The 288358-nt window shown below is 42.7% G+C and overlaps 2 protein-coding genes across 7 annotated transcripts; both read right to left on the reverse strand.

Annotated features, from left to right (window-relative positions):
- Nucleotides 1-6264: 6264 nt before the first annotated feature.
- Nucleotides 6265-129522, reverse strand: PALS2 (protein associated with LIN7 2, MAGUK p55 family member). 6 transcript variants are annotated; one of them, XM_077811370.1, is made up of 14 exons: nucleotides 129298-129522; nucleotides 123932-123991; nucleotides 122431-122582; nucleotides 53844-53962; nucleotides 47331-47483; nucleotides 43953-44105; nucleotides 43107-43334; nucleotides 29982-30113; nucleotides 22008-22107; nucleotides 18304-18372; nucleotides 17164-17325; nucleotides 13586-13788; nucleotides 13005-13133; nucleotides 6265-7633 (listed from the first exon to the last, which is right to left on the reverse strand). In XM_077811370.1, the coding sequence occupies exons 4-14, from the start codon at nucleotides 53958-53960 to the stop codon at nucleotides 7457-7459; spliced, it is 1623 nt and encodes a 540-aa protein (XP_077667496.1). In that variant the 5' UTR covers nucleotides 53961-53962; nucleotides 122431-122582; nucleotides 123932-123991; nucleotides 129298-129522; the 3' UTR covers nucleotides 6265-7456. The 6 variants fall into 6 exon arrangements, with proteins under 6 accessions (XP_077667496.1, XP_077667495.1, XP_077667497.1 ...); XM_077811369.1 differs by lacking the exon at nucleotides 122431-122582; XM_077811371.1 differs by lacking the exons at nucleotides 122431-122582; nucleotides 123932-123991.
- A 131443-nt stretch (nucleotides 129523-260965) lies between these two features.
- On the reverse strand, nucleotides 260966-272089 carry NPY (neuropeptide Y). The gene is made up of 3 exons (XM_077809340.1): nucleotides 271902-272089; nucleotides 263989-264069; nucleotides 260966-260990 (listed from the first exon to the last, which is right to left on the reverse strand). The coding sequence occupies exons 1-3, from the start codon at nucleotides 272087-272089 to the stop codon at nucleotides 260966-260968; spliced, it is 294 nt and encodes a 97-aa protein (XP_077665466.1).
- Between the last annotated feature and the right edge of the window lie 16269 nt (nucleotides 272090-288358).

Here is a 288358-nt window from a genome sequence, read left to right on the forward strand (position 1 = left end):
ATGAAGATAAAAGTAAACTAATATATTCATGTACCTTACAAATTTAGCAGCATCTCTAACATATATCCCTATGGTTAGTCAGCATAAAGTTTAGCTACTTTACTTTTCAGTGTCCAGGAAAAAGTGAGCAAGTGCTTAATACTCAGAAGATGAACCAAACATAAAAGTGATTTCTGGACAATAAGAAATGTTATAACTTTAAACCCCCAAAATACTATTAACAACAATATAGTACATGCTATGAGAAATATTTTTATTTGTTCAAGCTTAATGCATTCATAGCATCTCTTCATTACTTGTATATTATGCAGTTCAGTCTAACTTGTGGATCTTCTAGCCCAGTGGTTCTCAATCAGGGGTATGCAGAGGTCTTTCAGGGGGTATGTCAGCTCATCTAGATATCTGCCAGTTTTACAACAGGCTACATAAAAAGCACTAGCGAAGTCTGTACAAACTAAAATTTCATACGACTTGTTTATTCTGCTCTATATACTATACAGTAACAACGTGCATATACACACTGTATTAAACATGTGTTTTATGTCATATACTGATGCATGCAAGCACGTTAATGAGGTTGAAGTTGTCAGTGTGTATGCAGTTCCAATGTAAAAACTGACAGTTTTTTAAAACAAGGTGCTAGAAGCGATGGTAGTGGCAACAGTGAAATTTGTAAGAAATTGAAAAGGACTGAAAAAACTCCATCAGTTTTGTGAGGAATATATTGCTTTTGGATTCACATCTACAAATAGTGATCCACCTCAAACTTTGTGGTTCCTTTGCGGAGAAGTCTATTAAATAACAGCATGAAGCTGGCATATTTGCAACAACATCTGAAGACAAAACACCCTGTGCATGTGGGTAAACTGGAAGAATTTTTTCAAAGAAAGGTTTCTGAGTTCCAGACTTGCCAGCTTAAAATGAAAAAAGTGTCAACTATTTCTACAAAAGCACATGAAGCTTTATATGCTGTCTCTTTCTTATAGCAAAGATCAAAGAAGCCGTACACTATTTCAAAAGATCTGATAAAAAAAGCAGTTGATACTCTCAAGAAAGTACCCTTATCACATGACAGTGTGTGTCGTAGAACTGAAGAAATGGCTGAGGAAATTTTCTCTCAACTTTAGAGAAACTTAAAATGGCAAAAACATTTGCCCTTCAGCTTGATGAGTCACGGATATTAGTGGAGAAGCTCAGCTGATTGCTTACGTTCGATACCGTGAAACCACTGATATCAACGAGTACATACTGTTTTACAAAAGTTTAAAGGCAAACTAAATTGGAGGGGCCATGTTTAAACTGAATTTTTCTTCTGAACACGATTTGAGTTGGAATTCATGCAAAGTCATCTGCACCGAGGGGGCTGCTGCAATGACCGAGAGTGTGAACAGACTTGTAGCTAGGATCAGGAAAGAAAATCCTTCCTTGCAGTGGGTGCACTGTATCATACACTGAGGGGTACTTGCTTCAAACAAGATGAGTTCTTAACTGCATGAAGTTTCAAATGAGTCTGTCAAAATTGTCACTTTATCAAGTCCAGGCCCCTCAATGCTTACCTGTTTTGTATTGTTTGTGTAGAGAGGGGGTCAGAACAGCAGCAACTGTTGCTTCACACAGAGGTTCACTGGCTTTCATGACAGAAAGTACTTGACAGATTGTCTGAATTACACACAAGTTCACACGTTTCTTTCTGATCATCCATTCCCTCCTTTCCTCAGCCATTTCTTCAATTCTATGACATACAGTGTCATTTGATAAAGGTACTTTCTTGAGAGTATCAACTGCTTTTTTTAATCAAGCATGTTTTTTTCCCTGCAAGCGCCACAGTGGCAGGCAGAATCAGATCTTCTGTAATAGTGTATGGCTTCTTTGATTTTGCTACAAGAAGGGGGACAGCATATGAAGCATCGTGTGCTTTTGTAGAAATAGCTGAAGCTTTGAGAATACGGTGGTTACCTCAACTTGCCTACCTCGCAGATACACTTAGCAAGCTGAATGATCCAAATTTGTCCATGCAAGGATGTGACACTAACATTCTGAATCTCTATGAGAAAGTGAATGCCTTTATCAAGAAAACGGAATTCTGAAAGTCCAAATGTGGAGACAAAGACTATCTGTTTTCCACTGCTTCATGCACATGTCACTGATTTCTGCACAGGGGAAACTGAGCAGAGCAAAATTAAAAGATATAATAGATTGTTTTGCTCACTTGACATCTGAATTCAAGTCGTATTGTCATGAGAGATTCTGCTTTTAATGTTCTGAAATACCTTGAATATCCTGAGAGGCTTACAGAAAAACCTGAAAAGGGGTTTAAATATTGCAAAAATTCACTTTTCCCAATTGATATAATTAAGGTGGTGACAGTATCAGGATACTTTGGGTTGTATAAAACAGTAATTAGTTTTAAGATTAAGGCAGTAAGTAAGTATAAATTAATGATAGTTTAAATTTAGAAAATCCAACATGGCCAGGAAAATCAAAATGGGAGAGAGAGGGATTACGGAGTTCAAAATTAGGTTGTGGAAAGTTTAGCAAACAAGATAGCATTAGAGGGAGGAGCTTATAAAGGTCTAGAATCCAAGATGGCTTCAGGGAGGAGCTTTCCTACCTAAAAATAGGTATGTTGTCATAGGGAGGAGCTGAAAAGCTAGCTGCTGATTGGCTGAGAGGAGCTGATATTGAGAGAGCAAACAGTATATAAGGCCAATAGCCAGCAGGTTGAGTTTATAGTGGATTCAGCCAGCAGGCTGAAATTGAAGTACAGAAGCTGCTTGAAAAGAAGAATGGAACATCCTGGAAAGCAGCTACCTGGAAAAGCAGCAGCAGCAGAATTCCAAGGTTGTCATAGCAACGAGCAACCGCCTGCCAGCAACTATCTTACCAGCAGCAATGAATGAGCAGCAGCCACCACAGCATCCATGGCCCAACTGAGCAGTGAAATTGCAAGCTGTGAAAACTGTGCTCTCTAAATTCGAACAGATCAGAAGGACCAATAGATGAATCAGAGGGAAATTTTGAATAAGATGTGTAAGTCTGATCTTCTTTTCTATCTAATATTTAAGAGTGTATGGGTTTGTCTGTAAATAAAGCTGGATGCCTATGTCTTGAGTAAGATCTTCCCTTCTGCTCTTGTAACTGCTTGGCCAGCACTTATGGGATGGTAAATATTAAGTGTTAATGTTAAGTAAAGGTTTTATGTTAAATGTTATGTGACAATGATCTCTCATGTGTGTATACAGAGACTGCATTTCTTACATTAAGTACAGGATTAGATTGTAACACTAAGACTAAAAACCTTTGTGTATGTGGGATCTTTATATACATGTTACACTGAAGCTGCTGTATTCTTTGTGTGTGAAATATTGTAAGCAGTCTTATTTCATTGTGCCGCTTTAATTATGATGGTTTAAATGTAATTTTACTGCATTTTTACTATATTCTATTATTCTTTCTTGCTTCATTAAATACACTGTAACCACTTACCTTTTAAATAAACAATTATTTTGTTTTCGAAGAATTACTGCTTGTATGTCTATCCTTGAGCGGAGGGCTGTATCCGTGTCCTTTTAGGGGTTAGCAAAACTAGCTTACTCTGGGGAGCCCTCTATGGGTCATAGACAAGCCCGCTGGTAACACCCTGGCAATTCCTTTAGGGCAGACCACAAACCTGGTTACCCTTTTAAGAAATTAAAAGCGCTATTGTAGGTAACATAATTGAAGTCTAAAATTTTAGGATAACAATACTGCCCCAACATTCAACACAGCTTAGCTCAACTCAACTGGGTAAGAAACCCATTCATTTTGTCAGATGTTAGTTACAGTAACCTCTCTGCCAGTCAGCAAGAAAATCTTCTTGAGACATCCTAAGACATCCTAAGACCAAGGTCTGCAAATGAAGTTTAAAGACTCCATACTAACCCAGTTCTGGTGTTTAGTACAGAAAGAGTACAGTGACCTTGGGAACCATGTTTTGCATGTTCGATTACCTTTTAGGTCAACATATCTTTGCGAAGTCTCATTTTCTGTTAAGACTGCCATCAAGACAAAGAGTAGGAATAGACTTTATGTGGAGAAAAACTTGATTGTTGCTGTCGTTTCACTGCCTCTCAGAATGACAAGGCTCAAGTGTCACACTGAAATGTAAGTACTATCAATATTTACATTCTAATCCATTTATTTTATAATTACATGGTAAAAATGAGAAAGTAAGCAATTCTTCAGTATTAGTGTGCTGAACTGTTTTGTTTTAGGTCTGATTTTGTAAGCAAGAAGTTTTTAAGTGAGGTGAAATTTGAGGTATGCAAGACAAATTAGACTCCTGAAAGGGGTACAATAGTCTGGAAAGGTTGAGAACCACTGTTCTAGCCTACCACCCTTCCTACCAATATGTATTATGACATGAAGCTATCACCATAGTTACGATGGAAATAGCATCTTCATTCTCTAACCCTCTGATGAATGGCTTAACAACCTCTCTAAAAAGGTTAGTTTGAACTCAAAATTCTCATTGCTGTCAGACTAGAAGACTTTTTTTTAAAAAGAGTAAAAGAAAATATTCAGCCATTTTTGAGTGACCATATGAGCTGAAAACCTATTTTTTATAGTTTAAAGAAAAGTTCCAGTGTTTTCTGAACAGTTGTTTTAAATCCAAAGCAGGTGTGTTTATACAGCTAACCTGGTCCTCAATGAGGAAAGTATACTTTACCAGACTTCTTTACCAAATCTTTCAAATTTAGCAAAGAGTTTATTTTGCTTACCACCTTAAGCCTAGAGATCCAGATAACCCCTACAGAGGTTTTGATATACCAGGTTCTTATATATATCCTGCCAGACAATCCTTCCTGTGAGGGAGCCCTAGAATCACACTTTCCAGCTGCTTCTACATTAAAGACAATATCTAAAAGGATACAGTAGGCCTGATGGCACTTATGATAGGCTCAAGCGCGATCAATTTCACATTTTGCACTCTATTGAACACAGGAGGGTCTACGCCCTAGCACAAAAACATCACCACACTGTCCCTTGACAGTCCTATTTCTATGATGGTACTGGTAGTAGTACAGTAGTTTTCTGACTAGACCTTGGCGCATACATTTCCATTTGGTGAAATATGCTCTGACAAAGCTGCGGAGTTAGTGAAATTTGCAATATACAGCACTACAGTGTGGAAAGTAAAATCTTCTAATTTCACTTGTTAGGGAGGAGCTAGCTCAACCCACTTTTGGCATCACAGTTCAGGAGTTAGTCATTTCTAACTCATAATGAAAGGCATACTATCTGACTAGATAACACTTCCCACATATAGAACACACTTATCTCCTATTACATAGTGTACAACAAGGACACTGATAGATCTATCATAGCTATAAAGTCCTTTAGTACCAAGATTGAATCTTTAAAATATTTAAGCAAAGGCTCTGCTATTTGTTGGTAACAACAGATCTATTCTTCAAAGTACCGTTAGAGCAGTAGCATCATAGAACCTAGTCTCCTAAGAGTACCAAATAGAAAAGTGTCATGCTGGCACCACATATTATGAAATCTACCAAACTTTTAAAAAGAAAAAAAACCCATATATACTTTGCAGAATTTAACAGAATAAAAACAAAGTAGTAATACAAGTTTTCCTTAAAAGTTTCAGACTCACTTTAAAAAACTGAAATCTCAATACCAAAAGCCACAGAGAAGACCAAGGCTAAATTTTGTATAACATTTACAAAATATACTGGAATCTTTAAAAAATATATCTTAGAGGTTTTTAAATCTTCTATAATATAACTTTTGAGACTCACGGTTTCTTTGTATAAAGTAACTACATAAAGCTACCTGCATCCTGTTTTTTGTGTACATAGACAAAAATCTTTAAAAGACCAAGGGCACACTATTGTTTTTACAGTGTATCTACTCTTTTGGGTTTTTCATCAGAAAGAGAATTCAGCAGAAGTCCTCTTTTTGTTGGCATTCTGTGTAATATGCTTTGGCATGGAAAAAAACTTCAGAAGACAGGTGCCCGTCACCAGATAGAAAATAAATTAAGTGGATAGATGACTAATTTAGGCTCAAACCTGGTACCTGATGAAGAAATGTGACTACATACAATAGCTAGTGTAATATAAAATATGGTCACAAGAATAGTTTGTCTTACTGACAATTTGTATTTTCATTTTATACTTTGTTAAGGAGAATTTATATTAGTAAAAGTCTTGAAAATATGAATCAATATGAACTTGGAGATAATAGGAATAATGCCAGTGAGTCTACTGAATGGAGAATTATTTCATCACGAAACACAAAAAAATCAAGTTATAAAACAAAATATAAACATTGATTTTTAGCATCTGTCAATAACTTTCTAATTTCACAAGCTATTCAATGAAGAATGCAGTTTAAACACAATATAACAAATAGCACAAAAATCTCATCACATCACGTTTTATAAAACACAACAGCTGATCACTCACAATATTCCAAAATGTAAAATAAGAGCCAGCTAAATATCACAAGAACTCAATTCACAGATCAATATACAAACACCGAACAATGTCTCAATAAAAAAGCAGGTTTCTTTAGCAATGTGTTTTCACAAGTGTGAATAAATAGTCCTACACACTAAGCCTCATTGTAAGGCTCTGCAATATAAGGCTCTCTTCTCAGGCTACTTCACCATGATCCTAACTACAATGATTTACATTACATACAACCTTTCTGACATCAGTACCTCAACTGTAATGGGCTAAAAGGTTGGCTCCCAAGAATAGCCTAATAAGCAGAGTGCAAGGTATTGTTTTACATTATTGTTTTTTAAAGGTACACATAGGGGAAGTCTACAGTACATATGTCTAAATCAAAAGAGACAAGAAGAAACCATGAAACTGCAAAAGTGTATAAACATTGAGCAGAAAGATGTCAGAGCAATGTCACAAAGCAGTGATGGTTGCTGCTTTAATATTTAAAATTCTGCTCCCATAAAAAAATTTCAAGGTGCATATTAGGAAAAGAATTAGTGTTTTCTCCTAATAACAACTGACATTTGACCAGATGAACACTAACTTTCAAGAGTTTTACAAAAATTGTTTCAAGTATCCTTCCTTATCACAGTGAAAATGTAAGACCAAAATGTAAAAGTTAAAGTGAATGACTTGAAAGTTTTAGATGAAAAAGGCAAAGGTACTAAATTAAAACATATAAAAATGCTTCAACGCATTTCCTTCATGTGACATGAATAGAAAGGTTATCTGTAAAAAGTTAGAAAAATTAAAATAAATTACATATCTAAGTACACTTTTCCTTCAATATGTTATATAAAAACTCAGAATAGCGTACTATCATCGGAATATACACAGAGTAAAAATGCAAGGGTGCTGCAGGTATCTTCCATCTCTACAGAATGTCTTCTGAGAATGTTTGTTGCAGCTAATTTCACTTGTTAGCTAAAGCCATCTTCAGAAATCTGTCAGTATACCCAACTAATTGGGACCCATTGTGGCTCCAACCTCAATTTCTCTATAGCAGTCTGTAGCTTCTCAAAGGCTTTGTCTAGATTGTCATTTACAATGAGGAGGTCAAAATAGTGGTTGTATGCTCTCTGAATCCGTGCACTTTCATCAACTGTTTTTTTCAAATCAGTGTCCTGTTGAAAAGATTTGGAGACTAATTAAAAATTGTGACATTAGCAGTTCATTACACGTTCAAATAAAGATAAATGAATGAACATAACTATTGGTACCCCCATCAGTTTGTCAGGTAGTGCAACTGAATTTTACTAAGTTTAATATTGAACAAAAGCTTTCATTTACTACAAATACTTGGTAGTAAAGTTTAAAATATTTGATGGAGATGGAAGAAGGTATGCTTAATGTAATTTGGTTAACAGTAAGAGCACAATTTTCAAAATCTGCTAAATTTGAAAGGTGACTATCAGCCCCAATTTAGCAAAGCACGTAAGCATGTGCTCAGAGTTAAGTACATACTTAAATGCTCTGATGAGCTGGTGCCTTTCTGCCCAAAGAGGGCTTTTACTGCAGCTACTTATTTTGTATGTGGAACTGTTGGGTGCAATGAGTGTGGAGGTAATATTTTCAGGAATAATTTGAGCAGCCAGTTTTATTTGGCCCTAAATATACTTAATTTTCCATCAGATACTGCCACCAAAACAAGAATCTTGATGAACAAGTTTTAGAATTGAAACTTCCAGTATCAAAGAATAAGTGCTGGCATTTCTTATTTTGCACTGCATTTCACCCAATCTTTCCATCTGTACACATCCTCCCACTTGTGGGCCTCCACTGCATCATTTTATCTGAGATGTTGAGGTGTGTGAGGACTGTTCCAAGACTGCTGATGAGGACATCCTATATCTGAAGTATAAGGTGATTAAAAGCCACTATAAAACTGTTGTTCAGCATCCCAGAGAAGAAATTTCACCTTTGTTTTGTACTCTATCAATACTGGATTTCCCACATACAGCACTACCAAGATGTGAGTGTCAAAGCAGAAGTCACTTTTGCATACAGCCAATTAAACAAAACCTGCAGTTACTGGTTGGTTTGCTCCAATGTTCTCTTCCGTAGAAATAAGTATTTCAAGGCCCAATACTAATGTGAGGTCACATGAGCCACACTGAAATATAGGTTTTCTAAGTAGCACTTCTGTAACAGTAAGCGAAGGTAAGAAATGAACAAATCCAAGTAGGAAATGAACAGCAACAGTCAAATGAAAAAGAGTCCCATTCAATTACATCACATAATGGCAGACAGCTAAAAAGTGACAAATTTTATAAGTGCTTATATACAAATGCTAGAAGCCTAAATACTAAGATGGGTGAACTTGAGTGCCTGGTATTAAATGAGGATATTTATATAATCACAGAAACTTGATGTCATGATGATAATCAATGGGACATGGTAATACCAGGGTTCAAAATATATAGGAATGACAGAGTAGGTTGCACCTGTTGGAGAATGGCACTGTACGTGAAAGAAAGCATAGTCAAATATAGCAAAAATCTTAAATGAATCAAACTGTACCACAGAATCTCTATGGATAGGAATTCCCATGTTTAATAATAGTATAGCAGCAGGAATATACTACCGACCACCTGACCATGATGGTGACTATGAAATGCTCTTATAGATTAGAGTGATTATAAAAATAGAAAATTCAGTAATAATGAGGGGCTATCCCCATATTGACTGGCTATGTGTCACCTCAGGACAGGCTGAAGAGAAAGTTTCTAGACACCATAAATGACTGCTTCTTGGAGCAGCTAGTCCTGGAACCCACAAGAGAAGAGGCAATTCTTGATTTAGTCTTAAGTGGAGCGAAGGATCTGATCCAAGAGGTGAATATACTGAACCACTTGGTAATAGCACTAAATTTAACATCCTTGGAGGGGTGGGGTAGAATACCAAAGAAGCCTCACACAGTAGCATTTAACTTCTGAAAGGGGAACTATACAAAAATGAGGAAGCTAATTAAATGGAAATTAAAAGGTACAGTAAAAAAGTGAAATGTCTTCAAGCTGCATGTAAACTTTTCAAAAACATCACAGTAAAGGATAAAATTAAATATATACCCCAAATTAAAAACATAATAAGAGGACCAAAAAAAGAGGACCATGGCTAAACAACAAAGTAAAAGAAGTGGTTAGAGGCAAAAAGGCATCCTTTCAAAACTGGAAGTCAAATCCTAGTGATGAAAATAGAAAGGAACTTAAACTCTGGCAAATCAAGTGTAAAAATATAATTAGGCAGAATTTTAAGAGCAACTAGTAAAAGATTCAAAAACTAACAGCAACAAATATAAGGCAACTGTGGAGAAGCTAAATGAATTATTTGCTTCTGTCTTCACTGCAGAGGAGCCATTCTTTCTAGGTGAGAAATCTGAGGAACTGTCCCAGATTGAGGTGTCATTAGAGGAGGTTTTGGAAAAAATGATAAATTAAAAACAGTAATAAGTCACCAGGACCAGATGGTATTCAAAGAATTCTGAAGGAACTCAAATATGAAATTGCAGAACTACTAACTGGTGTATGTAACCTATCACTTAAATCAGCTTCTGTACCAGATGACTGGAGGATACCTAATTTGACACAATTTTTAAAAAAGACTCTAGAGGTGATCGTGGCAATTACAGGCTGGTAATCCTAACTTCAGTATGAGGCAAACTGGTTGAAATTATAGTAAAGACCAGAATTATGAGAAGCATAGATGAACACAATATGTTGGGGAAGAGTAAAGGGAAATCATGCCTCACCAAACTATTAGAATTCTTTGAGGGAGGTCAACAAACAGGGACAAGAATGATGCAGACATAGTGTACTTGGATTTTCAGAAAGCCTTTGACAAAGTCCCTCACCAAAGGCTCTTAAGCAAAGTAAGGAGTCATGGGATAAGAGGAACAGTCCTCTCATGGGTCAGTAACTGGTTAAAAGACAGGAAACAAAGGGTTGGAATCAATGGTCGATTTTCAGAATAGAGAGGGAAACAGAGGTGCCCCCAAGGGATCTGTACTGGGACCAGTGCTGTTCAATATATTCATAAATGATCTAGAAAAAGGGTTAAACAGTGAGGTGGCAAAGATTGCAGATGATACAAAATTACTCAGGATAGTTAAATCCAAAGCAGACTGCAAAGAGTTACAAAAGGATCTCAAGGCTGGGCAACAAAAAGGCAGATGAAATTCAAAAGCTGATCAATGCAAAGTAATGCATATTAGAAAACATAATTCCAACCATACATACAAAATGATGGAATCTAAATTAGCTGTTACCAGTCAAGAAAAAGATTTTGGACTCATTGTGGATTGTTCTCTGAAAACATCTACTGAATGTGCAGTGGCAGTCAAAAAAGCTAACGATGTTAGGAACCATTAGGAAAGGGGTAGATAATAAGAGAGAGTAGATATCATAATGCCACTATATATATCCATGCTATGCCCACACCTTGAATACGGCATGCAGTTCTGGTTGTCCCATCTCAAAAAGATATATTAGAATTGGAAAAGGTACAAGGAAGGGCAACAAAAATGTTTAAGGATATGGAACAACTTTCTTATGAAGAAAGAGAAAAAAAGACTGAGAAGTTTCAGTTTAGAGAAGAGACAACTAAGGGGGGATATGACAGATCTATAAAATTGTGAATAATGCAGAGAAAGTGAACAGGGACGTTTATTTTCCTCTTCACATAACAAAAATTAGGGGTCAGCCAGTGAAATTAATAGGCAGGAGATTTAAAACAAATATAAGAAACTACTTCATACAACACAGATTCAAACCTCTGAAACTCATTGTCAGTGGATGTTGTGAAGATCAAAACTATAACTGGATTAAAAAAATAATTAGTTAAGTTCATAGAAGATAGCTCCATCAATGGCGATGGCCAAGATGGTCAGAGATGCAACCCCATGCTCTGGGTGTCCCTAACCTCTGACTGCCAGAAGCTGGGAGTGGAAGACAGGAGATGGATCACTCACTAATTGCCCTGTTCTGTTCATTCCCTCTGAAGCACCTGCATTGGCTGCTGTTGGAAGACAGGATACAGAGCTAGATGGACCATTGGTGTGACTCAATATGGCCATTCTTATGTTCCTCTTTTCTAAAGGAGGAATGCAAATTTAGCACCGTAACAGCCAGAAGCAGTAGGGAAATTTGCAATTGCTTGTTATATTAGAAGTGATTTAAAATAATCCACTAGTATGCAAAGCAGATTCAACCATCCAAATGCATCTATTTACTCAGAAGTGGCTGCATAAACAGATAATATTGAAAGAATACACACTTTCTGTCTCTGTGTGTAAAATACACATACACGGAGAGATTCTGTATACATACATATATAAAAGGCACAACAAAAACACATTAAAAGAACATTCTTTAGCTTGCAAAGTCAAACACTTGAAAGTCAGGAAATGCTAGATTTACAGTTGCACATGCAATCTGTTTCCCAATTTTAAAAAGAAAAGGTAAAAACCAATTGTTATATGCAAATGTAACAATATCCTGCCACAATCATGAATCATTAGTAGGATTTCAACCTTTCGTATTACAACAGAGATTGTTACTACCAGAGCTACTTACAGGACTAAGTCCATCAACTGGCAGCAGAAGAAGGCTGTTTTCTCATATGGGACAGGGGAATAAATGGTTTGCTGGGTTCAGATGGTGGATCCAGGGAGGAGTTAGGGGGAAGCCCAGCCCAGCTCTCCCCCTCATGCTGCTGGAGTTGGAGAAGTTCCTGCCCAATGTGTTGACCCAGAGGGTGGATTGGTGCTAGGTCCATGGGGGTAGCCTGAGAAAGCACAGCTCATATTCTCTCCCCTGCCCTCTCCCTTCCCCAGAGAGTTAGGGGAACTCCTAGTCTATGGGACCACTTGGTTCCATGTGTTGGAGCCAGGTAATTTACAGGGGCAGGGAAACCCAGCTTGGCTCTCCATCATCTCCCCATCCCCCACCCCCAGCAGCTCCCAGGTGTTCCCAATACAGTATGTGCTGCTGCAGTTCAGTGATTGACAGGCTGTCAAAATCTTCCCAAGGAACACAAGTGAGAGAAGGACCACTTTGATTTTTAAATCATTTATAGTTTAGGCAAATCTCAGTGGAACTTCATGAAACAAAGAAAAGCTACTTCTGCAGCCCTAAAAGATTCCCCCTCTCAAATATCAAAGGTCTGCTGCAAACAGTGGAGGTGTGAGAACATCCCAAAGAAAAGTTGCAAGAATCCTTTATAACAGAAAGCATTAGGCAACCCAAATTATAGGGGGTACCACCTTAATAAATTACCCTTATTTAAAAATCTAGCAATCCATGTCAGAACGTAACAACTAGTGTTAGTAGTATATGATCAGTTTAAATTACTCTATATTATGTAATCTAATATAAATGTTGCCTAATCTTCCTCAGCAAGACATTACATTCACATGTGTTACAAAGAACTTGTCGTAAAGGAAAAAAGGTTTAAGAAAATCCTGTGAAAAGGAAACTATATACGGAAGAATTTGCTTACTGTTAGAAGTTTGGTTGTAATTCCAGCATCCACCACAGCCTTGTGCATAGCACGCAGAGTCTCTAACTCTGGAGCAGCAATAAACACTACATAGGGCATAAACTCTGCAGTCCTCAATACTTTCAAGGCCTAGAAACAAGAAAACACACAAAACCAACCAAACAAACAAACCCCCTCCAAACACTAAATTGAATTAGTTAAAAATGAGAATAAGTCACTGTACTTCAGTGAAGTACTGCAATTTTAATCTGGTACCATTAACAAAACAACAAGACAATTTTTGCACTCCTATCCCATCCTCAAAGTGCTGCCTTGCCAAAGGATGGTACGAAACTCCCCTTTGAAGTGTTCAACATCACTCTTACATTGGCTGAATGGGTTACTGATCAGCAACGCAAAACACACTATTACAGGCCTTTGCACATTCCTGATCTCTTCCACCTCAAAATGCCAAAAATCCAAACTAACTTGTGAGTCTTCCATGGTACTGTAGGATACAAGACTAGCTTAAAAGTCTTCAAATTTAAAACATACCTCTTCAACACTGATACTCATTTTAGGGTACATGACACATTACTTACCTGCGGGTTCACATCCAAAATGCATGTCCTTCCAGTCTGAACCACTTCAAGGATGGAATCTATTTTGGTGCCATAAAGGTTTCCTTCATATTCTCCATGTTCTAGGTATCTGCCAGCTTTAATATCTGCCTCCATTTCAGCACGTGACACAAATCTGTATGCTTGCCCATCTTTTTCATCATCCCTTGGCTTTCGTGAAGTAACTAAATACAAATTTTTCACAAATCACTGGATATAAAACCCCCCAAGGTATCTGAAGATTGATTGGCTGTAAAGCCATGTACATGTGTGTGTCTTTTCTGTGTGGGGAACAAACCACTGTCCAAGCTCATGTTCAAAATTTATGAGCATAATTCCTCCCAAACCCATTCCCTCTGCCATTACTCTCTTCCCTCCCTCATTTCATCTACCCTTTATTCCCTCACTTTCATCATTCTTTGTTCATTCCATATCCCAGACTCATTATCCCTCCTCTTCAATCACTATTGCATAAGATTTTCAACAGCACCTAAGTCTCATTTTCAAAGATGATTTAGACACTTAGGAGCCTAAGTCCCACTGACTTTCAATGGGACTTAGTGCTTGGCTACACTTACATTTTATAGCAATCTAACTTGCTGGCTCAGGGGTGTGAAAAATCACCCCCCTGAGCACAGCAAGTCAGAGCGCTTTAAAGCGCTAGTGTAAACAGGCTCCGAGCGCTGGGAGCCGTGCTCCCAGCACTCAGAGCTAATCCCCTCATGGAGGTGGATTACCAGGAGCACTGGGAGAGCTCTTTTCCAGTGCTCACGCAGGACCACACTCACACTTCAAAGCGCTGCCACGGGAGTGCTCCCGCCACAGCGCTTTGAAGTTTCCAGTGTAGTCATGCCCTTACGCTCTTTCCAGCTGATCCCACAACACTCATTTATTTCTCTCTCTCAGACACACAGTGTGGAAGTGGAAAAGCTATAGGAAAACACTAATTATCCAGTCCTCCTTCAAGACCCTCTTCTATTGTAATGCCTCTGGTAAATTTTCAAGTGACAGTAATTAGGCAGTTGGCCAGTAGAAGCTTCTAATATTTGCCTCATTTATTTCTTATAATAGCATTTTTTTAAAAATTGACAACTAAAACCATCTAGCTATGCTCAAAACTTCCCTGCATAAATGCATGTTCTTTTTACAGCTTCCTTATGGTACCTCCACCACTCCTTCCTACTGTTTGTTGCATCTTATCTTAAATTAGGTAGCAAACTCTTCAGGGCAAATACTATCCTTTTACTCTGTACAGCACATAGTACAATGGAGCCCTGATCCTGAATGGGGCCTCTAGATGATATTATACAAATGAATAATAAAATATTAAATGTGTTTTATTTTTCATCTCTCTTTTATGGACACCCACCCAGCCAGCTAGCTAGCTATAAAACCCCTGTTAGCAGCTGTTCTTTACTTGCTTTACCTGTAAAGGGTTAAAAGTCTCACTGCTATGCATAGGTAAAAGGAAGTGAGTGGGCACTTGACCAAAAGAGCCAATGGGAAGGCCAGAGCTTTTTAAAATTGAGAAAAAACTTCCCCTTTGTCTGTCTGTTGTTCTCTCAGGGAGAGGGGGACAGGGCAGCAGTTATGTTGTAAGAAGCTTGGGCCAGGTATGAAAAATCTTCAGTATCATACCTAGAAACTACTCATTTGAAATCCCAGCTATGTCAGTAGGTCAGGAAATGTCTAGGAAGACACGATTAGGTTTATCTCTTTCTATATTTTTATGGCTCGTGGATTCCTCTGTGCTAACGCCAGGGGCTTTTGTTTTGCTTGTAACCTTTAAGTGGGACCTCAAGAAAGCTACTCTTGGTGCTTAATCCTGGTAGTCACTCTTTTAAAATCTAGCAATAGCCTGAGTTTCCAGATGTATTTTCTTTCTTTTTTTAAAATAAAATTTACCTTTTTTAAGAACAGGATTGGAGTTCTGTGTCTCAAGAGGTTTGTGCACATATTTTAAATTGGTGTGTGTGTGTGTGTGTGTGTGTGCGTGTGTGCGCGCGCGCGCTGCACTTGGGTGGTGGCAGCATCTACCAATCCAAAGTCAGAAAAAAGCTGTAACCTTGGAAGTTTAATATAAGCCTGGAGTGGCAAGTATTAATTTTTAGAATCCTTGTGGGCCCCCACCTTCTGCACTCAAAGTGCCAGAGTGCAGAATCAGCCTTAATCTCCAAATAAATTATTATGGTAGCTTGATTAAATAGTATTTAACTTTACATGTTTTGTTTGTATGTTGCTGGTTTACTGCTTGGTAATTTGCCTTGTCTATTTAGGTTGTCACATCTCTGACACATGGACCATGTCTTCTCTGAGTTCTGTGACATTCCGATTCAAGTGGCCAAAAGTGCTCTAAATAGATTAAACAAACAACAACAATAATAATAATGTTGGCACACATACGAATTGAGAGATCTCATTTATTATCTATCTGCAGTTATGACATCTTACAGAAACCTATAATTTGTTAATTTTTAGACAATTTACTGTTAATGTCATGTTGTGCATTACTCTTTGCCTACATGGATTATTAACCTGACTCCCAGCATAGGTTCCTTTGGACAGACTATGCTATCAGATATGCACCCCTGATTCTAATGGTATGGACCAGTTTGGGGGTTTGTGAGCATTACAGATGAAAAAGATTAGGACTCCTGGGGCTATCTAGTTTCCCCACCTCAGTTACAAGACACTCCTGGCTTGTCTTTCAGATTTGCCCACATCCCCACTACTGCCAGTACCATTCCTTGCCACATACTATGAGGCAGAAGAGAACAGATGGCTCTTAGAAGTGTCTGGGCATAACAGGTATGGGGCAATGAAGCTGTTCTGTGCTCAGAGGTCAGCCAGAAGGGGTGGTCTGGCAGACAGGAAGGAACAGGTTCTTTCAGAAAGTGCGAGGTAGGAGAAAATTCTGATACTGCAGGAAGGGGCAGCTCTTTCAGCAGCTGAAAGGAAGAAAAACCAGAGCGGAGAGGGGTAGGGCTGGTGCAGGAAGAAGTAGGAAGAAATGACATTAATTGGCCTCTCATTCCTCAATTTATAACATTAACAACCAATAAAATAGAATTCATAGTTTATTTATCCCTAGGATATTATGGGTTAAAGCCAGGAACTACAAATTTCATATGAAGTTTTTGTTTCACATACAGAGAGAGATAAAGAGTTCATTTAAACAATAAAATGAGTTTCTAAGCAAAATTCTAGTAACTGTTCATTATTAAAATGTACCAGGAATTTTTAGAAGCATTCAGATATTGACTATAAACCCCAAAATAGATATACTTGAACAATCCTGCCAGATGCATGCATTGGAACTCCTGTCTTCAGCACGAGTAGACAAAAGTTTGGCTGGTAGTTAGATGTCATTAACACAGAAACAGGATTTTCCTACTTATTGAGGAGATTGAAAACACATTTCATTCTCCAGTCAAAGTTTTCAACCCACAATTACTCCCACATTGAGTCACTACAACAAACTTCAGATTAGAGTAAATTTTTCCAGATGAATTACAAACTTCAATAAATAGGATTTGACAGTGGGAGTGCTGATAACTTACATGGCACTGTAGTTCCAAACCTAATGGGATTCAATACTATAAATCGGTTTTTCAAGCTTCTTCGACCCACTCCCTGGGCCCCTATTAAGACCAATGTCTTCCTCTGAAAAGGAGGCATTTTGGCTACTTCCTCATATATCTGAATTTCATGACGATCAAATTCTACATAGAAAAAAGTAACAAAATATTAAATGCAGATCAAGTCACTGCCATTTGTAGAAAACTTCAGCAATTCTATTTTATATTCACATATAACCTATTACGTAAATAGTACTTAAAAGGTATTTTTTCAGATATTTTTATTTCAGTTTTCTTATGTATAAACAGAAATGGGAATATTGTAGATTCTTTCAATGACCATCTACTCTAAACATAGTAATTCTGTAGTAGGATTGTTTTTTTGAAATTTAGGCAATAGTCACACCATGCATAGGTGCCGACTTTCTAATGTGCCGTGGGTGCTCCCCCCAGCTCCATTCCAGGCCCCGCCCCCACTCCACCCCTCTCCCAGGGTCCCACCCTGCCCTGCCCCCTCCCCTGAGTGCCCCCCACTCTCACTCCTCCCTGCTCCCCTCCAGTACCTCTGGACACCACGGAGCAGCTGATCCACAGCAGGGGAGGTAGAGGCACTGATCAGCAGGGCTGCTGGCAGGTGGGAGGAGTTAGGGGAGGCACTGATAATGAGGGCTGTTGGTGGGTGTTAAGCACCCATCATTTATTTTGGGAGGCTGCTCCAGCTCTGGAGCACCCATGGAGTCAGTGCCTAGGACATCATGCCAGCATTTACTACTGTGCCAATCAATGGTGTTTTAAGTATTTAGAAAATTGTTCTTTGATCCTTTATTCTGTCCCCTAATGCATCTGCTCAACAGTAACAGCTTTTCTTTGTGCACCATGACTTAACCACAAAAACTACCCTGTTTATAATTTCTGATCTAGCTGATTGATTTGCTAATCAAGCTACTATAATTTATTTTAAAACTTTCTCCTATAACACAAGCATTCACTGTCATGATAGTTTAATCAGCTATACCCAGTGTGTTAACCTAAGTTTAAAATGCAGATTCAGAAACTCTACAACGTACTGGACTTGTACACTATTCTACTGGATTTTACACATAATGTAAGATTAAAATGTACCTGCATTTCTGGTTGTGAGGTACATCATCTTTTTCTTTTTTTTGCTACTTATTGTTCCACAAAAGGGCCCTGAAAGTAAAACAGACAAGAATACTGAAAGCTCTTAAACCCACCTTTTGATAAATATCTTTTCATGATGGCTTACTCTATGTAGATTTTAGGATTAACTAAAAAGACAGCCATATACTGAAGGATAGTTGCACTTTTTTTTTTTTTTTTAAACCAGAGACACAATATGACCTTTACTGGAGAGAGAAATCATTATTAATCCTCTTGGCATATACTTTAAATGGTACAGCAGACACATAAAAACTAATGCTCTGCATAAAATGTACCAGAAAACAAAACACTTTTCTAGAAACGAATAGGAAAGGACCAAAACTGTTTCCAGTAAATAATTATATTAGAGCTGTCCATTAATCGCAGTTAACTCACGTGATTAACTCAAAAAAATTAATCACAATTAATAGCACTTTTAATTGCACTGTTGAACAGAACAATTGAAATTTATTAAATATTTTGGATGCTTTCCTACATTTTCATATATATTGATTTCAATTACAACACAGAATGCAAAGTGTACAGTACTCATATTTATTACAAATATTTGCACTATAAAAATGATAAAGAAATAGCATTTTTCAATTCACCTCATTCAAGTGCCATAATGCAATATCTTTATCATGAAAGTGCAACTTACAAATGTAGATTTTTTTTTTTTTTTGGTTATATAACTGCACTCAAAAAAACCAAAACAATGTAAAACTTTAGAGCAGTGGTTCTTAACCTTTACTGCAGCCTGCACTCCCTTGGTTCTCAAAATATGTTCTTGCACCCCTTATCAAAAATCACTGAAGTAGGTCAGTTCTTTAAACCTAGATATATTTTTTGTTTGTATACTACAGTAATCATTAAAAAAATGTATAATGTTAATACATAGGTTTGATTAAACAAAGTAGTTGTTTGTACGTACGTACCTGTGCTTAATTTGTGTTTTCGATGATTTACCTTCTTAAAAAAAACTGGCATGTCTCGCACCCCACGTTAAGAACCACTGCTTTAGAGCCTACAAGTCTGCTCAGTCCTACTTCTTGTTCAGCCATTCGCTAAGACAAACAAGTTTGTTTACATTTACGGGACATAATGCTTCCTGCTTCTTATTTACAATGTCACCTGAAAGTGAGAACAGGCATTTACATGGCACTTTTGTAGCTGGCATTGCAAGGAATTTATGTACCAGATAAGCTAACCATTCGTATGCCCCTTCATGCTTTGGCCACCATTCCAGAGGACATGCTCCCATGCTGATGACACTCGTTTAAAAAAATGTGTTAATTAAATTAGTGACTGCACTCCTTGGAGGAGAATTGTATGTCTCCTGCTCTGTTTTACCCATATTCTGCCATATATTTCATGTTACAGCAGTCTCGGATGATGATTCCGGCACATGTTTGTTTTAAGAACACTTTCACTTCAGATTTGACAAAAAGCAAAGAAGGTACCAATGTGAGATTTCTAAAGATAGTTACAGTACTCGACCCAAGATTTAAAAATCTGAAGGGCCTTCCAAAATCTGAGAGGGATGAGGTGTGGAGCATGCTTTCAGAAGTCTTAAAAGAGCAACACTCTGATGCAGAAGCTACAGAACCTGAACCACCAAGAAAATCAACCTTCTGCTGGTGGCATCAGATTCAGATGACAATGAGCATGCATCAGTCTGCACTGCTTTGGATCGTTATCGAGCAGAATCCATCATCAGCATGGACGCATGTCCTCTGGAAGGGTGTTTTAAGCATGAAGGGACACATGAATCTTTAGAGCATCTGCCACGTAAATATCTTGCGATGCCGGCTACAACTGTGCCATGCAAACACCTATAAACAAGAAGTGGGCAGCATTATCTCCTGCAAATGTAAACGAACTTGTTTGTCTGAGCGATTGGCTGAACAAGAAGTAGGATGGAGTGGACATGCAGGCTCTAAAATTTTACATTGTTTTATTTTTGAGTGCAGTTATTTTTTGGTACATAATTCTACATTTGTAAATTCAACTTTCATGATAAAGAGATTGCACTACATTATTTGTATTAGGTGAACTGAAAAAACCTGATGTTTTTTACTGTGCAAATATTTGTAATAAAAAATAATATAAAGTGAAGCACTGTACATTTTGTATTCTGTGTGCTAACTGAAATCAATAAATTTGAAAATGTAGAAAACATTCAAAAATATTTAAATGGTATTCTATTATTCTTTAACAGTGCGATTAATCACGATTAATTTTTTTAATTGCTTGACATCCCTAATTTATATATATATTTTAAAAGCAACTTGAAAATGGTCACCCTATGGTTGATTTTCCTGCTTAATTTTACCATTCACCAGCAGGTGGCAAAAAGGATCAGAACTCTGAAAACAGTGAGTGTACATTCTAATCCTCGCTCTTCGAGTCAAGGTCAAAATAAAATACATTTGTAATAACTAGCATTTATTTTATGTATTGAAACCACCTGTGGAGCCTCTTTCATAAGGTCTGCCTGATTGTGTAAATGGAAAAAGCAAAGCAAGCTAATCATGGTAGCACCCCGGCCAGAGCCCTGCCCGCCCTGCGCAACACCATGTGTAGCCCCTGGGCTGCTGTGTCCTTCCAAAGCCAGTACGTGGAGCCTGCAGGGCTGTGTGTGGCCTTCCAGTCCCCACTGCCTTCCTCCCTGATATATTTGTTCAATATCTTCATAAATGATCTGGAGGATGGTGTGGATTGCACCCTCAGCAAGTTTGCAGATGACACTAAACTGGGAGGAGAGGTAGATACGCTGGAGGGAAGGGATAGGGTACAGAGGGACCTAGACAAATTAGAGGATTGGGCCAAAAGAAATCTGATGAGGTCTACAAGGACAAGTGCAGAATTCTGCACTTAGGACGAAAGAATCCCATGCACTGCTATAGACTAAGGACCGAGTAGCTAGGCAGCAGTTCTGCAGAAAGGGACCTAGGGGTTACAGTGGATGAGAAGCTGGATATGAATCAACAGTGTGCCCTTGTTGCCCAGAAGGCTAACTGCATTTTGGGCTATATAAGTAGGAGCATTGCCAGCAGATCAAGGGATGTGATCATTCCCCCATATTCGGCATTGGTGAGGCCTCATCTGGAGTAGTGTGTCCAGTTTTGGAGCCCACACTACAAGAAGGATGTGGAAAAATCGGAAAGAGTCCAGCAGAAGGCAACAAAAATGATTAGGGGGCTGGAGAACATGACTTATGAGGAGAGGCTGAGGGAACAGGGATTATTTAGTCTGCAGAAGAGAAGACTGAGGGGGGGGATTTGATAGCTGCTTTCAACTACCTGAAAGGGGGTTCCAAAGAGGATGGCTCTAGACTTTTCTCATTGGTACCAGATGACAGAACAAAGAGTAATGCTCTCAAGTTGCAGTGGGGGCGGTTTAGGTTGGATATTAGGAAAAAAACTTTTTCACTAGGAGGGTGGTGAAACACTGGAATGCGTTACCTAGGGAGGTGGAATCTCCTTCCTTAGAGGTTTTTAAGGTCAGGCTTGACAAAGCTCTGGCTGGGACGATTTAGTTGGGGATTGGTCCTGCTTTGAGCAGGCGATTGGACAAGATGACCTTCTGAGGTCCCTTCCAACCCTGATATTCTATGATTCTATGATAAAGGAACCCATCTCTGAAAGTGCATTAAACCTTACCCGAATTATCCCAGTCCCTCCTAACAAATGCCTTCCGCTTCTCTTCCAGGAACTGGCTAGGAATAAGGCCGGCACTTCCTCCTTCTTTGACATGGCTAGCCTGAAATCAAGTTAATAAGCTATGAATCCCGTGACAAATACTTTAAATTTTAGTCCAGTGATTCAAACAAGCAGCAAACTTTCAATCAGACATTCACTCCTGAAGACTGGCTTCTTGAAAGACTGTCATTTAGGATTTCTGGAGGCTAAGCACTGAAGCATTAATGATGGACACCTGAAAATCCAAATTTAGAGAACCATGCTTCCCAGAAACACAGTGGGGTTTGCCGGTTCTCTAGTCCACTTAAGCATCATAATTGAAGAAACATGGCTAGAGTAGAGACACAGAAAACTACTTCTTGATAATGAAGTCATTGTACTGTTTACCACATAAATTATTAAATCTCTAATTCCAGAGGTTTATATTTCAGCCATAAAAAGAAATTGCTAAAATGTACAATTACCAAATTGACCAAAATGGCTCAGAAAACACTTAAAAGCCAAACATAATTCATTTGAAAGGATTCTGCATGGCACAACATCTGTAGAGCTCTGCTGAACACTTATGCATTTATCCTGCATTCTTGTTGGAATCCAGAGGCCCTAAGCTAAACATGATTCCAAATATAGGCACCTGACGCACCTATTTTTTCTGTCATTTCACGAACATGTAATATTATCCTTGCCTATGAACTGACCATACCTTAAAATTCCACTGTCATTGTACTGTTTTACTACTTCTTAGGAGAGAAAACTCATAGATCTAGGTTTTATAAACCAAACAGTATACTTAGTTATGAAAGCTTAGAAGTCAGATATTCTCTACTGAAATCATTTTATGGTGAGTGTCCCATTGTCAGTAATTCAGGACATACAAATGTGAAATTTTATAGTTTTGGTCCTCTCAATAGCAGCTACTTGCATCCATTTCTCTTAAAGAGAAATGGTATAAACAGCAGGCTGAGTCATATTTTCATCTTATTAGTAGCCAGATGGAATTAAGTTAATATCTCACTTTTTGCCCACTCAAGTAATACTGGATGGATACTGAGAAGTCTCTAGCTGTAGGAATTCAATGACATCTATTTTGGTACACTTGCAAGTTACTACTTACGACACAATACATCATTGTTCATGTCAATAGACAGAATGAAATGTAAAAACCCATTAGAGATGGCTTGTGGGAGAGGGCTTTTGGTTTATTTTGTTTGGACTCTTGCAAGTTGCCAGCTGGAGGAGTTTGAAAAAACAGAGGTGACAGCATGCATGCTGAATGTCTCTAGTACGCTCTTGTGAAGAGATTCAGAGTGCCTAACTTCTGAAACACATTTATTTGGCAGTAAGTAATTATGCAGACTATTTTTTCTCTTTATTTTCCCTTCTGTAGTTACTGTAGCTGGCTGGTTAGAAGAAGATGGGATCTCTCCATCTTTTTCAAACACACAAAAGGAGTAAGATGGAAATCCAACTCTTTGAAAAAACAAGATAAAAGATTCCTGTATCATAACTGTTGTTCTATGAGATGTGGGTGCAGACATGTATTCCACACGTGTGTGCATGGGCTTACTCTGCCTTGCAATATTCATCATGCTCACTCCTGCCCCAACCCCTCCCCCCAGTTCCTTTGTGCCAAAATCCCCGGCGGAAGACTCGACTGCAGAGGGGTGGAGAGTGGTTCATGGACTACATGTCTGCACCCACATCTCAAAGAAGAGTTACGATACAGGTGGTAGACATGTATTCCAATCAGGTAACTCACAAGCAGTTCCAGGGGAAAGCAGGCTCAGAGTTATTTAAATAGTGAGTGCAGAACTGCTCCCTAGAGTTTGCAGCCATTGGTGATAGCACAATGTCTAGCAAAAATATGTACAGAAGATACATCACAGCCCTGCAGATATCCACTACTGAAACACCACTAAGAAATGGAGCTGATGTCACCTGAGCTCTCGTTAAATGAGCCCACAAAAGATGGTGGAGGTGTCATCTGAGTCACTTCAGAAGCCATAGTAATGCAGGAAGTTATTCACTTGGAAACAGTTTGAGCAGAGAATGGTTGTCCCTTCACCTGCTCAGCGTAGGAAATAAAGTGGCGAGGTGATGAATGAAACGGCTTAGTCCTTTCTAAATAAAATGCCAACCACTACATCTAAAACTAGGCAGATGCTGTTCCTCCACACTTGAATGTGGTTTGAGAAAAAAAATATAGGTAAGTAAATAATCTGATTAAGGTGAAACTGAGATACCACTTTGGACAAAAATTTTGGGTGTGGTCTTAAAGCCATCTTGTCCTTGAAGAATTGAGCGTATGAAGGCTCTGCCATTGAGGCCTGCACCTCACTAATTCTTCTTGTGGATGTTATAGCCACTAGGAAGGCAGTCTTCTGAGAGAGGAGAGCCCATGAACATGTTGCTATCAGCTCAAATGGCAGACCAATCAGTGCTGTCAGGACATTAAGGTCCCACAATGGCACCATTTCTTTTGCTAGTGGAAAAAGATGGATAATACCCTCTCAAAAACTTCACAATCATAGGGTTTGAGAATACCAACTTCCCTTGAATGGGAGGATGGAAAGATGAGAACACTTCCAAGGGAACACCTTCAGGGAGCTCAGAGTGAGGCCTGAAGATTTCAAATGCACCAAATACTTCAAAACATGGGCTGAATCGGCATGGATGTTGCCCAAATAGAAAATTGTTTCCACTTAGACAAGTAATGGCCCTTGTGTCTGGTTTTCTACTACTAAGCAGAATCTCTCTAACTGCCTCTGAGAACTAGCCATTCAGCATCCACACCTTAAGATGCAGACTGCTCAACGATGGATGAACAACATGGCTAATTGGTTGAGTCAGTAGGTTGGAGAAAACAAGGAGGTTTGGGAGGTCAAGGCAACAGAGAGAGGAGGTTGGAAAATTAACATTGCCTCAGTCACGCTGGTGCAATCATAGTAAGTCTGACATGATCCAATTTGAGCTTGAGGATAGCCTGAGGGATCAGAGGAATGGGGGGAAAGGCATACATCAGGTTCCCTCCTCAATTTAGATGGAAGGCCTAGGAGGGTGGTGAAGCACTGGAATGGGTTACTTAGGGAGGTGGTGGAATCTCCTTTCTTAGGAGTTAAGGTCAAGCTTGACAAAGCCCTGGCTGGGATGATTTAGTTGGTGATTGGTCCTGCTTTGAGCAGGGGGTTGGACTAGATGACTTCTTGATGTCCCTTCCAACCCTGATATTTTATGATTCTAAGGCCTTGATAAGAGACCCTGGCTAAGACATGCTCAAGAGCAGAACTGATGACATTTTCTGTTGCCCTTTGTTGCAAAAAAGTTTATGGAAGGGATACTCCGTTGCTGAAAAATGGACGTCAACACACTCTTCTTTAGGGACCACTCATGGTTGATCAAAAAAGTTCTGCTGAGATGATTAGCCATTTGGTTCTGAGAGCGTGACAAGTATTCTGTGGGTATATCATCCTTGATGCAGAAGTTCCAGACTTTTGTTTCCTGAAAAAGCTGGTTGGAGCAAGCACCACTCTAGTTGTTCACATAATACACTGCAATGGCAGTGTCCATGAGAATATGAATCCATGCCCTCCAGATTGGATCCTGAATCACCTGACAAGCATTGTCTACTGCTCAAAGTTCCAGCAGGTTTATATGAAAGGAAGCTTCCTCTGACCACAAACCCTGAATTTAACTCTCCCAGATGTGTTCCCGAACCAATTGGGGAGGCATCAGAACTACTGTCTTAGTTGGTGGAAGGTGGACAAAGGGGAAACCCTGACATACAATGTTGAATTCCACCCACCACTATAAAGAGTGCAGAATTTTTAGGGCACCTGGACAAGGGTGTCCAGCAGCTGGCAACACAGGCAAAAGTCTAACACCAGCCACAACTGAAGAAGGTGAAGATGCACCATTGCGTGTTTCATTACATACATGCATGCCACCATAGGGCCCAGTAACCTCATGCATACCCGGATTGTGGTCAAAGGGTGCAACTGAAGATCCCAACAAAAGTGATGAATTGCCTGGAACAGTTCAGACAGAAGAAAGGCCCTCAAATTCATAGTCTATCGGAGCACCAATGAAAATTTTTTGAGTTGGCTTCAAAACTGATTTGCTCCTGTTTCAGATCAGACCAAATCGATAAAAAAAAGTCTAGTGTGAACCTGACATGACAGAGAACCTGCTCTCTGGATGGACCTCTCAGTAGCCAATCATTCAGGTATGGAAAGATATAAATTCCCCTTCTCCTGAGAAAGGCAGCCATCACCGTCATGCATTTAATAAAGACATATGGGGCTGATGGCAGTCTGCAGGGGAGAACTGTGTACTGGTAATGATAGCTGGTGATGAGGAATCTGAGGTACTTCCTGTGGCCTGGGAAGATTGCTACATGAAAATAAGCATCCTGGAGATTGAGAGCAGCAAACCGGTTGTAATTCAGAGCAGGAAGAACAGTAACCAGGATAACCATGCAGAATCTCTGATGAGTTTGATGAGATCAAGGCTAGGTCTCATTCCTTCCTTAGATGTGAGGATCAGGAAGTATCACGAATAAAACACCTTTCCGCAAAGATGACGAAGAACCTCCTCTATAGCGCCCAAAGTACACAAGGTTTGTACCTGCTCTAAGAGCAGTTACTCGTGAGATGGGTTCCTGAAAAGGGACGGGGTAGGAGGATGGGAGTGGGGAATGGATAGGAACTGAATGGCACAACCTGATCCCCCCAGTGCTTATGACCCATCTGACCATAGTTATTGTTTCCCGAACACTGTAGAAGCAAGACAGCCTTTCCCCAAATAAATGGGGCATAGAAACGACATTGACAACTGAGGTGCTGCTCTCAAAACACCAGTCAAACAGACTGTCTAGCGGAAGGAGGAAGAGGATAAGCCACTTGACTAAAAAGTAGACCCAGAAGGTTTCTTCCCTCCATGATTTATGCCCCTTTCTAGGGAAATCTTGCCGCCTTGCAGGGTAGGAATGAACACTGACAGAAATATCATTGAGGACGATATTGCTGCTGCTTCCCAAAATGCAGTCTTTGCAGCCTGGGTATAAATTCCCAGTGAGTGTAGGGCACTCAGGAGTCTTTCAAACAGTATAATGTCTCATCAGTTTTCTCTGAGAACAGGACATGACCATCGAACAAGTCCTCTATGCTTTGCTGGATCTCAGGCACTATGCCAGAGTTTTGTACTCATGAGGCCATGAACCTGGACGAAGCATCTGCTATATCCAGGGTTGACTGTAAGGATGCCTTGGCCACTAAACTACCAACCATAAAAAAAGCCTTGAACTCCTCCTTAGAGGATCCTGTAACTTGTTCAGATACGGACACAGCATCACGGTTCACAAAATCGTATTTTTATAATAGAGCTTGATTTGCAAAACACATCTACAAGGAGGAAGTAGAGTAGATTTTTCTCCCCAATAAACATAGCATTTTGGACTCCTTTTCTTTAGGCATAGATTTATATCTTCCTTCTCTCACTCTCTCATGTTCTGCTGTCACAACCAGGAAATTTGGAACTGGATGTGTGAAAAAGGATTTGAAGCCCTCCATTCCCACATAGTATCTCTTGTCAGTGCACTTTGCTGTGGGTGTTAAAGCCAGGGTACTGCATAATGATTTAACAGACTCTAGTGTTGCTTCGTTTATAGGGAAGGCAACTCTCACAGGAGCCAATTGTTGGAAGATATCTACCATTTTATGGGTGTTTTCCAGCACAAGCTTGGCCTGAATACATAAGGCTGATGCCATGTGTCTGAGCAGATCCCGATATGATCTGAAATCCTCTGGTACTGGACATGAGGACTTGAGTACCACTGCATCATCTGGTGACAAGGACGACAATGTAGTTGGGGCCAATGGAATCCCTTGAGGAATGACATCCATCCATCCCAAAGGTTCAGAATGTCCTAATACACAGGGAGTGCGCCTTCTGCTGTGCCTGCAGGTCTGATGGTTCTGGCGGGGAGACTACTGGAGGTACAGGTGATCGCCTCCTACAGCGAGCTGATGACTGGGATTTTGCTGAGCAAGAGACTTCCCAGGGATTTCCGGGAGGCTGCTGGGCATAAATATACAGCATCTGAGGCCTGTAAGAACTAGGTCAAGGTACCTTGTCTCTGCTGTGGGAATGATATCAATCCTGGTACCAACTATGACTCCTGCTGTGTCTTGACAACTTTCAAGAGAGTGGGATGGGGAAGGGAAGGGAGATCTCTCTGAGCTCAGGTGTGAAGATCCCCCCCAAACAGCCACTCCTGTCAGGACTACCAAGATTCCAGCGCCATCCATAGCCCAACCCAACAACGCCACAAGTACCCAAGGAGCAGTCAACAAGTCCTTGAATATTGGTACCAGCCCTGAACTCATTCTGGGCCCCAAAAAAGGCATCAGTACCAAAAATAAAGCTGGTGTCAAGCCAGCAGATCCAGACTATGTTGTAGTCAGCATTGATACCACGGATTCTATCTGTGCCAAAGACGCCCTTGGTACCAAATAAGAAGTCGACAACACCCATGCATCATGGGTAAACTGCAGTGAGGACGATGGTGTCAGAAACGATAAATTCACCAACAATCCCAGGGTAGCAGAGGACACCACAGACGATGCAATTGCAGTCAGAGGAGGGTCTTGAATAAGCAGTGAATCAGGAACAGACAGGCACAGCAGATCTGCTGCTTCCGGATACACAGGGTGGAAACCAATGATACCATCATCTGTATTGAAGGTACCGGAATCAATGGGTGTCCCCAAGGCAGTACACCAGAATTGCTGGTACAGATTCACAAACTTGATCTAAACATGAGACCAGAGATCAGGTTGATGGTCCCACTCTATCCCTCATACCAAGAGACTCCCAGTGCCAATCAGTACTTCCCTTAGTCTGAGAAGATGAATCTCCCCATCCCCTGGAATGACCCTGATCTGTTTTGTTGATTGTTTTTGTTTGTGGGCCCGATGAAGGGGAGCAGTCCTTCTTCCTTCTGGGCAAGTAATCTGAGCTCAGTCCAGAAGCACCAATACATACCGGCTCCAGTGCCCTTTCACGGGCCTGACACTGGTCCCCAACGTTGAGGCAGGCAATGCTGTCTGCTCGAGAAGGTGCTGTTTTAATCTTACATCTCTAGTTTCCTGTGTCCTCTTTTTAAAGGACTTACAAATAGAGCACCTTTCTTTAGCATGCCTTTCCTGAAGGCAAAATAAACGTCTAGGGTGTGGATGGTTATGGGGAATAGCTGCCCCACAAAAAGGGCAATGTTTTAACCCCAGTGAAGGCATCCTACCAAGAGAAGCTACCTGGCTATTAACTACCTAAGGGTACTAACAGTAACTATATACAAAGATGACACAAAAAGCTGTAAAGACAAGAGAGAGGAAAGATCACACTAAGTGCTCCAACTCTAGCTGCAAGCAGTGTGAAGGAACAGAGCGGGGTTGGGGTGGTGCTGCCCTTTTATAGCCATGGGAAGAGCTATGAGCGGAGGGAAGCTGGTGCCGATTCTGTGGGTACTGCTAGGCAAAATTATACAGCTTTGGTGCGCTGGGTGTGCACACACCTGAGTGCAACGCATGTCTGCAACCACTCAAAGAAGAACCTACTCCTCCACAATCACTGTCAGAGGGAGACTCACCATAATTAATTGACAACCTAAGATGTAATACTTTGCTGGAAATTATCTGAATTTTGGAATGTAGCAGCTTCAGACCAAATAAGTAGTAGTATAAAAAGTATAGAGTGGTATAGATAATACTGAAGTGAAAGACAATGATGTAAGATTGTTTTAAGACTTTGAGGTTATGCTGGAGAGCGAAAAGCTGGATCAATACTTCTTCCTAAAACTCCTATCAACCGGATTAGATTAATACAAATCTATTACTATTATAAATATCAAAGTAATAAAGGTCTCAGCATTTTACCAACCTGCCACCAATTTGAGTCTTCCCGGTTTACAATCTGAAGAATTTCTCCTTTAGAAAATTTCAAACCTGCTTCTTTGCATGGGATCAGGTTGTCATTGTATGGATTATAATCAAAATGACACTTCACAAATACCTGAAATACATCGTAAACCTTTAAAGCTTAAAAGATTGAATATCAACAATTGCTACTGACATCAAAAAGTCTCATTACTTCATTAGTAAAGCCAAAACTGCTTTGTAACTTTGCTAAGGACATAGAAAATTTAATTAATGGTTAACAATTTTCCTTGGCCAAGCAAAATATAAGATATTGGAGAAGATTTAAAGAACATTTTGCCTGATATTATACCAGCAGAGAGTACATTAAACTAAACAGCAACACTAAAATGATCTCAAAAAGCTTCTCAACCCAGGAAAATACAAAATTTTTTTTTTTTTTTTTAAATTATACACATTGTCTAACTGAAACTGAAACACTCATTTTTACACTTCAGTATAAACCATAACTCCACATTCTGACATGCACTAACCTGAAATTAATCTAAAGTATGCATTTCTGAGAATGTGAGCACTGGCCTTGAGATTTGTGAAATTCTAACTATGAACTTAGGCTACAAATTGCTGAGGTTTCAAGACCTCACTTGTATTAAAGGCCTTCCTCTCAGAGTTGCTATTGGAAAAGGAACTGGCAGTAAACTGCCCCCCTTCTCTGTGGTTCCAATGCTTCAGAAGATGGGGATTTGCGTGCCTTATCCCCTGTATAGGAGAATGCGTCTCTGACTAAAGCTCAGTGCATTCCTATATTCCTACAGCTCCTGCTAGCCCAAGCAGTCTTTTGTCTTGCTTGTACTCAAAAAAGCTGGTCCTGGAGAATTTATGTTTTGGAAAACCATATTCAGGAAGATAAATTTACCACCTACAAAGAGCTTTTTTTGAATCTTCAAATCCATCGATTTAGAACAATGTATTTACTCCTTCAGTGTACAAGTTAACAGGCTACAGGAACAATCAGTTAGAACACTGAGCTATTTGGCACCTCACATTCTCTCAAGCAAATCAACTTCTCAGGAAGTTTCTCTCTCTCTCAAATTAAGCCTGTATCCAAATTCAGCCAAGTCTCTGAAAACTGCAGTTTGCTCAGTAGAGATTTGTTAGAGACTGGCAGCAGCATCACTCTCTGAAGATTCTGCCCGCACAGAGCATTCTTCATCCCTATACATCTCCTGTGGACCGACCAGACTAGTCACGTGCCATTCCAGGGATGAGGGGCTGGGCCAGACTTTACCTGCAATTGCTTCTCTCAACAGCTGAACAATTCTGTGCTGCCAGGCACTGGAATTGAGAGCAAGAAGAATGTCCCCTCTGTGTTCTCAATGCTTCCATTGCTACCGCCAATGCAGCATGAAGGAGAAGGAGGAAGCAATGTGACCTGAATGTAGAGGTGCGAACAGGGAGGAGCTGGTACGAAGCAAGGGGAAGCAGTGGAGGTGGGATAAGGAAATGAGCTGTGTTAGGGCGAATAAAGAGGTCCAGAGGAGTACTGACAGTCTGGAGAGAAGGGGGATGGGGCAGAAGGGTCTATAGCCATGTTAACAACACTTTAACTACAAGATCACATACTATTTTTCCAGAGTGTACTATAATGCAATCTTAATTCTCACATTTCTTAACTGCTGAGTGCTTGACATTGCAACTGTAGCTTTCTTTTAATGTAAAGGGGGGTGGGGCTGTAAATAACAAATATATTAAAATTAAGACTAGTTGTAAGTTTTCTATCAAAACCGTTTCAACAGAAAACTGAGTTTTTGACTAAAATTGTTTTTGTGGAAAATGTCTACTTTCTATGGAAAATTGATTTTGTCAAAAAACTGAACATCCAAAAACGAAACCCCTCCCCAGCTGGACTACAGCTTTCAGGATGCACAGTAGTCATGCAGCTGCCATTATGTACGCCTCTGCTCATCAAGAGTAGAGACTCATATGCAACATGGGAGATTTAGTTTGCCAAGGGAACCCAGCCTACAGAAGAGAATGGGAGCATTATGCACACCAGAAGCACTTCAGAATAGAAATATTTTGGGTTTTGGCCAAAGTGTTCTTGGTTTTCAATTTTTCATAGAAAACAACATTTTCGATGGGACAAATACCCCATTTTCTGAGGGGATATTCAAGGGTGGGTGAACAGGGAATTTTGCAGATCCATAAACCAGAACTGTCTCTGCTAATTGGGCGCAATCAGGATGACTTGAGCTCTGTCTTGGTGGATCTTCCATAGAACCTGTGGTATCAATGGGATGGGAAGGAAGGCATACTCCAGGTAATCTGTCCATGACACCAGCAGATCATCTCCAATTGAGCCCCTACACAGTGCTGCTCTGGAGCAGTACTGAGGAAGTTTCTTGTTCCCCCAGAAGACAAAAAAAAGTCCCAGTCTGGTGTTCCCCATCAAGAGAAAACGTTGAGAACCAAATTTTAAACTCCCATTTGTGATTTGCAGAAAAATGTCTGTTTAGACAATCTGCTAGAGAGTTTTGCATCCGTGGTAAATATGCTGCTGGTAGGGCTATGCGATGGCTGATGCACCAGTTCCAAAGGACGCTTGCCTCTATGCACAGAGGATAACAGCTTGTTCCCCCCTGCTGATTGCTCACAGTTCTAGTAAACTGATATGCATTCTGGACTCCCATACAGTCCAGATGCCTTGTGCCATATGATCACCAGCATGATCACCCCAACCCAAGAGGGAGGCACTGGTAACAATGGTTGCCTCAGGAGTCAGTGTGAGAAACGGAATCCACATCCAACCCTTTTCCGGTTTAATTCACCGTCTGAAAGAGTGCAAAACTTTGGAAGGAATGGTCACCTTACCATCTATACTGCCCTTCTGATATGTCCATAGAGAGAAGGCAGGCTTGTAGGCAACAAAGATGAAGTCCGGTGAATGGCACCACATGTATGCAAGAGACAATGTGGCCAAGGAGGGAAAAGCGAGTTTGGACTGACATCCAGGGTCTGATAGTGACCTGATGTATGAGTGCACTCGTGGCCTGAAACTAGTCAAGAGGAAGATATGCTCTTGCTGTGGTTGAGTCCATTATTGCCCTGTAGAGTTTATACATCTTGTGGGTGTCAACGTGGACTTTTTGTGATTGATGCAGACATCCAGGGAAGGCAGAAGGCTGAGCAGAACACTGGCTGTTCACTGGACTTCCTCATAGGAACTGCCCTTCAGAAGCCAGTTGTTGAGGTAAGGGAAGCCTGTAAATCCCTTCTCATCTGAACTGCCACTACTGAAAAAAACCTCTGTGAAGACCTTGGGTGTTATAGCTAGGCCAAAGTGAAGGACTCTAAACTGGTAATGTGATTGATTGAAGAGGAACCTCCTGTGAGTTGGGTGGATGTCTTTGTGAACATATGCATCTTTCAGGTCAAGAATGTCAAACCATGTGTTCCCCTCTAACAAGGAAATTATTGATGCCCACGGATATCATGCAGAATTTTAGCTTTCAAATGAATCTATTCAGCTGCCTCAGATTGAGAATTGCTCTCCTTTCCCCATTCTTCTTGGAGGTCAGGAAGTAAGGGGAATGGAATCCCTTCCCTAATGTTGTGGTGGAACACTTTCTACAGCTCCTGGTAGGAGAGGGGGGTTTGCCTCTTGTTGTAGAATCTGCTTGTAAGAGTGGTCCTTGAAATGGAACAGGGAAGGGGATTTGTGAGTAGGAGGTACCAGAAACATGATCAGAAAGCTACAATGAATAATCTCTAATACTCATTTGTCTGTAGTGGGTCCTCTGGTTTTTGGCAAATTAGGTAAGGCAACCTCCAAATATCAGGGGAGGGGAATGAAGCAGCACCAGTAAGGTATAGCTCCACAGACCTATCAAAAGAAACTCTTCATCTGGAGGTTGGAATATGATGTGTCAGTTGATGTTACAGTGGCTGAGTTCCTGGGTCTATAAACCCGGTCTCTTGTGTGGTGGCTCCTGAGGATGTTGGTGGTTAAAAAGCTGAGGGGATCATCTTGCCCTATTCCCCTTGTCTATGAGGTTTTCTCTTAAGGGAGGGAGTATAAATGCCCAGTGAGCAAAGCATTACCCTTAAAGACTCAAGGAGTGGAGAGACTATCATGAAACAGGTTGCTACTATCGAAGGGCAGATCTTGGATGGTACTTTGCACCTCTCTAGGGAAACCTGAGGATTGCAACCATTAGTCCCTTCGCATAACAATGGCTGCAGCCATCTTTCTAAATGCACAGCTTGGAGGGAAGCTTTGGTCACCATCCTACCCTCATCCACTAAGGCCTGGAGTGGGCCTTATCCTGAGGGAGCTTGTCCTTGAATTCCAAAAACTTATTACAGTTGCTATCATCATATTTGGACAAAAAGGCTTGGTAATTTGAGCTCCTGAACCGGAGTGAGGTGGATGAGAAGACCTTTCTCCCTAGCAGGATGAGTCACTTGTGTCCTTTATCAGAGACCTTGGGCTTTGGGTGCTGTTGCTTGGACTGCTCTGTAGCTACCTGTACTACCAAAGAGTTAGACAGTGGGTGAGAAAACAAAAACCTCTCCCCCCCCCTCCAGGAACGAACAAAGTAATGGTTTTTGGCTTTCTTTGGGGTGAGCACACAAGAAGCCAGGGTGTGCCAAACCATCTTTGCCACGATGGCCTCATTGATGGGGAGGGCCACTCAGCAGGGACTGGAAGATTGCAGAATGTCCAGTAAACTGTGCTGAGGCTTCTGGACCTTCTCCAGCTCATTCTGTAGCTCTACAGTCACCTTGTGCATGAGATCCTGGTATTGCTTAAAGTCATCTGAGGGAAACAGAGAGGATGGAGTAACCACCTCATCCGGTGAGGATGACAAGAACTGTAGGCTCTGACTCACTTTCCCCTTCCACATATTCTGACAGTTTCAATTGTGGGTAACTGGGTGATGATAAATAGGACTCCTGTAGGCTGAATCAGCTGGTTGAGGAGGAATCCATGGCATCAGGCACCACCTGTACTTTGGCCAGTTGTATCTGGTCTGGGGCTGGAATCCTGATCATCTGGGGCTCTTATCTCATGCTCCCTCTGCCTGATGCCGCAGGGGATCCTGCAGGGGCTAATACTCATCTAAAGAGAAAGCTGGATTCCTTATCTCTGGTGGAATCAATGGTACAAATGGTTGCCTTGCTGTAATAGTCTCTGTAATAGGGTGCAGTTTGCCGCTCCAGGCCCATGGGGGCTGCGGGAAGGCCGCTTCCCGCAGCCCCGGTTGGCCTGGAGCAGGGAACTGCGGACAGTGAGAGCCGCGATCGGCCGAACCTGCGGATGCGGCAGGTAAACAAACCGGTCCAGCCCGCCAGGGGCTTTCCCTGAACAAGCGGCGAACTGGCTTTGAGAACCACTGGGCTAATGAACACTGCTTACAAAAAATTACAGACTCAGACACACGGTGCGCATGCATATCCCACATGTGAAATACACATAGGGACCATCACTCAAAGAACAAACTAAACTTTATTGCTGCCACTTCTAGCCCAAGCACATGTATGTGTCCACAAGACTGGCTCTGACTGAAAGTTAATGTCTCCCTAGGACAAGTCTCAGGCAATAATGCCAACAGGGATCTAGAGGCATATTTAAAAAAAAAAAAAAAAAGGTAGGTTTCCCAGAGATCCAGACATATTACAAAATTCCCTGAATGAACTGTCCCCAACAGCAAAATCTTTGCATTAGCAGATTCCATCCAGAATTTTTTCTTGAATACAAACAAATTCAGCCATTTTAAAAATCAAAATTGGTCCACCTTTTTTGGTACTATAAAACGTAGGGAAACAACTCCCAGATTCTGCACCTGTACTTGAGGAGGCAATGAACTACATACAGTTAATAAAACCTTGTGTTATTTTTCTTCCCAAAAAGCAACTGAGGACAGGATGAACAGAGGGGACACAACAGGCATTTCTTGTAATTTTATGCAGTACCGCCTGGTCATTACTGAGGGTGCCCAATCTTGTACTTATCAGTGTTTTTCCCTAAGAGTGAAGAAGCCTCCCCACTTTAAATCACTCAATGAGACAGAGTGGTAGATAGAATGAACCTTAGAAGATTCTTTCAAGATGAAAGAGCCTCCTCTTGTACTATAGGAAATAAGGAAATGTGAACTTACGGGAGGTTGAGAAAATGTTACCCTTTTCTGTATGGGTTTAGATTGGGGTGTCAAATGTTGGCTGGATCCAGCCCACCAAATACATTTGCATGGCCTGCATAGCATGTTCAGAATCTGTAGAACCTAAGCTCTCACCAAAAAAAAAAAAAAAAGTTCTCTCTCTCCTGGCTACATATAACACCTTTCAAATGTGAACGGACTGTAACTAATGTAATGCCATCTGCCTGATTCTGCAAACAGCCTGAAACAATGATTCATTGCTGTGAACTTCCTCTGACTACCAATAATCTAATGACACTTTAAAATGTAATCATTAACTATTTAAATTTATTCTTTTAGCAATGAAATGAGGAAAGGATTGAGATCAAAATCCACAGGTCAGAGGTGAGAAACTGGGAGTTGCTACAGAGAACAAAGTACAAATGAAAGACAGACAGAAGAAGGCAGAAAGAAAAGAAATAGTGGGCAGAAAAACAACAGTTTCTAAAATAGAGTATGTTTTCCCTTCATGCAACAAGAAGGTACTGAACAGATAATAAATCTGCACAAAATTAGTTTGACAATTCCAGTCCAGTCTTATGCTTGGAGGTTTGAAGTTTCAATTTTGAGTCTTTTAATAAGTCCTTTAAACCAAATGATACTTAAAAGCTTTTTACCTTAGTTCTTTTGGCCATGAGTTCCAAATATTTTTGCATAAAATTTCAGAGCCTTTATTCAACAGTGTTGAACTTAGTAGGATATGCAATTTTGAACCCTTTCAACGATTTCTGCTTCTGGATTACAGAGTTAGACTCATCTTCAGGCTTTAGTGCCACACTAGTTTAAAAATGTACCAAACTAACTAGAGAAAGAAGGCTGAAAAACTGCTCTTCAAAAGGCTACACTTTGAAGCTTGGTTTCTATTTTTTCTTGTTTTCTTTTTTGATCATGTAGTTTAAAAAAAAAGGATCCTCACCTGATAAAAGAACAGCAGTAGTGTTACTGAGTAATCCTTATCTGTCTTGGCAGAAGCTAGACTTTGGTGAGGAAAAGCAGCTTCTTGTTTTCTGGACTACTGATTATCTGAACAGAAGGTTCCAACAGGCTGAGGATCAATTTGCAGGTGCCCAAGATGAGACACCTTAAAGGGGCCACATTCAGAAAACGCTGAGCACTTATCCTCTGAAAATCAGGCCATTTTTTAGTAGTCTCAAGTCAGACAAAAAAAATGTAGAGACTCACCCAAAAATCACTAATCACTTTTAAAAATCTTGCCTTCAGTGTTCTAATTGGCCTTTTCTGTTGCCTAATAAGATATACACAGAAGGAACAACCCATCAAACCAGAATGATTGAAGATACAGAAATTATATTTCTTCTTGCAATTTTCCATCCCATGCTGATTTGTGTTAGCCAAAACCTTGGGTTGAAAAAAGTTTAAAGGGGGTTTTATGATCTGTCTCTTCATACTATAGAACACCTAGCTCTAATATAACACTTTTCATTAGTAGATCTCAAAGCACTTCACAATCTTTAATGTACTTATTCTAACAACACCACTGTGAAATGAGGACAGTAGCGCTTCCCTGTTTTTACAGATGGGGATTTGAGGCACAGAGGCTGAGTGACTTGCCTAAGATCACATAGGAAGTATTTTGTAGAGCAAGGAACTGAATCCAGGTCTCCCAAGTCCTAGGCTAGTGCCCTAACCACTAGACAATTCTCTCTCTCAATTAGGCCTCTGAGGCACCTAAAGACAAAGATCACCTGAGATAAGCTCACATGATTTACTGTGAGCCAACATATGTTTCAGTAAAATCATATTCAAATTTTTCAGGAATATGATTTATTTTGTGCTTTAAAAGAAATCTACCTTTAAATGGTCAAACCTATAGTGTGGAGCCGGTGCTCAGGCAGAAGCAGCATAAGGAATCCCATGGGCCCCCATCACCTAGGAGACAGACCTGCTGCTAGCTGCTTCCGGGGCACAGCACGGTACTGGAACAAGCAGCTGGGCAGCACTGCCGACGGGACTTTTAACGGCTCGGTCGGCGGTGCTGACTGGAGCCGCCACGACCCAGTGCCTTCTATTCCGCAACCAGTACTGGTCACGACCCACAGCTTGAAAACCACTTATCTATAGGGACTGTGAGTGGGAAAATATTTTGGAGAGACTTGACAGGAAGAACAAACCTGGCAAAGCACTAAAGCTGTGCAGAGAAACAATTCACCAAAGCAACAACACAAGAGTCGGAAGTACTACAAGACCAGAGACACTGAAGAGAAGCCAACAAAATGTGCCAAAAAAGACAATCTACTAAGACAGAAACCCTCCAAATACAGAAAAGCAAAGCAGGATAAAACAAGCTCTGAGCTGACTCATGAAAGGACTTCAGCAGAACCAAATGACAAAGGAACAAGTAATACTTTTGGAATTAAACAACAAGAAGCACTGACAAAATGCATCGTGGGTTAAATAAACCAGAAGAATTTATTACAGCTCTGACTGGACTGGCTGATTTAAAAAGAAAAGATATAAATACAGGAGAAAAAGCTACCCCGGGACATGTGACAACAGAAGTGGAAGCCACAAAAGTTAGGCTACAGCACTTAAGGAGAGCTCTTTTACCAATCAAGGCAACACTAAGTGGAAAGTCCTGAAAACTAAGGTAAAGACAGTTGCGAAATGAATGCTGACCAGACTTCTATGAGGGAGGACAGAGAGAAGGAGAGGAGAGAATCCTGCTTGCTTGACACCACCGTCTTATTTAGGAGAGTCAAAATCTCAGAGTTTGGATAGTTTTGCCTTATCTTACAATGGGGACATTTCTGCTCTATTTTGTTCATGATAGTTTGAGGTGCTTCAGAAACACATTATGTTTCTAATTGGCTAATCTAATGTTTCTAATTGTGAGACTGTCAGCCAAAAATCCAGCAGCAGTTCTAAACTATGGAATGAATTGACCAATTGTGCATATGTACTTTTAACTAAAAGAAACTGCACTCAAAACTTCCCAAAAGTGCTTTCTGCTGCCAATCAGCATAATCTTTATCTTGATTAGGTTCAAGTTCAATCAGCTGTTCTTAATCCATTAGCTGATCTTGATAACCACATGTACTGAAGGAGAAGTAGAAGTTGTGTCTCATCTGCATATTGTTGGCACTTGAATCCATGAATTCTCACCAGTTTGCCTAGATCAGAGAAAATTTATCCTTGTAGTACTCCACAAATGAGGGACCTGGTGGCAGAGATGCTGCTTCACATCACTGTGGTTTGAGTGCGTCCCTTCACAAAGGACTTAAACCATTTCAGCACATTCTTATGGATCCTTGTTTCTCTTCTTAGATGGGACAGCAGTATCTCATGATCAGCAGTGCTGAATGGTGCAGAAAGGTCCAGGAGGATCAGAATGGATGTCTGCTCTCCATCCATGCACAGCAGGAGGTCATTCATCAGTGCCACTAAAGCAGTTTTGATCCTAGGTCCTGGGCTTGTAAATTGGCCTTTTTCTTCTCTAAGACTATGCTCAGGAACAAAAGATTTGATACTGGCTGGTAATTAAGCTAAATCTGAAGTACCTAAAGTGGATTTCTTCAATGGAGGTTGAACTATATCTGAAGGAGGAAGGAAAGATTCCTTCCTAAATGAGGTATTGATTATTTTGGTAAGGAGTAACACCAGTTGCTCAAGGGAACATGATACCCAAGAGTGAGTTCTGTGTATAGCACCTTAAATAAAGGTGCATTCTTCAGCCCTCTTTACCCCCAATGAATAAAATTCCAGTTACTTAAATTAACTATAGATATACATGTGAAACGTGGATTTTGAAAAGGAAAAGAAGTGTTCAAGTAAGAGAAGACATGGTGGATCAAGAGACTAATCTTACTCAACTCTTAATTGTTAAATATGTCAATTTTCTTTTCTTTACTATATACAAATAAGATTCAGTTACTGACATTTACAATTCCACAAAAAATAAAAGACAAAAGAAGAAAATCATCTATTACCAAAAATTGACAATTGGGCATTTGGTTTCAGCTCAAGATTTTAAACAAAATAAAAAATACAGGAATTGAAGCAGAAAGCCTGATTTTCCTAAAATATAGAAATCAGGCTATAACAGAATATATAAAGCCTTCAGGGCTTGACAGGCAAACTGGTTTACAACAGCGTGATAGTCTGTACCCCTGCGTTCATTCCTTTTTCAAGACTATGATACATTTTGGACAAAGTATGCCTTGTGAGGTATTATTTGAAAACTCAAAATTTGCTGGTCATTATTATCCAGATAAAATACGTGTGGCAACATTGTATGCAACGTTATATGATTCTACTCTATGATATTACTAATAGCAACCACAAACCAGTTCCTCAGAGACAAAAGGCAAACTAATGTTTCAAATCAGGTGTCAAAAAAATGAAAAAGACCATCACCTGATTCAGTGGCCATTCTTTGGCAGAAAAAAGGGTGAGAGAAATTTACATCTTGCAAAGAAATAGCTGGAGGTTCCCATCCCCACAGACTTTGTCTCTTGATTCTCAAAGAAGAGAACAAGATATAAAAATGGGGAACAGACACCCCCAAATCTCCCTTCATCTTTACTCACGACATCGACGACACTTGAAGAACAAAGTAAATAGCTTTGGACGAGGAGGAGAGATCCTGACGGAAAGACTCAGCCAGTAAGACTTCTAGAACATGTGATGAGAGAGACCCTAGCTTTGAATTCACTTAGCTGATTATGTTAGTATTAGTTGCGTTTTGCCTTTCATTTCTTTGTAACCAATTCTGACTTTTATGCCTCATTACTTGTAATCACTTAAAATCTCTCTGTAGTTAATAAACTTGTTTTATTGTTTTATCTAGACCAGTGTGCTTGGACTGAAGTGTTTTGGAAACTTCATTTGAGGTAACAGGGTTTGTACATATCATTTTCTATTAATAAAATGAACGACTTTATATGAGCTTGTGTTGTCCAGGAGAGGGCTTGGCAGTACAAGATGCACATTTCTGGGGGGAAATCTGGAACTGGTGTTGTTCTGCAGTGTAATTCAAGAGTGGCTCGCCACAGCACTCACACAGGATAGCTGGGAGTAATTTACATGCTGGAGGCTGTGCGTGAGCAATATAAAAGGCACCCCCAGGCTGGACAATTGAGGGGACACGGCTGTTCAACAGTCCAGATTGCACCCTGGATAATGCCACGAACAGAAACACCCCACTTTGTAATCTGTGTTGTAGGAATTCACAATCAGTGCACAAATTGTTAGAATATGTATGGGTCACTACTAGTAGAATCAGAAAGCCAGTACTAAAATACTACTCTGTTTGCATTCACAACTTAGTTAACTAAGTTTATTGGCTTTATGAAGCCAACTGCCCTAAAAGGGAATTTGGCTGGTGGATAAATATGTGATAAAAGCCAGGATAGGATGTGGAACAATTATAAGAGATTTATTTTGCATTGTATTATACTGTTTGGATCTCTTAAGCTCAGCAATACAGCTTTTTGATATGCTAGAACCTGAAACACCCATTAAATAAACAGTACTAAGCATTTATATAGAACTTCCTATTTGTAGGTATCACGGAAGGACAAGAACCTGTATTTGCAGAACGTTAACATGGATCTACCAGAAATCTATATAAACCGCAAATCCAGAAGAGTGGCTCTCTCTCATACAGGTTAGGATACAGTATCTGTTCTAGTGTGCTGACCCTTCACCAAACTTGTTGAGTGACTATGAGCAAGTCACTTAATTTCTCTGTACTTCACTTTCCCCATCGTGAATGGAGAAACTGCTACCTACCCATCCTTTTAAGGCAGCTGAGCTCTTCTAATAAAGAGACATTATGCAAATGCAAAGGACTATTACTTTTACCACTCAATTGACAGAAATATGAAGATGTGAGGGATTTAGGGAATTCTTGGTATGAAATCAAATTAGAATTATTGGATAGTGAGGCACATGCAACCCCAGCTTTATGCTCACTATAAAGCAAATAAACCTTCGTCTTTGTTAATTGGCTAAAAGGTCTTTACACTATCCTATGTGTCAATATGAAGGACTTAAGAGGACAGATATAAACATATGAAATGGGCACACGTTCCCAGAACAACAGTTTAAGACCAAAATGTTATTTATATTAGTAAAGGAATACCATATAACATTAAGCACACTCTTTATGTGCTATGTTTCTCAATAAAAAAGAATCCATAGCTCAGTTGTATACTCATCAGGTTTTGTCTGGTTAAAATCCTATTATGTGAACCTTCCTTTATTTGTCCATCTTTTAATATTTGAAGCAACCTACCTCATTAAGAAGCAGTAGGAGGCATTTTAAGACACCAATTACCGTGGTATCCATGGGGCCAGATATTTATATTCTCCAGTTTATCTGCAGTATCTGTGTTTACTACCAAATGCTCCAAACGAAGAGAAGGAAATACCTGTACCTCATTGTTTTACATGAGAAAATGGTAGCAAACACAGTCAAAAACAGTAAAAAAAAATTACTACAAAATTTAATCCAAAAATTGTCACTCTTCAAAATGTTCATTTTTTTCAAAATTTCAACCAGCTATATAGCAGCTTTACATTACATGATATATCCTGTGTCTATCATTTAAAGGACAACTTAATCTAGTTCTTTTTAAAGAGAATTAAAGATACTACACTTACTCTTCAGCCCCTGTGTTAAATTTTGTGGGTTTAGTTATATATTCCTTTCTCTTTTAAAACAATCTTTTTTCTTCCTCTTCTACTGTATGGGAAAGACCCAGACAAAGGGGAAACTGACTGACTATGCAGGGGAAGAGTTAAAGTGACTATACAAAGAGTGCAGTCAAATGCACAAAGTAAGAAAACAAAATAGAGAAAAGTCTTTTGTTTCCATTCCTTCAGTAATTTATAATACATAAGATTATTATAACACCACTAAATAAAACGTTTTCTGGCAGAAGCAATGAAAATATCATGTTACTGACCTGTTGAGGAGTAACAGTGTCTCTATAACTGGGAAGAATTTTCAGAGTGACACTGCCACTAATATTTTTCAATAGTTCTTGTAGTTCTTTTGGATTGTTTCCAACTTCATGGCCATTCACCTCTTTAATGATGTCACCCACATGCAGAAGTCCTTGTCGATCTATCATTCCGCCATGCAAGATTCGTGCTATTACTAGATCATTATTCTCAACCCTAAATGTAACACCCTAAAGGAAGCATTGAGTAACACCATTACTTAGTTTAATATCACTGTTTGAGTTTCACCTTAAATTTTGTTCTAACAATTACTACTACTGCTGACTTTTTAATAGTGACCACAGAACAAATTGTTAACATACTGACATTATTGCACTGTATTATGCAATAAATATGCATGGTCCAAGTGAAATAAATGCAAATCATATGTACTCCGGATGGAAAGTTGATACGTAAGCATACACCGGTCAGATCATTTGCTCTTGATTTCACTAAGTTCTGTCATTCCTTAATAGGACCAAATATTCAAAAAAAGTTTCTTCATATCACTTATGCTAGGCATATCATCCTGCCTAATGACAAGGTCATCATTTGTCCTTGAAGAGAAAAGTGTGGGAGAATGGTCATGTATCTTCAAATTTTAGCCTTTCATTCTTGCATCTCCTGTCAAACTGATTTTGACAATGTTATAGTGCACATTATAATCAATGGGATTACTCAATATAAAAATTATAAACACCAGTATGAATAAAGAGAAATAATAAGAACAATGTAGAAAATTCAAAACATCAAAAATATTTCTCTTACTGTTTAGGTGAAAGACAGAACACCTAATTACATTTACTTACCAGTGGCTCCCCTGCTCTTTTGTGAATACCAAGTATACGAATGGCATCTACTGGTACTACCTGGTTGTTCACTGAAGAACTATTAATTTCTGGGCTAGAAGGAGGGGAATCATAAGACTTTGATGCCACAATATCATGGGCTTCCAAGAGTGACTGTAAATGAAGAGTGAATAAAGCAGGTTTACTATTAATATCTATGGAAGGTATTGGTTATTAAATGACAATTCAGTACCTAAATAAGTTGCTACAAAACCTTTAAGCCTAGATTTTGCAACCCTTGTTTCGTTTAGAATACAGTAACACTTAGACTTCTTTGGGACATATGAGTAAGTATTTACATGACTTCATCACCATACTATGTGAACAAATATGGGACTACTCACATAAACACTATTTACTGTAAGCAGTTGTAGGAGACAGAGTAAATATGGGGTCGAATAGGACCAGGTGAACTCTCACGCATGAACGTGCGTGCAGACACCCTAAAATATTATTCTTCTTTGACTAATAAGGAAGTATCTGAGCAGTCACATTAGGTTCCTGGAGGCTCATGAATACAAAGTGGTGGAAGTAAAAAAAAATGAACAATCCCCCACTAAAAAGCTAAAACTATGCAGAATTGTAAGTCCTAGGTTTATTGGAGTTTCTAGTGATTTTGCAAGAAGTGTGTGGTTTCTACTTACAAGAACCTGAATTATAGTCCCATATATGATTTGGGATATATGTAAACTGAGATAACTCCACTTGCTGGAAACAAGTGATCAGAACTTTGAACTAAAGGAGTTCTTCCCAGTCTACATACATGGACACACATACAAATATTGAAATCTTATAATGAATACCTTTGGAAGACAATTTACTTTACAGTTTTAAGGTACCTTTCGTTAAAAAATCTAATCTTCTAACATTTATGAAAAATCAACATAAATCTAGGTTTGCTGGACAAAGCAAAAGACCAGACTCTAGGGGACAGATTATAGTGACTTTCCTACGTGGAAAACATGGAAAACATGGAAACAAGAAGGGTACTCCAACCCACATCTGTATAACCTGGCAATAATTCACTCCCATGAGATGGAAGTACCAGGCTCCGTCAGAAAGGGAGCTCAGGGGAGTCTCATTGGTAGAGGCAGGGAGAGGAAATATGGGCCCTTGACAAATTGGTGGAGTAGAATGGCCCTTAATCCTACCTCGCCTTAAAGTAGGATAGTGGCAGTTTATTTCACAAAAAGACATCCTGGAGTTCTAGTCACAGGCAAGGCCACTGACAGGCATCACATTAAGTAGTTGGATAGAAAAAGCAGAGTACAAGATACCATGGATGGTGGCTCTGGTAGGGCCACATGGACAGCCGGGGTAGGCAGAGGATAGGACCAGTAGCTAGGCCAGGCTGTACTACTCGAATGCTGCAGCTTCCAGAGGCCTACCAGAGCATGGACACAGAAAGCAGAGGCCTTCAAGCAACTCACATGGGATGCTTCAGGAGCCTGTGTGCCACAAACAGGGAAACAGCGAAACAGACATAACAGAGAAAAAGGAACTTCAGGTCCAGCTGTGGAAGCAGAAGATAGGGGCTACAGGTTCCTGGGAGCCTCTTGAAGGGCCAGCAAAAATTTGCTTTAACTGCTGCCACCAATTTGCTTGTGACTGAACCTGGCAGTTACAGGACTGGGAGCTATTCTTTTACCTGGTCCTCTGCTCAAAACTTGAGTAAGTGGGTTTTTGTGTAGGAATCTCTGCAAAGGGAGAGTCAGAATCCTCATGACACCACGAGGGGTAAATTATGAAAAAATATTCTAATATGCTCTTTAAAAATCAGTTTAACCTAATGTGGTGGCACAAAATGCTAAGATCCCTTAATCATAATAATCTAACAATGTTACTACAGGGCAGAGTTAAGGTTATTATTTTTTGTATGATCACAGTACCTAGGAGCCCTAGTCCTGGGCCAGTACCCCACTGTGCTAGGCCCTGTACACACACGGAACAAAGACATTCCCTGCCCCAAAGAGTTTAACAATCTAAATGAAAGAAAAGATGATAGAGGTATACAGACAAGCCTATAGGAAAGTACAAGGACACAAGGGACATTATTGGTCAGCGCAAGAAGCTGCGGGCTCAGTACACTAGCAGCTTAACCACTGTCAAGCTTTTGTACATAACACCACAGAGGAGAGTCCAAAGGAGGAATCTTAAGGAAGATAATGAGTTAGCTTTTCAGATATTTAGGGGGAAAAACTCATAAGCGAAAGGGGCAACATAGGAGAAGATGCTTGTTTGAAAATTTAACAAGTGAGCCAGGGAGGCTGGAGTTGATCTTTCGGTGATGAATGATAGATGATGGATAAGGTGGTTTCAGTGCCATAACTGTGAATTTCTTACTTTAACATTTTGGATCGCTTAAGTATTACCTTAGCTCTGAATTTCCTGATTTTGTAGTGCTTGGTTTTGGTAGGACATCATCATCCAGGTTATGTTTTTTCCCTTAAGTGATACATACGCTCAACCTTAACTCTGCTTTGACAGTTTTTTGTTTGGGAATATGTAGAGGGCATAGTTCACATCAAGTGCAATTCCTAGACTATTAATGATTTAATAGGCAGAAATGTACAATACCTCTTTCCTGAAGAAACTTTTTCTGAGGGATGAGAGAAGGCCACAGACTTATGAATAAGGGGTTTCCTGCACCTTCTTGTGAATAGCCTGCTACTGGCTATAGTCAGAGATAGGATGCTGGAATAATGGTGTAGTTAAATGTCTGCCAAACACACCACAGCAGTGGAGAAAAGTAAATCCAAATTTAAGATAAAAAGTCCAGAGTAAAATAAAAGTTAGGGAAATCCTTTTAGATCTTGTGTAACTTTTGAACCATAAAACTGTCCAGTTAAAAAAAACCCCAAAACACAAAAACCCTGTATGCAAGAGCAACAGTGTGACCAGTTTTAAAAAAACAAAGATTCTTTAGCTGACAGTGCAGAACTAAGTTTCCAGGTGAAAGGATGTCAAATCTGTACGTAATATACATCATCCCCCTGAGCACAGCAAATTTGGACCAGGAGAAGAAAGAATTGCAAGTGCTTGGCTAGAGACAGATTTGAGAATATATCAAGGAATGTATAATATGCTTTGATCAAAATGAATTCATCATCATATATACCTAATCCCTCCAAGTGGTCTTTTTCGTTTTGGTTTTATCCTATTTCTCTTTAACTCTACTCTTGGTGAAAAAAAGACTGGTGTTTCTTCCAAATTCTTCCTCCTTATTTGGCTGGAGGGGTTAAAATTATTTTTTCCACTCCTTCTAGTTAGATCAATATGCATATGTTGATATATTAAGTGGTAACATATTTAAATATGCAAACTGAAAAAAAATGATACCTGAAAATGAGGTTCCTTGAGTATACCAACTAATTCTGCAATACTTTCATCTTTGTTTATTAAAGGACTGATGTCTTCAAGAATTTCATTCACTAGCTCCAGGTTGTTGTCACTGACAGCCTCAAGTTTAGAATCTTCCAGTCGCTCATGAGCCTGTGAGAGATTAAAAACAAGATTATATTAATGATAGCCAATGAGTTGCAACAGTACTTTTAATTCATTTAGCCCTGTGATTAATTTTATTTCCTGATTTATCTTTTCATCAAGAGTAAAAAGAGCACTTTATCTAAAGTAAATCTGCTGTTTTGCCTTCACAGCCTCACCGTAGGATTAGCATGCTTAACCACTTGGCCACAGAACCCTCATTTTAAAGCAGCACTGGACTGACGTGTGTGTGTACATGTGTCCCCTCAAGCTCTATATTACACAACAGTCTAATAGCCCACCATCTCTGAACAATCTTTCAGTTCCTCTTTACCTCTAGAAGTGCTACAAGGGCTGGGCTCTGAAACAGAGAGGAAGAGGGAGGATCAATGTTGCTTTATGAAGGCAATACAGTTGGAGAACAAGAGTTTGCCTTGGTAACTCTTTCGCTTGATCCTGGACATTTCTGTCATTGAGTCCCACTCTAAGAGACTAGTTAGCAGTAGGGTAACCAGATAGCAAGTATGAAAAATTGGGACTCTTTTTTTCGGGAGTAGGGGGTATAGTTCCTATATAACAAAGTCCTTAATATCGAGACATCTGGTCACCCTAGTTAGCAGTGACCTCCTTGAAAAGAAGGTCTGAGGACGTCTGCTAGTTATACAATGACTGAAGCATTGTCCTTCTGAAACCAGCATCTGCTCTTGACGCAGTGTCAAGAGAACAGCAATTTGAGAACGTGTGAACCAAGTCCACATAGCAGTCCTACAGATTTCTAACAGGGGAACATTGCTAGCCCTTCAGTAGAGAAGAGATGTGTCATAGCGGCTGCCATTTCCTCACAGAGCAAATCCTAAGACATTCAGATGTGGGAACATCAACTACTTCATACATGCTGGATGTAGCACCTCATCCACCTAGTCTCTGTGCAGAGATTTTTAGGAGTTTTTCTTCTCCCCTCTAATGACTAGGCTTCATAGTCTGAATTTCCTCTAAATACATTATACTCCATTTAGCCAAAACCTTATTATCCTCATTATCTGAATCCCTTCCTTGTCCCCCAGCTGCAGAGGGCCTGAATCTATGCTAGGAGCCAAGAAAGGGATTTGGATAATGCGGAGATTCTGATAATAGAGCAAAGACCCCTGGCCAGGAGGGCGATGACAACAAACCTTGGCCACAGGGGAGGCCACCATGATATGGAATGACTCCTGCAGCAGCACAGGGAGCCCTATGCAGCTCTGCTATCATGAGAGTGGGTGAAGTGGTGCTATGACAGTGGAACTGCAGAAAGCTCGGACCACTGCAAAGCTGGTGATCCCTGACCCCTGCAGGCGCAAGGTGCAGGCAGAAGGCCGCACTTCTGATGGGGAAAAGCGGAGACCCCCCTCTACCCTCTGGCTAGGACTGTGAGGAGGAGCCACCCCAGAAGCCAAGGAGGCCACCCCACTGCTGAACAGCTCCTGCCCTCTCCATTTTGTCCAAACTCCCAATTATCTGAATGAAATCTGTGTCCCCCCTGCTATTTGGGTAATCAGGAGTATAGTGTAATAACTAAGAGTTCCTAACCATCTCAACTTTCCTTCCCAACAGCAGATATTGGGCTCTGGGGAAAAAACACAGGCAGAGAAACTGACTTATTGAGATGAGATATAATTTTGGTCAGAAACTTGGGGGTGCAGCCTAAGGACATTTCTTCTTTGTGGACTATCATAAGAATTGCTGACTCTCACTAGCAGCCATGTAAATATGAACAGTTGCCAAGAATTGCTTCAGTGATACCAGAGATAGGACAAAGTCCAAGACAATTGGAATCAGATAACCACCATGTCAAAGCATCTGCCTTGAGCAATTTTAAGCCAGTTCTAACTTTGGCACCCCCTATGAGGCTGCTTTTTGATCTCTGACTGACTGGATCACCTCAGACAAGTAAAGTCATCTTGCTTTGAAAATCAACAGCTATGAAGGGACATGAAGTCTGCATAAACTGCTCTGCTGAGACAAGAAATCCGGACTCAAGAGAAAGAGTGAAAGGATGATCTGATGGACTGAGCAATATGTCTTGGGAACCAGGTCTGTCAGTTCCATGTTGGCTTTCTCCTGCCAAATCTTCCACACTACCCTGGCATAAGAATAAGTGGAGAAAAAGCATTTTTTCATAAAAGGCCCCTTTCCCCCATAAATATAAGAGAAAGGTGTCTATAATCACACTGTGGATTACTGCTCAATCTAATGCAGAACCTGAGACACATCTCTACAACCTAGGATTCAGGAAGGCCAATCACAATAAAGGCTGAGCAGATCAGATGGCTGAAGTCCTGTCAGAGCTCTTCTCCTCTGTGCTGAACAACCTCTAACCTAAAGACCCCAGGAAAATGCTTTTTCCAGTTCCATTCAAAGTGATTGGATCTTAAGACTTATAAAGTCATTTAGCTTATGTTGTCATTCTTTAATGATAACCCAAAGGACAACTTTGAAATCCAGTGATGTGATATCAGACTTTGACACTGAGGCAGGCTTAATAAACTGCACTTCCAGTGCCTTTTTAGCGGAGGATAACAGGCTCATGAGCTTCCAGATCCCCTTGTAAAGGCAAGTTCTAACAAAAATTAGAAAATTCTGTTGGGCCTCTTCATCCCTCTTCTGAAAAGACTTACAGATGTACTGCCTTAGACAAAGTCCTTCCCTAAACTCAGCAGTGCTCATCAGAAGCTGGGAATTTCCCAAGGAAACCAACAAAAAAATTAAGATGCTCAACACTATATAAACTACTAACATTATTTACAGTAATTTTAACAAACAGAAGTCAGCAAAAGGATTGATTCATGATCACTGGTTGGTACAGAGAGAACTGAGACACCCTTACCGGGAGCGAACAATGTATACCCACAATATATGGAGCCCGATGGACAAGTGCACATATCCAATTGCCAAGTACTGCTTTAATATGGGTCCTTTAGTATCTGCCTAGGAAAACTACTTCTCAGTGGGGCTGTGTAGAGGCAGTGTGTCAAAGGCAGATGTTTAAATTTAATCTTGCTATAAAAATGGAAAAATCTATGTTTTTTCTGAAACAATTTTTCATGAAGTAAGTAGAATTCAACAAGTAGAATTTACAGGTAAGAATCCATTCTTACCTGTAAATTTTATTAAGCAAGCCCCAATATTTGTAATTAATTAACCTCTGAAGTAGCTTATTTAACACAGAAAGGACAAAGCTTCAGTTTTTTTTTCTATTTTAAAGAAAAAAAAGTCAGGTCATTGACTAAATAATCCTGTTTATTATAAGGCTCACTGAGAATTTTGAGCCAGACATACACATCACTCTTAAAAGAATAAAGAAATGTTATGGTGCTGCTGTTTTTTAAATGTATTTTGCAAATACCATACAGATTATATAACCATCTACCACTGTACCCAATACTGCTTTTACAGTAGCTAAAAGACAATAATACTGATCTTATAATTAGTAAGATTTTGCAATGACAATTTGCATTAAAAAAAAATCTAACAAAAATTTACTCTACTCATTTCCCCCAGATATAATTGCATCCACACTAGGGGATTGTATAGTTAAAGTGATACAGCTTTCTAGCGGAGATATGCCCATAGTCAAAAGTGTAAACATTTCCATTATAGGCTCTCTCTTTTGCATTTGCAACTTGACCATTAAAAAAACTGCCTTAGGGGTCATCTAGATAACAGTGCGCTGCAAGCTGAGGTGTACATCTACAGAGCACTAGAATGCCACACAGTAATTGTCCGTGAGGACTCTGCTCCTGTGCACTAAAAGTTCCCTAGTGTGCTTTGATCTGCTCCCATTTCAAAGTAGAGTAGATCAAAGGGCATGCAGTAGCAGGATCCACACTGAGTTACTGTGTGGCACACTAGCACTGTAGATTTGTCTTTAACTGTTCTTCTAGACAAGCTCTTAGACTGTAATTTGCCAGAGAACAGAAGCTCTGGCCAAAGGAGCAAAAAGAAGCTTGTTTCTAAAGCACCCCCTCCCTGGTGATAAAAAAATAAAGTATCAAATTTAACATAAAAGTGGAGATAGACAATTCACATTTGAAAGCCAACCACTGTACCTGTGCTCTAAATCTGGATGCAGTAGATACGGAATGTGAGCATCCACTTTTTGAGACCCCTGCAGTACTTTTGCATAGAGTTGCCGCCACTTTAGCCTAGAAGTGGCTCACTCTTGTTCAATTACACATAAACTGTTATTTTCTAATCTTTTCTCACTCCATTCTTGTTACTAACAGCAGCATACTGCCATTGTTTCTCTCTACACCTCTCTCTCTCTAGGCTGCACCATGGTGATCCATGTGGGTGGGTTTCTGTGCCTGCATGGAGCCCCAATGACTTCAGAGTGGCTCTATACAGGCACAATCTCTCATATGTGTGGATCACAATGTACGTTTGGTCAAAGACAAACCGGATGAGATGCGACAGGAGACAGTAGAGTAGTACTATATAAATACTAAATACTGAAAATCTTGAAATTTTGAGTATTTTGAAATTGTCTTCATAAATAATTTTACCATATTTTCAGATACCATATTTTCGGTATCTGAAGTTCCTAAAACACAGGAATTTGCCAAATCAACTCCTACCTTCCATCGGCTCATGATGCCAGCCTCCATTGCCCACTTGTTAAATTTTCATAGATTCCAAGGCCAGAGAGAACCACTGGGATCATCTAGTCTGGCCTCCTGTACAACACAGGTCATAAAACTTCCTCAAAATAATTCCTAGAGAATATCATTTAGAAAAACATCCAAACTTGATTTGAAACTTGGCAGTGATAGAGAATCCACCACAACCCTTGGCAAGTTGTTTAAATGGCTAATTATTGTCACTTTATGCCTTATTTTCCATCTGAATTTGTCTAGCTCCAACTTCCAGCCACTGGATCATGTTACATCTTTCTCTGCTAGATTGAAAAGCTTATTATTAAATATTTGTTCCCCACGTAGATATTTATAGACTGCAATCAAGTTACCCCTTATCTTTCTCTTTGTTAAGTTAAACACATTGAGCTCTGAGTCTATCACTAGAGGGCATTTTTCTAATCCTTTAATCATTCGTGTGGTCTTCTCTGACTACTCTCCAGTTTATCAACGTCCTTCTTAAACTGTGAGCACCAGAACTACACACACTATCCCAGCAATGGTTGCACCACTGCCAAAAATAACATCTATTCTTACCCGAAGTTCTCCTGTTTATGCATCCCAGGATCACATTAGCTCTTTTGACCCCAGTGTCACACAGGGAGCTCATGTTCAGCTGATTACTTCCCACAACCCCCAAATCTTTTACAGAGTCACTGCTTCCCAAGATAGAGTGCCCCATCCTGTAAATATATCCTATATTCTTTGTTCATAGATGTATACATTTACATTTAGCTCTATCAAAAACACACATTGTTTGCTAGCACTCAGTTTACCAAGCCATCCAGATCACCCTGTATCTGTGACTCGTCCTCTTCATTTACCCCTCCCCCTATGTTTGTGTCAACTGCAAACTTTATCAGTGATTATTTTGTTTTCTTCCAGGTCATTGATAAATATGTTAAATAGCATAGGGACAAGAATCAATTCCTGCTGGTCCACACTGAAAATACACCTGCTCAATGATGATTCCCCATTTACGATTACATTTTGAGACCTGTCAGCCAGTTTTTAATCCATTTGTGTGTGCCACATTAAAAAACTAGAATGATATAAAACTAATCAAAATGTTGTGCAGCACCAACAACCTTTCAGACAACCTCCTTTGTGTTTTATCCCTTCATGCTTGGAAGAAAGGCTCCATGACATCTACAAAACTCACTCATTCTCCCTCAATTCCCTCCTTAAAATTCTCCTTTGATGATGTGTGTACAAAAACCTGACAATGGTAAGGCTGCTGGTGTGCTGAGCCTACAGCCTATCACACTGACTAGTAATGTTTCTTGTACTTACCTGTTGGTCTGTCTATATCTAAAAATTTCTTTTTTTTAGATTGCAAGCTCTTTTTGTTCTGTGTGTACAGTGCCCAGCAGAGTAGGATCCTGGTTCGTGACTGGGACTCCTAGGCTCTTTGATAATACTAATGATAAATAATAAACTTACTTTCATCCTCCATATTCCAATCCCTTTTCTAAATGCTAGAAATGAAACTGAGTTCAATAGATGGAGAAAGGATCAAGTCAAGCAGGTCCAAGATTAAATCTGTTCTCACAATTTCCTTTAAGTCCACCAGTGGTAGACATGCTCTGGATAAAATTAATTTATACTACCAGTCAGACTTCTTGACTTGACAATATTCCAAGTAAAAATATGCAAAGCGTCCAATTTAATTAAAGCTATCAATACATCAAAATACCTTAGCAAGTGATCTTACAATAGGGTTCTCCATAATTCCTTTGAGGAAAATAAGGTCTATTTCTTCAGCTCCTGTTGATATGGGCAGATCAGTAAGATTATCCAAAACTTGCTGCATTGCTGCTGATAAAAAGAAACAGTAATGACAAAAATACTCTGGACAAGCCTTTAAAAACTGAAATACAACTAAAACCCAATATTCATAAGACATCTCAGATGTTTAGAGACTACTGATGTAGTGATTGCTCCAGTGGAATTACTGCAGATATTTTATATAGCACATTGGAGTGAGTGTGGGGCAGCCAACATTCCATTTGCATTTACAAAGAAAGGGGCTTGGACAGAAAATAAGATTTTTTTTTTTTGCGATCCACCTAGAATTGTACCAATGCAATTGCTTTGAAGCCAGGTGCAGCACATTTTTCCAACATTTGCTAGTGTTTAAAGGTGTCAAGAAATACATAAATGAGTATATGCTATATGTTATATCCTTGGAGACACACTTGCACATATTATTAAATGTAATGTGTATTAATGGCTGTTTTCCTTCTATTTCTCTTTTCTTTGGACATTCAAGAAATGTTTTCAGCCCTCATGTGCACATGTCCACACATACTGCAGGTCCAAACATATGCATGTAGTACCTGTACACTTGTGTACAGTTGAACAATTCTGACATTTGCACGTACACATGGGCTTGCTAATGTTCAACACAATTTTTTTAAATAATAATCATTAAGCTACTATACTACAATGGTCCATAGGCTGCAAAAAAAAAAAAAAAAAAAAAGTCAGAAAACTACACACATACCCTTTCCTCCCACACAGAAATGTATTCCTAATCTGCATTACTACTTCATGGCTTTTCACAATAGCTTTCATTATGTAACAACAACTGTACAGAATGGATGGTATTTAAAACACCTACATTCTGATATCTATCCTTCCTAGAAAAATCCATTTCATGAAAATATTTACTGGCCACTCTTTATTAAAACATTCTACTTAACACAATTAAATGCTATCCTGAAGTACAGTAGCTTCTGTCAATCAACAGGGTTTGTGGACCATTTTTAATATTTGAAAAAGTCTGCTATAACCATATTTTGTAATAAACACCCCCACCCCCATTTACTTTAAGAAAGTGAATTCTCCTTGAAAGGATGAGGAGGAGGGAAATGACAGTTACATTATGCTTTCATAGATTCTGACAGCAATACATTATTTCCATCTTTAGCTGAGACACAAAAGCTGTCGGTAACCACATTGTGAGCTTCATGCTGCATACTGTATCTAAGTCAGCAAAACAAAAATGACTAAAAACAACCAAATCAAACTCTACATAGCCCATATGTTTTTTAAAAGCCCCTATGAAGAGTTGCATGTTAAATCCCTCTTCAAGTTGGCAAAACAACGTTGCACTCACATTTCATGACTTCCAAATTCTCTAACTCGGTGGTTCCCAAACTTTAACAATCTGTGAACCCCTTTCACTAAAATGTAAAGTCTCGAGAACCCTCTCCTAAAATGATTATTTCCAGGGATTTTCTCCTTTACCTGAGTATAAATTATAAAAGCAGTGATCTTGGAAATATAAAATTTTTGTTTTTATGACATGCTTATTACACACTATTTATTATTCTTAATCATTACAGTATTTTTATTACATTATGAAAATGGCAACACTCTTCCAAGATCTCACTTTCATAGCTTGTATCACTTTGAATAAGCCTGTTATAAGACAAGGCTTCTATGTTTTATCAGTGAGTATCAGATGTGAAACAGCATGAAGGTATTTAAGAAGCCAATTCAGAGTTCCTCTTACACAAGCATTCAGCTCTTGAGCAGTCCAGGCAAACACCACATGTTACAACAAAGCTTAAACTTGTTCTTCATAATAATTTTAAAAACAATACTAGCTGCCTATTTAATTTTAAAAACAGCAAGAAATATCCACCTCCCTTTCCATTTCTTATAAGGAGTCTTGAAGTTTAAATCTCCTCAGTGTGATAGATATGCTTGCTTTGATCTGCTTAGCTCTTGGAAGTCGTACTGCCCAAGGCTCCCAGGGACAGCTCTGTCCACCATTAGGGAATTTTTTCCCCCCGAGAACCCCCTGTAAAATTTCATGAACCCCAGTTTGGGAACTACTGCTCTAACTACACAACTGTAACATTCTCTTAATGCTGGTTTTCTGGCATAAAATAAATACATTTGCACAAGTATACAAGTGCTTCTATCTAGCAATTTTATTTGTGTACTATGTGTCATACAGTGTTGGGATCATAAATGCTAAATTACAATAATATGCTTTCTTTGCTTTATGAATAAACTGTGCAGAGCTCACCAGATTCCACAAAATTACACATCTATGCCAATGCCATTTCATAGTTAACACTTGTCCTAAGATTAAGAATTTACTCCACAAAATTCTGACAAATTATGTGTTTTACAAACAGAAGCAATCATTATATGTGGACAACAGCACTAGTTACTTATTAGCGATACGATGCATCAGTTTCTTTCTTCTCTCTCTCTCTTTAAAGTCCGTCATATGGGTGTTCTAACAATTTTTGAAATGCTAGGGAGCTCTTTAGGCTGACAATCTGTATCCTTTTCCACATTTATTGGACATACTTTGCCTTTGCAGACTGTAAATTATTTGGGGCCAGGACTGTTCTTAAATGACTGAAGCACCATGTGTACCACAGCACTGTATAAAAAAAAAACTACCACCACCTGTCCCCTCTCCAGGGCAGATTAAGTCCTGAAAGCAACACTGCGACACTCTGCACCACGGGGGAACGCCCTGCAACCCCCATATTCATCATTTGTATCTAACTGTAATATTGCATATAAAGCATGCCATGTACGGTATCATGGGAAAAATTATGATCTGCTGAAACCCACTGTTCCATCTAAATATGTATACCATTAATGCATATGAAGTTATGAGAATTGCACTGTATGCTTCTCATTAAAATATGCTGAGAGTTTAGGAAGCACCCAGATACTAGCTCCCCAAAGACAGTAAGAAGGGGGATAACCAGCGCTCAGGTGGGTGCTGAACAAACATCAGCCATTGTCCAGCAAGAGACTTACAATTCAATGACTCACTTGCACAAGGCCACACCAAGGGAATTGCTCAACCTTGCCTGATGACTTAGCAATGCCAACAGACATGCCTGGACATATGTTCTCCAGTCACATGAACTAAGGATATAAAACACAACAATGGCCGCATGCTTTGTCCTCTCTCTTCTCCCCCACCTACGCGGAAGGCAATGAGAATGCCGGAGCTGAAGAGACTGGTCCACAAGCTAAGAGGGAAAAAGCCTGTGTATTAAAGACTGTAACCAACCTGCAATATCCAGGGAGGTGAGAAAAACTGCTTAATCTACATCAGGGGTCCGCAACCTTCGGCAAGCAGCCCATCAGGGTAGTCCACTGGCAGGCTGCAAGACATTTTGTTCATGTTGACAGTCCGCAGGCACAGCCCCCCATAGCTCCAAGTGGCCACGGTTCACTGTTCCCGGACAATGAGAACGGAGGGACACAACGAGCTGCTGAGACATGATGGCTGCCACTTCCCGCAGCTCCCATACCCCGAGAACAGCAAACCGCAGCCACTGGGAGCTGTACCTGCAGACGGTCAACATAAACAAAATGTCTCGCGGCTCGCCAGTGGATTACTGTGATGGGCCGCATGCTAAAGGTTGCCAACCCCTGACTTAGACATTGCCCAGTCTAACAGGGTTGAGAGTTTAGACTGCATGCTTATATTTTCTTTTCTTTTTTTTTTTTTGGTAACCACTCTTTTTGCCTATCACTTATAATCACTTAAAATCTAGCTTTTGTAATCAATACACTTGTTTTACTGTTTATCTTTACCAAAGAGTTTGTCTGAAGTGTTTGGCAAATCTGCTCAGGTCACAAAGGCTGGTGCATGTCCACTTTTCATTGATGAAGTTGTGAACCGATTAATAAATTTGCATTGCTCAAGAAAGGGTCTTGAGCAGTGCAAGACAGTATATTCCTAAGGTACAAGGCTGGGAGCTGGTGGGATTTGGCTGGTACCTTTCTCTGTGAGAGTCATGAGTGACTCTGGGGGCATTTATGCAATCTAGCTGGGTGTGGGACTCCACATGCGGTTGTACTGAGTGGTAACAGCACTTGGAGGGATTTGCTTCTTGCCACCAGTAAGGCATTGTGAGAGACAACTCAGAATAATGAGCAGAGCGGGCACAATGCCCCCACAGTCCCAGGTTGCACCCCAAGGATCCTGTGACAAGTAGATACACTAGAAATCTGCTAGGCACCGCATTAAACCTACAGTGGTAAAGTTCCATTCATTCTTTAATAAATTAACTAATATAGTATGTAGCTGAAGTGCTAAATCCGTGACGCACCAAGAAAATGAGAATGCTCTTAGGTAATATGTAAGACAGTTGATCCTGTTTAAATATTATTTTCTGACTTTCCTTTCACGTCAGACATCTATCCCTCAGAGCTGAATCAATCACTAACCTCAAATGTTTTTGCAGCAAGAACTCCTGACATAAGGGGGACTTCCAAAAGAAACTATCCAAGGTGAGATGAATGCAGGGGACTAGGTGCCCAGAAACTGAAAGTCCTGATGTGCTCACAACTTTCTTGCTGCCGTGAAGGAAAAGGGTATTTACCGTATGAAGGCTTATTCATTTTGGAAGATTATTCTGGACACCATATTCAGTTTCTAGTGATCTTTGCTGTGCTAGTAGACCTGAAGTAGCCCTACTTCTGAGCCTCAATTGATTTTTAAATTTGATTCAATGCCAGTATTGGCTATGCTAAGCTGGCTTTAGCATGGGAAAATGGAGTTTACTTACCATATAGTTACTGGAGTTCAAGATGCACGGTCCCTATGAGTGCACGTGTTCCATGTGCCTAAGACCAGAAGACTTTTCCATAGCAGTGAGTGCCACAGCACCTGCACCCTGTGCTTCCTCACGCTCTAAACTGAGGACATAAGTGGCAGTGAGGACCTGCTGCCTCACCAGTTCCTACTCTACTGCGACTCAAGTAAGAATCTGAGCAGAGGGGAAGGAGGGCAAGTAATACCCATCGGGACCACACATCTCAAATAAACTCCAGTTACTATAGAAATAAGTAACCTTCACTTCTTCAAGCGCTGGTCCATATGGTATGCACTGTGGGTGACTCCCAAGCAGTACTCATGATGGAGGAGTACGTAAGGAAGAATGCTGCAAATCACAGGATTGTTGAACCAAAGGAGGCATCCACGGATGAAGCTTGGACAAAAGCATAATGCCTGGTAAATGTATGAATGGAGCCTTGAGCTGCTGCTTTACAGATGTCCAAGAGGGGAACTAACTCCCTGTAGGAAAGCCACACATACAGTTTGTGCTCTAGTTGAATATGCCCAGATACCGTGATGGGGAGGCGCCTCCATAAGCTCTTAGTAGTGGAGAATACACCCTGAAATCTATTTTGAGAGTCTGTGAGAAGAGACAGCTTCTCCTTTCATTCTCTGAGTAATGGAAATGAATAGCCTTGGAGACTTTCTAAAGGGTTTTGCCCTTTACTAGTTGGAGGCTAAAGCTCTGCTAACAACCACAGAGTGCAGCTTCCTGTCATTCCTATTACTGTTAGGTTTTGGGTGGAAGCCTGGCAAGGGAGCAGTATGATTCATGTGAAATTCAGAGGGGACCTTTGGGATGCGATTTCAACACTTTATGCCTGCGGAACACCATGTGGAGAGGATCCACCATGAAAGTCCCAAGCTTACCCACTTTCATAGCCAACATGATCACCATTAGGAAGGCCACTTTCATAGACAGGGCCAAAAGAGCAGGAAGCCAAAGGTTCAAATGATGCAGACACATCATGGACTGTTTTCTACCCTAAAACTTTCATTTTGCAATCCGTCTCTGTGTGTGACTCTTTATAGTGCAAAGACATCTTATCTCAAACATCGGTAGGCACTGCCCTGCCACCCCTTTTCTGCCCATGTTTCTCTACTGCAGAGCATTGCAGTGGCACCATTCTTCTACACAGTTGAGCTTTCAGTCACAGTGACATATGTTTGTCATACACAACACCTGAAATGCTATTACACACTTTGCCAACACTCCCCAGTCTGGACCATATCATGTTTAAGCTTACTATCTTCTGGAACCCAGAAACCAAAGTACTTGAACTGGTCAGTCTGATTTCATCATACCCTATTAATTTCTTAAACGATCTGCCATCCAAAAATCAGGATGCCAGATGGAGGGAGGCTGGATTTGGATGGATGGCTCTGTCCTCATTCTGAGACAGCAGATTTAGAAACAGTTATAGGCTATGCATGGGTGAGAGGCCATCTGCAGTGGTGGCAAAACAAAATTATCTCAGCAACCAAGGTGCTATCAGGATTATTTTTGCCTTTTCCTGCTTGACCCTCTTGTAGGCAAAGGCTAATATGGGAATGGGAGGGAAGGCCTACATTAGCAGCTCCAGTGTCCCAGAAAGGCATCCTGCATAGCAGCTCATGAGCAGTAAGTTGGGTGCTGCTAGTTTGCTTCGGTCATGAAGAAGTCCCAGAATTGGAAACCCCATGACCTGAATATGTTCTGCACCACTGAAGAGTGGAGTTCCCACTCACAATCCTGGTAGATATGCCTGTTTACACTATCTTCTAGCATTCAATACTCTGGTCAGTGCACTGCCAATACGGATCTGATGCACCAGATCCAAAGCTTGATTTCATCCATGCAGAGTGGGGGGAACCTCACTCCTCTCTGCTTATACATAATACTGCTGTAGTCACACTGTCGGACATAACTTAGACATATTGGAGCAGATGAAGGGTGACAATCTTTTGCAAGCTTTGTGCATTCTCTGAAGCAGAAGATTGATGTGCAGTTTAGTTCGTTTGGAATGCAGGAGCCCTGAGCCATATGACTGCCTACATGCACTCCTCAGCACAGTAAGGAGGAATCTGTAATGAATGTATCTGTGGGTGATGGGAGAACAAAGGGAACCCCTACACGGTCTCTTTGTCCTGCTCTACACTGGGGGGAGGGGGAGGGGAGACAGAAATCGATCTAAGTTACGCAACTTCAGCTATGTGAATAACGTAGCTGAAGTTGACGTACTTAGATCGGACTTACCGTGGTGTCTTCACTGTGGTGAGTCGACTGCTGCTGCTCCCCCATTGACTCTGCCTGTGCCTCTTGTGGTGCTGGAGTACATGAACTCGACGGGAGAGCACTCGGGGGGTAGATTTATCGTGTCTAGACTAGACACGATAATCGATCCCCACTGGATCGATCGCTGCCCGCCAATCTGGCAGGTAGTGAAGACATACCCTGTGTTTTCCCACTAGGTGAGGGATGAGAGGACACTCAAATGAAACAAAACTTGTTTGTCCAGGGTGCAGCTTCCTGGAGCATAGGCCATCCACAACTAGACTCTTACAAATGATGTCACATAGCTGCATGCAGCCAAATGGCCTCGAAGGACCAGGCAGGACTGGATTGTCATTTGTGGGGATTAGTCAGAGTTGGGTGATTAGGTCCTTCATCACACAGAATCTGTGACAGTAAATATGCCATGACCAAAATGGAGTTCAGATTCACTCTTATAAATTCCATAACTTGTGTTGCGGCTAAAGTGGACACTTTTGGATTTACCTACATCCCAAAGAGTGAAAGAAGTTTAGTAAGGAGAGGACCACCATCCATTCCTCCTGATACGAGTGTCCTGTGATCAGCCAATTGTCAAGGTAAGGAAATACCAGGCTGCCTCAGCAATGAAGATATGCTGCTATCCCAGAGAGCACCTTTGTAGACACCGCATTAAGTTGATGTAATTTACGTCATTCAGGGAGGTAGTTTTTTCACACCCTGAGCAACGTAAGTTACACTGATTTCAGCGGTAGACAAACCTAGAGTCTCACTCAGTACCAAGAGCAGGGGAGAGACAGTCTGCTTCTTAGAGGACTTAGGAAGTAATGTATCCCTCTTTGTGAAGGGGGTGTCCACCTTTACCTTCCTAATGCCTCTGCTTAAACAAGTCCTTGAGCTTGATCAAGGATCGCTAGGGAGCATTGTTGCTAGAGGGGCACTACACAGAAGCTCCAGCCAGTGTGCCAGGAAGCAGGAGGGATCAGAATTGGAATGGGGCTTCTTGGAGAGTTCTATGAAGTGTCTACAGAGTTGGAACTCCCCAGCCTCCTCCAGTCCAAAGGGGAAAGGATCGACAGATTTTGCACTTAGAAGAAATGTGTGATTCCCTGAGTCAACATAGGCAGGGTCCTAACCAGAAAGGCTTGTGGGCAGGCGAGGCAGGGCTTAAAGCCTGGAATCTTGGGCATACTAAGTGCTTCAGACATTGGGGCAGCAAGCAGGGAAAACCCTCAAACCCCAAAACTAATACTAACAGCTAACCAAGGGAAAAAAAGTGAACTCAAGCAGGACTGCCAGCAAAAGCTGAGGACACTGAAGGGTTCCGTCTCAGACCACAAGCAATAGAAAGGAATTAGAGAGCAATTGGTCCATGCTGCCCTTTATATCCATGGTTAAGAGTTTGAGGAGGTCCAGAGCACAGGAGCAGACCAATGAATATGGCCATTAAAAAGTCTTCTGGTCTCAGGTGCATGGAGCACATGTGCACCCTCTGTGAATACCAACTGGGAGAAGCACTTGAAGAACTACTCCTTAGATCTTCCCTCTGGCATTATGCTCATACCTCTCCTAGTTCCACCACATACATCAGGGTATTCTTGCTGGAATATCTGAAAATATAGGACCATGGTCAAATAGGCAGTCAGCTGGCTTTATTTGACTAGTTACAGCTGACCACCTTCTCTGTCCTACAATCCACGGAGCTAGACATATAAATAATAAAATAATAGGACTGGAAAGGACCTCGAGAGGTATACTAGTGCAATCCCCTGCACTCAAGGCAGGACTAAGTATTATCTAGACCATCCCTGACAGGTGTTTGTCTAACCTGTGCTTAAAAATTTCCAATGATGGAGATTCCACAACCTCCATAGGCAATTTATTTCAGTGCTTAACTATCCTGACAGTTAGGAAGTTCTTCCTAATGTTCAACCAAAGCCTCCCTTGCTGCAATTTAAGTCCATTGCTTCTTGGCCTATCCTCAGATGTTAACGAGAGCCATTTTTGTCTGCCCTCCTTGTAACAACCTTTTATGTACTTGAGAACTGTTACCTTGTCTCCTCTCAGTCTTCTCTTCGCCACACTAAACAAACCCAATTTTTTCAATCTTCCCTCACAGATTATGTTTTCTAGACCTTTAATCATTTTTGTTGCTCTTCTCTAGACTTCCTCCAATTTGTCCACATCTTTCCCGAAATGTGGTGCCCAGAACCGGGCACAATACTCCAGTTGAGGCCTAATCAGCACAGAGTACAGCAGAAGAATTAATTCTTGTGTCTTGCTTATAACACTCCTGCTCATACGTCCCAGAATGGTAAGTTTTTTTTGCAACAGTGTTACATTGTTCACTCATATTTAGCTTGTGATCCATTATGACCCCCAGATCCTTTTCTGTAATACTCCTTCCTAGGCAGCCATTTCCCATTTTGTATGTGTACAACTGATTGTTCTTTCCTAAGATGAGTACCTTCATTTCTTCTTATTGAATTTCATCCTATTTACTTCACACCATTTCTCCAGTTTGTCCAGATCATTTTCAATTTTAATCCTAACCGCCAAAGCACTTGCAACCCCTCCCAGCTTGGTATCATCCTCAAACTTGTTAAGTGTACTCTCTATGCCATTATCTAATCATTGATGAAGTTATTGAACAGAACTGGACCCATAACAGATTCCTGCAGGACCTCACTTAATATGCCCTTCCAGCTTGACTGTGAATCACTAATAACTACTCTCTGGGAATGATTTTCCAATGAGTTATGCAGCCACCTACAGTAGCTCTATCTAGTTTGTATTTCCCCAGTTTGTTTATGAGAAGGTTATATGAGAAAATATCAAAACCCTTACTAAAGTCAAGATATACCACATCGACTGTTTCCCTCCTATCCACAAGGCTTGTTATCATGTAAACGAAAGCTATTCGGTTGGTTTGAATCAATTTGTTCTTAGTCAGCATGGATTTGTCACTACTTATCACCTTATCTTCTAGGTGTCTGCAAATTGATTGTTTAATTATTTGCTCCATTATCTTTCTGGGTACTGAAGTTAAGATGACTGGTCTGCAATTTCCCTGGTTGTCCCCTTTTTATAGGCTGGCACTATATTTTCCCTTTTCCAGTCATTTGGAATCTTACCCAAGAGGAAAAAGCAAACAAACTTTTTAATGAATCTATTAGTCTTGCAAGAACCAGACAGACATTTCACCCTTTGGAGACACCTAAAATTGTTGAGCAGAGAGGCTACTGGTTAAATTCAAATTTGACTCAATCTCCACCTGCTAGTCACAGGGTTAATCCCCAAATCCCCATACTGGTATGTAGAATGAAACAAATATATATTTGCTGGTTGTCTTTAAACAAAGATTTCTAATAGGTTCAAAAAAATGTCAAAAAATATTGCACTTCAAGCTCAAAGAAAGCATCTGGTGAATACAGTTGCAAACTTGAATCATGTGACAAGTAATTCTGAATGAACATTTTTTCCAAGTCTTCATTTGACTGTATCACACAACTGGAAGACTTTTCCAAACAGGACTAATAATTAAATAGGAATGTTACAGAACAGAAGTAATACGTATTTGTGTCGCACACTGCTTAGCACAGTACCCCTAAACTAAGACAGTGCTATTAGCCGTTTATTTTCACGAGCACTAAAATTTAATTTTTTTTATTTTTATTTTTTTTAAAAGATGGATGTGTTCAGAGACATTGAGGGCAAAAACCCAGTTCTCTTTTGAAGTGATTATTTCTCCAGCTGTAAATTATTCCCAAAGCCAGCCTGTCAAAATTCTAGCATGCCTACAAAGAAATGGATAAATTGTTTCAAAGCTGCATAAACAATTCTGTTCAATAATAAGATTTGAATCATTGCCATTTTTCTTGCACTTAGCATGTCTATGACTTAGCTAGAAAAGCTTTGATAGAATTAATTTCAGCAGCCATGTCATAAAATATTCTGAGTCTTCCGGAAAGATTATGAACAGTTAGCACTGATAGTGTTACAGTGCTTGTCCTGATAGAGTACAGCAACTGAATTTTTCACTGACTGGAGTGGCAAAAGGCATTCCATATGTGCTGTCAGCACCAAATGATGAGCATAAAGTGGTTTGATTTTGTGCAAAATGCAAAGATCTGGCTTTCCTTCAATCACTCATATTCAAAGACAGCATTCCATGTTCTTCATCCATGTTGCCAGGCTGGACAAAAACACTTTGATGGAGAGTATAAGAGCATGGTGTGCCAAAGCGTGAATGGGTCCACACCCTGGACCATACCTGGTGCTGCCTGCGGGGCCACCCCAGCATGTCATGGATTTGCAGGACTGAGTCAGATCTGCAAACTTCACTATACAATGCCTGGTGCAACTACATCAACCGTAGTCACTCTAGCTGGTTCAATGGTCCTCAGTAGACCATGCATGCTTGATGATGACAACTGACCGAAGACGGACTATGTGAGAGTACCTTATTAAAAATGCCACAAATGCCTGTTTGGCCCCCTTGTGCAGATGGATAATGATACAGTCTTTAATTACACAATCACATCCTATTTTTTCCCCTCATAGGACCCTTGGTTAATTCAGTAGACAGGATGGACCTGCTCTGGGAATGAATCAGGGTTGCACAGCAAAGGAGGTCTGTCAGACCGTTGCTTCATTTATTGCGTAAATTAGAAAACATGTAGTGAATGAGGCAGGGGAATTGCAGGAAGAGAAAGGACAGTCTCATGGTTAGGGCAGCTGAAGGCTGCCCTGAAGAACTGGATTTTATCCCTGACCCTGCCACAGAGTTCCTGTATGATGCTAAGCAAGTCATTCAAACCAAACCTATCATAGGTGGTCACTAATGGTGTGTGCCTTATTTTCTGCATGCCCAACTTGAGATCCCAGGGCCTGCTCTGTGCACACACAGCTGCAACTGAAGTCAGTGGTAACTGTGTTTGAATACATAAAGTGCTATGTATTGCTACATACTCGGGATGGAGGGAGGGGGAGATCAGGCCCTAGGCATCTCAAATTGGGCACCCACAGTTAGTTATACCTTTAACATGAACCTCTTTGTGCCTCAGCTCCTCATCTGTTAAAAAACAAAATTTTGAATAGTTGCTCATTAAATGAACACCATCCACTCTGTGCACTGAATGAGACAGGGGTTCTGTGGAGAAAATCATTATGTGATCATGTAATTAAACACTACCATAAGGCACATGTACAAAGGTGCAAAATTAAGGTTGCACAGGAATTCCCAACTCGAGTGCCTGACATTGCGACCTTTATTATTTGTAAACAAGTAGATTGTGTGTGTAATTTTATATAAATACACACAAAAAGACATCAGTGAAAAATTCATGGGGGGTAGGATTGCAACACAACCAGCAGCTCTCCCCCTCTTTTCCATGCCCTATCATCTTACTTTCTCTACCTTCTCTTTTAGGGCTTACATCTTTTGTGGTTACAGCCTCTAAAAAGAAGAATCATTACACATATTTGTACACGTCTGACAAATTCCATCCCATAGTTGTTTGGAAGAACAAAGCCATGGACACAATAGATTAGACACACAACAATTTTGAGTAGTACATAATCTAATAAAGAGGATCCCCACAAAGGGGAATAAAAACCAGGATGATAGAGAAGAAATATAAAAAGGTTGGCCTACTGGATGCAAGAAAAAAAGAGAAACTTGATCAAATATGGGGCACAAGCATTTAAAACACAGACAAAGGAAAAGTGTCTCATAATATCCTCAGGATAAGCACCATGTTTGGCTGAACTGCCTGGTGCAATTTTTTGGCAATATTATATTATCATCTTAGAATCCCTTCATAGTAGCAAATCCTAAAATTCCAGTTTCTGGTACCAAGGAGTTACAGATACTTCAAGCAGGTTTAAAATTTTAGTGTCTGTTTTAGGAAGGGCTATAACCTCAAGACTAAGAACAGGATTTGAAGAGGAAAAAACAGAACCAGCACTACTTGGGACGGCTTCACAAGAGTTACTTAATCTAGAACTTTTTGAATAATTTAAGCATGAACATGCAAAAGACTACTATTTTTAGGGTCTAAATGGCACAGTGGTTCTTTCCCCTCACTTAGATTGAAATTATAATTTAGGTGTCAAGTGACTAGTTTAGCTTTTTCTTCAGTTATCTACACTGCAAAAATATTTCCCAACTCAGTCATGCACAGAGATTGTCAGCCTAGTACAATGGAATCCTGGACTGTAGGTAACAGATTATTTTTAATCTACAGAGAGGTAGAAGAGTAGGGGTTTAGCAGATCATGACGGAGATGCAGTATTAGAGCTATGGATAGAAGCTTGCATCATGTCTACTTGTCTACCTACATTATACCTGACTCAAACTAGTGCTATCAAACCCTTATTTTCATAAGTATGAAACTCTCACATTTAAATGAGAAAAAAAAACCACAGCCTTACTTCTTTCAGGCTGTGAAGACTGTTAAAAAAAGCTGAAGCATCAATTGTCTGATGAACGGCTGGTCTGCAGTGCTGCATTTTCTGGAAAGAAGTGATATTTAAAGATTATTTTATTTCCTGCAAAAAAGTGGATACCTAAACCACCATTCCCCAAAGACGATGAAATAAAAGCAAATTTAGAATTTTTTGGCTAGAGGCATTCTTTGGCCAACAGAAAAGAAAGATACTGTCAATGGAGAGAGAAATCAAGAGCCAAATATTGAGGAAACTTTTAGATTTTTCTTTAAACTCTCAGCTGTAAAGAATAAAGACAATTCACTAAAACTAAACATTTATTTTGACAATAAGCCTAGATAAATTAAACAATTTACTAATTCCTGTTCAGTATACACTGATGCAACCCCCACCTGCTGAAAACGAACTAACTGGAGAGGAAAAAAAGGTAATGAATTCCTCAATATGTTTTGCCTTGCTTTGACAACGAAAAGACGTTCTACCCTATAGTATGAACAAGTCCTGCTTCCAGAACTGAAAGTTCTTCTCTGTGGTAGATAACTAGCAAAGCAGAACTCCATATTTTATTAGTTTCTCTATAATTCAAGCTGCCTAATCAATTTCTGGTTGGCTCTATGTAGGTATTTTTATCATGTCATCTCTATAGTATGATCATCAACAGTCAGATCATCACAAAAACCAGAGGGTTTAAAATAGGTTCCAAAAAGTTTAAGGTTAGGCAAGTAAGTAGAGGAAGTATTTCTTCCCCACTCTCTTTGCCACTGCAGCTGAGCCATTTTTGGATGCAACACTAGAAGAAAAAACAGTTATTCATCTAATCGTAACTGTTGTTCTTTGAGATGTGTTGTTCGTGTCCATTCCAATCAGGCGTACGCGCACACACGTGCACGTTGGCTGGAAGATTTTTCCCTTAGCAGCATCCATTGGGTCAGCCTGGGCGTCCCCTGGAGTTGTTCCCTCATGGCACCTAATATATAGCCCTGCCGACCTGCCACCCCTTCAGTTCCTTCTTGCCAGCTACTCCAACAGAGGGGTAGGAGCATGGGTATTGGAATGGACATGAACACCACATCTCGAAGAACAGTTACAAGAAGGTGAGTAACCATTTTTTTCTTCAAGTGCTTGTTCATGTCGATTCCAATCAGGTGGCTCCCAAGCAAAATTAGGAGGTGGGGTCGGAGCTGTCTACTGACTGGAGTACTGCTCTACCAAAGGCCAAATCATCTCTGGCCTGCCTAGCAACCGCATAGTGTGTGGCAAAAGTGTGTATTGATGACCACGTCGCCGCCCTGCATTTTTCCTGGGTGGGGACTTCAGCCAGGAAAGCTATTGATGAAGCTTGCGCCTTTGTAGAGTGTGCTGTTATTGGAGGTGCTGGGATCCCTGCTAGACTGTAGCACTCAGTAATGCAGGCCAAATTCCATGATGAAATGCGCTGTGTCGAAACAGGCTGGCCCTTCATCCTGTCTGCTACTGCGACAAAGAGCTGTACTGACTTCCCGAATGGTTCATCCTCTCAATGAAAAAGGCAAGCATGCTACGGACATGGAGAGCATGGAGTCTCTGCTCCCTGCTATTTGCATGAGGCTTGGAGTAGAAAACCAGGAGGAAAATGTCCTGGTTGATGTGGAACTGTGATACAACCTTTGGGAGGAAGGCTGGATGGGGCCCCAGCTGAACCTTGTCCTTAAAAAACACGATGTAGGACAGCTTGGACGTTAGAGCCCTGAACTCAGACACCCTCCGAACTGATATTATCGCCACCAGGAATGCGACCTTGTAGGAAAGGTAGAGCCAGGAGCATGTTGCTAGAGGCTCAAAGGGATGCCCCATGAGCCTAGAGAGGACCAAGTTAAGGTCCCAAGCCGGAACTGATGTGGAACTGTGATACAACCTTTGGGAGGAAGGCTGGATGGGGCCCCAGCTGAACCTTGTCCTTAAAAAACACGATGTAGGACAGCTTGGACGTTAGAGCCCTGAACTCAGACACCCTCCGAACTGATATTATCGCCACCAGGAATGCGACCTTGTAGGAAAGGTAGAGCCAGGAGCATGTTGCTAGAGGCTCAAAGGGATGCCCCATGAGCCTAGAGAGGACCAAGTTAAGGTCCCAAGCCGGAACTGGTTAGCAGACGTGCGGGTACAAGCTGTCGAGACCTTTCAGGAAGCGACTGACCAGGGGGTTAGCGAAAAACAAGCAGCCCTGTGCCCTGGGCGGAAAGCCGAGACGGCAGCCAGGTGTACTCTTATGGAAGACAAGGAGAGACCTTCCTACTTTAGGTGGAAAAAAAAATCTAAAATCTGGGGCACTGAGTCTAGCGCCAGGGGAAAGTTGCGCTGAGCTGACCAGATTTAAAATCTCTTCCACTTGGCAAGATACGTGGCCCTAGTGGAAGGTTTCCTACAGCCCAGGAGAACCTGTCTGACTTGTTCTGAACAGGAGAGCTTGAACGGATTCAGCCATGGAGCCTCCATGCTGTGAGATGTAGCGACTGCAGGTTCGCGTGCTGGAGCCTCCCGTGATCCTGCGTGAAAAGGTCCGGGAAGAGCGGCAAGGTACTCGGGGCTCCCACTGACATGCCTAGGAGAGACGTCTAAGAATGAGCTGAGCCCAGTCTCTGCAGATCTTGAGCAGGACCTTGCAGATGAGCGGTATGGGTGGGAAAGCGTATAGAAGCAGACCCCCCCCCCCCGCCCCGCAATGGAAGAGGAATGCATCCGCTGTGGAGCCCGAACTGTGATTCTGGAAGGAGCAGAACTGCTGACACTTCCTTTTGCATTGTGTGGTGAAGAGGTCGATCAGAGGACAGTCCCACCTCTGGAAGAGTGAGGATGCGACGTCTGGATGAAGGGACCACTCGTGGCTGTGAAAAGACCTGCTGAGGCGGTCCGCCAGCTCATTCTGGACCCTTGGAAGGTACGATGCCTGTAGATTGACTGAATGAACTATACAAAAGTCCCATAATCTGAGGGCTTCCTGGCACAGCGGAGAGGAGCGTGCACCCCCGTTTGTTGATATAGAACATCGTGGTCGTATTGTCTGTCATGACTGATACACATTGACCTGCTAGATACAGGTGGAATGACTAACACCCTAGGTGTACCGCCCTGAGCTCCTTGGCACTTATATGAAGACTGAGATCTGTCTGTGACCAGAGGCTGAGTCCTGTGATCCCCCAGATCTCCCGGCCCCAAATCTGACGCGTCCATCACTAGCGCTAGGGATGGTTGTGGGGCAGCAAAGGGAACTCCTGAGCACACCTGCTGAGCATCCGTCCACCACAGGAGCGAGTCAAGGATATGGCGAGGGAGGGTCACAATCCTGTCTAAGCTGTCCCTGGCAGGTATGTACACTGACACAAGCCACGACTGCAGCGGTCGAAGCCTGAGTCTGGCGTTCTGAACCAGGTACGTACAGGCCGCCATGTGGCCAAGAAGTTTGAGACAATTTCTCGCTCTGGTGGTGGGGAACTGCCTGTGTCCCTGGATTATGGTGTCGAGGGCCTGGAATCTCGCCTGTGGGAGGAATGCTCTGGCTTGGGTTGAGTCCAAAACTGCCCCTCTGAACTCTATCCTCTGGACTGGGGACAGAGTTGATTTTGCCACATTCAGTAGCAGGCCCAGATTCTCGAAGGTGGCTCTGATGAATGCCACCTGAGCCCTGGATCAGCCAGCTGTCGAGGTATGGAAACACCTGTACCCGATGTCTCTGCAGAAAGGCATCAACGATTGCCATGCGCTTGGTGAAGACTCGAGGTGCTGCTGACAGACTGAAAGAAAGGACAGTAAATTGGTAATGTGAACCACTGACCACAAACCTGAGGAACTTTCTGTTGCTGTGCATGATCGCTATGTGCAAATACGCGCCCTTCAAGTCGAGGGCGGCATACCAGTCTGCTGGATCCAGTGAAGGGATAATGGACGTCAGGGAGACCACGTGGAACCTGAGTTTCCTCACGAACTTGTTGAGGTCACACAGATCCAGGATAGGCCTGAGGCTGTCTCTGGCCTTCGATATTAGGAAATAGGGGGAATAGAAACCCTCTCCCCTGTGCTCCAGTGGAACCTCCTCCACTGCCCCCAGTGCTAGGAGTGATTGCACCTCCTGAATGAGAAGTTGCTCGTGAGAAGGGTCCCTGAAGAGGGATGGGAAAGGGGGGTGGAAGGGCGGGAGGGCACCAAATTGGATGGAGTATTCCTTCTCTACTGGGCGAAGCACCCAGCGGTCCCAAGTTATAAGGGACCATGCCCGGTTGAAAGAGGATAGTTGGGAGAAAAAGGTAAGGCAGGGTAGATCCAGTCTCTGGTCTGGTGCGCCGTCCTCGACTGCACCTTCAAAAGGCCAGTTTAGGGCCAGAGGGTGGTTTGGGCTGGCCTTGATTAGTGGAGGAATGTTGCCTTCTCCTACCACTCCAGTTCCTCCTCCTAGAATTGTCCTGGCGGTTCTGCTGCTGGAACCTTTGAGGAGGTTGTGGGCGGAAATGTCTCTGCTGTGTGGCGGGGGTATGCAAGCCCAAGGATCTGAGAGTGGCTCAGGAGTCTTTTAGGCTGTGGAACCGTTTGTCCGTCTTTTCTGAAAAGAGTCTCACCCACAAACGGGAGGTCCTGAATCGTCTGTTGGACTTCATAGGGCAACCCTGAGACTTGCAACCAGGCCCCCCACCGCATAGCCACCCCGTCACCATGACTCTTGTGGCAGCATCTGCAGTGTCTAAAATGAAGCACGGGAGACTAATTTCCCTTCTTCCACCAATGCAGTGAACTCTGACCGAGAGTCCGAAGGGATGAGATCCATGAACTTCGCCATTGAAGCACAGGTGATATAAAAAAGAGTACCTGCTCACAATGGCCTGCTGGTTAGCAATACGGAGTTGCAAACCACCAGTGGAGTAGACTTTTCTACCCACGAGGTCCAGGCGTTTAATACCCCTATTCTTTTGGGAATGACCTTGGAAACCTTGTCTCTCCTACTTGTTAGCCGCATTGACCACTAGTAAGTCTGGAGGCGGATGGGAGTAGAGACGCTCAAAGCCTTTGGAGGAGACAGAATACTGCCACTCATTACATTTGGCAGTGGGTGGCAGGGATGCTGGTGTCTGCCAGTGTCTTAGTGGTGTCCACCACCATCTTTATGAGGGTAACACTACCCGTGAAGGCCCCGAGAGTGCTAGGATGTTCATCATGGGATACATATCCTCTATCACCTCCTTGGCTTTCATGCCCAGACCTTGGGCAGCCCTGTGGAGCAACTGCTGTAGGACTCTTATCCTCAAAACGCAGGAGTTATGGTCGTCCCTGCCAATGCTTCGTCCAGGGACGAGGGGAAGGAAGCGTATGCCGGTAGTGGAAGCTGTCTACCATCTGCCCTGGAGGGGTCACGTAACTCCCCGGGCAGAGTTGGAGGAGACGGAGACGGTGCCGATGTCTGTGCCAGGGCCATAGGCATCATAGCAAACGTGGGTAGTCTCACCAGAAGGAGCTGCATCGGCACGCTCACAGGAGCCCCCGGGGTCAGGGGGCCCAGTGCCAACATAGACACCGGGGCCGTAGGTGCCTGCATAGAGGTCGACTACGGTACAGGCATGGGAGACTGGTGCATCAACGTCGTGAAGGCCGGTACCAAAGTCGGAGCAGACTATGGTGCCGGAGTCGATGACAGGGCCAGAGGCAAAGGCGTTGGGACCGTAGGTGCTGGGGTTGGATGCACAGCAGAAGGCGGCATGAAAGTGGCAGAGGCCACTGAAGGTGTCACCGAGCGTGGGCCCTGGGTTCCTCCCTGGCCCTGGTGATAAGCCCAGAGAGTCCAGAAGGGCCAATGAGGTAGATTCTGCCACTGAGGAGGCCACACCTGATACTCCCTTCGGTCTCTGCCCGACCTCGCTCTACAGCTTCTGCTCCTACTTGAGTGATAGGAGGTGGGCTCTGACTCCAAGGTCTCAGACACTGAAGACCACGGAGGAGCTGATCCTTAGTGCCTTGAACATTGAGAGCTTGGGGAGCGGGAAGGCTCTCTGACAGAGCGTGCAGGTGCCGATGGACAAGGCGAAAGGGAGTGCCTCGACATCGTAGCTGGCTTTCCCTTAGAGTGCACTGGAGGACGGGGCTCCATTGGTGCTGAGGGTTCCTACCTGGTAGGCGAGAACAGTGCCATCAGGTGGAGGAGATCTCTAGTGGCCTGGTATGCTTCCAGCGTCAACGGGAGCTGCAGCTGTTGCATAGGCACTGGTGATTGAGATGGGGCCAGACTCGACTGCCTCACCTGGACAGGAGTCGACACGGCCTAGGAAGGAGACGCCAAGGAGTGGAACACCTGGGGTCGTGTGTCTCGAGGCTTAGCCGGAGGAGAACAGTCATCCGGCTTTTTCTTCTTTTGACGCACTGGTGAGTGAGCGGTGCCTACTATCAGATGGGCCCTGTGAGGTCATATAATTCTGGAGCATGTGCTCCAGAATTATTAACTGACTAAATCTTGGTATTCAATCATCCATCAAAACAGAAATTAAATCTTAAAGTACCTGGTATGTTCAGGATTAATTCTAGGCTGCAGGTTCACTACCTTGGTGCCAGAAGCTGAGATTACAATAAAAGCACCTAGAAACTTAGTAGCCATTGATTTTCAAGTCCCATTGATTTTCAGCAAGATTTAGGAATGTAGTCACTTAAGGGCTTTTACAAATTTTACCTAGTGTCTAGATTGGTGTTCAATTTCCTTGTTTGTCTATCTTTAATATTACCAGAAAAACTTCAACAGAAAAAAGTTTAAATCATCTGTTAGATTTTTCTCAGCACCCATCCCTTCACTGAAAGCACAGCTAAATTACATAAGACAAACAGTTATTTAAATTTTTTCAAAAGCAACGCAGAGGGATTAAAACATGACTAATTCTGTAAATGGCAAATTATAGCCAAAAGCCTTTGAAGTAATATTAAAAAAACAGATGTATATAAATATTTCATCACTCCTCAATCATGATTTAAACATGGGATTTCTTTCCCAAATTGAAAGTGCATGCATAGTATATTTTTATTTGAATATCTTAAAAATGTATTTAATGTTTGAAACAAAGTGGTTGCTAAGATTTTAAATGAGTATTCATAAAGTCCAGAAGAGTAGCAAAATAGGGGTAACAAAATGGGCACAGCAATCCTTTAAAGTGTGCCTTTCCTCTTTCAATTTAATTTATCTCATCTCTAACATGTACCTTTACAGAGGAGTCATAAAACTGATGCAGTTACAGCTATGATTCTGCTGAATCATTTAAATCAATTTGTTGCAGTGAGGTAGAACAAATAGTATTGCTTTAACCAGTCATACTAAGAAGCATCATTAATTGCTGCAAGTACCATTACTCAAATTCCATACCACATTACTAGCCACACAAAATGAATATTCATAATATACATACATTTGTTAGACTGTTTGTCTTCGTGAAAAGATTAAGAAATGGTTGTTCCAACATTCCTCACTGCACGTCCAGATTCGATAGAGAACAAGAGCTACAGAACTTCATCCAACAGATGCTCCAGTCTTGTCCCTCCCTGTTAATTAGTGAGTCCACTGGGTAGCATGCTGCTTTAAAAAAAAATCCACATCTTCACTGTATTGATGTTGAGATCTTATCTTTCTGCTCTCAGCTCCAGAATGTTCATACATAAAGCATTTTTCCATGGATACCAAGATCAAGGTACTGTTAATGTGTGTGACTTAAGTGAGATCCCCTGCTCCTCAGATTAGAATCAGTTTTGACTAACACCTCGTTTGATTTTTCCAAGAGGCGACCCTGGTGAAGGTTAAGGTTCTTGGATCACCATACGTAAAAGGGTGAGGATGAATGAACAACTTTCTGGAAGAATTCCTTTATTTTCTACTTTCAGTGCACCATTATCCTTCCTATTTAGAACAGACTGTTGATCAGCCAAATCTTAACAGAATTTCTGAGACTAGAAATGGGGCTTGAAGGCTCTTCAAGCTTCTTCACTTGTGCTATAATCTTGGGGTTCAGATAGTCTTAAAAATATCTAACTCTGCAATAATGCCAGAAGTGGAGCTTGCTAGTTCACCACAACACCAAGAACGGATACTGGGATAGCAAGGCGCCCAAGACTAGTAGAGGCTATGCCAGCCTGACCACACAAGTGCCCAGAGGAAGCCCACCAGCCAGCATAAGGCATCAACAAGACATGAGATCACCTGGTCCCCCAAACTGTAGTACTGTTGTGGAGAAGCTAAATTAAGTCTTTGCATGGGTCTTCACTACAGAGGTTGAGAGAGAGATTCCCACATCTGAACCATTCTTTTTAAGTGACAAATCTGAGGAACTGTTCCAGATTGAAGTGTTAGTAGAGTAGGTTTTTGAACAAACTGATAAATTAAACAGTAATAGGTCATGTGGACCAGATAGTAGTCACCCAAGAGTTTTGAAGGAACTCAAACACTAAATTGCAGAACTACTAACTGTGGTATGTAACCTTTTGTTTATATCCTAAAGTTATCTGAACCAGATAACTGCAGAATATCTAATATAACAACCATTTTTTAAAAAAGGCTCCAGAGGCAATCCTGGCAATTACAGGCCAGTAAGCCAATCTTCAGTTCCAGGTAAATTGTTTGAAACGATAGTAAATAACAGAATTATGAGGAGCATACATGAACACACTATGTTAGGGAAAGAGTCAACACTGCTTTCGCAAAGGGAAATCATGTTTCACCAATCTATTAGAATTCTTTGAGGGTGCTGACAAGCATGTCGACAAGGGTGATCCAATTAATCTAGTGTACTTGGATTTTCAGAAAGCCTTTGACAAGGTCCCACACCATAAACTCTTAAACAAAATAAGCAGTCATGGGATAGGAGGGAAGGTACTCTTGTGGATTAGTAACTGGTTAAAAAGACAGGAAACAAAGGATAGAAATAGATGGTCAGTTTTTACAATGGGGAGAGGCAAATAGCAAGGATCTGTACAGGGACCAGTGCTGTTCAACATATTCATAAATGATCTGGAAAAGAAGGTAAACAGTGAGGTAGCAAAGTTTGCAGAGGATGCTAAATTACTCAAAAAAGTCCAAAGCACATTGCAAGGAGTTACAAAAGGATCTCATAAAACTGGGTGACCGGGCAACAAAATGCCAGATGAAATTCAATGTTGATAATTGCAAAGCAATGCATGTTGGAAAACATAATCCCAACTATACATATAAATGATGAGGTCTAAATTAGCTGTTACCACTCAAGGAGATCTTGGACTTGTTAGGGGTTGCTCTCTGAAAACATATGCTCAATGTGCATCAGCAGTCAAAAAAGCTAACAATGTTCAGAATCATTAGAGAAAGGATAGATAATAAGACAGAAAATATCATAATGCCATTATATAAATCCATGGTGCACCCACACCTTGAATATTGCACGCAGGTCTGGTTGCTCCATCTCAAAAACAATATATTAGAATTGGAAAAAGTACAGAGAAGGGCAGCAAGAATAATTATGGGTATGGAACAGCTTCCATATGAGGAGAGATTAAAAAGAGTGGGACTGCTCATCTTAGAAAAGAGGCCACTAACGGGGGATATGATAGAGGTCCATAAAATCATGAGTGGTGTGGAGACAGTGTTATTTACACCTTCACATAACACATGAACCAGATGTCACCCAATGAAATTAATAGGCAAACTTAAGGAAGTATTCCTTCACACAACGCATATCAACCTGTGGAACTCTTCGCCAGGGGATGCTGTGAAGGCCACAAGTATAACCGGATCCAAAAAGGAACTGGATAAGTTCATGGGGAATAGGTTCATCAATGGCTATTAGCCAAACTGGTCAAGGATGCAACCCCATGTTCTGGGTATCCCTAAACCTCTGACTGCCAGAGCCTTGGACTGGATGACTGGATGACAGGGGATCATTCGATAATTGCCCTGTTCTGTTCATATCTTCTGAGAGTGGCTGGCACCACATGCTTCAGAAGATAGGATAATGGGCTAGATGGACCATTGGTCTGACCTAATATGGCCATTCTTATGTCCTGACACTAATGACTGAGCAAGCTACATAAACTTTTTTCTTTTAAATACCATTTTCTTGTCCCTATTTTGTGGTTAGGGACACCTGCCACCTATATTCATGATTTTTCTCTCAACGGTTCTTTAGGTATGAATGAGAGAGTGAAAAATAGCATGTGTGTTTCCAAATTCTAAAATTTTTCACTACAAAAGGTCCACCCCCGCGCTCCTGCTAGTAATAGCTCACTTTACCTGATCACTCTTGTTACAGTGTGTATGGTAACACCCATTGTTTCATGTTCTCTGTGTATATAAATCTCCCCACTGTATTTTCCACTGCATGCATCCAGTAAAGTGAGCTGTAGCTCACGAAAGCTTATGCTCAAATTTGTTAGTCTCTAAGGTGCCACAAGCACTCCTTTTCTTTTTGCAGATATAGACTAACACGGCTGCTACTCTGAAACCTGTCCAAATTCTAAGACAGTCCTATCCTAAATCACTTTGTGGGTTATAAAATAGCGTCTGCAAAAAATACTTTGCCCAACGGACACAGTAGAGATAAATTAAGTCAGGGAAACAGCCACATGGTGAAGCCACTCAGAGCAATTCTACACTACAAAGGTTATGTCAACCTAAGTTACGTCAACGCAGCCAGCACAGTAATTAAATCACTTTAGCATGTCCACTCCATGCTCCTTATGTCAGTGGTGCACATCCTCACCAAGAGCACTTGCACTGATTTAACTGTCAGTATAGAGCATTGTGGCATGGCTTCTGAAAGGCAGCAACAATCAATATAAGCAACACAGTGTCTATGCTGACACTACATCGACCTAACTACACCAATGTAAGTGCTACACCTGTCAGAGTTATTAAGTCAGTGTAGTGGGTAAGTTACATTGGCAGGAGCTCCATTTAGTGCATATACTTATGTAAGCTGCCTTACATCAACCTAACTCTGTAGTTTAGACCAGGCCTCAATGGCAACCTTGAAGGAGTCTAGACACAACTTTAAAGGACTGAGAAGCAAGCCATGCCTCCTTATGTTTCCAGGGACAGTATGTATAAGAATTGATCATGTGTTGTTACCCTCATGATTTAAATCTTATTGTGGTCATCCAGTGATTTAGCCAATTAATGACAATAATAGGGAATGAAATCAATTTGTTGATTAACAGTTCCAACTGTCATTTTGATTAGATAATTGTGCTGTTTAATCCTTCATTGGTTAATAAGACTTACAAATAATAAATGTAAAATTGATTTTAACTTTTCACTAAAACTACTGTAATAAAATTCACAAGTCACAGACTGGTTTTCTTTCAAAATTGCAACAAGAGACACAAATCTGCCCCTCCCCGCAGGGCAAAGGTTTTTTACTCAAGAATCTAAGAACTACATAGCGCTATACCTAATCAATAGCCATGTCTCTTACAACAGCCAACGTCTCTATTTTCGATATCACTCAACATGGAATTTAGGTTCAGCAAAATAACTGTTGCAGTGCTCTGCTACTTCTTCCCTTTTCTATCTGTTTTGAGCAGTGGTTGTTTGCTTGTTTTGAGTTTGAGATGCTGATTCATTCACATCTTTGAAAAAGAAAGGAAAAAAGGAAATTAAAAAATTATTTTCAGAAAGTCCCACAATAAAGAAACTAATTACAGACAGCTATTTGCTGTCCTTGTTTTTAATTACATAAAAGCTTAAAGTTATAGCATTACATATTAAACTAACCTTTTAAAATAAACTAAAAGCAGTCACAAGCAAGCATTATTAAGACTCATGACCAGATCTTTCTTTTGAAGTTATTCAGCCAGCCACTTGCTAATATTACATGAACAACTAATTTATTTTTAGTCAGTTGGCTGCTAGTATCCATCAAACATACTAGAAGAGACAAGAGTTCTCAGGTTTTCTGGAATTTTGAAGTCAGTAGGTGCTACAGTCACAGAATTTCATTGCTTCAAAATTTCTGTTATTTGCAGAAGCTGGCTCTGACGTATCTCAGAATTCTAAGGTCCTGAATAAACGCGCTACAGTTAGAAGCAGTGCCAATTGCTTCTGTACATACGCTACATAAGAATAGGCCCAGTTCAGCCTAACCTTTGCAGAAAGACTGAACCAAACCCATCCTTGTGCACATTTATCATTTAATCCATAGGTTGATTAATCCATACAAGAAAAAAATCAAAGTTAATTTCATATGTGTTCTCATATCACCAAGAAGTTTAAACTAGTCAGTGTACTGTAAGTGCCCTCCATAGTATATTAAAATCAGAATGTTAAAGGAAGCCATAAGGCATTAGCTTCCTATACAATGGAAGAAAGAAAGGATACGGCCGTGGGTGGGAAAATGGACATAAGGAGGGAGGAAGGATAGTGCAGATACCAGTCTAATAGGTTACACTGGCAGTAAAATGTCTGTGCCCAATTGGGTAAAGAATGTGAGTGAAGCCAAACAGCAAAAATTAAGATGTTTGTACACTAATGCAAGGAGTCTAGGTAACAAAACGGAGCAACTGGAGCTACTGGTGCAGGAAGTGAAACCAGATATTATAGGGATAACAAACATGGTGGAATTGTAGTCATGCCCTGAGATCAGATATTGAAAGGTATGTGCTGTTTAGGAAAGACAGAAATAAAGGCAAAGGTGGTGGAGTAGCATTGTATATCAATGATGAGGTAGACTAAAGAAATAAAAAGTGATGAAATGGATAAGACAGAATCTGTCTGGGCAAAAATCACATTGGGGAAGCAAGCTACTAGAGGCTCCCCTAGGATAGTGCTTGGGGTGTGCTATAGACTGCCGGGATCCGATCTGGATATGGATAGAGACCTCTTTAAATGTTTTTAATAAAGTAAATACTAATGGGAATTGTGTGATCATGGGAGACTAACTTCCTAGATATAGACTGGAGGACAAGTGCTAGTAATAATAATAGGGCTCAGATTTTCCTAGATACGATAGCTGATGGATTCCTTCACCAAGTAGTTGCTGAACTGACAAGAGGGGATGCCATTTTAGATTTGTTTTTTGGTGAGTAATGAGGACCTCAGAAGAAATGGCTGTAGGGGACAACCGTGGTTTGAGCGATCATGAGCTAATTCAGTTCAAACTAAATGGAAGGATAAACAAAGATAGATCTGTGACTTGCGTTTTTGATTTCAAAAGTGCTAACTTTAAAAAATTAAAGGAAATTAGTTAGGGAAGTAGATTGGACTGAAGAACTCATGGATCTAAAGGTGGAGGAGGGCTGGAATTACTTCAAGTCAAAGTTGCAGAAACTATCAGAAGCCTGCATCCCAAGAAGGGGAAAAAAATTCATTCAGGAGTTGTAGACCAAGCTGGATGAGCAAGCATCTCAGAGAGGTGATTGAGAAAAAGCAGAAAGCCTACAAGGCGTGGAAGATGGGAGAGATTAGCAAGGAAAGCTACCTTACTGAGGTCAGAACATGTAGGGATAAAGTGAGAAAGGCCAAAAGACATGTAGAGTTCGACCTGGCAAAGGGAATTAAACCCAATAGTAAAAGGTTCTATAGCCATATAAATAAGAAAACAAAGAAAGAAGAAGTGGGACCGCTAAACATTGAGGATGGAGTGGAGGTTAAGGATAATGTAAGCATGGCCCAAAATCTAAACAAATACTTTGCCTCAGTCTTTAATGAGGCTAATGAGGAGCTTAGGGATAATGGTAGGATGACAAACGGGAATGAGGATATGGAGGTAGATATTACCACATCCGAGATAGAATCACAGAATATCAGGGTTGGAAAGGACCTCAGGAGATCTACTCCAACCGCCTGCTCAAAGCAGGACCAAGCCCCAACTAAATCATCCCAGCCAGGGCTTTGTCAAGCCTGACCTTAAAAATATCTAAGGAAGGAGATTCCACCACCTCCCTAGGTAACGCAATCCAGTGTTTCACCACCCTCCTAGTGAAAAAGTTTTTCCTAATATCCAACCTAAACCGCCCCCACTGCAACTTGAGACCGTTACTCTTTGTTCTGTCATCAGCTACCCATTGAGAACAGTCTAGATCCATCCTCTTTGGAACCCCCTTTCAGGTAGCTGAAAGCACCTATCAAATCCCCCCTCATTTTTCTCTTCCACAGACTAAACAATCCCAGTTCCCTCAGCCTCTCCTCATAAGTCATGTGTTCCAGTCCCCTAACCATTTTTGTTGCCCTCCGCTGGACTCTCTCCAATTTTTCCACATCCTTCTTGAAGTGAGGGGCCCGAAACTGGACACAGTACTCCAGATGAGGCCTCACCAATGTCGAATAGAAGGGAACGATCACGTTCCTTGATCTGCTGACAATGCCCCTACGTATACATCCCAAAATGCCATTGGCCTTTTTGGCAACAAGGGCACACTGTCGACTCATATCCAGCTTCTCGTCCACTGTAACCCCTAGGTCCTTTTCTGCAGAACTGCTGCCGATCCATTCGGTACCTAGTCTGTAGCGGTGCATGGGATTCTTCCGTCCTAAGTGGAGGACTCTGCACTTGTCCTTGTTGAACCTCATCAGATTTCTTTTGGCCCAATCCTCTAATTTGTGTAGGGCCCTCTGTATCCTATCCCTACCCTCCAGTGTATCTACCTCTCCTCCCAGTTTAATGTCATCTGCAAACTTGCTGAGGGTGCAATCCACACCATCCTCCAGATCATTTATGAAGATATTGAACAAAACCGGCCCCAGGACCAACCCATGGGGCACTCCACTTGATACCGGCTGCCAACTAGACATGGAGCCATTGATCACTACCCGTTGAGCCCGACAATCTAGCCAACTTTCTATCCACCTTACAGTCCATTCATCCAGCCCATACTACTTTAACTTGCTGGCAAGAATACCGTGGGAGACCGTGTCAAAAGCTTTGCTAAAGTCAAGGAACAACAACACGTCCACCGCCTTCCCCTCATCCACAGAGCCAGTTATCTCGTCATAGAAGGCAATTAGATTAGTCAGGCATGACTTGCCCTTGGTGAATCCATGCTGAATGATCCTAATCACTTTCCTCTCCTTTAAGTGCTTCAGAATTGATTCCTTGAGGACCTGCCTCATGATTTTTCCAGGGACAGAGGTGAGGCTGACTGGCCTGTAGTTCCCAGGATCCTCCTCCTTCCCTTTTTTAAAGATGGACACTTCATTAGCCTTTTTCCAGTCATCCGGGACTTCCCCCGATCGCCATGAGTTTTCAAAGATAATGGCCAATGGCTCTGCAATCACACTCGAAGCCAAACTCGAACATCTTAATGAGACTAAATCGGGGGGGCCCAGATAATCTTCATCCAAGAAATATTAAAGGAACTGGCACACGAAATTGCAAGCCCATTAGCAAGAATTTTTAATGAATCTGTAAACTCAGGGGTCGTATGACTGGAGAATGGCTAACATAGTTCCTATTTTTAAGAAAGGAGGAAAAATGTGATCTGGGTAACTACAGGCCTGTTAGTTTGACGTCTGTAAGGTCTTGGAAAAAATTTTGAAGGAGAAAGTAATTAAGGACATTGAGATCAATGATAATTGGGACAAAATACAACATGGTTTTACAAAAGGTAGATCCTGCAAAACCAACCTGATTTCCTTCTTTGAGAAGGTAACAGATTTTTTTAGACAAAGGAAATGCAGTAGATCTAATTTACCTTGATTTCAGTAAAGCATTTGATACGGTTCCACATGGGGAATTATTAGCTAAATTGGAAAAGATGGGGATCAACATGAAAATTGAAAGGTGGATAAGGAACCGGTTAAAGGGGAGACTACAATGGGTCAAACTGAAAGGTGAACTGTCAGACTGGAAGGAGGTTACTAGTAGAGTTCCTCAGGGATCGGTTTTGGGACCAATCTTAATCTTTTTATTACTGATCTTGGCACAAAAAGTGGGAATGTGCTAATAAAGTTTGTGAATGAGACAAAGCTGGGAGGTATTGCCAATACAGAGAAGGAACAAGATATCATACAGGAAGATCTGGATGACCTTGTAAACTGGAGTACTCGTAATAGGATGAAATTTAATAGCGAAAAGTGCAAGGTCATGCATTTAGGGATTAATAACAGAAAATTTTGTTATAAGCTAGGGATGCATCACTTGGAAGTAACAGAGGAGGAGACGGACCTCGGAGTATTGGTTGATCACAGGATGACTATGAGCCGCCAATGTGATATGGCCGTGAAAAAAGCTAATGCAGTCTTGGGATGCATCAGGCAAGGTATTTCCAGTAGAGATAAGGAGGTGTTAGTACCATTATACAAGGCACTGGTATATTCATCTGGAATATTGTGTGCAGTTCTGGTCTCCCATGTTTAAGAAGGATGAATTCAAACTGGAACAAAAAGAAAAGGAGTACTTGTGGCACCTTAGAGACTAACCAATTTATTTGAGCATAAGATTTCGTGAGGTACAGAGAAGGGCTACTAGGATGATCCGAGGAATGGAAAACTTGTCTCATGAAAGGAGATTCAAAGAGCTTGGCTTGTTTAGCCTAACCAAAAGAAGGCTGAGGCTAGATATGATTGCTCTCTATAAATATATCAGAGGGACAAACACCAGGGAGGGAGGAAGAATTATTTAAGCTCAGTACCAATGTGCACACAAGAACAAATGGACATAAACTGGCCACCAGGAAGTTTAGACTTGAAATTAGACAAAGGTTTCTAAGCATCAGAGAACTGAAGTTCTGGAACAGCCTTCTAAGGGGAGCAGTGGGGGCAAAAGACATATCTGGCTTCAAGACTGAGCTTGATAAGTTTATGGAGGAGAAGGTACGATGGGATAGTCTAATTTTGGCAATTATTTGATCTTTAACTATTCATGGTAAATAGGCCCAATGGCCTGTGATGGAATGTTAGATGGGGTGGGATCTGAGTTACTACAGAGAATTCTTTCCTGGGTATCTGGCTGGTGAATCTTGCCCACACGCTCAGGGTTCAGCTGATTACCATATTTGGGATCGGGAAGGAATTTTCCTCCAGGGCAGATTGGAAGAGGTCCTGGGGGTTTTTTCACCTTCCTCTGCAGCATGGGTCACTTGCTGGAGGATTCTCTGCACCTTGAAGTCTTTAAACCATGATTTGAGGACTACAATAGCTCAGACATAGGTGAGAGGTTTATTGCAGGAGTGGGTGGGTGAGATTCGGTGGCCTGCATTGTGCAGTAGGTCAGACTAGATGATCATAATGGTCCCTTCTGACCTTAATATTTATGAGTCTATAATACACTACACAAAATTAGTATTTAAATATTCAAAGTTATTCAAGACTATTTTAAGAGATTTGATATTAATTTGTACAAATGAAATCAATTATACAGGACAGCTTTTATAATGAACTGCAGAGCAAAGAAGATGAATCATAATATTTCCACCCCATTATTTAAACATGATCTACATTGACACCCACCGAAAAACAAAAAAAAAACAAAAAAACTGAATATATTTACTATTGTTACAACTAACATATGGGGTTTTTTTTAAACAATGAGAAAAATCTAAATTTCAGTTCAGTTACTTTGTGCATTTGACAATTATGAATCTAGTCAGTTTCACCGGTGTAGTTCCCCCTTTTCTTTGTGTACGTCTTTCACAGAGGAACAGGGGAGCGTAACATTTTTCAAAATAGAAATTCAGATTGTAAAAGCACAAAAATTGACACACAGAAATCAGGAGCAAGTGTACATCTCTAATCACAACTTTTTTTCTGTAGTTAGACATTGTCAAATTGAAATCTGTCCAAGAACATCATTCAGAACAGCTTTATTTACAGCTTATTGCCAGACAAACTTTAGAGATTTTTAGATCACTGCTTTTTACATTGAAATTTAAAAGGTGAACATTTAAAGTTTATAATTTAAATTTAGACAATTAAAGATTGTCTAAAAGCTACAGTAAAAAATTAGACATGTTGGCACTTCCTACTATAAGGAGGCAACTGAAGTTGGGGAAAGTATGTTTGGGTCAGTGCAAGGTGTTTTTTTAGATTGATATTAATATGTGAAGTGAGGCTTTGAGATTCTTGAAACATTGCCAGTATGGCTGTGAATACAGTGACAGACACTGATACAGGATCAATCAAGTCTGTTTGCAGAATCTTAAGTGACCCCCACAAAGAATCTTTTTAAAAGTGGTCATTTGCACTTGAGTTTAAGTTTTGCTACCTTTCTTTTTTTAAAACACAGAAATATCAGGAATGATCCTCTAGAAGGTTTCTGGAATTTTAATCATGAGCTCTAGCACCCTTAACAAGGGGGCAAGAGTGAACTGTTAACACAGGCTTCCTTTATCTAAAGTGTTAGGCACTGAAGCTAAATAGATGTTAAATTAAAAAGAAAAGTTTAATGCTTATTTTCCAGACAATTTTTGCTTCCTTTTACTATGAGAAAATGGGATATGAGATTATCACAAGTACAAGTGTTCCCAAAGTGTCTGTATTTACCACAATATATACAGTATACAAAGCACCCTTTTTTTGTTTTAAAAATTTTGAAATTCAAGGTATATATTGCTAGGGAGAGCTTTGAGGAAATACAACATTACAAGAGAAGGATTCAGAAGTCTGACAAATTATTTCCATCAGTTTACAGTCAACCTTAGCTGGACTGGTGTCACAAACAATGTTAGACACTTTCCACCCCCTTGTATTGTCCCAAACATAGTCAAAATGGAAGCCAGTGCTCTGCATTTTATGCAGAGATTAATAATGGGATTTAGAAAACTGAGCATGACATTTCCAACTGTCAGTTTAAAAACAACTTCTCACTATCAACAATTCTAAAGGCATTCACTACAAAAGGATGCCTTTAAATCAAATCCAAAGTCAAGTTTTAATTTCTCCTCTTGTTTAGGCTGTAACGTATCGAATATTTTATGCCCAGGCCTGACGTACACACAGTTTTTGAAAGGGAATAACTTTTGTTTAGGAATGTGATTTTTACCAAAATATGTATGCATTACAACCCCTACTGTGAATGCAGTTATACCAGTCTAATTTATTCCCCTTTCTCTATGAAACTAGTATCCTTTTACTGATATAACTGGTGACAGTGATGGGTGGGGGTGTTACTGGCCCAAGTTGTAATACATGGGTCTGCCCATGAGTTTCAGTTGCAGGGCCCACGTGATTAAATTCCATGTGCAACCACCATTCTGCAGCTGTCAAATGTAAACAGGAAGTTATCCGTACATTTGTCATGCATCATGAAGTAATGTGAAACGCTTTTGCGGATTGAAAACAAACACAATCTTCTAGGCAGTTAGTGAAAATCTGTGAAAATCCTACAAAACAGGATATTGACTCCATTTGCCAACAAATACCAAATGGCTGTCTGAAAAGGTTTGTTATGGGATTGCTCAAATACTGAAGTCCATGGTATGACAATTACTATAGAGGGAAATTAATGTTCACTAGCTAAAGCTGTTGAAATGTGGAAGAAAAAACCTTTCAGTGAATTGCAATTATATACTGTCAAAATGTTTTTAGTATTTTGCACCATGTCATTTTCTAACATAAGTGATCAGTTCAAGTATGAGCCATTTCCCCCACACAACAAAACACATGCAGAAGTTTTTAAGTTGCAACTGAGGCCTTGTCTACACTACCAATGTAAATCAATCTAAGCTATACTACTTCAGTTACATGAATAACGTAACTGAAGTCGAGGTAGCTAGATCCACTTACCATGGTGTCTACACCATGCTGTGTCGACAGGAAATGCTCTCCCACCAACTTACCTTATGCTTTTTGGGGAGGCGGAGTACAGAAATCGACAGAAGAGCGCTCCCCTATCGATTTAGCATGTCTTCACCAGACCCGCTAAATCAATGCCACTGCATCGATTGCAGCAGCAATGATTTAGCTCTGTAGTGAAGACGTGCCCTGAGTTTCTTCCAATAGTAGTTCAATTGTAAGCCAAGTTTCCTGTATTTCAAAAACCACACTTCCCCAGTTAAATACTATAGAATAGGACAGTAATAGACAAATTAAGGGTATGTCTACACTGCCCACTTTACAGCACGGTCAGAGCAGCATTGTGATGTAGGCAGTGTAGACACGCTTTATCACCAGGGGAGAGTTCTCCCAGCAATAAAAAATACACACACACCTCCCCGCACAAGGGGTGGTAGCTTTATCGTCGGGAGCACAGTTCCCATCGATAAAATGCTGTCTATACTGGCGCTTTTCACGGCTAAAACTTTTGTCACTCAGGGTGTGTTTTTTCACATCCCTGAAAGACTGAAGTTTTAGTGCTGAAAGTGGCAGTGTAGACACAGCCTAAGTGCTCTGGGAGAAAACAAGGATGTCTTAATCATTAATTCCTATAGGCCTATGCTGGTGCTAAATGTGCACAGGGCTTAAGAGTTGCTTTCCTATCTCAAATATTGATTCTGAAAGCTTTGAAAGCACCACCTGTGAATTTGAGAAAGAACTCCATCATAAGTCATTCATGATTATGGATTGTACTTACTACATTTAAAATGCTGCATTATGTAACTGCATTATGTGTTTAGTAAAAAGTTTGTATCTAAAAGTTCACAATTCTGAACTTTGTTAATGTACCAAAACTTCTGCTTTCCACGCTACAATGCCTTTGTTGTACAGTAACAAATAGTTTAATGACATTTAAGATTTGAGAAAAGTTTTGAATACAGTTATACCCATGCATAACTGGAAGCATAAGTAGTTCCACTTAAGTCTATGGGACTATTCACTTTAATGAAATTACTCATGTGAACGTTTGCTTGCAGAATCAAGGCTTTAGTTTTCCACTGTGCACTAAAAGAAAAGGAGTACCTTCATGGAAGAGGCATGAGTTTTTACACTTTCCTAGCAGAGACAGCCACCCTCCCTTAAAACCAGAAGTAAGAGAATGAACCCAAAGGCTTAAGAGCAGAAGCAGAACAAAAAAAAAAAAAAAACAGAATCCAAGCTAGGGGGAAAAAAAAAAAAAAAGAAAGGAAGTACTGGTCCAAGAGATATTCAGTCATTTTCAAGAGCCTGTTGACTAGGGAGATAGGAAACATTGGGAAATTTCTCTATACAGTCCCCAATGACTCCAGGACAGATGCCTGACCCAAAAGAAATCTAAGAACATAGAATATTGGGTTGGAAGGGACCTCATCTAGTCCAACCCCCCAGCTCAAAGCAGGACCAATCTCCAATTTTTGCCCCAGATCCCTAGATGGCCCCCTCAAGGATTGAACTCACAACCCTGGGTGTAGCAGGCCAATGCTCTAACCACTGAGCTATCCTCCCCACACATCTTTAATCTTTCTTCCTACATTAACACCGCCACCACAGAGCCATTTCCTGCTTTATCCAACCCTTCACCGACAAACCAAAAGGAGGATTTTTTGAAAAAAAAGTCTCTTTGGTATATCTTAGGATTCCAGAATAACCTCAATGCCCTCATAAAAATAGGAAAACTGAGTCAGGCTTTCCTCCTGGAGCTGAACAGCTTCTTCAGAGCTTTTGGTTCTCATGATTCCATTCAGGACAAAAATTCATGCTTTGGACATTTTGACATTTTGGGGGGGAAAGCAGTCTCATATGGCCAAGACTGATCTTTTTTGGAAGCAAAGGAGGGAAAGACTCACTCTCCTCAGAACTTGCTAGATTCTCCATAGGCCTGACCTTAATCGTGGATTAACTGTGGGGGGGGGGGGGTAGAGAAGGTGGCCCTCTCCCATCTAATTTCCTCCAACAAAGCTGAGTTCCATCAGAATGTTTTCTGTGAAACCTGGATCTTAGCCCCAGCACACACCACTACTGGATAGGCCAATCTGCCTAGTCCAGGGAACAAAGGGGATGGGGCACATTATGCAATATCATTCTTATCAGATATGGGGAAAAGGTCCCAGAGAGCAAACAGGATAATAGAGGTCTGTCCCGTAATGGTTCAAATCTACTTTGGTCACTCTAATGCCCCCAGATGTCACTTCAATCACCAACATAACAGGAGGAGCCACCCCATCTTACCAAAAGGTACCACGAAAAAGAGAGAAACCAAAAGATGATTGCAGGTAGGACTGGTAGTCAGCCCCAAGAGCCTGGCAAGAAACAAAGGTCTGCTTTGTATGGGGAGAAAGAGGGAGGAAAGGAAAAGGACAGAAGAGAAAAGGGGAAAAACACCTGCAAACAGCAAAACAAGAAGCAACAGCCACAGATTCTAGACTGGTGGGCTTTTTATATGAAGAAAAAAGTATTCACTATCCACCTGATATTTTTTTCTGCTTATTATATTAAGCATATTTGAAAGTTTACTGTGCTTCATTGCAGGTTACAAAACTGCACCATAAGTATGTGCCACAGAACTGACTTTGCAGCTCCAGTTCAGAGGCATACTGACATTCTTGCCTTATCTTCCAAAACTCACTGATGGAAGTTCGAGTGTTATAAGCAAAGCCAACAGAAAGTTGCATTTGTTTCCCATTACCTTTGGAATCTATTTTTTTCCCCAGAAGATATCAGAGTAAGCCCAGACTGCAAGCACTTTATAACAATTAGCCTATTTCTTTTCAAGATATACAATAGTTGGGTATGTGTGGGTGTGGAGGGGGAGAGAGAGAGAGGTGGCGGATCTTAATCCTTCAGCATTTGGGGAGTTCTTCTCTTTATATGCATCTCTTATTTTAGAAATGCTTTAGGTTGTCCCGTTCATCACAGTATGTGATTGATTACCATGCTTGGTAATCAAGACTTACATAAGGCCATATGAAGTGGTCTCTGCTCTTTACCTTGCCTATGGCCTGTCCACATGAGGCTAAAAAGGGATAATTTTAAAAAATATTAGTATTAAAAGTATCTCATGTGACTTTTTGATAAGCAAATTAGGGAAATATAGCCTAGACAAACCTATTATAAGGTGAGTGCATAACTGGTTGGAAAACCATACTCGGTGTAGTGATCAATGGTTCACAGTCAAGCTGGAAGGGCACATCAAGTGGGATCCCCTAGGGATCTGTCCTGGGTCCTGTTCTATTCAACATCTTCATAAAGGATTTAGATAATGGCATAAAGCAGAGGTGGGCAAACTACGGCCTACAGGACCATCCTGCCTGGCCCCTGAGCTCCTGGCCAGGGAGGCTAGTCCCCGGCCCTTCCCCTGCTGTCTCCCGTCCCCCGCAGCCACGCCACCATGTCAGGCAGGCAGCACAGCGGCGTGGCTGGCTCTGGCATGGTAAGGGGGCGGGGAAGTTGGATAAGGGGCAGGGGGTAATGAGGGGCAGTCAAGGGACAGGGAGCAGTTGGATGGGGTGGGGGTTCCGTCAGGGGATGGGGAGCAGGGGGAGTTGGCTAGGGGGTGGGATCCTGGGGGGGCAGTCGTGTGGATAGGGGTCGTGGCAGTCAGGGGACAGGGAGCGCGGGGGGTGGGGGTTGGTTAGGCCGGGGGGGGGGTCCTGGGAAGAGGCAGTCAGGGGTCAAGGAGCAGGGGAGGTTGGATATGGGGAGGTGGCCAGGCTATTTGGGAAGACAGCCTTCCCTACATGGCCATCCATACAGTTGCGCAACCCCAATGTGACCCTCGGGCCAAAAAGTTTGCCCACCCCTGGCATAAAGAGCTCATTTAAAGTTTGCAGATGATACCAATCTGGGAGGGGTTGCAAGCACTTTGAAGGATAGACTTAGAATTAAAAATGGAGAAATGGTCTGAAATAAAAGGATGGAAGTCAGTAAGGAGAAATGTCCCCCCCGGGGACACAAACCCTGGAGGAGGCGGCAGCAAGTGAGTTCCTCATCTTCCTGCTGGTGGTGGGGTCAGGCTTCAGCATGGGGGTGGTGAGCAGCACGCTCCAGGCACAGGGCTTAGAACTCCATCTCCAGCCTAGGGGTCCAGCCCCAGGCCTCATTCCCCGGGTGCAGGGCTCAAGGCTCTGCCCCCCAGCCGCACAGTGGCAAGTAGGAAGGAATAATCAGCTGCACAAATACAAAATGGGAAATGACTGCCTAGGAAAAAGTAGTGCAGAAGAAGATCTGGGGAATATAGTGGATCAAACACTAAATGTGAGCTGACAGTAACGCTGTTCCAACAAAAACGAACATCATTCCGGAATGTATTAGCAAGAGTGTTGTAAGCAAAACAAGAGGCAACTCTTCCACTCTTCTCAGCACTGACAAAGCCTCAAGTGTAGTACTGTGTCCAGTTCTGGGCAGCACACTTCAGGAAAGATGTGGACAAATTGGAGAAGGTCCAGAGGAGAGCAGCAAAAATTATTAAAAGACTAGGAAACATGCCCTCTGAGGAAAGTTTGAAAAAAACTATTTTGTTTAGTCTGGAGAAGGGAATAATCAGGGGGCAATAACAACTCTTCAAGTATGTAAGGTGTTATAAACAGGAGGGTGATAAATAATTCTCCTTATCCATAGAGGACAGGTCAAGAAGTAATAGGCTTAAGTTTCAACAAGGGAGATTTTAATCAGACAAGGCAAAACTTTTTAATTGCAAGGTTAGTTAAACACTGGGACCTCTGTCACTGGAGGTTTTTAAGAACGTTATCAAACATGTGTCACGGATGGTCACTGTTCTCACATGCAACCACCAGGGCTTTTCTTGTGGCCACAGCCTCCTGGGTGGCGATCGATGGGGAAGGGAGGGGAAGGAGAGAGCCATAGCCCCTCCCCTGGGGTAGCCAGCAGAAGTTGGGCCTTTCCCCCCTCTGGGAACACAAATGCTGGAGAAGGAGGCAGCCAGTGAGTTCCTCACCTTCCTCCGGGTGGTAGGGTCAGGCTTCAGCCTGGGGGTGGTGAGCAGCAGGCTGCAGGCACAGACCTTCGAACTCCATCTCCAGCCCAGGGGTCCAGCCCCGGGTCTCATCCCCTGAGTGCAGGGGCAAGGCTCTGCCTCCCTGTCACACAGTGGCAAGCTCTAACCCCAACTGTCCCTGGCCCCTGCTGCCTTGCCCAGCCGCCATCCATTCTCCCTATCACCCCGGCCCCATTGCCTCCCTACTCACCTCCTCATCCAGGGCTTACTTTGTCTCCTCGCTAGCCAGGGCTGAGTAAGTTTGCGGTGAAAAGTGATATTTATGTGTTTGTTAACAACACTTTTCACCACAAACTTAGAAGATAGCTGGGAGGCTGTGCAAAGTGATATTGATATACAAGCATCACTTTTCACAGCAGCAGACTTACTAGCCAGCAAGTCTTTAAAAAAAGCAACTAAAACAGCAAAAGAAGCAACAAAAGACAAGCATGTGCAAAGCACCTCACTTGTGTTTCAATTCTGTTTAGGTCCAGTAAAGAACAGAGACAACTGTACATTATTTTTATTATTGCAAAGAAACCCTACATAAATAAATTACAATGATTTGGACATGTGTATGTGCATATTTGTGTTTTCCTAAAGTTAAATATTTTAGGACAAAAATTGTCAGAGCAGCCACCAGGAAAAGTTTGTGGCCACACTGAGGCCACCAAAAAAAAAAATTGTTGCGAGAACCCCTAGATAATATTTAGTCCTGCCTCAGTGCAGGAGACTGGCCTAGATGAACTACCATGGTCCCATCCAGTCCTATATGTCTGATTCTGGGATTTAAAAATCCTACAACAGACAGGACAAGCTGTATTTTTAACATGTTAACACTAGGTTCAAGTTAAGAGTTAAGAGTACAGTGCCTTCTCTACACTTGGATTTAAAATAATTACACATACAATTTTAGTGCGTACAGGGCTCTAGGTACCACAGTTTAGTCTGCCATTTTTGTTCTCTCATTGGTACAATTCTTCATCTTCAATTGAGACGGTTTTTCCAGCCAAAATAAGATGACCCTCAACTACGTGCAGAAATGATGTGGGTTGAGATGAAAAACAGAGTTTTGCCCTAAGATTGTGACTGTCTTCATCAGCTGGGAAGTCCTACTGAAGTCAATGGACTAGTAAACTGAATAAAGCAAAAGATGATTTGAGCCTGTGTTAGTTTATCATTCCTAAAATAATTCTTTGTGCAAGAGCCATCCTAGTGAATTCAGTGGAAATCTACTCCATAATCAGAGGCAAAACAATGCTTGGAATGTAGGAAGTGTGCAACTTCTGAAGCCTCATGTTAAAGCTAGCGTTCTGCAGTTGTATACAGCAAAATAGGAGATCTGCACCTTTTCAAACTGATTACCAACATTTAATTTGTGTTTATTTTGCCGTTGTTAAAAACTTTCCCTCCTTTGGTTATACAGTCCTACAGAACTCTTAAAATAGTACCTCTGGCTGGTAGCAATTTCTCATTTGAAAACTGATGAAAATTGCCAAGAGAAGTTTTTTTAAAAAAAATGTGCCAAAATATTTTTTTCCATTTCTACCATCACTCCTGGCTTTCCTCAGATAATTTACGTTTAGTGCCTTAGAACCAGGGCTGATTTGGAAGAGTTACCATACATGGACATAGAAGACTCAACACTGGATATCAAAGTTGGGACTTTCTTTCAATCAGTTCCACTAACCAGCACAAAAGTAGTGTGTATAATTGAGTGATTTAAGCATGTGCTTAATTCTAAAGTCAATGGGATTACTAAACTGCTTAAAACTGGACATGTGCTTAAGTGCTTTTCTGGATCTAGAACACAAGAAGGGCATGGAAAGAAGATTAACCTAATTGTATTAGAGACTCAGATTGAGTTTATATTCAGCCTCTAGAATAGAAATGAGCTAATATGGCAAGAGCATGTTCAGTACATTTATTTGAATGAGATGAAATTTACTTGAACTGTATCCATAACCCTTCTTATTCAGTTTTCATATGCAACTTGTGATCAAAACTTGTGACAAAAAGTGCTAACCTCTCATTTATCACTTATTTCCATTCACTTAATACCATACATTACTTTCCTACTCTGTTCTCTATTGACTTAAAGTGTTGAAAACTGCCTCAAGCCACAACAGCTTCTCCATTGCTTGCTATGTGGGAGGAGTTTGATTAGAAACAGTCAGTGCAAGAACAACTGAGGCCTGTAGGCAATTTCCAACACTAAAAGTTATCTGAAACACAGCTTTGATAGGGAGACGAGAGAGAAAAGAAATAGTGAAAGGCAGAGCTATCACAACTGTAGCCTCAGTCACAAGTTAAATCTACTGAAGTTTGCCAGTGAATTATCAAAGCTTGGCACCACAAGCCCTTGCATCATTCTAACACTGCTCACAGCTATAGCAAGGCAATGTTAGTTAGGATATTCATGAATAATTCAACATACACTTTTCTTAATGTTAGTTTGCACAGGAGTGGCTTTTTGGATATCACTTGAAAATAAAGTTGCAATGTGTATGTCAAATGCAAGGAACAGTTTGAATACTTAAATTTTTTTTGATGTAAGATTTACATTTATTTTTTTCTCCATAAAAAGAACACACAGAGTTAATCCTAAATGCTATAATACAGCATGTACTGAGTTCCCAGATTAAAAATACATATTGAACTGGAGTTAAAGGTAAAAGCATTACATGCATTTCAGTTATCTAAAAAACAAAGCATTACAAGCCACAGATATTCAGAATTAAGGTTACATTTAAGGATATCCAACCAGGTTAAAATATGGAAATACTTAGTTCAGGCACCCAAAATATATATGACTGTATAATGTCTGTATAATGTCACTACAGGACATGTATGACTAGTGCACAGTAATATTTGTAGTCCTAGATACTATTAAACTGATTTAAAAAACCACAGATTTCTTCATCATTCCAACCTTCTCCTCACCCATGTCACTACAGAACAGAAAATGAGAAGGGAGTAAAGGTTTTCCTTAGATATGTGAAATCCAAGTTAGCACTATTCCCTGAGAACTCTATATTTCATACATCAACACTAAACAAGAAACCCAAAGAAAACATAACCTTCCAGTTATTAGGAATATTACATGATATGTAGTATCAACCTTAATTTGGTGTTTTTACTTTGAGTCAGATTCACCTGTGGATTCTGACTGCTTTTTGCCATTCTGGGAAAGCCTGAGCTTTCTGGCCAAGTTTCCGGTAACAATTCACCACTACATTCCATTTCACACCCACAATTTCTCCTCACTTTCCCCGGAGCATATAGGTTTCCTGTCTGCTTCTCCTTTTTGACTAGATCTGATGCAATGGATAGTCCTAAGCATGCACATTCAAACTAAGTTTTGGGGGTTTTTTGGACCATATTTCATAATTAAGTTTTGTGAAACAGAGGCTGCAGGATATTTTTCTTCAGATAATTCCATGAAGAACAGTGTTTTCAAGACGGTTGCCGCCTACCATCCTCAATGAAACTGAGGCCATAGTGTCCTCAATTAAGCCAAGCAGCTAAAGGTGACTGGAAGCCAGTGAAAGGATTTTAGCATGGACCCAATTTGCTCAAGATGGTCTACACCATGGAGTAGGGTAGGCAGCCACATTCTGTACCAACTGCAGCCTGTGTATGTTCACTTTCAGCTTCAGATATAATAACGGTCATTTTTCCAGCTGGAAGTGACCAGTGCATTGATCACTGTGGTCCAGACCTCATCTAGGAGGAAGGAGTGAAGTTTCCTAGCAAGCTGGAGGCAAGAAAACATCTTTTAGATATCAATGCTATACTGTCATCCAAGCTAGTGAGGAGTCAAATAGGGCATACGTGCACACCAGAGACTTCACGCTACTTTAATAAAAGGGTTGTAGGATTCAAGAGGAAGAGGACAGTGTCTGTTAGTTTTTCATTTCAAGATCAAAAGAAGTCTAACACAGGGCAGGATTTCTTAAATGACCAAGTTTTAATTAGCTGCAACTCAATATTAAAGATTTAGTTGCAAGTTCTCACAAAATTCATTTTGTACTCAAAGTTCTGTAATTTTGGGAGAATACACTATATTCTTCATATGTAAGAGTAGTTGAAATCTCACTTTAAGTGCAAACTCAATCTTAAGCTACAAACAAACCAGTTTCCACAATATAGTAGAATTCTAGGATGTTAAACTGAACAGACTTGTCTGAAACACACAGTTGAAAAGATATTCCTAAATGCCACAAAAGTTGACCTCTAAGCTGTGTGACCCAGACAAGTGTGTGACTATTAGAAGTTAATTTTCTCACCAATAAAGAGAATGTCAACTTTGACCTCTCATTCCTTATTCATTTAGAGTTCAGTTCTTTCATGCATTCTTCATATTCTGGTTGTTAAGGCAACCGACTATATGTTATTGTCTTATGAATACACAGCACTAGCACATAGCAAGGCACAAGGCCGAAGTCCAAGTTCTTTGACAACTCAAAGAGCTTTAATTGTAAGAAAGTAATGCACACAGAGTGCATTATGACAAAGAAATATTTAAGACGCCCGTTAACAAAGTCTTTATTTATCATAACTGATTGCCAGGTCAAGCTCCAACCACTCAATTTCCAAATAAAGTTTTTTTATTCTGATCTGTTTACCATACTGAAACACCTAAACTGAATATGCAAGTATTGTAGCTACTTTACAATTCTAGATTTCTTAATCATTCCTGTTCAGAGTGAATACTAGGATGGATTTTGTATTTCGATTCAGATTTATTAAAACACAAATATAAAACTAAACTGCTGACAATAGCCACTTCACAACATGAGGAGTAAGGCGGCCTTAATAAGTCTTATTTTCAAAACGCTGCACAGTCACAAGCTCCACTAACTAACTGACTGGAGTTGCAGGTACTTTTTTTGAAAGAGAGGCTAGATGTTCACTGGAAGTTTAGACCAAGATCAGCATTCATAGTTTTAGAAACTTTGTCAAATACCAAGTCAACTCCTTAAGTTCTGGGTACTGATCAAGAACTCTCACTATATTCTCTTTTGCAGAGTGACTTTTAAAGCACAGATGAGAGTGGGTGGGGATGAAGTTTTTGGTCTGAGAAGTCACAAAGGAATAACCTGAATTTACAGGAGATGTAAGCCACAAATTTAGGTGGGGAGCTCTGAGACTGTCCATCAGCAGAGGGGAAAAAAATTGTGCAGTTAGTTACAAGCATCTATACCATCACTTCTGGAGCACACACAGAATTCTACAGTGTAGCAACCCTACACCCACCTGTACAGTGGTCCCCAACCTTTCTTGTGGGAATAGCATATTGCTATTCCCAGAAGACTGTGGCGGGTGCCCGACACCCCACTGCCAAAATGCCACTGCCAAGAAGTGGCAGTGGCAAGAAGCTTTGCCACCAAAATGCTGCCGAGAAATGGCAACACTTTTCGGTGGCGGGGTGTCCTGTGGGCGCACAAAAATGCCCCAGCGGGCACCATGGCGCTCGCGGGCACCACGTTGGGGACCCCTGCACTAGTATCTTCAAAGAAACCTTAGTGGGGTGCTTCAGCCTGAAGAAGTGAGACTAAAACATGCAAGTACAGCTTCATCATACTGCTGCAATGACTTCTCAAGGAACCGGTTCTTGGTCAGGAAAATAGGTAAGCCTCCAGTCTACCCTTGACCTAAGACTGCCAGATGATGAGCAAACTACACCTGTATTTGAGATCAGAACTAGATAAGCCATCAACACATTTAAATATAGGCCACTGAACACAGCAACAGCTTTGTCACTTTTGTTGAAGTGCTTGTAGAATTAGGAATCAATTCTCCACACAGAATGGGAGAGGTTGATTTATTTTTCTATGGGGTATGGCTGACTGTGCTCTTCCTGGCTTATTTATGAAAGAAAATTCCATTACACACATCTGTCACAGTCAGAATGTCACCTTGTCTACAGTACAGAATTAGGTCAATGCAAGGCAGCTTACATTGACCTAACACTAAACATCTACAATAAAACGTCGCTCTCGCCAACATAGCTTGCCTACTACACTGACTTAACTCCACCTCTGTGAGAGGCGTAGCTCTTAGGTCAATGTAGTTAGGGTGATGCAGCATCAGTCTACATTGACACTGCTTTCTTTACGTTGACTTTAATGGCCTCCAGGTGTCCCACAATGGACCATCATGACTGCTTTGGTCATCATTTTGATCTCCACTGCCTTGCGACCAAGTACACACCCCATCTCTTATAAAGCCCCACACATTTTAAATTCATGTCCTGTTTGCTCAGTGTGGACAGCTCACCTAGCAACTGCCCAGCTGACCATGCCTGCGCCATGCTGCAGATGCAGTCCTGCCTGGAGTACACAGAAGGTGGTGAGTCTGCGGGGAGAAGAGGCCGTGCAGCCACAGCTCCAATCCAGCCACAGAAGTGTTGATATCTACGATCAGACTACTTGGGGCATGGAGGAGAAAGGCTACAGGAGGGACCCACAGCAGTGCCTCATGAAAGTTAAGGAGCTGTGGCAGGTGTACCAGAAGGCAAGAGAGGCCAGCAGCCGCTCTGGCGTGGAGCCAGAGACATGCTGCTTTTACAAAGAGCTGCATGCCATCCTCAGCAGAGATCCCACCACCACCCACAACAGCACCGTGGATACTTTAGAGGAATTGAAGTCACAGGCCTCCCGGGTGGACAATGAGGAGAAGCATCCGATGAAGTGGGTATCACCCACAAAAGCTTATGCTCCAATACGTCTGTTCATCTATAAGGAGCCACAGGACTCTTTGCTGTTTTTACAGATCCAGACTAACATGGCTACCCTTCTGATAAAGTAACTCAGTTAAGTAAGTAACTACGAAAAATGTTAAACGCAATGAAAGAGAGTTCTAAAAGAGCACAGTGTCTCTTCACCGGTCACGCTGCAATGCCCCCAGCAGCTGCATCAGTACAACTGTGCTGCTGCAGCGCTGTACATCTAAACATTCCCTTAATGGACCAACTTCTGGTAGTGAGAGACGCAAAAATTTGAGCTACTCAGAACTCTTCCTCAGGTCTGGGAAAGGTACTCAGAGTTCCTCAGCTAAATACAAGGTTGAAAAGATAGTTTAGCATAAGTAGTTAGCACATCTTCTAAGTGACCACTCGTCCTGTACCTTGTGGGAACACCCTACACTCCAATGTTCATCCTTATAAAATGATCGTGTGGTATCTAATGCGAAGTTTGTTATGTCAGATGTCTTCAGAAGGCTCATGATGCACTGAGCATTGTTATAGTAATCATTGTTATTGGTTGTAATTTTATGTATATAAATAATATAACAGTTATGAGGCCGAGAATGTGTCCTCTTGGCTTAAAGCAAGCCCAGGCAAAAAACTCTCCAAGAGCAGAGGGGCAGTTCACACTTCATCAGGGCATGTATGGGACAAACCTAGGTCAGTCTCATAGGAACAAAGGACACTGGCCTTGGCAACAAAGGATCCGTTGGACTCTCGAGTGAGTCACCCCCCTTCCTTTGGTCAGTTTGGGACTGCGATGAGGTAATGCTCACTTGACTCTGAAGGGGAGGCAAAGCCAAGAGGGAAGAAAGTACATGATAAAAGGGAGAGTCGTTTACCATGCTCTTCCTCTCTCTTCCACTTCCATCTACAGACACCACCACCAAGCGACTGAAGCGCTGATCAAAGGGGAGAGCCTTGCTGAAGGGCAACCCGCCAGCCTGTCGTGAGAAGCATCTAAGTTTGTAAGGGCACTGAAAGTGTTAAGATCAGCTTAGAATGCATTTTGCTTTTGTTTCATATGACCAAATCCGACTTGTGCTTTGACTTATAATCACTTAAAATCTTTTATGGTTAATACATTTGTTTATTCTTCCTGATGCAGTGTGTTTGGTTTGAAGCATGTCAGACTCTCCTTAGGATAACAAGCCTGGTGCATATTAATTTTTGTTAAATTGACAAACTCATATACGCTTGCAATGTCCAGCGGGCATAACTGGACACTGCAAGACTGAGGTTTCTAGGGTTGTGTCTGGGACCGGAGATATTGGCTAGTATCATTCAGTTGCACAATCTAAAGAGCAGCTTATATGCCAGAGGCTGTACGTGAACAGCCCAGGAGTGGGGTTCTTACAATAGAGCACAGTAAGGCTGGCTCCCAGAGCCAAGGATTAGAGTGATCTAGCAGATCACCAGTCCAGATATCACCAAGGAAACATCACAACCACTCAAGGTGAAATGGCCCCCTAACACTCCTTTAGTCAAAGGACAAAAAAAAAATTCCAAGAACAACTATGTGGGCAAAACCAGACAACCACTATGTGATCAAATGAACTCAGAAAAATGATAAACAAAATCACCACCTGTGGGTGAACATTTTTCAGAAAACGATCACTCTATATCTGATCAGTCCTCATCCCAAAAGAAAACTTGCATAAACTCTTTCATAAGATGAGCCTGGGAACTTAAATTCATAACTTTGTATTAAAACCATGATTTTTAAAGTCTAACCGATACTGGATTTTGGCTTGATACAACAATCTCCCCTCCCCTTTTTTGACCTATGACTACAGGAGCAGGTGGCACTCTGTACCTCAAAGCAGCAACCTGGAACCCCAATATTCACCTCTGTCATATATTTATATGTTTTGTACAAAATATACCTCGTGAGGTATCATTTTAACATCTTGATTTGTTGAATACTAATGTCCAGTTGGAGTGTGTGTGTGTATGTTACTGAAATATGTTGTGAGGTTGGGAACATCTGTAACAGCTTTTCAGGTACAACAATGGAGTAGCCAGACACACTGACAGCCATTAAAAGGGAATCTACTTTCCCAACAGCTATCCCAAATGACTTCTCAGAGAGAGCACACAGACAATGGAGAAGGATTGATCAATGGGGGTGAACCTCTCTGTCATAAGCATAGATCTTTCCAGCAAACTGGAAGAAAACTATAAAGAAGGGAAGTGATGTCATGACTGGGCCTCACTTCCCCCACAACTCAACACCTGGAAGCACATCTGAAAGAAAGATTTTGAACAGGGGCACAGGTGGTCCCAGGCTGGAGGAGAGTTCCAGCCTGTATATTGAACTATACCATCTGCCAAGGTGAGACACTGCTTGATTCTAATTCAATTTAGTTTATAGAACTCAGACAACAAATTATTTTATTTCTTAGGTAACCAACTTTGACCTCTACTCCTAATATTTACACTCACTTAAAATCTTTCTGTACTTAATAAACCTGTTTTATATTTTACCTAAAAGTGTGTGCTTTGGTTTAAGTGCTTGGGCAATCTCAGCTGAGTTTGCAAAGGCTAGTGTATGTCCACTCCACAATGAGACAGGGGCAAACTGGGTAATGAACTTGCTCTGGTCAGAAGCCTGACTAGTGTAAGACAGTACAGTTCTGGGATTCAAGGCTGGGGAGCTGGAGGGGAATTGGCTAGAGCAGGGGTGGGCAAACTTTTTGGGCCAAGGGCCACATCTGGATACGGAAATTGTATGGTGGGCCATGAATGCTCATGAAATTGGGGTGCAGGTGGTGGTGAGAACTCTGGCTGGGGGTGCAGGCTCTGGGGTAGGACCAGAAATGAGGCGTTCAGGGTGAGGGAGGGGGCTTCAGGCTGGGCAGGAGGTTGGGATGCAGGTGGGGGAATGACGGCTCCAGCAGGGGGTACAGGCTCTGGGGTGCAGGAGAATGGGACTGAGGGGTTCAGAGGGAAGGAGGGGGATCATGGCTGAGGCAAGGGGTTGGGGTACAGAATGGGTAAGGAGTGCAGGCTCCAGACAGTGTTTACCTGAAGCAGCAGGATGTCCCCCCTATAGGAGGCGTGGCCGGGGGCTCTGCACAGCCCCAACCTGCTGCAGCAAGGGAGGGGTGCCCATAGGCAGCGACTTCCCCTCTAGCTAGGAGGTGCTTGATCCCTCCACTCCCATTAAGGGCCCGCCTCCTCCCCCACCCTCCTGAAGCTTCCTACATGCCACGAAACAACTTTTTGCAGCGGGGGGAGGCGCCGGTCAGTGTGGCCGTCAGGACAGGATGCTGGGGGAGCTTGGCTGCCCATCGGTGCTGCTGAGAAGCATCTGCTAATTTTTCTCTGTGGGTGCTCCAGCCCTGGAGCACCCATGGAGTCGGTGCCTATAGGGGCACCCCTCCCACTGCCCCAACTCAGCCCCAGACCTGCTGCAGCTGGAGGAGGGGCAGCCCCACCCCAGAGCCCACATCCCCATGCACCCCAAACCTCTGCCCAGCTCCGATCCCTGCCCCCCACATGCTGAATCCCTCGGCCCCAATTTTGTTGTGTGCACCAATATGGAGCTCATGTGTCACACATCACCTCCATATTAGTGCACATAAAATTCATTCCACACATGTTCCCTCTAATTTTTCCCCACACACTGACTGGGAGAATCATTTTTATTTAGCTGTGGCACTGAGTACCTTTCCCAGACCTGAGGAAGAGCTCTGTGTAGCTTGAAAGCATCTCTCAACACCAGAAGTTGGTCCAATAAAAAGATATTACCTCACCCACCTTGTCACTAATATCCTGGGAGCAACATAGCTACACCACCACTGCATAATGCAGAACTATAAAACAGTCCATATTCTGAATGGATAGAGCTATAGGTTCAAGTAGTTAAGTGAACTGAGTTTTGCCTCCAACAGACAGTCTTCAAGAATGTTAGTGCTGATTACTTGGGGCAACACCTGGCAGCCCCTTCAACAGCAGCTGACTGAGGAGCTTTCTTGCATATCTGAAGATCTGTGGAGACATTTAATAGAAGATGTTTATCCAGTATGACAAGGCTCTCAGTGTGGATGAAATTGGCACTAAAAATGGCTACTAGTAACTGTTTTTGAAAAACTTGCCAGTGCTTTTCACTTTTGCCACATGTTGGAGATCTGACAACTTTCTCATCACATCACCAGTGAAAACCATCATACAGGCAGCACATCCAAAAAAAGGTGAGAATACTCATTTATCATTTTCATATTAGCCAGGTTATTGGTCAACCAAAATAACCTTCACGGACCCAGTCCATTGACTATATTTTTAAACTGGTCACCAATACATTGGGCTGTGTGGTGATGCTCAGTTGTCCAACAGAATGAATGAAATACTGGTTGTGGAGTTACCATTAAGTTGATGGCACACTCCCTGTGAATACTGCTCTATACATCAGAAACTGGAAGAGATGTGAGGAGTCTGCAAAAACACCAACTCCTTTTCACATTGTCTGCTTTGGCATTCAGAAGACTTCCGGCAAGCTGTCTCCTACTGGGTACTTTGTAAATTGGACGTAATTTATGAAAAAATTCTAACATATAATGATTAAACTATATGAAATGGTGTATTGCTATCATAAATAAATACCTCTAGCATCAAGTTCATTTTTATGGTCATGGGACATTCAATCCAAAAACCTCTTAAAACTAATTTGATGAACATCTGAAGACTTTCCAGCAGTAGGAGTTGACACTGAAACAGATGGGAGTAGCAAAATTATTTTTAGAAGATCAAGAAAAAGAATTAGCTTCATTCTCATTGCCACTCATACCACTTCCTTCATCAAAAGGCTTCATGTTCTGTGGTGATGCTGCCAAAAAATGAAGGATAATGCACAGAAAAAAAAATTCTGATGTAGACCAGTTTTCCTCCTGTTTGACAGCAGTTGGACATATCTGAAGAACTTAACAAGTGTTTCTCCATTCTATCTACATATATCACACACCCAGAAGAAGAGAACCTGCACTTAGATTTGACAGTTTTTCCACATTCATCTCTAATAAAAGATTTTCATACAAATGATTTTGGCTTTCCCAGATTCTGCCATGTCTATTTATTATTGTCACTGTTTCTGGAATGCTCTATAGCACGAGTAGGCAACCTGCGGCACGCGAGCTGATTTTCAGTGGCACTCACTGCCCAGGTCTGGGGGGCTCTACATTTTAATTTAATTTTAAATGAAGCTTCTTAAACATTTTAAAAACCTTACTTTACATACAACAGTTTAGTTATATATTATAGACTTATAGAAAGACCTTCTAATAACGTTAAAATGTATTACTGGCACGCGAAACCTTAAATTAGAGTGAATAAACGAAGACTCGGCACACCATTTCTGAAAGGTTGCTGACCCCTGCTCTATAGATTATGAAGTATCTCTTATTTCAACCAGCCAGTAGCCATTCATCTAACTACTACTGTTCCAAAAAATCCCAGTCAATCAAATGCTGCCCCCTCCCTCCCAGGACCCTTTCAGATTCCCAGATCACATGGAGGGCATGCAGCCCTTCCTCCCAGAAGCAAAGCAGCACAGTGCGAGGAAGAGGAATAGAGCAGGAAGGGAGGTGCCTCTGAGATGCGATGTCTCACACCCTTCATTAGAATACAGCTTTTTATATTAGCAGGTTTGGCTCTGGATAAATAGGTGTGCAAAATGAGGGGACATTAAGGAGATTTTTGTTAAACGTCACTCCTTCTTCCCCTCTTATCTACATGGGCATTTATTATGCCGTGTTTGTTTTGTTGAGGGTGGGGGAGATTGAGGAGGATTTATAGCTATGACACTTGTTTGTTAAGGAAGAGATTTAATGGCTATGCATCTTTTCTCTGTGTTGGAGGAAATTTAATGACTGAACCCTCATCTCTCCCCTAGTCCCTTCTGAGTTAAGTTCTATAGGTTTCTCTAGTCCATTTAGACTGTAAGCTGTTTGGGGCAGGGATCATGCCTTTAACTTATTTAATGTGCTTTGTAAATTACCACATACATTGATGGCCTAGTATACAAATAAAAATATACATACAATACTTGTGCTAGAAGTTTTTAGCCAACTTTAAGTTAGTTCACCCTTTTTCCCCACAACAGGTGACATTAGTATGCAGTAAAGTGAGTGATCAAGATGTTTAAGCAGGCTTGCTAACAGATGGCCCCATGATGCAACCAGAGTTAAACTACTGCCTACATGAGGGCATTACTGCTGGAATATTTAATCATGGAGGTCCAATAATAGGTCATTTGACCAGCCAATTGACCAGCTTGCCAAGTCTACACTTGATTATCCCCAGTTGCTGCCTATCATAATGATCACTCTGCCTGGTTCACAAATGGAGAATTACCTCTGTTCCCCCTAAAGTCAGATTCTCCAAATCCACCAGTTGAAGGAGCAGAGACAAGACAATGGGACCTTGACCTCTGCCAATAAATATGAAAAGGCAAGATGTGGAAAGGATTACATGATAGATATGAACGCTGGCTGACAAACACATCAGTCCATGTGACTACCATTCCCAACAGACTCTACATATATTGTGTTTGTGGTATCATTTGTCTTTCCTTATAGCAGCCTTCATCTTCTGTTAACATTCTTTTGAATAAAACCTTGTACCAGATAGTATTCCAGATCTAGGATAGACAGAAAAAGCATGTGGGCAAACAAATATTGAACCTAAGATGAACCTAAGTCAGTCTATCACTCTACACAGTGCACCAATCCACATAATAGTCCAGGAAAAGACAAAATATGAATACAACTATGATCTTAAAAGCCACCTAGAAGGCACACTTGCTGGATGAATCAGCAAGGAATGGAGTTGAAAAAGGCTGCCATCCATATGTGGAGTTAGGGAATTGTCTGTGGGATGATAAAATGGGAAACCAAGCCTGGTTTCTGAAACTTGTTCCTACAAAGCTATGTCCACTCTGTCCCCAATTCTGAGGCTAGAAACAGGATGAGGACAGCTCTTGATGGGCAAAAACAGATATTACTCCACTCAGAAGCAGAGGATTATTTCCTACAAATCCTGGCATCACAGGGTGCTCATGACAGGGAGTGGGACAAGTGTGCTATGCAAGAATCACAGGCTCCACAAAATACATCCCTGGACAACGGATGTCATACCTGAAACACGAGAGTCATGCAGAGGAGAAAAAGCAGTACAAGACCATTGAGAGGAGCACCAAACCAGTAGGAACAAGCAATTTCAAGCACTGAGACAGGCACCAAGCTCTAAGGCTTCTAAAACTTGTGGAACCAGAGGGCCTAGAGACAGTCATCAATGAAGCATGAACACTGTTGGCACCCAAACACTGAAACTAATGAAAATGCCATAGAAATTGTTAGAACATCAGAAGGGTTGGGAGCACTTAAGTGCAAAAAAACTGAAGTATGTCTAGTGCCCAAGCCAAAGGCCTCAAACTTAGTGTTATTAGAACCCAAAAGAAGAAAGGATAGCCCATGTTAGGATCAAATGAAGAACTGGAACAATGGTCACTAAGGTGCCAGTTTTGCTCAAGGAAGAACTGGCTATTTCTACACTGAAGGGGGTAATTAATCATGATCAGTAGGGGGCTTGACTTATGCTCTATTCTACTTCTACCTATAAGCTGCCCTTATAAGTTAAAAAAACAAAAAAACAAACAAAAAAAAACTTAAAGGCAAGAAGAGTTCCACCAAAGGGGCCAAGACCCAGGAATATGAATCCTACAAAGATAGCATCTTTAGATAAGCAGGCATTTTACACTCCCTATTGGCCTTCAATAGCCAAGGGGAAGACAGCTACACAGGCTATAATCTAAAACAATGAGAGTACTTATGGCACCTTAGAGACTAAAATTTATTTGGACATAAGCTTTCTTGGGCTAAAACCCACTTCATCAGATGCATGGAGTGGAAAATACAGTAAGCAGGTAGGTATATTTTTTTATATATATATATATATATATATATATATATACACACACACACACAGTACATGAAAAGATGGGAGTTGCCTTACCAAGTGGGGGTGTGGGGGGGGGTCAGTGCTAACGAGATAATTCAATTGAAGTGGAAGTGGGCTCTTCAATAGTATAATACCAAGGGAAAGGGGGGGGGGAATCAATCACTTTTGTAGTGGTAATGAGGCCAATGTAATCAGGGTGGCCCATTTCAAACAGGTGACAAGAAGGTGAGTAACAGTAGGGGAAAATTAGTATAGGGAAATGAGTTTTTGTAGTGACCCATCCACTCCCAGTCTTTAGTCAGGGCCTAATTTGATGGCATCCAGTTTGCAAATTAATTCCAGTTCTGCAGTTTCTCGTTGGAGTCTGTTTTTGAAGTTTTTTGGTTGAAGAATTGCCACTTTTAGGTCTGTTATTGAATGTCCAGGGAAACTTAAGCATTCGACTGGTTTTTGAATGTTACAATTCCTGACATCCGATTTGTGTCCATTTATTCTTTTGTGTAGAGACTGTCTGGTTTGGCCAATGCACATGACAGAGGAGCACTGCTGGCACATGATGGTATATATCACATTGATAGATTTTCTAGGGGAATGAGCCCCTGATGGTGTGGCTGATGTGGTTAGGTCCTATGATGGTGTCCCTTGAATAGATATGCAGACAGAGTTGGCAACAGGGTTTGTTGAAGAGATAGGTTCCTGGGTTAACGTTTTTGTTGTGTGGTGTGTAGTTGCTGGTGAGTATTTGCTTCAGGTTTGGGGGGCTAATCTGTAAGCGAGGACTGGTCTGTCTCCCAAGATCTGTGACAGTGAGGGATCATCCTTCAGGATAGGTTGTAGATCCTTGATGCACAGAATAGGTTTTAGTTGGGGGCTGAAGGTGATGGCTGTTGGCATTCTGTTACTTTCTTTATTGGGCCTATCCTGTAGTAGGGGACTTCTGGCTCTTGCCATCCGTTTCTTCACTTCACCATGTGGGTATTGTAGTTTTAAGAACACTTGATAGAACTTCTGTAGGTGTTTGTCTCTGTCTGAGGGATTGGAGCAAATGCAGTTTAGAGCTTGGCTGTAGACGATGGATTGTGTGATGTGGTCTGGATGAAAGCTGGAGGCATGTAGGTACATATAGTGGTCAGTAGATTTCCAGTATGGGGTGGTGTTTATGTGACCATCACTTACTTGCACTGTAGTGTCCAGGAAGTGGATCTCTTGTGCGGACTGGTCCAGGCTGAGGTTGATGCTGGGGTGGAAGTGTCCACATCTGATGAAGTAGATTTTAGCTCATGAAAGCTTATGCCCAAATAAATCTGTTTGTCTCTAAGGTGCCACAAGTACTCCTAGTTTTTGCCGATACAGACTAACACGGCTACCACTCTGAAGGCTATAATCTGTAGGTTTATCTCCCTCTACCATCTATAGGGGTAGAGTAAACCAGATTGTGATTTAAAGGTGGAGGCCTTAACTTTGCAAGTATAACCAGTTTAATTGTATTAGCCACTGACCTTGCATTTAACAAGCAAAGCTCAACATCCATTAACATACGGTACTCTTGCAGTGAAACCCTGGAAGATGCCAATAGAACTGAAACTAAAAGCCTTGGCCTAAGCTTCACTTTTTGTTCTTTCTGCCTTGTCTTGCCTTTGGTCAACATTGCAGTAATCAAGGGGAACAAATCGTATAATCAGAAATATAGGGATGGACAGGACCTCAAGAGGTCATCGAGACCAGCCCCCTGGTGTTGGGGCCGGATGAAGTATACCTACATGATCCTTGATAGGTGTTTGTCTAACCTGTTTTGTGAGGATTCCACAACCTACTTTGGAAGCCTATTCCAGTGCTTCCTATCTTCAGGTGATACACAGAAGAATTCATCTGCAGTATTGTTGCAGCTGTGTTGGTCCCAGGATATGAGGTAATATCTTTTACTGGACCAACTTCTGTTGGAGAGAGACAAGTTTTCTGGCTTACACAGAGTTCTTCTTGATCACCAGCCTCTTTATAACAGTCCTAACAGATCTGAAGACCTGCCAGGTTCTCCTTCAGTCATCTTTTCTCAACATTAAACATGCCCAATTTTTTAAGCCTTTCCTCATAGACAATGTTTTTAAATCTCTTATTTTTATTATTCTCCTCTGGACTCTCTCCAGCTTGTCTGCATCTTTCCTAAAGTGTGGCACCCAGAACTGGACACAGTACTCCAGCTGAGGCCTCACCAGTGCTGAGTGGAGCAAGATAGCTTCTTCAGATCTCTTACTATGACACTCCTGTTAATACACCCCAGAATATTATTTACCTTTTTCACAACTGCATCGCACAGTTGGCTCATTCAGTGCATGATTCACTATAACCCCCAGATTCTTTTCAGAACTATTGCCTAGCCATTTATTCCCCATTTTATATTAGGAAGAAAAAAATCAAATGCACTAAGTAGTACTCTGCAGTTGTCTTTAATGAATTTCACCTTTCATTTTAGACCAATTCACCAATTTTGTCAAAGTTGTTTTGAATTCTAATCCTGTCCTCTAAAGTTGAGACCCCTACTAGCTTGGTATCAGCCACAAGCTTTATGAAAGAGTCCTCTCCACTATTATCCCTATAGTCTGTCCCCACCATAGACCATCCTACCCCCAAGCTCACAGATACTTGCGTCAACAGCTTCTGCCTGGTAAAGGGTGGATTGTGATAGGGTCTTCTTGATGGTTGAGCATTCCTGGCTTTGAAATTAATTAGTCTCACACTTTGGTTCACTAATATCCAGATTTGGTGACCTTCAGGGCACCTTAAGAGCCACCTATTCATTCAGGGTCCCCCAGGAGGTAGGAGTTTCCTGACCATAACATTTTCTCCAAGTGGGTACCTGGTGCTCCATCAATCTAGCTCCAATAGTCTTTCCACTTAACAGCACATGGCAGACAGAAAGATAACTTGTTTTGTCCAAGCTGGTTGGTGGTTTTTCTGGCTGACCTACTTGAGATGCTGCAGCCACAGAGCCTAGACATCCTGCCACAGGTGAAATACAGAGTAAATAGTAAGTTAGCACAAGAATGCAAAGATATCCCCAAAACTAGCCTATGTGATTTTTTTTTTTTAAAAAATATTAATTTGTAGCAAAGTCTTTCATGTGAATAATAATGGAATCTTACTTCTCTCTCTCTCTCTCTCCAGTATTTCCATGCAAAAGTAAAAACCCTACATATTACTGAGACTTAAACACAAGATGGGTTCTGACAAAAACAGCAGTTACTGACTTGGAGAAAGTAGAATTACAGGTAACGCAGCTTATTTTACTTTTAAGCCATATGAGTACCCAAGTTCCATATTGAAACAATGGGAAGAAGCAAGCATTAACATTTTCAACAGCCAGTTTACTTTTGGGGGGGGGGGGGGTGCAACGACGCCTAAATCCACCAGTTCATCCATCTTCTTGTGGAGAAAATGGCAATCAGAGAAATTAATTTAAATTGGTCTGAGGTAGTCCTGGAGTTTGCCTTCTGGAAATATGGCGATTGTATCTGTGCTGGGGAGAAGATTGTTTCTCTGGCAGGGATGCCCAAGGGATATCCTTTTTAAAAGCTTGGGAGAGTAAAATTTCCAGCTGCCAGGGAGTGAATACTGAGAAAGTTTGTGTGTGTGGGAAGACACTTTGACCATGGTCCTCTAATGTCTTGATAACTGTTTTTATACTTAAGTAAAAGTTCAGGCCTTGTCTACCACTACAGAGTTTTGTCAGCAGATGACAGCTTTTGGTGGCAAAACAGTGGAGGTGTGCATACTGCAATGCCACTTTTGGTGACAAAACTATCCCGTTTTGACAACAAAATAAAACCACCTCAATGAGAAAATTTTGCAGCAAAGTTTTAGTAGCAAAGTGCCAAAGTAGACACCACATTTGGTTTTGCTGCTGTAAATGGCCTCCAGGAGACATCCCATAATGCCCATCCTGACCACGTTGGTCAGCAGTTTGAACTCTGCTGCCCTGCAGCCAGGTAAACAATCTTCTGCCCTTCCCCCTTTGAAGCCCTGTGAATTTTTGAAATTCCACTTCCTGTTTACTGGGCATCGAGAGTTCACTTTGCATCTTCCCAGCTGATCATGGTAACTCCATGTAGCAAACTGTCTCCCGCTTGGACCAATACTGAGCAGATCCAACAGCTCTGCATTTGGAGAGAGGAGGCTGTCCAGTCCCAGCTGCGCTCCAGCCATAGGAATTTCAATACCCACAGGCAGATTTCTCATGGCTTTTGTGAAAAGGGGTACATCAAGATATGGTGCAGTGCCAAGCAAAGCAAAGATCAAGGAGCTGAGGCAGGTGTACCAGAAGGCAAGAGAGGCAAACCGTTGCTCCGGTGCTGTACCAGAGGCCTGCCAGTTCTATAAGGAGTTGGATACTATCCTCGGCAGCGACCCCACCTCCACCACCAAGAGCTCTGTGGACACTTTGGCAGCACTTGAGGCAGTGGAAAGTAGACATACCCAGAGGACGAGGTCGTGGATGAGGAGGTAGAGTTAGAGGATGCCATGGAGCCCACAGCGGGGTTGCCAGGTTGTCAGGCCAGTCAATAACTGTTCTCCACTCCGGAGTGGCCTAGCCAGTCCCAGCACTCCCATGAGCAAGGACAGGAGACACCTAGTAAGTGGTGTTTTAAAAAAAAAAGTTGATGGTGCTCAGTTACATGATGGGTAAAGAGACAGAAATGGACAAAACTAGCTGTGTTTCTGTGTGCTCGACATTTCTGTATGCAGCTACGCAGTACAGTGAAACAGGTGTTGATGCACACTGAGATTTCACGGGAATCCTCCAGAGAGATCTCTAGGAAAAAAAAAAAAAAAAACTTTCCTGGAGGTACTTGGCAATCCTCTGCCAGAGATTCCTTGGCAGAGCTGCTTTGTTCCTTCCCCAATGGAAACTTTCCCACCCAACTCTGCAATCACTTGTGCAGGGACAAAGTGCCACACAGGAAAGTAACATAGGGACCAGGTTGGAATCCACAAGCCTGCAACAGATGTAGCCTTGCGATTTAGCCCAGGTAGAAACTCACCCACTCTGGCTAAACTCACCATGCCTAGGGTGTTCGCTGAGATGCGTACTTGCCAAGGGACAGAAAGAAAGGAGAAAAGGCTTGGTATGTTACAAGGAATGTGCTAAACTGTAATGATTCAATGTGTGTGAACAACAATTATACGTCTGTGTATTGTTTCTTGTGCTTCTGCAGATGTGGCCTTCATAAAGACAGTGCAAGGAGGACATGCTCTGGAAGTTCTGCAATACTTTGATGCAGAAAAAGGGGAACACGAGGAGTGAAGAGAAACTGAAAGGCAGGACAGAAAAGAATCAGGACTACGTTAAGGATGCCACCGAGCGGATGATAAAAGTAATATAATTCATTCACAAACATGCTTAAGTCCCTCATAACTCTGCAGTCAGAACAGATGCCTGCCTGCCCACCCTCTCCTGCAGCACATTCAAAACTGTTTTCCACACCCCCACAACTCCACCTGCGCATTCCCCAACACACACTGGAATTTAACGGTTTCCCATTCACTTCACCCCCGGGACAGCTTTCAAAATGATAGCTAGACCTACGCACAGCTCCGACAGTCTGCCCTTCCCTGGTCCCTTCTCTTCCCACCAAGCGTTTGTGTGTGTTGAGTGTTTAATAAAAACAAAAAATACAAGAGATACCTCAATTTCTAGGGCATAAAGATAGACAGCAGGTGCACCAAGACACACACAGGCAGTTTACTCCTTTGCTTACTGAAATCCTAAACCACGAATCACCACAAGTGCTTCCTAGGAAAATTTAATTTAATGAAGCATTGCAGTTTGCAGCATAAAAATATACATCGTTGGTTCTCATTCTCAAGGTGTTGCCTCAAAACTTCTCTGATTTGAATTGGCCCCCGTTGTGCCCCTCTAATAGCTTGGTATCAGGCTGCTCAAAATCAGCTTCCAGCTGGCATGCCTCAACAGTCCACTACAATGAACAAGAGCCGTTGAAAACATGCAAACCAATGCTGGAAGACCATGGAATGCTGGGACAGAAAACAATGTATCATGGGATGTTAAGCACGCACTCACGATGCGCTGTGATCCACTCTACCAACCCACAAGTCATAGCGGCACAAGGTAGTGAGTATCCCTGTGGGATAGGTACCCACAGTACACTGCTCTCACTGTCTATGGCACTAAATGTGGATGCCCTCTGCACTACACTCCCTCTGTCAGCAAACAGTCAATAGTGCTGCTATTATGATTGTCAACCTAACTTTTGTCTACAAAAAAGTCTGAAGTGTAGACATAGCCTTAGAAAGCACTGGTTGACAGGCATAATTAAAAATTGAGTGTCATCTAGTATCCATGTAACTTTTAGATGTACATTTAAACCAATAAGTGAAGAATTATATTGCAACTTCTTGCAACAGTACTTCATCCTAGTTTGTAACTAGGCTAAGCTGTATCTAGCCTACAGTCCCATATGCAGAGCTCTCACTAATTTCAAAGAACTGCAGGATCTCAGAAGTAGCTTAAAAGAGATTAAGCATTTGTCAAAATAAAGAGCATATGCATGAACTTCAACTCACTTAATGAAGTATATGAAGAGAGCCTGGTCTCAGTCCCGTCCCTACTGGGCACGTACACACATAAGTAAAGACAATCACCATAACTGACAATCTCAGCAAGCAGGTAGAAGATTCAAACAGCTTTCTCACTGACCTGAAATATTAAAATTTACAGAAAAGAAAATGCAGGTTTTTTTTATTACATGTCTTTATGAGAAGCCAGGAAGGAAATGAGGGTTAAACATTGGCTCTTAGTCTTCCGTACATGGCTAGCAAGATAAAGATTTAGGAGTCAGCCAGTTTTGCATAGTAATGATAAGACTAGAGCCTACTGTGAAACATCCTAGACAGGTATGCATGTTTGACTGTAAGCAGCAAATAGCAGCCTTTTAATCTAAACTAATCTCTATGTAAGCTCAAAAGCTTGTCTCCCTCCCCAACAGAAGTCAGTCCAATAAAAGATCTCACCCACTTTGTCTAATATCCAGAAAAACTAGACTACAACTGCGTAATCTAAACTATTACCATTCACCTGCACAACACGCAAAGGGTAAAGCCATCCTGCATTGGTTATGCAAGAAAGTGGGAGACCCAAGAGGTACCAGGAGTTGCTTAAAACCCTCCAAGAACAGGAAGTTAAAGACTCCAAAAGGAGTTGTACAATTTAGTCAATAGTACAGTACTCCCTTGCACAAACTCCAATGTTATTTCAACTAACGATGAAAAAAGCATGCTTCTAAATCTTAAATCCCCCTTTATCCCACGTATAGAAGGTGTTTTTGACTTTTTAGATGAACACATCACTGAGAACATTTGTAAAAGAGTTCCTGTTTTTTCCTAATAGGCATTTTGGTCCCTGTAAATGAGACAAAATAAATACAATTCCTATGCTCTTTGACCACTTTTATTAGCAAAACTGTTAACTCAGTGCATCACCACAGGGAGCCATTCATTACAGATCTATTTGGTCATAGTTAGCTGAGACAGACAAAAAAGTGCTGGACTGCAGCTCCAAAACTTAAGTCCTGGAAGTACACGCATCTGCAGTCTCTCTTGGACATGTATTAAAAAAATCATCAAAGTGCTGAATGGACAAGAGATTGTTAAGTTTGGAACAAACAGCTTTTGAAGCATCCCATGAGACTGGAATTTTTATTTACTTAAGAAGTATTTACTTACACCATTGAGGAAGCATGAGAAGTCAGTCTGTTCTAATTAAATTACTTAAGTAGCTTGTGCTGTCAACCTTGGGCCTGGGTTATGCTACAAAGTTAAGTCAATGTAAGCCACCTTGCATCAACACAGTTGTGCATGTCTTTAAAATTTGTCTCCTACCGATGTAAATGCCCTGTTACAGCAACGCAGTAACGCCACCTCCTCAAGCGGCATTGAACCGTGGTCGATATACTGAGATCAACTCAGAGTGACTATAGACACCGCATTACTTTTGTCAACCTTAACAGTCATCCAGTAGCTGTCCCACAATGTTCAATACGGACCACTCTGGTCACAATTGTGACCTCCGTTGCCCTTGGGTAACAAAGAGGAAGCTCCTCCACCCCTTTAAAGCTTTTGAAATGCCTTTTCCTAATTGTACAGCCTGGTGAGCACACCTAGCAGCTCTCTATTGTTGTGCACAACTGCTCAGCTGAGCATGCTGGCTATATACTCCAGACGTGCTCCTGCTTGGAGTAGACAGGAGATATTGGATCTCCTGTGCGTGTGGGGAGAAGAGGTTGTGCAAGCACAGCTAGAGACCAGCCACAGAAACATCAACATCCACAAGCAGATTGAATGGGGGATGCAGGAAAATGGGTACGACAGAGACCAGTAGCATTGCCATGTGATAGTGAAGGAACCGCGCCAGGCATATTAGAAGGCCAACAGTTGATCCAGTGCTGAGCTGAAGACCTGTCGCTTTTACAAACAGTTGCATGCCATACTTGGCAGATGGCCCACCACCACCATGGATACCTCCAATGGATCCAAGACACAAGTCCCTAGCTTCAACAGCAAAGACAAGTTGGAGGCAGAGGAGTAGGATGGGAAACATGCAACCAGGTGGTCCCGCTATCCTGTGAGCCAGGACCTGTTTGAGACTCCCCCACAGTCCAGTCAGCTCTGGCAGATGAGCCAGATGAAGAGGAAGGTACCCCAGGTAAATGTGAAACTATTTCACATTACAAAGATGTACTGATGGTGTCCCCAACTTAACAGGGCACAGCTATCAACTTTTTATTAATTTATCCATACAAGAGAGATAACTACAGGAGAATGAAAAGCAGATGATAATGCTAAGCAAGCAGGGCTATATGGAGTAGTTTGTTATTTACACAAGTATGTCCCTTGAATCCTCCTGAAAGATCTTGATGAAACTTTCATGGAGGTACTTTGCAATCCTCTCCTGAAGGTTTCTAGGGATGGCAGCCTTACTTCTTCCTCTGATGCACGACACTTTCCCATACCAGTGAGTGATAACTTCAGTAGGCACCATTGCAGCATACAAGCTATCAGCATACAGGGGCAGACAGCTTCAGGATATCAACAGCTGTCCTCTCACAGCCTTGGTTACCCTCAGGGGTTAGAGATCAGCTAAAATCACAGCCACCTATGGAAAATGGTGCCAGTATTCAGTGCCATTGCCCTATTTGCATACTTTCATGCAACCGAGCAATTCCTTCCTCATTTTGCTCACCTGTAGGCAGACTATACTCACCATGGCTTGTGCTGTGAGTGTTGCCGCGCATAAGCACTCCAAAGCAGAAATTTCAATATGCATGTCTTGTTTAAAAAACTTTAGGGGAGCAAGAGAAGGAAGTTCTGAATCTTAACTTTTGATTTCTGTTGTGACTATACTGTTTTAACTGCAGCCTCGAGGGGGTTCCCCCTTAATACCAACAGAACACCTGAGCCAGATAAGGAGGAGAAAGAAGAGGACTTGGGATGACAAGTTCAAGGAGATCATGTAAGTCAGTGTTGCTTCAGGTCACGGGCAAAGGGCCTCATGGGTGAACACTACAGACAATCTGGAGAAGGAAAGAGAACCGGAGAAAGACTCTGGACTCCCTGCAGGAAAAGGAGATGCAAATGCACCAGACCATGATGGGGGTTCTCCAGCAGCAAAACACAAATGCTGTTGACTCTTGTGGACCTACAGGGTTAACACTCACTGGTTCACCTCCCTTTCAAGTTCTCAACGGAGTACTCCATTACTCCACCTCCCTAAATACCCCCTCAACATTCCACGTGACATCAGGGACATCTCATTCTATATGACATCCCTACCACTACCACTCCACCCTGGAGGTCATTAAGGACAACCACAGCTTCACATAAAGCCATGATTGTTCTCACAGATCAGCCTATGTGCAGGTAAAATGGACATGAATATTCTGTCCCCTTAAGTACCATTCCACTAATGTATTGGGTTTAATGTATTTGCTTTTAAATTACAGATTTTTCTTGGCACTGGTTTTGTTACTGAATAAAATTCTACTTTGAAAACACTTCATCTTTATTAGTTCACAACATATGCTGCAGAGTGCCTAGCAGTTCTGAAAGCACCCACTTTACTAGTTGCTGTACAGGGTGACTATTCATAGGAGCAGCGACAGTAATCATAAATGTACAGAAAGCACTGCAAAATTAATAGATTCATTGACAGTATTGTATTCATAGATATACACCAAGAGCACCACAATTTCTAGCCAGCCCTAAAACAGCAGGGTCAAGTACAGCATTGTACACCACAACACATTACTGTGGCTCACTGTTAAAGTGCTCTTCCAAAGCAGGGAGGTATTTTTTCATGCTTTGTGTGTATAAATAGATCTTCTACACTTTCCACAGTATGCATCCGATGAAGTGAGCTGTAGCTCATGAAAGCTTATGCTCAAATAAATTGGTTAGTCTCTAAGGTGCCACAAGTACTCCTTTTCTTTTTGCGAATACAGACTAACACGGCTGCTACTTGGAAACCTGTCATTCAAACTCAGCAGACAGCCACTTCAACTCTGCCCTCCACCCCAGCAGCAACTTTTCCCCCTCTTTGCTTCACAGATATTATGCAAGACACAGCAAGGAGCTATAACCTCTGGGACTTTTTCCACCTGACTGAGATACAATCTTGTGAATAAACAACAGCAACCCTTCAAAGGACTGAAAGCACATTCAACTGTCATTCTGAACCTACTGAACTGGTAGTTGAATCTCTCCTTGGTGCTGTCAAGACGGTCAGTGTATGGCTTCATGAGCATGGAGAGCAATGGGTAGGCTGGGTCCCCCAGGAACACTATTGGCATTTCAGTATTCCCAATGGTAATCCACTAGTAAGGAAAGACTCTGGCTTGTATCTTTCTGAACAGTCCTGTGTTCTTAAAAGATGCAAGCATCATGCACCTTCCCAGACCAGCCAATATTGATGTTGGTGAAGCATCCCTGGTGATTCATCAATACTTGCATAATCACAGAAAGAGTAGCCGTTTATGCTCTGTGGCAAGGTGGTCTAGTGCAAAAAATAGGGATGTGAGTGCCATCTATTGCTCCACCACAGTTCTGGAACCCCACTGCTCCAAATCCACCCACTATGTCCAGCACATTGCTGAGAGTCTCAGTCCTGTGTAAGAAGAGGTAATTAATGGCCCTTCACACTTGCATGACAACAGCCTCCATAGTGATTTTCCAACTCCAGAGTAATTTGCCACTGACTGGTAGCAATCCGACACTGCAAATTTTTACAGTGAAATCGCCACTTTCTTTTCCACTGTCAGTGGTGCTCCCATTTTTGTGTCCCTGAGCTGGAGGATTGGGGCAAGCTTGGCATACAGATCCAGGAAAGTTCTGTAGCCACTGCTACTATCCCACCAGTCAGTGCTCATTTCTCAGATCCAGAAGCACCACTACACCATCTGCAGCTGCTCCACAAATGCCACCAACAACCTTGAATTGGTTCTCATTATATCCCACAGAAATCTGTCCTCAAGAAATCATCATGTTTCACACTGAACCAGTTCTTGCAGCTCTGCAAATACCAGAGGATCATGCATTCTGTGCTTGCAATTGCTTATGACAATAGCACAGAGCTGTGTAGGTTCCATGCTTCTGTCAAGAATGGCCAACAGCGAGGAGGGCCATGTGGGATTTTTTTTTTTTCTTCTTAAAGTGTGAAAGTTATGGGATACAGATGACATTACGAGATGGAGACAGTTGCACACTGGGAAGTTGATCCCTTGCTCCCAGTCACCCCTGCACAACTCCTTTCTTACCCCACCATGCCAAAACTTCCCAAAAGACCATGTATTGACTGGTGGCAGGTTGCACATGATGCACCGCACTGTGTATTAACACAAGCATCCCTAGTGAGTACACACAGCACTGACACAAGGAGCCAAGTATATACACACACACACGCGCGCGGGCGATATACTAACTGTGGCAGCTTTATGCTGACGTAACTTGCAACAACCAGTTTGTCGTATAGACATGGCCTCACTCTTCACTGAAGTGATCTGTCTTAACAAGTACTGTTAAAGCTAAGGTTTGCTCGGTGCAGTGGATCCCTAGTCACATAATCAGCTGAAAAACAGACATTTATAACTGCCTTATGATTCATTTTTCACTCCCAAAAAATGCACTTGCAAAGTTTTGGGTTGTTTTCTTTTTTTAAGCAGAGACTTTAAAAATTCCTAATAACTTTTCAAGCATTGATTATCAGGTTATCAAGATTTCTAGACAGAAGACTAAAGAAAGGTAGTCGGGCTCCAATGGCTGGGGGAGACAAAAAACCTCATACCATAGCAACTCGGTCTAAACTAAGAAGTGCTTTGGCAGTAAGCTACACTGCCAAAAGCAGTTTTTGCCAGCGTAACTGCATCTACAGTAGGAACTTTTACCATCACAACTATATCAACCACAACTCGCAAATGTAGACTGGGTCTGGGAAGACTAGGGGTGTTGGATTTCTGCCAAGACACATTGTTGAAGGGCTTCATTTTTTCTATCAGCCTTTGCATAGGTAGGTGTGTGATTAGTTTGAAGCCTTCCATCCCCACCATCTGCTGGAAAGACATTCTCTGTTCTACCTCCAACTCCAGAGCTTCATGACCACTAGGGATAAAAGGGCCTCTCTGCTATTATACACCCCCTGGCCCAGCTTCTGATTTGAGCACCTCCTCCCCCCTCCCCACATACATTAATTAGTCTCAATGCATTGACTCCTTTAAATCCCCAGATAGACAACTTCATTGCTTCTGCAGCTGCTCATAGGTTTCCTGAGATTCAGAAGAGTGAAAACTCACTTGTCAGAACACTGTGATAGACTGTGAAATTGATAAGAATGTCTGTTTATGTATATTTATGTGGAGACTTAAGGAAGCAATGTATTGACTTCAGCTTCAGAAAGTTCTCTTCACAGTCAGAGCTAACATACATGTTTTCTATAAGTGGAAGATAGATATAGATTCCGCATGATTTGGTAGCACTACCCCCCTGCTTGTCAGGGAGAGAGAACCACTGGATAAGTAGGCAAGTTAAATTTCCAAGCCCACTTATTACATGACATTTTCTGAACCCCTCTCTATTTTGTCATTTATTTTTGTAAAAAAAATGTAGTTGGCTACCCTAAGAGACACTACAATAGATAATTTTTGAAAAAAGTTCACAACCAAGGAACTATACACTAAAAAGTTCATCAGGCATCTATATAGCTTCACATAGCATCCACACCAACTACAACCTCTCCCAGGACTACTTCTCAATCTCATAGATACCACAACTCAACCACTAGAGGGAGTACTCTAGCTAAATTTGTTTTGTAAGAATGTTCTGCTTTATAATACTGATACACAAGGCGTGAAAAAATTTGACAACCTTATGAGCCAGACATGCTCCCACACCAGCATCGCCCTCCCCATGAAGTCCAAAGGCAATACCCAGCCTCTCTTCCATTCCAGTAGCTGGGATTTCCACTACGGTACTGTGTCCCTGGACTCTGCATCTTTCATTGGTGGAAATGGAGGGGAGAAGAGGAAGAGAATATTTTTATTATATGGAATTAGACATCAAAAGGCTCCTAAAGGAAATCTCCCAGAGTTCTCGGGTTTACCCCTTCGTACAAACTCTTTTTCTGAGCCCTCCACAGCCTCTCCTAGCTGCTGCTCATACATTTCCTCCTAATCCACGCAGCAGAAAAATGAATAGGGCCCTACAAAATTCACAGCCATGAAAAACGTGTCACAGACAATGAAATCTGGCTACTGTAGGGTAGTCACAGTATTGCCACTCTTACTTCTGCACAGCCTTCAGAGCTGGGCAGCTGGAAAGCAGTAGCTACTGGCCAGGCACTCAGCTCTGAAGGCAGCACCGCCACTACCAGCAGCACAGAAGTAAGGGTGCCACAGCATTTTTTTTTTTTTTGGGTGGGGGTATCACTTTTTGCAGGAGAACAGGGCTGATCTCATAGGGTGATGACTGCCCAAGGTGCTATGGTCAACTCCTCCTCCCCCCCCCCCCAACACAGTTAGCCCCTTTAACACGAATGCTGGGGAGGAACAGAGCTGGGGCATCCTACCGTGTGCCAGGCTCCAGCTGCTAGTCTTGGCAGGGCTGTGGTGGGACAGGACTTCCTCTTAACCACACAGGCCACTTCCAGGGCCAGGTCAGACCCACCTCCTGGGGCAGCACAGAAGGGTGGCAATACCATTCCATGCCACCCTCACTTCTGTACTGTTGCCAGTGATGGTGCTGCCTTCAGAACTGGGCTCCCAGTCAGCAGCCGCCACTCTCTGAAGGCGGCACCACCCATCTCTGACAGCAGCACAGATGTAAGGGTGGCAATACTGCAGTGGGTGGCAACAACCCCACCACCACCCATAGACTTGTGACCTCCCCACCACAAGCCCTTTTTGGTAAAATTTCATATTTAAATATCTGAAAACATGAAATTTAAGATTAAATCCTATGACCAGGAAATTTATCAAAATGTACTGTGAATTTGGTAGGGTCCTAAACCTGAGTGTTCCCTCTTTCCCACAAGGTTCTTAATAATCACAGTCAAGATGACTAGAGCATTACCATAAGTCCTTAGGAAATTCCAAATGGGCTGCATCATCTAATCAAAGGCTACGATAAGCCCATCACACCAGATGGTCTTCTGCTCTCTACCTAGTTTCCTTTTAAACAGGAAGTCAAATTCAAAATTTTCTTCATTTTCAAGGCACTCTGTGAACTGGATCTCAGATACCCAAACAGTTGCCCAAGGCTCCAGAATTAGGACCATGAATAGAATTCCAATCCTCAAGCACAATGAATCCACTTTAAAACTCACTTGTGGACCAGGCACAAAGTTCTAAGGCTGTGGAATAAACTCACAGGAGCTAACAATCACCTTAAATATCAAACTTTCCACTTGAAGAAAAAAAACAACACTGCTTCTCTTTTTTTTGGTCTGCTGTGCTATGTGTTATACTGAAGTCAATGTCAGTTTTCCCCTTAGAGAAGGACTCACATGACAAATTCTAGTCACATCCTTTAGGACTGGTCTGCACTTAAAAGTTAGGTCAACCTAACTATGGCACTCAGGGATGTGAAAAATTCACACCCAGAGCACTGTATCTATGCTGACCTAATCCCCATGAGACGCAGCTAGGTTGATGGAAAAATTCTTCTGTGGCTCTAGCACTGCCACTCAGAGAAACTGATCACCTACAGAGATGGAAAAACCCTTCCATCATTGTAGAAAGTGTCTACACTATGGAGTTACAAAAGCACAGCAGTGGAGTCACTGTGCCACTGCACTGCAGCACCTGTAGCATAGACAGGACTTTCTGGAAGTGCTCAAATACTACAGTGATGAGGGAAGTTTAAAAGCCTCGTCAAAAATGAATTGAGCAGAGTGAGTATTGTTCATCTTATTCTGCTGTAGCTTAGCAAAGCTATAAAAAGCAGGAAGCTACAGAAGCCGCCTACCTGCACACTTTGGAAGACCACACAAGGTTGTTTTTGCAGCCAGAAGGACTAGAAACTTTAGAAGTAGCCTCCTGCAATCCTCTCCACTAGTGAGTGAGCAAGATCCTTTTCAAACCTTGTTAACCACAATAGTTCCTCCTGCATTTCAATCACTATGGCAAAAATGCAAAAACAGCTAGTGTGAAATATTATAGACACAAGATTTAAGTTATTTCTGTGTAACATTGTAACTAGGTACGAACAGCCAAGATTACTGTAACCTAGAGTTCCTTGGAAGTATTTCTCTAGTTTTTCTATTTGATCATTTTGTGCATTTGACTGCAGCTTCTTTATAGTCAGCTTCACTGTTTCTGCAATATAAGTACTTACTTTTTCCTGTTGAAAAGACCTTTGTAAACATTAACAGGAGATCAGGAAAATTATAAGTCATTTGAATTAAGTTTAAGCAAAGAGGCCATTTAAAGGTTGATTTACCAGTAACTGGATTTTTCTAAAAATTAGTCTCAAACAATTTAAGTCAGTGTCCTTTTAAGACAAGTTAAAAGTTTATCTAGGAGGCTCTTCCCATCCATGGAATCCTGCTGGTGTGATAAAGAAAGAATATCTGCAGCCCTTTGTTTACCCTGGAATGGTGTCATAATTGCATTCATTTTTTTCTGGAATTCTAACAATAGCGTATCAGCAATAAGGTGGTTAGAACTACTAATTTTTCCATTCCTTATCCCCCTCCTATTTTTATTTTCCCAATGGACAGCAGATGCTATACAAGAGCTCTATCTCCCTGGTGACTGTATAGAATTTAGTCTTAACTCCCCTCCCTTACTAGATAGTTTTGCCATTTAAAAAAAACCTCTCAATCTACTCAATACATTTTCCTGCACCTTGCACTTCGATTCTCATGTCGCACTTCAGCTTCTCTGCTGAGCATTTGACCATGAGGTGGCAATATAGCCATAAAAAGGACAAATTATAAACCAATGAATTGACTGCAATCACTCTTCTTGGGCAGCACACCAGCATGCTCACACTATCTTGATGAAGAAGTAGAATGCAAGAAACATGGTTTTTATCAGTGATTTTTCACAATCAAGCACACATTAATAAAAGTGTGCTTTCATCTGCTTCATGATCAGCAGCATTCTACCAATACTTTGGCAAAATACTAAGAGTCAAAACGCAAAGGTTTGAACTGGTTTGAGATCAACTGCTTGTCTCCAGCTACTGGAGAAGTGAATTTAGCAGAAAAAGCTAAAGCAAGATTTGATCCTTCGAGATTCTATAACTAAGCAGAAACTGACAGGTCAGTGCAAGATGCAAAAGACTGAAAAGTCAAAGCTAAACTGAGCCCCACAAACTTATGGAAAAGAGACAATAGTCAGCCAGCAAGGATATAGAACTCTTGTGCTGTTCCTGCTGTTGAAAAAGGCTGTCAAATGAAAAAATGAGAGAGTCAGAAGGGTACAGTTACAATACATAAAGTTCTTACTTTATTAAGACATACCTTGGTAGTTTTATACATCAAGTGTTGACTTAATTCCAATGAATTTTTCTTTTGATGTCACTTCAAACAGAATTTAAGGAGACAGACATTAAAAATCAGCAGTAATTCTAAAAATGTTTATATTACATATCTAAAATATTTCATATTAGCAGCACCCCTCAGATTTTAGTCATGTTCTTTAATCAGCAAGAACTTTAAAGTAATTAAACATGGGCTAAATAGAAGGGAGGGCTTTCTGAATTCCTTCCATCTTAAATTATAGGAACAAATTCTGTTTTTACCAATACCATTTTGGATTATATCATATGGTTTGTGAAAGTACTTTACAAGTACTTATGCTATAAAAGCAGTCTCTCTCTTTTTTAAAGAGTTGTTACATTCTTACTCTTGGCCCCTTTGTTTCTCACCGCTCACACACACTCACACCCCTCTCATATAGCCTTCCTTCAGCTGTCATCCACTTCAGCCACCATTTCTCTACTAACAACTAAGACTATGTTGTTAACAACAAAAAGAAAAGTTTATTACCTCAGGATAACTAATGCTCATCAACTATTCTGCTGTAAAAACATAGTGGGAACAAGAAACTGTAGTTTTAAATTTATTGTGATTAAGTGAAGTCAACCACAGGCATGGATGTAATGCTGACCTCACCTAATTTAGGTTCAGTTAACACTACAAGTGCTTTGTTTCCATTTAGGATTTTGCAGCAAGATAACTATTGTAAATTAGTAAGTCATGCATCTATTGCTGTCTTGTCTCCTCCATCCACACCTGTACATCAGCCCATCTCCCTGAAACCACCAATACCAAAACTCCTTTTCTTCCAACCACCTCACTATGCTTATGCTCCCTGTCACAGCTGACACCACTTTCAGCCTCCCTGTCACAGACTCTTCATATGGTTATTTTTCACTCTTCCCTCTTCCTTCCCGCCCCTCCCCCCATATAGCTTGTATCCAAATCCTGTTGCTTCTCCCCCTCCCCCAACATTTCTAGAAATCCAGCTTTTTTGTTCTGCCCATAAAACCAAGAAACCCTCAACGAGTTCTGCCTTCTCAACCCCAATACCTATCATCACCCCCCTTTCCAATTCACAGAAGACAGCTGCTTAGGTCACCTTACTATCTCATCTAACCAGGCCTTCTTTCCTCATTTTGGGTATGTCTTCACAACAACCAGAAGGTGTAATTCCCAGCAGGGGGTAGATATACATGTGCTAGTTCTGCTTGAGCTAGCATCTAACAGTATGGCCATGGCACCACAGGCTAGCTGCCCAAATATGTATCCAGGGAATCAGGCAGAATCATACTTGGGCAGCTAATCTGATCTGCCACCCATCCCACCATGGCCACACTTCTATTTTTAATGTGCTAGCTCCAATGCAGTTAGTACAAGTGTGTGTAACCATGCTAGGAATTACACCTCAGCAGCTTTCCGAGTAGCAGCCGTGTTAGTCTGTATTCGCAAAAAGAAAAGGAGTACTTGTGGTACCTTAGAGACTAACAAATTTATTTGAGCATAAGGTTTCATGAGCTACAGCTCACTTCAGCAGCTGTGTATACATATCCTTTGAATCCCTCCACTGGCTTTCCTTCCCCACCACAAATTTAAACTTTCCACCTTCAAGGCTATGTAACTCGGTCACTCCCCATTCAGACAACTTTATTCTTTAATATATCAAACACTCTTCACCTCTTGATGCCAATCTTGATACCTCATTTAGGATCTCGTCCAGTGCACCCCCTATGCACAGAATTACCTTCCTGAACCAGTTGCTTGGCCACTGCCTTTTCCTTCTTCAAATCCCTTGCTCATAAATTAGCATTTTAAGTAAAAAACAAAGAAACTGACTTGTTCTATTCTGTGGCTGAAGTGGAGCACACTAGTGCCAATCACCTCAACCACTTGCTTGCATTTTGCATCCCACTTAGTCCATAGGACACAAGCCCTTTGGGGCATGGATTGTTTCTTCCATAGATATATAGGTACAGCACCATGCACATTCCAACTACTATTGCAATAATTAAAAGTGTTAAGGTTATATAGGTACTACTGACACAACTATTAAAGAAACACACTTCTCTGCCTGTAGGAGTAGAGACTTTTATATAGATTTTTATTTTAAATGAGCAAGCCTGTATAGAGATCCAGGGAACTGGACAGATCAGACCTTGGTTCTATACCCAGCTCTTTCTTGCTGTATGACCTTGCCCAAGTCATGTCTCTGGACCCCCGTATACCCCTCCACTCTACACCTACCCTATTTATGTTGCCAGCTTTGGGCCATGAACGGTGTTACTCTGAATTTGTACAGAGCCTAGAACAATGGGGACAATCTCAGTTGAATCTTGATTGTCCCATCTCGCTAACAGAACTGGAAGATGCTTACAAATGGCATTTAAACATTACAGGATCAGATCCTTATATGGGCAAGTTTCACTCTAGACCATTATTTGTGGGAGAGGTTATTATAATTAGTCTTGGCATTCAAGAATAAATGATGCTTTCTAGATTTCTGAACATTTCAAACTTACCCAAGTTCTGCTCCAAACCACTAGATATAGAGTTAGTCCAAGGGCAATTTTTTAAATCCAAAATTTCTTGGGGTCATCTTTGTTTAAAGGTTTATCCTTTCCCACATCCTCACCAACAGTTTGAAGCTTGCATACTTTGGTAATTTACTTTTTTTTTTTATTGAAAAGGTTCAGGTTGTTAGTCCATTATTTAAATTATTTGCTTCTGCTGTTTTCAAAAAAAGTTGTAGTTTTCTTTAGAAAATGATCTACTGCACATATGCTACAACAGCTTTTCAATCATTTCAGAAATTTTTGGTATGCACAGTTGGTCCACAAGTATAGCAACAGAACAAATACAGCTCTGAAGGAGCTGTGATGGTCTAATTGGCAATAACCTTTACGTTACATTTTCTTGACAAGATAAACTGAAACAGCAGTGAACTGCAGAATCTGCATATGGAAGCAAGCACATTGAATTCAAAGGAGTTGAAGGCGCAATACATTCAATAAGATATCGGTGGAGTGCTATTTGAAAATAAAATGTTACAAAAGTTGGAGAGTCTCTTCTACAATAGAGCCACACAAATCCAAAGCCAATATTGACAGGTTTCAGAGTAGCAGCTGTGTTAGTCTGTATCCGCAAAAAGAAAAGGAGTACTTGTGCTCAAATAAATTTTTTAGTCTCTAAGGTGCCACAAGTTCTCCTTTTCTTAAAGCCAATACTGACACTCCAGCCTTATTCATGACATTGTGCCTTGACACTGCAGACATCTCTGAGCAATGCATGATCTCATGTAATCTATGTTTATATGGTGCAATACCCAGGCTCAAGCAGATATGAAGGCAGAGAGAGAGCCTCTGTACTCAACATTCTTGTGTTTTGTCAGCTTGATCTTTTCTTAAGAGCCTTTTAAGATTATTTTCAAAATATATGAAAGAGTAGTTGATAAACCAGTTACCAATTAATCAACATTTTATTTAAAATGTAAAATTTCTCTATGGCATTTCTAAACTGCATTTGGCGACAAACATTGGCTCATTTAGGAGTGTTAAGAGCCAACCACCACAGCAGGAATAGAAGGAAACATTATGACACTACTGACAACCAACCAGTTTAACAGACAGTGTGTGTTCATAAGTAACACACCAAGATTTGTTCAAAGCCTCCTCTAGATGTCTATTTATAGCCACCCAGCCTCTCTCCAATTTCCCTCAGCCCCTCCTCTTCCCAGAGCCAAGTCAAGGGAAGTTTAATGGATGCAATCCTGGGCCCTGAGCTGCAGAGCCGACAGGAAATTCTGCAGTTCCAATCCAATGATCCCATGTACCGCAACTGGAGATAGAGAAGACATGAGTGGTCTGACCCAAGTGGGAACCATACATAAAGGGTCACCCATAATCACTACTCCATTAAGCGAACTTGTTTTCCCTTCATTTAGTGTCACTGCAGCACTCGTCCATACATATACACCAGGGTCCAAGTGCAAGATGTTTACTCCCTTCCCCAGGCAATCCATCAACTGCCTTAAAAAACAAAAAAGAGAAAGGTTTCAGAGTAGCAACTGTGTTAGTCTGTATTCGCAAAAAGAAAAGGAGTACTTGTGGCACCTTAGAGACTAGCCAATTTATTTGAGCATAAGCTTATTTGAGCATAAGCGGTAGCTCACGAAACCTTATGCTCAAATAAATTGGTTAGTCTCTAAGGTGCCACAAGTACTCCTTTTCTTTTTACAGAAAAGAGAAACATTCCGTTCAGAGCTGACCCTGCACAACAGCAATGTCATCCATGTAGCATCTTCATGTTTTAATGCTACCTTACTACTGTATTTGATGGGGGTTTTTTTATGAACTGGAGTACATATTTTTGGAATACTGTCCAAAAATAAATGATTGAAAAGGAGACTCCAGAAACCAACAAGAAGATGTATTTGTACATCTATAAAGCATAACCCAGACAGCTGGCTTCTTCTGTCTCACCAGCAACAACATCAAGAGCATTCACGCTTTGGTGAAGCTGGGTATTTCCTCCTGCATTTAGCACACACTGCAGCCCTAACTCTGCCATGTATCCCTTTACTCCCCCCCCCGCCCCCCAGACACCCCATGTACTTCCATCAGCCTGTAGTACCAGTACAAAACCTAATAAAGTGACAGCCCTGTGACAATTACAGCCCACCCTCCTCCCCGATCCAAAGCAACCCTCTTTCCCCCATCTCACTGCGGACTGCAGCGAGGGGGGCGGGAGGGGGAGGAGGTAATTCCTCGGGGAAGGAGGAACGCCGACCAGGGGCAGCGATCGGGAATAATCCCGCAGGAAGGGGAGATAATCCCTGGGAGGGGTAGCACGGGATCAGAAAGGGGGAGAAGGGAGGCAGCAATAGGGAGAATAATCCCCTCGGGGAGGGAGGGCGGGAACAGATAAGCTCCAGGAGCGCAGAGAATGGGGGCTGGGGAGGGAGAGATAATCCGGAGCGGCCGGAGAATCGCTGGGGACACGGCAACAGCGAGTGGTCAGTCCCCACCTCGGGGGCAAAGGAAAACCCTCTCTCCCTCGCCGCGCTGCCATGTTCCCCCGCAGGTATGGGGCTCGGGGCGGGCCTGCGTGCGAGCGGCTCACACACGGGGCGGCTCGACCCCCGGAGGCAAAGCAGCCTCCTCACAACGCCGAGGCCAGCTGGCCCCACTCGTTGCAGCCTCCCGCCGGCTGCGCCCGGCGGGGGAGAGGAGCGGGGCGGAGAGGTCTCCACCGAGAAACCAGAATAGCAACAGGACCCCCTCCCCCGCGGCCTGAAGGGGAACCCCGTCAAACATCCCGCACCGACCCCACCGCGTGAGGGGGGCACTCACCGGCTGGCCTCGGCTCCCTCGCCCCGGCTCTTCCTCAGCGGGCACAGCTCAGCCCCATCTACAAACTCGGGCTCGGCTAGTCTGGTGAAGGGGAGTGCCCGGAAAGCCGAGGCACCTCCTGCCGTTGCCCGCCAGCCGCCCCAACTCGTGCTCCAGCACAGGCGCTCCTTCCTCCCTCACAGCGCGCGCGGCCGCAGCCACTATGGCGCGTGAGCGCTAGCGGGGGCAGCGGTTGCGCTTCTGCCGAGCGCCCAACAGTTGCTCTAGCCAGAGAGCGCGAGCGCGCCCCCCCGGCTCCTTTCCGCAGGCCCCGCCCCTTTAACTCTTCGGAGCCCACGTGGCTCGGCCAACGTTTGGGAGCTTGCGCGCGCGGGCCGCCTCCTCTTCTTAGGGCGCCCGGTCCGGCTCACGGGCCTGGTCGCGTCGCAGGAGGGAGCCGGGATCTAGTTGAGGGAGTGTCCCATGTATTAGGGCTGCAGGCCTTGGCCCCTTGAGGGAACGACAAATGGTGCGTTATGTTCATTGGCTGCAGCTGATGTTTGGCCCGAGTATGGGCGGCTTCGTTCTGGAGCCGGGTGTCAGCGGGGTCACGCCCTTAATTAGGCTGTAAAAAAACAAACAAACAAAAAAACCTGCTGTGAATCATGCCCTGCACACAGTGGGCTGGTGTGCACAGCCCATTTCCTAGATCCGAATAAGGGGTGTGTGTGCACAGCCCATTAACCCCCCACTGGCTCTGCGCCTGCCTTGCTAACAGCAGGTTTGGGACTCCACTGTAATCCCCTTGGAATCAGTAGGGGTTACACCAGGGATTAATTTGGCCCGATGGGTGGGGATCAAACGTGTTTAGGGACCCCGATTTAGGGTTTAACACATTCTTCTCTGGTTGGTGTCTCCCATTGGCTAGTTTGGCAGCTCCTTGCTTAGTATGCTTGATTTTGTGGGTCCCATTCTAAGGCATGGATCTTTCCCCATTCATTTTATAGGGAGTCTAGATGGCTAATGCAGGCTTTGCGAAGTACAGTGTGTTCCTCAGATTTCCTAGGTGCTTAAAAGTTAGGCTCTGTGATGCTGAGCCCTGCAATGCCTAAGTCCCTTTGTGGATCCCGCTCAATGTGCTTAGCCAGCCAGTGAGAGAGACTGGCAAATGGAAAGAATGGAAAATTGAAAATCTAATTTTCCTTTCAGCATTTACTCATTGTTTGCTTTTTGCATTTTACTCCATTTGAACAATGACAATAGACTAATGATATCACTGTGCCACAGAAACTTTCACGTTTAGGTTCTCATGGCCTGGGCCAACCTAATGCTGCAGTATCTGAGTTGCAAACGCTGGGCCAATTTATATCCTTAGATTAGATATGCACGCAAAACTCCCATTGAAGCCAGTAGGAGTCGTGCATATAAAAGGAAAGAATTAGCCCCAATGCAGGAAAATATTTAAATCTAAAAAACAACCAAAAAAAAATACCACTACCTGTTTTCATTCAAACTTTAAAAAAAAAAAAAACTGTTAGTCTGTAAACCCATTTTTAAATTGAACATACATTTTGGACTTAATCTATCTGATTACTTTAAGAAAACCAGATAGAGTGATGAACACATGATCACTCTGTGTAATGGCTCAATGCAATTCACACTGGCTCTTGCAATGGAAGTAGTAAAGGGGAGGAGAAATAAGGGCTTACACAGTCAGAGCAATTTGGGGTAGAGTTCATTTGGAAAAAAAAATTGGCTAGGTATTGATTTTCATTTAACAGATTGGGGTTGTGCTCTACCACTAGATAACGAACAAGCTGACTTTTTTGCAGCCAGAAGAGTCAAAGGAAGCAGTGTATACAGTGAACTCAGTAAAAGAAACTGTGAAGTAGCAGCTAGCATGTTAAAAATCTTTTTCACATTAACAAGTTAGTACACATAGTAAATATGATCTTGCCATTGTATGTGCAAGATCTTAGTTTAGGAGGCCAGGCTGTAAAAATTCCTCCTATAATTATTTACTATTTGAATTATAGTTGTAACCAAAGACTCCAATCAGAAGTGGGTCACTGTATTGGGAGCTGTACAAACTCGTGGGATGATGTGGTCCCTGCCCCCAAAGAGCTTACAATCCTCTCAGTTTCTCAGCAACGAAGAGTGGGAGCATGAATGGGGCTTAAAGACACCTTTATCCCCTCTTTCCCCCCCTCCATCTTGCACTGAGTACCATTGGACTAGACTGGAGATTACAGCCATAAAAAGTAGTGGACTCAGTCCTCTGTGTTATGAGGAAATGGGCCTCATTTGGGTGGAATCATCTCTTTATTATGTCCAGTGCTCAGATGCTCAGTACCCTTCTAACCATAATGAAAGAGAACAGGGTTGCTAGTTTTGTGGTAATTCTCTGTTAGTGTTACTAGTATAATGGTATATTTCTGTCTCTTCCCTTACCTAATACCCTTGGCATTGAGATAACAGAAGGAAAAGCATATATCCCCTTTATCCACCTATTATTGGAGCAATGCTTCTGTTGGTAGTATCTTTGGGGCACATTCTGTTCTGCTCCGTGTAATTCCACCAGAGTCTGAATAATTGTTATAACTACTGATTTAGCTGTGAGATCCAGCTTCAGAAGATCCTGTCTTTTTGACAAAGTGTTCCCTGTGTATAATTCAGTTGTTGTGAAGCAGTGTGGTCAAATTGTTAAAGTGGGGGACTAGGCATCAGTATACTCTTTGGCTATGTTCCCATCTGTTCACTGACTCACTGTGCAACCAGTGTAAATCCTGTAATTTCTGTGCTTCTGTTTACATTTCTGTAGTATGGATATAATAATGCACACCTCGCAAGAGCTTTGTGAAGGTAAATTATTGAAGTACATTGAGATTTGTTTATGAAATACGGTTGTTGTTATTACTTCTTAGATGAGTTCTAGTCTACTATCATGTTGGGCAGCCCATGGAATATGCTCCACTTGTCACATGATATTATACTGTAGTCAATACACCCACAATTACTCTGCCATATTTGCCAACATCTGGGTATTGGCTCCCTAGTTTATTTATTCTGCTGACATACTGCACAAGGCAATCACAATGAACCTTAGTGATCTCTTTTTATGAGGTTCTTTATAGCAAAGGATCTAGCTAGGAGTTTGAGGCAGATAATATGAAGTGGTGTCTCATGAAATATCCTCCAAATTGATATTAAAAAAAGGTCCAGTGAAGTGCTATGAAGGTGTTAAGCAACATGAGTGTAATCTGCATTTGATGAGAAATTGCACAATTTTAGGAGTTTTTAGCTGGAAAGAAAAATAAGTCAAAGGAGTCATTAACATTATTAAGGATAAAGTAAATATTGACCAAATTTCTCCTTTTATTTGACCCAAAATGGGATAATTAGTGGAACATTCAGTTATATTAAAAGGCAGAACGTTTTGAACAAATAAAAGAGAATATTTCTTTATAAAATATAAAGTCTGTTTATTTAGGCTCTTTCACATATTCCATCAATGTGGTATTTTTACATGTGGAATTCAACTCCACAGGAGGAGGTAATCAAGACAAATATTGTGGCTAGATTTTTTAAAGGGTTGGATAATTTCATGACTGCTTACAATATTGGTAACTGGGCAAGCTGCTAATCAAATCTCATGCTTCAGAACACTAATTCCCTGTGGGATCAAGAAAGGTTCTTTCGCCTATATACAATATTGCACAATTAGCTAGCCTTGTTATTGGGATACAGTAGAGGGGAAAAATGCCTTCTTCTAAAGCAACAAGTATTGACTACTCTTGGCAGCAGGATGCCATACTTGTTGGACTAGATGGGACAGCAGGCCAGATAGACAAAAGATCAATGATCTTTTGTGCCTGTTCTGTTATTCCTCCCTGGATCATCTGTTAGGTCCAGTATTTTAAGGATATAATAACCAAGATTTTTTAAAATTACTTTCCTCTCTGGGCATTACTGCTTTCAGACATCAATGTTGCCAAATATCTGTCAGAAACCTTCCCCAATAGGGCTGGGCAGGCCAGCCAACTCAAAAATAGCAGGCATTGATTGGACTCAAGAATGGCAATGATTAAGAGTTTGCAGGTGGCTTTTCCTCAACTTTTGCAATATATATTATCATCTGTTTAGGTCAGTATTGGTATAGAATCTGCCAAAAACTGCTTCCCTGTGGTGGCTCAAGCAGAAACTCCTAGTCCCAAAATGATGATCAGCTGTTTTAGCTAGAAGCTAAAGTGACATGTGTTTGGAATATTTAGCTGTAGAAGTACTGTTCATTTTCTTTAATTGCATGAACATATTGTTGTAGGTGTTCTGTCTGTATACTTGGATTTTATTTTCCTTCAATGCATGCAGCAGGGAGACGATGTTATTTCTAAGTGAAAATATTTTGCTATTTCTTTGTGCAAGAATGATATTCTCTATGTGAATGTGGCAGTCCTTTACTATTTTGTATTAGATGTGGAAGGATTAGAATTAAAGGACCGAGTATCTTGGAAGTCCACATTCCAGAAGGAACTTCATCTCCACAAGCTATACCTTACACAGTATAACTGGGAAGTGCCCATCCTTGATCTCTACCCCCAAATATATTAATTTTAAACATATAAATTATTCTCTAATGTATAACTCTGCTCCTCTGTGCACAGCCCACATACATTCTCAGCTCACACAGTTTAGAATAAAAAACTAACCCCTTTCTTGGGGTTGGCTTTATTGACAAAGAGATTAGCATGAGATGACATGACATAAAATTAATCTCAAGCTTTATCCCCAGATGTGGATGCTTCAAGGATTCTTACCTGAGGATTACACAGTCAACATCCTAGATTCTCTCTTTATAGACAGCCATTCTCACCTTATACCCATGTAGGACATTAAGCCACCTGCCTCAGCAAACCCCTTAAGCCTCCCAAAAGGATCAACATCTAATAAGAGAGTGGGGTATTTCAGGCAAATGTTGCCAGCCTGTTACACACATATTTGGTCTAATTAGATGAAAGGCACTGAAGTTGTGTTTAAAAGGAAGGGATATAGTTAAGTATGCCATATGCTATGATGAATATTCTTCTTTCCCGTCTTTCACCTTTCCCCAAGATATGTCCATGTTTTAGCACGGAACAAAGAATATCCACAGAAAAGCATAACCATAAAAAATTCTTTACATGCTATTCCATTCGGTCTTGGATCCTGTCAGAGGGAATCACCCCTCTCTGTCCTTCTCTGATAATTGTGCAGCGGATAACAAACTACCTTATTACTTGTAACTGATGAATTGTTGTCCATACCTTATAAAAAACTAGATGAAAAAAAAGCACAGAAAATAAATAATGGGTGCTTTGAAAGAAAAAGTGAACATTTTTAAAAATGGCTAAATTGTAGAAAATTAGTTTAATGGAAAACAGAAACTAAAAAAGAATGAGGAAAAAAATAGTCAGATAAAGGACCCCCCCAAAAATGGTGAAATATGAAAATGAGTGAAGAACAAAGGGAAGGGAAACATGGTAAATTAACCTTGACAAATAATTTTTATAATACTATCTTCAATTTTATAGCACTTTTCATCTAAAAAAACAGGGATAATTTCACTTCCAACCTGAAGTATAACAACCCCAGGAAGAAAGCTTGGCAGTTGCCTAATAGGACACAGCAACACTTCAGAACAGTTCAAGAAAGGAAGTGAAGAAGAATATGATGTTTAGTTGAACCTGCAGAGAGAATTTAGGTACGTAGAATGTAATCATCCAAATTGGAATTTGGACAGGACCCCAAAATTCACTCCTGAACTCTTACAAAACTGCCATCTGTTCTCTAACCATGAGCGATGAGGGCCATTTACTTCTCATTCAGTTGTCAATTTAAGCCAAAGACCTTCATGTGGTGATTTGGCATTATCACATTGGGCTTTAGGATCCGATGGGTTCTTAAATGAAAATTTTGTAGGGGGCAATGCACAACAAACAATCTATTTATCAAAAGTGTTTAAGGCATTACATATCAAGGCAATTGATTGTTTTAGGCTTGAAGTAACTTTGGTGCCATAAAAAAGATTAGTCATCTGCTGTCCACCAATTGTTGACCTGTCATCCCAAAGCCTCTGCTCATATACATTCCTGTCACTTTCCATCTGCATTGTCTCTATTCAAATCATGAAATACTATTAAAGTGCTCCCCATAATCAACTTTTTAGGTTCAAGATAAAAATTAGAGAATGAACAGGTTGGATTATGAACAGGAGGCTGCCAGGCAACTCTCCAACACGACATTCTACAGGTCACTATCCTCTGACCCCACTGAAGAGTACCAAAAGAAAGTACACCATCTGCTCAAGAAACTCCGTGCTACAGCACAGGAACAAATCTGCACAGACACACCCCCAGAGCCCCGACCAGGGTATTCTATTTGCTACCCAAGATCCATAAACCTGGAAACCCTGGACACCCAATCATCGGCACTCTTACAGCAGGATTATCTGGCTATTTGGACTCTCTCCTCAGACGCTACGCTACCAGCACTCCTAGCTATCTTCAAGACACCACAGACTTTCTGAGGAAACTACAAAGCTTTGGTGATCTTCTTGAAAACACTATCCTGGCCACCATGGATGTAGAAGCTCTTTATACCAATATTCCACATGAGGATGGACTACAAGCTGTCAAGAACAGTATCCATGATGAGGCCACAGCACACCTGGTGGCTGAGCTTTGTGACTTTGTCCTCACCCACAACTATTTTAGATTTTGGGACAACTTATACCTTCAAGTCAGTGGCACTGTTATAGGTACCCGCATGGCTCCACAGTATGCCAACATCTTTGTGGCTGACTTAGAGAAACGCTGCCTCAGCTCTCTTCCCCTAGCGCCCCTCCTCTACTTGCACTACATTGATGACATCTTCATCACATGGACCCACGGGAAGGAGGCCCTTGAAGAATTTCACCTGGATTTCAACAATTTCCACCCCACCATCAATCTCAGCCTGGACCAATCCACACAAGAGATCCACTTCCTGGACACTACAGTGCAAATAAGTGTTGGTCACATAAACACCACCCTATACTGGAAACCTACAGACCGCTATACTTACCTACATGCCTCCAGCTTCCATCCAGGACACATCACATGATCCATTGTCTACAGCCAAGCCCTAAGATACAACCAAATTTGCTCCAATCCCTCAGACAGAGACAAACACCTACAAAATCTTTATCAAGCATTCTTAAAACTACAATACCCACCTTGGAAAATGAGGAAACAGATTGACAGAGTGAGACGGGTACCCAGAAATCACCTACTACAGGACAGGCCCCACAAGGAAAATAACAAAACACCACTGGCCATCACATACAGCCGCCAGCTAAAACCTCTCCAGCACATTATCAACGATCTACAACCTATCCTGGAAAACGATCCCTCACTCTCACAGACCTTGGGAGACAGGCCAGACCTTCCTTACAGACAGCCCCCCAACCTGAAGCAAATACTCACCAGCAACTACACGCCACACCACAGAAACACTAACCCAGGAACCAATCCCTGTAGCAAACCTCGTTGCCTACTCTGTCCCCATATCTACTCTAGTGACACCATCAGAGGACCCAACCACATCAGCCACACCATCAGAGGCTCATTCACCTGCATGTCTACTAATGTTATATATGCCATCATGTGCCAGCAATGCCCCTCTGCCATGTACATTGGCCAAACTGGACAATCCCTACGTAAAAGAATAAATGGACACAAATCAGACATCAGGAATGGTAACACACAAAAGTCAGTGGGAGAACACTTCAGTCTTCCTGGACATTCGATAACAGATTTGAAAGTAGCTATACTTGAACAAAAAAACTTCAGAAACAGACTTCAAAGAGAAACAGCAGAACTAAAATACATTTGCAAATTTAACACCATTAATTTGGGCTTGAATAGGGACTGGGAGTGGCTGGCTCATTACAGAAGCAGCTTTGCCTCTCCTGGAATTGACACCTCCTCATCTGTCGTTGGGAGTGGACTACATCCACCCTGATCGAATTGGCCCTGTCAGCACTGGTTCTCCACTTGTGAGGTAACTCCCTTCTCTTCATGTGTCAGTATATTTATGTCTGCATCTGTAACTTTCACTCCATGCATCTGAAGAAGTGAGGTTTTCACCCACGAAAGCTTATGCTCAAATAAATCTGTTAGTCTTTAAGGTGTCACCAGACTTCTTGTTGTTTTTGTGGACACAGACTAACACGGCTACCCCCTGATGCTAGAAAATTAGGGGAATTCTAAAAACTGTTGTATCTTCTCAGTAGCTATAAATTTGTTTTTATTACCATATGTGATTCAAACTAGCCTATGGAGAGTGTATAAATTCAATGACATTCTTCCTCAGGAGTGGCAAGATGAGCTCCAGAAGATTTTCTAACTGAAAATATTGTGTGTATGCCCCTAGAAGTACTTGAATATGTCATTTAATGCATATGACTCATTCATTTAGTTTAGATTAAAATTTTCCTGTCTCATACAAATCTGGTATTATCCCAGTGTTACTTCTTGAACATCATTAACATGAAATTTGTTGGATCATGAAACTGAGGAAATGGGTAGTGTTTAGAGGCGGGAACAGGAAGTCCGGGTTCTTGGATCCTATTCCTAATTCTTCCACGGATTCTGTGTGAGTATACAAGTCACTAAGCTCTCCAGTTAACTGCCTCAGTTGATTCATTTGCAAAATGGTCTACAATTACACTGTCCTGTATCTATCTCATAAGATTGTTAGGCACCATAATTGATGTTTATAAAGGGTTCTGTGATCCTGGGATGAATGTAATAGTATCATTTATGTTAAAGAAATCAGCCTGGATTCATTTTATTCAGGTTCTTGTACTGCACCATTCACTGTGATGTCCAAATACCTTCCAATGTTAAAAATAAACAAGGTGACTAATGTTGATCATGTGTTCTCTCTGCATTTGTCCCTTACAGAGGCAATGGTATATAATGGGGTATTGAATTAATTAATTTAAATATAAGCAATATGCTCTGTGTTGCTATGCAGGAAAGCTTGGTAAAAGGGGAAGGATAGTCCAGTGGTTAGGAATTAGGAGATCTAGGTTCAAGTTCCTGCTCTGCCACAGACTTTCTACGTGACCTTGCATGGGTCACTTAACCTCTGTGCCTCAGTTCCCCATCTGTAAAATGGGAATAATAGCACTTCCCTACTTCACAGAGGTATTGTGAGTATAAACACTTTACAGATTGTGAGGTGCTCGGAAACTATGATGAGGGATGCCATACAAGTACTTTAGATAGATAAAAGAAGGGGGATTTACATTTGGACCACAAAGAAATGAGGTTTGTGTTTACTTTTAGGATCTAATTCACCATTACCCTGCACCATATGTAGTCATTTACAGCACTGCAGTAAGTACCAAGTGAGAATGGTACCAGAGCAGAACGGTAGTGTTTTAAGCCAAATTTGCACTGGTGTAAATAGTTACAAAAAGTGTAGGACAATGGTGAATAAGGCTTTCTGGTCCAGCAGTAGTGAATTTCACAGTTATGGGGTAGGTCCTGAGAAAGCCCTGTCTCCAGCCCATACAAACTTCACCCTGGAGGTTGATAGTTCCATTGTTCCAGAGGGGCAGAATTGTCAAGGGCTATCCAGGTCATCATAGAAGCTTTGGTATCTATTTTTTGTTGTGTTCCTTCTTTGGGCTCTTGTTGCATATTTTGCAATCTTTTTCGGCCTCAATGAGGTGGAGATCTCTGTGGTACTCAAATCTGAATATAATCACTTCCAACGAGTGCAGCAACTCCTTTCTTTCAGCAACATTTCCTCAGTTCCGACAAATAACAGCTCACTAAAAATATTAATGAATATACACAGATCCTGATTCTCATTTGCACTAAGGTCTCTTTTATACTCTCAGAATGTTGTATAGGGCCTTTAGTGTAAATAAGAATCAAGCCCCCAGAAGCCTTTTTTCATATTCAGTAGAATCAGAGCACAAAGGCAAAGACTTTAAATTAGAAAAAAAAAAAAAAAAAACTTGGGGAAGTCAAATCATTTGTGGATCTCAGCACATTAGAAAAGCTACAGTTTGGTGGCCAACGTGAATGGACTTAGTTCACTTCCTAATAGATTGGTGTCCACATTACAAAAACAACAACACAAAACCATCACAAGCTAAAGTAAAACTAATAAGGATTAGGAATCATCATGTTTCGGGGCAAAAAGTTAATCATCAGCTGTGGTCAGGAAGAAATATACACCCCCGTTACATAATAATGCACAATATTAGTATCCTCAGGAGTGCATACCCCTCTTCACTCTGCTGCAAATACGTGTGCCTGCAAAAGGCAGCTCCTTTCCAGATCTGCTTGATCTGCCTCAAATCTTCTCAAGTCATAGTATATTGTTCTGCATCCCTACAGCTCCTTGGGATGCCAGGGAAAGAATTAAGTGCCTAATGAAAATCTTATAGAAGATGATGATCTTCAGTAGCAAGCATTGCTGCCTGTTCCCTGTTGTCTGCCCTGGCAAATTAATTTAAAGGGAACCACAAGCAGATCTGGCAAGAATGACAGCAGTGTCAGAGGAGATTTTCTGCCTGAATGAAGAAAGAAAGAAAAGAAAATCAGGGGAGGCAAAATATGAAGCAATTTTCAAAGCTAAACACTTTAGAGAGGAAATAAAAGAAAGGCTTAGGATAGGTATTTTACTGTATCTGACTTTCACATATTTAAAAAGTGTTCATTTTAATTACAATCACATTTAAGGACCAAATTCTCACTTCAGTTAGGCATGACATCATTGGGAGCTGCAAGTGTATATCCAGTGAAAAAATCTGGCTCAACTCTGCATACTTTTCCTACTTACTTTTCTCTTAAATTTCCATATACTTTTTTAAGGGTCAGAACCTGTGGATTTAGGATGCAGGCCAGTTTGTCCTAAATGTACTTTAGAACAGAGGTTTGAGGTTTTTTAGGCAAGTTTTCAGAGAACCAAACTAATTTTGCAAACACAGTTGTAGATGCAAGTCGTAAAATACAGAAATCTAACTACCTGGATTACCCAATCGAGTTAGCTGGGTGTATAAACCCTACTGTTTTTTCCTACAGTTAGTTTCAGGCATGAAATTAGAGGCCAGTTGTGAAGACTTGGCTAATAAGGACCAATTTTGCCCTTACATTCACAGGTATAACTCCCATTACAGCATCAATCTCATTATGAGGTGTACCCATGAAAGCCAAGGTGGAGTTGGGTTCTCTCATCCCTTTGTACCAACTATTCTCATGCAAGTGGGCTGCAAAGCAGCTGCATGAACCCATGGGGAATACCCACAGTGCCAGGAACCTTCTGTGGGAGCCACAGAACAAGCTATGCATACCTTTTCCCTAACAGGAAGCCATGGCACAAGGAGCTTTTCAGGGCATTCTTATGCCCTAGTTATTCTCCACGGCTGCAGTGGCCTATAGGTACCATTGCAGTAGGAGCAAAAGTTAGGGCAGCTGTAGCCTGCACTGAGGGTCTAATTGATCATTTGGCAGTCCTCTGAATAGGAGAGGTGAAAGCCCTCCAGTCCTTTGCAAGTGCTGACACAGGGTTGAATTCCCCTGTTAATGTTTATATCCCACAGTTATGAAATCTATTACCTTTTCACATTCAGAGACTAATCTGAGTTTTTAAATCAAAACTGAACTGAGTATGTCTGATGCTTTATATTGCATTGAGTTTAGGAAACCCTGGGATTATTTAACTTAAAAAATACATATTAATTTATAGTCAAAACAGCCCTGTTTTAGTGTTTTATAATATTATCTCCCCGTTCTCCACCCTTTTGTCTGTCTTGTCTATTTAGATTGTAAGCTCTTCAGGGCAAGGGCTGTCTACAGCTGTGTATTGGGACAGTGCCTAGCATGATGGGGCCCTGTCTTTGGTCAGTTCCTAGGCACTATCATAAAAATAATAGAATGTAATATTATTTTGAATGATTTTTTCCTTGTTTTTTTAGTCATGTCACCTAAACGCTCACTTTGGTTCCCCCTTCTTCTTTTCAGACTTCCTGCTCTGACTCCAGGCTTCAGCAGATTTCTACCTGGCATCAGTGCTTGTGTGGTTTCAAAAGCACTTCACCCACCACAGTGCTTCTTTTCAACATTTGGTTGTTTTTTTTAATTAATAAAAGTCAAATTGTGAGGGGTCTTTAAAGCTCAGGGTTTTTTTTAAAAATAAAAAGTTAAAAGCTGTAAAGTCAGGAGGGATAGTTTCTGAAAGTCACAGTTGAGCTAGTGCCATCAAAGGAATAGAAAGATCATTTTTTCAGCAGAGACTGTCAGTGGCTTTTAATGCTCCCTCATCTATGGCTGCGTCAAGGTTGATTTTCATTTCTCGTTAGAGAAAAAAATCTAGAGAATCAAACGCTTTTCACTAAAATGTGAAAGTTAAAAGCAGCAGTGTCCTGGGTACAGAACTGTTCAAAGCTGTGCTGGGTAATATTGGTAACTATTTGCCATGTAATTGTGTATCAGCATTCAACCTAAAGGATCCTAAAACACTTTATAAACTGATACACATGTTGTATAAAGGCATCATTTCATTTTACCACAGAATACAGTAACCTGCAGGGGAGATGCAGCAGCAGTGAGCAGCTGTTCTACACAATACTTTAGGACAGGGTGTGAAGAAGAATACCCTAATTCAAATGAAACTACAAGTTGATTTTAGGAAGGAGGTAAGTAATTTGGCTGGGTCACTCAGGGGTTAACATTTCTACTCTTACAAATACTGCTATCTGTTTTTAATCACTGCAAGTACTCAGGTTCCTTATTTTACATCTTAGGCAGATGACAGAGGACCAGATCCTCAACTGTGGCCAAAGAAAGCACAGCAGAACTTGTGTGTGTGTGTGGAGGGGTGACCTTAAGGCACTTTCATAGTCCTCTAATCATTGTCCAGCTGTGCGCTGGAATAAGTTAGAACCTGAATGCAACTGGGGATTACCATGGTGCAGGGAATCCCCAGCCATGACCACTGTTTTATGGTCCCACCTTTTACTGTGGGAGGAGAGTGCTGCAGGAGCCGTTACACCAGCTATGCAACCCAATGGATCACCCATGCTGGAGTGATCCTCCTTCTAACCATCTACAGTCAAGGTTTGTAGAAATTTTGGTGGTGCCCAGAACCCGCCCCTGCCCAAACTCTGCCCCCCACAAACTCCGCCCCTCACCTGTCCAAGGCTCTGGGAGGGAATTTGGGTGGGGGAAGAGGTCTGGGGTGCAGGCCCTAGGCTGGGGCAGGGGATTGGGGTACAGGGTGCAGGCTCTGGGAGGGAGTTTGGGGATGGGAGGGGGTGCAGGGGTGAGGGCTGTGGCTGCAGATGAGGGGTTTGAGATATGGGAGGGGCTCAGGGCAAGAGTAGGGGTGTAGGGGGTGAGGGCTCTGTCTGGGGCTGTGGGGTTTGGGGGTTACAGAGGCTCAGGGCTGGGCAGAAGGTTGGAGTGCAGGGGGATGAGGGCTCTGTCTGGGGCTGGAGATGAGGGGTTTGTGGTGTTGGAGGGGGCTCAGGGTTGGGGCAGAGGGTTAGAGTGCAGGGGAATGAGGGCTCTGTCTGGGGCTGGAGATGAGGGGTTTGGGGTGTTGGAGGGTCTCAGGGCTAGGGTAGAGGGTTGAGAGTGTGGTGGGGGGGTGAGGGCTCTGGCTGGGGGTGTGGGCTCTGGGGTGGCGCAGGGCTGCGGATGAGTTTGGGGTGCAGGCAGGTTGCTCCGGGACAGGGGCCAGAGAGGAGGACTCCCCACACCCCTTTCCCTACAAGCAGCAGCGAGTTCTGGGGGACGAGCCCCTCTTTCCCACCCCCCCCCCAGCAGCACATTCACCCCCACCACTGTCACTGCATGTGCTCCTAGGGCCCCTCTCAGGTCCAGGGGTCTCCCTCGCCTCCCCCGTGGTGGGTGCTGGGGGGGTGCTGTGTGTGCCTCCTCCCCTGCTGTTGCCCCTGACTGTAGCCTCACTTTTGGGCCAAAGGCAGCATGGCATAAAGTGGCCCTAATGCAGGGAAGAATCTGGGTCACCAACTTCAGAAACACAATCTCCCATGCCAAAATTTTGGTTCAGTGCTGCTTCTGAGGGAGGTGTGCCATCTACTGAATCACCTATGCCACTTCCTGCAGAACGTGGTATTCCTTGGAGGTCTCCCATTCAACTATTGATAAGATAGGCAGTGCTGGGCTTTGTCAGAGCTAACAGGCTCACTGCACAAGATGTAAGTAGAATTGAGGCTTGAACATAGCCTAAAACAGCCAATGTATAAATCAAGATTTAAAAATCCAGGTAGTTATAAGAATAAAAGAATGGCCATACTGGGTCAGACCAAAGGTCCATCTAGCCCAGTATCCTGTCTTCTGACAGTGGCCAATGCCAGGTGCTTCAGAGGGAATGCACAGAACAGGTAACCACCAAGTGATCCATCCCCTGTCGCCCATTCCCAACATCTAGCAAACAGAGGCTAGGGATACCATCCCTGCCCATCCTGGCTAATAGGTATTGCTAGATCTATCCCCCATGAAGTTTTCTAGTTCATTTTTGAACCCTGATATAGTCTTCGCCTTCACAACATCATCTGGCAAAGGGTTCCACAGATTGACTGTGCATTGCATGAAGAAATACTTCCTTTTGTATGTTTTAAACCTGCTGCCTATTAATTTCATTTGGTGACCCCTAGTTCTTGTGTTATGAGAAGCAGTAAATAACACTTCCTCATTTACTTTCTCCACACCAGTCATGATTTTATAGACCGCTATCGTATCTCCCCCTAGTCATCTCTTTTCCAAGCTGAAAAGTCCCAGTCTTATTAATCTCTCCTCATATGGCAGCCATTAGATACCCCTAATAATTTTTGTTGCCCGTTTCTGAACCTTTTCCAATTCCAATATATATTTTTTGAGATGGGGCAACCACATCTGCATGCAGTATTCAAGATGTGGGTGTACCATGGATTTATATAGAGGCAATGTGATATTTTCTGTCTATCTATCCCTTTCTTAATGATTCCCAACATTCTGTTCCCTTTTTTGACTGCCGCTGCACATTAAGTGGATGTTTTCAGAGAACTATCCAATGACTCCAAGATCTCTTTCTTGAGTGGTAACAGCCAATTTAGACCCCATCATTTTGAATGTATAGTTGAGATTATGTTTTCCAATATGTATTACTTTGCATTTTTCAACATTGAATTTCATCTGCCATTTTGTTACCCAGTCACCCAGTTTTGAGAGATCCTTTGAAACTCTTCGCAGTCTGCCTAGGACTTAACTATCTTGAGGAATTTTGTATCTTCAAATTTTGCCATCTCACTGTTTACCCCTTTTTCCAGATCATTTATGAATATATTAAATAGGACTGGGCCCAGTACAGATCTCTAGGGGACACCACTATTTACCACTCTCCATTCTGAAAACTGACCATTTATTCCTGTCCTTTGTTCCTTATCTTTTAACCAGTTACCAATCCATAACAGGATCTTCCCTCTTATCCCATGACAGCTTACTTTGCTTAAGAGCCTTTGGTGAGGGCGCTCATCAAAGGCTTTCTGAAGATCTAGGTACACTATATCCACTGGATCCCCTTTGTCCACATGCTTGTTGTTCCTCTTAGAGAATTCCAGTAGATTGGTGAGGCATGATTTCCCTTTACAAAAACTATGTTGACTCTTCCCCCAACAAATTATGTTCATCTATGACAATTTTGTTCTTTACTGTAGTTTCAACCAATTTGCCCGGCACTGAAGTCAGGCTTACTGGCCTTTAATTGCTGGGATCACCTCTGGAGCCCTTTTTAAAAATTGGTGTCACATTAGCTATCCTCCAGTCATTTGGTACAGAAGCTGATTTAAATGATAGGTTACAGACTACAGTAAGTAGTTCTGCAATTTCACATTTGGGTTCCTTCAGAACTCTTGGGTAAATACCATCTGGTCCTGGTGACTTATTACTGTTTAGTTAATCAAATTGTTCCAAAACCTCCTCTAATGATACTTCAATCTGCGACAGTTCCTCAAATTTGTCACCTAAAAAGAATGGCTCAGGTTTGGGAATCTCCCTCACATCCTCAACCGTGAAGACCGATGCAAAGAATTCATTTAGTTTCTCCACAATGGCCTTATTGTCCTTGACTGCTCCTTTAATATCTCAATCATCCAGTGGCCCCACTGGTTGTTTAGCAGGCTTCCTGCTTCTGATGTATTTAAAAAATAATTTGCTATTCCTTTTTGAGTCTTTGGCTAGCTGTTCTTCAAAATTTTTTTGGCCTTCCTAATTATATTTTTACATTTCATTTGCTAGAGTTTATGTTCCTTTCTATTTTCCTCACTAGGATTTAACTTCCACTTTTTCAAGGATGCCTTTTTGCCTCTCACTGCTTCTTTTGCTTTGTTGTTTAGCCACGGTGGCACTTTTTTGGTTCTTTTACTATGTTTTTTCATTTGGGGTATACATTTAAGTTGAGCATCTATTATGGTGTGTTTAAAAAGTTTCCACGAAGCTTGCAGGGATTTCACTTTTGGCGCTGTACCTTTTTAATTTCTGTTTAACTACCTCATTTTTGTGTAGTCCCTCTTTCTGAAATTAAATGCTACAGTGCTGGGCTGCTGTGAAGTTTCCCCCACCACAGGGATGTTTAAATTTAATTATATTATGGTCACTATTTCTAAGTGGTCCAGCTATATTCACCTCCAGGACCAGATCCTGTGCTCCACTTAGGACTAAATCAAGAATTGCCTGTCCTCTTGTGGGTTCCAGGACTAGCTGCTCCAAGAAGCAGTTATTTAAAGTGTCAAGAAACTTTATCTCTGCATCCTGTCGTGAGGTGATATGTACCCCATCAATATGGGGATAGTTGAAATACCCCATTATTATTGAGTTTTTTATTTTAATAGCCTCTCTAATCTACCGGAGCATGTCACACTCACTATCACCATCCTGGTCTGGTGGTCGGTAATATATTCCTACTGCTATATTCTTATTATTAGAGCATGGAATTATTATCCATAGAGATTCTATGGTACTGTTTGGTTCATATAAGATTTTTACTTCATTTTATTCTATGCTTTCTTTCACATATAATGCCACTCCCCCACCAGCATGACCTGTTCCGTCCTTCCGATATATTTTGTACCCTGGTATTACTGTGTCCCACTGATTATCCTCATTCTACCATGTTTCTGTGATGCCTATTATCAATATCCTCATTTAAAATGAGGCATTGGTATATAAGCTCTTTAAAAACTTGTCATTTTTTAGCTGTCTGCTATTACATGATGTAATTGAATGGGACTTTTTTTCATTTGACTGGTTTCAGAGTAACAGTCGTGTTAGTCTGTATTCGCAAAAAGAAAAGGAGTCCTTGTGGCACCTTAGAGACTAACCAATTTATTTGAGCATGAGCTTTCGTGAGCTACAGCTCACTACATCGGATGCATACCGTGGAAACTGAAGCATAATGTCTGCTTCAGTTTCCACGGTATGCATCCGATGAAGTGAGCTGTAGCTCACGAAAGCTCATGCTCAAATAAATTGGTTAGTCTCTAAGGTGCCACAAGTCCTCCTTTTCTTTCATTTGACTGTTTCTCAACAGATCCTACCTGTATTTTATCATCTTTCATCCTCTCCTCCTTACTAGGACATAGAGAATCTCCATTAATAGATCCTCCCCTAAGGGATGTCGCTGTCCGAACCACGTGCTCCTCCACACCTATTGCCTTTCCCCCAGCCCTTACTTTAAAAACTGCTCTACGACCTTTTTAATTTTAAGTGCCAGCAATCTGGTTCCATTTTGGTTTAGGTGGAACTCATCCTTCCTGTATAGGCTCCCCCTTTCCCAAAAGTTTCCCCAGTTCCTAATAAATCTAAACCCCTCCTCCCTACACCATCGTCTCATCCACGCATTGAGACACCTCATTTAAATAGCTTAAATTAAAAGTTAAAAAATTGAGATTCACATTTTTTCTATCAAAATGAATGTTGACTTCCAGTATCTGCCAACCTCAGGTATCTACCAATGGCAAAGCCATTCACATGGATGGATACCCTCTCTGTTCTCTTTAGCAACACAGCTTTTGTAGTGCCTTTCACCTTTTGATGTCCTGGAAATTCTTCTTAGGAGGGAGGTGGGGCATCATATCACTGTGGTGGAACTGGCATAAATTAATGCTGACAGGGTTAAGGAGGTGCTTCTGGGTCACCACTGAAAGCAGGCCATAGAGCTGACATTCCCTGCTCTGCATCCATCCGCTTATCAGGATCTGCAGCTGTTCGCTCTCTTCCACTTGCAGAAGCAGAAGGGAACATATGGCTCAGTATATTCATGTTTTACATCTCACCCTTCTTTCCCTGTGACCTGTTTAAGAGAATGTATCAAAAATCTTGCCTTTTTCAATTGAATTTGGAGATGACTAATCCCGGGTACAAATTGATGGTGTCTGTTCTGCTTAGTATTTTTTAAAAAAAATTCTTAACCCAATAGACAAACATAATTTGGGACCACTTCTGGTGCATCAAGTTTAAAGTACAAATTTTAAAAAGTCATTACAAAGAGTAAACTAAATTCCCCCTTCCTTTTACTATAATCTATTCGTTTCATAAAATAAAGATGCATTCAATGAAATGCACACAAAATAATTTTCAAAATTTCATTATAGACATCCCTTGGTAAATACAAAGATCTGTATTATTACAGCAATTAGACACAACAAGGTATAGGTTAATTGGTCATTAATACACTTCTTGGGTGGTTGAAGTTACTCGGCCTTTTGCTTCACAATGCACATAAGGCACATTTTAATAGGCCATTAAAACATGGCTTGTTATGTCTTATTGCTGAAGTAATCTATTATTTGAATTAACAAGAACTGTGCTAGCAGTTCTTTTGGAATGAAACAAGTGGTATTCAGATGAGACCATATTTAATGCTTTTTGCCTGGGAAATGAATGAGAGCACTGTTCTCCAAATATGCTGCTCTCCATTTACAGTTGGGAAAACCAGAAAAGTCTAGTGTTTCTCAAAAGGTCTAGAACTTTTTGGAAAGATTTTCAGTCAGATTGTCCCCTCTACCTCAGTGGGGTAAGTGAATGACTCAATGCATAGATACTTCAGCTATGAACACTAAAGAAAAACCAAGGATGGATGGATGAATGGATAGGCGGGCATAGAAGGAATAGGAAACTTGCCCGCCACAACACCATTCTCATAGAATCATAGAATATCAGGGTTGGAAGGGACCCCTGAAGGTCATCTAGTCCAACCCTCTGCTCAAAGCAGGACCAATTCCCAGTTAAATCATCCCAGCCAGGGCTTTGTCAAGCCTGACCTTAAAAACCTCTAAGGAAGGAGATTCCACCACCTCCCTAGGTAACGCATTCCAGTGTTTCACCACCCTCTTAGTGAAAAAGTTTTTCCTAATATCCAATCTAAACCTCCCCCACTGCAACTTGAGACCATTACTCCTCATTCTGTCATCTGCTACCGTTGAGAACAGTCTAGAGCCATCCTCTTTGGAACCCCCTTTCAGGTAGTTGAAAGCAGCTATCAAATCCCCCCTCATTCTTCTCTTCTGCAGGCTAAACAATCCCAGCTCTCTCAGCCTCTCCTCATAAGTCATGTGTTCTAGACCCGTAATCATTTTTGTTGCCCTTCGCTGGACTCTCTCCAATTTATCCACATCCTTCTTGTAGTGTGGGGCCCAAAACTGGACACAGTACTCCAGATGAGGCCTCACCAATGTCGAATAGAGGGGGACGATCACGTCCCTCGATCTGCTCGCTATGCCCCTATTTATACGTCCCAAAATGCCATTGGCCTTCTTGGCAACAAGGGCACACTGCTGACTCATATCCAGCTTCTCGTCCACTGTCACCCCTAGGTCCTTTTCCGCAGAACTGCTGCCTAGCCATTCGGTCCCTAGTCTGTAGCGGTGCATTGGATTCTTCCATCCTAAGTGCAGGACCCTGCACTTATCCTTATTGAACCTCATCAGATTTCTTTTGGCCCAATCCTCCAATTTGTCTAGGTCCTTCTGTATCCTATCCCTCCCCTCCAGCGTATCTACCACTCCTCCCAGTTTAGTATCATCCGCAAATTTGCTGAGAGTGCAATCCACACCATCCTCCAGATCATTTATGAAGATATTGAACAAAACCGGCCCCAGGACCGACCCTTGGGGCACTCCACTTGATACCGGCTGCCAACTAGACATGGAGCCATTGATCACTACCCGTTGAGCCCGACAATCTAGCCAGCTTTCTACCCACCTTATAGTGCATTCATCCAGCCCATACTTCCTTAACTTGCTGACAAGAATACTGTGGGAGACCGTGTCAAAAGCTTTGCTAAAGTCAAGAAACAATACATCCACTGCTTTCCCTTCATCCACAGAACCAGTAATCTCATCATAAAAGGCAATTAGATTAGTCAGGCATGACCTTCCCTTGGTGAATCCATGCTGGCTGTTCCTGATCACTTTCCTCTCATGCAAGTGCTTCAGGATTGATTCTTTGAGGACCTGCTCCATGATTTTTCCAGGGACTGAGGTGAGGCTGACTGGCCTGTAGTTCCCTGGATCCTCCTTCTTCCCTTTTTTAAAGATTGGCACTACATTAGCCTTTTTCCAGTCATCCGGGACTTCCCCCATTTGCCACGAGTTTTCAAAGATAATGGCCAATGGCTCTGCAATCACAGCCGCCAATTCCTTCAGCACTCTCGGATGCAGCTCGTCCGGGCCCATGGACTTGTGCACGTCCAGCTTTTCTAAATAGTCCCTAACCACCTCTATCTCCACAGAGGGCTGGCCATCTCTTCCCCATTTTGTGATGCCCAGCTTCTCCCCACTTCCTCTGGAGTTTTGTAGGTTGGGCCTCTGTAATACTTGAACATGAGAGAGAATGGATAAGGGGGACAGCTGCTCTCAGTGTAATTATTCTCTGTGGATCCCGTAAATTTCTGATTGCCAGTTAATGTGCTTCAAGGATTAGCTCCTGCTAGGTCATCTTCCTGGACTCTCTTCCTAGCCCAGGGGAGGGCAAACTATGGCCCGTGGGCCAGATCCGGCCCATCAGGTCTTTCAGTCCGGCCCATGTGATTGCCAGCCCCATGACGCGGCAGGGCTAAGGCAGGCTCCCTGCCTGCCTTGGCCCCACGTGCTCCCGGAAGCAGCCGGCACCACATCCCTGCAACCCCTGGGGGAGGGAGGGCAGAGGGCTCTGTGCGCTGCCCTTGCCTGCAAGCACGTTCCCCCTCTCCCCGCAGCTCCCATTGGCCAGGAATGGGGAACTGCGGTCAATGGGAGCTTCGGGGGTAGTACCCACAGTGAGGGCAGCGCACAGCTGAGTCACCTAGCCCACCCCACCCCCAGGAGCCACTGTCCAGCATGCTGGCCACTTCCAGGAGTGGCGTGGGGCCAGGGCAGGCAGTGAACCTGCCTTAGCCCCGCTGCGTGCCACTGCCACCCCGGAGCCACTCAAGGTAAGTGGCACCAGGTCAGATCCCACACCCCAAACCCCTCCTGCACCCCGCACACCAACGCCCTGCCTTGAGCCATCTCCCGCACTCCTTACCCCCTCCTGCACCAGAACCCCCTGCCCTGAGCCTCCTAACCCCATGCCTTGAGCCCTTATTGCACCCCTCCTGCACCCCAACCCCCTGTCCTGAGCCCCTGCCACATCCCGCACCCCTCCTGCACCCCAGCTCCTTTCCCGGAGCCCCCTTCCTGAACACCACACCCCCTCCCACAGCCCACACTCCCTCCTGCACCCCAACCCCCTGCCTCAGCCATACATTCATGGCCCTGCATACAATTTCCCCACCCAGATGTGGCCCTCAGGCCAAAAAGTTTGCCTACCCCTACCCTAGCCCCTACCACTAAAGAGGATGATCTGAGGAAAACTTCTGTCAACAATCGTGTCCTGGAGTTTCTTGGATGTATTGCGTCTCTTGTCCCTTCAGTGGGTATCTTTGCAGGAAGTGATGGTTTGACTATTATGCTTTAAAGTCCTGGTGACTGTGTCCCCGTTTCCTCTCCCTGTATCAACATTCATTCAGTGTTATCAGGGCTGAAAATTAGTTGCTTCCAAGACTGCAGAGCATGTCAAATTACAGAAAGGATCTCTTAAACCAGAACAGAGTAATTAAAACACAATCTAAATTTACTCCTCACTCTAGAGATCCTAATCCATTTTCCTGTGTCTGTCTTTTAGATTATAAACTCTTTGCAGCAAGGGTTGTCTTTATATTTGTGTCTTATACTTTTTCAGTTCTTAGCAAAAAAATAATGATAGCAGCAGCCCCAAAACTAGTCTACAATCATACTTTGCAAGTAGGCTAAAGTATATCTGTATTCTAGTACATTTAGAAAAAATACATTAGTGCTCCAAAATACAGTGAAGCAAATAAGCTATGACAAGAGAGAGAGATGGTATAGAGAGATATGAAGTGACTCAAAGCAAGTTAGAAAAAAAGAATCTGTTTATTCAGAACTGAACTAAACGGGGAATCTGGCATATTGATCTGACAATATTAAGTCTTAACATTGTATTATTTGGATGGTTTTGTACCTACATACTTTAACGTCACAGAGATAAAACTATGGTGTTGCATGCCCTGTTTATCAAAAACCTGTATGAACAAAAGAAAAGGAATTTGTTTCTTCATCTTCTTCATTTTTGTGTTGTTGATTCCACATTTTATTTTAATCTGAAAATTAATTACATTTTGCATTAAATTAGGATACATACAGATGTTATTAATTGGAAACACAATGCATTATTAATAATAAGGGAATGTTTCATTTAAGCTCCAGAGATCTGGTCAGGTGAGGAGCTAAGTGCTTCCTGAAAAGGAGACAAGGGTCTTTCAGGAGGTGCTCAGCACACCTCTCAGGGCTGCACCCACGACCTCTGATATTTGTTTTCTATTAATATTTTAAAAGATTTTCAATATGTTTCTGTTGCCTTCATTAAATAATGTGGATGCTTGTGATGGCCAAAAGAAAAATCTAATCCTTCCTGTGCTGAGCGCCTCTTGCCAGGCATTGATTGCACTCAGTTCCCAATGAGGTCAATAGGTTGAGGACACCTTGCAGGACTGGATCGCCTACCCCATTAGCACCTGCTACTCTCATTGACTTCAGTAAGAGTTGAGAATTCTCAGCCCCTCTAAAGAGGTGTTCAACACCTTTCACAATTAAGCCCTTAATTTCCAGTGAAAATGGCTCATGCAAATGTAGAAAAAGAGTATGTTTTCTGTTTCAGAAGGTACTTAGTCAAAATGTTGGGTCTGATCTAGTTTACAGCAATGGAAATCAGAAGCAACAGTGATGGAGTTAACATCAGAGTAAAAGAGATGTAAGTGAAAGGAGAATCAAGCCCTTGTATTTTTTTTTTTTTTTTGGAAGTTGATATCTGTTTCCTCTGTGTCAGATGCATTGCTACACAGGGCCCATCCTGTCCTCAGATACACAATAGGAATAATAGGAATTACACTTGTGAAACTGAGGCCAGGATTGGGCCTTTAATTATCTTATTCATTCCAAAATACTTTAACAAAAGTCCGTGAACGACTATTTTTATTGAAGAACTAAAACATAATATAGGCTATTAATTCAAATTTTAATTAAATGGCTGTGTGTTGATTTTGATATGTAATATAGAATGCACTCTGTACCTCACAATCCTTATATTCAATTTTAAACTTAATTTGTTAGTCATTCTCAATAAATTTCTATTGCATCCATGGGAAAATATGTGAGCCCTCTGGTGGTCAAAACAATACTTTTATTTCCCATGGATGGTATGCTAAAATAGCATATCCTAACAGGAAAAGTGTCTGCTTTATATAGTTCAAAGATATTGAATTAAAATTTTGTTAAGATTGTACTTTTACTAAGACTTCTTGTATGTTTTTCCTCCATAGGTGATTTTACACTGATCCGTACTACCTCTGTAAAGCCAAAAGTAATGATATCTGAATCAAAACCTTTGCATTAAAAATAACCAACTTAGGACTTGTCTACACTATGAAATTAAGTTGACCTAACTTATGTCGGTATACATCCGCCACAGTAATTACATCACTTGTGCATGTTGTTGCCTGAGTTTCGGGGATTTACAGTGTCTACACTTTGCTCTTTGTGTCGGCAGTTTTTGTCCTCACCAGGAACGCTTGCACCAGCTGAACTGTCAATGTGGCACTTTGTGGGACAGCTTCTCAAAGCCAGCAACAGTTGATATAAGCAATGCAGTGTCTAAACTAACACTGCGTTGACCTAACTACATCCATGGGTGGCCAGTGACCCGGCCATTGGGCGAGGCTAGTCCCCCCCCTTGTGCCCGACACCCCTTCCCTTTTTTTCCCTTCCCCTTCTGCCCCCCTGCCCTGTAGGAGCCCAGAATGCACCCCCGCAGTGCCCCCAGCCCCAGTGCCCCGGGCGGCCAGGCAGCATGGTCCCAGCACCAGCCACCCTGAGTCCCTGCGGGAGGCAGGCCAGCCAGCCCCAGCCCCACCCAGCCTGGGCCAGGGCAGAGCACCAGGAACTGCAGAAGGCGGTTGGGTGGTGTATAGGCGGGGCCATGCCAGGCTGTTTGGGGAGTCACAGCCTCCCCCTGCCTACGTTACCCGCCACCCATGACTACATCAACATTGACTCTGCACCGCTCGTGGAGATGGAGTTGTTAAGTCGGTGTAATGTGCGAGTTACATCAGCAGGAGCGAAATTTTAACGTAGACACTTACATAGTTAGGTCAACGTAAACTGCCTTATGTTGACCTAACTCTGTAGTGTAGACCAGAGCTCAGAAAAATCACAGTTCCTCCACACAGAGATACATGACTTTGTTCTCCACTGCCTTATACTTTGTGAAGGCATGAACTCTTTTGCCCAATGGGTGTAAAATACTACCCTTCTGATCTGGTAGTATTTTATACCCACTTTGCACAAATAAATGACTACATACAGTTCAATGTGGCAGAGAATTAAGCCCATGATGTTTAATATTTATAGAAACAGCCATGTTAAAAAGGTATTAACTTTTAAATGGCCAAGTTAAACAAGTCATAATTAAAGCTAACTTGATCATCCTGCCCAATTTAGCACTTCAGTGTGTCGCCGGGCTTTAATAAATTCAAAGATTTTTATGGCTCAGAAGGATATCTATTGTTTCCAGAGTTGTTGTAGCCATGTTAGTCCCAGGATATGAGAAAGACAAGCTAGGTGAGGGAATATATTTTATTGGACCAACTTCTGTTAGTGGAAGATACAAGCTTTTGAGCTACACAGAGCTCTTTTTCAGGTCTGGGGAAGGAAGCAGAGTGTCTGAGCTAAATACAAGTTAGGACAGATTGTTAAGCAGAAAATCTAAACTCCCTCATACACTGCCACCACAGCTTCAACAACCACCACCTGTCCATTAAACTCTCTCTGGAACACTCCCACAATAGAATCAACTTCCTGGACACCACAATGAGCTTCTGCAATGGAACCCTACAGAAAACCACATACAAGAAACCCACAGATCACCACACCTACCTCCTCAGATCCAGCAATCACTACAGACACCCCAAAAAATCTGTAAGCTACAGCCAGGCACTCAGATACCACAGAATTTTCTCTGAAGAGAAAGTCCAGGATACACATCTAAACATACTTAAAACCACCTTCACTAAACAAGGACACTCCACCAGAGAAGTAGGTTGAATCATGGAAAGGTCAGGAGATACAATACAGGAAAAGGAAAGCCACTGACTGCACACCACTAGTTATCATCTACCAGCCCACCCTGGATCCCATACAGGAGTTCATCAATTACAACTGATATTTGATGGGGACCACATCCTGTTAGAAATCTTTCCTGAACAAGGACACTCCACCAGAGAAGTAGGTTGAATCATGGAAAGGTCAGGAGATACAATACAGGAAAAGGAAAGCCACTGACTGCACACCACTACTTATCATCTACCAGCCCACCCTGGATCCCATACAGGAGTTCATCAATTACAACTGATATTTGATGGGGACCACATCCTGTTAGAAATCTTTCCTGAATCCCCTCTTCTGGCCTTCAAATAACCCCCCTCTGCTCCCACTGCCTCACCAAGCTCACCATCAGAAGCAAGCTCCCTACAGACCAGGACACACCAACTCAAAGCAGCACCGGACCCTGTCAGAACAACAGACACAAAAACTTACAGATATATCTTCACTGCTACAATGAGTAATAGTTCCCACAACACACCTTTCAAGACCCATGAGTCCTACACATGCCTATCACAACAAGTGGTTTATATCATCCAGTGCATCAAATGCCCCAATAACAACTATTTCAGTGAAACCAGACAGTCACTAAACTCTCAAATAAACTCACACAGAAAAATGATAAAAGACAAAAACACCATATCACTGGGGCTGAACACTTTTCACAAAGTGATCACTTCGTATCTGATCTTTCAGTACTTGTCCTCAAGGAAAACCTGCACAACACCTTCAAAAGGTGAGCATGGGAACTTAAATTCATAACTCTGCTAGACTCCAAAAGCCATGAACTTAGAGATACTCGTTTAATGGTTCATTACAACAATTTGTAATGTACCACACTACCCACTACCCTTTATTGCCCACTTCAAACACTTTATTCATATCCGTCAAACTCCCAAGCGCCCACTTCATTTTAAATGACCGCCAATAATATGCATTACCCATTCTGTTTAATAATCTGTCCCAATTTGTATTTTAGCTTGGGCTCTGCTTCTTTCCCTGGACCTGAAGAAGAGCTTTATGCAGGTCGAAAACTTGTATCTTTCACCAATAGAAGTTGGTCCAATAAAAGATATTACCTCACCCGCCTTGTCTCAAGGATATGCATCCGATAAAGTGAGCTGTAGCTCACGAAACCTTATGCTCAAATAAATTTGTTAGTCTCTAAGGTGTCACAAGTACTCCTTTTCTTCAAAGATATCTGTAACACTCTTGTGTGATTGATATTAACTTGCCAGCAGAACAAAGTGCCACCAGGCTGGTGTCCTACAGAATCACAGAATATCCACAGTAATCCATCAAAAACTGGAATGTAATTTGCTACTGAACTTTCATACCCATTTGTTTATAACAGTTAGAACTTGATGGTGTTTGCACCTGGTTTTTCACTTAAGGATTCATAGAGTTTAAGACCAGAGGGACTACCAGATCATCTAGTCTGACATCCTGTCTGTCTATCACAGGCCACGAACACCATCCAGCACCAGCATACTAAGACAACAACTGAAATTAGACCAAACTATTACAGCTCGATTGTTATGTGCCACAGGCAGAGAATAGGTGGGACCGAGGTGCAGCAGTGCCTGAGGCCCTGCAATGGCAGGGAAATGATTGAGTGTTTCCTATTGCTAACACCTACACTTAAAATCTAAGACCTCTGTCATTAACTGTATGTTAACATCCAGCAGAATTACAGAAAGGAGCTGACACCCAGTAATTTCAGATAGTCATAGTTTTCTCTGCAAACTCTTAGATCATTGATACACTGATTTTTCTTCTCCACAAGTCTGGCCATTTATATTTAAACCAGGATTAAAACCCTAAGTGTATTGTAAGAGCCTTTTTTAACATACACTGAAGTCAAAGGGAGATTTGCCATCAATTTCAATTGAGCAAAATTAAGCTGTAATTGCCCAGCTGCTAACAAAGAAAAATAATTTACATGTCCATGTGTTAATGTATTTTTATTACACCCAGATGTCCAGGTTTATGAAAACAAAGAAGGGCCCTCCCGTTAACCTTAATTATGGTGTTTTGCCATCTTTATTAACTTGACAAAGGTGTCAGTGCTGCTGTTTTTGTTATTGGACAAGTTCTCTCAACCCCCCCTCTCCCCGACTCCCACACACTGCTCGGGCAGCACATATGAACCCTTAATGCACCACAACAGTTTGAGGAGAAGTCCCCCAGCACAGGCACAGCAAACGATCAGCATTCACAGTGCTATGCTGCCTACCTTGCAACTAGAGATGGGCAAAAATTTTCAGCCAAAGTTTTTCTCAACTGAAAAATGCAGATTTGCATCGAATAAAGTGATCTATGCACTTCCAGTGCTGTGCCTTCAGAAGTGGCAGCTCAGAATCAGACCCATTATCTATTTATTAAGTACCAACTTTGTGCTTGGCCCTGTTTTAAATGAGGACATTTCCTGCTCTGAAGCAGAGAGTTTATTTGTGTATATAATTTTGTTTCACTTTTGGAGGGCTTCACAGAAAAATGAGTCATTCAGAGGAGGGACTTGAATGTGGAGACAGTTGATGGCTAGGGAATTTGGAATGAGGGATAATGGCACAGAGGTGGAAGCAGAAGGAGGAGGAGACAAATGGGGCGATAAGACTGGCTGAGACCGACAGCACCACAAAACCTAATTACAGCTGAGGAAGTTGGTGAATTTCATATGACAAAAATGGCACTTGAATACTAACAAGTTCTGCCCCATTATTGTCACTTTTTAAATCCATTATGTTTGAGGGCATTTAAAATTTGGCAGATCAAGTTTCCCCAACTTTGTGCCAGTGCATCCTTAAGAAATAATGTAGGAGCTAGGAGACATGGCATAATACAAGCACTCAACGAATGAATTTCACTTCTGTGCCAGGGGACCAGCACAAAGTCATTTCACCACTTAAGTCTCATTTAAGCCCTCAAAACAAAATTTAAGTGGGATTTAGATGGTGCATAGGGCTTGTGATGGGTCCCTGCACAGGGATGGGAATGTCTCTTAATATCTTCTTTCAGATATTAGCATTTCAGATGGAGCATACTTTTCATTTGTTTTCGTTTTATGGCATTTTTGAAAAAATGATTTGTCTTTCCATGGCTCTGTGATTCATTTGATTGTTTTCTCTCATTTTAAGATAAATTTTAATGTTTTAATCTGTTTGCTGTCATCTCTCATTTCTGTGAAGCATTTAGATTGTCATGCAGATAGGTTCTATATAAAGAAGATGTATTATAATAATTAAAGTTAGAGAACCTTGAGTCATCTCTTACATAGTACATTTCTTACTAAAGATAGTGCTTGCACTCCCATCACCCTGAACCTTCATTTCTACGGGTAGTGCTTCCTTTTAGGTGACTGGGAGGAGGTGCAGTTTCCAAGTGTGTCAATGCAGAAGAGCAAGGATGAAATATTAAACGAGAATGACAGGGTGGATTTAACACTGATATGTTCAGAGAATTACTTTACTCAATAAAAGCAATGATCAGGATACTGCCGCAGAGCTTGATTTCATCATATCAGCTCTCAAACAAATAGAATAGGGACAGGTCAGCACTCCAGAGGGAGATCTCCAAAGTACAATGGTGCTCCAGGAAGTGGTGTTGTTGAGTGAGGAGGTGGTACTCTCTTCTCTGAGGTTATGTTTACCGTGCAGTCATGGGATGTGATTGTACCTCATGTAGACATACCCAAGCTAGCTTTAATCTAGCTGGTACTGGCACAATGAAGTCACGGCAGCGTGGGCTCTACGAGCCCATCCGGGAACCTTGATTAATTACTCAGACAGCTAGCTCACACAGAAGCCCATTCTGCCATGGCTTCACTCCTCCAGTCCCCAAGCCAGCTAGATTAAAGCTAGCTTGGGTGTGTCTCCACAAGCTTCAATCACACACCACAATTACAGCACAGACATACGCCGAGTCAGGAATGAACCAATGCCCAGCAAAGTGCTAGGGGACAATGCTGCTGAAGGTTGTGTCTTTTGGATAAGGGGCTTTTGGATGCTGGCTCAGCCCTTTTACCTGCGTAGGCTTCCCTAATTAGTACCACTGATTTCAGTGACTACTATGGAGCAATGCCGGGGTGCAAAATCACCAATGCTCAGGTTTACCCCATCCACGTTCCCTCCCTTTTCTGGCACGCTCCCATACTGACCTCTACTCTGCCCCTGGAATGCCCCCTGTACTGGGGACTGCTGCAGAAGCAGCACAGAGGTGATGGAGTCACCTTCGCCCTCTGCACCAGTGCAATTCATTGCAGGGCACGGAGGAGCAATAGAACAATGATGAACCAGGACTATGGACTTCAGTGGGAGCTGTGAATGCCTGGCATTTCTGAGAATCAGGCCCATAAAGTGTTGTTGTTTTATTTTATCTGCACTGCTAGGTTTAATGCTCCAGGATTAACCCCTTATTCCCCACAAAATAATTATCCAGTCCTTACTGCGCACTCCCATATTCTTCTTCAAGTGCTTGCTCATATCCATTCCAATTAGGTGTGTGCGTGCTGCGTGCACGATCGTCAGAAAATTTTTACCCTAGCAACACTCATTGGGTCAGCTGAGGCGCCCCCTGGAGTGGCGCCTTCATGGCGCCAGATATATGCCCCAGCCGACCCAGCGTCCCCTCAGTTCCTTCTTACCGCCTGTGACGGTCGTTGGAACTGTGGAGCACAGCTTAGCTGATCTCCACTCTCCCTAGCATTCGCTTTAGTACCTGTTAATAGTTTGTGATTAGTTGTTTATAGTTTTTAGTAGTTGTTAATAGTTTAGTTAGATTTAGTTTACTTAGTGGGGTGGAACAGAGTTTTCTCTCCTCTCTCCTGTCCTGGTACATGGGCCCATGCCTGGGTCTCCGGGCTTCAAACCCTGCTTGGCTTGCCTGAAGCTGATGCAAACGGGAGACCCCCACGACTCTTGCCTAAAGTGTCTGGGGGAATCCCACCAAGCGGACAAGTGCTGCATTTGCAAAGCCTTCAAGCCGAGGACCTAAAAGGAGTAGGACTTTAGACTGAAGCAGCTCCTTATGGTGGCAGCACTTAGCCCAGTCCCTTTCTCCGTGCACCGGGACTCGGTGCCATCGTCTTCGGTGCGGAGTGCCCCTGCGGCACCGACTGGTCCAGCACTGCTTTCGGACTCTGCTAAAGACTTGTGGCGCCAGATCTCCCCGGCACCTCCACCACCACGGCACCGGTCCCTATCTCCGGGCCAGAAGAAGAAGCAGCCCAAGCAGGTGCCGACTGCTTCTTGTTTGTCGGTTCGACAACCACCGATGCTTCCCGCACCGCAGTTGGAGCTGCGTCCATTGCCGGAGCACACAAGACAAGTAACAGCTCCTGCACCATCAACTGTGGCGCCTCAAGGGCCGTTGAGTCTGATGCACACCGCGGTCGAGCTGAGGCTGGCTTCCACGCCGGAGACCTTTTCAACAGCGCGGGACTTGATCGCGCTCACAGAGTGGTCTCCCCTGCAGCCGGCAGCACTTCCGGTGTGGGTGGCGCCGTCGAAGGGAAAACCATCCCTGATACGACCGCCATCCCCGAGCAAAGCAGGACGGCACCTGTCCCAGTCCCGATCTTGGTCCTGGCACGCATCACGGCGTCACATGCAGTCCCGGCACTGATCTTGTTCTCTGCACCGGTTGTACTCGCGACGCTGCTCCGGCTCACGGAGATCCGAATTCCCGTATGGCCGGTACTGATCGGACTCCCGGCACCGCTCCCAGTACAAGTCAGAGCAGCACTCGACCCGGAGCCAGTCCCGGCGCCGATCTCACCGGAGGTTGCCATCGAGATCCAGATCAGGCTCCTGGTACTGATACGACTGCAGACACCGATTGACGTCTTGGTGCCGTTCTGCATCACGCCACTGGTCCCCGGCACCATACAGCACCGGGGGACTCAGCGCTGACATGTACAGCACCGCTTTGGCCGTCTTGCTCTGCCTCTGCGTTGTCACTCTCACAAGGTGGCTACCACACCCAGGACCAGAGTGAGGACGGTGCAGGCCAGTGGCTGGACGAAGGCCAGAACCCAGGCCAAGGACCTCCACAGTGGTCTTTTTGGAACCCCTGGGCATACCATCAGGCCCAAGGGGTTCCTTCAGGGCTTTCTGTTCCACCCCTTCGGAGCCCCGAGTACCGGAGGCCACTGTGTCTCCCCCCCCGGGGGGTTCTGAAGTGACTGTTCCAGCACCAATACAGGCCTACGCCCCTAGCGTGGTGGACCTCGGGCAACAAGATCCTCCACAAGAGGACCTCACACAGGATCCCTTAGTCATGGGGTATCTTCCTCCTCCTCGCCTGATGAGGCAGTGGCGGGGACTACGGTTTTGGGCCCTCCTCCTAGGGACCTCCACACTCACCAGGAACTGCTCCGCAGGGTGGCGCACAATATGAACCTCCAGGTAGAGGAGGTGGTGGAGGTAGAGGACCCTGTGGTTGACTTTCTGTCGGCAGAGGCACTGTCCAGAGTGGCCCTCCCCGTTATACGGACAATACAGACTGATGCCAAGACAATCTGGCAACCACCAGTCTCTATTCCACCTATGGCCAAGGGGGTGGAAAGGAAGTACTTTGTCACCTCAAAGGAATACGGGTACCTCTATATGCACCCCCAACCATGCTCCCTTGTCGTGGCTTTGGTCAACGAGAAGGAACAGCACGGTCAGCAGGCCCTGGCGCCTAAATCAAAGGACGCTAGACGCCTAGACTTGTTTGGGGGCAAGGTGTACTCGGCTGGAGACTTGCAGCTCAGGGTGGCCAATGAGCAGGCACTCCTGAGCCAATATGACTATAATTCGTGGCACTCTATGGAAAAAGTCAAAGAGTTGGTTCCACAGGAGTCCAGAGAAGAATTTGGGGCTGTAGTAGAGGAGGGCAAGAAGGTGGCCAGAACCTCCCTACAAGCCTCTCTGGACACGGCGGACTCGGCGGCTAGGACCCTGGCCTCAGGCATAGCCATGCGCCGCATCTCGAGGCTGCAGGTCTCTGGCTTACCACCAGAGTTGCAGCAGACCCTCCAGGATGCCCTTTGATGGTCAGGGCCTATTCTCCGAAAAGACAGACTCAAGGCTGCAGAGTTATTATACCAATAAAATAAAAACCAGCAGGATCTTATTAAAGGGGAAAAGGCAAAATGCCACATTTGTTGTGAATACAGAAAGAATCATAGTAAGCAGTTAGTTATAGCTATAACATTCCATTCAATCTCATATTTATTCACACATTCATTCATACACACACACACACACAGGTTCTGCAAGGTTGTTATCATAGTTACCACCCCTAGAGTTGCTCATGCCAAGCCACTGGCCAGGTGGCCTGGACATGAGGAGGGAGCAGGGCCTTGTCAGATGCTCATCTGATGCTCCTGGAAGTTGGTTTGCAGAATCAGACCCCAAAGTTCTCACTTTCTAGAGTCCATTTTTATAGGAATTTCTTCCTATGCCAGTCTATGGGAATTGCTTCATCATGCTGTTGCTGAATCAATCAGCAGATGGCACATTCCTGATGGCTCCGTGCTGCCAGATGTTATCTTGTTCTTTGGTTCTCCCATTCTTGAGGCTGTTGGGTGGATTCCAGTCTGCCCTCCAGGGGTTCTCTGGTTATTTCCACTTGCACCTTCTTCAGCTGATGGACACTGGATTCTTAGGCTGGCGCCTCCCTGATCATTCAGTTATTATCCACACCAAGCATCCATCCACATACATCCTCTATCTCAATTTTAATCACAATTGTTAACAAAGCGAGATGAATACAACAAAAGGTGGGGGGAATCTCTGGGTGCTGTTTCTGTTGTTACAGAGTATTGCTTTGAGTCTCTCTCTTTGTGAGTAGTTGTTGTTACAAAGAATTGCTTTGAGAACAGACTCTCTTGCTTTGAGAACTGTCTTAGAATGTACTAACACAATTAGCAACTTGCAAATTTCACACATAGAGGGAGAGAAACAGTACCAAAAACCAAAAGATCTCTTAATCAGTAATACCCTGGAATTTAAACTATGGGGAATCAAACTCATTTGTGATTTTAATACAGAACTTCTTTAATATGATCCAACAGAGTCTGAAGGACTCGAGAATTATCATGCGCTCTCTGGGAATGCATACCCCAGAAATGCAGAGAAGGCCCTTCAGACCACAGCCTCAGAGATCCTACCCTCCCCCTCGGCCAAGACAGGACTTCTTTAGAAGACGCGGTCGAGGTGATAAAAGAAAACAAACTGGGCACCAAGCCAGCCAAGGCCAGGGCCCTCCCAAGCCATTGGCAGGGCCTAAGCAGAACTTTTGAAGGTGCATCCAAAGATGGAGCACCCGTCTCCATTCAGATCCTTCCCCGCCTTTCCAAAATCGTCTCTCCCATTTCCTCCATGCATGGTCTCACATAACATCAGACGGTTGGGTCCTACGCACAGTGGAAAGGGGATACTCCCTCCAATTTGCTTCCCCCCCCCCTTCCCCGTCCCTCTTCAGGGACCCTTCTCATGAGCACCTCCTTCTACAGGAGGTCCAATTACTCCTAGCTGTGGGAGCGATAGAGGAGGTTCCAAGAGAGTCAAGGGGCAGGAGTTTTTACTCCCACTACTTCCTAATCCCCAAGGCCAAAGGCGGGCTTTGGCCCATCCTGGACCTACGTGGACTCAACAAATTCATGGTAAAGTTGAAGTTCTGCATGGTCTCACTAGGGACCATTATTCCTTCCCTAGATCCTGGAGACTGGTATGTCGCCCTTGACATGAAGAACGCGTACTTCCACATTGCGATCTACCCAGCGCACAGACGCTTCCTTCGCTTTGTAGTCAGTCAACAGCACTTTCAATTCACCATCCTTCCTTTCGGCCTGTCCACAGCCCCCAGGATGTTTACCAAGTGCATGACTGTTGTGGCTGCCTCCCTTCGTCAACAACGGATCCAAGTGTTCCCATATCTCGATGACTGGCTTATTCGGGGTTACTCCACGGATCAGGTGCAGTCTCATGTTCAGCTCACCACGAACATGTTCAATCAACTGCCTCCTGCTCAATGTCGTGAAATCCACTCTGGTACCAACCCAGAGGATAGAATTCATAGGAGCAGTCTTAGACTCAGGCCTATCCCGGGCACTTCTGCCGGAAGTACGCTTCCAATCCCTGGCGAACATCATCCACAGCCTGCAAAGCTTCCCGACTTTGATTGTGAAAACATGCCTATGCCTCCTGGGACACATGGCCTCTTGCAGATATGTGACCATGCACGCCAGGCTGCGACTATGTCCACTCCAAGCCTGGCTATCAACAGTATACCGCCCAGGTCAGGACAGCTTGTGCATGGTGGTTACCATCCCGCCAGGGATATTAGCCTCTCTAGGCTGGTGGCTGGAGCCCAAATCAGTGTGCGAAGGGGTGCCATTTCATGCCCCTCAGTCCTCCGTGTCCCTAGTCATGGATGCGTCATCCCTGGGATGGGGAGCCCACCTCAGGAACCTCCGTACACAAGGGCTGTGGTCAGCAGGAGAGTTATCCCTGCTCATCAATGTACTGGAACTCAGAGCAGTGCGCCTGGTCTGTCAAGCATTCCAGGAGTGCACCTGGCAGCTATTTCGGCTTTCCACCTGGGCGAAAATGGGCGTTCAGTCTTCTCCAATCCCATGGTCAGCAGATTTCTCAAGGGTTTGGAGTGGCTGTTCCCACGAATTCAACAACCGGTTCCTATGTGGGATCTTAACCTGGTCCTCTCCAAACTCATGGGTGCCCCATTTGAGCCAATGACCACCTGCTCGCTCCTGTACCTTTCCTGGAAGACAGCCTTCCTCATAGCTATCACCTCGGCGAGGTGTGTGTCTGAGCTCAGGGCACTCACATCAGAACCATCGTATACGGTGTTCCACAAGCACAAGGTACAGCTGCGACCCCACCTGGCCTTCCTCCCTTAGGTGGTGTCTGCCTTCCATGTCAACGAGGACATCTTCCTCCCTGTCTTCTACCTGAAGCTGCATGCCTCTTGATGGGAACAACAGCTGCACTCCATGGACGTTCGCAAGCCCTCGCCTTCTACATCGAGCGAACAAAACCTTTCAGGAAAACGTTGCAGCTATTTGTTGCTGTGACAGAACGGATGAAGGACCTTCCGGTCTCCTCCCAGCGCATCTCATTCTGGAGCACATCATGCGTCTGTGTGTGCTATGACTTGGCTGGTGTCCCAACTACGCACCTTACCATCCACTCCACGCGGGCTCAGGCTTCATCCTCTGCTTTCCTGGCACACGTACCCATACAGGAGATATGTAGGGCAGCGACTTGGTTATCGGTGCATACCTTCGCCGCCCATTATGCGATAGTTCAGCAGTCCAGGGGTGATGCTGCATTTGGTTCAGCGGTCCTTCACTCCGCAACATCTCACTCCAACCCCACCGCCTAGGTAAGGCTTGGGAGTCACCTAATTGGAATCGATATGAGCAAGCACTCGAAGAAGAAAAGACGGTAACTCACCTTTGTAACTGTTGTTCTTCGAGATGTGTTACTCATATCCATTCCAAATCCGCCCTCCTTCCCCTCTGTCGGAGTAGCCGGCAAGAAGGAACTGAGGGGGCGCTGGGTCAGCTGGGGCATATATCCGGCGCCATGAAGGCACCATTCCAGGGGGGCGCCTCTGCCAACCCACCGAGTGTTGCTAGGATAAAAATCTTCCGATTATCATGCATACGGCACGCACACACCTAATTGGAATGGATATGAGCAACACATCTCGAAGAACAACAGTTACAAAGGCGAGTAACCATCTTTTCCTTACCGATTTATTTGCCAAAGGTCAGAGATAAATACTGAAAATATTTACCCAACAAAATTTTTAAAATAACACCATGACATTTCCACGTAAAATAGCTGCAGGTGCTTTGTCTTCATCACATAGGGGACTGAAACTTCCTGACAATTGGAAAAAAGACATTAATGTTCAGAGCCCTTTATTAGCCAAACAAGATTTGTTTTAATTTTCCATTAGCAATAGCAGTAGTTCCATCAGGCTGCTCAACCAGCCACACCTGAGCAGAATCCAGAAGAGGATGTCTTTCTTTTCAGCCTGGAGTTTTTAACTCTTAGCGTGGCTGTGAAAAAGCACCTGATATAGCTGGGTTGCATAAGGTACAATACAGCATGATATTCTCCCCACAGCTATACTATAAATATAAACACATAGGTCCATTTACTCACACCACCCATCACTGCGGAGAAGCTCCTGGCACCTCTTTGAAACTCATACAGTTGTAATGTACTATTCAACAGAAGAAGCACACCACGATCTCCAGATGTAAAATGTATTGGGGATATTAAGTCAGCTGTCTGTCAAGAAACCAGTAACATCATGAGGTAGTGATTTGGTTCTGATTAAGTCTTTCTCTCTAACCAATTGATTTTTGCAGTCTGAAATATCTTACCCAGAAAGGTTTCAGAGTAACAGCCGTGTTAGTCTGTATTCGCAAAAAGAAAAGGAGTACTTGTGGCACCTTAGAGACTAACCAATTTATTTGAGCTGTAGCTCACGAAAGCTTATGCTCAAATAAATTGGTTAGTCTCTAAGGTGCCACAAGTACTCCTTTTCTTCTTACCCAGAAAGTGATTTTTATGCTGATTGTCTGTAGGTCAGGTTTACTAAATCATTCAGCCCATCTCTCTAGCAGCTGATCCACTCTGAACTGGGGACTGGTTTTTTTTAAGCATGAAGTAGTGACAATAATTACCCATCACATTTCCCTTTTTAAGGTGATGTCAGAGTTCCAATCATTCCCCCTGCCTATATTTGTATTCTGTTCTCATCTGAATTTGAGTGAAAATTGTGCTTTGCAAAGTAGACGGAAAAAATCCAGTACTATCTGTGTCAGCTTTAGTTTGTTTAGAATCCAACCATACATCTTAAGAGCTCTGAGATTGTCATTTCTTTTGATAACAGCACATTAGGTTTGCCTGAATCTACAAAAATATATATATTGAAATGGTTGTCTTTGAGCATATCTGATTGTTATTCTTTGACAGAGCTAACACTAAAGGGTCCATTTTGAGCTCATTCATTGAAAGCTGTGGGAGCAACAGCAGCCAGCTTTGCTCACTTCTTCCTCTAGAGATTTGAAAAGAAGCTATTGGAGTTTATCACACAGCTTTACAAAATACTACAGTCTCAGCATGCTGTTATAAAGAGGTTCTCACTCCAACTGGGATCATTAACAAATACTGTTTTATTACTCTCTAGCCTATTTTATCTTACACTTTGCAAAGCCTTTCTTTACCCACTTTGCTCAGTAGCTAGATTAAACAATTCTGGAATGGCATCATAAATGTTTAGAGAGACAAGGTGGATGAGGTAATATATTTTATTGGACCGACTTCTGTTGGTGAGAGAGACAAGTTTTCCAGCTACTCAGAGCTCTTCCTCAGGTCTAGGAAAGGTACTCCAACTGTATTTTTAATTAATTTATAATTCAACAGACATTGTGGTCCTAGTACACTAGAGTTCTTTGATTCTGAGATTGTCTTTCATCACGAGTCCTTCTTGTCACAGTTCACTGGGGAAACAATAAACTGATGTGGACCCAAGTATCAAAGTGACCCTCCCCCCATATTCGGTTTCTATCTATAACCATGCTGTTTGCCATCTATCCACATGTCAGGCACCTCCATGGCATCCTTGAGATACGGAAATGGTAAACCTGGAGCACACGAAGCCATTGATGTGTGAAAGGTAGTGTGATTTTCATTCCATTTTTATGAGCTGGGCAAAGCCTGGTTATGGTGAGTTAAAATCTCATTGAGATTGATGGGTATGAACACACTCTCCACATAGCCTAATTGTAAAGATAAATTAATCACAATCTGCCACCTAAAACAAAATGGTTATGTGAACTTACCCCAGCAGAAGAAAAATTCGCTGTCACCCAGAGAGCAATGGAAAGGTGAATCTGCAAGATATCACTCTGTGATCACATACCAAATGAGGAGATCAGAAGGTGTACAGAGGTGACCAATGTAGTTCAAGCGATGAACAACGCAAAGGAAGATGGGCAGGTCATGTAGTCTGTAGGCAAGACAATAGGTGGACAACCCGCATCATTGACTGGATCCCCAGGGACTACAAAGTGACTGCTGGGCAGACCGAAAACACGCTGGACGGATCCCATGACAAAATTCTTTGGCCAGAAATGGAAAGAACGTGCTCACAACAAAACAGAATGGCGTGGCGTCAACTTGTGTGCGTGGAGGAACAGACAAGGGCAAGCTGGAAAAGGAGACCCCAGCAGAACACAGAACCAGAGAGAGACAGAGACAGCCTGAAGAAATCCAAGCAGAAGCCTGTAAGAATTCCATGGTGTGACCCTGAGCAAAACCTAGAGAGAGGTTCTGGGTTGGATGGGGCTGGCCTGGGCCTGTAAGCCAAGAAACGGCTCCTTTTGCCTTTGGTTCCTGCTGCATTTGGAGAAGCAAGACTTTATAAATTCCTCCAAATAAACAAGACCGCAACAAAGAAAATGCCAGACTCCATCATCAATTTCTGCTCCCTACTGAAACATCCCCAGGTCCCTGAATTTTGACTAGCTACTTGGATTGAAAAGGGGTACACTCTCTATAGACTATCACAAGCTAACAAAGGTACATAGAGCCCAGTTTGTCACTACATCATTCCCCTTTTATGCCACCTCTGTCAATGAATCGGGCCTTCAAGGCATTCTCCTAATGTGGGGGCTTGCCCAACTGGTGATGGACTAGGGGAAGGGTTTTATGCCACCCTCGGCAGTGTGACTGCTCCCTGTGGATGTCTAGGAGAGGAGCTTGCTCCTCTCTTGTAGTCCTGTGCAGGGTCTCGTCAGAAAGGTAGCCCTCACGTTCTCCTGAGTGCAGGGAGTGCCCCATCAGAGACATTCCAAAGGGAGTGGGGAGAAGGCTAGGCATTGGTCTTGGCAGCAGAGCTAAGTTACTGTAAAGGGGGAAAATGCTGCCCCCTTTAAAGGAGATGGTGCAGTGGGTAGGTTCCCCTCGCAGGCCAGCAGTCTCCAGGCAGCACATCAAGGAAGCTAGGAACTACTTCCAGCACAAGCAGGTATATAAATGTCAAAACTGGGTCTCTGTGTCTACCTGGTCGCTATTGAGCTCTCCAATTTTGGTTCCACATTTTATAGGAACCTTTCCCAGAATGCTCTGCTGGCAGCAGGTCCTTTAAATCTAGGAGAGAAAAGCTATTTTGCATATGAGTGCTGCTGGCTAGCCCTCCCCCTTTCCCCTGGTATATTTAGCTCCTGTTAGGTTTTCCTCTCTCTCTCTCTTAATCCTGAGAGGTGGCATGTCCTCACATATCCCTCTGGTCAGGATAGAACTTCAGTTTTATCTGACATCACAGTTCCATATGGGAAATGAAAATTACATTTTTTATGTTGCTGTCTTGGCCAGTGCATGATTTTATACCTATGTGCTGGAGTAATTCAGGTGTTTATATCTTACATATGCTGTTCATACAGGTTAGTGGGTGATGTCTGTTACTAACAAATTCGCACCCTAGTAGATAACAAAACATATTTATTAAAATATATTCTCACCCCTTAAAAATGCATTTCATAGCCACGTATTCCTGGTCTATCATGGGATCATAGCTGTTCTATCATTTGTTCTCTTGAGAACCACTTTTTAACCACATAAAGAATTTACCGTTCCACTTCTGCAGATTGTTGATTTAATGCTACTTCTGTTACGGACATAGAGGCCGTGCTTAATTTGTGCTGGCCCTGGCAAGCCCTGGAACCTCTAGGCTTGGCAGTTCATAGCCCCAACACCTTTGGGCTTGCCGCATCAGTTGTGAAAGTTAAAACATTGCTTAATTTCTTGAGACTTGCCACCTCTTTCATCACAAATTAAGCACTGCATAGAGGTATCTGTTTGCAGAAGGGTTTCTCAAAATCTGGGCTATGTAAAACAGAACAGCACAACCATTTCTTTTTCTCTTAAACGACTCACTCATTCTGTATTATACTGATTTTTTTACACTTATCTTCAATTATGCTTGTTGATAGAGCAGTAATTTCACAGAAATTACAGCTCTAGTGATAGATCTGTAACAGTTGGCTAACCTTATACAATGTTTCACCTCTTTTTTGGTGTTAGGAAATTACCCCGCTTCTCTGCCTTGACTTTATCCTAATCAGGTTTCATCACTTCAATCCTTATAAACCCAAACTCTTTAATTTCCCTATGGCTTAAATAGCTTTTTTTATTATTATTAATAGTAGCCCTGTTGTTTCCAATTGCTTTATGACACACAAAAATCCAAGAAAGTAGATTATTTTAAAATGTCTTATGCTGCTCATATTGGAGCCCAGAACAAAGCTGGAAGACTCCTGAACATTAGGATATTGTTACAGTTAATGCTAATGTTGACCAGCATGTTCTTCCCTTTTTCAGCTCTTTTGCCCTAATGAAGAACATAACGTAGCTGCTGAGGAGCTTGCGTGCACTTCTGACAGGAAGGACTCCCTTCAGTGTGTGACTGCCTGAAGCAACATATGGATGTGTCTTCCAGGGACCCTCTTCTCATGCCCATGCCAAACTCCAGGGTTAAGAATAATCCAGTGGTGGACAATATAAATCTTACTCTTGAGAGCTGCATTATAATAGATGGTGTTAATGTACTGCTGTTTTTACGGGGGGTGGGGGGGTTAAAATGTATGTGTACTTATGTAAAGTCCTCAATTTATTTTTCAGAAGGGATGCTGCACAATTGGGCTTCTGGTTCTGCCTCATGTGTCACCTGCATAGGCCTCACCTGGAGGTGCTTCTTAGTTTCTCAGCTGAAACTGCTGATGGTGTGACGTGAGCGCAGGTGGACAGAAATGAGACCACCAACTCCTTTCATATAGACTACCAAACAAATCGCTATCATAGGACAACTTTTGATCACCACCCACCTTGGACCTGATCCAAAGTAATGACCTAAAGATGAAAGCTTCTATATCCCAATACAAATCCTCTAAGCCGTTCAAGTCCCTCTAAAGCTCTGACTGTTTGTTAGCTGAAGACTTTTAGTCTGAATATAGCATGAGTGGCATAAAATGCTTTTATAAAGTGCACTTTTTATTTTGGATGCTTAATCTATTTCCTTTTTACCTTACATACAATTATTTTTATTGTACATCTGCCCTGTGGGAGGACAATAGCTGTTTCATAGCATTTTACTTTTATTCAACAAGTTGCCTTGTTTAATTAATTTGCTAGACCTAATGAGTGTGAGCTGTTATTGCAGACTGTTGTATTTATAAATGACAATTTTATGTTTCCTGGGTTTACTAACTTGTGTGGGCTTAGATTCTTATAGCAAAACAAACAGTAGAATATGTTTTCAAAACATCCAAAGCTGCCTAGTTTACATTTTTCATTGAAATTGACAAAGGGACATAGAAGGAGTTTTAGGTTTTTGTTTGTTTGCAATACCCTCCTGGAACCTGGACAATTAACATGTTTTTTCTTACCAATGCAAGCCTCTTCTATTAGGTCAACTTTGGTTCCCCCTTCCAAGCACCCAGATGTAGTGAAGCAGAAGCAAAATGTGGCTGTGTTTAGTTCTTTTTTAAAATCAGTAATACTTTTACAACTCTGCAAAGTACTTAAGGACATCCTTAAGTCCCATTGACTAAAAGTTAAGCATGTGTTTAAGTCCTTTGCTGAATCAGGGTCTGAGAGCCTGCAAATCCCACCGATTTTAACCAGCATCTCTTAGTATATGGCCCAGAGTTTGTTATTTAACATGTGCTCCCTCTGCTAGATCAATGGCTGTAAAGCAGCAGAGCACTAAAAACAGTGGGTGAAATCTTGATGCCATTGACTTCAACAGGGTCAGGATTTCAAGCAGGTAGGTCCTACCTAAAAAAATGTATTGGTGACCAAGTGATTGATTAAAACTTGGATTATGGTTGCATTCTTGAGCTTCACTCTTTCAAACTGCTCTGTTGTGGTCTATGCCAAGTGGAGTCCTAATAAAGTCAATAGAGCTAAAGGCAGGTGCAAGAATCCATCCAAATAAAGCCCCTTACAGAAGCAGAGCCTTAGTTTATGTTGTGCTTTAAGCTTGCTGATCCAAGAGGATACATGTGATCTGTATCAGGCTTTTGTATGAAAATATTTTAAAATCACAAAAATAAAACTTTAAAATGTTATTTCAATCTCACAGCATTCTCTCCACCAAATTATGATAAATTCAGGTAATGACAGTACTGGACTGTCCCCTTACATTAATGCTTGGAAATATTCCAATACACTGCTTACTGCAAAAAATTAATAATAGCTGCTAAACAGTATTCTGGCATCTGTTTCCTTTGAATGTTGTCAGAATAATGTTGCATTCTTTGCAGATGACATAACTGGTTTAATTCCCTGGTGTGACACAGTCAGGAGAGTTTTAAAAGCTAATCTTATATTGGCTGATGCAGGAAGATAACAATAATTTATGGTTTATGTGTAAGAATCATAAATATAATTAAATACATTAATAGAAACATTTGGCTACATTTGCAGCTATGTGTAATCTTATTAATGACACTAAGTCAAATTCCAAACAGAAAGTTGGGGATAGTCTTCATTTAATTTACAAGCACCTTCTAACTAGGAGCCCAATAGAGTTCTGATCATTTTATGCTAATGAAAAACAAATTTCAGTAGACATTAGACATGCTAATTCAATGCATTCTAATGGCAATAAATTTATGAGCTATTTATTAGTACTTATTCAAGCAATTGCAAATTACCCAAATTGAAATCCAGGCTGATATGCCAATTTACTAGTTGGACTTCTGGATATGAAATTTTAAAAAAATCCTAAGGGCCATGTAAATCTCTCTGAAGTGCCTGGTTCTTTATATCCTTATCCAGGAAATTATTTTAATGGGGAAATGAAATTGATATAATATGCAAGTGTGTCATATAGGAAGTTTTAGTTTAATTTGTTTATGGTACCCTAATAACAGAAATTTTAATTTAAATCAGTGAGCAGACAAGATGCTAAATGGAACCTAAGATGCAACTATATGTGTATTAGACATGGGACTAAGGCCATCAAATCTGTGGACTTTGCCACACAGTTTGGGAGTGTTTGGATATGAGGTTCTGATTCAGGCCCCTCGCTGATGTTTATTTTTAAAAAGTCCCAGTACCCACCCAGGCTGATTAGATGACATTGCTGTTACCACAGCACCTGCAGCATAGACTCATACACTTTAGGGCCAGAAGAGATAGATCATCTAGGCTGAACTGCACATTGCAGGCCACAGAACCTTTCCCACACACTCCTGTAATCAGCCCCTAACTTCTGGCTGAGTTACTGAAATCCTCAAACGATGATATATAGACTTCAAGTTACAGAGAATCCACCATTTTCTCTAGTTTAAACCTGCAAGTGACCCATGTCTCATGCTGCAGAGGAAGCAAAAATACCCCAGGGTCTCTGCCAATCTGACCCGAGGGAAAATTCCTTCCTGACCCCAAATATGGCAATGAATTAGACCCTGAGCCCATCAGCAAGACCCAACAGCCAAACCCCTGGGAAAGAATGCTCTGTAGTAACTCAGAGCCCTCCCCGTCTAGTGTCCCATCTCTGGCTGTTGGAGATATTTGCTAGTAGCAGTCACAGATGGGCCACATGCCATTGTAGGCAGTTTCATCATACCATCCCCTCCATAAACCTGTCAAGATCAGTCTTAAACCAGGCAAGTTTTTTGTCCCCACTGCTCTCCTTGATAGGCTGTTCCAGAATTTCACTCCTCTGAAGGTTCATCTAATTTCAAACCTAAACCTATTCATGGCCAGTTTACATCCATTTGTTCTCATGTCAACATTGGCGCTTAACCCAAATAACTCCACTCTCGCCCTGGTATTTATCCCTCTGATGTATTTATCCAGAACAATCATATCTCCCCTCAGCCTTTGTTTGGTTAGGCTAAACAAGCCAAGCTCCTTGAGTCTCCTCTCATAAGGAGGTTTTCCATTCCTTGGATCATCCCAGGAGCCCTTCTTTGCACCTGTTCCCATTTGAATTCGTATTTCTTAAACATGGGAGACCAGAACTGCACACGCTATTCCAGATGAGGTCTCCCCAGTGCCTTGTATAATGATACTAACGCTTCCCTGTTTCTACTGGAAATACCTCGCCCGATGCATCCTCGGACTGCATTAGCCTTTTTCATGGCCGCATCACATTGATGGCTCATAGTCATCCCGTGATCAACCAATACCCCGAGGACAGTGCACTGGCGTAGAGCTTTCAGCTCTCTCCAGGGGTATGTCTACCCTGCCGTCAGACAGTATGACTGGCGCACCTGTAGGCACAGCTGACCTCGTTGTGACTGAGTCAGATCACGAAAAACAACAGGGGTAGCAGCACGGGCAGTGGCACAGGCTAGCCACCCTGGGGGGGATGGAGGGGGCGGTCTGGGCCGGCTTGTGCTTGAGCAGCCAGCTCATGTTGCCACCTGTACTGCTGCAGCTACCCTACTATTTTTAGCAAGCTGGCTCAATCAAATCTAGCTTGGGTATGCCTACATGTGGTGCTATCACACCTCCCAACTGCAATGTAGGCATACCCCAGGAGACAAAGGGCCAGATCTCCGGCTGGGGTAAAATGAAGATATGCTGATTTACACCAGCTGAGGTTCTAGCTTAAAGGGGCCCTTATGTGTATCAACCAAAAACCCTCTAAATTACTGAACAGGAGAGAAATCTGTGAAAACGTCTAATATATTCCCAGTGAACATCATCAATAATATTTCTTTACTAATGGTCTATTTATAAATGTCTAAACCAGTAAGATAACATTGAACCAATGTTAAAACCAGTGAATATAAAATATTATGATATATACATGGAAAACTCCACTATCCACTCCTCTTTCAACTCAGCTGACAAGGAATGACAGTTTTCTCAGATTTCCAATTCCCATATAGTAAGACCAGCTGGTCATAATCAGAGAATAAATATGTAGTTTTGTTATTAACAATCTGACATTTACAGTGTGATTCCTCCATGAATTTAAGATAAGGAATGAAAGCTAAAATCTTTTCCTTGGACAAAAAGCGAACTGAATAATGTTTGGGCAGACTAAAATGCTCTGCTCCTGAAAAAAGAATTCCTGGACATTGTCAGGCCAGTTTACATATCCATTTTCAACCAGTAACAAAACATTAATGAATAAGAGCTTCTTTTTGTATCATCAATAAAAATGGTGCACCTTTTCTATAAATGCTGGCACTAGTGAGAATATTTTGGATTGGTATGTAAAATATTTTTGCTTTAGGAGGAAATGTCAAACCTCTACTACATAGGATTTTTTAAATGTCAGAGCATACATAACAAGATGTCTCAGAGGTAATCAAAAAGACAGTTTTACAATTGGTTTGCTTTTCAAACCAGAATTATGATGATTATTTCAATATTTTTCTGATCCTTCTCCTAAAAGATGGAACTAACCTTTACGCATAGGGCCCGCAGAAGGGCTATGCAGCACTTAAGTCTCACTTTAGCCCTGTTTTGAGGTCCTTGTGAATTTCACCCCAAAGGCAAAGGCACAGCTGATTTGAAACAATTTGCCCATCTTATCCTAACAGAAGGAGCAAGTTACTGAAATTCACCATCTGTGAGAGAGGAAAGCATGATCTTGTAAAGGGAAACACTCTTGTAAATATCAGATCAAATTCTCTGCTGATGCAAGTCTATTGCTGGCAAAACTCCACTGACTTCAGAGAGTTTAGCCCATTACTTCAAGAAACGATAGATAAATTCATCTTCGAGAATGTCTACCATCCCAACATGGCATCAGAAATCTTTTGGTAGAAGAGGATGCTCCCCATGTTAAATTTAAAATTGCCTGAATATTTTCCTGACATTGAAAAATGTTCGTTATTGGTTGTTGCCTAGTTCAGTTCCATTTCCAATGAGTGGAACAGCAACTTTAGTAACAGAATCAGAATGTAATTTATATCAATTTTCAGTTGTATATAATAAATTGAGTGATGTTTGATGAAGGCAGCACGCGGTACTGGTAAATTCCAAGCCCTGGTGGCAGGGGGTTAATATTAATGTATTTAGATTGTCTTTGTTTCCCAGACTTTAGGAACAGCCTGAGATTTAGCTGGCTGTTTAGATTAATCATTAATGGCAGCTGCTGGAAACACCAGATTGAGCATAAACTGCCAGTCACTTCTGGGAGTAACGCACTTGTAAACAAGATCATCAAGTGGCCATGAAATATCTTACGTCATCAACTACAGAAAAACCTCTCTTTTTGCTTTAGACATTGCAAGAGTCTTGTCACGAGGGTCAAGAACAGGGCTCTGAAAATTCTGCAGCGTTAGGAGCCCAAATTCTGGAGGAGAATTTCTTGTCTATAGCACTGGCTAAACCAGTTCTGAAACAATAGTCCTCAAAAAGTACCTTTATTAACAGCAGTATCATGTCTGTGTTTGAGAGTCCTGGTAGGGAATCCAAGGTGAACTAGTAGAACATTAGGGCATCTATTCCTCAATACAGGCCAAACTATATGGGAAACCTGTGATATTATTAGTCTAAAAATATCACGCATCAGTCTTTGTACTTTTGAGTTTCTGCACAGATTGGCTGACTCCAGCATCATGAGTAATGAGTTGGTGCAATAATGAAAAAAAAAATCTTTCAGACTTCAATGTAGAAAAAAATCCCCATTTTTCGGTAGAAGTAATAAAAACCTCAGATTGTTCCCTCTGTCTCTGTGGGTGGAGGGATTGAAAACCTGACAGTTCCCTAGTATGGGGAAAGAAATGAGGTAACTGCTGCCCCCAGGGCATTATTCCCCCTTTCCTTTCCTGGGATATGAGAGAAGCACCTCTGAGGTAGCTCCGCAGGCCTGGTCTCTCTGGGGGTGGAGGCTGTGGTGGGAGGCAGCAGAGCAGAGAACTCATTGTTTTCCACAGCATCATCCTTGGCTGACCCTAAGGATTTCCAGCTGGAAATCTGAGCTACAGTTAATACTGCTTGACACAGAATTAATTCTCAGAGTCTCCTCTGTAGCTACTATTACACAGCCACGGGGGAACTCTGCCAGTTACAGCATACCTCCTGTGTTATGTTGCTAGGAGGACTGTAAGGCTAGAACAGCAGCATGGGGGGACATCCCCTCTGTGAGTCTGGGGGTGCCCATCCTCCTGGAGCCCAGAAGGTGATATTTGAGGCAGACTCCATGATCTGAACTGCCCTAAGTTTCCTAGATCTCCAGTGACTCTCCCACAAGTATAGCACAATATGCCCCACAGTAAAATGACATTGGGTTTTTCGTAAAATTTAGCATGCTGGTATATTTTGATATGAATTAGAGAATGCACTGGAAATTTCCTAACCTTTCTACTGAAAGAGCCCTCAGCAGCTCCACAACAGCACCTCTATGTGGCAACCTAACCCAACCCCCTCCAAAGGGACTGTCCATGACTCCAGCCCAACTTCCATATATGGCAATCAAGCCACTGTAGATTAAATCAGCTCAGGCAATACCTCATTGTTGTCACAAGGAGGGCAGGTTTCTCCCCATTTGAGAAACAGGTGGGCATAAAATAAACTGCCACCAAAGAGAGTGCCCATGGCTAACTGTTTCCCTGTCTTTGCTTCCTGAAATAACATTAATGGGCAGGGATTGAAGACTGGGTCTTAAGACCAAAAAATGCCCCCTTGACAATCAGAGCTCACATGTTTGTGGGGGCATGGCAGGGAGCCTTCCAGGAACCCCCAGCTAGTTCAGGTGACTGACAGACGCTGTGTATTTGGTCTCTCTGTTCCATACACCGAAGCTTGAGTGAAGGTTACTGTACATCCTTCCCAAACATCTCAGCAGCTCTTTACCATGGATCTCACCTGGATATTTTTTATGCTTTGATGTTTGCTTTATTAGAGGGTAATATTAACTAATAATATTATTAACCATTATTTCTGCAACTAAGTGGTTCCATACGCTGGGCTGAATCCTCTTTTCTAGCCAGGCTACGCTCAGCAAAGGACCAGAGAGAAGGAACAAAGGTGACTTTGTTTCTGTGGGTTCTCCCAATCCCGGAGCTGTCTAGGGGCCAGTTCGGCTTCCAGTGCAATGAAGTGCAGCTTCAGGTCTGCTCTAAGTTGTATCTACCCCAGTGGGCTGTTCCAACAGTTAGGGATCACTGGAGTGCAGTAGTACTCAGAATACACCCATTTTTCGCCAGATAAGCCTTCTGTGCCAAGAACTGCTACACTGGCTCTTTGCCACCCAGGAATCTTCCTACATAAGAGGGCTCCTCAGGAGGACAATTAAAATGCTTTTATGGCTCTTTGTGCTGCCAGAGATTTGCAAAGGGACTGTATATAGCGAAGCTAAGGATCTGGTCCAATACTTGTATTTCATGTACATTTAATTCTTTCAGAACTGTCTGAGACTATATTAGATGACAAAGGGGCTCTCCAGATATTAAAGATTGTGTGCCACTGATCCATATAAATGAAAAGGGCAAGGATTTGTGCCGTAAATATGAAACAGAGTGCATGATTGCAATTCAAATGGGTTACGTTTGTCATCTTAGATTAAATGGCCTTTCACCCTAACTCTTCTAATTTTAGCTAAAATCCTTCAACATCAGTGCTCCTCTGGGCGTGTTTTCTGTTTTCTGACATGCTCCCTGTGACGCTTTCTTGGGGTATCCAGAACTGTAAGTCAGCCTTGTCGCCTTTCTGCCTTAGCGAAAAAGGAACGTGTTGGTGCTAGCCTGCATGACAGCTCCCTGCCACCCCAGTCTGCTAGCCAGCCAAATAAACTCCTCAGGACTCTTGTCAGTCCTAACTTTGCCTCGCAGGGTGGTCCCTGGTGTACTTCAGTTCCTGAACTCTCCAGAAGCGTCTCCCTGCAGCACCCAGCCCCTCTTCTGGATGCCCACAGAGATATCAAGCCCACTGCCTCCAAAAACACGAGCCTGTTGGTTCAGCTGAGGAGTCCCACCTCATTCTAATACAACAGCCCTGAGACGAATGTATAACAAAACAGAGACTTAAGTGATACTACGCAGAGATACTAGAAACCAGAAATGATTACAAATAAAACAAAAATATAATCACACTTCCTAGTGACCAAAACTTTACTCAACAGGTTACAATCCTTGTCTAAGGCAGTTTTCTCACCTACGGCCACTTCTTTGAGTCACCAGCCCCACGAGGTTGGGCAGTGCCGGTGCTAGCCCATTGGGCACACAACCCATATTAATAATTCATAAAGGGCCCCCTCAAGCTGCTTGGGGACCTAAGCAATTGTTTAGTCTGCTTACGCCTAGCACTGGCTCTGGGGTTGGGGATCCACTGGTCGTGGAATGCAAAGAGCACTGACCTCTTTGTTCCCTCAGTGGTGGATAACAAGGTGCCCTTTGCTTCTCCTTATGTTCCCGCAGAGTTCACTCTCTTTGTCTCTGGGGTGCTGACGCCATGCTGTTTCCTCATCCTCCTGATCACTGGCGTTTACCTCAGATACAAATGAACTGCCCATTATCTCTGGCACTGCCATGCTCAATTTACATTGGAGACATAGGCAAACACTCAAGTCAGCATTCTTTTCTCTAGGACAAACTTTTTTTTTTTTAATCAACTCTGCCCCAAAACATATTTTAGGAAGGTATTTCCAGCACACACACCATCCATTCCTCCACACACACACAATTATATTAATGACCAGGGTGTCACTAGCTTTCATTTGATAATTCATACCACACTCTTTACAGACAAACACTATGACAGCAATGGGTTAGGTGTAGTGAGTATGTCAGGCCTGACAGGAGTTACAGAACAGTGGGCCCTCTGCCAGTGACATTGAGGAGCTCTTAGAGTAACTCTTCCTCTCCAGAATTCTCTCAGTGATATTCCTCAGCGGGATTTTCTCCTACCTTTTCTTCTGTGTGATAGGGAAGGAAGATATCTGAAACCCTTTTAGGAGATGGCATTGTCTATTAAATAGGAAGAGGTATCTGTCATAATTATATCATAACACCATGGCCATCCATAGGGGGCGTGTGGAGCCCGGGGTGGAAGTGACGGATGTGTCTCTTCCGGGACCAACTGTGCCAGCCAATCGCACCGGCCCACAGGGCCCCCCAAAGTGCAGGGCCCGAAGCAGTCGCCCCGATTCACCCTACCCAAGGGACAGCTCTGCATACCACTATGCCTCATTTTCTCTAGGCACTGACAAATGTAAAAGACCACATGATGGAGAGTAAACCAGGGGGAGAGTACAGAAGAAACAAAACCAAACAAGGATCCAAACCCCATTCAAACATCAATAAAAACACCAACATTAATCTATCTATCTATATATAAAACTATATATATCTACATGTAACTATATCTACATCTAATCTATCTAGCTACATATAACTACATCTCTCTATCTCTCTCTATATATCTGTATCTATATCTGTAGTTCCTGCTGTTTTGTTCATATTCCTTTGGACAAAGTGGAAGTTTCAGAATGGTTGTAAAATATCCAGTATGATAAGTATAGTGCCAGAAATCTAAATCAAAGTTCTTTTGATGGTGAAGATAAAAGGATCTTCCATGTACAGCTTAGTTAAAAATCACACACTGAGCATATCAAAGGTAGCAACGCATGCAGCAACACGATTTCACGTTTTGGAAAATAAATCCCTCATCCTTTTCACCAGAGGTATATATTAAATAGCTGACATGTACAGCCAATGTTTCATAAAATTAGAAGCCCAAGGTCACGTTGAAAATTAGTATAAAATTGCTTGCCTAATTTACAGACCAAATTACCATGATCACATGGGAAAATTGCTTATTTGTAAGTCTGCTTTGGATATTTTTGCATTTTAACCAAATTATCATAATCAGATTTATGCACCAATACCTTTTAGGACAAGATTAGCCATAATTGTTAGTCATAATCCTGAGGTAATAGGACATAATAATGGAACACTTATACAATTTAAACAGCATGTTTTGTACAAACTGCAAAATTATCAGGAAGCAGAATTTCTGACCACTACATTATGGACTTCAGCATGATTTGCATGGAGCAAGGGTATTAGAATGACACTATTTTAAAAATAGAATCCCATAGTATTTTTAGTGTAATCAACCATGGACAAGGCCCATCTGTTATATCTACTCCGAATGTCTAATTGTTAGGGATCTCTAATTGATATTTAGTTGTATTAACTAAACGAAGATGCTATTAGAAATCCACTAATTCAATCCTATTATAAGCAGTACTTTGGGGGTGGGAGCAGGATAGATGAGTCTATGTGGTAGATTTTTGGCAGTGGTTATGTTTATATGTACTAAAATAAACGTGTTCAATATTAAAACTAACAAATCTATCTGCAACACACAGCAGAGCTGCGTGACAGATGTCTAAGTTATGGCAAATCTCGTTTGGAGTGTTCCATGCTTTGGAGATCATTGTGAATGAAAGATGGATTCACCCTTTTTAGAGATTATGTCTTCTAAGGGATTCTGGACAAAAAATGCCATACACATCCAATACAATACACTGAGCTCCAAACAGGATCTGTGGTTTTGCACCAGAGCAGAAAAGGCTAATGCTATCCCAAAACCAGAGAATTTACAAGACTAGTTTAAAAATCGAGGATGAAATCCTACCCCTGTTGATGGCAAATCTCCCATTAACTTCAGTGGAGCCAGAATTTCATCCCTTGAAGGTAAAATGCACTTTCTGTGAGGTATTAAATCCCTTAATTGTCATAGATTAAATTATGTGAGAGATGAGGTTACTCAACCCCAGACAAAATTGGATTCTTCATCATTAGAAAGCAAAGGGACTTATTGCTTGTGCTTAATGAAAGAGTGTTTGTTTTAAAAACCACCTTCTAAGGCAGGGATTGGCCCGCGCCACTTCCCTCAGCCCCCATTGGCCTGGAGCAATGAACCGCAGCCAGTGGGAGCTGCGATCGGCCGAACCTGCAGATGCGGCAGGTAAACAAACCATCCCGGCCCACAGGGGCTTACCCTGGCAGGCCACGAGCCAGAGGTTGCCGATCTCTGTTCTAAGGGCTTGTCCACACTTGAAATGCTACAGCGGCACAGCTATGCCGCAGTAGTGCCTCAGACAATTCCTACACTGAGGGTAGCAGTTCTTCCGTCAGCGTAGGTAATCCATCTCCCTGAGAGGTGATGGCTAGGGCGACAGAAGAATGCTTCCATTGACCTAGCATTGTCTGTGGGGGTTAGACTGGCTTAAATACACTGCTCAAGGGTGTGGTGTTTTCACACACACCTTGAGTGATGTAGTTAAGCCATTTTAATTTTTTAGTGCAGACCAGGCCTAAGACCCCTAACTCTTGCTCAATAAAATAAATAACCACTCTACATATATATATGATCACCAGATGCAATTTTGCAGTGGGTGTCTTCATAAACCGGAAAAGTGAAACACCACAACTTGTGCTAGAAGCAGAAAAGTCTAGAGATCTAGATTTTTTCCATTTCATTTAGCCTCTACTAATTTTCTCAATTAATCTGCCCCATTATGCAGGTGTCTTGTCACCATAAAATAAAACTGAGTAACATATTTAATTCTAAAGACTTAAGATCTTGTGTTCCGTTGGTGTCTGTTGTTATGTAACGACCTTGTCATTGTGACTACCTATGTTTGAGAAGTATGTGGGGTATTTTTACTGCTAAAAAGCAACAAAGGGCTTGATGCTGCAAAGTGTTGAGCACCCTTCCCTCCTACTGAGCACACTGATAATCGCATTCCGTACCCACCAGGAAGTGCTCAGTATCTCACAGGATTAGGCCCTGGCTAACAGTGCTCTGTGTATTTGGAATCGTTTTTGGTACTTTGGCCATGTAGACAAGAGTTGTTTTTTCCTGAGTGTCACCTATTGGCTAGGTAGTGTTGCTTTTATAAGATTTAAACTTAAGCCATTCAACATACAAATGTACATATAAGTAGGTGACCACTTAGGGCATAACCTATGAGGGCAATACCGGAAGAAAGCGGAGACAACTAGGGCCATTCACCAACAGACCACGCAGAATTGTTCTTCTCTGGCTTAAATAGAGATTCCAAGCCAGCCCCCTTCAGGAAGGTCTCTCTGATTCTGCTTAGTCAAGTAAATGCCTTAGGTCTTAGACATGCTCCCAAGGCCTTTTGCATCGGTTGCTGTAGAACTTCTCGCTGAAACACCACTGTAGCTGCTACAAGTAATTCAGTGGTGCTGTTAGGAGACTGAAAGCACCTGTCACAGATGACAAAAGCAGAAACAGGGACAACCTTCGAGAGGAAGAAATGGTTCAGATTTGTGGCCAGACCGCTAAGGAGAAGGGAACAGGAAGTCACTATGTGGGAAGGAGAGTTAAATCCTGTCTGACCAAGGCACCAATGCCCTGATTCTGGCTGCCAATCATAGAACAGGATCCACAATTATTTTGTTACCTATAATTATAAGAATCATGTCCATAAACTTAGACTGATGTGCATTTTTATTTTTACTGACAGCCCCCCACAGCTCGTATGAAAGATTATTCTAAAAGGGTGGACAATATTGTCCAAAAATACCACTTATTGCACAGAGACCAAAACTTGGTTAAGCCCTGTGCTAGAATACCTACCAAATGAGTTTACTATCTCCAAGAGTTCAGAAAGAAAGTGGGAGAACTGCAGCATTGTGTGGCATGCAGCATGAAGAAAAAGCATGTCTCTCAGGCTGATTCAGTTGCCTGGCTTGTTCCATTGAAAGCCCCAGACTTATTTTCTGCTGTAACAGATACTTTCACTTCTTTGAAACACGTAGTCCTATCCACAGTGCAGAGCTGACAGCAGGGATTGCTCTTGCTCTAGAGAGCGGAACTGATGCATAGGCTGGCTTGGCTGGAAGCCAGAATACTCAGCTTTGGGACGCTTTCAATTCTCTTTTCTTTTAAAGCGTGCTTTCTGTTTGTTTCTTATTTTATACTGTTGGTCAGGATCTTCATTTGCAAGCTAGTGTCATGAATGTTTGCTCTCTATATCAGCTCTTTATTATTTTTTCTCCCTTTCCCAACGAACAATTTTCTTTTCCTTGCTTTATGTCTTTTTTTTGTTGTTGATAACTTCACACAATTTTGAATACTAGAATTTTGCTTCCCGGATTTTGCCAGTAGGTGTGGTTTGTTGTTAAGTTATACGTTATTAAAGCATACTGATATTTAGGGTTGATTAAAACAAACAAACAAACCCCCCAAACTGTCACCTGCCTGTGTTAGTCTGTGCTAATATACCAGCAGGTTCTACATCTCCAAGGCTGTGGGGTAACATTATCAAAAGTACCTAAGTGACCCATTTTCAAAGGGGACTTAGGCCCAGTTCCTTAAAGGTATTTAGACACCTAAATCCACCGTTTAGGCACCACTGACATTTTCAAACTGCCACTCAGCTGTCACCTAACCTGCTAGGCACCTACGTTTTCACCAGTCAGCATTTGCAAAGCCCCACAAGCCCTGCCTCACAGTTATCAAACAACTCCCAGCCCTAGCTCAAGCCAAAGCCCCAGTACATCTGCACAGCCTATGGCGGCAAGCCACCCGGTCCAAGTGGGCAGACTGGGGCTAATGCTCTAAAAATAGCTGTGTAGCCAAGGGTGCTGGAACAATTTTTATAGCTGGGGTGCTGAGAGCCACTGAACCAAACTGTAAACCCTGGATATAATGGAAACCACTTCAAGTTAGAGGGTGCTGCAGCTCCACCCCAAGAGCCTGCGCTCCACCCCAAGTGGCAACTTCAAAGAGCTGGCCACACAGCTATTTTTAGAGCACTAGCCCTTGTCTGTCCATCCAGGCTGGGAAGCTCACTGCCAGGGGCTATGTGGACATATCCCCAGAGGCCCTGAAGCAGGATTCTCAAACTAGAACACCAGTCTCACCAGCAGGGCCTGATCCTATAGGCATCTCTCCTGCTGAAGCTGTTCCCCTGTAGATAAAGAAAGAAAGAGTCATTGGACCAGAGAGAAAGAATGACTCTGTAGTCCAGTGCTTAGGGCACCCAGCTGGGGGACAGAAGTCCCTGGGTCCAGTCCCCCTGATCCAATCACTCTTTATTTATCCACAGTAGAACTGCTTCAACAGGCAATATTGATGGAGAGGTGGCAGACCCCAGCTTCAATCTCCCGACCCCTTCCCTGATGCCAGGAAGGAGGGAATTGAACCTCGGTCCCACATCCCAGGTAAGTGCTCTAACCACTAGGCTAGAAGTTATAAGATGGGCATGCCGGCATCTCTTCCAGCCAGTAGGTGCCCTCTGAGTGCACCCACCAGATCAGACCCTTGGGCGAGTTAGGCAGCCGAATACCTATCTTCCTTTTGTTTGTTAGTCACTCTGGGGCGTAGGCAGGAGATGGGTATATGGACGTCTAGAGGGAAGTAGCCTTGCACATGATCAGAGGAGAAACTTAGACACCTAGGGAATTCTTTACTTGGGAAAACCTAGGTGTCAAGTGAATTTAGGCACCTACAGGGTTTGACGAGAGCTTTGGGGATCACAGTGGGGGACTTAGGCACCGAAAGATGGGTTTAGATGCCTAAATAGCTTTATGGATTCCACTCCTAGTCCCCTGTGGCTTAGGCGATTTTGGAAATTTTTCCTGTGATCTCACAGAAAACACTCTTCTAGATGCCATACAAGTGTTAGTTTGTGTTATCTCACACAGCAGGTGTGTGTTATGCCTTCCATTTCATTGCCCTGCATGCCACACATGCTGCAGACCGCTTTGACATTGAGTCCATTTATTTTCCATTTTCTCACTTGCCAGTTCCCAAATAGAGGCCAAATTACTTTTCTGCCATGTACTTGACTTTATGGGCCAGATCCTCAGCTGATGCAGACCAGCATAGCTTCACTGACTCCAATGAATCATGAAAAGAATAAAGACAAAAATACTGTCATATTCCACACTATACATTAATGGAACATTGGTGCAGTTTTGGGGTTGCTGAAGAAACTCAGCTGTTAGCCTCATTCCTTAAAATGCAGCTGAGGTTTAATACATCAATAGCCCGTGACTGAACTCCCTTGTACATTCTGCTGACTATATTAAGCCCCAAGATCCCCGAAGACCAGGCAAATTTTGCTGTGCCAAGCCACCTACTGGGGGGATGAGTGTCTTGCAGTTCAGACAGCTTCTCAAGGTGGTCAGTCAATGTTCACTGTCATAAGACATCTAGATCTAGTAAGTAGAAATGAGGTCAAGCCCATAATGTTTACCACAGAGTGAACACATATAAATGTTGAGACTGTGATTAGATACTATCTCTTCACTCGTCCTGCAGGTTTATAGATTACATACCAGCTTATCAGATTCATAACTCATACATAGGGCCTTACCAAATTCACAGCCATGAAAAATGCGTCATGGACCGTGAAATCTGATCTTCCCCTGTGAAATCTGTATAGTACAGGGTAAAAGTACACAAAAGACCAGATTTCACAGGGGAGACCAATGTCTCTCAGATTGGGTCCTGACCCAAAAGGGAGTTGCAGGGGGGTTGCAGTACTTCTGCACTGCCTTCAGAGCTGGGTGGCCAGAGAGTGGCAGCTGCTGGCCAGGCTCCCAGCTCTGAAGGTGGTGCTCCGCCAGCAGCCGGGCAGAAGTAAGGGAGGCAACACCAGACCATGTTCTCCTTACTTCTGCCCTGCTGCTGGAGGTGGCTCTGCCTTCAGAGCTGGGCTCCTGGCCAACAGGTGCCACTCTGCAGCTGCCCAGCTCTGAAGGCAGCGTTGCCGCCAGCAGCCGCGCAGAAGTAAGGGTAGCAGTACCGCAACCCTCCCTACAATAACCTTGGGACTCCCCTCCCCCCACAACTCCTTTTTGGGTCAGGACCCCTACAATTACAACACCATGAAATTTTAGATTTAAATAGCTGAAATCATGAAATGTATTATTTTTAAAATCCTATGACTGAAATTGCCCAAAATGGATCATGAATTTGATAGGGCCCTACTTACACAGTTTTGTACCAATGTCGCCAGTTTTTATTCAATTATTTCAGCTCTTTGGTTTTATAAACTTTTATTTCTTATTTTGTCTCTCCCTCTGTCAGGAAATGTCTTCTGGGGTCAGTTTTGAAAGCACTGCACTATGATTTAGGTTCATGACTCCCATTAATGTCAGTAAGAATCATGCTGCTAAGTTTCTGAGCACTGTCTTTAAAATATACCCGCTAGTATTTTCAGCTATTTCTGCATCGTAAGCACTTCTGTATAGAATGCCTCATGTCATACAAATATGTGTTTAGCATATACAGAGTAGCCAATGAAAAAGCACTCTTTTCGCTACACCTCCCCTCCACCCCCTGTAATTGCACTGGTAGAGGAGATGAATGAAAGCCTGTGGGGAATGCAGATAAAACGACCAGGGTCAGACAAGGAAGGTTAATGCCTTCTACAGAATCTCATCACAGGACTTAGTATAGCTGCAGCGCGGCAGAGAAGCAGATTGTGCAGCTTGGTCAGCAGCATTCTCAGTGCGACAACATGAGCATTAAGCTAATTAAATAGACAAAGCAGTTTTCAGGATCAACAACTGTCCCTGTGCTCACTCACTTTTCAAATTAAGAGATTTTATTTATGTAACTTGTTCTGATTTCTGTATATATCTGCCTATAAACTGACACATGACCACCCACCCCATACTTTACATTACACGTTAAAGTTAACTTAAAAGCATTGACCAGTGCTTGGTACTGTCTGCATGGCACTGGTCCTGCCCCCGTGACAGAAGAGACTGAAGTGTGCTAGGGACCATGAGTGGAACATAGAAGATATGGATTTTTATAAGTTCCGTACTTGCATTTATAGGGGTCACACTTTATAAGCTCCACAACTGTGCATTTTATACACTTCACATATATTTATTTTTGAGCAGCCAAAATTGTACTAGTTGTTTTACAGAATAAAGTAAACGTAAGTATTGTTGACAATCCATGGCCTCGATCCTGCAAATACTTGTGCACATGCTGAACTTTAGTTCCTTTGAGGACCTGCTCATGGGTATAGTCACAGGCATAAAATTAAGCACATGTGTAAGTGATTGCAGGATTAGCCGGGACTATTAAATTCCACTTAGATGAGATCTGCACTTGCACCACAGGTAGAACCAGCTGTTCTCTGGTGCAGCTGCTCTTTTCCTGACCTTTAATTCTACATATAATGCCCCTTTTCCCCCTCCAAAGAATGTCTGGCACTTTTACTAGAGATGGCTGGAGGACAACAACTGTGTTCCATGGCAACTTTTGAGGTTTTGAAATTTGTTCTCGTTCTGCATTGGAGTGAAAACAAAACATTTTTAACATTTTCATGAAACTGAATAGTGTTGAAAACCCATTTTTGAATCAAAAAGCTCAGCTTTTCAATTCAGATCTCTCTCTTTCTCTCATCAGAAGTGACGAGAGAGCCCATGTACCAATATATCCCTCACTATGAAAATGTTGCCAAAACAAATACATCTCCGTTAAACACTTCAGTGAAACAGCATGTTTTGACAACATTTCATTTTGTTGAAAATGTTCGAACCAGATCTACTTTTTTACCTAATTTTTTTTCCCCTACAGTATGGAAACTGTATTTTTATTCTTCAGTGCCTTATATACCACTATTAGAAATGAACAAGGTGAACAAGGTCCAGAACAAGGGTGAACAAGTCCAGATAAAATAAGAACCCCGCAACTCCTACAAACTTTCATTCAAAACTCAAATGGAACCCAAACCAAACTTTCCTTCAGGGTTCAAAATTTTTTTCTTAGGGTATGTCTACACTGCAGATACTAGAGCCGCCCAGCTACAGCTCTGCAGGTGTGTCTCTGTAGCACCATAGTGGGGGATTTTCTGTCACCGTAGTTAATCCACCCACTGGAGAGGCAGTAACTAGGTTGATGAACAATTCTTCTGTTGAGCTAGCATTGTTTATACCAGGACTTAGGTCAGCTTAACTATATCTCTCAAGGGTGTGATTTTTTCAACACAACCACCCAGAGTAACACACTTTGGTTGACCTAAGTTTTAGGTACAGACCAGGCCTTAGTTTAAGGGAAATGTAGTGAAATGTGGCAAGAAAAGCTGTTCACACAATACTTCCATCCTGACTGGAAGCCGGGGTGAAAGTGAGCTGGTACGGGCCAGTACGGCGTACCAATAAGAACCCGCCCTGGCCGGTACACAGCCCACATTAAAGCGCTGCAATTTAAAAAGACCCAGGGCGCCAGACGCTGCTGCTGCTACCGCGGCAGCGGTGTCCGGAGCCCTGGGCCCTTTAAATCACCACTGGAGCCCTGGGTGGCATGGGCCAGGCAGCCTGGAAGGGCTGGCTGGGGGATGCTGACCCCTAGCCCTGCCCTGCCCCTTCCACCCGAGGCCCTGCCCCTTCTTGGGGCTGGAGCCAGTCCCAGCCTCATACCGGTAAGTGTCCTGAGTTACTTTCACCCTTGCTGAAAGCCCAAAATACTGGAGCTCTCACAGGAAAGCCTTTTCTGATGAAATTCCAGTCTTCACTTTCAATCTCAAGTGGTTCAAGGTAGGTGCAAAATGCCTCAACTAAGCATCCAAACTCTGGGGTGATTATCTCACTGAGCTAAGCCTAGGAACCTTTCAGTGTTTCTCTATGTGTGATACCATTCTGCAATACAGCTTTGTGATTGCTGATATAATTAAACTGAAAAACTGGACACTTTCTTCCACTGAAACATAACTAATGTCGTCAGGAATTAAACTTAATCTAAACTAAATCTCTGTTGTTTCTAGCTCATACAATCACACAGAAGGATGACTTTCTGCCCACATTTAGCTAGTAAAGTTTCCAGAAATAATTGTTTGAACTTTTTGGCAGCTCCATCACACAGGGCTGAGGGATTTTCCCTCCTTCCTTTTTAAAACAAAACTTCTGATTTACTGCGATTTTTTTTCCACCATCAGACACTGTAGCTGGATAAACTACATTTTGTCAGAAAAGGGAGTAGAGCAGTGGTTCCAAACTTTAACAGCCCGCGAACCCCTTTCAATAAATTGTGAAATCTCGTAACCCCCTCCTAAAAATGAATATTTCCAGGGATTTAAGTTTAAATTTCCTCCGGACTCTGCGGGGCTCCTGCTGCTGGACCCTGTTGACCGCCACGGTCAGCTGAGCTCCACTGAGCTTGGGCTGCAGGTCCCGCTGACAGGGACAGAGCTCGGGCTGCCAGCCCCAACTGCCTGGCCCCGCTCTCCCTGTGGCTCGGGCTGCCAGCCCCACACAGAGCACTGGGGTTCGGATAGCCAGCTCCCCTGCTGACGGGGACAGGGCTTGAACTGCCAGCCCCAACTGCCCAGCCCCCGCTCTCCCTGGGGCTTGGGCTGTCTGCCCTGCAACCGGGTCCCACCTGCTGCCTCCAATGCTCGGGGTCTTCTGGCCGCCATTAGTGAAATTTTTCTGGCGAACGTTCTGCGACATAATGTTCTGCGAACCTCAGTTTGGGAACCACTGGAGTAGAGGAAAGGGCATGTATACTCTCTAGCAATTGAAACCTGGCTCTGAACCCTGGGTGGTATCATATTTCTAGTAACTTTTAGCCAGAAGCCTTTCAACCTGTCAACACACAATGGGCGAATTCACAAAGTCCAGATTTACATTGCTCACAGTTGCGGACAAATGACCAAATTAAATCATATGCTGTAAAAGGCTGCACACAAGGACAGGTATGGCAGCCAACTCCTGAGCAAGCATCCTTGATCTCTCTTCTAATTCAGGCTACCTTTTTCAGACAGGTAATCAATCAGACTTCATAAATGAAACTAGGGGTTTTGTGATGACCGAATGAGCCTTGCTGGACCCACGGCAGGTTCTTGCTCTTCAAAGTACGATATTTTAGAGGCAGCTCCTTACATTTTTTTACTTCTCAGACCTAGGGTATTGTCTACACTACTATGGTACATCTGCGTGCTGCATCTACGCCGCTGTAGCATCCACACTGCCTACAATGACAGGAGAGGTTTTTCCACAGCTTTAGCTGAGGTTCTTATGTTGCTGTAGTAAATTTATCTCCCCAAGAGGAGGTAGCAGTGCCTACACAGGGGCTTTGGCCAGCTTAACTGTCTCTTAGGGTGTGAATTTTTCACACCCTTGATTGGGCTCGTTTTGCCATTTTGTTTTTCTATTACTGTTGTTTGTCCTCCATGTTGGGTCCTTTCCTTGTCGCCCAGTTGGCGCTATTTTTGAATAATGGCAGGAAAGTGAGAGCAGGAAAAGTCATCTGATTTGGTGAAATCTACCTAGCAACGTCAGACTATATAAAGCCTGTATGCCCTGGATGAGGTGCTGTCCACCCCAGTGGTAGCCGTGCTTGTTCCGTGTCATCTTGGAAGAAGAAAAAAAAGATCATACCTACCTGCTCCTTGTATCGATCCTGATCCTGTTCCTGCGTTGTGGTCCTCGTCGCTGTCCGGTCCGTTTTGATCCCTGGTGGTGTCATCTCTTGGTGGTTCCTGATCCAGTCGTTGTCCTGGTGTTGTCTTGGTCCCTTGTATACCTGTGAAGGAAATGATGATGTACATAATTATCTGTCTTTCTTTGTAACCCACCTTATTAGTTTGTGGTCCTGGCTTTAAGCCATTGAAAAGTTAACTACCGAGTTATTTTTTTAATAAATTTCTGTTATTGTATCTTAATTGCATTCCCATTGTATTATTGGTTGGGAAAAGGGTCACCACTGGTGAATAGATACGGAATCAAGAACAAACCTGTGGGAGGGGGTCCCTTATAAATAATGCCTCTCTTTGTTGAAGCTGTTATTTTAAGCATTTTGGTTAACACCTTGAGTGACATAGTTAGGTCAATCTAAGTTGTAGACCAGGCCTTCTCAGGCAGGTAATAAAACTACTTTTTCCTAGAAACTTGGTAGAAGAACACTTCTTATTTCTGTCTTACTGGAAGCCATTCTTCAGAGTAAGTTTTTTGCTCTTTCCTCTGCCATGTCTAGGGCTGGTTGGAAATTTTCCTTTGAAACAGTTTTTCAACAGAAAATTAGGTTTTTGACTGAATGAACTTCTCTGCAAAAAGTGCATGTTTTCTATGTTAATTTTTGATTTATCAATCTAAAACAGAATGCCCAAACAAACAAAAGATTTTGGTTTTTGATATTTTTGCTAAAAAGTCAAAATTATTCACTGGGCAGGGAGGGTAGATCAGTCTCTGACTGGCTATAGTCAAAAAACATCAGATGTCTAATTCATTCTCTGTTCACTCTTCCAGTATCAAATTACTGTTTCTTTCAAAGGATAGGAAAAAGCTAAGCTTTCTAGCTCATACAAGTTCTACAGGTTTTACACTGTTCTGAATATGAAATAATACTTCCCTGTTTTTTTCATAAGATACTCCTTGATTTTCCCATCATGGTGTGAGAAGTGAGAATCTCCAAATAGCTAGCTAGCTTTTGGTCTAAAAGCACGGTGGAAATATTATATCCCCAAATCCATCCTCTGAAAGTTATGTCTGTCTTCCCTCAAGTCTTTGGGCTTAATTGTTCCTCTCTCTGGAGAGTATTCTTCTAGCATGAGAGGATTGGGAACTGAACTGCTTTTTTCAGAGGACAGGGTAACTGCACCCTTCTTCCTTTTCCTAGGATGATCCTGTGATTCATTCCTTCCATTTTACCTTCCAGTTTTTACTCTTGTTTTTCCTCTGTTAAGTGAGGCTATGATATACATTAGATTGTCAAACTCTATCTGAACAAGACAGGGGACGAAGGTGGTTAGGGTGCTAGTTTGAGGCTCTTAAGACCTAGGACACCCTGGTGAATCATGGGAGATGTAGGCTAGCCACAGAGCCCAGTCCACTGAGGGCAATGGGGGCATGAGGTGCCTGAACTACAAGTCCCATGAGACACTGTGGCAGCATTTCCAGATCAAAAGATCAGTTTTCAGATGAATTTTTGGGGGGTTTGCTTCTTTGCCAAAAAGTAAAAATTATCTGAGAAAAATTAAGAAAAAAATTCTTTTCATTTTCAGTAATGTGTTCTCTAGAAAAACCAACCAGCCCATTGTTTGATCAGCACTAGTATTTAATCACATAAGAAAAAGCCTCTTGCATAAGGTTTCCTTTACTCTCTCTCCCTTAAAGATCCTTAAGCAGAAAATCTGCTATGGCCAATTGAGACACCTGCCCTCTACATATTAGATGATGGGAAGCTCACAAGGGCTAGGTACAGTTGCTCTAAATCTTTCCGTTTCTTTCACCTCCAGTTCCTACTGAATGTATGGTCCCTGTGGACAGAAAATGAAACTCTCACCTGTAAATTGTGTTTATATAAAACAGACCCACAAATCTTCCCAGGAATCAGACTGACAAATCTCCATGATTATTTATTTTGTTTGCTTGTTTATTTTGGCTTTGGTTTTGCATCAGATACAAAATAATGGATCTGTTTTATGTTGTTTATTCCAAGGATGCTGATCTGGGCATTTTAATAAAAAGCGCCTATGACTGGCAGTATGATTTTCTCATCTCAGATTATCCTACCTGAATGTCAGGCAGGAAAGATACCAAGTTTCATTGTTAAATCTGCTTTGCAAAAACCCAATTTACAGTCAGAATAAATTCCTTTTTTCTTGATTTGGGAATTTAATTTGGCCTACGCTGAGTATGATTATGCATTTATTGTGCACCCAAAACTCCCATTGACTTCAAAGAATTTTGAGCACACAAAGAGTGCAAGATCAAGGTCAACATAATTCTATCATTTGATAATACCATATAGTTTCTGTATGGCAATGTGAAATTACTTTCTCACATTTAAATGCTAAGGGCCCTAAACACTAAAACATTGCACATCTACTGAGGAGTTGTTAAGGACAGGAATAGAGTGGGCATTGCAACTCAGAATTGAAATGCATTAGTAGAGCACTGGGAAAGAAGCACCTCTCTCACCTTATGCTTAGCTCAATACAGGGATCCCTTTTCTGAACCCTACATTTACTTACAAATTAAAAAAGTTTCCCATGTCTGCACCATACATGATGAACAGCAGAGTCACATGTGATAGACAGAGCTATCCACCACAATCATGGTACCTTTCCTGTAAAGCATCTTTGCAAAACTAGTGCTGATAGGCCAACTGGCTTTACAGCTGCACACAGGAACATGGTTACATCCTTTCACTCTGCCTGCTTTTTTTTTTTAAGTTAGTTGTTACTGATTTTCAAGAGTAAGTGCATCCAATAAAACAGCCATTTCAACAGAAGAACAAAACACAGGCTAATAAAAACTGGTGGAAATAACAGGTGACAGCAGATTATATACCAAAGCACAAATCATGGACCGAATTTTAGTCCATGTTTACACTGGAGGAAGGACGTATGACGTTATTAGCATATAGGAGTGGTTACGGTAGATTAGAATCGGAGCGGGAGCTCACCAGTTCTGGTGACTGTCATTACAGGTGACATGTCCTGCTTTGGCATTATCTTGTGGCGACAGGTTGCAGCGAGATCAGAAATGTATCCAAAAAGAATCCATGTACCCCAGTAGGCCCATAGCTAGTCAAGCACAAGTATGTGTGTTGGGGGTGAGCTGGGCAGAGAGGCACATCCCTGAGGCTCTCAACAACTATCCTTATATATACCCTTGTTTAGACTTACCCCGGGGTGGAGAAACTGTCCTGATGTAATGACAAACAAAAAGAAAGGGCCCAGAAGTTCTTTTCTGGAAAAACTGAAGTGCCTGGTGCAGTGCCCTGAATTTTAAATTATTTTAAAACATTTTAGAAGAGAGATTTTATGAATTAAAAACAAAATGAAAAAGGAAAAGGAAAGGAAAGGAGCCTGATCTCTGACTGTGATTTGCCAGTGGTAAATTAGGTTTGGTTAAAAAACAAAACCCAGCAAACACTGGAAAGCCACCAGGTGTCAAACTTGCAAATTTTCCCATCGAACACACATATTTAAATATGTCAAGCCATTGCCAAATGTCAGCATTGTTGATGTACAATGTCATAGCCCACCAGAGCCTCTCCGCTTCTCTCTAATAATTCTAGGTTCCTGTATTCATCCCCCACCCACAGCCAAATCTCTACATCCCCCTCCTACTCGAGCCTGTGCCCTGTCAACTACTTTGTGTATTTCATTGTAATACTTTTATATCAGACTTTCTATATGACAATATACTATTTTTTTTATTTACTGTGTCTCCTAGGTTTTCTATCCTTCCTTTTCTACCCTCCCTTTTCTTTTCATTAATTCACTCAATTTTTTCTCTCTTTCTATGCCTACCTGTCTCTCACCAGCTCCAACTTCTCTTTACTTCTCTCCTCACACTCCTTTGAGGATACATCAACACAGCAAAAAAAACCTGGGCAGTGAGTCTCCGAGCCTGGGTCAACTGATTTGGGCTCACAGGGCTCATGCTACAGGGTTAAAAATAGCAGGGTAGCTGTTTGGGCTCTGAAACCCAGCTAGTGGGGAGGGTCTTGGAGCCCAGCATCCATCCCAAGCTCAAGTATCTACACTGCTATTTTTAGGTCTGCTGTACAAGCCCGAGTCATAGAATCATAGAATCATAGAATATCAGGGTTGGAAGGGACCTCAGGAGGTCATCTAGTCCAACCCCCTGCTCAAAGCAGGACCAATCCCCAATTAAATCATCCCAGCCAGGGCTTTGTCAAGCCTGACCTTAAAAACTTCTAAGGAAGGAGATTCTACCACCTCCCTAGGTAACGCATTCCAGTGTTTCACCACCCTCCTAGTGAAAAAGTTTTTCCTAATATCCAACCTAAACCTCCGTCACTGCAACTTGAGACCATTACTCCTTGTCCTGTCCTCTTCTACCACTGAGAATAGTCTAGAACCATCCTCTCTGGAACCACCTCTCAGGTAGTTGAAAGCAGCTATCAAATCCCCCCTCATTCTTCTCTTCTGCAGACTAAACAATCCCAGTTCCCTCAGCCTCTCCTCATAAATCATGTGCTCCAGACCCCTAATCATTTTTGTTGCCCTTCGCTGGACTCTCTCCAATTTATCCACATCCTTCTTGTAGTGTGGGGCCCAAAACTGGACACAGTACTCCAGATGAGGCCTCACCAATGTCGAATAGAGGGGAACGATCACGTCCCTCGATCTACTCGCTATGCCCCTACTTATACATCCCAAAATGCCATTGGTCTTCTTGGCAACAAGGGCACACTGCTGATTCATATCCAGCTTCTCGTCCACTGTCACCCCTAGGTCCTTTTCCGCAGAACTGCTGCCTAGCCATTCGGTCCCTAGTCTGTAGCTGTGCATTGGGTTCTTCCGTCCTAAGTGCAGGACCCTGCACTTATCCTTATTGAACCTCATCAGATTTCTTTTGGCCCAATCCTCCAATTTGTCTAGGTCCCTCTGCATCCTATCCCTCCCCTCCAGCGTATCTACCACTCCTCCCAGTTTAGTATCATCCGCAAATTTGCTGAGAGTGCAATCCACACCATCCTCCAGATCATTTATGAAGATATTGAACAAAACCGGTCCCAGGACCGAGCCTGGGGCACTCCACTTGACACCGGCTGCCAACTAGACATGGAGCCATTGATCACTACCTGTTGAGCCCGACAATCTAGCCAACTTTCTACCCACCTTATAGTGCATTCATCCAGCCCATACTTCTTAAACTTGCTGACAAGAATACTGTGGGAGACCGTGTCAAAAGCTTTGCTAAAGTCAAGAAACAATACATCCACTGCTTTCCCTTCATCCACAGAACCAGTAATCTCATCATGGAAGGCGATTAGATGAGTCAGGCATGACCTTCCCTTGGTGAATCCATGCTGACTGTTCCTGATCACTTTCCTCTCATGTAAGTGCTTCAGGATTGATTCTTTGAGGACCTGCTCCATGATTTTTCCGGGGACTGAGGTGAGGCTGACTGGCCTGTAGTTCCCAGGATCCTCCTTCTTCCCTTTTTTAAAGATTGGCACTACATTAGCCTTTTTCCAGTCATCTGGGACTTCCCCCGTTCGCCACGAGTTTTCAAAGATAATGGCCATGACATGGACTCAGACATGGACTCAGAGACTTGCTGTCTAGGGTTTTTTTGCTGTGTAGACATACCCATAGTTGTTATTCCTATGACCCCTGTCCCAATAATATCCAACCGCTCACTTTTTTCATGTATTTAGCCTTACTACACTAGAGTATGATTCTCCCCATTTTGCAGATAAGAGACTGAGGCCCTGTCTACACTGTCAAGTTTCTGCGCAGTAAAGCAGCTTTCTGCGCTGTAACTCCCAAGGTGTACACACTGCCAAGCCACTTAGTGCGGAGAAATTGCGCAGTTGTAGCACTTTAAAAAAAAACCACCACAAGGAGAGGCGTAGACCTTTCTGCGCCAGAGCTACAGCACTGCGGTGCCAATGTAAACACCGTGGCAATTAAAGTGCTGCAACTGGCCTCCCAGAGGTGTCCCACAATGCCTGTTCTCGCCTCTCTGGTCATCGCTTTGAACTCTACTGCCCTGCTGTCAGGTCACCAACCGTCAGCCCCACTCCATATATTCCTCTGGAATTTTGAAAGTCCCCTTCCTGTTTGCTTGGTGATGCGTGCAGTGGTCTCAGCACATCAGAGCAATGCCGAGCTGCTGGACCTCATCAGTATTTGGGGAGAAGAGGCTGTGCAGTCCTAGCTGCGCTCCAGCCATAGGAATTATGATACCTACGGACAGATTTCATGATGCATGACAGAAAGGGCCCATTGACCAGGACACACTGCAGTGCAGGGTCAAGGTGAAGGAGCTGCAGAACACCTACCACAAGGCACAAGAGGCAAACTGCCTCTCCGGTGCTGTGCCCATCAGCTGCTGGTTCTACAGAGAGCTGGACGCGATACTCAGCGGTGACCCCACCTCCACTGCGAAGACCACTGTGGATACTTTGGTGGCTTGCGAGTCAGTCGAGAGTGGACCAAGCCAGAAGGAGGAAATCTTGGACAAGGATGTGGAGTGGGAGGGGGACCCAGAGGCAGAGGATGACTTGGAGGTCAGAGATGCATGCAGCCAGGAGCTCTTTTCTACCCAGGACGAGGCTAGCCAGTCACAGCTGTCGGATGTTGGCGAAGCGCAAACAGGAGAGGAGGCCCCTGGTAAGTGGATTTGATTTTGGGAATTGCTGAAGCGAGTTATTGGGGGAAGGAGAGTTGCAGGAAGCAGGTTTGTCTCCCACCGCATGGCTAGTCTGAGAGAAGGAACAGGCTGTTGATTGACTCCCTCACTTCACGGGAATCTGCCTCAGAGCTCTCCACAAAACTCTCATGGAGATACTGGGTAATCCGTCGCTGCTGCCACAGGTTCTTTGGTTACCCATTCATGGTAACTTTCCCACGCCTGTGCCATCGTGGGGACAGGGGGACCATTGCTGCGCATAGGCAAGCCGCATAGAGGCCAGGGCGGAAGCCACAGTCTTGGAGAAAACACTCCCTTGATTCCCTGCTCACCGTCAGCAGCGAGACATCTTCTATAATGATCACATCCTGTGGAAAATGTGGGGACAGAAATTATTTTCAGCCCTTCCCCCCTCCCCCCCCCACTACAGTGCTGGTTCTCCCCAGGAGCCATGTGCCCAGTGTACAGCAGGTCCGGGAAGAGTGATTTACCCTGCCCTGTGGCTACTCACCATTTTGGGGGTCTTGTAGCTCATGTGTGCTTGTCAGGGGCAGCCAGTGAGTGACAGGTGTGTGAGTACTGGCTGTGTTTTAAAGCACTGAATCAGTGTTCTGTGTGTTGCAAACAATACTGCTTCTGTAAAATGTTGCCTTTAACCCTAACCCTAACCCTAACCCAGACTCCCTCTTTGTTATCAGTGGCTGAACAGCTGCGCAGAATTAGAAAGAGCTAAGGAGGACTTTCTGCGTGATGTTATGATGCCCTCCGCGGCCAAGAAGCAGAAATTGAAGGAGTGGTGGGACAGCGCGAAGAGGGACTGAAAGGAGAACGCAGCATGCCAGAATGAAGCCACGGAGCGGCTCTTAAACATTATGGAGCTCCAGGCAGACACACTCCAGGCGATAGTAGCTCTGCAAACCGAGCAGCTCCACACCCGCCCTCCCTTGCAGCCACTGTCGCAAAACTCTTCCCCATGCTCCCCCCGGACACTGCCAACACACTTTTATCAACCTCCTGGCTCCAGTCTCTACCCGCGACATTCCACTCCGCCCCCCCCTCACATTCCAGCACTGTGGACTCCCACTACACTCAACACCCATCCCTCTGGAGTTTGGGCCTGCTGAAGTACAGTACCCGCTGCATTGTACTCCAAAGCAGAAGGCTGGATATGATCTCTGGATATACACAAATCTTGAACTGTCCCGGGACCCCACCTCCTCCTGGGACCTGCCCTTCCCCAATTCCCCTCACTGCTGATGGTTTTTTGTTTTTTGTCTGAATTTCTCCTTCCATTGTTGTTTTTTAATAAAAGAATTGTGTTGGTTTAAAAGCAATCTTTAGTCTCTTAATAGAAAACAAACAGCGCCCTGCAAAGAAACACACAATTATGTTAAACCTTCATTTTGCATTGCTTGCACCAATCACATCCTAGCATTACAAGCACTGCACTCCTGAGAATAGCAACAAATATTTGTGGCTTTCAGCTTCAAATTGGTGCCTCAACGCATCCCTGATCCTTATGGCCCCGTGCTATGTCCCTCTAATAGCCTTGATCTCTGGCTGTTCAAACTCAGCCTCGAGGTGCTGAGCCTCTGCAGTCCAGCCCTGAGTGAAGCTTTCACCCTTCCCAAATATTATAGAGCATACAGCACATGGCTATAAGCACAGGAATATTGTCATCAGCCAGGTCCAGCTTCCCATAGAGGCAGTGCCAGTGGGCCTTTAAACAGCCAAATGCACACTCCACAGTCATTCTGCACTTGCTCAGCCTGCTGTTGAACCGCTCCTTGCTGCTGTTAAGTTGCCCCATGTATGGCTTCATAACCCACTGCATTAAGGGGTAGGTGGGGTCTCCCAGGATCCCAATGGGCATTTCGACTTCACCTACTGTGATCTTCTGGCCCAGGAAGAAAGTCCCTGCTTGCAGCTTCCTGAATAGGCCAGTGTTCCAAAAGATGCATGTGACATGCACCTTTCCAGACCAGCCTTGATGAATGTCCATGAAACACCCACAGTGATCCACAAGTGCCTGGAGAACCATTAAGAAATACCCCTTGCGATTAATGTACTCGGTGGCGAGGTGGTCTGGTGCCAGAATTGGAATGTGTGTGCCATCTATTGCCCCTCCACAGTTAGGGAAGCCCGTTTGTGCAAAGCCATCCACAATGTCACGCATGTTGCCCAGAGTCACTGTCTTTCAGAGCAGGATGCGATTAATGGCCCTGCACACTTCCATCAAAACAAGTCCAACAGTCGACTTTCCCACTCCAAACTGGTTAGCGACTGATCAGTAGCAGTCTGGAGTAGCCAGCTTCCACAATGCAATCTCCAATGCTTCTCCAAAGGCAGGGCAGCTCTCATTCTCGTGTCCTTGCACCACAGGCCTGGGGCGAGTTCATCACACAGTGCCATGAATGTGGCTTTCCTCATGCGAAAGTTCTGCACTGCTTGTCATCCCAGACGTGCATGACGATGTGATCCGACGTCCCAGTGCTTGTTTCCCGAGTCCAAAAGCGCCATCCCACTGTGATCAGCACCTCCGTGAATGCCACAAGCAACCTCATGTTGTAGCTACTATGCGTGGAGAGATCAATGTCGCACTCCTCTTGCCTTTGTCGTTTAAAGAATAACTCCACTGACACTCATGACGTGTTGGTCGGAGCGAGCAGCATACTGGTCAATAGTCTGGGATCGATTCCTGCAGCCCAAAGAGGCAGAGTGCGCACTACACAAACCGTTGAAAGATGGCGCCAAATGTGGATGGAAGCACAGGGATTGCTGGAATGCAAAGCAATGCATCACGGGGCACTGGGACAGGACCCAGGATGCCCCATGACCCCCTCCACCTTCCCATAACTCTTAGCGGCAGAAGAGGAAGAGATGCTCTGTGGGATAGCTCCCCAGAGTGCAGCACTCCGAATACCACTGCAAGTGCCGCAAGTGTGAACATGTTATTGTGCAGGCAGCTGACAGTGTGAACACACAAAAACGGTTTCCCTTCAGTGCTCTCTGAGTGGCGCTGTAACTCCCGGCACTGTAACTCTGACAGTGTAGACATGCGCTACGTGACTCAGAAAGGCTGTGGCTGAGTAGGGAACTAAACCTGGGTCTCCCAACTAGCAGGCTAGCACCCTAACAACTGCACCATCTTGCCTCTCCTCAGTCCCCTCTATTCTCCCCCCTCAATTGCCCTCTGTGCTCCTTTTTAAAAAGAAAAGAAAAACCATTTCCAGCCTCCATTAGTCATCATAAAGAAGCAAAACAGGGCATAATTTTTATTTCTGCTTTTCTCAAGTCACCTTTAATTCACGTGCAATAAGAAGAGAAACAAGTTTGAAAAAGGTTTTTCACCTTTCTCCCCTGTAGGTAACAGTTAAGTCTGTGCTAGAATTATGTTTGAGAAGGGCCTGATTTTTCAAAAGGAATATATCTCAGGGCTGGTTTACACTAGGGTGAGGGGAGGGGGATCGATCTAAGTTATGCAACTTCAGCTATGTGAATAACGTAGCTGAAGTCGACGTACTTAGATCTACTAACCACAGTGTCTCCACTGTGGTGTGTTGACGGGAGATGCTCTCCCGTCGATTCCCCTTGCGCGTCTCATTGAGGTGGAGTACCGGAGTCGACGCTAGAGCGATCGGAGGTTGATTTATTGCATCTATACTAGACACGATAAATTGACCCCCGCTGGATCGATTGCTGCCGGTCGATCCAGCTGGTAGTGTAGACAAGCCCTTAGTGTGCAACACGTTCTAATGTTCTCCAAACAAAACCCATCTGAAACAGGACAGTACACAGCGCTCACTGGGGAGACGGTTACAGAAAGAAAAACCTCCCAGGACAAATGTTTGCCATGTTGTTGAATGCAGGACTAGAAGGCACGCTGGTGAGAAGGATTTGATAAGAACCTATAGAGAATTGAATCGAATGGAAAAAATGATAGAAAAACATTCTAAAGCATGACATTTCTTTTTAGTGTCTTTGGTTCCTTTTTGCTTGCAAAGCCCTTTGGGACACAACAGGAGATATAACCATATGTGAGGCGATAGACCAACATCAGAACACATCAAATCTATGTTTTCTTGTGTATGTGGTGACTGGAGCCTTTGACAGGATGCTTATGATTTCCATTTGTTCTTTCGAAATCTATAAATAGGATAAAGAAAAACATATTCACAAAGGAGAATATATGATATAGAAATATGTCAGATACATCTAAATAAAAGAAGAAACAGCAATGGCCTGATCCTAGATACCAGAGGCTCCCTAGATCATTTAACTCCTGCTTGTCTTATGTACCAAAATCTCAAAGTAAATGTTTGGGTACACAAAGAAAGCAGGATCAGACTCCAAATTACATGTACAGTATTTTTCTATTTGGTCTGAATTGCTGTCCTTAAAATGACTGTGCAACACTCAGCCAAATCCTTTTTAAAAAGTGTTTAAAGGTGTTTTTAAAACAATGTAATGCCACCATGTAATATGTCATAACAAAATGTGCCATTTAAGCTACCTAAACCTAACTACATATAAAGAAATTTGTTAGTCTCCAAGGTGCCACAAGTACTCCTTTTCTTTTTGCAAATACAGACTAACACGACTGCTACTCTGAAACCTATAACTACACATGCAACAGCAGGGAAGAAGGACAGTTCAGTGATGAGGGCACTAGCCTTGGATTCAAGAGGCCATGGTTCAATTTACTGGTCTGTCACAGACTTCCTGAGAGATCTTTAGGCAAGCCATTTAGGGCTAGATTGACAAAGGGATTTAGGCATCTACTTGTCACTTTAGGCAGCTCAAGTCCAAAATTTAGATCCTCAAAATCCCTGCTCATCAACAGCCTAACCTTGTAGGCATCGAAGTTTCCTAAGGTCACCTACGCTCTGAATCTCTCCTGCTGAAACTGTTCCACTTAGCATAAAATACTTGAATATTCACTGGGCCAAAGAAAACATGAAAATGATTCTAGAGCCCAGTGATTAGGACATTTCCCCTGGGGTGTGGGAGAGTCAGGTTCATAGTCCCTCCTCCAATAAATATACAAAGTGGAACAGCTTCAATAGGAAAGACTGAAAGAAACCCACTTGAGAATATCCCAGTAGCTATAGGACTCACATAGGAGACCTGGGTTCAAATCCCTGATCCACATCAGGCAGAATGGGGATTAGAAGTCTGATCTCCCACAGTCTGAACAAGTGCTTTAAACACAGGGCTATAAGACATAAGGTGGGGGGCAGCACCTCCTCAGTTCTTTGTGATAAATCACTGACCTAGTTTAGGTACCCAACTAGGGTGACCATATATCCAGGTTTGGCCAGGACAGTCTCTTTTTTAAGCTCTGTCCCAGCCGTCCTGACTTACATTGGCAAATGTGGGCATTTGTCCTGTTTGCTGTTGCCAATATGGGACAAATGCCCACTTTTGTCAAAACCCTGGGGTGCAGAGGATCAGGTGGAGGGGCGACCAGTGATGCCAGCCCTCCGCAGGTGGGGAGGCAGGGCTCGAGAGAGCACTCATGCCAGCCCCAGCCTTTGGGAAACATGGTCACTCTATCTAGTATGTGCATCACTGCTCACCTAAGCCCTGCCTGCCCCCCATGGAGGGAGAGGGGCTTGGACAAATGGTTTGGGCCAGCCCCACCCGGTGTCCTGTTTTTCTTTTGGGAAATATGGTCACCCTACACCCAGCTCCAGGAGAGTGCTCATGGCTGAAAATCCTGAGCGGTGGGAGGCAACTCCCTCCAGCCCAGAGTTAGGTACCTCCCTCCCTTTGAGGGGTGGGGCTTAGGCAGTGGCGGATTAATGATTTTGCCGCCCCTAGGCCCAGAAATAATTGTCGCCCGCCCCCCAGCTCACCTCCGCTTCCTCCCCAGAGTGCGCTGCCAGGTCCTGCTTCTCCCTGCTCCCTACCAGTGCTTTTGCGTGAAACAGCTTCGTGAAGGAGGAGGGAAGGGGGGGAAAGCGGCATGCTCAGGAGAGGAGGCAGGGCTGGGGTGGGGATTTGGGGAAGGGGACCAATAGGGGCAGGGAGGGGGCGGGGAAGGGGTGGAATTGGGGTGGGGCTTGGGGCGGAGGGTGCAAACCGGCACCAGGGGAAGCAGCCTCTGGCTGCTATTATAAATTTGCCCTGCAAATTTGGCGGCCTAGGCGTTAATATGCCGCTGGGCTTAGGCAGTGGTGTAGTTGTAAACTGCAAACTAACCTACAGTAAACTGTACATCCCCCAAATGAGAAGTGGGTAAATGTTGACCTTCTTCTACATTACTCGAGTTTAGGCCACACCCCTCTCCTTGACATTTCTTATTGGCTAGCTGACGTGGCACCCTGCCCAATGTGCTGGCTTCTGTGCATTCTATTCTTAGGCGCCTAACTCTCCCCATGCATCCTATAGGGAATCTGGGCACCTAACACAGGGCTGAGGATTCCACTAGGTGACAGGGTGCCTAAAGTTAGGTATTGCAACACTGAACCTCAGTCCCCTTTGCGGATCTAGCCCTTAGTATCTGATCCGCCATCTGGAAAATAGCACTTCCCTACCTCACAGGAGTATTGTGGATAAATGCATTAAAAAGATTGTCAGATGCTCAGATACTATGGCAATGTTGTCCACATAAGGACCATAGATATGTAACTGCATGCACTGATAGCCAAGTCTGGTAGCTTGTCAAAAGCTGATAACCCAATTTGTGTGCTCAGTCATGATATAATGGATACAAACGACACATGCTGTTTGAAAATCTGGTCCCCAGTGTCCCTATACATGCTCCAATATCTGTCTGCTAGTACCACATTATTAGCTATATTAAGAGTAAAGTGTAAGACACATCTTTGGTGACTTTTTATTGTTGTTTTGAAGAGAGGGAATAAAATCCTTTGCCTAATATTTTATATTGTTCCTTTGATTTATTTCCCATTTAAAATCAGGCTTATTTTTTCTCTTCATAAAATACATTTGCACTCCCTCTAGTGTCAGAAATTGTATATGAGCTTAATCTAAGTTTTGATCAAGTATTGTTGTAAATGCTAGACTAAGGTTCAGTTTCATCATTCTACATTTCAAGGTTAATAAGTTACAGTAATATATAAAATTAATATCAGCCCTACATGGTACTGCCTTGCAGCCACAGTACTGAAGCAGTAGAAAAGAAATCTATTGTTGAACTGTAAAATTAAATGAGTGCTTCTCTTATTTATAAAGCCAATGCCCTGATTAGCATAAAACATTTATTCCCCATTATTTGTCATTTCTATTCTAAGTTACTGTTCTAGAGGAAAATAAATACAGAGCCAAGTCCCACAATAAAACCTGTCAAAAGAGCCCACTTGGAGGAAACTAATTTCTTCTAATTATACCCCAGAGAGGAAGTAGAGGCCCCAAGAACCTATGGATTCTTTCCTCTCCCAATCTTATGAATTTTACGGCTCGAATGGATATACAGGGCTATCAGTTCAGGGAAGATATGCCTCCACACTAGCTCCAGGGCTCTTCAATTGCAGTGCTAGGGCTTTTTCCACAAGGTCCCCTGTGAAGGGGGTTCCACTGTGTGGAGTGAACCTGTATTATCTTTCAGGGACAGGATACTGGGGGATGCTGGATATCCTCTCTGGTCTCTTGTCCCCATTGCAGCCACAGTGCCTCAGATCTGTGAAAGGGGTAAACACCATCCAGGTTACTGCTGATGGTGTGAGGGCCATGGCAAGTGTCCGGCCAGCTAGCTGCCTGTAAATGAACTAGCTCTTCTGCTAAGCAGCCAGTGCCACAAGGAGAGGTAGCATTCTTGTGTGAGAAGCAGCATGACCTAGTGGAAAGCAAAGGACAAAGTCCAGCTCTGACAGTGATTCTCTATGAGGCCTTGGTCAAGCAACATATGGCAAAAATTCCAAACTTGGGGACCTGAAGTTAGACACCTGAATTCAGAGGTTCTGAGCACCCCCAGCTTAAACTGGGTTCAGTCAGAGTTAGAATTACTCAGCACTTATGAAATATCAGGCACCTAAAAAAAAGGGGGTCTAACTGTTGATTAAAGGTGCCTGACCTGAAAGATTTGGCATTAACTTCTCTATGCCTCATTTTCCACATCTGTAATAGGGGACTACTATTGCCTTATATTACAGCTTGTTTGTGACAATGAAACGGTTAATGCCTGCAAAATGCTACATAAAACCCCTAACCTTGACAGCGTTCATGCAAAAAACACCAGCGGCTAAGGACATATCTGCACCACCAATCCCCAGGTTTTTGGACAATTATCCTTTGCAAAACTTTTCCAAACGTTGGCAAGTACACACAGACTCAGGCCAAGAGGGGCAACTGCTCTCATTCTCTTGCGTGAGGCTGGGGGTGAATCGGACCTAAAGAAACTCATCCCCCCCGCACCCTTACCTCAATTTATATTATGTGTTAGGCACCAGGCCAACAAACAAAGGCACAGTCCAGTCCCCACTATGAAGAGCTCATAATCTAAAAAGACAGGCAACAAACAAAGGCGGTGAGGGGAAGAGCCAAAAAATGTACAATCAACATCTGATGGTTTTTATAGGTAAAAGATACAAGTATCTCCCACTGGCCTTTGAGCTAGTCCTTGTGAGTTGGATAGCTGCTGCTGGGCTCCATGATAGAAGTGGGGTGGAAACAGTTGAAGGAAGAGAGGGAATTAGCCTTATGAAACAGCTCAGGGAGGGTGTTGCATGCATAAAGGGGAGTATGCAAGAATGAAGGTCATTATAGGAGTGGACAAACGGGCGGTGGTTCAAGGCCAGCACCAGTTACACAGTAGGAGGGGACAAGGCACAGTAAGAGATCAGAGAGTCTAGACAGGGAGGGAGAGTTGTGGAGGGCTAGTGAAATTAGGGTGTGTGGCAAACTCTGGGCATATTGGCAGCTAGCCAGATCCAAAACCCAACCAGCCCTGGGGATATTGGCAGGATCCTGGTAGACAGGAGTCTTTTGCAGTTTTGAGGTCTCTCAGTGCAGTGACTGACTGAGAAACAAACTCCGGGTGAAAGAACTGACTTGAGGCAGTGCTCACTGAGAGGCTTCAAGGTGGCAGGGCAGCAACATTATTGCATGAGGAATTACTATAATTTATTCTTTGTATTTGTAAAGTCCCAGACCCCATTGTGCTAGGCACTGTACAAACATATAACAAAAGATGGTCCCTGCCCCAAAAAACCTGCAGTCCATGTAGACATGGAGGTGATCCAGGAGGTGCATTTATATTCACCTCGCCTACATCCTATGTTACTAGGGTTGTCAGGGATCCTGTTTTCGAGTGGAATGCCTGGTCAAAAGGAGACCCTGGCAGCTCCAGTTGGTAGCGCAGTGGGGACCCAGGGCTAAGGCAGGTTCCCTGCCCGCCCTAGTTGCGTACTGCTCCCGGAAGTGGCCACCTGGTCTCTGTGGCCCCCTAGGCGCATGGGAGGCCAGGAAGGCTTTGCCCGCTGCCCCTTCCCCGGTGCCGACTCCACAGCTCCCATTGGTCGGGAACTGCAACCAATGGGAGCTGCAGGGACAGCACCTGAGGGTGTGAGGGCAGCACGCAGAGCCTCCCTGGCCATCCAAGCGGCTAGGGGCCTCAGGACCCTGGTGGCTACTTCCTGGGAGCAATGGTAAGCGATGCCGGGACCCTGCACCCCGAGCCCCCTCCTGCACCCCAGCCCAGAGTCCCCTCCCGCACCCAAACTCCCTCCTAGAGCCTGCAATCCCAGCCCAGAGCACATACCTGCCCCTCTCCCCCCACATCCCAACCCCCTTTCCCAGCCTGGAGCCCTCTCTCAGACTTCAAACTGCTCATCCCTGGTCCCACCCCAGAGTCCGCACCCCCAGTTGGAGCCCTCACCCCCCTCCCGCACTCCAACCCCCTACCCAAGCCCAGTGAAAGTGAGTGAGGGTGGGAGAGAGCGAGCGACAGAGGGAGGGAGGATGGAGGGAGCAGGGCCAGGGCCTCAGAGAAGGGGTGGGGCAGGGGTGTTTGGCTTTGTGCTATTAGAAAGTTGGCAACCCTAAATGTTACCAGCTCAGCAACTCCTTCTGGGCACCAGTCTCCTCAGAACAATACAGTGCTGTCTTTAAAATGGACAGAAACATGCCCTGAAAATAGGGACTTCCTTCTTTTCAGGGATGCATAGTCACTTTATTTTGTTATAAATACCTAGCTGGGCTGTTCACTCACATTAATACAAAGTGGTGTGCATTCAACTAAATTTTTTGGAGGTGGAAAGTAGGAAAGAATCAGCCATTTTCATGGCATAAAAACGGGGAGATGCGTTTTGCAGGTAGTCCTAGCAAAAAACTGCTAAACTCAAGCTTGCTAGAATATTTCTAGGGTGAGATTATCCTTTCCCCTCATTTATTTTAAATGCTCTGCAATTAGATAGGGTAAAACACATAACCCACAGGAACAGAAACTTTTTGGAGGCTGTGAAAACTTCTTGGCCTCCTTCTTGGCTTCACAAAGCTAGTTTGAGCTTGTGAACCTTTCTTTAAACCTTTAATTTTAACCCCTCCCCCCAATCCCATATATTTTAAAATACTTGTTTCTCTTACTAAAAGAAAGCCTTTGCTATGTACTGGAAACAGAAGAACCCTCCCCTTTCCAAAGCTAGACTGGTTCAACTGGATGCCCACTAAAAGTGTACATGAATGTTATTTTTAAAGTTAGAATTCTTTTCTCTCTCATCTGACACATGACAAGAGTTGGTACGACTGCTTGGCAGCTACTCTTACATCCAATACCCTGTAAGAAAATGGTAGGTTACCCTGGCGAGGGCCAAGTACTCCGTATTATATTAAAAGTTTTGTGATTTTGATTATTAGGCCCAGCTCCTACAAACATTTGTGCATGCTTAAATGTTTTATTACATGTGCTTCACTTTACCACCAGGAGTAATCCCACTGAGGTTAATGTTGTGTTTGCAGTGTGAACTGCTTGCAAGGTTGGGACCTTGTATCTTTCGTGCTGGCTTATTGTAGCAGGAGTATTGTATCAAACATCATCATGCCTCATCCACAGTGACATCAGTTCATTGAGAAGGGCATTATGGACAGTTTCTTTTTAGAAAGTGACTGATCATCCTTTCAGATTTTTCAAGCTCAGGACATATTTGTTGCCAAGGCACTGGAACAGCTCTGTAAATGCAACAATGTGTTTACATGTTAGGAATATTGCAGGTGTTTTGAGGAAGGTAGTTTCACTTGCTGGAAAATTACAGAAACATTAAACTGTTATAAAGCAGTGATTCATTTATTTATATTCACTGGTATCCATTTTCTCTACTCAGTTCTTTCATAACACACAGAATAGATATCACTAGCCCGTTAAAAAACAGTTCTTCTTTTATTGTCCCACTAGAGGGTGCTTTAGCAAAATATATCTTAAATACTTGATTTAACACTCCATGATAGAATCATCAGGATATAGAGTAAATTAACATACTGAAAAATGCCCAATTCTTCTAAGATGCTATGAAAAACATGACAAGAGTGAAGCTAAGATTCTGCAATGTGTTTGTGCGAGAGATTGATCAGCATACAAATAAATTAAATAATGCAAATAATTATTGTGCACATTAGTATCAGCTTTACGAAAGAGAGAAATTTCATAATATCTAATGCTTTACACAAGCAATAACCCTGAAGATCCTGGCTGCCTTGCAAAAACATCAATTATATTTTATCTCAGTTTGCTACTATCTTGGGTTAACTCTCAGTGGATAAACATCAGAGCTTAAATTTCAGAGTGGTAGCCGTGTTAGCCTGTATCAGCAAAAACAACGAGGAGTCCTTATGGCACCTTAGAGACTAACAAATTCCAGTTCTGCAGTTTCTCATTGGAGTTTGTTTTTGAAGTTTTTTGGTTGAAGAATTGCCACTTTTAAGTCTGCTATTGAGTGTCCAGGGAAATTGAAGTGTTCTCTTACTGGTTTTTGAATGTTATAATTCTTGATGTCAGATTTGTGTCCATTTATTTTTTTGCAGAGACCATAGAGACTGTCCAGTTTGGCCAACGTACATGGCAGAGGGGCATTGCTGGCACATATCACATTGGTAGATGTGCAGGTGAACAAGCCCCTGATGGTATGGCTGATGTGGTTAGGTCCTGTGATGGTGTCCCTTGAATAGATATGTGGACAGAGTTGGCAGCATTAGCATTAGGAATCCTCGCTTACAGACTGCCCCCAACCTGAAGCAAATACTCACCAGCAACTACACACCACCCAACAAACACACTAACCCAGGAACCAAAGCCTGCAACAAACACTTCAATCTCCCTGAACACTCAATCACAGACTTAAAAGTGGCAATTCTTCAACCAAAAAACTTCAAAAACAGACTCCAATGAGAAACTGCAGAACTGGAATTAATTTGCAAACTGGACACCATCAAATTAGGCCTGAATAAAGACTGGGAGTGGATGGGTCACTACAAAAACTAATTTCCCCCTGCTGATACTTACACATTCTTGTTAACTGTTTGAAATGGGCCACCTTGATTACACTGGCCTCATTAGCACTACAAAAGTGATTTCCACCCCTTCTTGTCAACTGTTGAGAATAGCCCACTTCCACCTTAATTGAATTGGCTTGTTAGCACTGACACCCCCCACACTTGATAAGGCAACTCCCATCTTTTCATATGCTGTGTATTTATACCTCTCTACTGTATTTTCCACTCCATGCATCTGATGAAGTCGATTTTAGCCCATCAGAACTAGTTAATTCAAACTGTCTCAGTAGTTGTTATGTTGATAGTTTTGCAGTGTTGCCAATTATCATTTTATTGTGAGTTTCAAGATATTCTCCTGGAGTCAGGTGACTGCCTGAGAATCAAGGTGTTCATTGGAAAAAAAAGGTGTAAGACAGAGGTGAATGTGGGCCAGTACAGACTGGTACGGCGCACTGATAAGAAGTCGCCGCTGGTACCGGCCTGTATGCAGCCAATGTTAAAGCACTGCCATGGTAGTGCTTTAATGTCACTGCCCCATTTGCCCCCTGCAAGGCCGCCAATGTGTGTGTGTGGGGGGGAAGGGGCAGCTGCCCCGGGCCCAGTGATTTGAAAGGGCCCAGGGCTCCCGGCTGCTACTGCAGCAGCAGCCAGAGCCCTGGGCCCTTTAAATCACCACGAGAGCCCCACGCGGCACAAGCCAGGCAGCGTGGAAAGGCTGGCTGGGGGATGCTGACGCCCAGGCCCGCCCCTTCCGCTGGAGGCCCCGCCCCTTCCAGGGCCCCAGAGCCAGGTCCCCGTAACGGTAAGTATTTTATCTTACTTCCACCCCCAGTGTAAGGTGAAATCTTGGGTCCATTGAAATCAGTGGCAAAACTCCTCTCCCCATCCAAGGGCTAGGATTTCACCATGAGCCCTCATAGTTGCAGAGAAAAGCTTGAAAATTTTACACTGGCCTGAAGGCTTAACATTCAGAAGCCAAATAAAAACCCAAACTTTATTCCTTTCAAAGAAGGTCTCTTGATATGCAGTCTTGGCTTATAGGCTTGGGGTGGGTGATCCTGGATAAGGCAAAGTGGGGGAAAAAATTCCCCTATAGCTGTAGTCACAGCCCAGACAAAGTAGCAGATCTCCTCAGTGATGTGTTCATATTGTGAAAGAATATACTGAGTCTGACTGAGCCAGGGTTTAGTCACAGTGTCAGATAATGACAAGGAAAAGAGGCTCTATCTCCTTCATTGCTGGTACGCAATAGAGACCTGACATTTATCATCAGATAACTATGGCAAGTAGTGGCTGTTAAAGTTTACTGTATTGTAGCTGCTGAAATATATAGGCAACAAAGCAGTAAAACTGGAGGCAGTTTTACTGTAAGCTACAAATCTGTCATTAGCAGCATAAGTAAAATGTCCATAACAGAGCCCAAAGATGAGTTCTGCCAGTGTTGTCACATGACAGTAAAAGGCACTGAAATCATAGAAACATAGGACTGGAAGGGACCTCGATAATCCAGTCCCCAGCACTGAGGCAGGACTATTATCTAGACCAGTGGTCCCCAAACTTTTAATGGTTGTGCCCCTCCTTACCCCTGTCTGTGCCCTCTCCCCACCCCATGAGCCAGGGCCAGGAGTGGGGTCATGGCTCCTGGCGGGGGGGGGGGGGGGGGGAGAAGGGGGCGAGACTGGGGCTGCAGCTGGGGGAGGGTGTGGGGCCAGGAAGGGAGCTGCGGCCAGGGGGAAAGGGGGTGGAGAGGGGACTGGGGCCGGGGCCAAAGGCCTAGGCTGGGGCCGAGGCTGAGGCTGGGGCCGGGAGCAGAGCCGGGCCTGGGAGGCACTCCTGCCCTGTCCCCCATGGAGGCTGGCTCAGGCCCCGCCATGCATCCTGAACATTCCTGCACACCCCCCCAGGAGGGAGACACGCCACAGTTTGGAGACCTCTGATCTCGGCCATCCCTGAGAGGTGTTTGTCTAACCTGTTCTTAAAAGCCTCCAGTAACCGATTTCACAACCTCCTTAGAGAAATTGTTCCAGTGCTTAATTACCGTTACAGTTAGGAAGTTTTTCTTAATGTCTAACCTAAAAATCTCCCTTGCTGCAATTTAGTCTAGAGTCCAAAAAAAGTACCTTTATCTACAAAATAGTTAAACAAACAAAATAAGCTTCTCAAAACTAATCTCACCTTTTCTTTTTATTCTTCTCTAATATCTAATGCATGGGGTTGACTTGAAGCCCTCCGGTTCCTCTGCACTCTTCTGGATATTCCTGGGAGTGTGTCTACTCACTCAAATGTGTAGTTAAATCTGGAAGAACACAAATAGGCTCTGAGCAGAATAAGATTTAAAACTAATTGGATTTTTATAAACCAATTTGGTTTGTTTGTAAACGGAGTAATACAAAAAACTGATTTATATTTTAACCATTCATATTATACATAATCTACTTTTTCAAATATAGTTACGGTTAGGTAGCATATGGTTAACACGTTATGAGAAGTTTATGTACTATGGGAAGTTTATGATGTTTTATTTTGTGTGTGTATATATTAAACATTTAATAAAACATTATAGGAACAAATGGGCTCTGAATTCATTTTAAAAAGACAAATATTCTCTCTTTTGCTGTGTCTAAATTGCCTTTTTTCTTGAAAGATTTCCCATTTCTGCTAATATTGCTTAAGCTCCGCTGAGGATATAGCAAGCCCTTAGTGGAAACAGAGCCCCAGGCAGCTGCTGGCATTTTAACTACAGTGCCACCTGAACCTACTCAGAGCATTTTAAAAATGAAATGGTGGTAAAAATACTGGCAATAGACGGTGCAGGCAGTGGCACCTGTAGTTAAGGTAGCCAGACAGTTCTCATCGTAAGACCCGATTTTCAGTTGCTTTCGCCAAACTTTAAATTTCCCAGGCTGGGAGTGTGCCTCAGGCTGAATTTTGTTGGAATTTTTTAGCCAGAATGGTTTATCTGTTTCTAAGAACAAAGCTAGGAGAAAATATGTTGTTTTGTCCTTGTTAATGAACTGGTTGCATTTATTTGTCTGGTTTTTTAAGAAGCTTTAGTGTAGAGCCCTGCACAGATACAAGATTTATATCCGCAGACGCAGATATCCACGGATATAAAGCGGATATCTGCGGAGCGGCGAAAGCAGCAGCATGTTGGGACGCCACTCATAGGAGCCAGCGCCCAGCCTGGGAAGCTCCTCTGGCGTGGCTGTACCTTCCCCAGCCTTGCCCACTGGGGCAGACACCAGGCTCACCGGCAGATGTCCCTGGTCGCACCAGTGTGCGTCAGTGGCTCACACATTCCCGGACAGGAGACGCAGACCAGGTGAGGCTGGTATGTCAGGCTACAGTTGATTTTACTCCCAAATATATGACAACTGGTTGGAATGGCAATAGCCATTCTTGTACGTGGATTAAGATGGGTTGATTGGCAAGACGATTGTTTAGATAGAAGGCAGTTGCCATTCTCCTGGTTTCATTAAGAAATAGTCTCCATTGCTGGAAGTCAGTGGTCAAAATGCCCACGTCTTGACTCAGATTCCTTTCAATCTTATGGCAATTGTTTCCAGTGTCCGCAACACAGATCTCACCAGCATACACATGCTTCTCGGCCTGCATCTCAAAAAGGTCAGATGTGTACATACACTGAACAAAAGGAGAGCCAACACTGACCCTTGTGGCAGGCCTTTCTTTGTCCTTTGGACAGTCAAGTTTTCCCACACTGCACAAAGAACAAAAGGCTAGATCAGCCACATTTTTGGAGGGTGCTAGGAAGTCTGGGATATGGGTAGTTAGACTCAGGCCCACATAATTCAGTGTAGATGCTGGATCCAGGGTTCAACAAGTCCTAACCTAAGATTATAAATGAGTGTAGACACTCAAGTCATAGTTTAACAAACCAGGGTCTGCTAACTTGAGTTCTACCAATCCTAGGCTTACATTGCACTCTGGACTCTGTGTGTCTTTCCATCCAGTGCACAGGATCTTTTGTAGGCACTTACTTTCAAAGGCATCTAGTTTTCTGTCTAACGTTTTGTTAGCTCTCCAGCTCTGACAGCCACGTTAGCACTGAAATAACATTTGAGTTGAAAATTCTCAGTGTTCTGGTGCTATATATCTTTGATTTCCGTATGTTGTTGAGTTTAGCGAATGCTGTCGATGCTTTTCCCTGTACTTGATGTCACTTCCTTCTTGAGGTCTTCATTGACTAGTCAGTTGCTGCCCAGAGAGATGGACTGTTCTACTTTCTTGATGTTTTTGCCTTCTAATGCGATGTTGCAGCTCAAATGTCTGGATTTTGAGGATGCATAACTGATTATGAGCCCTGCTTGGCCTTCAGTTTTTGTATGTCTTTGTAGCTTTTAGCAGGTGTCACTCAGGAGCAAAGATCATCTCACTATTATTTAATTTATGTAATTTATCCTTGCTATCACACATCCCAGAACAGTTTCTTGGAGCTCAGCTTTTATTTTATTTGTATTTCACCTAGATACTAACCAAATTGCAAGGCCTACTTCAGGCTGTAACGTTTAGAAAGGAAGATACATAAAAACATCCACTATTACTTTTTTTCCTTAAATGTTTCACCCTAAAAAGGTGTGAACAGGGGTCCCCAACCTCTCAGGGGTGTGCCCTAACCATTGAGATATGGGATATTCTGATGCGAGGGCCCCTTAATTATTCCTGTTGAAACTGTTGCACTTTGGATCAATAATTAGTCACTGGAGCAGGGGGACTGGACCCTGCATCTCTCACATCCCAGGGGAATGGTCTAACCACAGAGCTAGAAGTTATCAGGGAGGCACTGCCACCTCCTTGTCTCCTGGGATTTTGTATGAGCCCCAGTCTGGTAGGCCTGCTCTGAGCACACCTAATAGATCAGGCCCCACATGGAAGACAGGCAGAGGAACATCAGTCTTCATCTAGTTTGACAATCCTGCTGGGCCTTGTGCATGAGACAGGTATCTGGGCTCTGGGTGCCTAGACTGAGATGTGTTGATGCCCAGAGGTAGAAATATAGGGGACTTTTATGGCAAAAATTTAGTAACCAAGGGATTACAGTTACCCACAGAGGTAGGTAGCAGATGAGCAGGGGTCTTGAGGATTATAATGCTGCCTAAATTTTGGACTTAGGCACCTAACTCCCCACTTTAAAGGCCTATATGCCCTTGTGGATCCAGGCCTTAGACTCTAATGTCAGGAGAGGGCTCTGAAGACACAGGAATATGTGAAAATAACCCTGTGCAGAGGGTTAGGCAAGCTCCAGTCTGAAGGCTTTTTTTGTACTCCAGTGAAGCCTAGGCCTTTTGCACAGAGGTGAACTGCACCCCGGGAGCAGATATGTTGCATAGCAAAATCTTGCACAGGCAAAGTGGAACCATAATCCAGAGGGAAGAGATTTGCTTTAAAAATTTTGTGTAACTTTACCCTCAAACTAATCAGGTAATTTGAGCAAATCCAGGTGGAGCAGCCAGATTCTATAGCCATGCAGCAAGAAGGAAGGAAAGGTTACCCACGCTTATAATTATGTCATGAGGTCTTATTCCTGGTGATTTACTGCTCAGAAAGTAAAATGGTGTGCAACTGTTTTGTATCAGTTTGATCAGGTGATACCATCAGCACAGGAGAGGGATTAACCTCTTGTCATGAGGATATTTTTAGATGGCACTTGCTATCAGTGGTTTGTTATAAGACTAACTTTCTTTAAAACCTCTAATTAACACATTTGTCATATGATCTGACAAATCTATTTCTCATTCCATAATAACACTACATCGATTTTAAAGCTGAAAGTCAAGCACCCAAAATTAGGAAACGCCAGAATTAAGGTTTCCCACACAACCTTAGTTCAGCCCCTTAATTACATGATCACATACTATTTTCTCCCTGGGAACTCTTCCTCATTCAGTGCACAGAATGGATGGTGCTCAATGAGCAGTTACTAAATATTTTGGTTTATTCTCATCATTCAACAAGTGGCCCATGCTTTATTTGCCAATCACCATCTAAACCTTGCACTGAATACAGAACTATTCATTTTCTCATGGGCTTTTCTATGGCACTCTCATCCTAGTATCTTTATGTACAAACATTAAAGAAGTTATTTTCACCACACCCCTGGGAAGTGAGGTTGTAGTATCTCCATTTACTAGATGAGGAACTGAAGCACAGAGATTAAAGCCAAAATTGTCCAGAGATGGTCCACTCATTTTAGGTACTTGGTTTGAAAGGTCTAGAGCCTGAGTTTTTGAAGTACTGACCATTACATTTTAGCATTTTAGATGCTGCGAACACAGCTCCCATTGACCTCACTCGCAACTGTGATTGCTCAGCCCTTCTGCAAATCCAGCCTCAGGTGTCTCAAGTTGGGTACCTAGACTATGAAGAACACACATTGGCCACCTCTGAAAAGTTTGGTTTACATGACTTGTCCAGCATCGCACGCCGCTCTGTGGTGGAGGACGGAATAGAATGCAGTCTCCGGGTTGGCACTCAACTACTTTAACCATGAGACAAACCATCCTTTCTTTTCCTCGTGACATCACATCTTCCAACTTCCACAACAAATGAGGCAGGGATCCCACAGACAACAGCCTCCTACATTACCCAGGCCTACTTCATGCCCAGAGCACTGCCCAGACTGTGCACTGAACGAGGCAGGGCTCCTGTGGGAAAAATTGTAAGTGATTATGTCATTAAAGACTGTATCATAATACATCCACACAAGGGGGGCTGAACAGAAGTTTCACAGACAACATTAATTCTGGCATTTTTTCCTAACTTTAGAATGCTTCTCTTTGTAATCTTAAAGTTCTTTTAATCTTCTCTTTTTCTTCTTCATATGGCTGATGTAAATGTAGAGCAACAACTATAATGTTACATTTAGATGATTAAGCCAGATAATTGTTTCTGAAGTAGCAGAGTGTATTGCTGTGATGCTTCCTTCATATTTGTGAATCAAGCATAGAGTTGTTATATATTCCATGGTCTGTTCTGGGTGACCACAGTCGCACATTGGAGTGTCTTTAATTTTCCATTTGTGCATCTGCCCGCATCTTCCATAGTTTGTGTGGATACGGTGTAGGGTTGCCTATGAACTTCGTGGAAGATCAAAGCCACGGATCTTCAGCATTGGGTTTTTCATGAGGTGTTTATTTGTGACTTCTTGTGAACTCCATTTGGCTTTCAAAACTTCATCCGTGTTGCAGTTCCATTGTTGAAGGTTAAATGCGTGAGTCCGAAAGGGTTTATGCGGTGTGACAAAGCTGTCCTTGCCTCCGTGGGTCCCGCGTTTCCTGGCAGATTTCGCTAGCCTCAGAGGCTCACTGTGACCCTCCATGTAACCCTTCTTTCTCTATAGAAAAGGGTCACAGTTTACTGAGCCATTTTCATCATAAGCCAGTGAGGGAGGTGAGGAGAAGTTATCCTTCCTTGCACAGTCTCTGTTGTCTCCCAGTCTCAGTGATTAATCAGGGGGCAAAGGTGGGGGGGGGAGCCCGGGCCCACCCTCTACTCCAGGCTCCAGCCCAGGGACCCTAATAGTATCAGCTACGGTAGCTGACCTTTTAGAAACATGACATGGACAATTCCCTGGGCTACTTCCCCCACAGCAGCCCTCACTTCCTCAAGCTCCACTTCACCCTTACCTCAGGGCCTCCTTCCTTGTGCCTGATATGGTGTGTACTACGCAGCCTCTCCAACAGCGCAACTTCCTCCCACAGCTCCTGACATGCACACCCACCTGACTGACTGGGAGGCTTTTAACTAGTTTCAGACAGCTTCTGATTGGCTTTAGGTGTCCCAATCAACCTAGCATTCTCCCTTCCTTCCGGAAAGTTCTTAATTGGCCCCAGGTGTCTTAATTGACCTGGAGCAGCTTCCATTTCACTTAACCTGTTACCAGGGATTTCTTTAGCCTGGAGCTAATATATCTATCTCCCACTACTTTTCTATAGCCATCTGGCCTTGCCCCATCACATATTTCCCCCCCCCCGCTCAAAACCATAGAGTTGGGCAACTTGAGACGCCAGGCAGTATGCTCGTGACAGACCATCAGCGTTGCCATGGTGGCATCCAGCCCTGTGCCGTATGAGGAACTGGAATGGTTGGAGGGATAAGAATCACTTGGTGACCCTTGCATTCTTTTCCTTATTCCGCTGCATCCACTGGACGGGTGCATGGTCCATCACAAGAGTAAATCGCCTGCCTAAGAGGTAATAACGCAGTGTCTCCATAGCCCATTTGACAGCAAGGCATTCTCTCTCGACTACTGTGTATTTCTGTTTTCTTGGGAGAAGCTTTCTGCTTAGGTAGAGGATTGGGTGTTCCTCTTCTCCCACCATTTGCGACAGAACTGCCCCCAACCCCACCTCAGAAGCAACTGTTTGTAAAATAAATTCCCTGTTAAAGTCCGGGGCTATGAGTATGGGGTCATTACAGAGGGCCATCCGAAGGTCTGTAAATGCCCCCTCTGCTGCGTCACTCCACTTTACTATGTTTGGACCTCGGGCCTTCACCAGGTCCATTAGGGGACTTGCCCTAGTGGCGAAGTGGGGAATAAACTGTCGATAGTAGCCTACCACACCTAGGAACGCACGGACCTGCTTCTTTCGGGTCGGCCGGGGCCAGGTTTGAATTGCCTCTAGCTTATTCATTTGGGGCTTCACTATGCCCCTTCCCACAATATATCCTAGGTACCTAGCCTCTGCTAGCCCTATGGCGCTTTTAGCGGGATTAGCAGGGGTAATGCTAAAATGCGCAGGGGTAATGTTAAGATGTGCAGTATTGCCTCAACTTTCTCCAAATGGGTTCCCCAGTCTGGTGTATAGATGATGACATCATCTAGGTATGCAGCTGTATAACTAGTATGGGGGTGCAGCAGCTTATCCATGAGGCGCTGAAATGTGGCTGGGGCCCCATGTAGCCCAAAAGGGAGGACGGTGTACTGGAATAGCCCATCCGGGGTGTAGAATGCTGTCTTTTCTTTAGCTTCTTTGGTCAGAGGAATCTGCCAGTACCCTTTTGTCAGATCCAGTGTAGTAAAGAATCAGGCACTACCCAGTCAGTCAACCAGTTCGTCGATGCATGGTATGGGGTATGCATCAAACTGGGATATTTCATTCAGTCGGTGAAAGTCATTACAGAATCTCATGGTACCGTCAGGTTTAAGCACTAGAACAATTGGACTGGACCACTGACTGTAAGATTCTTCAATAACCCCTAATTCTAACGTTTTCTTTACTTCAGCCTTGATTTCTTCTCTTTTGGCTGTTGGGATTCAGTAAGGTCTCAATGTTACCTTGTCTCCGGGGATTATGCGGATATGGTAATAGGTCTCAGTCGTCCAGCCTGGTTTTGTAGAGAACACATCTCTGTTGCGATTAATCATGTCGGCTGCCTCGATCTTTTGGATCGGCGTCAAGTCAGATGATATCCTCACTTGCTCATGTAAGTTATCCTCCTGGGGAAGGGTCTCCTGCATGACTAAGCATGCCTCTCGATCATGCCAAGGTTTTAGAAGATTGATGTGGTAAATTAGCTCCGATTTCCGGTGGCCTGGCTGCTTCACCTTATATTTCACCTCTCCCATGGCTTCGATTTTTTTGTAGGGTCCCTGCCACTGGGACAACAGTTTACTTTCTGCTGTGGGCACCAGTACCATCACCCAATCCTCTGGTTGGAACCGTCGAAGCTTCGCTTGGTAGTTATAATGGTTTCGTTGGGTCTCCTGTGCTCTCTCCAAGTGTTCCCGTACAATTGGCATAACTCGGGCTATTCGATCTCTCATCTGCAGTACATGCTCAACTATGTTCCTTCCGGGATTTGGCTCCTCTTCCCAGGCTTCTCTGGCTATATCCAGTATGCCCCGAGGGTGGCGCCCATATAGTAGTTCGAATGGAGAGAAACCCGCGGAGGCTTGCGGAACCTCCCGGATGGCGAACACGAGGTAAGGCAATAGGGTATCCCAATCTTTCCCATCCCGGCTCACCACTTTCCTGATCATGGCCTTGAGGGTCCTATTGAACCTTTCCACAAGGCCATCTGTTTGCGGGTGGTATACAGTGGTCCGTAGGGCTTGTACATGGAGCAATGAACAGAGATCTTTCATCAACTTGGACATGAAAGGTGTCTCTTGATCAGTCAATATCTCCTTGGGTAGCCCAACCAGGGCAAAGATCTGTACTAGCTCCTTAGCTATTGTCTTGGAAGCTGTGTTGCGCAGGGGAACAGCTTCCGGGTACCAGGTTGCATAGTCCAGTACAACAAGCACATGTTGGTGGCCCCAAGCTGTCTTCTCTAGGGGCTCTACCAGATCCATGGCTATCCGTTTGAAAGGAACCTCTATTATTGGAAGAGGTATCAAAGGAGCCTGCAAGTGCGGGTGAGGGCTATGTAACTGACACTCCAGACAAGAGGTGCAGTATCGCCAGACATCTTCATGTACTCCTGGCCAGAAGAACCTCCGCAAGATCTGTACCTGGGTTTTCTCTACCCCTAGGTGTCCTCCACACAGGTGACTGTGGGTGAGACTCAATATGGCTTTTTGATGTTTTCGTGGCACCAGAAGTTGTTGTATCTCTTGCTCCTGCATTTGCACCTCGCACTACAGGAGATCTTTCTTCACTATAAAGTAAGGTTTGGGACCCCGGACCTTCCCATCCACGGGTATCCCACTTCTAAAACCAGTTGTGACAAAGCTCTGTCCTTGCCTCCGTGGGTCCCGCATTTCCTGGCAGATTTCGCTAGCTTCAGAGGCTCACTGTCACCCTCCACATAACCCTTCTTTCTCTAGAGACAAGGGTCACAGTCTACTGAGCCATTTTCATCATAAGCCAGTGAGGGAGGTGAGGAGAAGTTATCCTTCCTTGCACAGTCTCTGTTGTCTCCCAGTCTCAGTGATCAATCAGGGGGCAAAGGTTGAGGGGGGGAGCCTGGGCCCACCCTCTACTCCAGGCTCCAGCCCAGGGACCCTAATAGTATCAGCTACCGTAGCTGACCTTTTAGAAACATGACATGGACAATTCCCTGGGCTACTTCCCCCACAGCAGCCCTCAAGCTCCACTTCACCCTTACCTCAGGGCCTCGTTCCTTGTGCCTGATATGGTGTGTACTACTCAGCCTCTCCAACAGTGCAACTTCCTTCTACAGCTCCTGACATGCACACCCACCTGACTGACTGGGAGGCTTTTAACTAGTTTCAGACAGCTTCTGATTGACTTTAGGTGTCCCAATCAACCTAGCATTCTCCCTGCCTTCTGGAAAGTTCTTAATTGGCCCCAGGTGTCTTAATTGACCTGGAGCAGCTTCCATTTCACTTTATCTATCTCCCACTACTTTTCTATAGCCATCTGGCCTTGCCCCGTCACAGCGGCTTAAAATGATGGTGAAGGACATTGTTAAAGTCCTAGTGTAGGGGAAGATGTTCATTTTCCACGATCCTCTGGAATTCCTGAAAGGTTGCAGCATCAGTGCAACTGGATGGGGGAGCAATGTGCAACAGCACTGGCAGCCATGGTGTTGGGGTCAACTTGAGGGTTCCAGTGATGCACTGCATTGCAGTGTTCAGTTGGACAGCAACAAGTCGAGTATGGCTACTTCTGGTCCATACCGGTGCACAGTAGTCGGCTACAGAGTACACAAGGGCCATTGCTGATGTCCGTCACAGTGATGCTGATGCGCCCCAGCTTGTGCTTGCCAGGTTCTGGTCCAGGTTGATCTTGTCTTCATCTTGGCAGTTACCTTCTTCAGGTGGTCATGGAGGGTTAGCGTATGATCCAGCTTCACTCCAACATAGGTCAGCGTGGGGTCATGTTGCACAGCATTGCCGCAGAAGGTCACTCTCAGGCTGCACTTAGCATTCCTATTATCAAGATGGAATGCAGTGACTGTTGTTTTGTGAGGATTCAGCTCCAGAAATATTCCTGCATGGTGTTTAGGTCCCTGTTGAAGGTGGACTCGATGTCACTGAAAGTGGCTGCTTGCTTTGCCAGGGCAAGATCATCTGCATATGCAAATTTTCATGCCTTCATTGGAGGCATGTTGCTCATGTAGACATTGAAGAGTGTCGACACAAGTACTGAGCCTTGTGGCAGTCCACTGTTGAGGAACCAGGGTTCACTGACTTTGTTGCCCAAGTGGACACATAGCTGCCTATTGCTCAGCATCATCCATAGCAGGCATAGTGTTTTGCAGCAATGGATGATCCTTGCGAGCTTCACCATCAGGCTTTTAATCTAGACCCTAATATAGAATGATGACAGGTCTACAAAGGCTGTGCCGGTCTTAAATTTCCTCTGTAATCTGGCTTCAGTGTGCATTATAAGGGCCAAAACTCGGTTGCAACAACTGCATTTAGTCCAGAGTCCTGCTTGTTCTTCAGGGACCACTGACTCGATGAAAGGACTGATTCTCCAGAGAATGATATATTCCAGGAGTTTGTAAGTAGTGCACAGGAGCGATATCGGCCTATAACTTCCAAGGTCATCAGTCGTCTTGCCCATTTGAGTATGGCGATGACTATGGCCTCCCACCAGGCTTTTGGGATTCCATGATTTTGGCATACAGTTTCGCCAGCCATTGGAGTCGCTGGGGGCCTAGTTGATGAAGAAATTCGGGGGGGATAGACAATGAACCGGTAATAACATTCTGGTGTCACGGGGATTCGGATCACCACTTTTTCTATGGCTTCCCTGTAGCAATCCCAATCGGCTTTGGGGGTTCCACCGTGGGATTTGTTTAGACAGAATTGTGGGGATTTCAATGCCAATGTGGGTGATGATGGACCTGTGTTGGCCGTTGGAGAAGTTGGGAAGTATTTTGAGGGATGCATGAAGCATACTCCCGCTTTGATCTTTGGAAAAAATGGTGAGGTCTGGGTTGTAATCACATTACCAGCAAGCAGAGGGGAAAATTGGTCACTGTTTGGGATCGAAGACCAATTTTTTTAATGTAATTTTTGGATAGAATTTATACTAGCATTAATCCAGTGTTAGCAGAATTGCAAGATTTTTTTGTTTTTGTTAAAAAAAAATGTCTAGTGTAGATAAGGCTAATGAGTTACTGCAAATCCTATTGATTTGTTTGTTCTCATGTCTCCCAACTTCACCCCACCTGACCTGTAAAATAGATTAACAACGTTGATGTTTAAATTGCCTTCCAGAGACAGTCTTCAGAATTAACACCCCTGGGGATGAAGGGAGGAGTTCTGACCTCTCTCTCAGCTGTTGTTTCAGGCTCCCTGCATAGCTATCAAGTTTTGTGCAGCTCCATGCACTCTACATTTCACAGTGATGACAAGTCCCTGATTCTTTCAAGCAATGGGAATGCGTGGGAGTCAGGCACCTATTCCCTGCACCTCTTAAAAACAAGATGGGACATGAGGGAGTCAGAGGCAGCTTGTGGGGAGCCTCAGATAACTGTGGAAGTAGGAGGGAACCTGGGGGTTCTTAGGGAGAACTTAAGGGAAACTGTTGGGGATAGATGGGAGAGCTGAAGAACTTCCCCCATTCTGCCAAGCATAGTCTGTCTTTGTCCCCTTAACCCCCCACCCCAGTTCATCCCTTGTCCCCAGTCTGCCTCCCCACATTGGCCCCCATGCTCCCATTAACCCTTGATTCCCATTCAATCCCCCCATACTATAGGCCCAATACATCAGAAATTCAGGTTAAAGGGCATCACATGTTTTTGTAAAACTGACACAAATCTAATCTGGTTACAAACACCACTTTTATCAAGGTAATCAATTTGGCAGCAGTAGGTGCTGTATCACCTCTTCATTCATCCAGCTTCATCCTAGCTATATCAAACATGTGATTCCATTCTTACAGTCGTGACCAAACATCTTATTTTTAAATACAGCCACAACTGAATTCAGCAAATGTTTAAAAAACAAACAAACCAAGCCAACCAAAACCTACCAAAACACTATGTATATTGGTCAGGGAAACCTCGCTAGAACAGTGGTAAAAACCATCATGTTTATTGTTTCTAGTACGGTTTTAATCTGTAGACCCTGATCCTACAAAGAGAACCATGGAGGATCTGTGTGGACACAGAGGTCTGCCTGTGCAGAGAAAGTTGTTGGATGGGGGGTAATGTGCATAATATGTCAATTACATTGTTTGAGGGACATTGGATAAGCTGCCTGGGAACAACCCCAGTTAAGTAGATGTGCCATTTATCCAGGTGCTGTATACAACCATAACATTTTGGGGGCAGGAATTAATGCAAAATATTCTTTGATAAATGCCACAATAACACTGCAAAATAACAATTTAACATTTAAGCTTATGCATAATTAGACTAGATAGTTATATAAATAAAGTAAAAGCGGTGCTCATCACTGTCGTGTAAAAGTAAAATATATGTGTTATTTTACTTTTTGCATGCAGAAAAAATATATTTGGCACCAAGAAGCAATTGTTTAGTTTAATTGTCTTACTTGATTGTGATGCTACATCAGTCAGACAGCATTTAGTAGACGTATTAAAGTATATTAGCTCTCTGCTGGTGCTTAATGACAAACAGGCATAGCCTATATTCACCAAGCAATTATTTATATCATGACCTTTTACAGAGTTGTGAATTATCCCTTAGGATTTTCACAGTGACTGATATTTCTAATACACTCTTAATTTTGTTCCATAAATTGGTGGTACTTTTTTTCTGGGGAACTAAAAGCTGTAAAATTAAACTTCTTATGCAAGCTGTGCAAATCTATGAGATTACGAGGCAGTTGCAGGTCACTCTAACATAACAACACTGCACCATTACAATACAAATTATGGGAAACATTACTATCTACAGATGCACTTTTATGAGAATAGCTGTATCTAAATTGCTAATGTACAGAATTTATGTAAGCGCTGCCTCTTCTGCTATTGGGACAGGCTTTAGATATTTTTTAGTTCTCACCAGATTTATCCTCATTTTTCTGTAATCAAATATTATGGTTGTTGAGGATGTGTTAGGAAGTCTTCACACACTACAGCTGTTGCTGTGGCCAGCACTTGGCCATCAGGTCCTCACTGATACAGGTGCTGCAAAATTCTCATAGCAATTACAAATAATAGTACACTGAAAAAATAAAATGCAGTTCCTGGGCCTGATCTTGCACTCTCTTACTCGGGCAAAAGTCCTTTTGATGTCAACAAAAGATTTGCCTGAGTAAGGAACGCAGGATCAGGTCCTCTGATTTTTGGCCCCAATTCAGCAAAGCACTTGGGCCCAGATTTTTAAAGGTATTTAGGCATTGCTCCACTCGGCGTTGCAAAGCCCAAGTAACTTAAGCTGTATCTTCATTATAAACCCTTCAGTGTAGACCCTCATGGCAGTGATGGGAGGGGTTCTTCTGTTGCCGTAGTTAATCCACCTCCCCGAGAGAATTGTTCCATCAACTAGCACTGTCTACACCAAGGGTTAGGTCAGTGTAACAGCATCGGTCGGGGCATGGCTTTTTCACATGCTTCAGCGACATAGCTGGGGTCAATCTCACTCTGTAGTGTGGACCTGGCCTAAGTCACTTAGCCATTGCAATGCAGAGCAGAGCAACACCTAAAACTACCTTTAAAAATCTGGGCTTTTCAGCTTGATCCAATGCCCATTAAAGTGAATGGAATGACTCCTATTGAATTCAACAGGCTTTGGATTATTCCCCATAATCGTGTGCTTAACTTTAAGCCCATACTTCGGCATTTTGCTTTTTCAAGGCCTTTGTAGGGAGCTTTGTGAGCATTGCTTTTGGTTCTAATACAGTCAAGTGGTAGTGTGCACAGTGCTATTTTGCAAACAGGTCTGTTTTCCACTTTCTGATGACGTACTTTCATCATTTATATAACAAGAACATATTCCTGTAGGATCCTGTGACGTTTTTTACAATGCTTACATCATAAAAAATGACATATCCCATAATAAAAATACCAAAGACAGACTGTGATGGACTTTCTAGCTGTATACACACACAAATGGAAATTGTCTTTTTCCATAAAGGGCTTTAGCCTCTCCAGCAATATCTCACAATCTAATTTTGTGTGGAATCCTGTCTACCAAGAAAGCATCAGTAAGAACTTACAATATTGTGTAAGCATATTTCTGTCAAAGAGAAAAACCCCTGATGTGTTCCTAACACTGTGGTGATTCCAGTTTGGGAAAAGTAATCAACAGCTGTAGTACATGATTTTGTGATGGTGATAACCGGGAAAGATTAATAGGCTGGCCTCATAGTTCATGGAGAAGTATCTCCAGTTACCCAGAAATAAAGTAATACCACCAAAAGCAATTGGTTTTAGATTGCTTCTTGAAATGTAGGCTGGAATGACAACAATGGGGAGTTTAAGCAAGACTGCTTACTTTGAAATGTCTCAAGTGGCTGAGGAAATATCAGAATCATTGTAACTACAATTATTGGTGTTACTTTTAAGTGACTTTAGTTCCTCCAAGTTCTTGCTAGTGGTAGTATTCAAGATGTCAGACTTGTAGATTTTAGCATTAACAAAAGTGAAACTATATTTCCCTAGACGGCTATGTCTTGACAGGAGCTCTTCTTATTTATTAATACAACCATTGCTTTTTATTTTATCTACTAGCTAACCAGTAATTTCTTAGTCAGATTTAGTCCTTTTAGCTGTTTGGAAAGTGTCCTTGAACAGACAAGTTTCTTCAGATTTGTTTCCTGGTTGAAATTGTTTAATATTTTATGCCAACACATTTTAGCCTATGCATTGCTTTCAAAGTGTTAGCTATTGGTATTACTTTAAGAAGACAAAATTCATAATTGAACTGTTTTGCTTGGCACGTAGATCACATGGTATGTTTCTGTTCTCTGATTGGATGAGAACTCAGAGTTCTTGTATAAATACATATTCAGATTCACTTTCCACAAATATTTTGTAGTATTTGTTTAGAACTCAATGTTTGGCTGAACACTCTTGCCAGGGAAATTAACTAGAACTTTAGCAGAAGACAAACTTAAGAGGAAAACAAACATGTTCAAAGAAAACTCATTTAAAAATTGGCACTCATGTTTGGAAATACATTTTTGCAACTCCACACAGCTGTGCTAGTGACACAATCTTGCCTCTAAACAGAGCTGTCCTCCGGAGAACATGCTACTTGCAGAGTCAGACTGAAGTATTGCCAACCCCAAGCATTCAAAAAACACGAGGCAGGGACTCAAAAAACCGAAATGAAATGGTTAACAGAAAAATGGGAAATTCAGGCTTCTTTTTGGCTTGTGAGTTCTCCAAAGCCTTTAAGCTTCACCCTTACAACTTTTCTCTGCAAATCTGGAAGGACAGGAGGGTCTAAATTGATTTTTTTTTATGAAAGATGTGATTTTCATTGATAACATGACTCCAGCAGCTGGAGCTTTAAGATAAACCCACACATCGCAAGACTTATAAAACTGTGAAAGTTGGCAATAATGAGACTGTGAAGCCAACATAGTGGTTTGCTTATCAAAGAGCACACACTTTCAGTCCCTGGACCAGGCTGTGGTGTTGTTGGCTTGTTTGTTTTGAGGGGTTTCGGTTTGGTTTGGTTTTGGTTTTGGCATAGCAGAGGCTGAGGCTGAGAGTGCTTCAAGGATAGTCTGCTCAACTCTGTAGAAGGAGGCATGAAGAGGGACCAACACATCTAGCTCAGCTGTGCCCTTTTAGGCTGATTGAGGAGTGGTGATATCAGGGCTTGAAGGAAGTCCTCTCCATTTTTCCTTAGATGGAAAATGGCCTTGACATGTGGTCTTTGAGAGAGGTTACAGCAAGGGAAATGGGAAGGGAAGAACCTAAGCCCACCTTAACAACTTTAAAAAGTCCTTCCCTCATTTCCTGCAATCATTCACATAATAAACAGTCACTAGACATTTTCTTGTCCTCAGAGAGCCCTTGTTCTGCCTAGGCTGATAGATCCAGCCAGGGGGAAAGTAAGGAATTAATGGCTTTGTCTAACTGTGAATTGTAACCTCACTAAGACTGTAGCTACAATGCCCTACTTTGGGATGCCATGGAGCCACACCACCCCAGCAGGAGCACCAGGAGGGACTGTGGCTAAGGAACATGCCTTAGGACTGTGAAGTATGCACTTCCTTCCATGGCTGGCCAGATCTGCTGGCCAGCACATAGGTATGCAGGGCTAAGGCCCTGCTTCCTTTCTGCCTCCTGTGGAGGGACTTGAATCCCAGAGGATGCTAAGAGGGAACGACAAATTGGAGGGAAAAAAGGCAACTCTGTAAACCCCAACTCTGTACACAGTCACAATCTCACCCGTCCTGGATCTGAGTCTGCCCGTGTTAGGAAAGGAGTCTTTTAGAGCAGGCATACTACTAGCTGCCACCTTCTACTTAATCAAAGCTCTACATAAGAGGGTAACACATTTTTAATATTAACCATACATTAACAATAACACAGCTTGAGACGTGACAGACTTTATTTAATATATCTGCTTTGAAATTGCGGTGTATAGTTTCAGCCTTGTTGAGGAAATTCAAAGCTCATGTTGTTTGGACATACTGACAGGGTGTACTGCTTTTGACAGACTACATTAAGCAATACCTTGCAGAAGGCAAATACTTTATATTCTCTAATCATAAAGCTTTGAAGATTGCTGACAGCCTTCTTGGTCCTGCTCCTGTTTAACCCCTCCCCCGCCTCCCCAAAGAAAGAAAGAGAATTAAGTGTGGCAAATTGCCTTTACGATTGTGATGGGTCCCACACTTCCTCTTCTTGTGGGGGGTTCAGGGTGCGGTTTCCTGCCCCTGAACTAGGGTATCTACTGTCACATTAGTAATCCAGAGAAGGGTAATGGAGAGGGAGGGACCCGGGCCCACCCTCTACTCTGGGTCCCAGCCCAGGGGCCCTAGGGATAGTGGTAAACCGCTTGAACTTGTGCTTCCTTCCCCTGGGCTATTTCCCTCTCCTGCTCTTCAGCTTGTGGGGCTTCCTGCCCTCTCTCTCTGCACAAACCAGGTGTCTCTTTACTTAGGGTCTTGGTCTTCTAGCCAGCTATGGCACTTCTCCAAACTCTCCTCTACTTCAACTCCTTCAAACTGCTCTCTGCTCCATCTTCTTCCCCTGGCTGATTGAAGCAGGGGGTTTTTATCAGGTGACTAGCTTCAGGTGCTCTAATTGGCTTCAGGTGCTTTTAATTAATCTATAGAAACCTTTCTTCCCTCTACAGGGAATAAGGCTTCTCCTCATCCTGGGACTTACATATCTCTCCTATATCATTCTTCTGCTGCCTTCTGGCCATGCTGTATCACATAAGGAATTTATAAACCATAATTTTCCATTAAATGTGTACCTTTCTAGAAACGTTTGTCTGATCTCTAAAAATACCTTAAATATCAACCCTGAGGAGACCTGAAAGAAAGGAAGCCAATACTATGTCTATAAATTTATTTGTAAATTTGATGTTTTAAGAGCCTATACTTCTCTTGCTATACCGTCAAAAACACTTTACAAATATCAAGTCTCACAACAGCTCTGTTGAGTAGAGACATCTCATTACCCCCACTTTATAGATAGGGAAAATGAAGTCCCACGAGGTTAAATTACTTTCTAAGGCTACATGAATTAATTGCATTTATTAAGAGACCCCAGGAGTCCAGAGATCCAATTCCCTGTTCATTGTTATTTCTGCCAATTAAAAAAAAATAACCATTTCTATTCTTTCTCACATTATTTTATTATAATGTTTTCATATCTATAAATATGACACACACAGGGTTAGTTCTGTACTATTAATAGTGCACTAATCTTCTATTAATATAAGTGGGAATTACTTGTGCAATTATAGAAAAATATCCTTGTACATAGAGCTGGGGGGAAATTTTCAACCAAAAAAATTTTTCAACAAAAAATGCAGATTTGGTGACACCACAACCATTTGTGAATTGTCTGTTTCTCCAAGTTGTTCATTTAGAAAACAAAACAAAATCTGAAAAAATCAAAATGTTCCATTTTCATTTAAAATTTCTTTTAATTATTTTAATAAAAATATGTAAAAATGGCTGAAATCAAAACAAAATATTTTGTTAACCCAAAACAGAATATTTTGTTACTTTTTATTTTCTGAAAATTTTGAAAATTTTCATTTTGGCCAGAAAAACAATTTTCCTCCTGACTTTTTGAAATTTCCAACAAACCAAAAAATCTGGTTCCGCTCAGCGCTACTCAAGTTTTCCTTCGTTCCGTTATCTTCCACATACTTTCCTACAAACCATTGGTTGTGAAAGATCTGCTATGTATTTCTCAAAGAAAATACTCAAGTCACAAAATGTTATTTTATTTTTAGTGCCATAACCTTAAAATAATGTTACAGTATTTATGAAGTCAGATCAGAAAGATGGCACCTTAGCAAATTTCCTCCTTCAAAGTGGACCCTTGGATACACTTCAGTGAGCTGACAATGGAGAACTGCTATACATATTTCACCTCCACTTATTTCAAAACTTCAGCCCAAATAAAATAAATGTTTCTTCATGATAGTCCCTCATGAGGAGACTAAGTGTGCCTCTGTATTGAATGAATGAGAGTGGCTGCAAGCCACACTGTAGAACACAACTGACCACTCTTTAGTTACCCCAAAACATGTACAAGCTGTCATCAGGATTTTAGGTCGGGTCAGTTTAATGGTGGGGGTCACAAGTGCGAGCCATGTCTACCTTACCACTTCTGTCGGCAAAACTTATGTTGCTCAGGGGTATGAAAAATCACACCCCTGAGCTACATAAGTTTCGCCGGCAGAAGCGGTAGTGTGCACAGGGCTGTCAGTGGGATAGCTTCTCCTGGCGACATAGCTACCGCCACTCATTGAGGTGGTTTTATTATGTCAATGGGAGAGCTGTCATCCATCGGCATAGAGCAGCTATACGAGCCATCTTCCAGTAGCGCAGCTGCATCGGTACATCTGTGCTGCTGTAAGCTCGCTAGTGTAGACATGGCCTAATACACCTCTTAGGAGAAAGTGTTGGGGGATTTTTCTTCACAAAAGTCTTCACGCTAAGGAAAGCTTCAGTGTTACAGCAGAGGGCCTACCTGCAAAGTGCACCTATGGGAGGTGACAAGGCTGCTCTATGCCTTCCACTGGTACAGGTAGTTCTGTACTGAAGGGCCTCTAGAGGCTGTATCTTCTCTACCAGCAGGGAGCAGCTGTAGCAAGACTAGCTCCTCTCCATCTCCCCCTAGGGTTGCCAACTTTCTAATCGCACAAAAACGAACACCCTAGCCCCGCCCCTTCCCTAAGGCCCTGCCCCACCCCTTCCCCAAGGCCCCACTCACTACATTTCCCCTCCCTTGGTGGCTCGCTCTCCCCCACCCTCACTCACTGTCACTGGGCTTGGACAGGAGTTTGGGGTGCGATACGGGGGTGCGGGCTCTAACTGGGGATACAGGCTCTGGGGTGGGACCAGAAATGAGGGGTTCAGGTTGCAGGAGGGGGCTCCGGGCTGGGGCAGGGAGTTGGGGTGTGGGAGGAGTTGAGGGCTCCGGGCTCTAGGATGGGGGGTTGGGGTGCAGGAGGGGGCTACAGGCTGGGGGGTGGGGCCCAGGGATTCAGAGGCAGAGGGTTGGCATGTAGAAGGGGGTACAGGCTCTGGAGTGGGGCCGGGGATGAGGGGTTTGGGGTGCAGGAGGGGACTCCGGGTTTGAGGGGGGCTCATGGCTGGGGTACGGGGTTGGGGCTCGAGGGCAGGCTTACCTCAGGCGGCTCCTGATCAGTGGTGCAGCGAGGCTAAGACAGACTTTCTGCCTGTCCTGGCTCCGTGCTGCGCCCTTGAAGTGGCCAACAGGTCTGGCTCCTAGGTGGGGGGCCAAGAGGCTCCATGTGCTGCTCTCGCCCTCAGGCAGCTCCCCCTAGCTCCCAGTGTCTGCGGTTCCCAGCCAATGGAAGTGCAGAGCCAGTGCTTGGGGTGGGGGCAATGTGCAGAGCCCCGTGGTCTCCCCCTGCCGAGGAGCCAGACCTGCTGGCCACTTCTGGGAAGAGCACAGTGTCAGGACAGGTAGGGACTAGCCTGCCTTAGACCGACAGCACAGCCGACTGGACTTTTAACGGCCCGATTGGTGGTGCTCACCAGAGCCGCCAGGGTCCCTTTTCAACCGGGCGTTCCGATCGAAAACTGGACACCTGGCACCCCAAATCTATATCCCACCCTATCTCCCCTTCCACCTCCACTGCATGTAATCGCAGCATGACTTGAAGCCAAGGATTCCTCATAATCCCTCCGTGCCGTGACACAGGTTTAATCCCTAACAAAAGCACTTGGTTAAAGGAGAATTAGGGATGCTTAGCAGAGCCTCAGACCCTTCCAGAACATGCATTTGGCAGCCAAAACCAAAAACATCTCAGCCACACAAAACACAAATGTTAGAAGAAAGCTGGGAAATGAACAGCTGAGGTAAATGCAGTCTGGGACACACTACTCTTTCTAATGTCGCAGGGATTAATTTCAGACAAGACAATCACTAGCACTGGCCCAGCCCATCCCTGGCCCACCCCAGATATGCTAGTGTAGTTTTGATATTGCTTTGGTTTTGTTTATTTTTTATTCTGCTTTTTGAAGACTATTTTTTTTTAAATCCGAATATGTACCAGAGAGGCTGTGTCAGAAACTGAAGTCCTCTGTCTATCGACAAAAGTGGAGAAGCCTGGGCAGTGACAATACGAGTTTCTGCACAAACATACCTAAGCCCTTTTCAAGAGAAACCACTAAAAGTGTTGAATCACTTCTGCAATTTACAAGGATTTCTGATTGGTATAAGCAGGGCAAAAAAAAACAAAAACAAAAACCCCCAAAAAGCCAAAAAAATAAACCCCCAACCCCACTGTTTTCTAAAGAGGTGGTCCACTGAAATCAGTGAAAGCCTTTCCGCTGAAGCCAAAGGGCTTTGATCATGCCTGAACACACTTGAAATTAAGATTGAATAACCATTTCTAGAATCTTTAATAATGGCCAAATGTAACTAATTATATGGTTTATGTCTATACAGAGTTTCCATATCCATTCGGGCCTTGGCCAACAAGGTTCTCATTTAGTGCTAGTTGCAAGGGTGGGTTTTATGACTCACCAAAACTCATTTCATTTAGACAATTCAACAGCCACCAAAAGCAATAACATTTGCTTGAACCAATATGTACTGCTTTCCCAAAAATCCTATTTAGGATAGAAAAGTCTGAAATCTGGTTAACATCATATCAATAAAACATCAGACTACCTTTGTTAAAGCTGTCTTCTTCAGAAAGAAGTGGGAAAGGACATGGAGGTGATTTCAGTAAATACAATTATCCAAACATATCTGTAAAAGATAGAAAAAAATCTACCAGCCTACCTCCTGTAATATAACACATCTCAAACTCTATTTGTCAGTACACGTGAAGTCACTGATGACCCTGCAGACTACAGCTATGGAGCGGAAAACTATTCTAAAGAGTTTGTTCTGTTTAAAATATAAAAATAGCTGGCTGCTGGGATTACTCACTATTAGCTATATAATGTGCAATAGCAGTGAACTGAGACGCTGCAGAATTAAATGATTTGCCTCTTTATGGGGGTTTTAGAAGAAAATGTAGAAAATGACATGCTCAGACATTTAGTAACAACAAATCATAAAATTAAATAAATAATACAGTTCTGTACTGCTATAATACTGTATATCACCAGGTACAAATGTTAACTATTTAAATACATCCCCAACACTTCTGAATTATGTAACTATTATTATCCTTGTTTTCACAAATGGAGAAACTGAGGCACAGCGTGGCTTGCTCAAGGTCACACAGTAAATTAGTGGCAGTGGCAAGGTTAGAACTGAGCAGTTCCTGGTTCCTAATTCTATGCCCCATCCACTAAATCACATTAAAAACATGCCTGTTTGAATTCCTTTTATTATCTATATCAAAATAAGCACCTGGTTGAGAACCTGCTTACTTAATTAACATCTCTTTAGTGTCTTTCTTTCACTCTTATTCTTGCATCTTCTTTCTGGTCATTCCTTATGCTCAGATTATTTTCTCTAGTTTCTGTGTCAAATGATCACAAATCCTCCCTTAAAATACCCTGGCTCCGAGAAGCCCATCTGCAATAACTCAAAGTAAATGGTGCATTTGAAACGTTATTTAGAGTCACTCTGAGATTTAACTATCAAGCACCTGCTCATCTCATGCATTGTCCAATAAAAGATGTTACCTCATCATCCTTCCTTTGACACCACGGTAGGTGGGGGCATAGTTAGTATAGCAGTTAGGTCTGCTGGCTTTACACCAGCTGAGATCTCTCCCATGCTGGAGGAATTCTCAGCTGGCCCGAGCTGGTTACTTTCCAGCCACTTTGCACGACTCAGAAACGCAGATATCCTGCACGTTTAGCAAAAAGTGCTTCCCCAGACAGCAAACGTGTTTTTTACTGTCAATGTACATGTGTGTTATTAATAAAGCTTAATACTTCCTTTATTTGAGGACAGAGATTCCCATTACTCATTTGTAGCACAATTCCATGGCAATGACTGAAGGCCACTTCTTTGCAAAACGTATATCCATTAAAAAAAGTAGACGATGACAATGAAGTGACCGTATTATTCAATCTGGTTCTTAGCTGGCAAATTAAGAGAACCGGTAATTATCTGTTTATGTCATCTCCACCCACGAGTGACGGTTGAAGAGCACAGTGGAAGGGTGCATTAAAGGGTAAGGTGGGTGTTATAATTTGCATTCATTACTTCAGTAGTTTTTCATTTTTGTTCCAGAAAAGATCAAAAGATGATCTTGTGCCATTCCAGATACTGGTCTTGTATTAATCTCGGTGGAATAAATGGATGAGGAGATTCAAAGGTGTTAACAAAGGTGTCACTGTACATCACCAATGTCCCTCAGAATCAACAAATTTGATATAGAAAAGTCCTATTAGGTCACCCAGTCTTTCCCCATCCAGTACAGTACTGTTCCCTACAATGTATTTCCTAGTGATTTATACCATGTCTCTGTCAATAGCACAGTATACTAGCACTTGATGTATGTTGTTAATATCAAGCATATTAGAACTGGGTAAGTAAAATAGGCAGATTAGGATTTGCAGAACTCAGAGCCAAACTGTTTTAGATTCATATGTACAACTCCCCTTGACTTCAATCTCTCTTTCTCATACACATATGGCACCTGCAGAGCAACAGACATACACATTTGTAGGTCTATACGCCATTTGAAGGCCCACTCTGTGACTTTTTGGATATCAACCATTTCACCTTTGAATCCATATTTAGGACACTGCGTTATGCTATATTCAGTGGTTTGGATGTTCTCACCACAGGTGCATGAAGGGTAATCTTTGATTTTCCACGTGTGCATCAAGTAGCCTCATCTTCTGTGGTTTGTTTGGATGTAGTTCAGTGTGATCCAAAGTCTGTGTGGCAGGTCGAAACTATGAAAGCGGCTTGGTGGATCAGTGATAATGTGCTTGTTTGTAATGGGGGATGAGGTCCAGCCACTTTGCCAGTCCCTGGCCAGATCCAGAGACATGAGGAGACAGTGGTTTTTGCAATTGCAGGCATTGTTGAGGTATGTTGTTCACAATCTGCCAGATGGGAAGTTCTGGGTAGTCTTCGGTGTGTTTAAGTTCTCATGCAGTGGCTATATCTCGACAGATAGCTGGAGGTTCAGTGTTTGTTAATCCAGAAATCCACAGCAGAGGTGTTGATTTTTAAAGTTCCCATGATGATTCTCATGGTCTGAGTCAGTTGCTTGTCCACCAATTGGGTATGGCAGTTTGCCCACACCAGCACACAGTAAGTGGTGAGTGTCTGCATGCAAGTACACAGGGCCACAGCCAGTGTTCGTAGCTACGGGGCAATTGATCTCTAGCTTGAATAACACTGATGTGAGTCTTCTCTTTGGAGGCTACTTACTTGAGGTGGTCATGAAAGGTGAGTGTGTGGTCAAGAATGACACGGTGATATGTTGGCTTTGGGTCATAACACAGTTTCACCACAAAACTCAATAGAGTGTTTTGTGCAGTTCTGATGTCCTGATGCAGTTCTCTCCACACATGTGGGATTTCAGCAGTCTCCAGATGATGGTGAAAATCTGCATCATCCATGTCCAAGCCAGCAGCCCCAGGTTATATAGGAACTCTGGATACATGACTTCAATGGGAGTTGTACACATGTATCAGCACTTAGAATCCAGTTCCTAGAGTTTCCATGCCTACTCAGAAGTAGATCTCTAGATGTGTATCTGAAAACATAGCTACTCGATTTACACTACTTAAATAGGCATGTCTCAGGCTGCTTGGCTTAAACTGATTAGTAGAAACCAAGCACCTCACTGTAGTTTGCACAACACTTAATATTTCATTTAGTGCCTTGTAATAGCACTTCTGAGCTTGGAGTGTGATTATGCCTCCTACAAGAGCAGTCGTTGAGCTGCTTTGGCTGAGTGCCCCCAGAACTGTTTGTGCCATGATGAGCACAGTAGTGTAAAAGGCTCACCAAGAGCAGCTCAAAAAGCAAACAGAATGCAATAATAATCTTTGCCCATATTTGATTTACTTCTTGTAGCTTTGCTCAGATAAAGAAAATAGCTGTAGCCACAAATCAGGTGACTTAATAAGTCAATACACTCTCAGAGTATTTCCCTTTGAGGCTTTTACTGAATCGTATACAAGAAATGGCTGATCAGATTATTTTTGTTTGCAGTGTTGTAGCTGTGTTGGTCCCAGGACACGAGACAGAGACATGGTAGGTGTAGGCCAATAAAAGATATTACCTCACCTATCTTGTCTCAGATTATTTTTTATAAGGGACAGAGTAAAAGTGAAGAAACAAACTGGAATTGACCATAATTCACTGATGACCTGAGGTACAAAATTTAAGTATTGCTGACATTACATGTAGTTACCACAGAAAAACTTCTGGTCCTGGTTCAAGTCTGTGTGTATTCTTATTGTTTTGGGTTTGTTTTTTTTCAAACATGCAGCATGGAACTGAGATTTATGAAGAAAGCATCTGCTTTAAGTAGACACAAGTGAATGATTAATTATTATTTGTTCAGTGCTGATTGGTACCACATGCAATACACAGCAATATAGACAGTTCCTGTGCTGAAGACCACACAGGCCTTGCTCACATTTGAGTGCTTAGCTAGTGGTGCTTTGACGGGCTGTGCTGCAGCACCAACTGAGTGCATCCATGTTTGTTCTTCACCCTTGAACTGGTGTAAGGTTTATGCCTGTGTCCCCACAAGGGCTGCATTGCCTTGATTGATTGGATAGCAAGGGTGTCATTTTTACCACTTTTTATCTGATGAACCACCCGAGATCACTGGTGAGATTTTCTCCTTTGCCCTCTCCCTGTCATGCCCCCTTCAAACTTCTGATGCTGCTTCCTTCCTAGAAATATACCCCGAGGCATGAGTGCCCCATTACATCTCTGCAGCTCCTCCAGTGGCAATCCAGCTATCAATAGTCAGCTGAGACTGCAATCTCTCCCCCCTTATAAAATTCCTCCTTTCCTGGCCACGTTACCCTACAAAGACTGCTCCCTCCCATCAGTATGCAACTGGCTTGCATTCTGCTCAGTAAATGCTAGGGAAACTGAGCCTTGGCAAGGACTCAAAGCTCGGGGCTTTGAAGCGTTATCAGGCTGAACCGTGTGGAATCTTTATTCATTTGGCCTAACAGTGACAACATCAATGAACAAAGAGTCAGGCGCTACCCTCACTGTTAAAAATATTACAGGATATAAGATCAGCACAATACACTGTGTGTAAATTAAATTCAGGCTTGTAATTGCATAAAACAGCTTTGTTAATGGCTTCTTTCTCACGAAAACATGATTGCATTAAAAAAAGAAAAGCGTGGTGTAGTATTACTGTATCCAGAAGTGGATTAAGGTCTGGTGGGGCCCTGGGCCAAAACAAGTGGAGGGCCTCTCCCCACCCCTTCTGCCTGAAGCCCTGCCCCCATTCCGCTCCTTCACCTGCAGCCCCATCCACAGCCCCACCCCATTTTGCCCCTTACCCCTGAGGTCCCACCCCATTCCACCCATGGTCCTGCCCCATTCTGCCCACCCACTGCAGCACTGCAACCCGCTCCTTCCTGCCCCCACCCTCGCATCAGTCCTGGGGCCGCAGTGGGGAGTGATAGCTCCTCCAATCTCGGGGCCACAGCCGGGGTTTGGACACTAGGGCTTCCCCTGCTGTGGGAGCAGGGTCGGAGCGTGGGGGCTAATCTGCCACTGATGTATCATTGGATATTATTAAAACATACAGTTTTGTAGTGATGGCATATGTTGCAGCATATTATTCTTTGATGGGTTTCAGAGTAGCAGCCGTGTTAGTTATTCTTGTGCAGATTGTGATTTTCTACCAAATCTGGTACTATAAGACACCACATATGGCACGTGTGTGTGTAAGAAAATATGCACGTTATTTACAGCATGTTTTAGACAGAAAATGATCAGGTAAGTAATGACCATAAACATGCTGTAAGACCGAATTAATTTTGCTTATGGCTATGCTCGTGTATTTTGAATCTTCCCTCTGTTGGATCTTGTTCTTTATGTCATCGTGTACAATACCCTTCAGGACAGATCACAGTGGTAGCTGTTTTATTACATTTTACAGTATTTCATTGGCTAGGATGGAAAGAAAACAGTGTCTCTTATATAGTACATGCACAGTATTAATGCTGCTGTTTGGTGAGCCATAGGAAAACAGGAATTGTCAAAATGGGACAGACCAACGGTCCATCTAGTTCACTATGATATCGCTAACCGTGGACTAGATGAGTTCAGAGGAAGGTATAACTCCACTGAGACAGTGATACTAAATAGGCGGCCCACAGGCCAAATGTGGCCCACCAGCTCACCTTAAAAAAATGTTTATCATTAAAGTCACAGACAGTGATGCACTGCCTATCATTTGCCTTTGACTTCTTTAGTAAGTAACTTACGGGCAGTGCTTAATTTGTAATGAAAGAGGTGCCAAGGCTCAGCCCAAGCAAGCCCTGGAACAAATGAAGCACTGACTGGGCAGCCAGAGAGTGGCAGCTGCTGCCACCCAGCTCTGCCGCCAGCAGCAGCAGGGCAGAAGTAAGGGGGGCCTGGTATGGTGTGTTGCCACCCTTACTTCTGCCCTGCTGCTGCTGCTAGTGGCAGCACCGCCTTCACAGCCGGGCGGCCGGAGAGCGGCAGCTGCTGGCCAGGAGCCCAGAAGTGTCAAGCCTTGAGGTGCCAGGGCTCAGCTGACATTGGAAAGAGCTAGAGCCAGAAGGTGGAGGAATAGGAATCAGTACCAAAATTGCCAGAGGGGTTCAACAATAATTTGTCTGGTTCTAGACACAGATGGTCCAAAAGCATGTAATGTGTGGCTGATTGGGCCATTTTGGTGAAGTCAGAGTTGTGCACCAACTCCTCAGAATGCACAACTGGGACCTCTCATCCGCAAGAGAAAAAGCCCCATGCGCTTTATGGTTAAATGAGTAAAAAGTTAAAAAGCAAATGGGGGAGAGGAGGAAGAATCTCTCACTTTAACAGAGAGATTTACATGAGTACTGCCAGCTCTAAGCGTTCAAAAATCATGAGTCAGGCCCCCCAAACCATAAGATTGGCTCTAAAAAAAAAAAAAAAAGAAAAATTAAAAGCAATAACTGTAGGGTCTCTTTACTTCCCTTCTGCTGGCTTACATTTTTCTGTTTTTCTCCACAACCACAAGGGCTAGAAATTTCCTTTTTTGTTGTTGTTTAAATGAAAGCTGAGATTCCCACACACTCACATGGCTCCAGGAACTGGGTTATTAGAAAAACACCAACTATAACAAGACTCACAATGAAATCACAAATGTTCATAAATGCATATATTCATAGACTCTAAGGCCAGAAGGGCCATAGTGGTTTTCTAGTCTGACCTCCTGTATTAACACAGGCCGTAGGATTTCTCCAGAATAATTCCTATATGGACTAGAGCATAGCTTCTAGAAAAACATTAAATCTTCATTTAAAAGTTTCCAGTGAGAGAGACCCTTGATAAGGTGTTCCAGTGGTGAGTCACCCTCACTGTTAAAAATGTACACTTTATTTCCAGTGTGAATTTATCTGGGTTCAACTTCCAGACATTCAGCGTGGATAAAAATCTATGATTTAAAAAACAGATAATAAAGGGATTTTTAATTTAAATTAGATTGTTTTTATTTAAATTGGATTTTTAATTTTAGATTAAATGCAGGTTTATTTTTAAAATAAACCTATTTGAAATTATGGCAAAAAAATATTAAACAGTACATATTGTCTGCCAAGTTTTATAGGAAGTCAAATCATTGAACTGGTGGAAGTCACTGGCTAAGCTCCTGCAACCAGTTTGTTGAATGGCTAAACGAACTTTTGACAGCAGTCGTCTTTTCTACAGGTGCTGAGAGAATTATTTTCTTCATTTCAGTTTTATTCAACTAGTTCAGTTAAATGGCCAGTTCATTCAAAGTTAAGAAACCAATTGGTATTTGAAAAAAGCAGGAAAGCGTGTTTTCTTCTTCCAATCTATGAATCAAAATTAGGTGAAAGAGGATGAGATCTACTAGTTCTATAATCTTGAAGGACATGGTGACCAGAAACAATCAGTCCAATTCACTAACTACACATACTTCCTCAGTTTAACAACTCAATTAGTTTTAAATGTAAAACATGTTTTGATAAACCTTTATAATCTTTTCTCTTCTGTATCCAGCACATTTAGGGGTTTTGCATGGGCTTCTTCTCTCCTTCCTTTTCCATTCCTTCCCTTTCCCCAGCTTAGGTGCTTCCAGGCAATGATGAGCTCAGTGGCTGAGCTGCAGAGGGAAGCATTGATTTCCTCTGAGGCTCCACTGCTGGTGCTCCTTCTGCCGCAGTGTTTCTAAGGCAAACTAAGGCCTCCTCCTGCACCTCAGCAGCACCAGGAAGCCGCCAGCCTGCTTTTTAATTAGGCGCCACTATGTGGAAGGAGGGGAAGGCAGAAGAAGGAGAAAGGTGGAGGGAGCCCTGGGGAAGGGGAAGTGGAGAAAGGAGAACTGTTAAGGGAGAAAGGGTAAGGGTTACATAGTTTTCAACTGCCCCCTTTTCCCATCATCCCAGATACTCTGTAGGCAGCTGTTTACAGTCCTGTGGCCACACAGTTTTGTTTTCAGCAAATGAGTTGCAAATAGATTCTGGGCCACGAACTCCTGCTGGCCATGCAGCCAGACTCAGAGGAGAAGGGATCCACATCGCCCAGGTGGCTGAAAGTGATAAAGGATTAATATACTCTAAATAGTCAAGAAAGAGGGATGGTTAATAACCTTTGCTCATAGCCTTCTGCTAGGAACTGTTCTGCCTAGGGAAAGTTATTGCTGTGTAAAACCTCCCACAACTGGACTTTCAAAAGGCTTTTTCACATTAAATACAATATTAAAGATCCTGATTTTAATAGGACACAGCATGGCGTACATAAGCAGGCTACTGGTGCACTTCTTCAAGGGCTATGAGGTGCACACCTGTCACTGGAGTAATACATACCCTGTTGTGGCTTGTTGCTCTATTCCAAGCTTTTCCTACTAAAGACCATTCATTGGCAGGCTAAATGAATCTTTGGTTTACATTTCTTCTCACACCTCCAGTGTTTACCTCATTTGTTTCCACAGATGCTGGAACAATTTGTATAGTGGGGGTGCTGAGAGCCCTTGAACCAAACTGTAAACCCTGTGTATGATGGAAACCACTTCAAGCCAGGGGGTGCAGCATCACTCCTAGTTCCAGCACCTATGTTTGTTTCTGTGGAATTTCTTCCTCCTCTATTTACACAAGTTAGAGCACATGAGTTCCCAGGAGATAAGAGGATGTCTCATGTTTCCTTGGGTTAATCTTTTAGGAGCACACATTGTGATGCTCTCTCTGACTCCGAAGTGGGTTTTTTCCTTACCTCTACCTTAGTATACAGCTCGCCCCTCGAGGGTGAGCAGGAGTTAAAGATGGATAGTTGCCTGCAGCATTAGCCTATTGTGTTGTGTTAAAGCACTGAGTGGTTTTCCATTCCTCTCTCTACAGTGTTTGCTCTCTACCTGCAGCTCCCAGTTATCAGGCTTGTTCACTTACTCTTGAACTCCAGATGTGGGAGGTTTGTAATTCTCACTAAGGGGATTAAGCCTAATGGAGCTGAACCTGCAGATACTAGGGAAGCCTCTCTGTGGATTTATGCTGCTGTGAAGTTCTGCCAAAAAGAGGGCTGTGTCCTATGCTAAATCCAGTAACTAGAATTGCCTCAGTATTTGCTTTCTGAAAAAGAAAAGGAGTACTAGTTGCACCTTAGAGACTAACCAATTTATTTGAGCATAAGCTTTTGTGAGCTACAGCCGATGAAGTGAGCTGTAGCTCACAAAAGCTTATGCTCAAATAAATTGGTTAGTCTCTAAGGTGCCACTAGTACTCCTTTTCTTTTTGCGAATACAGACTAACACAGCTGTTACTCTGAAACCTTTGCTTTCTAAGTGGCTCTTTACCACAGTACCCAGCTCTGGTCCCTTACAAGATGTTACTGCTTTTTGCACCTCATCCCTTCCTACAGCATTCAGCTCTTCACCTTACACTATGCCAACATCATACAGGAAGCCACCTCTAAGCCCCTTTTAAAAACTTACCTTACACATTTGACACTCCAATACTTCCAAATGCCAAAAGCCTGCTCTGCATCATCAGACTAGTTCTGCTGTTGTGAAGCATCGTTAAAATGGAAACTTTATTGACAGAGACAATAGCAACGTCACTGAAACAGAGACAAATACAATATTTCTAAACAGTTAACAACTCACAGATAAATCATTTTCTAAGGGTCAGAATCTCTCTTCCAGTCATCTCATGTAACTCAATGGACAGGTTCTCAGTTGTGCCTCTTAGGGTATATCTACACTTCAAGTTGGGTGTGTGTGTGTGAGAGAATCCAAACCCAAGGAGACATGCCCGGGCTAGCTCTATTTTTAGAGCATTAGCTGGATTAAAGTGTAGCTACAACAGCACAAGTGGTGGGAGGGGCTAGCCTCCCCAAGTACATACCTGTCCAAGACACTAGCCATGTGCTCCGGCAGTTAGCCCCTCCTGCCACTCACCCCACCATGGCTACACGCTATTTTCAGCACGCTAACTCAATCAGAACTAGTGCTGGAACAGCTCCTCGAGCTGGGAATCACACACATAGCTCAAAGTGTAGGCATAGCAGAGACCTTGCAACCCTAAGCAATGGCATCGCTGAGGTGACTTTTAAGACACCTTTGTGCCTTCTTCATCCTGGGCTCTTCCCGGGGCTGGAGAGGTCCCCAGCATAATTCTGGCAGCCCAGGCAACCTGCCTAAGTTACGGCAGTCTCCCAGAGCTGCCCTATGGGCCACAGCCCTGCCCAGAGTCTGTACAGCTGTATGTGCTGCAGCCCTAGCCCTGACACAATCTTCCTGCCTCCAGCTCTGCCACCATCATGTCCCCGACACCAGGGATTATGAGGGGGTCCTTGAAAGGCAACCTTACAGCTGTCTTCTGCAGTGCAGGCACGAAGGGAATTCTTTCCCAGCCAGATATGCGGCTTTTAGGGACCATTTATGCCACTCTGGCCATCTTATGTGATGTAAAGGAGCCAGAGCAGGGATGAGGATCACCCAGGGAGAAAACCAGGAGTAAGATACTATTCAGCACGAGTAAGGGTGGCAGAAATGGGCTATAAATAAGCATGTATGCTGATATAGAAGACAGTTATCTATCTCTCTAAGGCTTCAGTTCTCAACTATCCATGGAGCAATTGCTAGTGGTCTGTGAAGAGCTGGCTGGTCAATTTACATGAATTCTCTTTCTTATTTCCATCTGCTGAATTACATCACAAGAAGATAAAAATACATAAAAATCCTTCCTAATATTAATTTCCATGCAAGCAATTGCTTTAGTTGCCACAGGGATGTTATGTATTCATTAACAGGAATCGAGGTGGTCCATGCAACTGCAAATTGGAGGGAAAGTGTCCCCAAGAAAATCTCTGTTAAGATATTAACCATACTATGAAAAAATAAGAGAACCTCTGATATAACCTTTAGTATCCTAGCCAAATTTTAAATTTATTTGCAAGCATACCTCCATGAGTAAGGGCTTTTATTTTTGTATAATAATGCTTTTAGTTGCTCAGATTCAGTGGTGCAGACATTTGTCCATGTGCATTGATCCATGGACTCCCATCTTATCTGTAAAAAGCTCTGAAGTTTGAAGCTGGGTCCCAGATTAAGTTATCTAAAACAGAAAATAAATTTTAGGCTCTAAGGAAAAAGAGAGAATCTATTTTAATTAAATGCCTAGGGTTTTCCTCTAAAACCCAGAAGAAAATGTGGGATACCTGATCAAAAAGAAATGCCTTTAAAGTATAATAGCACATTGTACCAAATTATTTCCGCCACACAGAATGAGGCTGAAACGTTTTTATTGGGGGTGGTTAATTTGGGGGAATTAAAAAGAAGCTTCTTATAAATCAGAACTATTAAATGAAATGAAAAACTACTCCTTCTCATTTAAATATAGCTCATTATGAATAATAATGCCTGTCTCATTGTACAGAAAATGCATTTCAATCCATGCATGGCACTGTGACAATTACTATGAATACTGAAGCACAAACATTCTGAGATCAGTGTAGCTGTAGTAGACAGAGGCACCTCCATTTGTATGTGAAGGAATGTTAAACGTACTTCTGGCTAAGGCAGATAAGGCAGTCAATTTAAGATGGGTTTTTAAGCAGCTCTAAATACGATTCATCTTTTAAATGTAGATTTATATTAAGCTCAAGGTGCGGCAAACTCATAGCTTACACGTCAAAGTCATAGCAATTTTCTGTCATTTCTCATTTTGCTTCAGAGGCAGCAAATGATGGTAAGTGAAAATCAAAATGCTTACATAATTACACATTAAAAGGAAGTTATCATTTCTGATCTAATATCTAGGTTTGGCACAATTTGCTCTCTGCATGAAAGGGGCTCATCTTGTCAAGAGGGGTTTTAGCATCTGGTCTATTAACATTCAGTTGGTGATGTTTATTTTCTGTTTTAAATTGTGATTCAATCTTCACAACACAGTAAGGAGGAAATGGGTAATTGTGGGTCCGCTCCTTTGAAAAAATCAATCTGAGACACTAACTCTGAGGTAGGATTAATCAGAATTGCAAAAGATGGTAGGGGAAAAAGGTGAAATCCCTGACTGAGTCTACCATGGTGATGCTTAAAAGCAATCTTTTTTGTTAGGAATGTAGGAAAATTTTTAGGAAAATTTCAACATCTGGTTACAATCGTAATGCAGAGATGATCATCATGGTAAAATACATATATGGATGATATCAAGTTACAATAACATTACATGTTATAACTACATAATCTCAAAGTTACATTCTCCCCTTTTCCACATAAGGCAATCCAAACTAAACACAGCAATTAAAAAGATGTGTTTTAAAGGGGAGGAACACTTGCCACTTGAACAAAAAGACAACAACAAAATGTGCTTTGAGATCTCTTAAACAGTCAGAAAGTCACACTAGAGAACACACTCAACAAATTTCATTACAGTCTCCTAATTAATACTAAGATATCCCTATGCCAAATAGGCTTTCAAATCACATAAACTTCTGAGAGCGGCTGCCACAGTATATCCTAATTTATGAGGTTTGAAGATCTGGTGAAAAACACTGATTACCTCAAGCAGATTGTTACTCCAATGCACAATATTTGGCACCATAGGCTGTTTCCACAGTTAAAGTTTTCAGCAGAGATGATTGCTCTCACCAATGCCACTTTAGGGTATGTCTACACTGCAATTAAAAACCGACAGCTAGCCTGTGCCAGCTGACTTAGGCTTCCAGGCTAGGGCTAAGAGGCTGTTTAATTGCAGTGTAGATGTTCAGGCTCGGGCTGGAGCCCAAGCTCCGGAACCCTGAGAGGTGGTAGGCCCAGATTTTCAAAGGTATGTAGTAGCCTAGAGATGCAGACAGGTGCCTTGTGATGTTTTCAAAAGTACCTAAGCAGAGATGATTGAATTTTTTTTTTTTTAAATGACTTTCTGGTAAAAATGCCCCTGTCACAAAACCAAAAGTCTAGGCCCACAAATTTTCCCCATGCCAATCTTCACCTAGGCTCACAAGCCAGAACAATCCAGATTTTAGCCCAAACCTAGAATGGGACTCAACCCCACTGTGACACTACATCCCATATTCATCATAGTAATATTATTATGATATGATTATGGCATAATTATGATGCATTTTGTACAAGATGGGTCATGTAAGATGTTATTGGAAAAGTTATGATTTGCTGAATATGATTGTCCTATTTGTATGCATGTATCATTTGTGTATCTGAAGTTATAAATATCGACTATGTATCTGTATTTCAAATGTGGTTACACCTGGGTGACACCCACTAGGCAAAATGCTTCCAGCCTAGACACCTGGTTGCGAAGGGCCAATTCAGGGTAATGGGCCATTCAGAAAAACAGTAGGCCTTAGGAGAAGTTTACCCCCCACCTGGTGAGTCTTCCTGAGAATGCTCCAGACAGCCTATAAGTAATGGCTGTTATGACTCAGCAAGGCATGCAAGGACATGTGACCAGAGCACATGACACTGATCTCCATTTTGAGTAGCTGTATTTTTCCACAAACTGGGCTGGGAACATTTTTGAAACAAAGGGTTCCCGCCCTATGGAAAACCTATATAAGACAGGGAGTGACATCATCTGTGGTTCTTCACTTCCCCACAACTCAACACCTTAGAGAAGCTCTGAAAGAAAAGGACTTGGAATGGGGGTGGGGAGCCCAAGCTGCCTGTGCCTTGAGAATCTGCAAGCCTGCTTGTATCATCAGTCAGGGTAAGAAATTGCTAATTCATATCCAATCTTTCTAGTATTTTAGGATTAGATTCCAATTTTATTTATTTACGAGGTAATCTGCTTTGATCTGTTTGCTATCACTTAAAATCTATCTTTTTGTCGTTAATAACCTTGCTTTATCTAAACCAGTGTACCTTTGAGCACAGGTGAAAGTAAGTCGAGTGACTTACTGGTACGCTGGGGGCAGCACTGGACCCTGGAAGGGGCGGGGCCTAGGGTGGAAGGGGTGGGGCTGAGGGGGTCAGAGCCAGCCCCGGTCCCCCTGTAAGGTAAGTGTCCCACCCTTCTCCTCCTCCTCCTTCTCCCCCGCCCCCACTGGGGTAGCAGCAGCAGCCCAAGGCTCTGGGGGTTATTTAAAGGGCCTGGGGCTCCCCTGTTTCTACCACCCTGGTCCTTTAATTAGCTGCCAGAGCCCTGGGGAAGCGGCGGAGCTCCAGCAGCTATTTAAAGGATCGGGGTGATAGAAGCAGGGGAGCCGCAAGCCCTTTAAATAGCCCCCAGAGCCCTGTGGTAGCGGGGGCTCCAGGGGCTATTTAAAGGGCCAGGGCTCCAGCTGCCTCTGCTGCCCTGGTCCTTTAAATAGCCCCTGGAGTAGCAGGGGAGTAGTAGAAGCAGGGGAGCCTCGGGCCCTTTAAATAGCCACCGGAGCCCCGCCACTGATACCTCAGGGCTCCAGCAGTGAGGCTCTGGAGGCAATTTAAAGGGCCTGGGGCTCCAGCCACTGCTGGGAACCCCAGGCCCTTTAATTTGCCCCCTGGGGAAGCCGGGCTGCCCCAATATGGTGCACCGGCTCTTGCTGGTACACCATACCAGGGCGTACCAGCTTACTTTCACCTCTGCCTCAGAGTGAAGTGTCTGGGGAAAAATCTCAGCTTGGTTAACACAAGCGTATTGTGCATATCCTTCCCACATTGAGGGGAAGGTGAATTTTATGAGTTTACTGCACAGGGATCTGTACAATGTGCAAGGTGGTACAATTCTGGGTTTATACCCAGCAAGGGTCCAGGGTGACGGACCTAGGAAATTGGCTGTTGTCGCCTGCCTGTCTTTGAGTAAGGCACTTTGGTACCTCAGTTTGGGTGTGTGGCGCCACCTGCTGTCATGTTGAATGACCACAGGGGCCTGAAGACGCTGTGAGTCACCAACAGAGCAGTGTAGGAAAAGCCAGGCCAGCTGGGAGGTTAAAGAGGCGCAGGGGTTCCCGTGGCTCCCAAACTGCACCCTAGGAGTGACAACCTGTCACACCCACCCTCACCTCTAACCCTCAAAATGGTCCATATCCTAACATGATCCAATGAACTGTCACCAAAACTAACCCTAGTTTGATTTCACAATTCAGCTGCAACATTTACCTGAGTCCAACTCCACAAGCCGGTGCCAAACCTAATCCTAACCCCAGGCCACAAACTGGCACCAATACTATCTGTAACTTGAACCTATGCCTACTATTAAACCTAATCCTTGATCCTTGACTACGGTGAGTACTGGGTTCAGCCTGTGGGCTCAAGCTCAGGCTGGCATAGGGTAAATTCAGTCTCAGATAGAAGCTGGTGTGAGTTCGTAGACTCAGTTTGGGCTAAGGAATGGGCATGTGGTGGAACTGGATGTGAATCAGGTTAGGAATGGATACAGCTGCAAGTTTGGGCCAGGTATGGTATGGAGCAATTTCTTGGGCTGGTGTAGAGGTGATGGTTGTTGCACACTCCCAGGCTAGGGCTGGTTCTCAGAGTGGCTTGGGGGTTCTAGCTAGGAGCTGGCCTAGATGAGAAGCAACAACCTGGATCTGAAATAGTTTTAACGACTGCATGTATGAGCAGGAAATACAAGATATATAATACTTGCCTGCATTTGGAACTTCATATTTTTAATTTCTTTAATCAAAAATTATATAAAGCTTATGCAGGGAGTGTGCTGTGATCACTGCTTACCCCACTGATCGTGACCATTTCATTGTTACCTTGTGCTTCCTCCACCACCATCTGGTTTTCTTAGATTGCAACGCCCTTCGGTACAAGGACCATCTTTTTGTTCTGTATTTCTACAGAGCTGAGCACAATAGAGCCGTCTTCCACGACTGGGGGATATCACTATATAAATAAATAAATATTAGTCATGCAGCCCAGCAATAAAATACAGCTGACTAATATGTATTGCACTATTTTTTGCATAAGTAAGTTCCATTCTATAACATTTTCACATACATTGTGTTCTGAACCAGTAGAACAAAGTAAGGAATATTTATAGTTTACATTAGTAACTTGTATTAATATATCTGTGCATTATTTATTAATAGATCATTATTACATAATAAAACTGAGCAACCAGACTTGACATAGTTTGAATTATGGTGTAATAATTCAGAGTTTGTGAATTACCATGTGTAATGCAGTCATTGGTTTCTAAACCCAAAGGCCTCAAAGGAGTACCACAAATCCAGGTGACATCCCTACATGATAGATTTTGCTGTTAGATTTCTAATTTAGATGAAAGTCATGTAAAAATTCATGTAGCAGACAGCTACCTGTTGGTATCCTATCTAATCAGCTTTACACACAAGATATGCCAGTTACTATAAAATTGACATATTTTGGTTTACAAAATGGTCTTGAGATCAACATGTTTCAGATAGTTGCATATGACGATTTTCAGGGTTTGGACTAAATCATTCACTTTGTGCCAAATCATGTCTCCTTTCGCGGATTTGCTGTGGTACACATGGAAGGCATATATCAGAGATATGGACTGTGGCAGAATAATAGCCCTTATTACAGTGCTTAAATTGTTCCTATTTCTGGATATACATGGGCAGAACTGAAGACAGATTTGTCAAAGAGAATGAAATTGTAGAATTTGCACTGGGTTTAATTTTTAGAAATCACACAAATTTAAAAGGACTTGCAGCATATCTCTGGAATACTATGATCACATTCAAGAACCAGTAAAAGTTATAATAATTTTGTCAAATGATTTAGTTATTCACAGATGAGAATTAATATATTTGCATCTCCTTTGTATCAGTAATTCCCATGTTAGAATTCATAGAGATGGATGCATTCAACAGTTCTCTGTTAAACATCCAAACTGATACAAAGCCCATAGAAGGTTGATTAAAAAAAGCAAACCAGTGCATTCTCAGAGGTATAATGGACAAATGTAATGTTTGAGGTGTACTAAATCCCATCAATAGTTCCTAAGAGATAATAAATAGGTATTCCTAAAATCATAAGATGGTTGTATGCCACTGAGAGGATATCACCTTTACTATATATTGGGACAAAGCTCTGTCCTTGCCTCCATGGGTCCCGCGTTTACTAGCAGATTTCGCTAGCCTCAGAGGCTCACTGTGACCCTCCACGTAACCCTTCTTTCTCTAGAGACAAGGGTCACAGTCTATTGAGCCATTTTCATCATAAGCCAGCAAGAGAGGTGAGGACAAGTTATCCTTCCTTGCACAGTCTCTGTTGTCTCCCAGTCTCAGTGATTAATCAGGGGGCAAAGGTGGGGGGGGGGGAGCCCCAGCCCACCCTCTACTCCGGGCTCCAGCCCAGGGATCCTAATAGTATCAGCTATGGTAGCTGACCTTTTAGAAACATGACATGGACAATTCCGTGGGCTACTTCCCCCACAGCAGCCCTCACTTCCTCAAGCTCCACTTCACCCTTACCTCAGGGCCTCCTTCCTTGTGCCTGATATGGTGTGTACTACTCAGCCTCTCCAACAGCACAACTTCCTTCTGCAGCTCCTGACATGCACACCCACCTGACTGACTGGGAGGCTTTTAACTAGTTTCAGCCAGCCCCTGATTGGCTTCAGGTGTCCCAATCAACCTAGCATTCTCCCTGCCTTCTGGAAAGTTCTTAATCGGCCCCAGGTGTCTTAATTGACCTGGAGCAGCTTCCATTTCACTTAACCTGGTACCAGGGATTTCTTTAGCCTGGAGCTAATATATCTATCTCCCACTACTTTCTATAGCCATCTGGCCTTGCTCCGTCACAATATTTAGACACTGAGGGGCTAATTACTGCTTTAACCCTTTTAATACTTACACATCATAGCATTAAAACAAAGGCCTTGATCAAATAAAATCAGCGCTTTCAACAATATGCCCCACATAGCAGCAGCCCATAATCCAACCCATTTAGAACGTAACATTGTCTGTGAAAAAGGGGACATATAGGAACCGACCTTTCCTTTTGTTTGATGCCCCACATCACCTGTACCTCTGTTCACCAAGTGGTAGCTACAGCCCTTGATAAAATGCTGAGCAAATCAGAAAATTCAGAATTTATGGGAGATAAAACCAGGGATTTTCGCAGGTGCTGTCACTTTTCAGTGGGTGTGTGGTTTTCTTTCTTCTCCTAGTTGTACCACTTCCTGGCAACCTAGAGGAATGAAGACATATCTGGCTGCTCTGGTCCATTTGTTTAGTGTTACCTGTGCTGTCTCACATGTATTAGGCATATGGCGAGAGCTCCTGTAACCAATTCTCCACAGAGCAAGAAGATCTTCATTCAAACTGATAGACTCCACCAGAACCTCACGTGGTGCCTCATAGAGATGGATGAGACTAAAATCACAGGTTGAGCAACATAAATGTAATGTAGCCACTCACGGCTATTTAGTGAGCCAATATAAACCTACTAATATCCCTTCCTAGTAAAAGAAAGAAGGAACTACTGAAGTTTTTACTAGTAATCTAAAAAAAGAGAGACAACAGATTTGCAGGATGATACCAGTACATCAAATTCTAGATATTTGGTTAATTTAGTTCCAATATTGGTCAACTGCCATCTTCTTTTGTTTTAATTGGGAGTTACAGTCTGAGGTCAAGGGTGGTTTAGAGGATAAGCTTACCTATATAGTTCCAATTGATACCACCATAAATTTGCCCTTACATTTTAATATCTTGTTGTTGTTGTTGTTACAGTTTTGTTTCACTGGTATCAAGTCAGTTTGAGTATGGAACAGTATGCAAATTCTGCAGATGGTCTGCCATTAAGAGAGCAGTTGCTTGCAACATAAAAGCCAATTCCAATTGCAATATTTAGTAATAATTTTAATACTGTTTAAGATACCAAATCATTAGCAAAAAATGTGGGTATTACAAATACATTTCCATTTTCAAATAAAATAATTTAAAAACCATTTCTTTTTCTCCTACATACCAAGAATTTAGCTAAAGATTACATAATCTCCTCTGTAATCACTGATGCTATTGCAAACACCTAAAACAGTACACGCAGTACATTCCCTGCAGCATCATCTTTACTTATGTGATAGATGGGGCTAAGGACCAAGGCAACAGTAAATGAGGGGCAACGTGCACTGGTCAACAGGGAGATACATTAAGGATTTTTCATGAAATCTTTTCATTTTCATTTCAATTTGGCATAGATGTGTTTCATACAGCTCCCCGGATATGCTCTGATGAATACAACACAGTATCCAATGCATTCTCTGTTGCTGATGTTTTGACCATTAGCCAAACGGAGTGCCGGTACCACAGGCCGTCTTCAGTGGCTGTAGGCATGTTCTTTTTGGTTTTATTTTCTTCCCTTTTACGGATTGTGCCAAAAAAGTGATGGGTGAGTGTAACATCTTAAAACAAGGATTATAATTGGCTACCTGTTTTTAAAAAGTAGGAGTAGTAAATGTTCAAGTTATTAAAGCCAGAATTAAAACCTAACATCAGGCTACATAACCTTAATCCGGGATTGTACAACAGTGTTTAAGATTTCTTTGTACAGTCATTACAAGCAAGAAACACAGCAATGTAAGCGAGACCATTCACATCAACTCAGGGCTTTCTTATTTAATATCATTAACTTCCATTATGCACATGCAAGACTTGTAACTGAAAAGGCAATAATTTAATTGTAACAAAATAATTGATCAAGCTGCCTATTACATAAACACTGTTGATAACGTAGATCAATGACATATTTCAAAATGAAAACAAATTTGAAATGATTAAGCCCATATCTACAGTAGTCAGTGAGACAGACCCAAGACCCAAGATGCAATGCAGAAGAGAATCAAGCCCACTAAAGGATTTAGGAGAGTGACCTCATCCAACCCTACCAGTAAATGAGGCTCCTATAGTGACTGCATATAATTGAGGGGAAAGCAGGTGTAAATTGTGGTCCCAGAATGAAACAATGGAGGAAAACCTAAGGATCTTAGCAAATAAGTCCTGAGAAGGGGCCAGGCATGATTGTTTCAGGAGCTGCCACTTCATTGTGGTGCAGGCATATTCTATCCCCACCTGACAGGAATGTCTATGGGATGAGCTCCCTTAACTCCATCACAACCAACCCTACTAACACAGCAGCAGCAGGACTGGGTCTAGCAGCTGCTGTTCCACTGCAGCTCTGGGCCACCCCAACTGTAACAAAGATGTGACTTATTAGAGAGCCTGGTTTTTTATTTCCAGTCCCTTGTCACATGACTGAGGTCAGTCCCCACTGATTCCTGTAGCTGCTGTTTCCTCCCACCCCTTTGTATTAAAACCAAATGTAAATAAAACATAGCAGCCAAAAATCACCCCACATTAATAAAACACACAAATAGAGATGTGTAGGAGGGAGGCCAAGGGAGATGACTTGACAGATTAGACAGACTGGTGGCTTTTGGACATCACAAATTAAAAAGAGAGAAAAATCAAGTATTCAGCTACAGAACTGGACTGTCTGGCTATACTATATGTCCACAATGCCTATTGTCCATGTATACTAGGTACGGAATTCATCATGTCCACAGACAACTGTGTCCTACAGTGGCTTCTTAAGAATCACAACCCCAAAGAATGCCTGTGGAGATGGATTCACAAACTGTTTGAATATACATTTCGACCATAAACCGGTCCCAGCCCTTCAAGGTCTCCAAGATGCTGGGAGAACATGGGGGTTGAACATGGCAGAAGAACAAGGTCCAGAACCGTGGAGCTGGGTCACAAAAACTCTCAGTGCAGGTGGGGTTGAGTACTGTGGAAAACACTGATGAGTTCATCCACCTAGGCTGCAAGCAGAATTCAAATGGTCTCAACAATCTGGATATTCTTTGACAAGCCGGTCTCACTGCCTCCTGCATGTAGGCCATTTCTCTCTTATGGATACAAAAATCTTTTTGTGTTGGAACAAAATTCAGGATCTATCATACCTGTGTGGTACCTGTACTGCTATATGGTCAGAAACCTGGACTTTCTTACAGGCTGATTTGGAGTGGCTAGATGCATTACCTTTGTGCTGTCAGTACCAGATTTTGATCATAAAGTGGTTTGACTTTGTGCAAAATGTCACACTCTTTCAAGGATCTGGCCATCCTTCCAGTCACTCATTGTATTCAACAGCAGTGCTGCATGCTCTTCAGTCATGTCGCCAGGATGGACAAAAGCACACCATGCTCACAACTCTCCATCCATGTGTGAAGGAGTACACACGCTGACTCTACATGGTGCCACCTCCAGGGCCACCCCAGAGATACATGGAATCACAGGATTAAGTCAGATCTGGGAACTTCAGTACACAATACCTGGCACAACGCCGTCAACTCTGGCTGTTGCAACATTCCTTAGTGGACTGTCTATGGTTGATGCACAAACCTGGAAAACAAAATGTGTAGACCTTGCTGGCACATTCTAAAAGGTATCTGGTTCGCACTGATGTACTCTCGTTTCAAAGAGAATGACGTTAATGCACACTAGGTACCGTTTAGAGCATGCCAGCAAGGTCTACACATGACAGTTAGAACACAACACATTAGAGCACTCTAGAAATCACACACCTCTAGTCAGCACTGCAATGCCATGTAGACCAGTCCATAGTATGTGGCAGGCTAGTGCTGGGTAGCTCTACACCCCAGTTTGCTGTGAACTAAGTGTTCATGTAGCCAAGCCCTAAATCAGCGAAGACCAACAAGACTGGGATAGAGACACCTTTTGTCATTGTTGCATAAAGCACCAGCCAGCACCCCACTATCCATTACTCTCCCTAGGAGATTATTTTTGGCTTTTACAAACCCATGATTCCCTGTGACTTGCTGATCAGGCAGCAAGAACCAGCAAGGCCCCCTGCACCTACACAGGTGGATGATGCAGCAAAATCTTATATCACTGACCTGATGATAGATCCCAAAGGGAGAGGACTAGATGAGCTGGAAGCTAGCATGCCAGGCTCAGGATGCAAGGAAAAATGAGGATTTGTCTGTGGATGAAGTGTCCCACAGCACAATTCAGACAGCCGAGGAAGCTGCTCTCAATTATGGTAGCTCTATGTGGGCTGCCTTGGAGCATCTGCACAACCCAGAGCTCCCCAAAAAGGTCATAGTGGCCTCCCACCTGCACACTCCCAAACCGCTTCCTATGCCAGGTGAGGCACTCTTTTGCTCCTACAGCATGTATAGAGGCACTGGAAGGCAGGAGGATCATTCCCTGTATGTAAGGGGAATTAGGATTATTTTCTCTGCTTCCTAGCTCCCCCTAACACATTCTCCCAGCCCTGTTTCCTATGATTCCGGTGGGGGTGAGAGTCTTATGGGATTAGGGTGAAATAAACATCAGGCGTTTCCCATGCCCTACTTAAAGTAAAATCAGACTTCCAGATTCAGGGGTGGGCATGACATCTGGAGGAAGGGCTTTCAGACGGCACGAAGTTGGAGGAGGCACCAGGAAGTCTCTCTGTATGCAGATGGCTAGGAAAGGTAAATGCCAGATGGAGCAGGTCTGCAAAAAATTGCTTTAATGAAGAGCCAGTTTAGGTTAATAAGAATGGAGCCCTTTCATGTTATTTCCCAGCACACAGTATATGAAAGGAGAGAGGGTAAGGCAGAGGTTGACTTGAGTTGGGTGATGCCCTCCTGTGATAAATGAACTTGGGGGGGAATAGCTCCCTTTTATGGACACCCAGCCAGCCAGTTAGCTATGAAGTCCCTCTTGGTGGCTGCTTGCTTTACCTGTAAAGTGTTAAAAAGTCCCTAGGTAAACACCTGACCAAAAGACCCAATGGGAAGGCTAGAACATTTTAATATGGGAAACAAACTTTCCCTTTGTCTCTCTGTTGTTCTCTCTGGGCTGAAGAGACAGGGGCAGCTGGAATGCTGTGTAAAGTTTGAACCAAGTATGAAAATGCATCGTCCATACCTAGAAGGCTTCATTGGGACAGGGAATGTTTAGGGTTATTTCTTTTATTTTCTGTAAGGCTTGTAAACTCCTCTGTGCTAACCCCAGATGCTTTTGTTTGCTTGTAAACTTTAAACTGAACCCCCAAGAAAGCTATTTTGGGGGCTTAATTTTTGGAATTGCTCTTTTAAAATCTAGCAAAAGCCTAAATTCCAGACGTAGTTTCTTTCTTTTTATTTTTAATAAAATTTACCTTTTTGAAACCCATCAGGTTCTTAGTGTCTTAAGAGGTCTGTGCATATGTTTTTCAATTAGCCGGTGGCAACAGCTGGGTTTCCCTTTTGTTTTTTTTTCTAGGCTTCCCCAAGGGAGGGGAGGAAAAGCCGAGGGGCCTCAGGGAAAACTTCCCAAGTGAATTTTTCCAGTATTTGCAAGAGGCAGGTTTTCACTTCGGTGGTGGCCGCGTTTATCAAGCCAAGGTCAGAGAAAAGCTGTAACCTTGGGAGTTTAATACAAGCCTGGAGTGGCCAGTATTAATTATTTTAATCCTTGCAGGCTCCCACCTTCTGCACTCGAAGTGCCAGAGTGGGGAATCAGCCAAGCCCAGAAGTTCAAAAATCATGAGTCAGACCCCCTAAAACTCAAGATTGGACTCCAAATTGTGAGGTTTTTTTAAACATTTGTTGTGCTTTTTTCGGTCTGTCCGTTGCTCCCCTGGCCCATCCCCAGTATGTCTCTGTGACAATTAGTGTTGCCAACTCTTCCAAATTGATAGACAAAGGTGAATTTGGTCCCTGCTTCAGGAGCTCTCGCTGGCTGCTTGATGGTGCAGAGCTTCCAGCTTCTTCCCAGGCGCCAAATTCTAGTTCATTAATTTTGTCTGCGCCTCATCCCCACATCAGTTTTGCCCCCAAATCAATTCTGCCCTCATCCCTTAATTATGCACCCCCACATCAGCTCTGCCACTAGCCCTCACATCAATTATGCAACCCCCAGTCCCCACATCTGCCTGTCCCCCCAGCTCACCTCTGCTCTTCCCACAGCTCCAGAGGTCAGGGGTGGGTGGTTCTCCTCTGCCCTGGTGTTGCAAGGGTGGAGAAGGGAGGAGCAGAAAGCAGATTGAGCCATTTGCACAGGAGGGAAAGGAGCAGAGCTGCTCTTAGCTGTTGGAGTCTTTTTGCTTCTGCCTTCCCTCCTGGGAGAATGATGTAGGCTACTCCCTCTCCCACCCAAAAACTCCTCCCTACTGATGAGGGGAAGGAGAGCTCAGCCTGCCTCCTACAGCAGCTCTGATTGGCTGCTCTACCTCAAGGAAGGGTGCCAATCAAAGCGAGTTGGCAGGGGGGCTGTTGCCCCAGGTAGGACTGAGATTTGAGAGAGGGTTAGAGTCATCACCATTGGCAGACTGGCTGCAGCACTGGCCAAAATCATGTTGCAACACGAATTAGGGATTAGGGAGAAGGGGAGCTGCCTTTTTGGGGTGGAAGACTGGAGGAATAAATTAATTGTTGCACAGGAGACTCCTGGAGTCTGTAGAGAATGGGGTAGGGGGATTGGGGTTTTTAGTAGATTGTGTGCATATAATTTTCCTTTTACAAATAGGATCTACAGGATATATATGATCTGCCTTATTTTGGAAACCCTCTCTTTGGATCAATCAGAGTTGGGCGGACGTATATTTTGGAGATTTTGCCTGTAGTAAAGGTAGACATGCAATATAATAACTGGCCTGTCACTTATATGGTTCACTCTGCAGGGGTAGGCAGAAGTTCACTGTGAAGGAGACAGACGTGAAGCAAGGGAAGTTATTGAGACTCAACAGGGTAGGGAGCCAACTAAGGCTATGAAGGGGGCCCCAGCAGTTTCTGTTTGTTCCCTGGCCTGATCCTGGATGCTGCATCAGTCCCTCAAGCTGCCTCCACCCTCCCATCCTCATGCGCATGCATGAGTTTCTGCATAAATGCTCCCTATTTGTGCTGCTCCTGGTTCACCCCGTGTTTCTTATGAATCCAGAACTCCCAGTGAAAACAATACAATGTTGCCAACTCTCATGATTTTATTGTGAGTTTCTCAATTTCTTAAAGCCTCAAACTTCTGGAGTCATGAATCTCAGCTTTTTTTATAGAAAAAAATTAGGTCTACCCCTCACGGTTGTGGAAAAGTTTGAAAACATAAATCCTAAAGGCTCAAAAACCAGAAGGCGAATCAAAAGAACCCCAAATTTACCATTTAAGATAGTTTCATGATTTGGGGGGCCTGACTTGTGATTTTGAATGTTCCAGTTTCCTCAGTATTTGGAAGATGAGGTACACAAGGGCTCAGTTCTTCAAAAGGCAAGTTTCACTCAATACTATAAGAGCTTCATTTGGAACAGAGAGAACACAGGAAGATTTAGAAAGAAAATCCAAGATATTAGTATATATAATATCATTCGGTACCATGTTGTTTGATTGCTTTGCCTCTATAGTCAATGCCTCATTAAAACAATAAGGTAAATAAAACTTAACATCTTAGAGCTCTCACTAGCTTTTGTACACAGGTGTGTGCTCCATAAGATGAAGAAAATTCACAGAATTAGGTGGGACTGCAGAGAGTGAGTAACTTGTGTATATGCTTCTTCTTTAACCATTCCTTTCTCCATTCTGGCATATATATTGAAGATAATGCTAGGTAACTCTAATTTAACAATCATGGGATCTACTAACATCCTCGTTACCATCAAATCGTAGTCCCGCAAGATCACTAATGTATTTATTATACACAATGCCAGAAATCAGTGGTAAATACAATATATATCTCATTAAATTCAATTTTTGTAAAGAATGCACCAGAATAGACCAAATATATAGTCTAAATCAATAAAGTGACAATGTAGGTGTTGAAAACAGTTTGCCTATTAAAATACCATCTGCGTGTTTTCTTTAAATGAATATGTTTTTAATGTTTCACTGAAGTAGGAGTGACATACAGTAACTGGCAAATGTCAAGGAACTACAAAATGTAACAACACATCCAGTGTGTATCTCTAACAAGCAGATTAAAAACCCACTTAAATTGTATAGATGTATTTGTGTTTTAGCTATATAACAATATTTGGAAAACAGATATGAAATGTTTATACATCAAACTTCCGAGCAGATTTTTTTCTGACTTACAATTCTGGTTGTGTTCTTTCACACAATCCCTATGCACTCATCGCTGACATATAAATAAGGGGTAGCATGCTAAAATATCAGGGATCAAGGACCAGAATCTGTACCACTCTATAGAAGAGGCCAAATATAATACAAACAGCTACTGACAATATTCCACACTGAATCTCTGACAATGAAAGAACCATATATAGAATGAGGGTAGAAAATGCTGTTATAACATTAAGTAGTTTTAGATGAAAATATTAAGGTTATTTTCAACTCAACAAGCATCAGTAGCTCTCCCACCAGGGTAATATGGATTTTACACATGGAACATTTAGAGAATAAACATCAAAGAAAATACCACTGTACCTGATCTAGGTACTCTCTGCTCATGGAAAGGGTGACTAGGACAGAAATTAGGAAAATTCTTTGTGTTGGATTCAGTTATTCAAAACTTTGTGTTGCAAAGGAAATATCAAACGTTCACTAGGTAGCTTTTCATGTAATCAACTATTAACCCTCAAACACTTCCAAATTCCATATTCATAGTCCTAGGAATTATATTGTTTCTTGTCATTTTATATATTGCCAAAATGAAGAGATTCAATTTTTTTAATTTGAATTCTTAATCAGTCTTGACGATTTAGCAGAATTAAACCTCTTTGTATTTTGAAAATGCTATTAATTTTAATATATGGGTTAATGTAAGTAAAAAACAATTGTTCTGTATAATGATTAATGAAAAACACTTTCCAGATCACTTTATTTTCCTAAATTATGTAGGATATATTGGACGTTATGAAACAAATAAATCTGTATAAATCAAAACAGAAAAATTGAATTAAAGGCCCAGCTAAGTGTTGTAATTATTTCACTTTTCACAATTATTTTAATATTTGTGAAATGATCACTGTACATGCTACTTTAGACTGCAGGGAAGTTATAATTCGGTTTTAATAGTTTAAAACAAATCTTTACTATGCCAATAATAGTGTTGTCTTTCATTTAATATGTTACATTATGGAATGCACAAATAAATTATTTAAATAAATGTATATACAAGTATGATGAAGGAAAAATGCTACAGAATTCAATACGATGGTTGCATGCACTGAGGAGTGATAAACTGTGATTGGTTTTATAGCAATAAGTATGGATTGAAAACTAGGAAAAGTTTGACGATGTGCTGAAATTTCCATCACCACATAGAAGGGTCTTCAAACCTGTAACACACATTAAACATGTTATGAAATTTTCTCTGAAAGATTAGTGATAGAACCAAATAGATTTTAAGATAATTGATGATCTTTTAACAGGCAGAAGTAATAAAAGTTCTCACTTTAATACCACTAGTAGAGTATGGGATACATTTCCAATGTGACGTATGAAGACTGAATTGCTCCACTTCCACAAAAATGAATGGAAGTCAGGTGGTTAAATACCCACACATTATTATGTAATGGGACCCTAAATGTTGCTGCATCAGTGCTGTGTCTTTACAGTACTAAGACCCATTGCAGAATAATTTTATGCCAGTGGCTAACTCTTAGTGCATTTCTGCTACAAAATTATAGCACGTAGAGATATAAACATGCCTATTAGTACATTTGTATCTCTGACTGAATTGTGTCTGTTGTACTGCTTAAAGAGAGGACTTACTGAATTTAGCAAAATTCTATAATGCTCTTCACCCAGAATTTAGTTTTTTCAAAAACTCAATCTGAAGGTAGCAGCAGTGATTGCTAAAAACTTAAGTGGCATTATTGCTTAATATTTTAAATAAATGATGTTTAAAATATTTGCTAAAGCAAATGCCACGGGCCCAAAGTATTTCTGTATCCTGGTATTGTAGTACGTGCAAACAGAAAGAGACACAAAAAGAGGGAGAACATAACTGAGACAAAGGATGTTACACATACAGTATAAGGATTTCCTAATGACCACATGGGATCCACAAGATCAAAACCATGCATAAGAGAGACATTTGTATTAAACTCAGTGCTTTCCTTAGTTTCGCAGCACATTTATTTTTAATCTATTTTCCCTAAGAATCTAGTAAAGACGTTCTGCTAAGGGAGAAACTTTCTTTATATGTCCAAACGTACCATGTTAATTCAAGACACTTATGGAGTTTCTCTTTATTAGCTGGTAAGAGTGCACATCAGAGGAGACAGCCACTCCGAATACTATTCAAGTTTTTCTTCATACTTCATTAATTTTGGGTACAATGTCTAAGTTCACAGAAGTGACAGAGTCATGAAATGTGACCTTCTGGTGATGAAACAGCCATGGGAAACTAGATCTATTCCCTAGCTGCCCATGCATGCAACTATTTCTTAAATATAAATACATACATAATTACTTTATTTTAAGTTATGAACTAATTTTAAACTGCTTTTATTTTTTAATAATATTGGACCTTGTTTTAATCTTACTGTTGATTACCCTGTTGAGGGCATGAAATTAAAATCTCTTCCTTATAATTTTTTCCATTTCACACGCACACTCGTTTATTCTTTTTTTTTTTGTTCATAAGCTTTAAGTTATTAATGATTATTATTATAAATAAAGCGTTGTAGCATTTTTGGAGTGGGGAAGAATCATGTATAAAGAATTAAATGGAGGAATTACATAAATTGTAACACTACATGTGTGCTGCCCAAAGCAGACGACACTGATAGCATTCCTTGAAGAATTAGTGTTTTGCCTGGTCTTTATAAAGCATAGAGAACCTCCATAACATATTTCACTACAGTTTACTTTAACGTATACATCAAATCAGCGAGATAAATTGTATCACGGCAGGTGCACTTAAAGACATAACCATAATGCTGTATTTTAACTTTGTAGTAAAATTTCCTATACTTGGGCCCAATCTTGTAAGTCTACTGCACAGACAACTTCCATAGGCATCAATGAGAATTCTGGACACAAAGGGTTTGCAGGATTAGCCCCTTCAGAGCCAGTGCTGCAATGATTTACATGTGTGCTTAATTTTAGGCACGAGAGTACTCCCATGGGGCTCATGCATATTGACTTATGAAACACAACAGCTGGCTTGGGCATTATGACATAGCTACGGTGAAAATAGTTTACTTCTGCAGTAGACATACAATCACCAGCCTTTAAAACATAACCGTCAAGGCTTAAACTCTGCTTACCCACTCTTAACTACAATTAAGATTAAAAATACTATTTTACATCTTCATTAAAAAAATTGACTCAATCCAGATGAGGTGGCAAGTAGAATTTTGCAAGACTGTATTAATCTTAGTCATTATTATAGTATTTTAATCAAGATATGCCATTAGCTTAAATGGATATATACTTACAGACTGAAATTCACCCCTGTGCAGAGGTCCAACACCAGACCTATGCATTTTTGAGACCTCTGCTTTTTCCGCTCAACATCAAGTTTAAGTGGAATTTCAGTGATGCATAGATCTTATACTGGCCCTCTGCATTGATTGTCATACCTTAGCAATTAAAATTATACTGAGATAGTCAACACATTTAATAACATCAGCCACCTTGTTACAATGTTGTTTTATATAGTGTTGTAGTAAAATCAGACATCCAGATCATGGGCTTTCAGATATAGACATTCTTGTGTGTGCCAACCAAAATTTAATAACTTGTGACCTTTTCACTTTGTAAAATATTAGGCACAAAACTCATGCAAAATGTAATATTTTAAAGAAAGTCAATGTATATAATCTGTGTGTAGATTAATATAGGCACAGATTTTCCCACCTAAAGCTATTTTAAAAGAACCCAGGATTTCAGAGAGAAAAATAAAACTAAGAAAATTAACAATTAATGGGGAAACATGCCTCATGTTTCAGTATGTAGGTGGATCACCATCAGGGGTCAGGGTGGTATTCTGTGCAGCATTTCACAATAAGGGAAGTGCATTATGAGGATTCTTCCCTTCCTTTAAACACCAGGTATCAGCTACTGCCAAAAGTAAGATACAGTACTCTACTTGAGCCAATGGTCTGATCTGGTATCATAGCCCTTATGTTCCTAGGATGTTTGTGTTGTTTTAATAATGGATAAATAATTTTATTTGTTTATATATATACATATATATAAACTGACATCCAAATACAGTGTTCTAGTTTTTGATGCTTACATATTTTCTGCCTATGAAAATCATTTACTGAAATAGTTAAATTTAAAATAAAAATAATAGTTATCACAATGCACTTTTGTACTTACCTAGATCTAGGAATATTCTCTGTGCTTTCTCTCAACAAAAGATCGGAGATCAGTGTCTCTGGGCTTGATCTCTTTCCATATCTATTAAATGGGGGAAAAAAATACCTATTTTTTCATACCTCCAACTTTAAAATTGAGACTAACTTTGGAATGTTCATATAAACCTTTATTGTAAAATTTTGTAGGGCAGAAGTAAAGGCAATTCTCCAGCGGGTTTAGTTGAACCCAGTTTGCTCATTTGAGAATGTGTCACTCTACTGTCACATTGGTTACAAATATATCAATAATTAGAACATATAAAGACCCCTCATATTGAAATATTTTCCATAATCACCTGTTATAATATACATGATAGAAACCGGACATTTCTAACATTTCTTTGTTTGGCAGGTATTAGCAGGTATCCTACAGTCACACTTTTTGTGCGGGAGGATGTGCGAGGGAGGGAGGGAGAGAGAAGTGGAAATATAACAGCAGATCTGAGGTTTATGATCCTTTTCTACAAATGCAATTAAGGTTTTTTTGTTCAATTCCAGCACAGATTTGGATAGTGCTGCATCTTCCATCAGAAATTCATTGAGTGAGAAATCCACAAAAACTACCTGCCCTATACAATGAATACAAAAAGACTCATACTGCATCAAGTTACCATACATACAGACCAAGATTTTCAAAACTGACTAGTAACATGAGATGAGATGCCTTAAAGGGGCCAGATTTTCAAAATGCGCTGAGGAAAATCCAGCACCTTTAAGTTATCTCAAGTGGGGGGACCCAAAACTTGAGCTACCCAAACTCACTCGTCACTTTTAAAACTCTTGCCATCGTAGATCTTGTATTGCAAATCAGAGCTTTGTTAGTAACATGGTATGACAATTGTTGTCAGGTGTGATCTTTGTTCTTAGTAAACCTGACAACTGTGTTTCTATTCCTGCATTAAAAAAAAATATCCTGGAAAACAATAGAATCCATTAGGGGCATTTACTTGAAAAAATAATCCCAATTTCCATTTCTTCTAAAGGAATGCGCCCTTTTTCTCCTTTCTGAAAACGGTATCAATAATAAGCAGTCAGCTTGACAGGTAATCCATTACTGCCTGGGACCACTAGGTTAACAATAATAATGGTAACCACAAGAGAACACTTCCTTCACTACAAAGAAATAAAGATCATGGTTTATTACTTGTACGGATATACAGTAGAACCTCAGAGTTTGGGAATGGAGGATGTTCATAACACTGAAATGTTCGTAACTCTGAACAAAACATTATGGTTGTTCTTTCAAAAGTTTACAACTGAACATTGACTTAATACAGCTTTGAAACTTTACTATGCAGAAGAAAAATTCTGCTTTCACTTTATTTTTTTAGTAGTTTATGTTTAACAGTACTGTACTGTATTTGCCGGGGGTTTTTTTGGTTTTGGTTTGGTTTTTTTGGTCTCTGCTGCAGCTTTATTGCATACTTCCGGTTCCAAATGAGTTGTGTGGCTGACTGGTCAGTTCATAACTCTGGTGTTCGTAACACTGAGGTTGTACTGTATCGGCAAAATGACGGTAAAATTACATTGGCAAAGAATTACTAAATGCATGGGGTGAAATCCTGGCCCCACTGAAGTCAATGGTCCTCCAGGTGTCCCTCCAGTGGATTCAGCTAGATTGCAGAAGAGCAAACTTCCAACAAAAAAGTCTTAGCTTTTCTTGATATGATTTGTGTGATTTTCATATGTTTATCATGCTATATGACTGTGGAAACAAGGCTGACTTGTTATTATTATATCTTAATGACTGGATTTTTTCCATGGTCTTGGTCAATTTAGTATCTGTTTCAAGTTTTGGAAGCAAATTTCTGTTATATAAACTGACTGAAAATGAATATCTGAAAAGAACCAGCCGCCCACAGTGAAATGCTATTATAGTAATTCAATCAAGCGTGATGCTGAATCATATGTCTTATGCTCCATCACCACAAAGGAACTTGTTTCTAGTTACCTACTCCAATTAACATGGATGTGACTGGGACTTCCCCTAAGGAGGAATCTAATTTCCCTGATTAAAATATTTGTTTTAAAGACATTGATTAAACAAATTAAAAACTGGATTAAGTAGCCCATACCTTAGCAAAATTCCCATTGACTTCAATGAGAATTTTGTCTGAATAAGGACTAAGGAGGGTCCCTTGCAAGAGAGGAGACATGGCTCAGATACATGAAGAGGATTCTTATTTTGAGATACTCGAAAAACTCTGTCCCTGAAGCTCCCTGGCTCCCAGATTGAGGACAACACGTTGTGCTGCCATACAGGGTGTCTGTGTCCTGAATAGGATTAAGCCATCAAGGAATGGAGTGCTGACTGAAGGATCAGCCCAGGTGGCAAAAAAGGAAAGCAAATTCTTCTAATGTTAAATGTTCAAGGCTTGGGTGTGCCCCTTAGTTTCTATCACTTAGGATAGCCCTTATAGTCACAATAGAACAATGACACGAGAACTGAACTGAAAACCAGGGCTGAACACAAAAGAGAATTAGTTGCCATTGGAGGAAATCCTTCATAAAGTCTCTACACCAGAGTAGATGGTACTGTCTCCATATCTATCTTGCACAATCCAGAGACTTTCCAATGACAATATCCCAACCTACTGCTTGCTGTGTGGAAGATGTTTGAACAGTCACTTCCACCGAATAGTATTAACATTTTAAAGACCAAGGACCAACTTTGCAAAAGTGGCCAGTAGTGTTTGGTGCCCAATCTGAAGCCTGGTCTACTCCTAAAACTTAGGTCAACCTAGCACAGAGCTGTGAAAAAAGTCATGCCCTGTGCAACATAGTTAGGTCAATCTAACCTTCACTGTAGATGCAGCTATGTCAATGGAAACATTCTTCTATCAACCTAACTACCACCTCTTGAGAGGGTGGATCTACTACAGTAACAGAAAAATCCCTTCCATTGCTGTTGTGTCCACAGTCGTGTTACAAGCGGTGTAGCTGCAATGCTGCAGCTGTCCTGCTGCAGCACTTGTAATGCAGACATACCCTTAGACATGGCCTGTTTTTCAGAGGTGCTGATAATCCACAACTCCAGTTGAACTCAAGGGGAGCTGTGAGCACTCAGCACTTGTGACAATCAGGCCCTTGGTGTCTCACGTTGGGCACCCAAAGCCATTTTTGAAAATTTGGGCCTGGGAATTCAAATCCTTTAAGGTGTTCAGCACCTCCAGTAGGGGTTGAGGGTGCTCAGAACCTTGCAAAGTCCTCAATATCAAAAGAATCTGCATGTAACAAAGGCTCTTTTTCGCATTACATATCTGATATAGATGTGAAATGGGAAAAATCTAGTGTTTTCTGAAATCCAAGTCATCAGAGATGGTTCAGACACATCCAGGGCCACCTGCAGAGCCCCTGGATTAGAGCCACTTTCTATAGGAATGCCCCCTTCTTGTGGTCTTATATTTAAAACAATATGTTGCATGTTTGTTTATAACATAGAATGGCAATGCATGCAAAGGACAAGCTGGGGGAGGCAAGAGGTGACAATGACAAGCTGTGGGGGAAGTGAAGACGAGATGGAAAGTTCAGTGATCTGAAGCTGCAGGCAACAAAGTGGCAGGGCAGTGCCAGTTGCAGGAAGGAAGCCATTGTACAGGGACAGAAGATGGTTTGAGGAGGAATAGAGTTCTGACTCAAGCAGCAGGACAGGGATGAGGCCCAGAGGAAGTTCCCAAGGTCACCACTGGAGGGAGTGAGAGTACAGTGGAGAAGGGCCCTGTATGGGAATGGAGAACAGCCTCACGGGAGGTGAGGCTCAGGAAGTACAGTAAAACGTGCCTTAGTGACGAGCTCTGACAAGAGATCACTTGTCATGAGTGACTACTTGCAGAGGCCAAGGAACGTTTTTCCCCTATAATTTAACTGCGAAGAGTGACCACCTGTCATCTGCGACCAGCAACCACAATTTCTTACTCCCATCCATAAAAACAAACTCGTAGAAGGAAACCGATCTTCCTTACTTCTACACTGCTGCTGGCAACGGCACTGCCTTCAGAGCCGGGTGCCTTACCAGGAGCCACCGCTCTCTCGTGTGCAAATCTTTGAAGAGAGGCCCCTTCTTACAAGCAACTACTTTTGCTAGCTCCCATGAATGGTCATTCTTGGCAGCAGGTTTAACTGTAGTTGCGGGTAACAGTAGCCCATGGGAAAGGGACAGTAAGAAGTACTGGTTAAAGCAGCAGCAGTTGCCAGGAGGGATGGGGCAGAAAAATGCAATCAGTAGCTACAGAAGCATCAGACGACAAAGTAGGAAGTGGAAACCCAAAAGGAAAGGGCACTTACCTCTGCCTCTTCCCCCTCAAACATACCCTTTCACATATGTTTCACCAACTGTGCGGTGAGTTGGAGGCTCATGGCTGGGCCTACGGGGTTCAATATCCACAGGGTAAGATAAGAGACTCAGGGCTTGTCTACACTTGAAATACTACAGCAGCACCACTGCTATAGCACTTCAGTGTAGACACTATCTACACTGACAGGATGGGTTCTCCCACTGGTGCAGGTAATCCACCTCCCTGAGAAGTGGTAGTTGGTCGACAGAAGAGTTTTTCCATTGACCTAGTGCAGTCTATACCAGGGGTTAGGTCGGCTTAACTGCATGGCCCACGGATGTAGATTGAGCGACGTAGCTGGGTCATCCTAACTTTTTAGTACAGACAAAGCCTCAGGATCTTGCTCACACTCAGTGAGAAGTGATGAGCATGCCCAGAATTCTCTCTTCCTCCTGGCTGGAGCCTCTCTGGTTATATCTACACTTCACACTAAGCCCAGGCTCTAACTCAGGTTTGAACCCAAGCCCCCTTCTATCCACACACAAATCCGTCTGATTCAAGAACCTGGGTCCTCCTAGAACTCTGCTAAGGGTCAGAGCCTGCAGCCTGCTGTCACTCAGGTCCAAGCCCTGTCATTTGCAGTGTGGACGCAAATACGAACACATTAGCATGGCTGTGAGAGCTAGGTCCAGAAATTGTAAACCCAGGTTTATAATGCAGAGTGGACATTCAAGCATGGGCTTGAAAATGCTGAGTACACAAGCCCAGGTCCCACAGACACAGGCTTACTTTGTTTGCAGCTTACCTATGCCCTCTCATCACGAGTCTCCCTACAATCACAGGTTCCACCAGGAGTGCTGGAACAATCTGTATAGTGGGAGTGCTGAAAGCCATTGAACCAAACTGTCAGCTCTGTATATAATGGAAACCACTTCAAGCCAGGGGGTGTGGCAGCACCCTTAGTTCCAGCACCTATGGGTTCCATAGCCCGCCAGAACCAGTCCTGAAAACCATCATCCAGTACTAAGTAAAATGAAATAAAGTTCTCACTGGGGAACTTTGACTTTAGTTATGCTGTTCATCATGAAAAAATCAATTCTGATCTAGGATCAGTTTTCCAAGACGTTTATGCCACAACATTTTCTATTATTACTGAAATAGGAGATGTGCAAGAGTTAAATTAAAACCAATTGCAAGCCTGTTGCCGTGGGTTGTTTCAGTGCAGTTAATGCACTGAACAAGAGAAACAGTTCATCATGTTTTTCAATTAAGTCCTATTTGGGCCTCCATTCCTCTGATTACAGTGTGGTCCACCCTGGAAAGTGACATTGTGAAACTGGCTTTGTAGGGTTCTATATTTGTTGTCTCTCAACTCTCTAATTGACTCTCCAACTCAAATTTACTCCATTTAAAACTAAAATGATTGTTCCCCCTACTTGGCACCTGGAATATAAAAATCAAACTTGATTCTTTTTTCCTTCATGCCTTATCATCAATAAAGACTTTGGTTCAACATTCTATTTATAATATGCACACCAGAATGGAATCTAGCTCGCTCATCCCTGCTATACTGACTTTGCAGAACTAAGAGGGGTAAGGGGGGAGTAAAATCTTGTTTTTGTCACTAAAAGAAGCAGATATGAATATGATATATATGCAAGCAGTAGATCTGTTAAGTAAGGTGATGTCATTTTTACACAGTCACTTTTCAGACTAGAACCACACTTGAAATACTGTCTAATGCAGTGGTTCTCAACCAGGGGTACCATGTACCTCTGGGGGTATGCAGCTATCTTCCGGGGGTACATCAACTCGTCTAGATATTTGCCTAGTTTTACAACAGGCTACATAAAAAACACTAGCAAAGTCAATACAAACTAAAATTTCATTCAAACTATGACTTGTTTATACTGCTCTATATACTAGAAGTACAATATTTATATTCCAACTGATCTATTTTATAAATATATGGTAAAAATGAGAAAGTAGGCAATTTCAGTAATAGTGTGCTGTGACACTTTTGTATTTTTATGTTTGATTTTGTAAGCAAGTCATTTTTAAATGAGGTGAAACTTGGGGGTACGCAAGACAAATCAGACTCCCGAAAAGGGTACACTAGTCTGGAAAGGTTGAGAGCCACCAGTCTAATGAATAAATCAGCTAATATAAGAAATTGTATTTGGGAAATGGGATATGAGAGAAGAGGTAGGAAACCAATGTAGTGAATTCAAGTGTGTGAAGGAAGGGGAAGATGATATGGGCAGAGCCATGGGGAGGAGAGAAAATTTTGGCATCTGCATTTTATATGAACTAGAGGGAGGAAAGCAAAAGCACAGCAAAGAGGAGGTTCCAATAGCCTAGATGGGAAATTATCAGAGCATCGGCTTTTCTGGGTGACGCTTAGTTCAGAGGAAGCTTTCTTTTCTATTAGCCAGCTGAACTAAATCGGACTGACGCCCCCAAACAAAGAGACTTGACATTGTAATTTTACCTTTCTTTTCAATCTGAGGTTTCACCACACACATCTGCAGTAACATGAGCAAGTCAGGGCCATTCCTAGGTAACCATTCTAGGGAAGGGCAGACTTGTCTGCCGATACAATGCGCTCTTTAATTATTTGTTAAGTGACTGGTGTACTAAGCAGCTGTCAAAACAAAAGATTTCTGAATTACTACAATTCTTCAGCAACAATAAGAACTGTCACTCGCTCCAGATAAACACCATATGAGACACAGCGGCAGCAATGGAAGTATGAAATTGTTCTGCTTTTTTCCCTGTCTGTCTCACACTCTCATGTTCCATGTTTACATTTTATTTCCCTCTTTCCCTGTTTGCTTCTGCTGGTGCTCTCTCCATGAAATAAACTTCTTTTGACTTTTGTGTTCCTAGCAACGAAAGCTCTTTGTGTTAAAACCTGACAAGACTGGATGAGACCAGCCTCTAGAGCCCATATTGGTACCACTCCACCAACCCTTTATTACATGTTATTCGTGTTGGAGGTCACATTTACCTCCACCTTACACAAAACCCATGTGCTGTATCCAGTCAGGATCTGCCCCATCACGAAGAGGTGGCTGTGGTTGCTACAGAAATGGAATCCACCCTTAACAGACTTTTTTCTCTATTACTGTTTTTCTTGGGCACCTCATTTTGTGAATTCATAAGTGCTCAGAGCTCCGATTGGAGCATTTTAGCTTCCCCACAGTTGTGCCCCCCTCACCACTTCGGCACTCACATTGCTGTTTCCATACCCCTCACTGGACCATGCTCAGCCTCTGGTGCCTGATCTCAGCCTTGACCTGACCGTCCCTCACATCTGCCCACCTGGCTGGTGTAGAAGGACCTATGAGCTAGAGATCCTGGAGGAGTCAGACCGCCCCTCGGGGCAGTGCTCGCTAGTGGCTACTGTGCGGAGGGAAAGAGCCCCTCCTACAGAGCAGAGCCTGGGCGAGATCAGAACTTATTTCCCCAGTTTGTTTTCTGAGAAAGGCGGTGGGGATGAGCCTGGTGAATACACAGGCTTCCCCCCACCCACCTACCCACCCAGGACAGCTGGTCTGTGCTCGCCCTCCCTGCCCGCGCTAGGGTGCCCGCTACCTACCTCTGCCTCGTGATGAGGTTGATGTAGTGCCTCAGGGCCGAGTAGTATCTGGCCATGTCCTCCGCAGGCGCGTCCTCGCCGGGGTTGTCCGGTTTGGATGGATACGCCTCCGCCAGCGTCCCCAGGCAGATCAGCAAGGACAGGGCGAAAGTCAGCACGGACGGCCACAACCGCATGGTCCCCTGCATCTGCGCGACACGCGGGCGGCGGAGGCGGGAGAAAGGAGCGTGAACGGGCGGGCGCCTGGCTGCCGCCGAGCCCAGAGAGCAGCGGCCCCTTCCCCCAGCCCCCGCGTCCCGGGACAAAGCGCTGCGGGGCGGGCCTTGGTCAGTTCCACCCGCACACGACTTGCAGCGTCTCCCCCGCTCCCCGGTTTCTGGCGGGCATCGGCCACGCGGGCGGCTCGCGCTGCATGAAGTCACCGCGCCCCACTCGCCGCGCGCGCTGAGCTCGTGCAAGGAAGTTGCGCTTGTTGTCACCTTTGGGGGGCGGGGGGGGGGGGGGTAAAATCTGGCTCGAGCAGCAGCCCCGGGGTAGAGCTGCGCAGGTGGGACAGGGCACGCTGCGGGGAACACAGCGGATTTTCCAGGAGGATGCTAGGAAGAGACCCGCAGCCTCCAATGAAACGTGAGTGGGGAGAGAGACCCACGCACCGGAAAACTTGATTTCCTTTTAAAAAAAAAAAAAAAGCATGGGGGGGGGCGGTGGCTGTTTAGTACCCCCTGGGCTCCACGGGCTGCTGAGCTGTTCCCAGCCCAGGCAGGAGGCGGCACCCAACCCGGGGCTCTCCCACAAAAGGGGCAGAGGCTTCGCACCTTCTCCGAAAAGCGGAAGAAACGGCTGTTTCTGAACGCGAGCCCGGGCGGGCGAGGAGCCGCCGGAGACCGCGGCCGCGGGGCCGGGGCTCACGCGGGGAGCAGAGCCGCTCCCGGCAGCCACGGGGCAGGCGAGATTTTGAGCCGGGGTCCCCGGCCCGCTTTGCACGCGGGAGGGAGGCGCGCGGCGGGCCGGGCGAGCGGGTCAGAGCCGCGTCCCCCGGCCCTCGGGGAAGCCCGCGGTACTCACGGCCGGCTCCGTCGATGGGGCTTTTCCCGCGCTCAGGTCGGCGTCGCGCTCTTGCCAGTGGCTCGACTCTCCGGTCTGTGGCTCGGCGCCTCGCCGAGGTTTTTTATGGCCTTCCCAGCAGGCAGGAGGGGCCTCGGGCGGTCACGCTTGACGCTTCGGTGACTCCAATCCCCTCGCCGCCTGCGCCCTGCCCCGGGATTGGCACCAGAGGCTGCTGCTGCCTCTTGACACTGACATCCCCGGGGGAGGGGAGAGCGGGGTGGCTGCTGACGCCTCCGATGGCTGGGTCCCAAGGCAGCCCTTCCCCCCTCCACACACCCATCTGCACCGCCGGGCAGCTCCCCCGCCCAGCAGCCGGGTGAAGCTGGGGCTACCTGGCTCCGGATGGACCCTCCCCGTTTTCCTCTCCAGACTCCCACCCTGCGCTGTCAAAACTGCAGCTTCTCCTGCTGCACCAGAACAAAAAAGCCCTGGGCCCTGGCACAAAAGGGTCTCAAAGACTCCGGTGCAAAACCGCTCTCTTGCTAGATCCACTCACTCCCAGATTCCAAAGCCTAAATGAGGTGTCGCTGCTCCTACCGCACCAATAAACACAGCACATGCTGGAGCAATAGTAGTTCAGATGCCCTGGATCTTACACCTGAATCCTGCCAGAGACAGCTCTTGTTTTGCACAAATCCTCTAATTCTACAGGATAACTAGAGAGCAGGTGTAGATATGCCTCTTACACCCAAAAAAACCCAATACAAAACCACCTGATCCCCGATGCATCCTGGCACAACAGCACCACAGAAAACTTGCACTGCCAGATATAGTCAATTTTTCACCCTAATCCCAGAATGTCACTCCTTAAATATAGAACAAGATTAATTGCTCCTATTACACCAAAAGGCACCAGACTCTGATGTACAATTGCATCATAAAATCCAGATTTCACATCTGGATCCTGCCAAAATTATAGCCAAAGACCCAGAAATTGTACCCTCCAAAAAGAGAAGTCTTGAGGCTTATCTGTTCAGGGAAATTGATCAGCTATAGCTCTGCTAATATAACTCCCCATATGGATACTCTATTCTCAAGTAAGTGACTTTTTTCAGTATAGCTTATGTCACTTCCACAGCAGAGGATGTTCAGCACCCCACGTAACCTATGATGCCAGCAACAGCGAGCCCCTCAAAGTTCCAGGAGACACCAACACTTCAACTTTCTTAGACCATGGTAGTGCTCACTGAATCTGGAAAAGAGAAACTGCTTATGGTAGTGGATGTTGCATAGGTCTCTAAAGCCACTCATAATTTGTTGCAAGGAGTTTTGTGGAACTATGGAGAGGTTTTATAAAGTTACATTCAGTAACCTAACAAAATATGGAAAATATATGTTACTAAATGAGGTGAAGCCAGCCTTTAAAATCAAATCATTCTGATTGACATCTTGCCTTTAGCCCCCCCCCCCACTTCAGCACTAATACAACTTTCTTTCAGTTATTTTTTTCTTTAGATTTAAATAGTAGTAAAACATAAAATGCCTACATAAGAGCGCTAGGCCCCCTGACAATTAATCTTTCAACAATGTAATACACCAGGCAGAATTAAAAATCAAACATTCAGACAGGAACAAATTAACTCAGCCAGTAGGCCGTCTGAAAAAAAGCTCTTTTCCACCTGCATCATTTCAAGAACATAGTCAAAACCTTCTCCAAAAACCCTATCAAACAAGTGCTTTGTGCAGCATGCCTGGAAGGTCACCCAATTCTGGCTATTTCAGACCAAGGCAGGGGAGCAAGTTCAAGAGACCCAGGGCCTCAACAAGATATTAGCCAATAGTTTATGATTCAGTAAAGCAGGGGGTGGCCAACATGAACCTGAAAAGGAGCCAGAATTTACCAATGTACATTGCCAAAGAGCCACAGTAATACGTCAGCAGCCCCCATCAGCTCTCCCACCCTGCTCCCAGCACCTCCCGCCCACCGGCAGCTGTGCCGATCAGTGCCTCTCCCTTCCTCCCCACACCTCCCGATCAGCTGTTTTGTGGCATGCAGGAGGCTCTGGAAGCAGGGGGGAGGGAGAGGAGTGAGGGCATGGCAGGCTCAGAAGAGGGGGCCGAAAGGGGTGGAGTGGGGGCAGGGCCTTTGGCAGAGCCATGGGTTGAGCAGTGAGCACTCCCTGGCATGTTGGAAAGTTGGCACCTGTAGCTCCAACCCCGGAGTCAGTGACTATACAAGGAGCTGCATCTTAACTTCTGAAGAGCCCCATGTGGCTCTGGAGCTACGGGTTGGCCACCCCTGCAGTAAAGCATTGACCATGACACAGAAAGAGAGACTGTGGGTTATATTTTACCCCATGTAGAAGACGACTTTCAATGAGTCTCTATGCCTGAAGTTCCCTGGAATAGCCAGGGGCTTTGGCTTTTTCCATGGAATAGCCAGGGGCTTTGGCTCCTAAAATCAGCAGCTCCAGAAAGCGATCCACAGAGCTCTGCACAGCAGCTCTGGTAGCCCTCATCCCCCAAGCAGCGCAACTCCTGCAGGACTAGTAAAGAGACATCATATGCATGTTATCTTGTAAAGAGTTACCCTATTAATTCTGCAGAACTGTACTAACACTGGCTGACTCCCCCAAGGAGGCTCACTGGAAACCCATGGGTTCAGCTAAAGAGTATGCGATAGAAAGCAACGGCTCCATGGCTCTACCACTTCCAACTTTGCCTCCAAAATCCTGCTGAATCCAAACCCTGCAGTGCTTCAGTTAATTAGTTTTCATAGGGTTCTGGGAAGTTCGGATGGTGGTGGCAATGGCATATTGGGAGAGCACGCTCCAAAGCTGGCAATTCACCATCTTTACCACTCTCTGGCCTGGCCCTGCTTGATTTGGCTCCCATCAGCTCACAGAAGTGGAGAAGAGTTTACCACATTCATACTTTTAGTCTGCAGTGGTGTTGGAACCATGTTGATTCCATGACCTTATAGAGACAAGGGGGATGAGGTAATATTGGACCAACTTCTTTTATTTCTTGGATCAAAGATATTAATACTTGCATACAGTCTGAAAATTGAGGCTCCTTGCACTCCAATATTGCTCTTCTTTCTAGTACTAGTGATTCTCAAGATAGCACCCATTAAAATCAAGTTGAAATGGAAATAAGAGTAAATGACGAAGATGGTAATCAGAATGAAATTAATGTAAAGTCCAGTATGTAAGGATTTACAGGGCTATAACAAATCCTGCATAGTGATAAAAAATCTGCAAAAATACACTTTGTGTGCATGCCTGTATCATTCATTTATACTAGGGACCATCTTTTGCTGTTGGTGTTGTGTATTTGAGGAGCACTTAGCCCTTGTCCATAACTGGGGTTCCAAGTTGCTACAATAATAAATAAATAAACAAACAAACAATAGCATAGTGGTTCATGAAATATCAAATCATTAATTTCTCACTGTTCTTCAGAATATCACTGCTTTTTTTATACCAACATTTAATTTAGGAAGCCCAAGACCTTGGACCAACATATGTTCAATCTCTGTATATATGTGAACTCATAAATGGGCTGCAGTAATATAAATAATGTCAACAGTAGGGTTTTTTCGAAGTTTTAAATAGAGAGAACAGCACTCTGGGGCATTATCTAGGCCATGATTCAGGAAAGCACATATGGATGTGTTTAAATCCATCTTTTTTTAGGGAAGCACTTGAGCATGTGCTGACCTTTAAGCATGTGCTTAAGTCCCATATCATACATTTAAAATTAAGCACATACTTAAGTACTTTCCTGGATAGGGATGTATTCCTGATTCAGAGCCATATAGAATTGTAGTAATACATTTAATTTACTCTAACTTTTTATTAAAATTTTCTCAGGGTGTTTTTCTTGTCTTATTTCTCAAAACACTCAAAGGCTCTACGGGCTAATCCTGTTCCTATTGGAGCTAATGGAAAAACTTCCACTAAATTCAATGGGAGCAGTTTTCGCCCCTTACCATGTTAACTAGTGCAATCCCCATCTACAAGGTATTGAAGCTATTAAAATAGTATGAGAAGGCCAACATTTACAAACCTGGTACCTAAAGTTAGGAATCTAATTTAGGCATCTAGGTGGCCTGATTGTTTGGTGGAGCTGAGCATCTCTCCAGCTCCCACTGATTTCAGCGGGAGTTTTGCAAGAGTCTGCAGGCTTAGGGCTCACTATGCACTTAATGACATCATCCATACATTATATTCCCACTTGGGTTCTTTAATTGCATTGCTGTTCTGCAGGACGTTCAGCATCAAGCATGCTGGTGTTTGTTGCTTCCCTTTGCTGGCAGACATGAGAGGAGTGATATTCAGATATTCAGCAGGAGGAAGCTTTTGGGAGAGCAGTGAAATGGCAGAATAGTTGGAAGAGATGACTGTGATAACGTAGGGCTGGAGAGGAAGGACAGAAAAGGATGAGTGCAGTTTGGGAGTGTTAGACAGATGGGAATGATCCAAGAGCAGTTCGGGAGGGAGATCAGAAAGATACAGACTCAGGAGTGTTAGCAGCTTAGTTACTTATATTTACTCTTTGCCAAATGATTAAATATCCCATCCATATCCCCAGAAATGTAGCTGTCAGATGATTGCATTCTCACTCTGTTCACCACACTCTCTCTTTAAATGAGGTCCACACACACTCTCACAATATCCTGTTAAAAATCAATACACTGAATAGTAGCATTACATATTCAGAGCAACTATTCACATCGAAGTATTACTACATAAAGTGCATGATCACATAAAATGTGTTAATAAAACCAGTGCCAATCCACCAGTCATGATACTGTTTATTCACATCAGCAAGCAACCGGATGGATATTGACGTCTACAGAAGTAGATGTCTGAGCTCACTGGTGCAGGCTAACTTCAGTGGCAGCATAAAAAGGCAGTCAAAGAGCCCTTGTGTGTGTAACACTATGTACAGCGTGGAACACGGGATTGTTTCAAAGTTGCTAGCAAATATCAGATCAAAATACAGCATTCAGAAAAAAGCCAAAAGGAACACGAAACTTCACATTACATACATTTTAATTTCAAAGTATTTAAAAGTTCAATAGAAGGCTGTTTAGCTACAATTTCAGACTAAGATGAGAACTTGAATTCTTCCAGTATGCCAACTTGAAGATGACATTGTTTTGCAAATACCATAAATTTGAATGAAAAATTAAGCCATTTATTAAAGGTGATATACATGTTTGCACTAAATACGGGGCATGACAGAGCGTGATTAAACTGAGATGTAGTGTGATTAAGTTGTAGTGTGGATAGACTATTACTCATAATATGTAGCCAGTGAATTACAGGGGTTTCATTAGTTAAAGAAACAAAATGTTAAATTTTCACTAAAACAAAATGAGATGTCATGCATCAATGATCCCATTAACAGCACTTTTTATAAATGCAAGAACAAGATTAACACTTCACTTAGCACAAGGAGAGTATTTAAGAACACAAGCTCCAGCCTAAGTCTTAGGAGATATGAAGGAACTGGCAAGGGCAGATATTATCAGTCAACCGATGATGGCTCTGCTCCCTTGTAAGTCACAGTGGTAATTTGAAGTTAACATGTTAAAAAAGAATTAAAATGACTCCCTAAGGGTTTCCTTACTTGAACAAACCTTCCAGAAATTTTGAATCTTTAAGATTGGAATTTTGGAAGTTCACTTTGATAAGAATAGTATAATTATTATTCAATAATTGCATGAACTTATCTGAACCTACACAGTAAGAAATTTGGGCTGGTAATCTCACAGAATCAGACTCTCACACAAAATACCTAATATTGCCGGTTTCGATTGTTTACAAATACTTCTAGAAAAGTCTCTTTCATGGCACTTTAATACACCTTGCCAATACCCACTTTTTCACCCTTTTAAGCCAGGACTCTACTAAGGCCAAAGGAGTTGTCTTGGTTTTTTTACACATATTCAAATCCCCTTCTTGTTAATCATTTTACATATCAATAAGATTCAAACTTAGGAACTTCAGTCTTAAAGCAGAGCACTTCTCTGTCTGCTAATATTAAAGGAGCATCTTCACTGACTCAGCAAGCAGTGAAAAGGCCCATGATATCCAGGAAGGTTCATGATATTCCACTAAAAGGCGGAGATATGCTTGTACCCCAGCTAACTCACCAGGCACTCTCTTTTTAATTTATGCTCACTCAAACAAGTGAGGAACACAGGCAGAGCACAGCACAAGTCATTCAAGGAGCAACACAGTCAATTCATCCCTTATCAGGAACACTCAGAAGAGCATAAGAATGCAAGCCAAGTGCTGAGAGACTTGGAGAGCTCCCTCTTACTTATTTAATACTATGGCCCAGATCCTCAAAAGTATTGTGATGGCTAGTTCCCATTGATTTCAAGGAGAGTTAGCCACCCAAATACCTTTGAGAATCTGGGTCTATACTCCTATATGGCCCCCATCATCAAAGTATCTGAATATTCCAACACTTTCATATTGAGAAGGCCAATTATATTCAATGACCAAGTCGGGGAATTGGAACCTCAAGCTCCACAGAATTTGAGTTCCTTTTGAAAGCTAAGTTGTAGAACTACAATGATGAACTAAAGAAAAATGATACAGCTAGGTTCCCACAGACACACAGGACTCCATGCATCTCCATCTACCCCCTCTCCCTTTTAGGCAAAAGGAAAGGCAACATTCTTGAAAATAAAAATTTTTGGTAATGACTGAATGACTCTGTTTAAACTGCTTGGATTGGAGCTGGAGTTTCAAGATTTAATATAGATAAATTCTACTTTATTTAAAGTGGTGCTGTTCACACCAGTGAAGACTCTGTACGCCTTTGCCTTATAAACCACAGAAATGTACAACTGAAAATGTGAATCTTTGCTTCAGGGGAACCTTGCAATAACTATAATTGGTTTTGTAAAAACACAGCAATAAACCCAAAGTTCTGAGAACGCTGTTGTGATGCCAGAGGGGATCAGTAACAATTCTCAGGACACATACAGAAATTCACAGTTTTAACAGGAACACAACCATACTAGCCAAAGCAACAAAAACATTATTATTGACAATAGGGAGTTTCCCCCGACATCCCCGCCCCTGAAGAAGCACAGAAACACAGACACATTCAAGAGGATGTAGAGAATAGAACAAAATCTCTGGCAACAGCTCAACTGCTGTCACCAAAAACAGCGAGTAACAACAAAATAAAACATGGGTTTCCTGGCAGAAATACAATCTCCCAGCTCTGGGGGGAAAGTGATTTTGCAAGAGTACAAGACAAGAGAGATTGAGAAAACTGCTGTAGCTCAACAACAAATAAAATTACTAAAATGTACAATAATAATACAACTGTAGTGTAAAAGAAGGGGAAGAGAGAGAGAGAGAAGTCCAGGTAGGCCCCACAACAAGTCTGCTAAAATGAGGTATCTGAAAAAACTACAAAGGCTCGTCTGAAATGCAAAAGATTTCAAAGGCTAGTGGGAGTATGCCAAAGACTGAAGAAAACCAAACACATCCAGATAGAGGACTGTCAGACATCCTACCTGCAGGTAGTAAATTAAAGAGGGGAATACAAGGAATACATCTGCTGAAGCTTTTAAAAGAAATCTGAGAATATTCATTAGTAGAACATTATCACTGACTGATAAGTGTCCAGAAATGAATTCATCTAGATCTAAGGCACTGAAGCTGAAAAAACAGCCTTGTGCTTAGAATGTGGTTATGGTTAGGAAATTAACTGTATAAAAATGCCACCTTCTTTCCCTACCCGGGTGTAGTCAGAGTCATATTTGATCATTTTACTGATAAAGATAGTTTTTACTTTTGGTGGGGCTTTTTTTTTTCTTTTACTCTTGTTAGCACTGCAAAGCCAATACAACTAAGAGAAAGTTCGTGAAAGTCAGTCTGGTTTAATAATTTTCTAGGTATCATATACATTGTTGCTGGTAATGTCGAGTTACCCACAAAAGCCATATTGACTTTCAAATCCAAAGTTGAATTTGCAGCACTGGCAGACATTAAAAAAGATTTTATATTGAGGATAGCTGTGACTGATCAATTATAAGCCTGGGCTAGCCTAGCATGGGTGAAGTGTGCCCACTGGAAAAGCACTACCCATGCTAACCCTGTGTAACTATGTCTGCAATGGTACTGCATTAGCCAGTGTGCTGGGATGATTTCTGGTGGGATTTCCCATGGTTCTTAGTGGTGCATTAAACTGAGCAGCTTTATGTAACTATTCACAGCATATTGTGGGAGAACTTATCTGTAGTGCATGGGCTTGCCATTTCAGTAAGGCGAACAACCAGTGTAAAAGCCTGGGTTCTATTCTGGAAGAGGACCTGTTCCAGCTGCTATTAATGCAACCCACATTGCATGAAAAGCAAAAAGGCAAAGTTACAGGGCATGAGAACAAGGGACATAAAGAATGCCTTATGTGCCCACACTCTTGCATTGCAGGGGAAATTATTATAAGAATATTAAATGTTGTAAAACATTGACAGAGAGAATAATGTGACCGTAGGTTTGGACAGCTGTAGCAATATACCTGTGTGAATCAATATATGGTATAAAATTGACCAGTGTTGTAATCAACTAGATGTATGTTTAAACTGAGATTTTATTAAAAGCTTTTGCTTTAATTCACGTGTCCATTGACCGCAAAACAATAACAAAAGGAGCTATTGATTGAGCAGCAAAAAATAATCAATGGTGTGTCAAGGTACAATATAAACAATCATTGCAACAAACTGACTCCGACGTATGAAAGCCACCTGAGCAAGATAGCAGCAAAGGCCAAGACACGCAACCATCTTCTCAGCAAACTGGCACATTCTTCGCAGGGAGGAGATGCTCCAACCCTAAGGATCTCAGCTCATGCCATCTCATACTCAATAGCATAGTATTGTGCTCCAGTATGGAGTCAGCACACACCAAACTTTTTGACATGTAACTCAACTCCACAATGAGTATCATCACAGGAACTCTCTGACCGACTAATCTTCCATGGCTTCCAGTTCTGAGCCACATTGCTCCCTTTTCCATCAGGAGGGAGATTGCAGATGGCAAGCTGGTTGAGAAAGTACATTCCAATCCAAGCTTGCCCTTGTTCAATGACCTTTTTAGCCCACAAACTACATCTTTAATCACTACACCCATTGTGGTCAAGGCTACCATGCCAGGACATGACAGCAGAGTCCCTGTGGTGGGAAGACCAGTACTTAACACCAATCACCTATCAGTTCCTCATGACAGACCCTATTGCTTGTCCACCCAGCTTTGATCTGTTGTGTCATCAGTGGGCCCTTCTTAACTGATTCGGGACTGGGCAAGGCCTCTGTGCAGCCAAACAGCACTGTTGGGGTCTTTGAGACAATCCAAACTGCAGCTACAATGCAGATCAAACAGTGATACACATTGTTGAGGAATGCTCACTAACCAAATTCAGCAGTGGGCTTTGAAAGCTCCACTTGGCCACTAAGAATGCTATTGCTTGGCTCAGCAAATATGCAAGCACTAAATAAATTGCAACAAAAATAAATGACTTCTTCCTCCCCCTTCCCTCCAAAAAATCACTGACAACAAGAGGTAATGGGTTTAATTGGCAGCAAGGGAGATTTAGATTAAAAATTAGGAAAATCTTTCTAACTATAAGGATAGTTAAGCTCTGGAATAGGCTTCCAAGGAAGGTTGCGGAATCCCCATCACTGGAGGTTTTTAAGGACAGGTTGGTCATGGATGGTCTAGGTTTACTTGGTCCTGCCTCAGTGCAAGGGGATGGACTTGATGACGTCTACAGGTCCCTTCCAGCCCTACATTTCTAGGATTCTGTGAAATGATGAGACTGGTCCTCAAGATCAAACTTGTTTTCCTTCCCCCTTTGCTGTGCTTGACTAGAATGAAATAGGTACATCTGGCCATGTGCACTATGTACATTACGTGCACCTTTTCCGTGTACTGTATTGAGTGGTTCATTCCCCACCTAAGCTTGTCTTCTGAATGCATGGCAGCAGCTAACATCATGGCTGGCATTTTCTGCTGCCTGCAGGACATTATGCTAAGCAGCCAGTCCATCAGCTTATCTCCCTATGTTGATTTTGCTGTCACCCGGTGCAGCTCTCTATCTTCCTTCCTCACCTCACATTCAAGGGCAATGTAGTCCACTACCACCTTCTTCTCCTTTTCCATCATCTGCCTGTCATGTTCCAGGAGACAGTCCACCTTGCTGGAAAATTCTCGGTGTATTTTTTGCAGCAGTTAATCTCTGGCCTTTTTTCTTTTCGCCCAATAGTTCTTGCACACCTCACTGACAGTCCATAGCATCATGGTGCTGTGCCTATTAACAACTGGGGTCAATATGTCTCTGAAAAGCAATGAAACAGCATTTTATTTTCATGTCCCCCAAAAAAGAAAAAATTAAAGAGTGGAGGAAAAAATAAGCAAACATAAACAGGATGCTGAATGAGGATGCAGCTGCTTAGAAGAATTACAGATGTATGGTTCCCACTCACCCCCCTTCCACCTGTATCAGGATCCACCAAACCCACAAAAATTTTGCAAGTGCTCTGACTGGGCTTAATACCAACGAAGGTCATGCAGTGGACTTAATATGCAGACTGCCTCAACGAATGCTTTAATGCTAGAAAAATCAAACAGCAAAATATAATATATGCATATATTTTTGTTCTGCCCCATCCCCGTATTTGCAGGCAGTGCCTTGCTGTGCTTTTACTGAATCCATGCTTTGCATACTTGCAGCAACACATACCACAGTATATCGCTGTTTTCCTTTTTACATTCTTCTCACTAGGAATCCATCTTGAATCACACATGACTGCAGAAGGCAGGGGGAGGTAGAAGGGGTATCAGGGAAAATAGAGTCTTTTCCACCCTCAACTGAAGCTTTGCAGATGGATTACCCTTATGCTGTAACAGGTCCTATAACAATAACAAACCTGGCTACACACTACTCACCCTGATGCAGAGATGCTGTTTCCACTTCATCCTGGGATCAGTCCATGAAGAATTCCAGGGTCAACGTTAATTTGAGGTTGTTGTCCAAAGCAGGGGCAGTGTATGGTATGGTGGGGATAGGGGTTGGTGTTGAGGGTCTGCTCCGTGTCTTCTGGCCCCATTTCCTGCTGCAGCTGCTCTACGCCTTCTTCCCCCTGTACCCAAAGATCATCAGAAATTAAAGGGGGCACCATGGCATCAGAAGTGCCCAGCACCTGGTCAAAGTCATTGTGGAACGGGCATATTTCCAGCAATTTGCTAGACGTAGTGTTGTGGTCCATGGCCTTCTTGTACGTGGTCTTAAGGAATTTGATTTTTTCCTTCTGCTGAAATCCTGTCCATTCAATCTCCTCCTTTGCCAGCTTCTTGGAGATATCATCATAGCACTGTTGATTTGGGTGCATTTCCCCGAAGTATGGGTCTTAATGATATCACACCATGGCTTTACCAGAGGGGTGGTTGTCACATTTTAGGACAACTGCACCTCTGTTTCCCCTCAGTGACCCAAAAGGGCACCCACTTTCAGGCTTTCAGCTTCCTAGCCATTGACTTTCTAGGGTGGAGACACGCATTCCTCTCCCTTGTGACCAGGGTAGTTCCAGGGTGCGCAGTTTCCTGCTTACATTGGGTTATTCCCAGCACAGACAGATTGCTCAAGGACACCTGATTTCTTTCTCTTCAGTGATGGTTAACAGGTATAATTGCTACAGTTATAAGGTACTACATAAGACTAAAATAGGCTTGCATAAGAAGTGCTAAGGTAAAAACCATTACAGAGAAAATACATTCAAAACAATAAAAGAACCTCCATGAATGCTAATAAGCCTACCAGAGATCACCCTAACCCTAACATGGATTCTGGAAGAAACAGTCTTTCAAACCCCTCACCCAAGGGGGATTCCTTTTGGTTACCAGTTCACTACAGCTTCAACTCAAAACAAGCACCCAGACCCTCTAACCCTACCGTAGAGATGTGGATCAGGGATCCTGCCTGTTTGCTGGATCAGGAAGGCCCTGAGGCAGTTTAAAACCAGGCTATTTATCAAGAAACCCTCTCTTTGTATGTTAGTCCCTGGAGACTCTAATTTGAATAACTATATGGGAACCTTTCCAGGGAGTGGTTTCCAAAGATTGATAATGAAGGACATACATTAGCATCCCCCTTCCCTACTAGAGAAGGTACATACAGTGCCACAACAACACAGACATGATTGCATTTTAATACAATAGACCCCAAAGGTAATAACCCTAATTCAATAAGGTTTGTTCAGGATATTGTCACTCTGATACAGTGGTGTCAGCATCTGGCCAACTGGTAGCCTGGGAGGAAGATTTCTTAGCTGGCATCTCTCTCAAGTACCGTGGAAGTGCAGCAGAAATGGAGCAGGCATTGAGCCAGTGTAAGTGCTAGTGATTTCCAGTGCAGAAGGAGGGGGGAAGTAGACAAGAAAGTATAGTCCAGGTGGAACTGTGGGATAGTACTGGAGGAGTAACTGCACCCAGGTTCCTCACATGACTGTGGGGTCAGAGCACAAGTACAATGCTTGCCATGGAGGATCCCCCAACATTTGATTCACTTAGTGATAATTCTTTACCTACCAACCAGTCTGTAAATGTGATTACACATTGGCCTGGGATTTAGAACATGATAATAAATTAATTACTTTTCCAAAGAGCCTGACTTTGATGATCTTTCTGAAGTGGGGGGACATGTGACTGATGCTCATTGATTTGTCTTGACACAAACACAGAATGGCTAAAGCACAGCTAGGGCAACTGAACATTGAACAGGCTGGGTAGCTTGGTAGCTGTGGTCTGACTAGGATTGTTTCACTTTCATCTGCTTAGGCCAGTTGGTTTTGACCCCTTATTAAGAGGATTGGTACAATGGGATGAGCTACAAGTTTAGCCAGTAATCCAATAACTCTGACACCAAGAAGAGGAGACCTGCTTACCTGTTGTTCTGTTTCTTCCTCCAACTTGTAGTTTGGGGGCAGGTGGGGATGGGGAAGGAAAGCATGATAAATGTAATGATAAGAACATGTCTGCTTAGGGCATGATGGACATAACAGTGCACATAATAAAATTTACCTCTGAAATACTTTTCTTTAAAGTAGGTCTACACTATTAAACAGATTCCTGTAGAGTCTTGAATCTAGCTCACATTACTGCTGTCAAGATTCCTCCCCCACTCTGAACTCTAGGGTACAAATGTGGGGACCTGCATGAAAAACCTCCTAAGCTTATCTTTACCAGCTTAGGTCAAAACTTCCCCAAGGTACAAAATATTCCACCCGTTGTCCTTGGACTGGCCGCTACCACCACCAAACTAATACTGATTACTGGGGAAGAGCTGTTTGGACGCGTCTTTCCCCCCAAAATACTTCCCAAAACCCTGCACCCCACTTCCTGGACAAGGTTTGGTAAAAAGCCTCACCAATTTGCCTAGGTGACTACAGACCCAGACCCTTGGATCTTAAGAACAATGAACAATCCTCCCAACACTTGCACCCCCCCTTTCCTGGGAAATGTTGGATAAAAAGCCTCACCAATTTGCATAGGTGACCACAGACCCAAACCCTTGGATCTGAGAACAATGAAAAAGCATTCAGTTTCTTACAAGAAGACTTTTAATAAAAATAGAAGTAAATAGAAATAAAGAAATCCCCCCTGTAAAATCAGGATGGTAGATATCTTACAGGGTAATTAGATTCAAAAACATAGAGAACCCCTCTAGGCAAAACCTTAAGTTACAAAAAAGATACACAGACAGAAATAGTTATTCTATTCAGCACAATTCTTTTCACAGCCATTTAAAGAAATCATAATCTAACATATACCTAGCTAGATTACTTACTAAAAGTTCTAAGACTCCATTCCTGGTCTATCCCCGACAAAGACAGACTATAGACAGACACAAAGACCCTTTGTTTCTCTCCCTCCTCCCAGCTTTTGAAAGTATCTTGTCTCCTCATTGGTCATTTTGGTCAGGTGCCAGTGAGGTTACCTTTAGCTTCTTGACCCTTTACAGGTGAGAGGAGCTTTCCCCTGGCCAGGAGGGATTTCAAAGGGGTTTACCCTTCCCTTTATATTTACGACAACTGCTTTTATAGTTTTCCTCTCCACATACCCTCGAGACTGTCTATTAGATAATGAATCCACAAAGTCAAATCTAAAGACACCTTCAATTGACACGACCGAAAGTGTGTTTAGCCCATTCTGATCCTCCTACCCTGCTTGATGTTGTTTATTAACATTATGATTACTACTAATAATGCAGGAATGTATATGGTGCCCATCAACTCACTGTTATGTTGTCTCACTTATTTACTGTTGCCTTTGTCCAGCCAGTTTATAGGTAAATATAGCATTGGCCGTTTGGTAGTCATGCTGATCAGTGGTATGTTAGGTTTCTGTTGCTATAGAAGATATTTCAGAATCTCCTTCTCTTTTATGCTATATTATGAGAGAAGAAAAGGTCTGAATTACTATGGGTTCCTCCTGTGCATTACTCTAAACTCCACCTGAAAGGGGAAACAATATAAGAATCTACTTAGTGGTAATATATGAATTCTGCAATTGGCATGGTGGCTAGGATGAAGGAATTAGCTGCAGGCTGGAAGCCAAAGAAGGCACATCGCCAGAGTAGCTAGAAGTATGATGATAGGATCCCGTTACTAACTGGAATAATGGTCCGTTGAGAAAACAGTAGCACAGAATAAGAACCCTGTTCTAATTTTCAATAGTTGAAATCAGTGGTCACATGAGTGTAGTTCAGGGCAGGATTTGGCCTTTACTCTGCAAACTACACTGAGCGGAGCATTCGTGTTGTCCATTCTTTGAGTCTTGGAAGGATCTGACATGAGAAGACCCTCTGCTAATTGAAGTTGTTGTTATATATTCTCAATACTACCATACATGTTTGTTATTCATGTGTTTTTGAAAAAACTGATGGGATTAAGCTATCTTTTGTCAGTGCTTTGCACAATGAACAATCACTCCTGTGCACTGGACACCAATGGAAGCTGTCACATCACTTCTAAACCGTCATGTTCAGTCCAAATGAACATTTTCCATTTTTCTCTATCTCCTCACAAAAAGCAGACTTCCTGCACCAGTGATTAAAAACTGTTAGTCAAACAAATCCCAACAGAAGCCAATACACAGCTTTGTACTTTGGAGATTCTTATTGAAACATGCTGTTTTCCAGCATACCCATCCAGATACAGAGTGGCAGGAAGGAAGAGTTCCACGATACCTACTTTATGGTTTTGTATAGTACCCATCACCATAGTGGTTTAGTGCTTGAGATTATATAATGTAATTATATACACATATAGATACACATTCACCATAACTCAGTCAAGCTGCATCCATTGATATAATATG

This window comes from Eretmochelys imbricata, chromosome 2 (genome assembly GCF_965152235.1).
Source record: "Eretmochelys imbricata isolate rEreImb1 chromosome 2, rEreImb1.hap1, whole genome shotgun sequence".
NCBI lineage: Eukaryota > Metazoa > Chordata > Testudines > Cheloniidae > Eretmochelys > Eretmochelys imbricata.

Coding starts and splice junctions, on each gene's coding strand:
- PALS2 (XM_077811371.1), bottom strand. CDS start 53,960: ATGCAGCAAGTTTTGGATAATCTTACTGATCTGCCCATATCAACAGGA. Junction 44,106..47,330: donor TCAAGGAACCTCATTTTCAG/GTATCATTTTTT, acceptor CTTCATTTACAG/TCACTCTTGGAAGCCCATGA. Junction 17,326..18,303: donor CCTCACAACCAGAAATGCAG/GTACATTTTAAT, acceptor TTTTCTATGTAG/AATTTGATCGTCATGAAATT.
- NPY (XM_077809340.1), bottom strand. CDS start 272,089: ATGCAGGGGACCATGCGGTTGTGGCCGTCCGTGCTGACTTTCGCCCTG. Junction 264,070..271,901: donor AACCTCATCACGAGGCAGAG/GTAGGTAGCGGG, acceptor CCCATTTAATAG/ATATGGAAAGAGATCAAGCC. Junction 260,991..263,988: donor GAGAATATTCCTAGATCTAG/GTAAGTACAAAA, acceptor TGTGTGTTACAG/GTTTGAAGACCCTTCTATGT.